Genomic DNA, 245379 nt, shown 5'->3' with positions numbered 1-245379 from the left:
TCCCTAACTTCCTCCTCTGAGTATGTGGAACTACAGGTATGCATCACCACTTCTGGCTTATTGGGCAGTATTTTTTCTTTAAATTTTATTGTCAAGGTGATGTATGGAGGGATTATAGCAACTTAACTAAGGTAGTGATTACATTTCTTGTCTAAATTGTTACCCCTTCCCTTGTTTTTCTCCCTCTTCCTCCCCAATATCCCCCAAGTTGTAGATTATTTCCAACATATTATCTTGTGAGCATCGCTGTTGCATAGATGAACCTATGTCCTTTGTCTCACCATTTTGTTGTTCCCCTTCTTTCCCTAGTTCACATAAACATATATACAATAACCAGGGTACCACAATTGAAGGCAATGAAAAAGGGATAAACCATAGGGGGAAAAACACAAAAGAAAAAAAGAAATCATGTAGTACATTGAGAACAACAAAATAAAACCTCTTGCATCCATGTCTTGGAGTTCATTTCGCTTAGCATCATCTTATATAGTCATATGTGCATAGCTGTTGAGCTATTCTGCTCATCTGCTAATATTATCCTAGATGTACACTAATTAATACAAATAAGAGAAACCACGGGACCTATGTTTCTTTGGGTCTGGCTTACTTCATTTAATACAATTTTTTCCAAGTCTTTCCATTTCCTTACCAATGGGCTTGTGTCATTCTTTCTTTTGGAAGCATAGAATTCCATTGTATCTATATCTACCACATTTTCTTGATCCATTCATCAACTGAGGGGCATCTGGGTTGGTTCTATATCTTAGATATGGTAAATAATGCTGCAGTAAACATATTTGTGCTGGAAGCTTTAGGATAGCCTTGTTTGTGATTGTTTGGGTAAATGTCCAGAAGTGGGATTGCTGAGCCATAGAGAAACTCTATGTGTAGTCCTTTGAAGAACCTCCATACTGGTTTCCAGAGTGGCTGAACAAGTTTACACTCCCACCAGCCATGCAGTAGCATTCCCTTTTGGCCACATCCCCTCCAGATTTCTTGATTATAGCCATTCTAACTGGGGTAACGTAGAATCTCAATGTTGTTTTGATTTGCATTTCTTTTATTGTTGGACAGTATTTTGATGTAAATCTTTCATATAAAGTAGAACTTTTAAAAAATCGCATGAGGTAAACTGCAGAATGTATCTATTAGCTAACACTGATTTCCTACAATGTTTGAATGTCCCATCCTTCTCCAATGCAGCTTGTGTTTTTTTTAAATTTTTTACTAGAAGCTTATCTTCTGGAGTGTTATCAAAGTACATTTTGTTTTGTTCTTAACTGGAATAGAGATTTGAATAGAAGGTCTAATGCTTGTTCCTTGTGTTTACATGGCTATCATTTTACTACTTGAGCCATTCCTACAGCATGGCTTTATTTTAGAAATGGGAGTATGATAAACTTTTCAATACTCAAGCTGGCCTTGAACCTCTATCCTCAGATCTCAGCCTCTTAAATACTTAGGATTGCAAGCTATGAATATACTTTTGATTTCATGACTGCTGGGCTTGGAGCAAAGCTGATTTGAGGAATCTGACTCAGTTAAGTGAGTCTACTTCCGTTTACCATGTATGACAAGGAGTTCAGCATTGATTCTTGTGTGTGAGCTTGATTGTGATTCTGTGTAAACCTTGGTGTGTCTTTTCTGGCCATCTGTAGGTATTGTCATCCCATTCAATTGACAAACCGCACAGACTAGAGAATATAATACTCTCATAAACTCTGGCTCTACACAGCATTCTGCTTCTTAAAGGCATTTCTTTAGAAGAGAAGGTTAAACCCCAATCAACAAATCAACAGTTATAGACCAGACTGGAAAAGCTTTGATTGTACAATATATGAAATGCCTGTCACAGAGGGAATGCTATTAAAGTGGCTGTGTGCTTCCAAGAGCCTGAGGAGTAAACACAAGAAATTGAAATATGAGACAGTTATTGAAAAAAAGTCACACACACATACACAGAATGGAGAAACTCTTAAGACTCAAATGGATAATTCAAACGATTATATTTCAAATTGCCTACTATTTTCCAATGGCTGCAAGAAAACAAACTTTCCAGAGCTGTGTTCCTTGCTTGAGAATCTAAATCAGATCACATATTCTGAATGACCATCATTGGATCAAAAATGCCAATCACATATACTCTAACACTGTTTTAAAGCTTACACTGTTTCAGGCATTGTCCCTCGATTATCCCAGTTAGAAGGGAACCAATTTTATAATACATGTTTTGGTCACTTCAATTATAGCACTTTCAAGAGAGTTTATCAATAGAACATACAAAGAATGTCAACATTTAAGTTAAGATTATAAGGCAAATCCAACATGATTGTTAATAATTTGGTTGAATCAACTTATATATGTAGTTAGCCAGCAGTTGTGATATATTTCTCTGTCTGAATACAGAAATCAAGAAAACATAAATATGGAGAAAAGAACTTTGCCTCTCAGTGGCCAACAGTCTAGATTAGGAATCAGAGATATAAACAGTCAAGTGAGTTACAAGGTAAGAGCATGTTGTTGACTCACAGGCTGAGCAGACAGTTCTCACTCATAATGATCAATACTCAAGGATCTCTTCATCTTCCCCTTCAAAGAGTCCTTTCTAAACTTTGTCCACTTCTATTCTTTCAGATTCAGAGGTATGATTGCCTGGAGTCTCTGAGATCCTTGCATCTACATATGACCCTTGAATTTAAAATCAATAATTACATAATTTAATTATTATATAAATTTGTGTCTATTCAGAATGTATAACCCATAATTAAATAATTTAATTATTACATAAATTAGTGCATAATAAGTAAGAAAAAATAATATTACTTTAAAAAGAAGCATCTAAAGCCAAGAGCTATGTACTCATTCCTGCAATCCTAGTTACCCAGAAGTCTGAGATCTGGATGCTAACAGTTCAAGGCCAGCTTTAGTGATGAAAAGTCTGAGGTACTGTGCATCTCATCTAAAATAAAACTAGGCTAGAAACATGGCTCAAATGGTAGAATGATACCTAAGCAAATACAATCAGCAAATATTAGATCCAGTACCAAATAACACAAACAAAAATAAGCTTGTAGTTAAAAAAATATGTATAGAGAAGCTGGCAATGTTCAGAGACTGAAGAATTTTAGTATTAGTGTAGATGCATTTTGCATCTAATATGAAGTAAAATGCCTTTTATAGTATGTTTATCTTTAAAAGTTCTACTTTAAGTAAAAGGGTTTTCTTTGTGGCAGTCCTGGGGGCTGAACTCTGGGCCTGGGCTCTGTCCCTCAGCTCTTCAGCTCAAGGGGAGTGCTCTACCACTTGAGCCACAGCGCCACTTCAGGCTTTTTCTGCTTATGTGGTGCTGAGGAATCAAACCCAAAATTACATTCCAGATATTCAAGTGACTGAATTAAAATATGCAAAAACAAGCTAAAATTAAGCTATTCCAAATATGACCATTTACTTCCATAAATGTAAAAAAATGAAGATATAAGCTGAGTGCCCGTGGCTCACGCCTGTAATCCTAGCTACTCAGGAGGCTAACATCTGAGGATTGTGGTTCAAAGCACAGGAAAGTCCATGAGACTCTTATCTCCAATAAACCCCTAGGAAACCGGAAGTGGTGCTGTAGCTCGAGTGGTAGAGCTCTCGACTTGAGCTGAAGAGCCGAGGGACAGCACTCAGGCCCAGAGTTCAAGCCCCATGACTGACCAAAAAATAAAATAAAATGCAGATATGACGCTGGGGCACCTGTAGTTCACGCCTATAATCCTAGCCAATGAGGAGGCTCAGTGCTGAGGATCAAGGTACAAATCCACTTTAGGCTGACAAATCCAAGAGAATCGTACCTTTAATTAAATCAATTGGACTAAATTTAATTAATTAAAATAAAACAGATTTGATGATTATTTGGCTTATTTATGCTTTCTTTGAGAATTGTCCACATTATGTAACAGCTACCAGCTGGGGTGTGTGTGTGTGTGTGTGTGTGTGTGTGTGTGTGTGTGTGTGTGTGTGTGTGTGTGTGTGTGTGTGTGTGTGTGTGTGTGTGTCCACATTCCATCCTCTGTTTCCTAATTTCATTTCCAAGTTAATTTTGGAAGCTAGAAAACAGACAAGTTCTTTTCTTCTAATTCAGTGTTCATGCCACATTTCTTTGAATATTTTTAGATCTACAAACATTTGGAAGAACTAATTTAGAAAACTTCTTTTTTTCAAAACATCGAACGAAAATGTTAAGAACTTTGGTACCAACTTCCTTTAGTAATGAAGTCTAGAAGGAGGGACTTACCTAGTGTTCACAGTTTGAATGAGGGCTGTGGCCAACAATGAAATATCTTGTATTTTCTTTGCCTTGATACCTTTGTCATTTCTCTTCATTTGTGTCTGGAGTCACAGATTTTCTGGGTTATTTTTCACCATTTACATAAACCAAAGTTTCTAAGTTCTCAGGCTTCTTTCCCACCTCCCCCAACCCCCGACTTGGGCTTCTTTTTTAGATAAGCAAACGTTTCTGTATGAACTACAAAGAATGACATGTTTCTTAAGTCCCAAAAATTTTAAGACATTAAAAAAATTCTTCAGATGAAAGCCAAGGACACTTGCCATATAATGATCCTTATTACTTCCTAATGAAAGTTCTGACTTTTCTCTAAGTCTCAAGAAAGAGATGATTGTCTTTGGTCTCCTTTCTTATTTTGTTCTTTAAATGAAGAGAGGATTCTACTGGAAGAGAACAAAGTGTTTATCAGACTTTTGATTTCTTTTTTTTAAATTTATTGTGAAAACACTGTACAGAGGGGTTACAATTACATGGGCAAGATAATGAGTACATTTCTTATCAAGCATTGTTGCCTCCTTCTTTGTTTCCCCTTCCTATCCCTTCCCATTTCCCCAGCCTCCCCGCCAAAGTTGTAAAGTTCGTTTTCGACATAATGTCTTGTACATCTCATTGTTGCAATGGGTCCACCTATATCCCTATTTAAACAATTTGTTTTTTCCCTTCCCCTCCACAAATTATACCAACATCAAATATAGTGAAAACAGGGATTATACCGTGGGGGAGGGACATATATATATATATATATATATATATATATATATATATATATATATATATATATAAATATGTTAGAAACAATCTCAAGAAAGAAAAAAACATTTGAATCCTTATCTTGGGGTTCATTTCTCCTAACATCAACTTATTTGACCTTTTCTGCTTGTCTCAGACATATACTAGTTTTTGCATAAGGGAAACATGGGACCTATGTTTCTTTGGGTCTGGCTTAATTCACTTAATAATATTTTTTCCAACTCTTTCCATTTCCTAACAAATGGGGCAATGTCATTCTTTCTGATGGAGGCATAGAATTCCATTGGGTATATATACCACATTTTCTTGATCCATTCATCAACTGAGGGGCATCTGGGTTGGTTCCATATCTTAGCTATGGTAAATAATGCTGCAATAAACATAGTTATGCTGATAGCTTTAGTATGGTCTTGTTTGTGATCACTTGGGTAAATGCCCAAAAGTGGGATTGCTGGGTCATAGGGGAGCTCTATGTGGAGTGTTTTCAGGAACCTCCATACTACTTTCCAAAGTGGTTGAATAAGATTACTACAAAGTTATCAATAGCTTTCATCTTGAAATTATTCTGGCCCTATTTTCTCTTATCAGAGAGAGCATTTTAAGCCTAAATAGTACAGTATTTATGTAATACTGAGAAGAGGGTAAAAGTGGGAAATAAATGGTATCTTTATGTACAAAATGACCTGGGGAAAGGGCTGCCTAATCAGCATATCTGAGATTTCAGAAATAAGGATAATGAGAAGTGGGTATCGAAAAGGAGAGTTTTGGCTAGCTGAAATATGTCTTTTTGAGTAGGCTAAAGGACTACAAACCATAAAAAGTAAAAAACAATAATTACGCTCTAGAACTTGAGGTCCAGTTTCCCAAATGATAGTCCCAGTGTAGAAAAGTTAACTTCTTATAGACAGCTGCTCAGAGACATTAGACTTGTGAAATGTTTGTCACTAACAAACCTAGAGACCTAACCAATTATTAAAATGTCATTGGCAATTTCATTTGTATATTGTGAAAAACTGGGTTTACAAAGTGTGGCTTTGTGGCTGAAGCTTAGGAGATACTGTAATACAAGATGAATTTGAAAATTTGTTCAAAGATATCAGGCTTAACGGGAACATTAAAAAAAAACAAACCTAACAAGTTGGCCTATCATGAAGAGTCTTCAATGGTATACACACATTTGGTTTAGGTAGTATACTTTTAAGGGAAAATTCATTGCAGAAGACTTTCTAAAAATGGAATACATGGGCTGGGAAGATAGCTCAGTGGTAGAGTGCTTGCCTTGCATTCAAGAGGCCCTAGGTTTGATTCCTTAGTACCACATAAGCAGAAAAAGATGGAAGTGTTGCTGCAGCTCAAGTGGTAAAGCGCTAGCCTTGAGCTGAAGAGCTGAGGGACAGCACCCAGGCCCACAGTTCAAGCCCCACCACTGACACCAAAAAAAAAAAAAAAAAGGAATGCATTACTGAATGTGGATGACTGAACAAGCTTCTGCTTCCAGTGCTGTCTGCCACCAGCTCCATTTCAGACCTGATGAACACATACATGGTAGTTTGTGTGTTTAGAGCAACAGAGTGTATGGGTATGAGTAGTAAAATGTTTCAAGCAATGCAACATCTTGCATGTTTTTGACAGAGAGGTATTACCTTTATATGTTTGAATCCTAATGGGAAAATGTAAATTCTAGATTTAAACACTAAAAGGAAAGTAGAAAATGTTAAGTATTCAGGTCAACTAACTCAGGTTCCTTATATTCTATCATTAGCCATGGTATTTAGGTTCTATCGTGCCAAAAGAAACAACATGTAGACTAATAAAACTAAAATATTAGACCAGAAAAGTAAATAAGTCTATTCTTTACTTGAAAGATAATTAAGTTGATATTATATTTGTTAAATGAAAGGGTGAGTAAATTCATACAGCAATGTTATTAGTATTTTGATTATAGTTTCAAGATACTTCTAAACCTTAACCTTTCTTTTCCTCTCCTTTCTCTTCTCCCTTCTCTTCCTTTTCCTCTTTCTTCCTTCCTTTTTTTGCTTCCTTCCCTCCTTCCCTCCTTCCCTCCTTCCTTCCTTCCTTCCTTCCTTCCTTCCTTCCTTCCTTCCTTCCTTCCTTCCTTCTCCTTCCTCTCTCTCTTCTTCCCTCCCTTTTTTATTTTTATTTTTTGTGGTGTCCATATTTTTATATTTATTTATTTTAAGGAATGTTAATGGTATTTCATATTATTTTAAAACATGATAATAGTGTAGAGTATCATCATGCCTATTATAATTATTTACTCATAATTAGAAGTTACCATAAAACCATAAAATATTTTATTGACTATTTTTAGACTTGATCGTTGTACTTGTCTCTAGTTTGTCTTGATAAATTCCTATCCATAAAGTTTAGATCAAAGTATAAATATTTAAAGCCCTGAAATGTACTGAAAAGAAACTGGCCTCACTGGTGATACATTTCAGAACCTTTATATAGAGATCAAAGTATTCTTTAAAGTGACTCTTACTGTCTGTTAGTGTATATTTTTTAAAAAGTCTACAGATCTGTGTTCCAATCAATTTTATCTTATTTAACTTGCTCAGCTGTAGTTTACTGATGTGGATTTTTTTTAAAGATATTCAATATAAAGTCAGTTTTGGGAAATGAATACATTAGCATAGAACAAGAAATTGAACTTTCCTTTCAGAAATAAAAATTGGAAATATGGCATCAAATTTAACCTGAGGACAAACCATAAGAGAATATGAATTTGTAATTAATTTACTAGTTAGTGCCAAGATGGCATTCATAAAAGATTCTATGTTTAAGTTTAGCACTGCTTGAGTGTTTCTGCATACTCACATATTCTTGAGATGTAAGAAGCACTGAAGTGTTTGAAATGTTGAGACTGGAACATAGAAAATGTGTGACAACCAGCTTGACAGGTGTCAGAGATTTCCTTATGAAAGTCTCACTACTTTTTCCCCAAAACTACTGCAAGGAAATAGCATATAGAACTCCTTCAGGAAGGTCAGAACAGATCCTAAGAAAAGGAAGAAAGGGGGATTATGAAAAGAATCTGAGCTAAAAGTGTGCAAAAATCAAGGTTAATCATTCCAAAGACATAATTTTAACATTACAGGTATTTGCTTTTAGTGCTGAACAAAGGTATATGTGTGTGCTTAAGGATGGATGGTGTGCAGGTTTTTAAGGGACTCAAGACATGATTAATGTCTCTGTCTAGTGAGCATGCCACCCTTCAAAATAGCTTGTGCTATTACTACACTATGATTAACCTGTAAGGCAACAGAAAAATAGACTCACACCACATTGCTTTCTATCATTCTCTGAAATCATTTTTTAGAAAGTGCCATAAGAAAAAATTACACTTCAGCTTTGGTTGGTGGGTAGATAGTTCAGTGTGGAGGGTGCAGGTATAGATTATTCAATCTAAATTCTATTCAATGCATCTGTTTTATTATTAGATTATATCTGCTTTTCATATATGATGCAATGTAAAACAATTTTTTCAGAATAATGAATGGAATTTAATTTATGTTAAACATAAAACAATGTTGAGTGTAACAATATTTGACAAGAAATGGCCTTATTACCTTATTTATGTAACTGTAACCCCTCTGACATCACCCTTATAATAACATAATATTAAATCTTTAAAAAGTCTCTAACTCTTATGTTAAAAAGAAACATCAGACCTGAGCACTTAGAGATTTCTTACAATCATTTATTAGGCAAGCATATATTTGTAAAAAAAAAAAATCCAGATTGGGGAAGGTGGAAATAAACAGGTATGGTAACAGGAAAGTAATTTCATCTTTTCTTCCTTAAGAATATTAATCATAATTCTTCATGATACTATAGCATTTGCAAAGAACAGATAAAGCAATGATATAATCCATAGTCCTCAAGGGATTTATAATCTCATTAGAGCATTCAAGCATGAGCATAAACAAATAAATGGCAATAAAATGAAGCCAAGGCTCAATGCCAAGAGATTTCTGTAGACAGTAAGGTTATCTGTGGCATATCAGAGTGATCCATTTAAATATAAATGAATATTTAAATGTACCTACAGTTATATCTATTTTAAAGTTCCTTGGATAGTAAAGATACATATACTGTAGATAAAATTATCTTGAGTAACAAGAAAAAAAATGAAGCTATGTCTATCCAGTGATAACTTAGAGATAGTGGTTTCAGATAAAAGCAGGTATTTAAGTCTTCAAACCACTCTCCAAAAATGATGTAGATTACTTTTGTATAGTAATCAGAGTCAGTTTCTAGTATCACCCAAGAAACAGGTAGAATCCATTTTTAAAGGCTTCTGTTGGAAGTGGCACTGTGGCTTAAGTGGTAGAGTGCTTGCCTTGAGCTGAAGAGCTCAGGGACACCCAGGTCCAGAGTTCAAGCTCAATGACTGACAAAAAAAGACTTCCATATAATAACATATTTATTTCAAAATGTAGACTTGTATTAATACCACTCACAGGGAATATTGTTATAAACACCTCAATCTAAGTGTTGATTTGGATTTATTTTCTGGTGCTGGTACTGGGCTTTATAAGCATGTGTGCTGAGCTTTTTCTGTTGAGGCTGGTACTGTACAAATTGAGCCATACTTCTACTTACCAACATCTTAATGCTTCATATTATTGTTTGCTATTTTCATTTCTCACTCCAGTCAGTTTTTAGAAGTACTACTTTTGACAGTACTATGTAGTTGAGTTCATTTTTCTCCTTAAAGAGTTTGTATCATGGCCACCAATTAATTACTAATAATTACTACTCATTCATGCCATTCAGCATTCTTTCACATCTAGACCTTGTTTCTTTTCACCAACCATATCATCCTCTACATTACCTGAAAATGGTTGTCTGAACAACTTTCCATGTTTGCTGTGAACGATTCTTTATGGTACCATAAATAACTACTACTATCTTTTACTTCTTTTTTTTTTTTTTAATGCTAGTACTGGGGCTGAACTCAAGGCCTAGGTACTATCCCTTAGCAGCCAAGTTTTTCCCCAAGGCTGGCCCTCTACCTACCATTTGAGTTACAGATCCACTTCTGGATTTTGGTGGTTAATTGGAAATAAAGAGTTTCATGGACCTGCTCAGGCTGGCTTTAAGCTTGAATCTTCAGATCTCAACCTCCTAAGTAGCTAGGATTACTGTGAAGATCCATTTGTGTCTGGCTATAGTCTTTCCTCTTTCCTGTTGTCTTTAGCATTCTCATGACATTTAAGAGAGCAGGAGTATGAAGTTATTTGATTTCCTTTTTTTTTCCTAATAGTTCACTGAGGGTTGATGATATTTTTCCTAGACCTTTTATCTACTGCATTTGTGCCCAGAGTCTAGAAAGACAAATAGTTCACATAGTTCATTGAGATAGATTTAGTGCATAATTTTTAGTCTGTTAAGGTTTTGGGTATCTATAACAGAGAACCAGAAATCAGATGTTTTAACAACAACAACAAAAAAAACATTAACGTCTCTGTCCAGAGACTACAAGTTCAAGGTTGAGAGGTCACCAAGTAGGGCTGGTTGCTTCTGAGGACTTGGAAGACAGTGGGCTTTTGGGTATTCCTTGCTTTTATAAAGCTTTTTTGGCCTGTTGCAGGACAATTTCCATCAACACATTTTTTTTAAACTTCATCTAGCTGTCTAAATTTTCTCTATTAATACGACCTTAAACATTTTATTGTAAAATTTCCTTTGATATCTCAGCTTGAAGACTTTACTACTCAACAGAGTCTATTTTTGGATGAGGTGAGCCCAATTCACAACGATCATGTCGATGCAATAATATAGATCAATGGCTATTGAAGAATTTAGTTTGCAGGTTATTTCCTGTGTTCCTATTTTTGCTCTTCCTGAAGTGCTCCTATGACCCTATAACATGCCTATAAAATGTCTTACTTTCCTATTCTTTCCATACCCCTCTTTTAGCATAGACTTAAGAAACACTTGATACCAAGTTTCAATCTTGTTTTACAAAGAAATTGAGTGATTTGAGTCAAGAGGATCTGACAAACTACTGAAACATTTCCACGTTTCACACTGTGTATTTGTTTATGTTCCAGTTAGCTAGGTTCATGGCTCTGAATGATTATCTAATCACATTGCTACACAATATTGCAAAGTAGACGACTGCATAAGCTTTCCATGATCGGTCATCATGGAAAATAGAATCTTGATTCGATGTGGTTCCAGATGGTGGTTTGCTTATAATAGTTCAGATTTAATCATGGTCATTATACAGGAAATGCAAATAAATTATACAACCTTTGTGAGAATTTTTATGTTATTTGCAACTACAGGCTTTCATTAAAGGCAGTCCTTTATGCATTGTAGAGACAAAAGTAGATTTTCTTTAGGATTTAAAAAAATATTTCTGTTATCTTCACCATATGAATAATTTAATTTTTAAAACCAGCACCTCGTAGTTTTGATTGTTATTTACTTGCTGTTCATTGCTTTGAGCATGTCAAGATGCAATATTTTTTTCAATGTTCTTAAACCTGCTCTCCAGAAACATGACAAGTGGGTTAAGATTATTACTAGCATTATCAATTTGTTCTGAGAAAATATTTTAGTATATATTAGTATAAAATCTCTCTAGTTTAAAAAATTATTTATTGAGAGATATAAATTCAGTATGCAATATTTTATGCTAGCTGTCCAGAACCCTGCTCTGTATGACTTACAGAACATTTATTTTTACCACCGAAGTCATAAAAGTTGTTTTCCGTATCCTCCGTCAAACTTAACTACAAGCAAGAAGTAGTAGAGAAATTACCTGTCACATTATTCACAGGCTGGTCCAAGCTACTGTAATACCATAGCCCACTAAGCTAATTTAGAAGAAAAAAAAATGGAAAGAGCTTTTTAAAAGATGGCATTTATATGTAATATATGTAGAAGAGTTTAGGGTTTTGACAGCTTGAGATTGTTTCCTCTTTAAAGAGAATGCATAAAGACTTTGAGTTCTGAAATATGCAGAACTTCTTGAAGGTAACTTTCAACTCCCATTAGCACTTTTCAAAGCAAGTTTCCTATCTATGTGAAAACAATGAGTACAAATAGATGAAATTTGAATGAATGTTTACTTATCAACAATTCAGTCATTGGTTTGAGATTTCAATTCTATGATCCAGTAGAGGAAAAGCACTACTTATGCACGGGATATTTCAGGTATAACTGTTTTATCTACTAATTCCCAAGAGATACTATTGAAAGATTGTGTCTAATTCCTTCTATAGCAAGATATAATATTATGATTGTTGTTTTTGTTTCGTGAGAATGAATTTGTGAATGGGAGTATGGGAAAGACTTGCAAAATTTGAACTTCAGCTTTATTTTCTTACTATCTGTATCCTTTCATGGGTTATCAAATTCCCTTACTGTAATATCCTCATTTTTATAGAATTACAACGATACTGGCACGTCTGCCAAGTGATTCGTGGTTGTGATTGTCCTTTGAAAGTTGTTTAAAACCTCTTGCCTCTGCTACAAACTGCCAGTGTGATGATCTTTCTTCCTTAGTTGTGAAAACTACAATGATCTCCATACACTATCTGGAAAACAAAAATGCTTCCTCATGAGAAACACTTGAATATCTGTTCTATATTTATCTAGCGTCAAAGCTTTGTTCAGTTGCTGGAACCTAGTAAACATTCAGTATATTTTATAAATAAATAGCATTTATATCCACTCTGAATAGCCACAAGAATAAAATGCTTGTCTCTCTCTGTACATGTGCATGTGTGCATATATTTTTTAATATGTGCATACACATGGAAAAAGATGCGTATTTCATATCACTTATCTATTATTCAAAGTAAAGAAAAACATAGCAAAAATAACAAGCTTTGTTAAATTAATTTTCTTTCCTATTATTTTACAAATGACTCAAATTCACAAAATGAACTTTTATTTACATTTGTTTCTATTTAACTCAATTGGCAAAATTGATAGCTAGAGAATAGAATAGAGGAGAAGGAAATATTGTATTTTAGATAACATTCTATGAGTTGTGGCCAGTGATATTTTTTCCTTTATTGAGTCTAAGAAAGATTCCCAAGCAAAAAACAAAACAAAAGAACAACAACAACAACAAACTAAAATGGGAGGTTTTATGTCAAAATGTGAACTCAGGTTTTCAAGTTTAGGTAATTGTTATTTCTTAGTACTAATAATGATAAAACACCCTGATTTTATTTTATTTTTTCTATTTCAAGGTCCCTTTACTTTGTCTAAGCTATGCAATTTAAATAGGTGTTGCTGTCACCATTTTATAGATGGAGAGACTTAAAATAGCCTTATGAAGTGACAGAGCTGGGGAAAATTTCATGGCTAAAAGAAGTTTTCCCATTCCCCCATTATCCCATAACTTCAACAGCAGTCAATTGCCAATCGTTCTGAGAAACATAAATACCATTCTCACTCTTGGCCTTTTCCATCCTTTTAACCTACATACTCACTGTTTCAAGTGACTTAATCCTTCCCAGGTGTTCAAGGTAATTCCCCCTAACAGGATTCGCTAATGCTCTCAGCACATTACTTAAACTAAATAGTGCTTTTAACTATTCCCCTGGACAGTCATTTGGTCCAGTTTTATAGTAAGAGCACACTAATACTGTTAAGGTTAGTTTACAAGTTGAAATACATTTGGGGTTAGATAGATTGTTTGGATGGTTTTATTCCACAATGGGAAGGCCTTACATTCAGGTGGCACTTCCTACCTAGGAAGAACATCTTTATTATTTCCTTAATGGGGTGTTGTTGATAGTGACACCATATTAACAAGCCTAGTACTCCCTCAACCACAGGGCCTGAAATGTGATCCAGGAAAAATCACTGACAAAGAATTTCCACTGGCATGTAGGCAATATGCTATAACATTGATGAAGGCTTTTACAAATAGATTGTCATTTTATTTGAAATCTCCCACATATAAATTATTATTAATTCAACAGTCTCATGACATGACTAATAATCATAATTATAATCAGTTAACCTAGGTTGAAAAATTATTAACTGGTATTAATTATTATGATAATGACCAGCATTTAGACAATGTATACTATTCACCGGGCATTAAATAAAATATGTATATAAAATACATAAATAAATAAAAATGTATATAAATACATTTATATCCTATGAAGAATAAATAACTTTTTAAAACTATGTAAATATTAAGGGTGAATCTAAAGGAAATATTTGATTTCTGGCTATATTTCCTAAGCCCTCATGTCTACTTGTTCATATAATACATTACTGACTGACCTGGACCATGAACCAAGACTACTAGGTTTTTGGTTCCCTACTTGGTCTTTATTTGTGCTAGCATTCAGCTATCTGGATTTGTTCTAAGACTAGATTGACTGACATCTTTCTACTAATTTTTCAGAATCTTGATAGATAATAAACTAATGCATAAATATATTCTAAGTTGCAAGGGCTCTCACTGGGAAAGCTATTTTTCTTCAGTTATATGACTCCAATACTAACTTTACTGCTTATGGCATTTGGTAAGTGCTACTGAATTAATGAATTATTAATTAATTATTCTGCCTTTGAAAATACCTACAATTTACAGCAAATAATAACTTAGCTATGGACATTATATTATACCATATTATGCCAGTACTGAAAAATATTTCAAGAGAGGGATACAAAAGCCCTCAGACCCAGAAACATTTAATATTTTAAACATAATTCTCTTATCTTAAATATTAGTAAGAGTTGCCCTATTTCAATAGACCTATTCTAATATATTATTTCTAAAGTGTTTCATTATCATCGTAAGAAACAAAAAAAAAAAGTTTCAAAAAAACAAAAATAAATAAAATTAAGAAAGAGGCAGATTATCCACAAAGAAATAAGAATAAGCCTAGCATGAGATTTTTTTCCTCAGCATTCAATATGGTAGCACAGAATAGGAACTGTTTTAAATGTTTTCACTGAAAAATTATTTCCAACTTAGAATTACAAAATTAGACAATATATCCATTAGTTGCTTGTGCAAATGAAATTGAGGTTTCTGTTGCATGGACTCTTGCATATGTATTCATAGGAAACTACTTTCAAATAAATCAAAAAGAAAAAAAAGATCAACTATGAATATGAGTGACAGGTGTCTTGATAGTGATCAGAAAGAGAGTTGCTCATGGATGGACTTAGCAGGTATTAAGATATCAGGTATTGATTAATGTAAGGATTCACTTTAACAAAACTTACTTTGATTTTTTCACCTCCATATGCTTTATCTTACTGCCACTACTAAAGCCAAATCAGGAGTTGAAAGCTTTCATAACCACCATCAAGGAAAGCCAACAGAAAATCAAGATTGTATATTTTTAACATGCTCATTACTAGCTTACCTAGTAGCAACATTTCTGTAAGTGAGGCTTTGATGGACCAAAGTGAATTTTTACTTTATTTATTTTTTTTGTGTTGGTCGTGGGGCTTGAACTCTGGGCCTGCGCACTGTCCCTTAGCTCTTCAGCTCAAGGCTATTGCTCTACCACTTGAGCCACAACACCACTTCCGGTTTTCTGGTGGTTTATTGGAGATAATAGTCTCACAGACTTTCCTGCCTGGGCTGGCTTTGAATCGCAGTCCTCAGATCTCAGCCTCCTGAGTAGCTAAGATTACAAGCATGAGCCATTGGCACCCAGCTTGAATTTTTATTTTGACAGTACTCTCCCCCATTATTACATATAGAGTCAATATTGTTAGAGAAAGATTGCTAGCATAGCTGAGTAGACTTAATATCATGGGAATACTTCAATATTTTTTATGAATGAAAATGTTTGGCCAATCTGGCTTGAGTGAGAGTAAGAAATGGGCAAATCCCATAGTCCTTAATATTTAAATTTGAAAAAATAAAAGCCCAGTAGATTATATGCTATTGAAAAGTTTGAAAAATTAAAGTAAGTTGTGAGTATTTTAAATAATTTACACAACAATTCCTAATTACTTTGAAGAATTATCAGTATGATGCTCTCCTGTTATAGCCTGGCTAGATGAAATATTTAAGAGATATCATATTATTATAAAGCATAATATATTCAAAATATGTTTTTATGTTTAAATGTGTGTTCTAAATATGCATTTTTAATTTATATTTCAATTAAAATTTCAATATTCTATTATTATATAATTCTATAATGTCAAATTAGCTTTGTTTTTGTCTTCTGAGGCTGGTTTTAAACTGATTTAAACTGAGATTCTCAAATCTCAGTCTCCATAGTAGCTAGAACTACAGGCATGTACCCCAAGATCCTGACATCTGTTTACTTTTGTTTATTGTTATTGTTTATTGTTCTTTTTCTTATTTTTCTTTTATTTGTTGTTGACTATATTACTATATAATATTTAGTGGTATAGCCAATAAAATAATTCATCATGTAATGTTTGTTACATAACTTAAATACCTTTATTTTATGTAAGAATCAGATTTAATTGTATAGCAGCTACTTCCTTGTTAAGATAAAAGCTATCGATGAAAAGCATTAGATTGGCCCTTGGAGAGATCTGAAAGACCTTCATGTGTCATCTGTTGGGAGTTTAAGACATATCCCTCTGCGCTGAGCACTCTTTTCACCGTATGCTTTTTATTTGCCTTTTGTCCCACAATCTCATTTCAGTCTTAACCAAACAAAAAAACAGAAGCCAACTCTCAGACTGCACACCATTGAATTAAATTTTGTGGCAAATGGACCTTATTTCATTTCAAAGACTTGAACTTGAAATCACTCCCAACAATTTTAAAGCAAATGTCTTTCCTCCTGCCAGCCATTGCCTAATTTAAGCTTCCCATCTGCACTTGCAATTATGATACAGAAAAAAAAAAATCTGTGTTGAACAAAGAGTTCTTTTTTTAAAAATTTCTCTCAGGATAGACCAATATAGGCATAAGGCTAAATGAAGGACAATCTTTTCAGTTTACACCTTAAAATACCTTCTCATCAATTACAAAATGATTTAAATACATGAAGTTTACCTTAAAACACATCCTAATACTATTATTACAAAGGTTTACACACCATTCATATTTAATCTTAAAGTAATTGAAAGTGAAATAATTGATAGCATCTTATAAAAAATGAAAAAATTATCTATATATACAACATACTTATTTATATGACATTTTTATATAACTAGCAACATAAATGTATTCATCCAGTGTTTTCTTACCCCAAGCAATAAAATATCTTTTAGTATTTTTAGATATGGACTTAAAATGAAAAAAATCCAGTTTTATTTTAATAAAATCATTAAATATAATGTGTGTGTGTGAGAGAGAGAGAAACACAGGATATCTGGTAACTTAGAGCAAGTTATAAGTCTGCAGCCTTTTACTGATATAAAGAGTGTCAGAATCTGCCATTTAGGCATTTTTAAAACTCTTGCAATGCTCTTAATAGATTGAAAATGAAAAGGGAATCATACTTTCTCCCACAAAGATATTTATTGTCCCAGGGAAAATTGAGGTCAGTTGATGAAGTGGGTACACACACACACACACACACACACACACACACACACACACACACACACACACACACACACACACACACACACACAATGTTGGGCTTTATTCCCTAACACATAAATTCTACACCTTCCAGAATCTCCACCCACTAAGACCAAAACCAGAGAGTTGATTATACAGTTTTCTATCTTCATCCATAAATTATACTTTCAGTAGAGCTATATGACTAGAATAACTCCATTGTATATGCATTTACCACAGTAATTACAGACACAGAACTTTTGATTTAGGAAAATTGCTATGCTCCTTAGAATCTCACAGTATTGGTCAAATTTACCATTATTTGAGAGAGAGAGAGAGAGAGAGAGAGAGAGAGAGAGAGAGAGAGAGAGAGAGAGAGAGAGAGAGAGAGAGAGAGAGAGAGAGAGAGAAAGAGAGAGAGAGATAATAGGAAGGAAGGAAGGAAGGAAGGAAGGAAGGAAGGAAGGAAGGAAGGAAGGAAGGAAGGAAGGAAGGAAGGAAGGAAGGAAGGACGGAAGGAAGGGAGGAAGGATTGATTTTTAAGCCAGTGTTCATAGATAGGTATGTATCTAAGTTTTTATATCTATATACTATTTGTGAATGTGTATTCAGGTATACTTTAATGTTACTAATATGAAATTAGGAGAACTGCAATTCTGATAGCCTGAAAGTTTCTCTCCAGAAGATACATATTTAAAAGCCTTCTAGTGTATGTATAATACCTACTAAGAACATAAGTCATTTGATTAGGCCAATAAGGATCATGGAGTTCAAAGATGAGCAGAATCTGGAAAGAGTACTTGGAGCTGGGCTTTATGGCATCGGTTGATATCTATTATGCAATGGAAATAATGTAGTTAAGGGCTTGAATGAACATCCATACAGTGATTCAGAAATGTTCTGTGTCCTCACTGTGCTATAGAAACTAAAAAGAGGTTGCAAGGACAGACTGGGGCCGAGCTGTGAAACCATACATTGCCCTATTGTTTGTGACTAGCTTTCTTCGCTTAGCTTACTGTCATCAAGGTTCATCCGTGTGGTAGTGTACGTGGAAATTTCCTTTCTTTCTGTATCCCCCTGCATTCAGAGTCCACCTTTTGCTTAATTAATCATCTGTAGATAGACATTTAGGTGGACTATTTTCAGTTGTGTGACTCGTGCTGCAGGGAGTGCAGATGTACAAGTATCTGTAAAAATCCCTGCTTTCAATACATAGGAATGTGTGTGGAGGCGGAACGGCCGCATCCTGAAGGAATTCCCTTGTGTGGGCAGTCTTAGAGCCACTGCGCTGTTTCCCTCTCCTATTCCAATTTCACCCTCATGCCATAGTTACACTGCGCACTAAGTGTTAGTTCTCCACCTCCTTGCCAACACTTGTTATTTTTCTATTTGTTTGATAGATAGATCTCACTCTACTGAGTGTAAAGTGGTGTGACATTGTGATTTTTTTTCTTTGACTTCAGAGCAATAAAATTTCAAAATGAAGTTTGATCTTACCTTCATTCTACTACCTAATAAAATAGTCTTCATTTTGAGCTTAGTTTTTCCTTATGATAAGAATAAGAGTATATATTCTCAGGTGAAACACTATACCTTTCTTGAGGAACAGATTCTTTATACAATGAAGTAAAAATGTAAATGTTTAAGCATACAAATATCCTTGTCAGGTCTGTATATTAGAAAAGGTAACCTAATATTAAAAAATAATACGGGCAAAGACTATGAAGACTCATTAATAAGAAAACTGTAATAGTCCAGGCGAGAGAGAATAAATGTAAATACAGGACAGCAATTGTAATCTGTAATCCTAGCTACTCCCTGGAGGCTGAGATCTGAGGATCAAGGTCAAAGCCAAAAGCAGCAGGAAAGCCCAACAGACTCTTATCTTAAATTGTTATCTTATCTCTGGGTAGTTAATTAAGCTACCAGAAAAAGCATCAATTGGAGCTATGGGTCAAGAATTAGCTTTGAGCAAAAAAGCTCAGGGGCAGCTCTCAGGCCCTCACAGGAGTTCAAGCCTACACACAGACACAAAACATTTTCTATCAACATATAGTCAGCTAAAATACATATACCATGTACAAAATAGCCTTGTTGTCCCCATACTGAAAATGCTGCTAAAAATCTTCCTGGTGGTGCAGGATTTCCTGACAATACAAGGCTGACCTCTTCACTCAAGTTTGTGAATCACTTTGTACAACCTGTTCTTAATCCCTGTTACACTTAGCCCCAATTTACAACAAGCAGAATATGGTAGAAAACACAGCCAACATGTTTTCTCCTGGACCTCTAAGCAAAGTGTCAGAGAAGAGCAAAGCAGTTTCAGTTCACCACTTACTCTCTCTATAAACAAGTTGGAGGCAGAAACACTTAAATTTCAGCCTCCTCTTTGCCTGTCAGGGTGATTTTGTTGGGTCAGTGCAAATTCTTAATTGGACAAGAATTTGAGTTGTTTATGATGGTCTTTTTTTTTGAAATGTTTTTATACCCATAGCAAACAGTGAGAAATGAGTAGTATAAAAGCTGTTGAATTTCAGCTCATTGAATGAATATATATATATGTATATATTTATACATATGTATATAATTACACAGAGGAAGCAAGTTTATTGTGAAGTCTTGAACATGAAGAACGTTCTGGTTTTAAGTTCAACATTTTTCAAAGGAGAGTTCCATTAAACTTAGATTACATATTTTTCTCAATTTACAATGTCTTCATTTGTAAAGATTAGACATAAATATTGTTAGAAAAATTGAAGTAATGACAATATAAAAGAAGCAAAAAATACAGTTCTATATACATTTCTTTTTGTTTCAAGGCTTCTCTTGGGATGGTTTTGTTCTTCCTAGTATCTTACATAGATGTAATATGCATTTATACTTATACTTATTTTCTACGCTCTACTAACTTAAAGCACTGTTCCAGTGATCATGTAAAATCACACTGTTATGATTAAAAAAATTTTCTTGGCATTTGGGTCATCTCTGACAGGTTCACATACACATAAAAATAGAAACAGTCTACATTTTGTTGGCAAAGGAAATAGACTCTATAGGGGAAAATGTTATAAAGCTCTCAGTATATTATATAACTGTTCTTTTCATGTATTTATTTCCAAGAATAAGAAAACATCATTATTGATGTTATAAAATCAGATAACAGCTACCATGTAGTTAAAGTTGATTATGAGCTAGAATCCATGAAATATTCCCCATAATGCTTCTTTTCAATCATAGTTCAAAAGAGGGAAGGAAGGACAGGGACTTTGAGGTCAATCTTATCATCCCAATCTTATGATTCTAAGCGTATAATGTAATTTTTTCCGCTCTCTAGGTGATTTTATGCTGTAGCCACAATTGAGAAACATGTAGGTAGAAGCAGAAGAGACATTGACAAGGGGAAAATATACAAAACACATATCAAATCTAAAATGTAAGAAATTCAGAATTAAGACACATTGATTCAAAAATAGTGCAATATTTGAAAGGTTTTGCTTAAGTCACCACAGCAGTGACAATGCCTGAATTAAAAATCTTATCTTTTGATTATTTCTCTCTACCCAGACATGTGACCCTGTGTCTGGCCATTCTATGGCCCTGTGCCCTGTAGACAGATATGCATTTTTCATTTAATGGATGGTACATTCACCTACTTTACATCATGCAGTACCCACCAAAAATAGATGTTTTGTTAAAACATTTTCTCCTTTCATTCTGTTTAACAAGGTAGACCAGTCCCAATTTTCCCACATCTATATTTTTGAATGTTTAAAAATTTCCAGAAGATGTAATTTATAGCCAGCAGTTCATCTGCAAAAGGAGTCTTATGCTGTCTATACATGTTATTTATTGGAAGGTAAATCCATTCAAAAGAGAGACAGAGCCTGCAGGGCAGAGTGAAGAAGTATTTTTATTCTGCATTTCTTTTTATCTTCTCTCCCAGAGTTTCTTTCTCGTTCATGCTTCCCTAGACTCTGGCATGCACCTTGAATGCTAAATGAGATGATCCTTTCAATGTTTTTTCGGCAGTTGGGCAGGGGTGCAGAATCTGGGAACAGTAATTCATTCAAATATGGGTTCAATTAACAATACTGAAGAGATTAGAATGAGTCAGAGTCAAGGAAATCCTAATGTTGGTTTATCTCTCCCGTCACAAGTTTTTGCATGTCTGTGCCATGCCAAGTCTAACTAGCCTCCAAAGTGACAGCATCATGAAAACGCCAGAGCCTCCATTTTGCCTCTATGTTTAGTTTAGATTTTGTATTTAGCGTTTTAGTATTTAGATTTTGTCAATATTATAGCCTATGGTTACTTCTACAATATTTGCAATACAAAATAAATGCTTATGTGAGCCACACTCTCTCGTCACCGCCATAATGCACATCTTAAAATATCATCCTGTGTATCCAAGGCCCATCTTCCTTTGTTCTATTAGTGCTGATTGGTACTTCAGCATCTTTCTCTGTGGAGCCAGTTTGTCTTCAGGATAGCAGTGGACAGTGACAAGATGGCTAGATAGAGTGAGAGCGCATGCCATGGAAGGCATGTTTGCTGTGGCAGGCCTATTAACCCCCACAGCTACTGAAACCTGACTTGCATCTCAGTAACATGACACAACTGAGCTGGCCAGAAACAAACAAGCATACAAAAGTTCCCACACATATTGGGAACCAGCAAGGTTTGGGAATCAGTACTGGGAATCTTTAAGGTTATTTATTAAAAGGAGTCCAATGGAAAAGGATATGGAAATAATTTTCAAGTTAATATATACACATATAATTTATTGATTCTGTGTATGGCATTAATCTATTAAAGATATGGGCTGCATTTACATGGATGCATCTATTTAATTTTTATCCTTTGCATACAACTTACACTGTGCTTGTGAAAGTATAGTTTTTCTATTTGGGGAACATTCATATTTCTATTATACATAGTTTTTTTTTTATCTTATTAAAGTATAAAACCAAGGGCTTAGAGCTTGCTTGGCAGGTGACCTATCATTGAAGATCTAGTCCCTATTTCTTTTGGCCTTGGTTACTTTTGAGATATGTCCCGACTTTTTCTCCATGCTGGCCTGAATGGTAATCCTTTACTTATGACTTATTTATTATTATCACTGTTATTATTTTTTTTTGCCAGTCCTGGGGCTTGAACTCTAGATCAAGTCTCTCGGAGCTTTTTTTGGCCAAAGCTAGCACTCTATCACTTGGTCTTTATTATATCTGAGATGATAAGTCTAAAACTGATCAGTTTTACCTATCAAAGTTGAAAGGTAAATTGCTGAATCTTTTAATTTTTTTTTTTTGCATTGTGAGTGGATTATTTAATTATTTATGCCAGTGCTCAGGCTTGAACTCTAGGCTTCTGATTTTTCTGTCAAGGTTGGTGGTTCATCACATAAACAAGACTCTACTACTAGCTTTATTTAGTTAGTTGGAGATAAGAGTCTCATGGACTTTTCTGCCTGAATTCAAGCATTGATCCTAAGATCTCAGCTTCTTGAGTAACTAATATTACAGGCATGAATTGTTGGCACCCAGGTAGATGATGCTCTGGTAAACAATTTGGAGATTTGTAAAAAAACATGATTTGTAAAAAAAAAAAACATGAACTAACAATATGTTAATAAAAATAAATGCTGTTCAGCCTGGGAAGGTGGCTCAGTGGTAGAGTGCTTGCCTTGTATGCATGAGGCCCTGGGTTTGATTCCTCAGCACCACATAAGCAAAAAGAAAAAAGCAGGAAGTGGCACTGTGGCTCAAGTGGTAGAGCGCTAGCCTTGAGCTGAAGAGCTGAGAGACAGCACCCAGGCCCAGAGTTTAGGCCCCACGACGGGATCCAAAATAAATAAATAAATAAAAATAAATGCTGTTCTCCTCATAAAGGCTTCGAAGTCAGTCTCTCCTTAGTAAAGTTTTCAGTCTCTCCTTAGCTGCCTCACAGACCTGTTCTCCACAGTGGGTAAATTTGTAGCTTTTTCCCACTCTCACAAGTTTCTTGAGATGTACAAAGTCATTCCTAAATGTTATTTTCAGTCCTGAAATACTAATTCTAAAGGACAGGGTAGAAAATGATTTTTTTTTTGCTAGGAGTCAGTGCCTCATGCCTTTGCCCATAATCAGGCAAGTTTAAGAGGCTAAGATCCTAAGAATCTCAGTTCAAAGCCAACCTGGAGAAAAAAGGCCCTGAAACCCTATTTTCAAAATAAAAAGCAACAGGCCCAGCTGGAGGAATGGCTCAAGTGTTAGAGTACAATTCAAGAAAGCTGAGCCAGTGCAAGGTTCTAAATTCAAACCCTGGTACTGGTAAAACAATACTACTATATTTGTTATTTCTAACATTACTTAAAAGTTTATATTTGTTGAGATTATACAGTATAATTTTACTATATTAAGAATGAGTACATTATCTTAATTTAAGAATAAACAAACACAGAAGGATATCTTATGTAAGTAGCTTTCTTAGTAAATTAAGAAGTGAGAATTGTTTTGTGAACAATACACAGGCCGGTAGCCTATTATTAGAGAAGAGGGATAATTATGTGAATAAGACCTAAATTATCATTTGCTCAACTGGATTGCATGTTTTGGATATTGCCGGATACAATGGCATAAGCAGTTTTGTTCCTGCAGTTGGCTAACATAAGAAAAGAACTTCGTTTTATAAAAATTGGTATGTGATGAATTTTGTTGTAGTAGCTTCTATCCTCATATTCTGTTGGAGATAGTTTATGTCATTGAGCTGTAATGAAAATTTGACAATTTTTAAATCAAGCACAACTTTACCAAGTATCTTTTCTAGCAGGTTCTCCTATGAATTACAAAATAATACTGTTTCCATGCTGTAAAATACAGGTACAGATTTATAAAACTGATAAATGTATGTGGTTATGGTTTTCTGTTATTAGAGTTCAAATGCAGAATTTTTATTTTACAAAATAATGGGCTTCATTATGACATTTTCATACATGGATACAATGTATGTCAATCATACTCACGCCTTACTCTATTTCTGTGACCCTCCGACTCATTCTTCACCTGGTAGAACATAGTCCTTTCTAAAAGACCATGTCTTTGCTTGTTGTTTTTTTTTTTTTTTTTAGAAATCTATTGTTTATATATGAGAAAATGTGACATTTATCTGAATTTGGCTAATTTTACTTAAAGTGGTGTTTTTTACCTTATTCCTCTCTCTACAAGTAACAAAATATTCTTCTTGTTTATGGCTGAATAGTATTCCATAATTTTATTTTTATTCAACCATCTATTGTTGGGAATCTAGAAAGATTCCATAACTTGGCTATTACTTAAACAATTTGACAATTATTTTTCAAGTGAACTATGATAATAGTATAGTTTCTAAAATGTTATTAAGAAAAGCAAATCAAACTTCCTCATTCTCTGTTTAAATTCCTAATGATAATTTGTTGATTAGTAATAATGTAGGCTCTAAACATGCCTTTGCTTTAATTTCCCCGTTGGCCTTCTAATACTTCATGTACTTGATACTTACCAGGTAAAATCCTTTAAGTAATTAGCATACACCTCAGTGTCCAGCTTCAGAACAAGATGTTATCAGCCTGCTCTTGTTCTTGCTTTTCATTTTGCTTGAAATGTGGACTCTTCTCACTACATCTTGGTTTTCAAGATTAATCTCAGAATGTATTTCTCTCAAAAGCTGCTTCCCAGGCCTGCAATCTATCCTTCAGGATTAACACCTTGTGTTTTCACATTTATGTGTATCACTCATTTCATGTGAAGCCAGGTTCCCCTCTTCCTGCCTGGAGAAAAGGCTTGCACCTTGGGATGTAATATGTGCTTTTAGTGTTAAAAGAGTGACACATTTTGCTATTAGTAAGAAATCCATTCTCTACATGCACACACACGTACACACAGACATAAAACACACACATATGTATGTATGTGATTGACTAAATTGTACTGTCTCTCACACAAATTTATGAATCTCTTTGTCTACTTATGTCATTGTGTCTCTCTTGTTTGTCCAGTTCATTTGCTCCATCATTGGGTTGTACTTTTCTTTGGAAAAGTGCAGATTCTCACATATATTAACTAAACCTTTGGAACTGTGACAAATGCGAGGAGAAAAGATGAGAATATTTAAGACATTTTCCAACACCTCACAGATGGCTATGTTACTTTTATCAGTCAGATGTTAAGCCATTGCCTTCAGTTGATTGGTTTGTTGATGAATTATTAGTTACTATTTTGAATTTTTGACCTCAAATAACACTGTAAAAATTCTCCAGGATATCCTAGGCAATTTTGAGCAATACAAAGCAACCGCTATCTCTTCTGTATTGTGTTTTTAATATCATAAAAAACACTAATCAAATAAAAATTTCAAAATATCAATGTAGCAATTATGAGTATTGGATTAATATGTGAGTATTTAGTCAACAACTACTATATGACAGCTATATTCTAGGTGATTTGCTTATTGTATTCTTATTTAATTATGTTGTATTTTATTATTGGAAATACTGTTACAAGAGGATATTCCATTAATGTATAAATAACGTATTGTGCAATAGTACTTTGGAAGCCCTGCTCAAACTTGCAACACAAAAACTGAGTGCCAGAAAACTAAGCTGTCTGCTCTGTCACAATGGGAGTAATGGAGCCATATTCTTGCTCAGACCCAAAGCTACAGTTTAACTTACACAAGAGGTTGGCAAGAATTATCCCTCTTGACTTCCTTATTCTTTCAGAGCTGGATGGGATAACTTAATGCTTGCATAGTGTGTTACGGAAATTGAAGAAGACTTCTCCAAGCATAAGTATTGAGTAAGCTCAAATGGCATTAACTTTGAACCTGCAACATTCCTAAAGTTACCTTATTATTATGAATTTGCAAAGTTATCAACTTATGATCTGAAAAATAATATGTCATCTCTGAAATGTTTGTGGTAGTGTGTGTGTGTGTGTGTGTGTGTGTGTGTGTGTGTGTGTGTGTGTGTGTATCTGGGGCTTGAACTCATGGCCTAGGTACTATTACTGATGTTTTGCTGAAGGTCATGCCTCTACTACTTTAGCCACACATCCTCTCTAGGTATTTTTCGTGTTTTTAATTGGAGATAATATTCTCATGGATCTTCACGCCTGGGTTGGCTTTGAACTGTTGAGTAGTTAGGATTTCAAGTTTCAGATAATAGTGCTAGGCAGTGATATTTTTTAAGAGCTTGTTTTTATTTTAAAAAAGAAACAAAAAGCTGAAATCTCTCTTTGATTGATTGGTTGATAAAGCAATCACAGCAAGTGACTCAAAGGTAAGGTATTTGGTCAGATTAGAAAACAAATCTTGGTAACGTTTTAAGCCTACAAGTTCAATGTTCTGTCAAAGTTTCATCAGACATGACCCACTGCTTGAAAAGTAGAACATTGACATCTTTTTAATTTTACTGTCATTAAATGTGGATTGGGCCCAAACCAGAATAACTGATCATTTTCCAGTAAAAATTAAGAAATGATACCATTACAAACCATCTAAAACTGCTGGATACTGGTGGCCCATACTATAATTCTAGCTAATCAGGAGGCTGAGATCTGAGGATCATGGCTTGAAACCAGCACAAGCAAGGCAATTCATGGAACTCTTCTCTTCAACTAACCATCAGAAAGCCAGAAATGGAGACATGGCTCAATTGGTTAAACACTAGCCTTCAGCACAATGCTAAGCTAATTCATCCAGGCCTTGAGTTCAAGCCCCAGTACTGGCTTACAACACAAATTGTCTCAAAGTTGATTTTCTTTTTCATATTTAATGTACAAAGGATACAGCCTGCCTGTGATGGAGGTTGAGTTATTCTTTGAGGTGGACCTAGATAAAGTCTTTAGGGACAAATGCATCCTGTATAGTTTTCTACCCACTGGGAATGAATTATAAGTTCCTTTATAAAATATCTATCCAATTAAATAGGATTTTGTTTTACTGAATTACAGAATTAATTTGCTGTCTTTCTTGATTTCTAAATTAATAAATGGAAGGAATGATTAACAAATGCATTTAGCTGAAGGAAAACATTGTCCCAAATTAAAGACATTGAAGGATTCTTTAAAATTTAATCTGTCTATAGTCCCTAGGTTACAAAGAGAAAAAAATATTTTTTTCATTCAGTCTGGTAAGGAGAAATACATAATTTCCCAGGGATATCTTAGAATATTAATATGAAGCCATTCATATATGGTTAAATGAGGACAAGAAAAGGGCTGAAGGGTTGAGAAGGTTTTAAAAACTAGACATTTCCACAAAGATATCTTTCTGATTTCTCCACAGTTAATATCTACTTTGGACTTAGTATTGGATAAAAAAAGGTTTAAGATAATAACATAAATAATATAACAAGTGGTAAAATTGTAATACTGATTGCTATTTCAGGTTTAATTTTCCTGGATGGTTTTAGCCAGATTATGAAATAGGAAGTAAATTCTATGAATTTAATATCTTCCTACTTCTAAAGAAAGGACTTTGAAGTGATAAATACGTCTTGCAGGATTTGAATAATGCATTTGTTTCTTCTTAACACAATGTTTAGATTCTTTGGACCTTAATTTTAAGACCTTCAAATCCTTCAGTTTTTTTCACAGCTGATTAAGTACAATCCTGAGAAAAACACCAACTGCCCAATAGGATGTTTCCCAGTAGGTGAACAAGCTTTGGCCTCAGAGATAATCTGTTAAATTGACTTCAGACCTTACCAGAAACCACATTGAAACATGAAGTCCTCTTTGCTCAGCCAACTTCTTCTTTATGACAAGATCTGAGAAACTAGTAGTCCTTTTTCTGCCTTCAATGTCTTTGTGAAATATAATGACATAGAAATATTGAGTGTGGCACCCAAACCACATATAGCCAAGATACATTCATGGAATTGAGACCTTTACAAAAGAACAAAATATGTCAGCAGAGTTGGTAAGATAACTGTAGCTCTGAGCTCTGACCTGTCCTTTCTCCATCCATACTGGCTCTTCTTGGACCCTTAATCTAAGTGATAACAACTAGTTTTAGAACATCCTTTTATGTCACCAAAGAAAGGAAGGAAGTTTGAGAGGACTCAGGTAACCTTAGGGCAACATCCTCTCATGTCACCAAAGAATGGAGGAACTTGAAGAGAAAATGGCACTCAGCTAATCTCTCATTCACTGGAGGTTACAGGCCTCCCTACTTTGTTTCCTAGACAGTAGGGATTTAGATTTGCATCTTCTATTTCAGGATTTGTGTGCAAAATCCACCATCTTTGGAGGAGTTAAAATTTCATATATTCTGGCTGAAAAACTGAAGTGTGGCATAGTATTTTCTGCTTAGATAGAAAATTATTGACAAAGACATAAGATCAAGGCAAGAAAAGAATTTCTTTACCCCAAAGTAATATATATATATATATTATAATCATGTATGAAATTTATATGACACAAACATAGGTTGTACATTTTGCGTCCCTGAAAGGATTATCAAGCATGAATAAGTGTTGGAAGCTGAGTGGCTCATAACTGTACTCCTACCTACTTAGGAGTTTGAGATCTGAGTGCCATGGTTCAAAACTAAACTAGGCAGGAAAGTCCATGAAACTACAAGTTAACCAGCAAAGAATTGGAAATGGAGGTGTAAGTGTGACTCAAATTGTAGAGTGCTAGCTTTGAGTAAAATTGCTGAATGAGTTCATGCCTCAGCACACAACACACACACACACACACACACACACACACACACACACACACACACACACACACACACACATATATATACATACACAATGTATGAGTAAATCTTATACTGTATGATAACTTACATGCTATATGTGCAAAGGATGTATTTTGAAATTTTGAAAAAGCACAGATACTTCCTGTTGCTATATAGCTTCAGCTTCACTGCTTTGTCAAGAGATTTAAAATCATTTTGCCTCAGTTTATTTACCTATATAATAGTGGTAATATTATTTTCATAGCAATTTAATAAAACTTAGTCAAGCTGGTATGGTGGTACTATTAGCCATTATTCATAATATGAAATTACATTTACCATCTATTTCTCAGAGTGAGGCTAGTATCGTATCCTGCAATTAAGATCTGTCTATGTATGGATATTCTGTCTACTGTGTGGAATATCTGTTAAGATGCATATCTTTTGTACATCAGTGGTTCTTTCAGAAATTTCTACACCCACATATACTCTCCCTGTAATCTTCTCACACAAAGCAGGTATGCAAGAATCTTTGAAACAATCAGAATATTTAATTTTTATTATTAACTGGTACTTTTGCTTAAAAGGTTTAGGAAGTCTGCATTAAATTACAAGGTCTCTTTTGCAACCAGATTATCCTTAAGTGTTGGGAGAGGATGACCTTCTGCTAAGTAGTATTTAGCATATATATTGAAAAATCTGTTAATCCACCAACCAATCATAGAGTCCGTATTATCTTGACATTTGTAGCTATTATTTCTCTAGTATTTGGTAAGTGTTCTGTTTATTTTTTATTGTTTTTAAGTCATGAAATTGCCCACTAACCTTGTAAGGTTGTATTTCTGAAGCCATCGAATGGTGGAGCTGGATCCTAGATTGTGAGTTTGAATGTTTAGACAAATTCACTTCTGACACAGAGTGTGTAGAATTTTTAATAAATTCACTAAAAATCAATTTTTTATCTCTGAAACTTGCATGATGAGAAGCCTGAAAGGATTTAATAAGTACTTTTCAGATTTTAATCTCCTAGGACAATTGAAATGAATTATAAAATAAAATTCAGAGACCAACATAAAGTACCAATTTTTAACCTTAAATATAAGGTTATTCAGACAAAGAGAATTTAAAAAAAAACACAATCCATTCTCAACACAATTTATAAGATAAAAACAATACTCTAATGTCAGGGTATTGGATAACCCTTTGCTTAGGTTATATTTAGTTTTATAAAGGAATCTGCATTGTCCTTGTATTCTTAGGCTGTTTTAGGCCCAAGTATGGTACTACTTCATCAACTGGTATTTGATAATCAATGGGCTCAAGATCAGTTAATGAGCTCTGTGCTCAGATTACCAATGGGTAAATGTGTTTCTTTAGGCAAATTTCTTCTCCCTCATCAGTTTGTTTCTTTCATCTATGAACTTAGAAAAATAATAACTCCTTGGGGGCTGGGAAGGTGGCTCAGTGGTAGAGTGCTTGCCTTGCATGCATGAGGCCCTTGGTTCGATTCCTCAGCACCACATAAGCAGAAAAAGCTGGAAGTGGGGCTGAGGCTCAATTGGTAGAGCACTAGTCTACAGCTGAAGAGCTGAGGGACAGCGCTCAGGCCCAGAGTTCAGGCCCCACGTCCAACAAAAAAAAAAAAAGAAAAGAGAAAAAAAAATAACTCTTTGACAGAGTTGTATGGATAGATATTTCTAAAAATTGAATTAAAGATTTGAAGGGCATGGGTTGGGTTGAGATAGACTGGGAGGAGAGAATGATGAAAAGAGTGATGTTGATCAATGTGCATAGTCCTGACAAACTGACATGTTGAACTGAAACCCATTTGTACAACTACTTAGAGATAATTAAAAAAGAATGTTGTATGCATTAGCTAATAAATCTTGTGATGACTTTATGTAAAGAAAACCTATACTCATTCTACAAATAAGTGAGAAAATTTAGGCACAGACAATTTAATTTGTCATATACCACATAGTCTATAAATACTGTTATATATTCAATCATTATTAGTAATATGCATCAATTATTTATGAATATTTGTAATATTATAGAATAGTATAATACATTGCACATTTATAGGTGCCAAAGAGTATATTTTAATAAGGTATATGAAATAAATATCTAAATATTCAAATCAATATAGAAATATTTGCATTTAACATTAGTGTATATATTCTATGCTTACTTATTGCATTTATATATGTTAATTGGTGATCTTATCATTATTGTTATTGCTTTTTTGTGCTGGCACATAGTGCATGCTGCCACTTGAGCCACCAAGTCAGACATTTTGCTTTCAGCTCATTTTTGTCTAGGCTGGTCTCAAACACAATCCTCTTACTTCACTTCCTGAGAATCTAGGCACACAGGTTTGTAGCAGTATCCTGGGCCTGTTTGTGAAACAGTCTCCATAACTTTACCTGCTTCCTGATTAGTTGGGATTACAGGTGTCATCTCTAAGAAATGTAGTCCCTGTACTCTCCTGAGCCTGTGCTGTTGTTTGCTCCTGGCCTGCTCCTGACCTGCTGGTGGCTCACACTTGTAATCCTAGATATTCAGGGGCAGGAGATATGAGGATAGTGGTTTCAAGAAAGCTGGGGTAGTAAAATCTATGAGACTTACCTTCAATTAATTACCCCTCACCCATCTACCCCAAAACAAGCAGCAAGTGGGGCTGTGGCTCATGTATTAAAGTGCTAGCCTTGGACACAAAAAGTTCAGGGACAGTGCCCTGGTCCTGAGTTCGAACTCCAGGACCTGCACAAAAAAAGTAAAATAAAATGGACTGGGAAGGTGGCTCAGTAGTAGAGAGCTTGCCTTGCATGCATGAGGCCCTGGGTTCGAGTCCCCAATACCACATTTGCAGAAAAAGCTGGAAGTGGCGCTGCGGCTCAAGTAATGGAGCACTAGACTTGAGCTAAAGAGCTGAAGGACAGCGCCCAGGCCCAGAGTTCAGGCACCATGACCAACACACACACAAACACATACACAAAATAAATAAAATTTAAAAGAAGTAAAATTAAATAGTACTGATAAAAATCTCTCAAAGTTTATATGATTAGGAATATAATCATGAGGTAGATGGATCAAAGGTAAGGTTATAACCATACTAAGATCTCAAACCATTCTTCTCATTCTCAAGTGAGGAATTAGAGCCAGGTAGACAAGGTTAAACTGCTCACAGTACAGGAACCTGAAAATGTGTGCAAATACACACAAGCTTAGCTTATTTCTTTCTGTGTCAGTACTGGGGCTTGAACATGGGATCTGAAATCTGGCTTTAGCCTTTTCAACTCAGGCCCAACTTAAGCCACAGCTCCACATCCAATATTTTGCAGGTTAGTCGTGGATATCAGTCTCAGATTTTTCTGCCTGGTCTGCATTGAACCTTGATTCTCAGCTCTCAACTTTCTGAGTAGCCAGAATGGCAGATGTGAGCGAACAGTGTCTAGATGCATAGCTGATTTCTACTATTGAATTTCTAGAAACTGTGCATATTTGTAAAAGCATTTAGTTACTTAAGTAATCCATGCTTTACTTTGTGTATTTGAGTTGAATTAAAAATCTAAATGCATTTCCCATGCCTAAGATTTGGCAACTAAATAAATAGGAGACTTTAAATAGGTACTTTGAATATTTTCAATAAAGTTAATCCTACGGAATTTCCTAAAATCTGAAAAAAATATAATTAAGATATAAAACGAGTACATTCAGAAAATAGTGTTCTAATTGTGTTCTACATTGGGCGCATGTGTGATTCTACTTTCTTTAAAGTCCTCCTTATCTAAGGGTTTTTCCCTACTGAATTGTGATATGAATATTATGTTTCAAAGATCATAGCCAGAATTACCTTTTCTTGAGTCCAGCAAAGTATGAATGTCAGTGTCATTCAAAGGTTGCAAGTGTTTGAATTTCATAGATTGAGTTTAATTACTGATCTGTGGATTTTCTGATTGCAGAGAGGAGAATTTTGCAATGATTGAAGCCCACATGAGACTTCCTAGTTTCAGTTTTAGTGAGTCTAAGCAGGGGGTCTTTGATTTTATCCTTTAAACTGTACTTAGTGCTTGTGCTGCTAAGGAAAGTAGACGAAGGCTTGGAGGAAACTGGGACAAAAGCTAAAGAAGTCATCCTTACTAACTTATACATGCTGATTCTTGCTGGGGCTCAAGAAACGTTAGCCATGTGTAGCAAGCATGGAATAAGAAGAAAACTGTGAGTTATGCGGTTACATAAACCTGGCTTTCACAGCCAATAATGGTGTGGTCTTGAAACAGCACTTAAAACTTACTGGTTTTAGACTGGTGCTGGTGAGTCGTGTCTTTAGTTCTAGCTACTCCGGAGGCTGAGAACAGAAAACCGAACAGAAAACAAAAATCTAGACTGGGCTGGAAATTTTGTGAACATTATCTCCAACCACCAGCAGAAGTTCAGAAGTAGAGCTGCAGCTCAAGTAATAATGTGCCAACTTTCAGAGAAAAAACTAAGGGATAGTGCCCAGGTCCTGAATTCAATCACAAGTACTGGCACAAACAAACGTACAAAACAACAGCTCACTGGTTCTCATTTTTAAAGAGAAGGTACCCTGTGGATGTCCATGTGATTAAATTAGGTGATACATGTGGAATGGAAGCACTGGGGTCCAGCCCTGGGTTGTGGATGCACCACCATTATCCCGTTAATTCTAGGTAGGTGCATTGACTACCATTTAGGGAGCTAAGAGCTGCAGAGTGGATCTTCCTCATTCATAATCCCTCCAATCAAAATATTTTGCTTTCTTATATGAACAATTTCAGTTAGTTAATTTGGAATACTTCGAGATGTTAAGTCTGGACCACATGGCAAGTCCGCAAAGTTGTCATTAACACTGGGCAGACTTTCTCACAAATGTGTTATCAATTGTGAGGAGAAATGGGAAGAAGAACAAGAACTATATTTTGATGAACATCTAGTAGCAGTAGGTACTATTGTCATTTGCTGACTCATGGTCCTATTATTTAAACTGAGACTGTGCTGCACTAGTCACAGACGTTACTTTGGATTTATCTCAGTATTAGTAGAGAGTAGGGAGTCTAAATTGTCCAGAATTGTTTAATATATGGTAATAAAGTTATGTTGGTTTCAATCCTCATCAATTACTTCCAAATCTAAAATTCCAGAATTTTTCTCTTCAACACTGACTGATATACTCCAAAATTATCTGCTCTGCTACTGAGTGTCTCTAATATCCAATAAAATACAGTTTAATTCTTCATTTGAAGTCCTTTTTGATGCAGAGTACTTCAACATTTCCTTTCTCACAATAGTCTTCAGAGATATTATCCACCCATGTATTTATAAATCTATCATCTTTCTACCCACATGTATCCCGTCCCTAGATAATGGTTTTCTGTACATACAACCTAGAGGTTTTCAAGTGAATCCTATATTTATAATATAAACAATATCCTTTATGCTGATAATGTTGAAAACTCCAAAATTATTGATTTATATTATAATCTTGTTAGTATTCATGCTTTTTACATCATGAAACTTGACTAAATCTGTCAGAAATGGATTAGATTATCTCTGATTTATTTCAACTGTCTAATGCTAAGATTCTGATACTATGTATTATGTCTCAATTGGCAACCCATGAGAACATGTAGGATTTCTACCCCCATATATATCTTACAGATTTGAAATTAGTATTATGATATTAAAAATGTCATGCACACTTTATTGAGGTTTTTCTAGATAATCATATTTATCCAAAAAATATTCTACCAGATTATGATATAGAATATATAAAATGGAGAAGAGATTGATATTGTAGTCAAGATATTCATATACAAGTCTCTACTGAAAGGAACAAGAGGGGAGATGGAAAAAATATGACTTTTAAGAAAACATAATTTTGTAAATATATCTTATGTCAAAAGCTATAGAATATTCCCCATTTTAATTCACAAATATTTTGTGATAGGTAATTAGATCAGTAGAATGAAATTCAACAATCAACAAAAACCTTAAAGCAATTTAGAGTTCTTTGAATCTTTAAAGAAAATCCAATAACACTTGAAGAGTAAAATCAATAAGGAGTCTGATTGTTTCCTTTTTGATTTGCCACAGGGTCCAAGTTTTCTCTCTGAGGCCATTTTTCCTAAGCCTGCAACAAAAATTGAAGAAACAGATCCTTTTTTCAACTTTCATACAACAATTGCCAAGGTATGTAGAAGGATGTAATTTTGAATAGTATTGGGAAAGTTGTGGTTTAGTTTTACTTTGTTTGGTTTTGGTAAATGAAGAAAGTTAAATAACCACCCAAGAAGAATCTTGAATTATGAATTTGTGAAATATATTAGAAAGGATTTTGTGGCATCATATTGTTTTCCTAAGAAGTAAAGATGATAAACAAATGTTTAGAAAAACCTCTATTCAAGCTCATAGATATCATCACCTTGGTGTATGATCTTAAGCATCTATCCACAGTAAAATAATAAAGATTTCCTTTTAGCCTGAAAGTATGTTTGCATTATATTTGTAGATACAATTTTCTGCTTTAATCATCATGCCAAATGGATCTTTGCATTACTCTTTCCAAATAATTGAGATATTTGTTCATTTATAATATTTTTTAGTTGTGATAAAGAAAGAAGAGGTTTGGGCTGGGAAGGTGGCTCAGTGGTAGAGCACTTGCCTTGCATGCATAAGGCCCTGGGTTTGATTCCTCAGCACCACATAAGCAGAAGAAAAAAAAAGCCAGAAGTGGTGCTGTGGTTCAAGTGGTAGAGTGCTAGCCTTGAGCTGAAGAGCTGAGGGACAGCGCCCAGGGCAAGAGTTCAGGCCCCATGATCAGACCCCCCCCCAAAAAAAAAATAAAGAAAAAAAAGAAGAGGTTTTCTTGAGGACCAGTGGCTCATTCCTATAATCTAGCTGCTCAGGGGGCTAAGATCTGAGGATATTTGTTCAAAGCCAGCCCTGGCAGAAAACTCTATGAGACTCTTATCTCCAATAAACTACTCAAAAAACTGGAAGTGGTGCTATGGCTCAAGTGGTAAAGTGTTTGCCTTGGGCAAAAGTAGGCCAGGGGCAGCTTTAGGCCCAGAGTTCAAGCCCCAGGACTGGCAAAAAAAAAAAAAATAGCTGTTTTGTAATAATGAACAAGGTTGGACCTATTATAGGACGTTTTTATTCTATGGTGGAATACTTACATTGTTATAGTATTTCCTTAGTCATAAGCTTATAATGTGAAAAAATATGTTTTACACCATGAAGTAAATAAATTTAACATTCTTGACATTATATGATATATATGAATGTTTATATTTACCAGTTATTGATACAAAACCTGTCAAAACCTGTCTTTTGAGAACAGAATTTAGACTATCAGCATTTTAGTTTCTTTAAAATAATCTATATTTACCTATGAATATTTGAAAGATTTAGTCATCCTCACATCTCAATCAAGTTTTACAGCTTCTTTTTCTCGTTTAATATAAAAGGAAGTATGGTAAGAAGCTCACGGAGAAGCAACAAAATGAGTTCATGATACATGTTTTATAAACTTTATTCATGGGGCTGGGAAGGTGGCTCAGTGGTAGAGCGCTTACCTTGCATGCTTGAGGCCCTGAGTTCGATTCCTCGGCACCACATAAGCAAAAAGAAAAAAGCCGGAAGTGGCGCTGTGGCTCAAGTGGTAGAGCACTAGCCTTGAGCTGAAGAGCTGAGGGACAGCGCCCAGGCCCAGAGTTCAGGCCCCACAACCGGACCCAAAAATAAAAAATATAAACTTTATTCATCTCTGACATTTAAGAACTTTGTGAATTTATATTGTTATTGTATCCTTAAAATAATTTGCATTAGAATTATGTTTAATTTAGAATTATTTTAATCTCAAAATACCTTGGTCTTAACTATGATTCTTTAATTTTTCTTTGCAGTCCATCCCAGATCATTGATTTAGTTTTTAGTATATCTATCCTTTGTCCATTATTCTTTATATTTAATAAGATAGAAGTGGGCACTAAATACTTCCTTAGTATTTAAAATATTATCCTTATTCCTAATGCTTAGAGATTATATATACACATATAAACACATATCTAACAAAATGTATAAATATATCTGAATGAATAGCTATATTACATATTTGGATGAACATATACATACACTTGAATCTATATAGATTCAATCAAGTATTCTGGGTATGTAAAATTGGTATTCATTTAATTGAGGTGGCCTGAATGGGACTTGAATTCAGGGCCTAGGACTTGTCCCTTATAGCTTTTCTTTGCAAGATTCATACTCTACCACTTGATGTATAGCTTCACTTCCAGCTATTTTGAAGGTTATTTCAAATAAAAGTTTCATGAACTTTCTTGCTTCAGTTGGCTACAAACTATGATCCTCAGATCTCAGCCTCCTGGGAACTAGGACTACAGATATGAGCTGCTGGTGCCCAGCTTTTGTATATTATTTTAAATCAATGAACTAGAAAATTATAAGATAATAGAATCATAATCTTTTCTTCATTTTTCCTGTTTTTCTTTCACTAAAAAAAATCTCATTACCTCACATATATAACTGTAACTCTTCTGTACATCACCTTGACAATAAAATTAAATTAAAAATATAGTACAGACAACTGTGCCTAATAATGATGATAATAAAACTATGTTACTGGTTTCTTTTTTTAAAAAAAGGGGGGGGACTTTTGTAGGGGAGGCAATTTAAGATCATGAGGACATTAGATATGTAATAAGATTATGGTGTATAGAACATGAAATCTCTAAATAGGAAAATGTTATTGTAGAGACACAAACCCACACTGATTCTCAGTACCCAAGTTCTTGACCACATGTATGAAATAATTTCCTGAGAGCATGCTGTAAAGCACTAATTAGTCAAGGAGCATAGAACGTAGCCTGGACTCATACAACAGGTCAAAACAGGTCAATACTTGGTGGAAAACAAACAGAAGACAGGGTATCATTAGAAAGAAGACACATCTGTTAACATCTGTTACACCTCTGTTTCAATATGTTAACAGATATTTTATTAACTCATTAAACAGATGTTGGGGAAAATTCTGTGTGTGAGAAATTGAAGACTTAAATGCAAAAGCAAGAGTTCTATGAGAAATGTGCACTCAGCAATATTAACTCATCAAATTTCCTTGAACTCATGTTGCAGAAATAGGCCGAGGTTCTTCTGCTTCGCAGTTTAATTGTATTCATACTAGTAGAACTCATAATATCTACAAAAAGCATTTTGACTTGATCTTAATGCTATTATTTTTATCGGCAACAAAACAAAACCACCTAGTAAACATAGATGAGTCCAGATTGTAGGATGTATCTCAAGTGGTAGAGCATAAACCATGAGAGAAAAGACAATGAGAATACAAGCCCTGGTTCAAGCTGTAGCACCAGCATAAATAAATAATTAAAAACAAATAATAGATAGTGTTGAATAGTGTAGATGATTATGAATTATGAAGTAGAGTGCATGAATTTAGGTTCTTGCTTGTTAACCAAATATCATAATTTCCAGTAAAAGATTTATTTTAGTTTTATGCCAAAATGAATTCTTGCATAATAACCATTCTCACTAGCAATCAATCTATCATTTCAAATACATAATGGGTAAATTTTCTCTACAAATAAAATATTTATGCAATTACATATTGTTAGTAACAATATTAGAACTACTTTCTAGAGCTTAGATATTCAAAGTACATTTTAATGTGAATTTTCTGAATTTGTATTTTATTTTATGCAACACATGTATTTATACACATATATAAAGTAGTTGTGCAAACAAAACTAATTAAATTTTGAAAATACACCACATGTATACAAATGAATTATAGACTTAAGAAGCTTTCAGAATATTTTGCTCCACTAAGGATAATAGCAATATTACAACCACATATTATGTATTATTATACTCCTATTTGCATAGTAGTAAGATTATTTTAGAAATGAAACGACTTTGAAGTTGAAAATCCAGCAGTCACTCAAAGCTTCCTCCCAGCTACTTGAGGGGCAAAATTGATCGAAGAATTATGTTTTCATATAAGCTTGGGCAAAATATGTTCATGAGACTCAATCTCAACCAGTGAGCATGATAGTATGTGCTTATGATCTGCAGTGATATGGAGAATTTGTAGCCCAAACTAGTAAAGGTATAAAGAGAAAATTCTACATCTAAATAACATGGAAAAAGATACAAGAAGTGTGACTCAATTAATAGAATGCCTTCCTAACAGGTATGAGGACATGAGTTCAGAATCTGATCCCCCTGTCTCTGTCTCTGACTCTCTGTCTCTGTCTCTCTCTCCTCTCTCTCTCTCATCTCTCTCCGTTCTCTCTCCGTTCTCTCTCTCTCTCTCTCTCTCTCTCTCTCTCTCTCTCTCTCTCTCTCTCTCTCTCACACACACACACACACACACACACACACATACACACACACACACATACACACACACACCTGAACAAGACCTCGACTAGGTATAGCTTCTTATCTACCAATTATGATGAAATGGTATGAAATGTAAGAATACTTTTTATAAAGTTATGAAACATAATTAGTACTGGATTAAAATTTGATATTTAGTATCACCAAAATTTTACTTTTCTTTCCAAGTGATTATTTGTCTTTGAGATCTTTGTTATAAATCACAAGTGTGATTATGTGTCTAATTTTGTTTTCATTTGTACATATTATAAAGCTAGTTAGAGTGTTTTGTTGATTTTCAATTGTATTTTTAATTAAACCACGCTCATTTATATTACATGAGCTGTGAGTCCTTGAAAATAGGTCATCAAAGTTGTCCTGTAGATTTTGTTGTTGCTTGTTTGAAAAGTTTGAATTTTTCTTGGCATTTGTCTTTTTGATATAAAGCATGGAACTTCAGAAAGTAATGAATGAGGCTCAATATTGATATCAAAAGGTGTAATCCATCATGGTTTCCATGACAGCCAGGTGGTGCTGTGTAAAACTTGCTAAAGGGCGACACGTGATGAATGGATGTGGAGATATTTTTCTTATCCTCTGTAATTGCTTAAAAACAGCATTTGGTTTTTTAAATTATTGTAGAAGCCAAACTAATTCCTTCAAAGACTAAACATGAATTAAATACCAGTATAAATCCTAGCTGCTTATCCTTTAATAAGTGAATAAAAATCACCATGGATTCATGTTTTGAAATAAGCTTATTTCTCCTCTTACACCCAGGAATTTTCTTAGTTATATTGCTAAATCTTCAGCACTTAGCTCATAAATTGTTTTTAGTCTGGTAAGCATTCCTAGTTGTCTACTCTAAGCCAAGAATGGAGCAACAACACTTGAAATATAATGACAATGAATACACAGGAGCTACTTCAAAGCAATAATCAAGCACAGAAAATCTTTTAATATAATAAACTGCAAAAGATGATAGGAATGTAGGCAAAGTATAGAAGGAACAAAACAAGAGAAGAAAAGACCCAGGATAGAATGTTTTTAGTAATCTTCAGTAAACATACGGGAGGAAAGAAGGCTTGAAATATGTCACCAGAGAGGTGACATTTGAGGAATTTAAGTCATTCAATTTTGTCTGAATGTCAATGAGGTGTCCCAGCAAGTGTCTTAAAGATCAGGTTGTTGGTGACAGTGTGTGGAAAGCAATGATGGAAAAATAATGACAGCTTTGAGAGACAACTTTGGCATGAAATAATAGATCTTGCAAGATTTGAGGCATGAAGCAGGTTACCTACACTCCACTTCAATTACCCATTGAGAATAACTGGTTCTATTTTTAAACAAAGTCTGTATTATTGTTGGTTATTAACTATATTGATGACCGGTTTGGAGAAAGTGAAGAGGTTGACATTTGACTTGAGGTTAGGAATACCATCAGACATCTTGGCAGGCACATCAAGGTGGTCTGATGCATGAATGAGGTGCTGAGAATTTTTTGTGCATAGGGTCTATAAATGCAACATTATACGTAGTGGTCATCCTTCACATATAGATTTAAGTCAAAATATTCAGATTGGAACATCAATTTCTCAGTGACACCACATATCATACACTTAGAGATCATGTAAGCTAGGGGCTGCTCCAAAGAGCAGCAGTCAGTAATGTAACATCATCATCAGTGATGAGTCACCTAACCTTTCTATAGAGATGGAAAAGAACTAAGACCCGTGAGAAGATGATTGGTATGGATGGATAGACACTCATCGAGAGAATGGTGCATGTAAGAAGAGAATACTATGAGGCTCTTCAAAATAAATTCATTAATTAATATAAACTAATTTAATGATGGCTATAGAATTCTGGGAAAATGAAACAAAATCAAAGATTATAGGTAGGCTTAGAATAATTTAAAATCAAATGTGAATGGAGAAGGTACATAGTACCAGAGGATAGCTAAGATATTAATACTGGATTGATGTGATGTTTCCTCAAATTTTGTAGTACTGGTTTGATAATATGCTTCATTTGATTTCTCAAACTTCTAGGTCATATATAAATATGTCAGTATATGAATGGTATCTTTAGCAGGGCAGAAAAGATCATGTATGTGATACCATGGAAACCAGCCAATGACTTAATTCTGTTTGTGAGCTTCCTCAACAAATATCAGTATCTTAGTTCTCCCATTGTTTTTGCATCTTATTTAAGCAAAAAAAATCTTTCTTTTTAATTGGTATCAGATTTAATATTAGAGCTTTCAAAAATATTGTTCTTTAAAATAACCCTATTTCCCCTTTTTTTTTTTTTTTTGTCGGTCATGGGGCTTGAACTCTGGGCTTGGGCGCTGTCCCTCAGCTCTTCAGCTCAAGGCGAGCGCTCTACCACTTGAGCTACAGCGCCACTTCCGGTTTTCTAGTGGTTTATTGGAGATAGGAGTCTCACGGTCTTTCCTGCCCGGGCTGGCTTTGAACCGCGATTCTCAGATCTCAGCCTCCTGAGTAGCTAGGATTACAGGCGTGAGCCACCGGCGCCCGGCCCTATTTCCCCTTTTTAATATTATTTCTAAGCAGTATCTTTTATTAAAGCTATTTGTGAGAACAATATCACAAAGAGGACTTAGTTGGAACATTAATATTTATACCTGTTAGGTATATTAAGAGAGTCAAACAACCTTCAATTTCATTGTAAGGCAGTATTTGGGTAAAGCCTAGAAATCAAAGTTAGCACATATTATACAATTTGAATTCTACAATACTTGCCTTTAATTTGTAGATATAAATGTAATTCATTTCTATAGTGATGTGCGTGAATTTCCAACTATTTCATTAATATTCATTTCATTAATATTTATTGCATTTGAACATGTATTAGATTACCGTGATGCCATTTGCTCACATAGTAGTCTAAATATGAGTTTTGAAATATAAATCTTCAATTACTTAAAATTTTCCTTTAAAAATATTCCTGTTGTTATAATGTTCTTAAGATGCTTAACCCATAATAATAAGAGCTTAAATAATCTAATGATTTCCCAATAAAGAATTCTAGGGAATAGAGAGGCAGATGGAAGTACAGAATCATTTGCTTTCTTTTGAGTTGTCATTCTAAACCACAGCTTTGAAAACCAGCTCAGCAGTCACATGTAGGATGAAGAAGAGAAAGGCACTCACCCCCATCCTCTTGCTATGTTCCTGTTACTTAGCAAAGGCTGGCCTGGAACTTGCAGTCCTCCTGTATTGACCTCTCCAGTGCGGTGATTTAGGGCATGAATCAGCAGACCTAGCCTAACCTTTCATCCCTCCCAAGTGCTGAAATTGGAGGCATGTATCACCATACCTAGCCAAACCTTTCATTTCTATTTAGTAAGTTTCAAAGCATGTTTTGTTCATGAGGCTATTAGAATTTCTGATATAGGTCTCTAAATATATACAAACCTGGTATGACTTTTAATCTGAGTGAACAAATTAGAGTACCTTCCTGTAATCTCTAATGCTGAGGACGAATTGTTGGGATACAATATAAAAATGTATTTTATTTAGGAAAGGAAGATTAGGGATTTTTTTAATTCTACATGTGTTACATTTGAGGTTATTCTGAAGCTATGGATTTAAAGGTTCTGTTTTTTAAAAATGCTGTTTTCCCCTACTATATTAAATTACTGTAGAAGCAAAATGTCTCTACAGGGACTACTGTGTAGGTTTTCATGACATAAGCTCAAACAGAAAATATCCCAAGTATAAATTTTCAATGCAAAGATTGCTTGTTGTAATAAAAAATGCTAGTTACTCAAGGGAGATGATAGTATATTAAAAACCAAGCCTCTGCTTTGAAGAGGAAATATTGCAGGTGTGTATTTTCTTCATAAATATATAATTAAACCAATGTATCCATTTACTGAAATTGGAGATTGTATTGTGACTATATTTTCTCTTATCCAGAGAGAATTGATTTATTGTGTTTTTTTAATCTGTTGCACAAATACAGTTTCAAAAGGCCTGTCTTTTGCTTCTCTTTTTCCTTTTTAATACTCAATGTTGCAGAATGTTAAATTCTCAAAATTTGACTCACTTTTTAAAAAGAAGTTGATCCTTTCCATATATATTTATTTAAGGTCTCAGTATATTTAAGAAGTCATTGCATCTGAACATAAGAAAAACAGAAAGACTATTAGTATACAAGCATCCATTTTCTCCATTCATATATTCAAAATAATGGATTTTCAATGTTCTTTGTAACAGAATTAATGTATTCATAATATAAATCACAACAGGAGTTTATGATAGCTGTAAATATATGTGACTATAAATAATATGACAATTTTTAAGACGCAATAAACATTTCAGAAGGTTTTCACATCTACTTCAGGAAACAGAAACCTCATTCCATAATGTTATATTTTTGGTGATAATTGAATTTTCTATATTCCAAAAAAAAGTCTTGTTACTTTTAAGGGTATATCAAGAACTTGAAAGTGAATTTCTGTGTTGAATTCTGCATTTTTCTCCCTCATTTGAATTAGATACAACCTTTACATATCATTCTTGAAAAAATACCATTTTCTTTTTTTTCAACTTTTACATTAAAAATAACTTTAATACACAGTTTCTTTATATATATATATATATATATATATATAATTGTAAAGGAGAAGTTACAGTTACATAAATTAGGTAACTAGTACATTTCTTTTTAAACAATATCACTCCTTTCCTTGCTCTCTTTGTTTTTCCCTTCCCACCCACACATTTATAAATCATTTTCAATATAATATTTATTATCATTGCTGCATTTGTTCACCCTTTGCCCCACCCTTTCTCTGTCCCACTCTTACCCTCCCCCAAAAAGAAAAACTGACACACAAAAGGTAAAGAAAATAAAAACAGCAACAAAGAAATAAAAAAGCTTCTTTTTCCATTTCTTGGAGCTCATTTTGGTAAATACTATTTTATATGATCTTATACAAATAGCTCTTGAGCCTTAGTGATCTTCTCCTAAAAATATCCTCCTTTGGTTTCATTGTGTGAACGACTAGAGACCTGTATAACTTATCATGTCCTAGTGCATTCTTTTGTTTTTTTACCACCCAGTGTGTTTACTTGTAGATTTATAAGCATGTTCTAGTGAAACCATGCAATCTGTATTTCTTTGGGTCTGGTTTACTTTGCTTGGTATAATTCAAACTCTATTACAAAGTCATATTAATAAAATCAACTTGGTATTGGCACAAAAATAGGCCTCAGTATTAATGAAACAGAATAGAAGACTCAGAAATTAACCCACAGATATATAACTAACTAATATTTGATAAGAGAGCCAGGCAGAAGGTTGGGGGAGGGCAGGGAGAGATGTGAAGAGATGGTAGGGAGAAACAAAGGAGGAGGCAACAATGCTTGTTAAGAAATGTACTCATGGGACTGGGAAGGTGGCTCAGTGGTAGAGCGCTTGCCTTGCATGCATGAGGCCCTGGGTTCGATTCCTCAGCACCACATAAGCAAAAAGAAAAAAGCGGGAAGTGGCGCTGTGGTTCAAGTGGTAGAGAGCTAGCCTTGAGCTGAAGAGCTGAGGGACAGCGTCCAGGCCTAGAGTTCAGGCCCCACAACCGGACCCCCCCCCAAAAAAAGAAATGTACTCATTACATATCTTATGTAATTGTAACCCATCTGTATGGTATATTCACAATATTTTTTTTAAAAAGAGAGAGAGCCAAAAAACACAACTTGGAAGGATGACTGCACTTCAGCAAATGGTAGAATGGTAAAATTGCCTGTACACATGCAGAAATCTGAAGCTGGTTCCTTATATAGCACCCTGCCCAGAATCAATTCAAAATGAGTCAAAGGCCAGTAAGGCTAGATGCCATGAAAATATTCACTAAGGGGTAGAGGAAACCCTCCAGCTCCTAGGCATGAGTTAAAACTCCCTAAGATCCAGAATCACAACAAATCAAAGAAACTGGATAAATAGGATTGCATCAAATTGAAAACCTTCTACATGGCAAAAGACATAGCTAGCAAGACAAAGCCCACAGAATGGGAGATTTTTACCAGCTATGCCCCAGACAAAAGCCTCATATCTAAATTATTCCTAGACTTCAAAAATGAACCCTCAAAGAACCAACAACCAAAGTAATAAATGGACTAATGACTTAAAGGGAGTTCTCAGAAGTAAAAATGACCCATTGACACATAAAGAAATGGAAACATGGTTTTGTCATTTTCCCTTTTTTCTCCTATGGAACTTCTTTTTTATATTGTTGTAGCTTTTACTTGTATGTAAGTTTATCTGTTTTGAGGAGGGTGAGGAGAAGCACAGAAATGGTGGGAGAAAGGGTGAACAAGTCAATGATACTCACTAGACACTATGCTGAAAATGAACCATACAACTTGTAGGAAGAGGATCCAGAGGGAAAAGCTGGGAGAAAATGATGGAAGAGGTGACACTGTTCAAAAAGAAATGTATTTATTACCTGACTTATGTAACTGTAACCTCTCCATCACTTTTACAATATAAATAAATAAATAATAAATAATTAGAAATGTTCAACATCTCTGGCCATAAAAGAAATGCAAAGCAAAACATTGAGATCCCACCTCACCACAGTCAGAATGGCTATTATCAAGAAAACTAACAATAACAAATGTTGATGGTGATGTGGCCAAAAGGAAAATCTATTCTGCTGGTGGGAATGTAAACCTCTTCAAACCCTCCGGAAAGCAGTATGTAGGCTCCTCAAAAGACTAAATACAAAGATTCCCTATGACCCAGCAATTCCACCCCTGGGCATTTATCCAACATAGCACCAACAAAGCCACACTAAAGCTACCAGCACAACCATGTTAATTTCATCATTGTTTACCATAGCTAAAATAGGAAATCATTCCACATGGCTCTCAGTGGATGAATGGATCAAGAAAATGTGGTTTAAACACACAACGGAGTTCTACTTCTCCATCAGAAAGTATGATGTTCTACCATTCATAAGGAAATGGGAAAAATACCATTTTCAAAGTGCTATAGAGTTACACAGACGAATAGCAGAAATGTCTATACATAGGAGATGAACAAAAGAGTAAGGCCCAATATCCCTTCAAACATTGCTGTTGAAAGTACTTTCTAGATAATAAAAATATTTAACAGTTGTAAGTACTGTCTACTTATTTAAAAATTTTAATATGTCACAACATGCCAGAAAATTTCTGGGAAATCTTTTTGTAAGCTGTTATGATAAATTTCCATCTGGATACTTAAGACTTGAAGATAGTCCTACTATTGCCCTCAATGATTAGAATCAAAGAGGTTCCTATATGTGAAAAGGCACAACTAAATACATACTATGCTATAAGCCAATGAATAATACAGGTTATCAGTGTACCTAATCTTCTTGTACAAATATACACATATTCATATTTGAGGAGGTATATATTTTATCTTTAACTGCATCTATTTATTATTTATAGATGCATAATAAATTTAAAGACATCAACAAAATTTGTGTTAAAAGATTATGATAAACAATATTTTTACTATTTTAAAATATGTATCATATATGGTTTATCTATACATCTAGATATACACAAATGTTTATATATCTATAGATGGATACACACACATGCACACTCACACACACACATACACACACACATATATATACACACACATCTATATCTCTACATTTCTACATCTGTTTTTTCTGAGGAGCTCCAAATTATAGTGATGATGCTATTGTTTATTTTACTAAAACTTAGTCCTACTGTTGGTGTAATGGAAAATACTCAAATCCCAGGCTTTTGGGGGTAATGGTGTTTTATCACTAGATAAATAAAAAGAAATCCTATTGACTAAAGTAATTGAAGTCTCTATATCGGAGTTCAGGAGCTCTATATCAGTTCAGGAGTGGAGCAAACACAGCTCAGAGCCACCATATGTTTGCATGTTATCTAGATTTCCTTCACAGTAGAACATATGACAGCTGTTGCCGGAATCATATCTGTACAGAATTTTTGAATTCAAAACAGGCCTTCTCCTGGTGACTTTCAACAAAATAATAATGGTGTTGATTTCTAGAAAGTTCCCAGCAAAACTAACCTCCACCACATGGTCTTAGATGCTTTCAGACTCTGGTTTGAACCATTCTTTTTGATCAGATATATAACTATGGTTATTGTGGACTGGATTTTTACCAAAATCAGTCACTGAAGGAAACAGATGAAATTTACCCTGTATAATCCAGGAGACAAACACACACACACACACACACACTATATATATATATATATATATATATATATATATATATATATATATATATATTTCCCTGATGAAGTTGTGATCCTCTCATCTTTAATTTGTATCTACTATAAAAAAGTGAGTTTCAGAGATGCAGAAGTGTTGAAAAAACAACCCTTAAATCTGCTCTAATTATAAGCAATATAATTGTCCACAAAGGAATAAGAACAAGACTGTTGGAAAATCCAAAGCTATTGCTAATAACACAGTCATTTCTGATTGCAGATTGCAAGTACTTTGATAAATCTAGTTATTAAATCCACTTGAAATGGATCAGGAGATGGAATTTTTTAAAGTAAACTACATTATGAAAAGTATTCATAAAATGAGTGTGATTCATTGCAATTCTCAAGGCTCTCTATATTTTATGAAGTATTAATTGGATTTAAGCAGGGTTAAAATCACCACTCTGTATTTATCAAGCAAATGTCTCTGTATGACTTTTAGTAGACAACTGTGCATATTCACCCTGAGATTCAGAGTCCTCCTTAATATATCACCTTATAATGCCACTACAAATTGATTGGATTTGACAGATGAGAAAAACCTATTTGCCAACCTGGATCTCAAAAGCTCATCAGTTACCACACTCCACCTTTAAAAAGGTGGGTGACCCTTAGATTCTTGAGGAATCACTGATTAAAGACCCCTCACTAAGGTGAGGAGCTACAGAAGCACAAGTACTAACTGAGCAATATAATAACTGTTTCTTCAGTAGTAGCTCTTACTCAAAATATGAAGGCTGTTAGAAAAACAAAGTATTTTAAGACCATCTTCTTTCAAAAGCTAATATGCTTATTGAGGATGGAAATGTTTCACATATACTGCTCATTCCATTGATTCATTCCATTGATTACCCAAGGATTTTACATTATTTGTTCTTTCTGACATTGGTTCGGGTTTTAGGCATGATCCCTAATTCACAATGAATGAAATAAACACAAGACATTCAAACACTGTGCATTCTAAGTACCTTCCAACTTGTCTGGCCCCATGGATTTATATTTCCATTTGACTTTTCGTCTTCCAGTCTGAGACACATTTGTGAATATTTGAATGTGGCATGATTCTTAGTGATTTGTCTCCAAATCCTGATCGAGATATAAGCTTATAAGAGCTTCGTGGTTTGGATCTATTCCATTCCTAGAGTAAAAATCCCTCACATCAGCTTAGAAGAAGGAAATGTTTTTGTTAGCTCCTAGGTTTGGGAGATTTCAGTCATGAACAGCTGACTCCATTGCTTTTGAGGCAACACATCATGCATGGAGTGTAGGGCAGAGCAGGAGCAGCTTAATTGAGGGTGGAGAGTGAATGGAAAGAGGAGGCCCCCAAATAACCTTTGAAGACACAGGCCTAATACAGATGTCACTGGGCCCTAGATCAAGGGTCTATCACCTCCTCATAAAGCATGGGAAAAAGACTACACCTTTAGTACATTTATTCTTGAAGAACATTCCAGAACCCAAACCATAGTACATTGTGAAGCTTAATTTATTTTTTATGTGTATGGTTTAAAACCAAAAAAAGGTTTTAGCATTGGTTTAGCCTTTGAGGACATGTTTTATTTTTTTATTGTGAAAATACTGTACAGAGGGGTTACAATTACATGGGAAAGATAATGAGTCCATTTCTTATCAAGCATTGTTGCCTCCTCCTTTGTTTCCCCTTCCCATCCCTTCCCATCTCCACGTCCCCCTCCCACTCCCCCACCGCTCCTTCCTCCACCCCTCCCCTGCACCAAAGTTGTAAAGTTCATTTTTCGACATAATGTCATATACATCTCATTCTTGCAATGGGTCCACCTGTATCCCTATTTAAACAATTTGTTTTTCCCTTACCCTCCCTAATTATTATACCAACATCAAATACAGTGAAAACAGGAGTTATATGTGAGGAAGGGACATACAAAGCAACAAAGAAATCATCTTATAAATAGGTTAGACACAATAGCAAGATAGAAAAACCATTTGAATCCTTATCTTGGGGTTCATTTTGCCTAACTCAACTTATCTGACCTTTTCTGCTTGTCTCAGACATATACTAGTTATTGCAAATAAGGGAAACCATGGAACCTATGTTTCTTTGGGCTGGGCTTATTTCAATTAATATAATTTTTTCCAAGTCTTTCCATTTCCTAACAAATGGAGCAATGTCATTCTTTTTGATGGAGGCATAGAATTCCATTGTGTATATATACCACATTTTCTTGATCCATTCATCTACTGAGGGGCATCTGGGTTGGTTCCATATCTTAGCTATGGTAAGTAATGCTGCAATAAACATAATTGTGCTGGTAGCTTTAGTATGGTCTTGTTTGTGATTATTTGGTAAATGCCCAAAAGAGGGATTGCTGGGTCATAAGGTAGCTCTATGTGGAGTCTTTTGAAGAACTCCATACTACTTTCAAAAGTGGTTGAACAAGTTTACACTCTCACCAACAATGCAGTAGGGTTCCCTTTATTCCACATCCCCTCCAGCATCTGTAGTTATTAGAATTCTTGATTATAGTCATTCTAACTGGGTGAGGCAGTATCTCAGTAAATGGTGCTGGCAAAATTGGTTAATCACTTGTAGAAAACTAAATCTAGATCCTTATATATCACCCTGCATCAGAATCAACTCCAAACAGATCAAAGACCCCAGAGTCAAAGCAGACACCCTGAAAACATTACAGGACAGAATAGGAGAAACCCTAGGTCTCCTTGTCACAGGCAGAAATTTTCTTAATAGAGACTCTGAAACACAACAAATCAAAAAAAATTGGATAAATGGGATTGCATGAAATTGCAGAGCTTCTGCATGCCAAAGGACATAGCTAGCAAGATCAATAGAAAGCCCATGGTTTGGGAGAATATCTTCATTAGCGATACAACGAAAAAGGGTCTCATATCTAAAATATACGTGGAACTCAAAAAATTAAATCCCCCAACAACAAATCCTCAAAGGGACAAATGCCCAAAAAATAAGTGGGCTAAAGACTTAAAGAGGAAAGAAGAGGAAAGAAGAGTGGCCAATAGACACATTCAGAAATGCTCAACCTTCCTAGTCATAAAAGAAATGCTAATCAAAACAACATTGAGATACCACCTCACCACAGTTAGAATGGCTGTAATCAAGAACTTTAATAACAACAGAGTATATGTTTTATGTTAGGTATTCACATTCAATATTCACATGAATGTTTCTTACAAATTCATAGGTCAAAAGAGAAAATATGTATATTTAGGAACCTAAAGAAATTTAGTCAAAATTAGTTTCAATTTTTACCAATAAGCTTGATATAGAAAGAATAAAGGATTAGAGACGTGTGGTATATAAATAATTTTGAAGATGCAAATGCATAGAAGACAAACATAAAATACATGAACCATAAGAAGCCTCCATAAATACATTCAGTGGCAACTCCCAAAAGTCAATGAATGTATAAGCTATATAAACATTTATCTGACCTAAGGAAATGGTATAATTTCATAGTAATGGAAAGGAAAGATGGAGCTTGTGATTCCTTTCTTTTTCTTTTATTACCTATTTCCCCAGCCAAGGTATAGGAATAAGGCACACATTTTCTTACCAAAATGGTTCAACATTCATTTCATTTTGATGTCTTAGACTCTATAAGGTAAAGCAATCTCTGATTTCTGGGACATTTCCTGATTTTAGGGATTCAGTTAGGAAATCAAACTGTGTGACTCTAATTTTAATTTGTCTTTTAAAAAATGTCATCATTATGCCAAGACTTTATGGTTTACATTTCATTCGTGTGCCATGAAATAGCTTATTCCCTTAACTGATAGCTTAAATTAACCAAATATTATTAGATACTAAAATCCAAGTTTATGTACAATATGTGTGTGTGTGTGTGTGTGTGTGTGTGTGTGTGTGTGTGTGTGTGTGTGTGTGTGTGTGCACTAATCTTGGGGTTTGAGGTCAGGGCCTGGAAACTGCCCTTGAGATTTTTTTCTCAAGAATAGTGCTCTAACATTTGAGCCACAGCCCCACGTCTGGTGCTTTGGTGGTAATGGGAGATAAGAGTGTTATGGGCTTGGTCTGGCCTCCCAAGTACTAGGATTATATGTTTGAGTTACCTGTGCCAAATTTGTGTACCTTTTATATAGTAATTTAGGAAAATTGAATTAAAAAGACCTTACTCTCAAAATAATTTGTGTCATTATATCCAAGAAACCTGCACAATTCAAATATACCATTGAGAGGATTTGAATAAACATAAGAATCTGGGCTTACTGGCACATCTAGTTTCACAAAGAATTATTTGGGGATGAATTGAAGTGCAGTGAGTGCAATAGTAGAGGGTTTGTCTAGTATGTACAAGGTTCTGGGTTCAATTCCCAGCACCAAGAATAAAAACAAATCCATCTAAACAAATCACCTAATTAAGAATAATGATAAATACCTCCAAAGTAGTCTATTTTTAAATGCAGAGAGCAATTATCATTTTAGTGTTTTTTCAACTGTGTTGTCTCCATACTTATGCTCATTCTTTGTTTTGTGTTTAAAATAAGTATTTTGGGCATTCCAAATGCCCAGGTGGATGGAAGGAATGGAGCTAAAGGAGATCAAGTAATTATTGTACCTGGATTGTACTTGGATTGATTGATATTCCTGGCTAATCCATTCTAGTGATTATATGGGGACAAGGTTTGCAGATGGATGGACATGCCAGAGTGGATATACTAAAGAACTGAGTATGTCAGACCAAATGGCAAATGCATGAAACAGAACTGATGAGAAGTTTAGTAAGCAAACATTTTTTAAGTGTAATTTTATGTCAGATGGCTTGAGGAACTAATAAAAAAGTACTCTAAGGTTAAAAAAAAACAAGAGAAGTTATTGCAATTCTATAACAGTATAGACTTTATTGAACATCTTCAGGTCACATTTAACCTTTCAGTCAAATAGGAGAACTCTCATCTATATTACCTACCCACGCACAATGGAGAACAATCATGGATTATTATAAATAAAAGGTGACAGAACACAAGGGATATAGAATTCATATGTTCATCAGAGAAAATGCAAATTATATTAGTTTAATAACATCATGGTAAAATATAATGCTTTAGTATAGATTCTCGCCCAGATTAAAAACATAAGTGAATAAAAATTAAATAATATTTATTGATTTTATATATATATGCTCCCAATTTATCATTATAGTAAACCTACAAAGAAAAATAATATTAATTTTAATTCAGAAAGGAAAACTGAGGTTCAGAGTAACCTCCTTCTAATTAATGATAACATTCAACATGATATGCATATTTTTGATATCACAAAATTGTGAAATATTAAAAGCTAGAAAAAATACAATATGATTTAATAATTATCATGATTAAGAGAGGCATAGGAATTTTTCTTTGCAAAAGAAGGGACAGAGAGATGCTTAGCTGTGTCATCAATATGATTATTTCAATTCACATTACCTTTTCTCAATAACATGCAACAGACAAGGAAGCTCAATGAAGTCAGGGGGAAAAAGAGAAATGGGTTGGTCTTTTGGCTTCTATGCTAGTTGTCAAAGTTCCCACCCAGCTCCCTCTGACCTCAACTTCTTTTTCTTCATTTTAATGTATTTCTTTGAAGCATTTTTGTGTTTTACACACAGGTTATTATATATATATATATATATATATATATATATATATAGTTATCAAAGTTTGTGTATTTTTTTCATTGCATTTATTTTTATTTTTTTATTGTGAAAATACCGTACAGAGGAGTTATGATCACATGGGCAAGATAACGAGTACATTTCTTATCAAGCATTGTTGCCTCCACTTTGTTTCCCCTTCCCATCCCTTCCCATACTCCCCTCTCCTCCCCCCATCCGATCCTACCCCCCCACACCAAAGTTGTAACGTTCATTTTTAGACATAACGACTTGTACATCTCATTGTTGCAATGGGTCCACCTGTATCCCTAGTTAAACGATTTGTTTTTGCCCTTCCCCTCCACAAATTATACCAACATCAAATACAGTGAAAGTAGGGGTTATACTGTGGGGGAGGGACATACAAAGCAACAGAATTCTATGTCACCATCAGAAAGAATGACATTGCTCCATTTGTTAGGAAATGGAAAGACTTGGAAAAAATTATATTAAGTGAAGTAAGCCAGGCCCAAAGAAACATAGGTCCCATGGTTTCCCTTATTTGCAATAACTAGTATATGTCTGAGTCAAGCAGAAAAGGTCAGATAAGTTGATGTTAAGGGGAAATGAACCCCAAGGTAAGTATTCAAATGTTTTTTTTTCTTTCATGCAATTGCTTCTAACATATTTATAAGATAATTTCTATGTTGCTTTGACCTCAACTTCTTAGTCTCACTTATTCTATTCTCCCATCTTAGAGGCAGCTTTCTCTAATACACTTAAGTCTCACTCCGAAGCTCCTTTCTTTGTTCTATGCAAATGTTTAATTTTCTCTGAGGACGTTCCTACAGAACCACTACATCTCTCTTATTTCTTTCATCTTCCCTTTTTTCCCCTCTCATACTTCAGCCCTCCTCTTTCTCCCCTCTTCTATCTCTCTCCTCAGCTTGCTTATTTGTCTGTCTGTCTCAATCACACACACACACACACACACACACACACACACACACACACACACACACACACACACACACACACACACACAAACACATATATCACTACCATTATTTTTCTTTCCTGCACTAGAATATAAATCCTTCCAGGGCAGAGTTTGGGTCTGAACAAAAGCAAGAAATAAAAATAATAGTAAAATAATAATAATAATAATAATGATGAAAGAAATAATGATTACTTTAGTTCTGGAAGATGGTGAATATTTAGTACTTAAAAATTATTTGTTGACTAAATAACTAAAAAGCAATGAACAGCATAGAATATGAATAAACACAAATCAAGGGACTCTTCTTTCTGTGCAAGTTTTGTTTTTTTCTACCATAATTATTTAAGTATATTTTTTGAATATTTTTATTTTCTTTTAGTAGTTGTACAAAGGTGTTGCCATTCTACAGAGCAGTTTATGAATACAGTGCACTTTGATCAATGTCACCCCTTTCAAAATTCTCATCCACTGCTCCCAATCCACTCTTTCCTTCACTTTTCTTAATTTCAGAGTATGCATTGATTTTTTTGACCATTTAACAAATCAGTTTACATGTACAATATATCTTGATTTGTGTCACCACTTCAACACCTTCACCTCCCTTCAACTCAACCCTTCCTATTCCTCAATTCTATGGTATATACACTGAATTCTTAACTGCATTTCCCCATCCCCCTTCATTCTGCTACTTCTTTCCATGGCTCCACCCTCCTATTTTCTGGTACTTATTTCACTGGGCTTTGACAATATTTTTTAAGGAATTATATTATCCACATTCTCCATAAAGAGTATTACACTTCAGTTAATTCATTTGTAATCCCTTGCTTATGAACCAAGGTGTTTTCTTGACAATTTATAGGCATGTTCCAGCTACAGAGAAATTGTGCAACTCATATGTCTCTTGGACTGGCTTATTTTGCTTAATATATATTTCCAGTCTTTCCATTTCCTTATTAATGCTGCAATATCATTTCTAATGGATGAGTAGAATTCCACTGTGTGTATATACCACATTTTCTTGATCCATTCGTCCACTGAGGGCCATCTAAGGCTGATTCCATATCTTGGCTATAGTAAATAATGATAGAATGAACATAGTTGTGCTGGTAGCTTTAGTGTGGCCTTATTTGTGCTTTGTTTTAATCCATATGGACAGCCAGTTTTGCCAGCATCATTTGTTGATGAGACTGGCTTTCTTCTGATAGAGGTTTTTGGCTCCCTTATCAAATATAAGACGGCTTTAGGTCTATGGGTTAATTTCTGGGTATTCTATTCTGTTCCCTTTTTTTCTCAGGGCTAACTTTGTGCCAGTATAAAGTTGGTTAGCTCCTATGGCTTTGTCATAGAGTTTGAGGTTTGGTAGAGATATTCCTCCAACATTGTTCTTCCTGCTAGGATTCCTTTGTTAGCCAAGGTTTTTTGTTATTCCATATGAATATTTGGATTGCTTTCTGTACTTCATTGGGGAATATTGTTAGGATTTTGGTGGTTATTATATTGAATTTGTAAAGTGCTTTGAGCAGTATTGCCATTTTTTACTATGGTAATTCTTTCAATCCAGGAAAATGGAAAGTCTTTCCATTTCCTTATCTCTCTCCACTCCTCTTCAATATAGTATTGGCATTCCTAGAAAGTGCAATTAGGCAAGAGAAAAACGTAAACGGAAAATAAGGAACAAAGAAAATTAGGGAACAAAGTAGAACTATCCCTTTTTGAAGGTGGCAAGCTACCAGACATGGTCCTAAATTTTGGCAAAGTAGCAGAGTATAAAATCAACCCACAGAAATCAGTAGGCCTTTTCTGTATGGCAACAATGAGAAGATGGAGACTGAAATCAGGAAAGCAACCCCATTTGTAATAGCCTCAAAAACGCAATAAAAACAAACCTAGGAATTATCTTAGCCAAAGGCGGGATAGACCTCTATTGTGAAAATTTTAAAAATTTGAAATAAAATTGAAGAAGATTTAAGGAAATGGGAAGACCTTCCATGTTTCTGTACATGTTCTGTATTCACCTGTTCACTTACTGAGCCATCTCATTTGAGGGGTGGACATAAGACAACACTCCATTTTGTTATAGCACACATGGCTTCACAGAGTTTAGACAAAATGCACTATGATTTGAAATAGCCTCCACAGATTCCTAGGGTTGAGCATCCCTTCATATCATTCAAATAAATCAAGAAAATGTGAGAATAGTCGAACACTTCTGGTTCATGCTTATGATCCTAGCTGTCAAATACTTAGATCAGAGGATCACAGTGCACAGACAGACTGGGCAGAGAAGTCCATGATACTCTTGTTACCAATTATCCAGCAAATAAAAGATGGACATGGAGGCGTGGAACAAATGGTGGAGCACTAGTCTTAAGGGAAAAAGACTATCAAGACAAGCCCTGAGATCAATCTCCAGCATTGACACACATGCAAAAAAAGTGAAAATATATGTTGTTCCCATTAAAAATCTGTGAAGCAGGGCTGGGAAGTTGGCTCAGTGGTAGAGCGCTTGCTTTGTATGCCTGAGGCCCTGGGTTCGATTCCTCAGCACCACACAAGCAAAAAGAAAAAAGCCAGAAGTCTTGCTGTGGCTCAAGTGGTAGAGCGCTGGCCTTGAGCTGAAGAGCTGAGGGACAGCGCCTAGGCCCAGAGTTCAGGCCCCATGACCGGACCCCCCCCCCCAAAAAAAATCTGTGAAGCATGAAAATGTAATTTTTTAAATAATTCAAATAAATGTTATTTGTAGTAATTATTGCTTATTTACCAATATCATTAAATTGGAATATAATTTTATAATTTAATTTTTCCAGCACAAAGTTTATCATACAAATGAGAATATGCTCAATGTCTACAACTTAGTGAACAATCTAAAATGAGCCCTTGTAACCACAATCCAGTTTAAGATGCAGGAGAATGAAACCTAAGGTGACACTTGTCAGTCTTAATCCCAACTCTTCTTAGGAGAGGTAAATAGCCTATTAAATTCTTTGGAAAAAAATTCTCTCCTATAGGTATCCTTTCATTCAGATTTTTAATTTTCTAAATAAATTCTAAAGCATTCATTTATTTCTCAAGCATTTCTTCCTCTGTGTATTTTTTTGGCCTATGAGATTTATTGTGTGCATAAAACTATAGACAGAAGAATTTGGAACACTGCTTTTACTGATTACTCAAGATCTGCACACTAGAAGAAATGAAAAAGCTGACAGGCAGAATTTTAGACTACAGCAAAGTTCTCAAAATGAAATATTTTCATTTAAGAAGGTTTTTAATTACACATATACTCTCAACATATTCACCCCTAAAATCCTCTATAGAAATTGTTTTGAGAGAATAAAGGTACACAAATATTTAATGGTTCCTAGAGTACATTTGAAAAGTGATTGAAATACATATTTTTTGAAAACTGAAAACAAGTGATTGATAATATGAAATATCAGATATCTATGTGATGAGAAAGTCAAGTATATCCTTTGAGACCAACAGAGGCACAATAAACACAGTAATGTACATTTCTGAAAGAGTATCAAGAATCTATTTGGAAAGTCACAATATTAATTCAGAAAACAAAAGTTATGTTAGACTTTAAGTACCATTATCAAACATATGTATTAGAGATTAAATTTGAAAATGGTACAAATACTCATTGATAATAGAGGACAGTTTTACTCTTTAATTATGCCATGGTGGTAGTTGTAATAATAATTTGTTTATTTTTTATTTCTATAAAACAACCTTTTGTATAAACAGGCTATTGTTCTAATGTTGATGGGTTTTTGGATTCTTTCCAAGAGCAATTTAGGATTTTCTTTTAAGTACTTCTTCTAGGATACCCACACCCACCCACCCCACACACATACATACACCCTGGAATGGATTTATTACTTCCTCAGGAATCAATGTCTCCAATGTTACTAGATTGCTAAGAGAGCTAAAAATCAAATTCCCCCAAACCATTATAATAGCCTTGATCAAACAATACTTACTACCACTATTTCACAGAGGAAAACAGTAGACCAAAATTGAATGCCATCTCAGTAGGACTTCTAAGGTATTTTATTCTCTTTAAGTTTTAAGATGGATGTTTTAACTTGGAGAAACTATAGTTCATGGGAAAGTTTCATGGCACCTAATTAGGAAGGGTAGATATGAGGAGAGGGATATTTGATAAAGAAGCTCTTTGTTGAGATGGGCAAGAAATTCATTGTTCTGAGAGATGTTTGAACAGAACAGCAGCCACTTGCCTGGACATATTCAATTACAGAATTTATTGTGTGTATGTATGTGGTGTGTGTGTGGGGGGTGTAGTGGTGTGAGAGAGAGATAGGGAGAGAGAGAAAGAGAGAGGAAAAGAGGGAAAGAAAGAGGGAGAGAGAGAGAGTTGTGTTGGGGGGGGCAGGAATATATGTGTTTGGGTATGACTGCTGGGGCCAGAACGTAGAACTCAGTTCTCATTTGGCTTTTTCCACTCCAGGTTGATGCTCTACCACATGAGTAATACCCTTATTTCCAGCTTTTTGTTGATTAATTTTAAATGAAGGGAAATAACAAAATGCTGAAATAATGATACAAGTTGACCCATTGTAACAATGAGATGTGCAAGACACTATGTTGTAAAAGAACTTTACAACTTGGGCAGGGATGGTCGGAGGGAGAGGTTGAGGAGGTAGGAAGGAAAGGGATAGTAGGGGAAAAACAGAGTAGGGGATAATAATGCTCAATGGGAAATGCACTTATTACCCTACTCATGTAACTGTAACTCCCCTAGACAGGATCTTTACAAAACAAAACAATATAGGATGAAATGGCTCATATATTTCTCTTCATATATTTATCCCGAGTAGCCACCATTACACACATGAAGTACCAGATCCTTACTGACTTACAGAATTGTTTTTCAAATGAACAGTAGTACTTGTTGATTTTAAATCCTACCTTCATAAGCATGCATCTCACGAAATACATAGCTGTGGACACAGGTAGACTTAGTACTTTCTTCTCCTGGTTAAGCAAGGGTACTGCAGGTGATGTTAATTCTAGAAACCACTATGGTAATTCTGTCTAATGTGATCCTGTAGCAAACTGTATTTTCTTTTATTTTACTCATTTACTTTTGCCAGACTAATATATGCCAGTGCTTCCTAGGTTGGGTTTCAATTAGAAGTTTTCTCTGGTTTCTAGTGAAGTTGAATGATCTTACATGTGTGCCTTCACAACCTGGGCAATGTGTTTTGTATATTTTCTAAGTGTCTGTTGAAATCATTACTAATGTTTACATTGGATTGTTTGCCTTTCTCCTTGAGTCATAGAAAATCATTATATATTTCTGCTTTGATATTATTGTCACTTATATGTGTTATAAAAATAAATTCCATGATATTGGCTTTTAAGTGCATTCTACATGTTGAAGTTTGGAATAAACAGTTCTTTATTTCAGTGTAATCAAGTTTACTAATCTGTTTATGTTTTATGCCTCCAGGGACTTAAATTCTTACTGAGTGTAGGAAAATTTGGACATGTTAGTTTATAAATTCTTATAATTTTCAGAAGTAGAAGGAGAAAGTGTGAAAAAATAAAGCAGTGGAACTCACTGGACACTGATGACAGTGAACTATACAACTCGTGGTAGAGATGGGGGGAGGGAGAGGGAGAGAGGGAGGGAACAGGAGAAACTGTATGATAGGAAACATATTCATTGCCTTATTCATATAACTGTAATTCCTCTAAGCATCATTTTTATAATAACAATAAGTAAATTAATTAAAAATATTAAATCTTTGGCAATGGTGATGATTATTTTGAGAGAATCATTCATGTTTTTTCACCATTGAGAACTGATAATTGTATCTTTTCTTAGGGATTATGTAATAGATTTCCATGATCTAACAATCTTAACTATATGTATAGATTTATTTCCATGCATTTGTCTTGATTTGTAGATTCTGTTTCTCATTCTACATGTCCAAGTGTTCCAAGCACAATATTGTTTGTAATTATACCTTTAAGATATGACTTTGCATTTTGTACTTCATGATTCCATATCTAATAGTTATTTAGCAATGTCTAGAATGTTCTCACTATTTGCAGTATAACAATTAGCTTGTCAATTTCCACAAAAGCCTTGTTGAGGTATTGACAAGAGTTAAAATCAATATATAATTGTCCAGTAAATTCTGGTTTATCTATTACTGATGTTTGTTCTCCTCGCTTGCATCTAATTCATTAGTGGCAACCACAAAATAAATAACTGCAAAATCTATATTCAAAACTGTTCAGTGTTTTAAAAAATACACTTACAATTATCATTTAAACAATCCACTTAAATTAAATAACTATTTGTGACCCCAAAAAATGAGAAATAAGTTTACAAATGTTTGTAGCTAAAATAGAACTAAATGAGTTGTTTTCTCCCCAATTCCATTTGTTAAAAACAAACATAAAATTACTCAGCATATATGTATACCTAGAGAGAGAACACAAACATGTTAAGAAACCATACTTACTCAGTTCACTTTGCTTCATGCTGCTGCCAATTATTTCTACACTTAAAGATTCCGTAGCCAAACCTTTGCTAAACACATTCAAAGTACTGGACAATGTTCCTAGCAATACACACAAATGATTGTCTTCATGGATCTGAGAGTCAATTGGAAATAGCTAACACAAAAATGTATGTATACATACAAATCTTTCTGCAGCTCTGATAGAAGGTATCAAATGCCAATAACACAAAGAAGAGTCTTCCCTAGTTTAAAGGAATCTCTCTAACTATTTGCTAGGAAAGTTATTTTTGAGTTTCTACCTATTGAGTAAGTAAAAGTTTTCTAGTTAAAGAAGAGGAGGAGAAGAAAAAAAAGAGTCAAGTTAAAGAAATATGTCTATGAAAGGCTCTGGGTTTAAAAGAAAAACAGCAGAGATTCTAGGAAATAAAAGAAAGCCTTGCCACTGGAAATCAGAACAGAACTAATGATAACATGATCAGACTAAAGAGGTAGAGCTGGGGTAGTCGATAAAATAGGACCACATGATGCCTCATCCCATTTATGATCCCATTTGTGAAAGAAAAGAAACTCCCAAGACAGAAAATAAAGGGTTCCCAAAAATAGTGAAATGGGGTTTTGGAATCAATACTCACATTCTTTAGAACAGTTAATGATGACATGACATTGATTTTCATTTGACAGTAAACAGCACCAGACAAGAGAAATGACATGTCTGGGATGCAATTGGTTCAATGATCTGACAATAATTAAATTTAAAGAAAAAAAAAGAATATAGGCAAAGAAAATCCAATACAAAATAATATTTGTTAATTTGTAAAATCATAAATTGGAGGCTTAGGTTAAAATTAGATTATAAGTAAATTTGTCTATATCTGTTGCTTTTGTCTTTTTCAGCATTATTATAGTTCATTTCTTAACTTTATGTTCTGAAATTTTGAGGTGATATTTCAATTAAAAAAATCAAACTTAGTTTAAAGATTTATTTTTAGAAGTAATATTTAAGCAATAAAATCTGTTTTTAAGAATTCTACTTTAGGGGCTGGGAAGGTGGCTCAGTGTTAGAGCACTTGTCTTGCATGCATGAGGACCTGGGTTCGATTCCTCAGCACCACATAAGCAAAAAGTAAAAGCCAGAAGTGGTGCTCTGGCTCAAGTGGTAGAGTGCTAGCCTTGAGCTGAAGAGCTGAGGGATAGCGCCCAGACCCAGAGTTCAGGCCCCATGACCGGACATTCCCCCCCCCCAAAAGAAAATAAATCTACTTTATTATTTTAAAATCCTAAGAAATATTCTGCCTTATTAGTTAATATTATTTATTCAATAAAATAAAATTATTTGTCCATGCAGAAATATAGTTTATAATGAACAGCAAATTGAATATTTATTTTGTCTTTAATAACAACTTTTCACCAACTTGGTTTAACAGCTGCTTCAAATGGTGCGAATACGAATGCTGCTGGTTTTTCTTTCTTTTAAGTATTTTTATATATAAAAATGCCCAATGATGAAAGTGATCAAGTTACATTTTCAAGGCAATTCTATGCTATAATAATTACTTCACATTTTCTGAGAAATAGAGAATCTAGGAATTGTTTTTGAAAAAGTTTGTATGCCATCCCATGTTACAAGAAGATGATAGGTCATATTACTAAATCAGATTTTAGAAGCATGTGAAGGAAATGTTCCAGTGAAGCCTTGTCAAAGTTCTCTACTTCTCAAATGAAGTAAGCTGTAAGGCTTAAGATCTGCTGGAGTAAAATAAGGTTAAGACTGAGGCTCTTGTTTATCATCTTCTCTATATATTTTGGTTAAAATCTTCTCTTTTTATACACAATCTCAGACATTTTACAAACACAAAAATAAAATCCTTTATACTAGTGGTAATAAGAATTTTAATTCTAGGGTTAAAAGCAACAATTATGTGGGATTAGAAACACATGCATGAAAGAAAAAAAACATTAAAATACGCATCTAAGGGTTCATTTTCCTGACATCACATTATCTGACCTTTTCCGCTGACTCATACATATACTAGATATTACAAATAAGGGAAACCATGGGACCTATGTTTCTTTGGGCCTGGCTTACTTCACTTAATATAATTTTTTCCAAGTTTTTCCATTTCCTAACAAATAGTGCAATGTCATTCTTTCTGATGGAGGCATAGAATTCCATTGTGTATATATACCACATTTTCTTTTTTTTTTTTTTTTTTGGGTCCAGTCGTGGGCCTGAACTCTGGGCCTGGGCGCTGTCCCTCAGCTCTTCAGCTCAAGGCTAGCGCTCTACCACTTGAGCCACAGCGCCACTTCCGGCTTTTTTCTTTTTGCTTATGTGGTGCTGAGGAATCGAACCCAGGGCCTCATGCATGCAAGGCAAGCGCTCTACCACTGAGCCACCTTCCCAGCCCCATATACCACATTTTCTTGATCCATTCATCTACTGAGGGGCTTCTGGGTTGGTTCCATATTTTAGCTATGGTAAATAATGCTGCAATAAACATAGTTGTGCTGGCGTTTCTAACGCATTTATAAGATTATCTCTTTGTTGCTTTGTATGTCCCTCCCCCACAGTATAACCCCTGCTTTCACTATATTTGATGTCAGTATAACTTGTGGAGGAGATGGGAAAAAACAGTTGTTTAAGGATACAGGTGGACCTGTTGCAACAATGAGAAGTACAAATTGTCATGTCCAAAACGAGCTTTACAACGTCGGTGGGGGGGGGTGAAAGGGGGGGAAGGAGAAGGATTGGGATTGGGGGGGAGGGGGGAGGCTGGGAAGGGATGTGAAGGGTAAACAAAGGAGGAGGCTGCAATGCTTGGTAAGAAATGTATGCATTATCCTGCCCATGTAATTGTAACTCCTCTGTACAGTATGTTCACAAATAAAATAAAATTAAATTAAAAAAAATTATGTGGGATTGAAGGGAATTATTTTAGAGTTCAAAAATAAACTACAGAAAGACATTATAGTCATTAATATTTTTCAGTATCTTTGAGCAGAATTTTAAACAGATGACTGAAAATAAACAAATTGTAATTCTGTCTATAGAAAAACTTGTAAGTTGGTTACCCCTGGCTCTCAGGAGGCTCAGAACTGAGGAACCAGATTTGAAGCTATCCTGGGCAGACTAATCTACAATTAACCAACCAAAAGCCAGAAATGGAGGTGTGGATCAAATGGCAGAGTGCCAGCCTTTAATACCCAAGTCATCCAATACCATGAGGCCCTGAATTTAAATCCTAGAACTGGTACACATATGTATGTGTGTGTACATCAGCCCTTATGGACGTACATACACACAAACACACAAATATTAACTCTTACAGTATAGTTTTTAATCATTTTAATCATTATAGACAAACATATCAAATAATTTGGTCTCTTATATTGTAATTATAGGATGTAAGTTGCGAGTTCTCATTAAAGAAGTATTTCTTTTTTAAAATTTTTTATTTTTTATTATTTTTTTAATCGTGAGAATATCGTACAATTACATGGGCAAGGTAACGATTACATTTCTTACCAAGCATTGTTGCCTCCTCTTTGTTTCCCCTTCCCATCCCTTCCCATACTCCCCCCTCCCCCTCCTCACCCCTCCCCACATCCCACACCAAAGTTGTAAAGTTTGTTTTTCAGCATAATGACTTGTAGATCTCATTGTTGCAATGGGGCCACCTGTATCCCTATTTAAATGATTTGGATTTTTTCCCCTTCCCCTCCACAAATTATACCAACATCAAATACAGTGAAAGCAGGGGTTATACTGTGGGGGAGGGACATACAAAGCAACATAGAAATCATCTTATAAATATGTTAGAAACAATTGCATGAAAGGAAAAAAAAAACCAAAGAAGTATTTCTGAAGGACATAGTTTTAAAAATAAATTTACTCACATATGTAGAACCCCCCTCAAATTACATATGATACATTAATCTTAGTTCTAATTATTATATTACATCTTATATGATGTGTGGCTTATAAAATGCTAAACACTTGGTTCTATCAAATAGCCATTTAAATCTTCAAAACTGCTATGTTAGTCTGCATCATTCTTCAAGACAAGTGGCATTTGAGAATGCAAAGATTACTTTAATTGCTTGTTTGTCTTTCTTTCTTTTTTTCTTTGGCCAATCCTAAGTCAGGGCTTTTTTTGCCCAAGGCAGGCATATACCACTTGAGCCACAGGAGCATTCTAAGTTTTTGGTAGTGTATTGGAAATAAGAGTTTCAGATTTTCCTGCCAGAGCTGGCTTTGAAGGACAATTCTCAGATCTGAGCAACTGGCACCTGGCTCAAAGATTTGGTTTTTATAAGAACTCTTGAAAATTTAAAAATGCAACAAGTCACCATTGAGTCTGAGCTGGCAGGTACACCTTGGAAATTCTTCCTGTATGTCTGGCCTGAGTGTTCAGAGAAAAGAGCGATGTTTACATGGAGTGCTATTGAAATCCTCAACAATATAAACTAGTGTATAAACAGGAATGCACCCTGACTTAGCTTGCTTGCCCAAGCATTTTCCACATTGGGACATGGCTGCCTGTACCACGCTTTCAGCCAATCACAGGTGGCTACAGAGTGCTCTCCTCTTATTTGTTCTTGATGGCAGTTAAATGCACATGAGTATCTGACTGTTCACTTTAATAGGTTTCAAGAGTCTCTTCAGAGGACTGGAAAAGTGCAGCCGTGGATGGCTTGTGTAGGTGACCAGACAAAGGGGCGTTTTGCTTGGTAGATTGTGAGTTTCAGGAGGGAGCACAATATGCCCAGAAGCATGATGAATTGTTTTGTGAGGCTCCAGTTATTCTGGTGCACATAGATGCCTGTGGAAATGTAAGAACCAAGGAGGATCCACCTTTGCACTCCTTGGGTTTTTGTCCATCAAGGACTTCTTGATAGTTACTTCTTTGACTGTCATTCTCTAGCCGGTGGCTCTAATTGTTCATGCTTGTTACAGCTCTGAATTTACTGTCTACAAATTTCCTTTACAATAATCTGAGGCAAAGCTACTCCTTGGCAATGCTGATTTGATCTACATCATGTGTACCCCAGCAGAGATTTGTAATAATAATCACAATTAAGATTTCCAAAACCATGTTCTGCCTGGCCCCAGCTTGTCAACATTCAGTTCATGGGGCTAGAAATTTACTATTCTTGCTCTAGGTACTTTTCTGAAACATAGCACAACTGAACACACATGCATGTCATGACAACAAAGCTATAGACACACACATCAAGTTCCTTTGTGTGTCTCTTTTTCTTTCACTACAATGTGACCAGGGGAGGCAAAACAGTTGTTTTTCACTATTTTCCTTTGGCTTACTTATCTGTAAGGAATGCTTACCAATTGTACAAAGTCTATAGAAAAATAATTGGGATCAAGTCTGGACAATCCTGGAAAGAAAGTTCTGTTGTCATGCTTAATTAATTACTGAAATCAGTATGGGTGTAACTCTATCTTTAAATGTTTCAGATTTATTATAGAAAGTGTTTAAATTTTTAAAATTATTTTCCTTATGAAGAAAAGTCTGAACTTCTAAAATTCATGTCCTTTTGAATAATAATGTGGAAACAAATAAAAACTGAAGGTCATCAGGTAAAAAAGAAAAAAAGTTAAACATCAAATACAGAGATAGTAGGAATCTTTGGTGAATGATTTACTAGCTAATTAAAATCTATAGTGTATAGCATGTGAATGCTTGCAACATGTGTGCACACAATATATGAAACTATTTTTAGACTCTAGATGTAATTCATATTAAGCATATACAAGATAAACAAGTTTCTGGAAGCATAATACTTCTTTGGCTTTAATTCAAAAGAAGTCTTCTGAGTTTCAAATAATTTTGTTTCTTTCATAGTTTAATTCTTATTGGATTATAAAGAATGCTTATTGATTAATAGAGATGCCACTATCACATACATTTTAGACTTGTACATGCTGCAAGCAAGTGCTTCCAAAGCGTTTACTTCAGCTGGCTCTTTGATTACACACTCAGAGTTCTAGGTCAATCTGTATGTACTCCAGAGAACTTCCCTTAGACACAAACACTTTCTATTTCAACAGCATTATTACATCTCATGAAAGCTGGGGAAAAAAATGAAAAAGAAAATATTCTTTTCCTCTTTACAAATGCCATCAGTAAAATGGATACAGTTAAGCTGTATTTTTCCAGTAAGGAAAATCAAATACTCACCTAGAGTTACTTGTCTTCTCTCTATATAACTTTAGTTGTCCCTTTTGAACACTAGCTACAAACATTTAATTCAGGAATTAAAACTTTAAATTATTTTTTTAATGCTGGTAAGTTCTTCCGTCAAGCCATAGGCAGTCTCTGCTGGTTGTGAGCTAATTCTTTCAGAAGAAGCTTGGTTCTTATTGTTTGCATATATTAGGGAGATGGATGCCTGTGAGAACAAGATAAACTATTTTTAAAAATCTACAGATGAACTGTAAGTACAGATATAACATCAGTAGTTTATTTTATGTTCTTTTAAGTTACTATATTCTAGCATCAGCTCTTTAATACCAAACAGTTTATTACTCTTTTTATAAAAGATAGTTTTCTGAAAGGAATATAACCACCCTAAAAAGACATATGTTGGGTGCTGATGCCTCACATTTGTAACCTAGATTCTCAGAGAGCTGAAATTGGTGAACTAAGCTTCAAAGCCAGCTCAGCCAGAAGAGTCTGTGAGGTTCTTATCTCCAATTAGCCAGCAAAAAGCCAGAAGTAGAGATATGTCTCAAGTGATACAGCATTAGACTTAAGTACCAAAAGCTATGGGAGAATGCCTCAGACCTAAGGTCAAGCAGAGTACTGGCACTAAAAAATTAATGAATATAAATAGGTGGATAAAGAGATAGATGATAGTAGACAGACAGAGACAGACAAACATACAGATAGACAGGTAGACAGATAGATAAAGTCTTCGAGGTTTCAGTTGAAGTTCCAGTTGAACTTCAGTATCGAATGCTTTTCCTGGTCTTATGATACCTTCCAAGTTCATAACTGAATTTATTTTTGAAATATTCACTAGTCTTGTTGAGACTAGTTGGAGACTAGTTGCTTCTGAGTTCTGAAGAAAGGAGTAAATCAAAGTGCACAGAGGGATTGGGTCTTGTGAGAATTTTCTCCTAGGCCTCCAGAGCCTTTTATCCCAGTTTATACAAAGAGAGGGGGCCAGGAGGAAGAGAAAAAGAGGAAAAGACAATGGAGAGGGAGAAGTCTAAAGAGGGAAATGGAGAGAAGGCAATTGGAGACAGGGCAACTAAAGGCAGAGAGGGAAAATGGAAGAGTGGGAGGAAACTCTGCATCTATAAAGATACTATTCCTATCAAATAAAAGCCCATGTTTATGACCTCAGTTAACCTTAATTTAACACGAAGTAGATATCCCATCACCAAATAAAGGCACACTGAAAGTAAGATTATTAACATAGAAAGTTGGAGTGAACACAAAAATTCAGTTCATTAAAGATTTTAGCACCTAATTTTTAGACAGGCTTGCAATTTATATCAGTGGATAGGTTTCTGTTTTAATTCGAAAATAAAAATCAAGCTTCTTTGAATTTAAAGTGGTATAGCTACTGTAGGAATCAGTTTGAAAAGTCTGCAAATTTAGACATAAACATACCTTGTGACCCTTGTAGATATTTTAAAAATGTAAACTAGCTTCACAGGAAAAAATATTCTGCAACCTGAAGCATAGTGTTTCTTTTCCTATTAAAGATGCTTGATCTCTAGATTATTTCTCAGATACATTAGAAGAAGAAACTTTATTAGTCTGAGTAATTGAAGGGTCATATCATTCAAATTGCCTGGGCCATGCAATGGAATTGGAAAGTCTTAAATTCTTATCTTGGCTATGCTGAACAGTAACTGAAGGATATTATCTAAGTTTCATAATGCCTTTGAGCTTCTCTCCTCATGTTTAATTGCTAAGTACCATGAAAATTATTTAGTTTTTGTTCTCTTTTTGGGTGTTAGTCTAGGGGCCTAAACTCAGAATTTGGATACTGTCCCAGACATTTGTGCTCAAGGCTCACTCTACTACTTGGGCTGCGATTCCACTTTGGATATATATTTATATATTTATAATTTATGAGATGGAGATAACAGTCCCATTGACTTTCTTGCCTGGCTGGCTTTGAACTGTGACCCTCAATTCACAGCCTTCAGAGTAGCTAGGATTTCAAGTGTGAACTATGAAAACCCAGGTGAAGAACTATTCTTACTATAATATTTTACTGTAATGTTTGTTGAATCAATTATATACAATCAAAGAAATTTTCTTGTTCCACTTCTGAAAAATAATCTCTTAATATGTTTTATTATAGTCTTTAATATGTTTTACAATTTAGACACATTATAATTTGCAATTTATGTAGCCTTTAGTTTAATGAAATGCATTTCTATAACTAAAGAAAATTATGGAATCCGTGACAAAGTATAGGGACATGACAATATAACTATCATTTTGAGTATAATGACAAAATGGACTTACTTTTCAAGGGCAATCTGAGAAGATTGCTCAGGTCAAATATGTTTGATATGATTTAAGTCTCTTTACCCAAGGTTATGGAGACTGAATGAACATATGGTATTTAATGATTAAATGATGAGATCTACTAAGGTGAGGCTTTGTGGCAACACTCTAATTCATTTTAGAGAGGGTTTTTTATCACAGCTAATCCAGAGAAAAACAGACTTCAGAAGATTCCTATTATTTAAAGATAGGACAGAATAAGTCACTAGGGATTTATAGGAACAACATAACAAAAATAGAGATCCAAGTATTGTTGAGAGTTTGTATAAGTTCTTCACCCAATAGAGATTTTTAAGAATAGATATAATCATCAATGTAATCTGAGCTTGACATTTTTAAGAACTATCCATTCTCCAGTAATAAAACAAACAATAATTTTTAAAACAATAAAAATAAAAAGTAATGATATGATATACTCTTGTACCTAAGATTTAAACACTTTCAAGAGTTCCCATGAGCACAGTTTTTCTTAATTAGCCCCTTTTTGGATATCAAACCAGGCTTTAATATTTTATTTAATTTTATATTTTATATGCACAGGTCAAATTTTAACTATTTGTATGGGAGAATACATGAAGAAAAGATACAGTTGTTAGACTGAACACACTATAGTTCACCTACAGGGTGAATTAAAGAGGATTTTTAAGACTTACTGGCAGCACCCTCTCATCCCAACAATGTCCCATATAGGATCTCTGAACTTACTCAGAGATTCGAGGTACTAAAATGTTTCATGGCCATATCACTGCTCGAAAGTTACTCTCAGCTTGAAAAAAAATCAATATTTCTATTACATGACTACCTAGCTGATTATGAAGATACATGAATATGCCATTCATATATCTATGTTACATGATCTTTCTTTTTTATTGTGAAAATGCTGTACAGAGGGGTTAACATGGGCAAGATAATGAGTACATTTCTTATCAAGCATTGTAGCCTGGTCCTATGTTTCCCCTTCCCATCCTTTCCCATCCTCCCCCCCACCCCGCCCCCCGCCTCCCCTGCAATTCTCCTCCAGGCTCCCCCGAATCCTCCTCCCCCCACCCCCACTCCCCCACCCAGCACCAAAGTTGTGAAGTTCCTTTTCAACATAATGACTTTTACATATACGAACATCAAATACAGTGAAAGCAGGGGTTACACCGTGGGGGCAGGGACATACAAAGCAACAAGAAATAATCTTATAAATGTGTTAAAAAAAACAATCACATGAAAGAAAAAAACATTTAAATACATATCTTTGGGTTCATTTCTCTAACATCAACTTATCTGACTTTTTCTGCTTGACTCAGACATATACTAGTTATTGCAAATAAGGTAAACCATGGGACCTATGTTTCTTTGGGCCTGGCTTACTTCATTTAATATAATTTTTTCCAAGTCTTTCCATTTCCTAACAAATGGGGCAGTGTCATTCTTTCTGATGGAGGCATAGAATTCCATCGTGTAGCCGGGCGCTGGTGGCTCACGCCTGTAATCCTAGCTACTCAGGAGGCTGAGATCTGAGGATCGCGGTTCAAAGCCAGCCCGGGCAGGAGAGACCGTGAGACTCCTATCTCCAATAAACCACCAGAAAACCGGAAGTGGCGCTGTAGCTCAAGTGGTAGAGCGCTCGCTTTGAGCTGAAGAGCTGAGGGACAGCGCCCAGGCCCAGAGTTCAAGCCCCACGACCGACAAAAAAAAAAAAAATGTTTTAAAAAAAAAAAAAAAAAAAAAAAAGAATTCCATCGTGTATATATACCACATTTTCTTCATCCATTCATCCACTGAGGGGCATCTGGGTTGGTTCCATATCTTTGCTATGGTAAATAATGTTGCAATAAACATAGTTGTGCTGGTAGCTTTAGTGTGGTCTTGTTTGTGAACATTTTGGTAAATGTCCAAAAGTGGGATTGCTGGGTCATAAGGGAGCTCTGTGTGGAGTCTTTTGAGGAACCTCCATACTGCTTTCCAAAGTGGTTGAACAAGTTTACACTCCCACCAACAATGAAGTAAGGTTCCCTTCTGTCCACATCCCCTCCAGCATCTGTTGTTATTAGAGTTCTTGATTTTAGCCATTCTAACTGGGGTGAGGTGGTATCTCAATGTTGTTTTGATTTGCATTTCTTTTATGGCTAGTAAGGTTGAGCATTTCTTCATGTGTCTATTGGCCATCCTTCTTTCCTCTTCAGAGAAGTTTCTCTTTAAGTCTTTCGCCCACTTATTTATTGGGCAGTTGTTTCTTTGATGATTTGTTGTTGGGGGATTTAATTTTTTGATGTCCAGGTATATTTTAGATATGAGACCCTTGTCCATTGTATGGCTAGTGAAGATCTTCTCCCAATCTGTGGGCTTTCTATTGATCTTGCTAATGATCTTGCTAGCCATGTCCTTTGCCATGCAGAAGCTCTGCAATTTTATGCAATCCCATTTGTCCAAACTGTCTTTGATTTGTTGTGTTTCTGGGTCTCTATTAAGAAAATTTCAGCCTGTGTCAAGGAGACATATGGTTTCTCCTATTCCATCCTGTAATGTTTTCAGAGTGTCCATTTTAACTCCGAGGTCTTTGATCAATTTGGAGTTGATTCTGGTGCAGGGTGATATATAAGGATCTAGCTTTATTTTTCTACAAGTAGTTAACCAATTTTGCCAGCACCATTTACTGAAGAGGCTGTCTTTCTTCCATTCTATTATTTTTAGCTCCTTTATTGAAGATTAGATGACTATAGGTCTGTATGTTCATTTCTGGGTTTTCAATTCTATTCCATTGGTCCTGAGGTCCGTTCTTGTGCCAGTACCAAGCTGTGCTGATTACTATGGCTTTATAGTAGAGTTTGAAATTTGGTATTGATATTCCTCCAGCACTGTTATTTCTGTTGAAGATCATTTTGCTATTTGAGGTCTTTTATTGTTCCATATGAATTTTTGGATTGATATGTTACATGATCTTTCTTAAAATGTGAGTTTATTTCATGTTCTAGGACATCTATATGCATTCTAATTTTGCAAAATATATTTAGAATTTTAGCCTTAGCTCAGGAAGACCAGTAACCAGAGGTTGTTTGCTCATGCCAGTAATCCTATCTATGCAGGAAGCTGAGATTTGAGGATTGCAAAGCTAGCCCAGGCAGAAAGTCCACAAGACTTTTATCTCAAATTAAGGAGCAAAATGCTAGAAGTTGAGGTGTGGCCCAAGTGGTTGAGTAGAGCTCCAGACTTGAGGATAGCAGCTTGAAATTATGAACTTTAGCCGTAGTACTGAGACACACACACACACACACACACACACACACACACACACACACACACACGTGCAAGTGCAAATAAAGCTGTGAAATGTAGTTTTAGCTATGCATAAACTATTATAATCACTTGTATAAAAATAGGTTAGGAACTCTTAATCAAAGTCACATCTTTCTGTCTTTTTTTTTCTGGTAATAAGGCCTGAACTCAAGGCTTCTTACTCTCATTTGGCTTTTGGGCTCAAGACTGGTACTCTACCACTAGAATTGTAACTCCATTTCTTGGTTTTTAATGGTTAATTTGAGATAAGCATGTCTCAGAATTTGTCTTCTCAGGTTTGACCTTTTTTTTTTGTCGGTCGTGGGCGCTGTCCCTCAGCTCTTCAGCTCAAGGCGAGCGCTCTACCACTTGAGCTACAGTGCCACTTCCGGTTTTCTGGTGGTTTATTGGAGATAGGAGTCTCACAGTCTCTCCTGCCCGGGCTGGCTTTGAACCGCGATCCTCAGATCTCAGCCTCCTGCTTAGCTAGGATAACAGGCGTGAGCCACCAGCGCCCGGCAGGTTTGACCTTTTTTTAAATATGTTTTTTTATTGTGAAAATAATTTACAGAGGGGTTACAGTTACATGAGCAAGGTATTGAGTACATTTCTTATCCAGCATTGTTATCTCCTCTTTTGTTTTTCCCCTACCATCCCATCCCTTCCACCTTCTCAACTGTACCTTCCCACCCCCCACCTCCCCACCCCCCAACTAAATTGTAAAGTTAGTTTTTCGACATAGCATCTTGTGTTTCTCATTGTTGTAATGGGTCCATCTGTATCCCTTTTAAACTATGAGAAAGTGCGGCTGAAATCAGGAAAGTAACTCCATTATTAATAGCCCCACAAAAATAAAATGCCTAGGAATTAACCAAAGAAGTGGAGGACCTCTATGATGAAAACTTTAAAAACCTAAAAAAGGAAATCAAAACAGAACTTAGAAAGTGACAAAATCTCCCATGTGCCTGGATTGAAAGGATCAACATCGTGAAAATGGCAATACTTCCCAAGGCTATGTACAAATTCAATGCAATACCTATCAATATTCCAACTCATTCTTCAAGGAAATAGAAGAGGCAATCCAAAAATTCATATGGAATAATAAAAGACCCCGAAAAGCAAAAATGATCCTTAACAGAAAGAACAGTGCTGGAGGAATATCAATACGTAACTTCAAACTCTACTACAAAGCCATAGTAATCAAAACAGCTTGGTACTGGCACAAGAACAGACCTCAGGACCAATGGAATAGAATTGAAAACCCAGAAATGAACCTACAGACCTATAGCCATCTAATCTTCAATAAGGGAGTTAAAAAAGTAGAATGGAAGAAAGAAGGCCTCTTCAGTAAATGGTGCTAGCAAAATTGGTTAATCACCTGTAGAAAACTAAAGCTAGATCCTTATATATCACCCTGAACCAGAATCAACTCCAAATGGATCAAAGACCTCGGAATCAAAGCAGACACCCTGAAAACATTACAGGATGGAATAGGAGAAACCATATGTCTCCTTGGCACAGGCTGAAATTTTCTTAATAGAGACCCAGAAACACAACAAATCAAAGAAAGGTTGCTTTGAACATTTATCATTAAATCTAAGTCTCGTGTGTAGCTAGAATTGCAGGCATGAGCCACTGGTGGCCAGCTATACCATTCTTGCTATCGGGAAGTGTGGGAAAATAAAAGAAGACCAAACACTTCTAATATTTTTATTGGATACATAAAATATTTATATATCTTTCTGTATCTATATCTATCATTTATACCCATAAATATTTCTATATCATTTATGTCTATAACAATAGATATCTATAAACATATCTATATCATTTATATTTATAACAATAGATCAATGATAGGTGACAGATGGATAGATGACAGATTCATTCCTAAATAGATAGATAGATAGATGTTTGTCACTTGAAATTTACCAAAAATGCAAAATGATTATTATTGTTATGATGTTTATGTTGTTTCTTCCTACATTATGAAGAACATGCATGCTAATATAGTCTTGTGCTTATTGAAAATGCTTTTGAAAATCACTAGAAAATCACTTTTGAAAGTTACAGGAGCATTCAGTAAAAGAAGTTTAATCCTACCTCCACAGTATGAAGTACTCCAGATTTAAGTATTAAGTGTGAAAAGATCACTGCTGTTTTAAAGCACCCTTTTTATAGTACCCTTAAAGTATTTCAGATCGGAAGATGAGTTTTCCATGTTGCTTTACAACACTAGAATTTTCCATTTTTTCTGTTTGCAAAGTTCGATTATGCTTGCTACACATGCTGGACTGTGAAGTCAGGTCCCTGTGAAAGGAAAATTCACATGAGAAGAAAAGCAAGTAGTATAAATAAAGTAACTAGCCCTTCCTGTTTTTAAGTCATTTACTATGGCATTTTTAGGTACATTGAAAGGGGCTTTTGGAATTGCCCATTCCAGGCCCTGATTTTGTAAGTAGTTGAAGTACAGAGTTTTCAAATGGTTTATATAAACTTATGTGGCAGAAGTTTCGAAGAAGTTGATATTATAGTTAGTTGCAATTCTCAAAATGCTGACTTTTACTCCAGTATACTATTAACTATTCAGTATACACTACAATCCTTTCCTGGCCTACATGTTAGATGAGAGTTAGTTTTAGCAGTTACACTCTCTGGTGGTTGAAAATTTACCTCAGAGTTACTTGATATTACAAAAATTCACAAAAAAATGATTTAAAATGGCCAAGTACCGGTGGCTCAGCTAGTAAACCTAGTTACTCTGAAGGCTGAGTTCATAGGATCTTGATCTGAAGCCAGCCAATTAAGGAAAGTCCATCAGACTTAATAAGCAAAAAGCCAGAAGTGGAGGTGTGGCTCCAATAGTAGAGAAACAGCTTTGAGAGAACATTTAAGCAAGAGCTGCAGGTTCTTAGGTCAAGCCCCAGTGCTGGCACAAAAACAATAACACAACAATAATGAACAACAATAACTTAAAGTGTTCTTTTATGTTTAAACTCTCTAAAACTTAACTTTCATTTGAAGTAAATAAGCATTTTTCTGGCAAACAAAACTTTCTGTTGGATTAGGGTGAAATTCACTTGAGGTTTGAACAAGTATGTTCAAATAAATAAATAAATAGGAGAAAGCAAATGTTTCTTTTTTGCATGTTTTTTATTGTAAAAATACTGTACAGAGTGGTTACAGTTACAAGTAAGGTAATGAGTACATTTCCTATGGAGAATTGTTACCTCCTCCTTTGTTTATCCCCTATCACCCCTTCCCACGCCAGCCACCTTCTGAACTCCTCCCCTCCTCCCCCCTGCAAAGTTGTACAGTTCATTTTCAACATATTGTCTTGTACATCTCATTGTTACAATGGGTCAACCTATATCCTTATTTCAGCATTTTGTTAAGTGAAATGAACCCCCAAATAGGGACACAACTGTTTTTTTCTTGTTTAATATTATTTTTAACGTTTTTAAAATGTACTACGTGATTTTTGGTTTCTTTTGTATGTTCTTCCCCCACGGTATAACCCCTGTTTTCACTGTACTTGATGCTGATGCCCTGTATCTTGTATATACAATTTTCTAATTTGGGGAGGGGAAGGGAAATAACAAAAGGATATATGTTTCTTGAGAGTTAATTTTCAAGGAATTTGTGAAATCTCAATTTTTTTACAAAACTTGGTTTATTCTGGTATCTAAAATTTATGAGCATATATTACTATAGTTTGAGCACAATTTAACAAGAATCTTTCTTTAGAGAATTATTACATAGAATAGGCCTGCAGAGATCTCAACTCTGTTCCACAAAATATTCAGAGCAAGTTGAAAACTTTAGTAGTTGGGGCAACAGTAACCAATATCACTCTTAAATTAATCAAAATGTTTCTCCTAATAGTAAATATTTGACTGTGACATAGCCATCAACTTTATTTGCACTAGGTAAATGAAATCAGTGTATTACTATTTATTTGTTTATGTTTTATTTACTGGCAATACTGGGATTTGAATTCATTGCATTTTGCTTGCTTGGCTTGCTTGTTAATTTACCTGGTCTACCACCACTTAAAACATACCTCCAGCTCTGCTTTTTGCTTATTAATTTGAAGATAGAATCTCATGCACTTTTATGCATGGACAGGCTTTGAACCAAGATCTTCTTAATCTCAGCCTTCTGAGCAGCTAAGACTATTCATGTGATCCACCAAAGCCCATCTGGATTATTATTTCAAATGAATGCCTTTAATTGCCCCATAATAATGGCCCCCAAAACAAAGCACCAGGCATAGTTCTATAAAGTTATTTTACTCTCTTACTAGCCTTGAAGGATTAATGACTATTTTATTTTTTTATATTCAGAAAGGGTTACTAAGTCAAGATCACTTGAGTTAGTGTTTCAAAGTGATTTCAAATTGTTTAAATAGGGATACAGGTGGACCCATTGCAACAATGAGACGTACAAGTTGTTATGTCAAAAAACGAACTTTACAACTTTGGTACGGGGGTGGGGGAGTGTTGGGGGAGAAAGGAATGGGAAAGGGGGAAGGGGAAACAAAGGAGGAGGCTACAATGCTTGATAAGAAATGTACTCACTATCTTGCCCATGTAATTGTAACCCTTCTGTACAGTATTTTCACAATAAAAAAAAGAAAAAAAGTGATTTCAAAATATTAGAATGACAGTGTACCTTCTTAGGAGAGTCAGGCCTGCTTATTTGTTTATTCTTAGTCACACTCTATTTAATTCCAGGATTCTATGTTCAGAACATTGTATAAACGCACTATTTATACAATGGTTTAGGTAGGTAAATGGTGATGGAATATCTAAGTCCAAAGATTTATTGACTATATCTTGTATACTTAATTAAAATACATTGTTAAATACATTGTATTCTTCAAATATAATGTAAAATACATATTAGCCAAATGAAAGGTAAAAGATAAAAACAGCCCTCTCTTTTGGCAAAGTCATATAGTCTTCAAGATGCCTTGTATTCATGAATTAAAACCTCTCTCTACAACTACTTAAAGATAACAAAAAGAAATATTTTAAAGTCATAGGAATCTTGTTTTGCTGTATTCTGATATTTACCTAGTTTTTAGAATGAAGATATAGAAAGGAAATCAAAGAATTTTATCTAGGCAGATAAAAAGTCTCTACATGCTTACTAACATAGTGATAGATTCACTCATGTGAATCAGAAAGGAATACTTATATTTTACTGATTTTAACTAAATCTTTAGAATTTTATTTTTCTTTACCAGTATTACCAGGCTACAATCTAATAGGTATGTGAGAAGGAAATTGTACTCATTCTTTTATTTGTTTTTTTTGTTTGTTTTTTTAGTCTTCAGTGAGTTTGGTACTCATTCGTTAAAAACAAACTATAAACATTTTCAGGGCTGGGAAGGTGGCTCAGTGGTAGAGCGCTTGCCTTGCATGCATGAGGCCCTGGGTTCAATTCCTCAGCACCACATAAGCAAAAAGAAAAAAGCCAGAAGTGGTGCTGTGGCTCAAGTGATAGAGCGCTAGCCTTGAGCTGAAGAGCTGAGGGACAGTGCCCAGGCCCAGAGTTCAGGCACCACGACCAGACCCAAAAACAAACCAAAACAACAACAACAAAAAAATTCAGCATTATAGATACTGAAATTTCTCTGATGTTGTACAGATAGACCTAAAGAAACTAACAGTATACCATATCACTACAACCTCAGAGATGTTTCTCTTGCAATTCTTTCACACTTGCTGTGATTGTTAAGAGTTACGTAATCCAAATGCCTTGGTTGCTATGGGATACAAAACTGAGGCACAGGGTTCAGAACATAAACTCTTCACAATCGCAGAAATCTTTCCTGAAAAGTAGCTAATTCCTTTATAGGAAATATTTTCTGCCCTGAAGGATAATAATCTTGCATATTTACTTACTGATGATTGAGTGTGATACTATATATTTTAATGGTACCACTGCTGCCCCCTTGATTGGCATTTGTTCTGCTGTGGTTAGCTAATGAGGCATGTGGAAATAGTTGGGTGCTTCCCTGAGAAAACACTGAAACTAGGTAAAAATAGCTAGGATAGCTTTTCTTCTTCCTTGTAAAGCAAAACAATGTACAATTGTAAAGGATGAGAATTCAAAACATTTTTATTATAGCATAATGAATAACGGATTGTTTTCAGAATGAAAAAAGTAGAAAATGTATAGCAACTATAAAATATTTGATACACTAATCTTAATTTTGAACATTTACTTAGTTTGAATATATTGTTGCTTCATTTAGCATCTAAACATACTTTTAAACCTGATGTTTGGGGCAAGGACTTAGCTGAGTGGTAGAGTGCATCTCTGGGTTCGATTCCTTGGTAACACACACATACACACACACACACACACACACACACACACACACACACACACATACACATACACACTGAAGTTTGCTAATTTGGTTTGGTAGTATTTCTATAATTGCAGAATACGTAATTTTCAAAAACTACATAAAAATACTTTTTTGGGGGGGCTTGGGGCTTGAACTTGGAACCCCCTGAGCTTTTTCACTCAAGGCTGGCACTCTACCACTTTTAGCCACAACTCCACTTCCAGTCCTTTGGTGATTAACTGGGGATAAGAGTCTCATGGACTTTCTTGCCCAGGCTGGCTTTGAACTTCAATCCTCAGATTTCAACTAGGATTACAGGAATGAGCCACAGGTGCCTGGCTCTTTTATTGTTACAATTTAAGGTTTTGGCCCAAGGAATGTACAGAGAAATATGAATGATACTTGTATGACATGTTTTTGTGGGACTGTAAGGTACCTTAGGATACAGATGTGAGTCTTATCTGGGAGAAATGCATTCAGTAATATGGAATTACACAATTGGGTGAGTGGTATCAAGAGGAAAAGAAAATTGAATTTGCTATAGCTTTTTTTTTTTTTGGTCATGGGCCTGACCTCTGGTCCTGGGCGCTGTCCCTCAGCTCTTCAGCTCAAGGCTAGCGCTCTACCACTTGAGCCACAGCTCCACTTCTGGCTGTATCTGCTTATGTGGTGCTGAGGAATCGAACCCAGAGCCTTGTGCATGCAAGGCAAGCACTCTTCCACTGAGCCACCTTCCCAGCCCTCTGAGGCACCTTTCCATCCCCCTGCTGTAGCATTTTAGAGTAGCTCTTAAACGTTTTCTCATAAACACTCCTCCTTAAACGTAATTATAATACTGTGTGTGTGCACGCACGCATATCAAGTAACTAGTGTTTTTAATTTTTTGAAGTATCTTTTTCTAATATGTTTTTTATTGTAAAAATACTGTACAGAGTGGTTACAGTTACATAAAGTAATGAGTACATTTCTTATGGAGCATTGTTACCTCCGTCTTTGTTTTTCCCCTACTATCCCTTCCCTCCCCACTTCCCCAACTCCTCCCCCCACCAAGTTGTAATGTTCATTTTCAACATAGTGTCTTTTACATCTCATTGTTACAATGGGTCAAATTGTATCCTTATTTCAGCATTTTGTTATTTCCCTTACCCTCCCCAAATTAGAAAAATAAATGTATATACAAGATGCAGAGCACCAACATCAAATACAGTAAAAACAGGGGTTATATTGTGGGGGAAGAAGATAACAAGGGAAACAAAAAATTCACATAGTACATTTTAAGTACGTTAAAAACAATACCAAGAAAGATAAAACCATTTGTGTCCCTATCTTGGGGTATCTTTAATTGGTTGTACAAAGAAGTTGCCATTTAACAAATCAGTTTAGGAAAACAATATATCTTGATTGGTGTCAACCTTTTAACATCCCCATGTATATCTTCCCTCATTCTTCATATTTTTTAGGATATACGTTGGATTCTTAGTCATAAATAACTCATCTAGTGATGTCTTACTAGTGTCATTTTATCTTCAGGGAATGTAATGTTGGTTAGAAATTAGTTTGATGAAGCACAAATTTAATAGGAGTCATTTGACATTTTCTTGAAATTTTTTAGATAATAGTGTGTGTGTGTATGTGTGTGTGTGTGTGTGTGTGTGTGTGTGTGTGTGTGTGTGTTATGACCAATAGCCTGACTCTTAAAGTCAAGATTAATTTATGTTTTCATTAAGAAGCTGAAAGATGAAGATTATTTTATGAAAACCATCTTTCCTTAGGGGAGTTACTTTTGACTCTTTAAAATATTCTGCAAGGCTTGTGCACATAGATTGGGCAGCTGGAGAAAAGATTTTTAAATAAAATATTCATGTATTCGAAAAGTTCCTTTCATGCAGCAATATTTTTCAATTAAAGCAAAAGTAATAACCAAGAAACTCTTAATTACAAGTGGTCAAAACTTATTGGAATTACATTAGAAATTTTTCACCTGATTTCACATAAACTCCTAAATTATTAGTGTGTTGATTTTTATTTGTATTAAGTAAAACTAACTTAGATGAAGAGGAGAAACATAATTACTTGTATTTGACTAAGTGGTTCAAATGTTTTTGCCTATCAAAATCTACTAAAGGTTTTAACTCATTGTATTTCCAGATTAAAGTGATGTGTCTTTCACTAATTTCCTATGACACAGGAATTTCTCCCTCTTCATTTTGATGGTCCCTTAACTTGTATTTTCATCATCTGGGTAATACAGCTGACAAGTGTGTATATGAGCACTGACACATCTCATCCATATATATTGTAGTCAAGGAGAGTAATTTGCCCAAAGATCAGAGCCTGCCGGCAATTTATCTCACACCTGCCCAGACAGACAGAACAGTCCAGTTCATCCATCAAAGTTCATGATGTAAGCCCACTGGAATTTGAAGCTTACAATAAGAAAATGAGATTGGTGTAATCAAGATTACATGCATGGTGACATAATGCAAACCATTACAAGACCATATTTTTAAACAATTGGATGTCAATGTCTAAATATTTAAATAAAGATGAAATCAGTTACTCATTGAAATGCATGTTTCACTCTTCTGCAGCTTCAAACCAACTCTTTATGGACTTCAAATGCAGTCATTAAGAAACAGGCTAAATTAGAGGTAAATAATGAAAAGTATTTGGCTTGTTATGATGATAAAATTGGTATCTTAAAAATACTTTATAAATAATCTACACTTTTCTATATAGCTATCAGATTTAAATGACAGAAGTCATTTTAATATGTGAAAATCTCTAGCATTTAAAAATATAGAGCTTACTGTTTGGCCTTTCTTCCTCTTCACAGTCACTTCATTATTGTGAGGGTTGAGGAAGACATGCTACCCTGTTTACTCATGAATTTTATGAATTTTCACTGGGATTTATGCATATGGGTCCAGGAGTTTTTGAGATTTCAATATCCTGTATACTTTTTCAGCTTCATTAAGATGGAGTGATGGCTGCAATGCAATGTGTGGACTGGCAGTGTGAGTGTTGGTTGAAAAACATTCAATTTCAGAAGTGGAGACATTGTATTAGGCAATCTTCTCCACTTGGGTGAGGAAGATTCTTTTTCATTCTATTACAGATAGCAAACCACATCCTTGTGTTTGTAGTAAGTTCAAATAAAGATCAGTCACTGTCATTGATATGGGATCCAAGGTTTATCTTTATATTCTAGAAAGGCCTTCTTTAACCAAGGTAGCAGTAGGAAGAAGAAAGAAGTGATAGACATATTGCATTAATGTGAGATAATAGAAAGGGTGGAGGCTAAGCATTGAGTGAGAGGTCCATTGGAAGGTGTAGTGATGCAAGTAGGAAAAATCAATTATTTCTGTGTTTGGGTAAGGAGAAAAGATGATAAAGTAAGGGGATTTGAACACACACACACACACACACACACACAAACATGCACACATCAAGTAAAACACCACCAACAAAAAATACAACAAAGGAGAAAGCAAAATACAAACAAAAAACACAAGAAATGTTCAAGTAATATAGGTATTTAATAGTTAACGAGGTCTTCCTCATTAGAGGTGGGGAAGCAAGGTTAGGTGACAGTGAGTCATTGTGCTGGTATATAGGACTGTATATATAAGGAGGATATAAATGAGGAGGGAGTAAGGGCAGGGATGAAACATTGATTCCAAAGAGAGGAGGACTCAGAACCAAAATATAAAATTAGATAGAAGGAGGTAAGAGAGTTATGCTAGAATGTAGAAGTTAAAAGGTAAATCACCTTCGTCTGATTTACAGAAAAGAAACAATTTAAATAAACGAATAAAACACTCAGAACATTTCAACCCATTAAGAGGAAAGAGCAATATGAATTTCTGGCTTGTTTGTTTTCTGGGGAATCACAGCTTTTTCTGGGCAGGGACCTAAAGCTGCTGTTCTGGTCTCTCTGTGCTCAGGTTTGGTGGGGGTCCCAATCCTTTGTCTCCCACAGGCCTTTTTTTTTCTGTTCCCTATTGTTCACTCCAAACGAGCTTAACACATCTCCTATGACTGATTTATGACGAAATTTTATAGCACAATGTCCTATGAGTTGTTCAACTATGATTGCTTCTTGATATGTGCTCCCAAGGAACCGTTTCCAAAATGGCGACTCTCCATATCTCTCAGCCATAGGGGAGACCAAGAAAGTCTTAGCTGCTCCAAGTCCACACTCTCACAACAGATTGGGACTATCTCCCACTGGGAAGCTCAGCTAATCCTTGAGCTGAGGGACTTGTGTGCTCTTGCAAGGGACCCTTTAGGAAAACCTTCTGGACTTACCTGGTGTTGCAGTCGGCTGGGTCCCCTTCCCCAGTTTACCAACTGGACAAGCTGTAGCTCCGGACTCCGGGATGAAGTTTTTCTGCTGTGTTTGCTTGTCTGTGAATTCCTGGATCTTCACTAAATCCTGGTGTTTCTCCTTTCTTCCATTCTTCATCTTTTGTGTCACTGAATTCTTACTATCAGTAAGAATCATGTTTGCTGTCAGTCATCTTGCTTCTCTCTTTCTAAAAACATTTTATACATAAAGCCCTAACAATGAATCCCAGCACTGCAAAGCAAATTAACATAATATCCTGGTATTTTTCTTCCTAGAATGAGCACTTGATATAGCTCTATTTTATAGATGAAATACATGTGATTTGAAATTTCAGGAGGCTAAAGAGTTGCTCAAAACAATAAAGCTGGTTAAGAATTGTCTTCTCTGGAATCCAGGACTGATTTTAACATTGTAGGACTGACTGGCAGAAATTTATGTTTCAGAAATTATTAGCATAAAGCATTGAGCAACACATCAGAATTTCAGAGCTGAAATGGACCTGGCGATCATGTGGTATAACTAACCTGATTTGTGTGTGTGTGTGGGGGGGGGGGTCTGCAGGTATGCATGTGTGTGCTCCCTAGTACTGGGCTTGAAGTTAGAGTCCTCCCCCCATTTTAGCTTGGCTTTTTCACTCAAGGATGGTGTTCTACCACTGTACCACATCTCCATATTTAATGTTTGACTACTTAATTGGAGATAGTCATATCTGGGCTTTGACTACACAGTCTGCTTGGAACCTGGGTCCTTAGATCTCAGGCTCCTGAGTAGCTAGAATCACAAGTATGAGGCACCAGCACCAGCTCCAACCTGATTTTATAGATGAGAAAATAAAGTTCAGAAAGGATTAAAACAAACATGTTGATTCAGTTTCCTCTACTCACTGATCAAAATTTTTTTCCAGATTTAATACTTCTCTTAAAAAGAACTCAGAAAAACACCTTTTTATTTGTTACAATAAATTTATTGTCTCTATCAGTATTTTAACATTTCTCCTAACAATCTTGTTCTAATTAATATAATTTATTTTATAAAAAGTCTTTGTTTTCAAAACTTGGATATATCCATATACCAACCTAAAACAAAACATTTCTTGTTGGAATTTAAGGGAAAAGATCAGTTTATCACCATGGGCATAATGATACAAATTAAGATTTTATTTAATTCCTTTTGGTAGCTTTGTATATTACTTTAGGTAACAAGATGTGGCTTAATATTTGCTTCATTTTATAGCTTTCCTTTTCAATACCTCTGTAGCATAGATTTCCTTTTAATATAAGTAGGTGGGTGGTTAAAAACAAACTCTGGGGGCTGGGAAGGTGGCTCAGTGGTAGCCTTGCATGCATGAGGCCCTGGGTTTGATTCCTTAGCACCACATAAGCAGGAAAATCCAGAAGTAGTGTTGTGACTCAGGTGGTAGAGTACTAGCCTTTTGCTGAAGAGTTGAGGGACAGTGTCCAGGCCTAGAATTCAGGCCCATGACCAAAAAAAACCTCCCAAAATGGTTTCTAAATAGGCTTATAAAATTATAAATAAAATAAATGATGAAAAATTAAGTATATTAATAATTCTATTTGAGTTAATTGATCTAGCTCTTTCTACTATTACCATCTTTAGGTTTTAGGCACATGGGGTTAGTAATGTGTATTTTTGTCTCTACATGTGGCCTTCTGTGGTAAATAACATAATATTCAGTTTCTCAAATGTTCCTTTTTATGTAAAAAACTGTGTAATCCCAGGCTGCTGGAGGGGATGATATGAGAGGATTACATTTCTCTAGTTCAGATATTTCAAACACCAACATTAATGCCAGCTCAAATATTTCAGAAATTGAAAGCATGAGCAAAAAACACAAAATTGCCACATATTTCAAAATCACAAAAGATATCTTCATTTATTGAAAACTACTTTATTGCCTACATAAACTTGGAGATTAGGGGATATGGAAGCTAGCTGATATGTGGCACTGGTTTCTCTTTTTCTTGGAACCCTCTTTTCGTTAGTGCTATTATACAATCTGATTTAACATATGATCACTGATGTAAAAGATAGGAAATAAGCACCTTGGTTTTCATTTTCCCTTGAGATGGTTTGGTAACATTGGATATTTTCTTTTAGTTCCAAAAAGGTGAAACTAGAACCCCAGAATGTTTTTCACTTTTCTGCTTACAAAATGAGTTTTTCATGAGAAAGACATTCATATATCTGTTTTAGTTTGGTGTCTGTTGATTTCGACATCCTTGGCATCTATGATTTCTATTCAAAGATGACCCAAGCTACTGCAGCAAATGTATCCTTTGTTAACCCAATTTGCTGCATGCTAGACTGCCATCCTGCCATGCAGAGTACAATCTTTATGACCAGTATGAACCAGATGAGGGCTTAACATTGATACAGCACTAGATGATCCTTAAATAGGCAAAAATGACTGTACCTCCCTGCTAAGAGGAATGATTTCATTGGAAAACATGAGTCCTCTTGTTGGAGTTTATTATTCTAATAATTACTCAGAGAGGTGGAGAAGACTGATAACATTATTTCTTTTAGCACTTTCCTTCTTTGCAATGAGCATTTATAGCTACTAGAGTGACACAAATGTAATAATATTTCTGAAGTTTGGCCTAGGTCGCTATTAGAAGAACTACTGAGACTTTTGATGAAGTTTAACAGCATGGCCATAAATCTATTTTATGAGATATTGTTCGTTGTATTATGATAACCTTAAGAATAGCATGATTTAATTCTATATTTAATCTGGCTTTTACTGCATTTTTTGTGAATTTTATTGTGCAAACAAAAAATGAGATAGCTTAAAAACTGTAACCATATCACATGTGAATGAGGGTGGTCCTATTTAAGTGACCACAGAATAAATAACAGAAATCACACAGTACCAAGCAACATTAGTGAGAGGAAATAAAACCATACTTCAAGTTATTCTTTTCAGTTTATATTGTGTTTCTGTATTCAAATCTTAATAAGATTTCTGCTATTGTCCCGTGATTGCTTTTCCCTTTGCAATAACTCTTTCCTCCTTGGCATGCTTTAGTAGAAATGACAGTAGTATTTCTACATAAAGCTATTTCCCCCCCTCCCTTTGACAAAACTGTTAGGCTGCCTTAACTTTCCATTTGTGATCATGATAGCTAGTGCCCCAGAACTTGAGTACCATCGAAAATCAGACTAAGATCTTTGTAATCTGATAATAATCAAAAGTTGATCCTACTCTACCATTACTAATAACAACTACTATATTTTATACATTTCGTATGTGCCACAAATTTAATTTTTTTTTCATTTTGTTCATATCACTTCCATTTAACCATTCAACCAATGGCCAAAAGAGGTTTAAAATTTATCCTTTAAAATGGCTAACCAGATTTTGGAAAATATTATATCTATAGTTCATTAATATTTTTATACATAGAGTTCATTAAAGTAATGAGTACCAACATATGTTTATTGCTCTATTTTCCTAAATGACTTTCTTATCTCAAAGCAATTAAACTAAAGGAAAAGGTCTAGCTGAACGAACTATGAGTTACTTGGGGTTTTGAATTATAATTAGTTACAGCTTTCACACAAATCATGGGTCTGTCTTTTCAATTCAGAAAGCATAGGACAATCTATTTGCATCAAAACATCTGAAGAAATATACTGTTTTAGCATCATAACACAGTTGTATCATAGTGCAAAACTTTTGGTGGTTTCTTGTCTGTAAATCATCTCTAAACTTTTCCTTATCTCCTTTAAGACAATGATGTCCAGGAACTAGTGGTCCATGTCCATAGACCTACTGAAAAGGCTGAGATTTTAGAACTGTGGTCCAAAGACAACCAGGCAGACAAACACCAGAGAATTATCTCCAATTAACTAACAGAAAGTAGGAAGAATGGCTCAAATGGTAGGGCAATGGCCTTGAGCAGAAAAATCTAAACAAGAATGTGAGGCCCTAAGTTCAAGCCTCAGTTCTGGCATGGGAAAAAAAGAAGGAAGGAAGGAAGGAAGGAAGGAAGGAAGGAAGGAAGGAAGGAAGGAAGGAAGGAAGGAAGGAAGGAAGGAAGGAAGGAAAAGAAGGAAAAGAGGAAATGAGGAAAGCAAGAAAGAGAAAGAAAGAAAGAAGGAAGGAAGGAAAAAGGAAAGCGAGAAAGAAGGAAGTATAAGGAAGAAAGGACAGAAGGAAGTCTCAATGATATGCTTCTTTATTCACTGAGATGAAGGCATAGTTTTTCAATGTGTTAATCCCATAGGGTTACTACAATCATTAAAAGTTTAGTTCTTATATGTAAATTAGAAAAAATACTCTGTAACTTTTAGTTTTGTTATTATTGTTACTAATATTAATATGGTACAGCTACATATTATCATATTTTAAGTCCAATTTGTAAAGACTAGGTGCAGCAGTAGGAGGTAGGAGATTAATTTCCTCATTTGCCTTTGGAATTACTCCAAAGGAGAAAACTGTAAAATGTTTTGATAGACAACAAATGGATTATTTCCAAAATGTTACATTGAGAAGACTATTATTTAAATGATCAAGCCCAGTTTGCAGTTGGAAACACCCATTTCAATGCTTAGGAATGATTTCACAGTCAAGGGTATAAAATGTGATCATAGCAAATACTTCCATAGTGCTTGTTATATGGTTCATTTCCTTGAATTCATTTGCTATGCACAACTTGATAAGGTAAATGCTCATATCTTCATCCCACTGCATGGAAGACAATAGAGCCAGAAGAGATAAGCTAGCACTTGAATCACAGAAATTCAACTGCAGCATGGATGCTCATAGCTGAAGCTTGGTGCAGTCAATAATAACCGTACTGAACGAATGCAGGAACTACATTGAGTGATCTCATAAAGACGACAAAAGAGGTTTGTCTTTGTTGATGTTGTGTTTAATGTATTATGTGATTTCTTGTTTCTTTTGTGTATTCTTCCCCCTATCGTTTATCTCCTGTTGTCACTGTATTTGATTTTGGTATCTTGGGTATTGTATATACATTTATCTGAACTAGGGAAGGGAGGGGGGACAACAAAATGGTGAGACAAAGGACAAGGGGGGAACCTATGGAACAGCTATACTCACAAGACAATATGTTGGAAATGATCTGTACAACTAGGGGTGCTGGAGGAAGGGAATGAGGGAGAAAAATAAGGGAAGGGGTAACATGTTCAACGAGAAATGTACTTATTTCCTTACTTATGTAACTGTAACCCCTTTGTATATCACCTTGACAATAAAAAAAATTCAAGAAAGTTGTAAAAAAAAAGAATGTTTCAAAAAGCCCAAATCCCCTTAAATTATAGACTGCTATTTTGATAATAAAACATTCAGTTAACTTCAAAATTTTGACAACTTTTCTACTAACAGGAATTTTTTTATTTTTTTATTTTTGTCAGTCGTGGGGCTTGAACTCTGGGCCTGGGCGTTGTCCCTGAGTTCTTCAGCTCAAGGCAAGCGCTCTACCACTTGAGCTACAGTGCCACTTCTGGTTTTCTGGTCATTTATTGGAGATAAGAGTTTCACGGAGTTTCCTGCCTGGGCTGGCTTTGAACTGCAATCCTCAGATCTCAGCCTCCTGAGTAGCTAGGATTACAGGCGTGAGCCACCAGCACCCAGCCTCTAACAGGAAATTTATTCCTATAAGACATATAAGTTTTCTTTTTCTTTTTTTTTTTGGTCGGTCATGGGGCTTGAACTCTGGGCCTGAGCGCTGTCCCTCAGCTCTTCAGCTCAAGGCGAGCGCTCTACCACTTGAGCTACAGTGCCACTTCCGGTTTTCTGGTGGTTTATTGGAGATAAGAGTCTCACGGTCTCTCCTGCCCGGGCTGGCTTTGAACCAAGATCCTCAGATCTCAGCCTCCTGAGTAGCTAGGATTACAGGCGTGAGCCACCAGCGCCCGGCTAGACATATAAGTTTTATGTAAGTAAAATAAAGGAGAATTTTCTAGTTGTTTTTTGCCCTGTGACACTTTGAAATTCCCGAACATGGCAATTCAAATGTCCAGCATTTTTGCAAATAATGTTTCTTAGTAAATCTTTTATTAAAGTAAAATATCAACCAGGAGCAAGTTTGAATATTTCTAGTATACATGTAAACTATTTTCTTTGTATTTTACAACCACTGGCTGCTAATTGTTAACAACAACAACAACAACAAATGAACAACAACAAAGGAAACAGAAAAATATTCTTTTTTGTCTTCTTTATTTGTTCTTATTATTCCTCTCCTCCTCTTCCTCCTTCTTCACCTCTTCCTCCTCCTCCTCAATGCAAGGGATCAAATCCTGAATCTCACACATTTTACAAATTAAGCTATGTTCCCAGCAACTTCCACATCAACAAATGTTAATCTTAATTAACAAAGGATGTTTTACAAGCATCTCACAAGAGAAAATCATTTGATCCTTAAAAATAATATATATATATATATATATATATATATATATATATATATAATTTTAAATTTTGTTTTGTTTGTGCTGATACAGGGCCTCCCCACTTGCTCCGTTTTTCTGTTTTTGTTTTTGTTTTCATTTCACTAAAGGCTGACTCTCTACCACTTGAACCACACCTCTACTTCCAGCATTTGGTGGTAATAACCTTCCTACTGACTTTTCTGCCCAGGCTGGCTAAAGCAGGTACTGGTGGTTTATGTCTGTAATTCTATCTACGCAGAAGGATGAGATCTGAGGAACTTTGTTTGGAATCAGCTCAGACAAAACAGTTTGTGAGACTCCTGACTCCAATTAGCTACCAAAAATTGAGAAATGGAGCTTGTGGCTTAAGTAGTAGAGCAAACCCATGAGAGAGAGACAGACAGACAGACAGATAGACAGATAGAGACAGAGACAGAGAGACACAGAGAGAGAAACAGAGAGACAGAGAGAGAGAAACAGAGAGAGAGAGAGAGAGAGAGAGAGAGAGAGAGAGAGAGAGAGAGAGAGAGAGAGAGAGAGAGAGAGCTGGGATTACAGACACAAACTACCACCTTCACGTTCTAACATTCATTTGCTACCTAGATTTGAACTTTTCCTTTTCCTTCAGGAAGTAGATAAAACTAAACTTTCTTTTCCTTTTCTGAATATTCTGTTAGTTTCAAAACTGTTCATTCCTTTCTTTAAATGCTCATGAAATTATGATTTTTGAAATCCTGTGAGAATGTCTAAAATAATAGTACTTTAATTCATAACTGGGCAACAGCGGCTCACGCCTGTAATCCTAGCTGCTCCATAGGCTGAGATCTGAGGATCATAGTTCCAAGCCAGACCAGGCAGTACAGTTGATGTGACTATTTTCTTCAATTAACCACCAGAAATCCAGAAATAGTGCTGTAGCTCAACATGGTAGAGCACTAGCCCTGAGTGAAAAAGCTCAGGGACAGTACTGAGGCCCTGATTTCAAGCCCCACGACCAATAACAAAAAATAATAATAATTCATGCTGTCTGTTATTATTGTTATCAAGAGAGATCCTACCCCTTCATACCATGTGATACTTTAATTACTGAATTTAGTTACTGAAGCCAGGTAGAACAGGACTTGCTAAAGGAAGGAAATGTTGCTGAATTAGAACTGGAGTCAAGAGTTAATCATTTTTAGGAAATGTGCTATCTTTTCATTGATGCTTGTTTCAAACTGCCAGAAGCATATTCCTATCTTAATCCCTTCAGGAAACACTGGTTTCTGACTGAACCTTAACTGCCAGATAATGAGTGGTATACATACATACCGAGTGCTTTGCCTAAGTACCAAGTTTGACATTATTCTGCTGGTCTTCACACATCCTTCTTGAACAAAGGGAAGTTGGGCCTCTCATCTCATCAGCTCTCTAGGGAAGATTCAACTCCTAGTGACCTTAATGAAAATACCACTGATCAAAACTCTTACATTTGGCAGCTAGACAAAGGGAAAGGGTGTGTGGATTTTGCTTGTTTTTTAGCTTTTGAAAAAAGATAGGAAAATAAATTACATAACCTCTGATGGAGCTCATTACAAAATCTAAACTTCAAAAGGCTCAACAAGCAAAAGACAAAAAGAGCCAATTAGAATTTATAAATCACATGTTTGACTAATCCAAAAATAGTTTACACAATATGGGTCCCAAAATACTGCTTTGTAAATTTGTTAGGGTTTTCTTTCTCTCTGTCTTTCTGTCTCTCTGTCTCTGCCTCTGTCTCTGTTTCTGCATCTCTCTTTCTCTCTGTCTTACTATGTTCAATAGGAATGATATGTAAATCAAAAATATTTTTAGTTTAGTATTCATTGAGAACTATTGACACTCATATAAGTGATTATACAGGAGCACTGCAGGAGATCTTATAAATACAAACTGCTTTCTTAAAATGGTCACATTTAAACAGGAGCGTCATATGTTTAGACCTGCTCTGTTTTGATCAGCTGCCCTGGTACTGATGCTCTAGCTGCCAAAATCATTTCCTGAGGAATGGTAATGAATTTTTCAGGCACGTGTATCATCGTTGGTAATAATCTGATAAGGTTATTTCCCTTGTAACACCTCTTTGTTTTCTGTTCTATGTGCAGCTGACTCACTTCTATCACTTCATTTTAACCACATTAAGAATCACATTAGCAGAAAGACCTGTTTGTGTTATTTTTGTAAAGATTGTTTCATTTGAACTTTATTTTAGAATTTTTCAACTTTTAAAAATCGCTGTTATTAAGTAGTTGCACAAAGAGGTTACAGTACCATAAATCAGATTCTGAGTACAATGCTCATCACTTCTTTTTTTTTCTCCCACGTTTTCCCCTCCCTTACCTAGCCTCAATTACATAGTTTATTTTTACATAGTTTATTTTTCTTGTTTTAAAGTTTTTTCCCCACAATTTATTATTTTTAGTTTTAGTTTTTATTGTAAAGATAATGAACGGGGGGGGGGTGGTTACTGTTATTAAAGTAAGGTAATAAGTATATCTCTTTTTAAACACTCTTACCTCCTCCTTCATTTTATCTCCCTTAGCCCTCTCTACTTCTCTCTCCTCAGTTGTATAGTTCATTTGCAACATAATGTCAAGTGAGTATCATTGCTCTATTAGTTCATCCTTTGTCATGCTGTTTCTGAGATTCCCTTTCCCTCTACCAATCCACCAATTTGCATCCTGTCTTCTAAGAGCAAGGCTTTTGTACAGGTCATTAAGTCCCAACAGATCTTCCTATTTCTGATGTAGTGTATTTTGAATTAGACCATGCTTAGTAAGAAAGCTAAGTAAAGGGGAGGTCAGATTAGATCATCATCTACAATCTAAATTAAAATGAATAAATGTATAATATTCTTCATGTTTCTTTCCTTTAATCAAACATTAGAATGCTTATTTCTTGGTTTGCAAGGGTTTTTGGCTGACGGAGACAAATATAAGGGAAAAACAGTCTTTAAGGGCTAAATTAAAATGTTAGTGACTTCTCTGGTTGTGAAACCTAGGTAAAATTAATAATATTATTTAACTGAATTTTCATTTTTCAATTACTAAGATATCAACCAGATTTGTAATTTTAAACTTACTCATGGAAAGCCAGTGGTTAGTTTAACTCTATCACATTACCTAAGCAAATTATTCCTCTTGTTATGAAAACCTATCTTTTTTAATAAATTTTCTTTTTCAATGCTAGAGATTTGACATAGGGCCTAACACATAGGCAAAAGTACTATCATCTGTGCTACATACAACTCCAGCCCATTTAAAAACATTTAAAGTTACTGCAAATCTCACCATCACAATAACCACTGTTAATGTTTCATAACCACTACTGTAATAATCTCTCAGAATGTATAAAATTGGAAAAACATATAGAAAGAGATACAAGAATAGACAGAAGTATTTTAATGAAATTGAAAAAGTTATTTTATTTCATTTAGCTTTATCATAAGTTAGTTTTCAAAGAACTTTATAATATAAAAAAATCTGAAGAATTTTGAGAGGATGGATTTACTATGATTTTGATGTCTCTTCTAATTTAAGATTGTGTTTATAAAAGTCATAAGATATTCAGCATATTTGTCACTTCCTACTAAACCTGATTTCTAAAATTCTGTAGTTTAGCTATTTATATTATCAACATATATATGTATATATATATACATATATATAAAGCTAAAGTACATATAACAGACTTGAAAAATAAATTTTAATTCTATTTAATTTAGTATTTGGCTTTTTCTTTTCTTTTCTTTCCTTTCCTTTTTTCAGTCATGGTGCCTTAACTCTGGGCCTGGACTTTGTTCCTCAGCTCTTCAGCTCAAGGCTAGTACGCTACCACTTGAGCCACAGTGCCACTTCTGGCTTTTTCTGCTTATTTGGTGCTTAGGAATCAAACCCAGGGCCTCATGCATGAAAAGCAAGCACTCTACTACTGAGCCACCTTCCCAGACCAGTCTTTGGCTATTTTTTATTGTAAGTTCAGGTGTTCCACTAAATTATTATAGTTCAAAATACTGTATATGTACTTTTGTGAAAATAACACATATGTACTAATACTAAAAAAACACGAAAATTGTTTCATATATGTAATTTTGAGGAATTAATCAGTCTTAATTTCTGATAAATTTACAGCCTTCCACATCTCGTCCTCTAGAATCCATATATGTAATAATTAAGATAGGAAATGTCCCATGTTTGAATTAATTTAGAACTCAGAGATGTTCCTGTTTGACTTTTGCTTGTCACCAGTAATTTCCATGGTAGGCCATCTGTGTCCTCTCAGTTTCTTAATAAACTCATCTCAGCTGCCTAAGCTTTCAACAAAGACAATCAGTTTATTATAGCAGTGAGGTGTTTTTTTTTTCTTTCCTGTATCATACTGTAGTTCACACTATGAAGAATGTTATAGTTTTTCTTCATTCTAGTATATCACCCAGTATAAGAATGTGGCTGTTAAGTAAGCCTTCAACAGGCATCTCTTGACCCAGGTATACTCTGCCTTAGGGTTAGTTTGCCTACTAAGTTTTCCATGGTACATAATCTCACAGTACTATGTGTGGTACCTATAACCTACAGGTCAAACATCTTATCTTTTATCAGGGAAAAGGTAAATTGTGTTTCTTTGATTTTTATATGAAGTGAAATTGATCAGTTGAAGTGTAGATTCATACATCTTTCTTTCAGTGATGTGGAAATGACTTCTCTACAGAATTCAGCATCTGCTTATTTTTTATATGATGACAAGTTTTGGGGTTGGCAACAGTCCAACATAAAAAGGCCCACCTACCCTTCTGTAAAAATGGGTGACTGATGGAATGTTCTGAGATACTCCATTCTTACCCAATCTATTCAGATCATCCAGATTCCCCTGAACTTATTGTAGTGGTTTTAGTAATGTTCTGTTTTGCAGTTACAACTACCACATTTATAGAGGAGTTTGCATCATGGAATTTTAGAACTAATTACCAGCAGTTCTTCCCTATGACTGATTTTATTCCTTCTGTGTATTTCAAACTAGTATACTCTAGACTAATCAATATATCAGCTAAAGATTTGACTTCATATATATATATATATATAATTGTAAAGATACTGTACAGAGGAGTTATAGTTATATGAGCAAGCTAATGAGTCCATTTCCTATGGAGCATTGTTACTCACTCCTTTGTTTTCCCTTACCATCCTTTTCCTCCTCACCTCCCAACTCCTCCCTTCCCCCTCCCAAACTTGTGAAGTTCCTTTTCAACATAGTATCTTGTACATCTCATTGTTACAATGGGTCATCCTGTATCCTTATTTCAGCATCTTGTTATTTCCCTTCAACTCAACATGTCAATTTGTGAGTCAAATGCATCTTGATTAGTGTTATCCTTCCTGTTATTCTCCCCCATCCTTCCCAGCATTTTTTAAGACAAGATGAAAATGTATATTTTGACCAAATTTACACTGGTGAATGGTGACAAAAAGATGAAAGGACTCAAGTATAGGCTGAGTGAAGAAGGGGTGGTGACAATTGGAGAATCTCATTGACAAGCTCTGGAGCTAGATAATTAAAGATGGAAATAAATTAGGAAATTGTAGGCTTTGTAAAGACCTCTATCTTCAATTACTTGAAGAGCTTCCCTATTGCCATATAATGTAAAGGATTTTCTTCCACCTTTTTATAATAGTTGTCACTAAATTAACTAAAATTGCTTCATAGACTTCTGCTGGTGATGAATGCTATACCATCTCTGTATGTTCTTGAACTTTCTCACGTCTGATCACTAAGTTAGAGTGGATCTTAGAAAATCAAAATAACTTACATAGTATATTTTAACTACCCAGAGATTTCTTTGTCTAAAGTATACGGAAGTAGTTAGATACTAACATATTTTATAAGTAATCATTTGACTGTTTTACAAACACACATATTTGGGAGGCCTTGTGTGAATATTTTTAATGCAGCTTCTTAGGCAAAGTAAAGTGAAGAAGCAAGTTCATGCATTTAATTATCATAGAGAACCAATCTGAATAATCAAGCAAGCATTCTATTCTTCAGTAGGAAAGTGCTCTTCCTAAATTGCTATGGTAATAACCTAACCTCAGTTTTACCTTGCTAATCAGTCTTCAGCTGTCTCTATATACTCATAGTTAAATTAGATTTAACTGAAAGACAACCTCTCAGAGATTTTTTTTTGGTGAATTTCAAAGATTCCAATGGCAAGACAGAGCCTTGCAGCTGGGGCACTAAAAAATAAGATGATAATATTATTTTCATTTCAATTGGGATGTATGCTTCTATCAACAGGCTATGGGTTTTTGTGAAGAGGGTTCTTACAAAAATGTTAGTAATAATTTAGAATGAGCAAGATTCAAGACATAGCCCAATTGCTGGTAAATGAATGATCCCAATATAACAAGGAAATTTCAGCAATAAAAAGTGATTTTAAATTTTTTCTGGTCCTGGGCCTTGAACTCAGGGTCTAGACACCGTCCATAAAATTCTTTTGCTCAAGGCTCTCTACCACTTGAGCCACAGCTCTAATTCTGGCTTTTCTCTTAGTAGTTTATTAGAGATAAGAATCTCACAGACTTTTCTGCCTGGGTAGGCTTTAAACTGTCATTTTCAGATCTCATCCTCCTAAATAATTAGGATTATAGGCATGAGCCACTAGCACCTGGCTTAAATGTGATTTTTTTAATAATCTGAAATCCATTTTTTATACTACATATTCTTGCTGAGAACAAACTTGAAACTTCATTTATTGTGCAGAAAATTTTCTGAGTTGAAGCAGAGTATTAACGGAACATATGCTATTGTTTCTGTGATTAATTCTGTAGTTCTTTTTAGCAATCTTAATAGGAATACTGTAGGCCTGGGGCAAAGCAATCAATATGAAATGTATTTCACTGGTGATAAACAAATGACTAGTTCTTATTAACATTAGCAACTGCTGTGGCCGAGAAGTGAGTGAAAGCCATCTTTGCCGGTGATTTTCTTACCATGAAATTGCTTATGTCATGCATTTCAGAGACTCAATTTGAGTTAAGATTTGTCAGTGAAGAGTATAACAAATAAACAAGGCAAGAATTTAGAGCTTGAGCTCAGACATCATGGTAAAGAATCAAGTTGATAGAGGAGAGAAATTGAGGAAAAAATGGCTGGCTTCACACACACATTTTCATCTGCATGAAAGAGGAAGGGAAAATGCTGAGGAATAAAGATTCCCTGTACCATTGGATGAAATTATCATTACTGGTTTTGAGAGCTTTGAATAACTCAGACGTGCCCTGAGGTTTATAGCAATTGCTTTCAGATGTTATAGGCTCAGGGGTATTTTAACCCTAACATACCATTTTAGTAAAGCCTTGCTCTTTTGATAGTTCAGTATCTTTAAAATGTCTTTCATTTTTGTACATAAAAAGTTTATGGTGATTTTGACTGTATGGGAAATGTCTAATATTTCAGTAAAAATGATTTTGTTTCCTATTTCAGAGCTCTCTAAAGGAGTGTTTATACTTCTCACTGATTTATTAATCTGTTCTAGACATAGCTGGGATTTAGTGTCTTAAAAAGTCTTTCCCCCAAGGAATTCATAGTCTAATGTCACTAGTAGATGGTTATAGGTACTTAAAATTTAGAAATGCAAACATATCGCTCTATAAAGTTATATAAAATTATTTCTCTATACAGTTATAGCTATATAGCTTTAATTATATAATTATTATATTATATGTAGTTAAATATACTTATATAATTTTAACTGTATATATAACTCTCAATATAAATATATAAATATATTTGTAATTATAACTATATCTATGCTTATATAGATATATAGAGAGCTATATAAATATAATCAAAAGAAAACATAGATTGGTAAAAGAAAAGAAATAATTTGTTTATTGTTTTTAGAATAATAATATTTATGTATTAACCCAGTCCTAGGCTAAGTTTAATGGTACTTAACATTCTTGATATGACAAAAATCTTTATAATATTTGAAGACATATAAGTAGAACCCATGCCCATATTACCTGATTTTAAATTTGACTGTCTTTGTGCCAAGACAAATTAAAACACTAATGAATGTTGGTGCCTGGATACATATCCAGACCTGTTGGTTTCAGATCTCAAGTTCTTAATTACTAGGTTAAATTTCTTCTTTATGTAAGCATTAAGTCATATTGCATGCATGAATGTATATGTGTGTTCAATCAAAAATTTTTGAAATTCCTAGTTAAATTTTATTCTCAATTTACATACTCTGTTTTACATACTTTCCTAATATGTTGCAACCACAGATTTGCAAACTATGAATAAGGCATTTTAAATTAATATCAAATAAGTAGGGTATAATTCACAATCAAAATGATTTACATATAACCACGCTAATGAAAATCTCCTTTCAAACCATATTTATACTTTGTAAGTATTAGAATTTGGATGTAAATATCAAAAGCTATCTACGTATGACCATATAAGATGATGTTAAGTGAAATGAACCCCAAGATAGGGACACAACTTGTTATCTTCTTTCTTGCTATTGTTTTTAACATATTTAAAATGTACTAAGTGAATTTTTTTGTTTCTTTATATGTTCTTCCCACATGGTAGAACCCCTGTTTCCACTGTATTTGATGTTGATGCTCTGCATCTTCTATATACATTTTTTTTCTAATTTGGGGAGGGGAAGGGAAATAACAAAATGCGATATAAGGATATAGTTTGACTCATTGCAACAATGAGATGTAAAAGACACTAAGTTGAAAAACTTTACAACTTGGGTAGGGGAGGAGTTGGGGAAGTAGAGAGGGAAGGGATGGTAGGGAAAAAATAAAGGAGAAGGTGACAATGCTCCATAGGAAATGTACTCATTACCTTACTCATATAACTGTAACCCCTCTCTAAATTATTTTTACAATAAAAAACACTTTTAAAAAAGAATTTAGCTGTGATGGGTTTAGCTTCCAAAAGACAAAAAGTGATCTACAATGATTTTTGACTCTGTAAAATATGCTTTCATTGTAGTGGAAAGCTTTAAAAATACACAAATGTGTGACCTCCTTTCAAATATCACATAATAGTGGAAAAAAAGTGGACATAGCAAACTAAAAATACCTTCCAATGTAGGCATAAAAAAGGGGGAAGGCAGGCAGGCACCGGTGGCTCACAACTGTAATCCTAGCTACTCAGGAGGCTGAGATCTGAGGATCGCGGTTCCAAGCCAGCCTGGGCAGGAAAGTCGGTGAGACTCTTATCTCCAATAAACCACTAGAAAACCGGAAGTGGCCCTGTGGCTCAAGTGGTAGAGCACTCACCTTGAGCTGAAGAGAGCAGGGACAGTGCCCAAGCCAAGAGTACAAGCCTCATGAGGGGAAGGAGCCCAGCGATGATGGCTCACACCTGCAATCCTAGCTATTCAGCAGGCTGAGATCTGAGGATCATGGTTCAAAGCCAGTCCCGGCAGAAAAGTCCTTGAGACTTAATTCCAATAAACCAGAAGTGGTGCTGTGACTCAAGTGGTAGAGCTCTTGCCTTGAGCTGAAGAGCTGAGAGACAGCTCCCAGGCCCAGAGTTCAAGCCCCAGGACCAAAAAAAAAAAAAACAAAAAAAAAACAAAAAAAACAAAAACAAAAAACAACAACAACAAAAAAAAAAACAGAGGGGGAAGGAGCCAAGTACCAGTGGCTCATGCTTGTGATCCAACCTACTAAGATATCTGAGAACTGAGGATCACAGTTCAGAGTCAGCCTTGGCAGGAAAGATTGTAAGATTAATCTCCAATTAACCACCACCAAAAAATAAGCCTGAAGTATAGCTGTGTGTTAAGTGGTAGAGCGCTAGCTTTGCGCTGAAAAGCTCAGGAACACAGGCCAAGTTCAAGCTCCAGGACTGGCACACAAAGAAAAGAAAAGAAAAAAAAAAGTGTGGAAGGGAGTTGGTGTAAATGAGCAGTGTAAATGTCTGAAATGGAGAACAAAACTGGATTTGGATGAAAGATTGTTGTGCAAAAGTGTCCTAAAAACTCAAGTTCTGTAACAGTTTCCATTTGTTGCTGTGACTTTGTATAAACTGTAGTCCTAAAGAGGTTAGTACCTGATCCAAGTCGTCTGCTCTTTGTGTTTATTTATTTTTACTAAGACTGTTCTTTCCAAACTTTATAGGAAAAGAATGACAAAACACCATTATAACTGTAAGCCAGGGCCATGTAGTACAAAGAGTTCTACAGGTTCTTTTAGGATCCTTGGGTCCCTAACAACAAAGAAAAAGATAGAAAAATGTTTTTACACTCATAAAGTCTAACCTGAAAACACAATTTCTAAAGGAAAAAAAGTCTCATTTTGAGGAAAATAGCTAAAATAATTTAGAATCAAATTGTTATAGAAAATACTGTGAAATATTATACTGCATATATTTTATCTTATTAAGTAGATTAAAGGTAGAAAAAGGAAATAAAGGTACTTATAAAAGTTGGAAGTAAAATTGTAGCTATTTAGTTTTTAAAATGAAATAATTTTGCATTTGAGTAGACACAAATGAGGAAAGAATTAATACACTCAAGGTCAGCTTTGAAAAAATAATTGACAAATAATACTGAGAAATCAAGACATACTATTACAAAAGAACAACTTTAACAGACTACAGAATAATGAAGAAACCTAATAGCTACCCAGAACAATGTCCAGAACAAGAGAAGGGAGCAAATGAGAGAATTACAGTATTTGAAAATCCAACACAAAAGTAATTAAAGGGAATGTTTTAAAAATCAATGCATAGCCTTTTAAAGAGTTTCAGTTAAAATCAGCATTTATTATTTATGGTTTATTACTATTTATATATCTATTAACTAAAGGGATATTTATCGATTAATAAACACATTTCCCCATATTTCTGTAAATTTTAGTTGCCCAACATAAATAACTCTTATCCTTAAAATTCCAGAACACATTCTTTACTTTTTGTGAAAAATATTAGCCGGGTGCCGCTGGCTCATGCCTTTAATCCTAGCTACTCAGGAGGCTGAGATCTGAGGATCATGATTCAAAGCCAGCTGTGGCAGGAAAGTCTGTGAGACTCTTATCTCCAAAAAACCACTAGAAAACCGGAAGTGGCACTTGGCTCAAGTTGTAGAGCGCTCACCTTGAACTGAAGAGCACAAGGACAGCACCCAAGCCCAGAGTTCAAGCCCCATGACTGACAAAAAAAAAAAAAAAAATATATATATATATATATATATATATAGTGTAGTTCATTTAGATTATGCGATAAAAGAATGAAAGACAAAAGAGATCATTGTTTATTGTAATACTAGGCAATAGTAATTAGAATATATCACCTTACAGTAGAAATACATTTTTATGAGCCTTTATGTAATCTTTAAAATACTTTTGTAAAGAAGTAAAATTTCCTTGAAAGTTAAAGAGTCAGATGATTCTTAGGAAATCATTACCATTAAAACCATTAACAAAAAAGGATATCATACTGCCAAACAAGAAAAAAAAAATCTAGGCTCTTCTTTGATCGTTCAAAATATAAAAAATGGAGAAATTTAATTGCCAAGGGACTAAGTAACAGAACCTAAAAGTAATCTACTTTTTAAAATTACATAGTACAAATATAACCATGATCTCATTTTGATTCTATGTCCATTCTTGTTATTTTTGTAGTGAGTATATAAATTCTGATCTCCAAAAGTAAATGATGTGATATTACTTTATAATATTACCTTTGCAAAAATGTGACTAAAGCTATCTTTGAAAACTCATATTTAAAAATCTTTAAGCTGCCAGTGTGGTGAGGTGCACCTGTAATCTCAGCACTGACAAGACAGAGCAGGAGAACAGAAGATTTGAGTCAAACCTCAGCTACATGCAAGCTCTAAACTAGCAAGATATTATCTCATAAACAAAAATATCAATAAAGTAAAATATTAGAGAATGTTTATTTTATTTCATCCTCCACTATAGTACTTTAAAAAGTGTTACCATTAAATTTTATTTTTTAATTAAAATACACACTGAAAAATTATGGTATTTTCTTTTCTTTTCTTTTCTTTTTTTTTTTTTTTTGGTCTGGTCGTGGGGCCTGAATCTGGGCCTGGGCGCTGTCCCTCAGCTCTTCAGCTCAAGGCTAGCGCTCTACCACTTGAGCCACAGCACCACTTCCGGCTTTTTTCTTTTTGCTTATCTTGAGTGCTGAGGAATCGAACCCAGGGCCTCATGCATGCAAGGCAAGCGCTCTACCACTGAGCCAGCTTCCCAGCCCCAGTATTTTCACAATAAAAAAATTAACATGGTCAGTAGAAGTTTGGGGAGAGTTTTATAGACTATTGTTAGTACAATTCAGTTTTATAAGCAAGATTATATTTTGCTGCCTGACTCCCATATATGACTTCAAGGAGACCTATTTGTTACACTCTTAATTATGTACTGGTTACCTGGGACTCTCCTGGATATTTACAGGGTCAGGATTCTAATAGGCAAGAGCTATGGTTCTTAGGGCCTTATGCACCACTGAGGCTTTTCCCAAACAGATTTCATCCTAGTTCACAGATTCCCTAGACTCTAGGATCACATTCAACAGTAATCTGCCTGAATTTCCATTTTTATGTTGATCTATGATTTTTCAGATGCATAGATAATAAGGCAAATGAAAGATTGTTTACATTTTATGTAAGACAGACAGAGAGCTAGCTAGCTAGCTAGCTAGCTAGATAAAATCATAAGGAATTGGCTCACATAGAGAAAGGAAAATCTCAAGATCTTACAGGTTTGAAACCCAACTGGAGACACAAGAATAATTGTTTAATTCTACTTTGAGTCTAAAGAACAAAGTGAACTAATGGTGTAGTTTCCATTTAAAGTTGACAGATTTAAACCACAGGAAGAAAGAAAATATTTCTGTTTGAGTTTAAAGAGAGAGTACAGATCCACCGTCATAGGACAAAGACCTAAGTTAGGAAAGAATTCTCTATTATCTGTGGAAGTGTATTTTGTTTTTATTTTATTTTATTGTAAAGGTGATGTACAAGAAATGTTCAACATATCTTGTTGAACAGTGTTACCCCCTTTCTTGATTTCTCCCACTTTCTTTGGTTCAGGCTTTTAATTATTTTGGTGAGAATCTCCCAGTTTAGAGAGGCCAATTCAGTCTCTCTATTGAGATGGTAATGTCATCCAAACAGCAGGCATTGTTTTTAGTCCAATATCCTGGCACTCACAGACATCACTAATTAATCTTCTAGATACATAAACAAGTAATTGTCTTAATGGCTATTTCTGTATTCTTTGGATTCAGTCATTGAAGACGCTTTCATTTTTCCTAAGTATTTAATTATTCCTCCATGAACTTTACAGAAAACTGATTGGAAAATATTTGGGTCAGTGTCATGCTACTCATAAATAAGTAGTGTTGTGGAGATTAGATGATGTGTAACTATTATGAAACTAATGATAAACAAATCAATAAGGTTGTGCATATCCTTTCAATGTGAAAGCCACTAACAGCTTCATTTGAAGAATAACTTTAATCCTAAATTCCATGTTTGTAGATATAATCAATGATATAAAATATACAAAAAGCCTTGGTATAATTTCCTTACTGACATCAAAAGCTTTCCATTTCCAAATGTCCACTAAGTATTCAAACATTTAAAAGCAAACAAATAAGAAATAAACTTACAATATGCATTTAAAGAGACTTTTAAATGTGTACTTTAATGAATTTTCCTACTTTGAATACTAGTAGATATGTACATATGTGCATATTAAATATTGTTCTAAGTATGAAAAGCTTGATTAAATAATGAAAATACATTCTTAGCGTTAGATTATTACTAGCAAGGAAAGTTATATCGAAGAAGTCAAGTAGAGCCGGCACCATATTGGCCACATGGTGGATTGTAGGGTCTAGCATCTCCTCTTCTAGCTAGAAGAAGGAAACACTCCTGCTCATCACCTGCCTCCTAGGTGATGGGCGTGTGCAGATTCTGGGAGGAAGGGGTGGGAGCTTAGCTGATAGGTTACTGAATCTGTCAGTCTAGTGCCTGGGACTTGGAATTTCCTGGGGATCAGCCCCCAGTGCCCACCTATTTAGGCCCAGACCAGCCTAACCGCCAGGATGCAAGGCCACATGTGTCTCTGTGATCCTGTCCAGTGTCCTACCTCCTGGCTTGTCTCCAGTCATCATGGCATCCCAATTCAGCTCTCCATTGAGTTGAATTGGCTTGTTGGTATTGTTTTTGTTTTCGTTTTTGCTTTTCCTCTTTAGCCTATTTCCTAGCTGTGTTATGTTTGAGTGCTTGCAGGCCTTTGTACCAAAGTGCTGCCTGCAGCCTGCTAACTGTGTAATAAAGACTCCAATATTCTATATTTCAAAATGTGGCTTCTGGGATGATTCACTGACAACAATATAACAAAAGACAGGCTGTCCAGTCCTATTTGCTCCTTAAGAATATTTTCTAGGGATGGGAGTATAGTTTCCTGAGGTGTGGAATGCTTGCTAGGATAAGAAATGACCTAAGCAAGGTTACAGGAAATTTAGGGCAGCTAAACTGACTGTAGTATATGCATGATGCCCACCTTTGGTCCTCAGCTCTCCCTAGACCTGAGCTTCTCCAAGCCCTGGAGTTCACACCCTACAGCTGGCCACTCCCTCCCTCCACTCAGACCTACCTCACTTCCTGTCCCCAGACCCCTCCTGCTACCTAGATAGTGAAGGGTGCCCTTGTGCTCTCTCTTGGGGGAAATACAGCTGTTCTAATAAACCTGGTAATAGTCTTTCTCCTGTGGTGCCTGCCTGCCTCCACATGTTTCCCTGGGATGGATGTGAAGGATACCTTTCACTCAGAATTTATGTCTGGCCAGAGAAAAAAGCAGGCAAGACTCAAACATAGTGAAAGTGATAGGAATTTTTATTAGAAAAGAAATATAGCAGAGATAAACAGCATGTGAAAGGAAGACCACAATGCAGTAGGGTCCCCTTCTGTCCACATCCCCTCCAGCATCTGTTGTTATTAGAGTTCTTGATTATAGCCATTCTAACTGAGGTGAGGTGGTAACTCAATGTTGTTTTGATTTGCATTTCTTTTATGGCTAGGGAGGTTGAGCATTTCTTCATGTGTCTACTGGCCAACCTTCTTTCCTCTTCAGAGAAGTTTCTCTTTAAGTCTTTCGCCCACTTATTTATTGGGCAGTTGTTTCTTTGAGGATTTGTTGTTGGGGGATTTAATTTTTTGAGTTACAGGTATATTTTAGATATGATACTCTTGTCCATTGTATGGCTAGTGAAGATCTTCTCCCAATCTGTGGGCTTTCTATTGATCTTGCTAGCTATGTCCTTTGCCACGCAGAAGCTCTGCAATGTCATGCATTCCAATTTTCCAACCTTTCTTTTATTTGTTGTGTTTCAGGGTCTCTATTAAGAATATTCAGCCTGTGCCAAGGAGACCTAGGGTTTCTCCTATTCCATCCTGTAATGTTTTCAGAGTGTCTACTTTGACTCTGAGGTCTTGTTCCCCTATGACCCAGCAATCCCACTTTGAACATTTACCCAAAGGATCACAAACAAGACCATACTAAAGCTACCAGCACAACTATGTTTATTGCAGCATTATTTACCATAGCTAAGATATGGAACCAACCCAGATGCCCCTCAGTAGATGAATGGATCAAGAAAATGTGATATATATACATAATGGAATTCTATGCCTCCGTCAGAAAGAATGACATTGCCCCATTTGTTAGGAAATGGAAAGACTTGGGTCCCATGGTTTCCCTTATTTGCAATAACTAGTACATGTCTGAGAAAAGCAGAAAAGGTCAGATAAGTTAGGTGAAATTAACCCCAAGATAAGTATTTAAATGTTTTTTTCTTTCTTGTGATTGTTTCTAACATATTTTTAAGATGATTTCTTTGTTGCTTTGTATGTCCTTCCACCAAGGTATAAACCCTACTTTCAATGTATTTGATGTTGGTATAATTTGTGGAGGGGAAGGGAAAAAACAAATCGTTTAAATAGGGGTACAGGTAGACCCATTGCAAGAATGAGATGTACAAGTCATAATGTTGAAAAATGAACTTTACAACTTTGGCAGGGGGTGGATGAGAAGGGATAGGAAGGGGAAACATAGGAGGAGGCAACAATGCTTGATAAGAAATGTACTCCTTATCTTGGCATGTAATTGTAACCCCTCTGTATGGTATTTTCACAATAAATTTTTTGTTTCAAAAAGAAAGGAAGACCACACTTTAGCCCATCTCAGCCACCTTGCTGTGTGTTTGGGGTTTCAGGTAGAGCCTTGTTTCCTCAGTCTTTTGTCCTTCTTACTTACTCATTCTTTTGTAGCTTCTTGCTCCCATTTCCTTGTCAAGCAGGTTTTGGTTTATCAGTGTATCCTGCCATCTGCAAGCTGTATAGGCCACAATTCTCTGAATGCCTGTGTTTGTGCTAACTCATAGCAGTAACACACACAGAGAGACACACCCACTCAAACATTGTACATATGTAAAATAGTATATTTTTTGCAAATCATATTCAAGTGTATCATAATTTGTAGGATGCATAATCTCAAAAAGAATTCAAAATAAAACAATAGTAGTAAAAATTACTAGAGCACAATTATAAGTGATTAAATTCAATTAAATTTACATTGAGTAAGTTCCTTTCTGCATTGTTTGTGTATTAAGTTAATCTCAACTATGTCATTTACCATATTATCATTCCTATTTTCATATAAGGCAGTCAAATTGTAGACTTTTTGAGTATGTTGCCTGATTAAAAAGTAAAGTATTCCAGGCAGCAGGGCTCACACTTGTAATCCTAGCTACTCAGGAGGCTGAAATCTGAGGATCTCAATTCAAAACCAGCCCAAACAGGAACATTCATACTCTTATCCCTGATTAACCATCCCAATGATGGAAAGGGATCCATGCCTCAAAGTGGAAGAGCACTAGCCTTAAGTAATGGAGCTCAAGGACAGCACTAATGCCCTGAGTGTAAACTTCAGGACTAGCATGTGCATATATGCGTGTATACATACACATATATATAAGAATATATATGCGTGTGTATGTATACAAACACACACACATATATACAAACATACACACACACACACACACACACACACACACACACACACACACACACACACACACACACACACACATATATATATATGTAAAGAAGGCAAAATGATTGATAATTTCTATAATTGAAGAATGACAACATAGATAACTTTTTAGCCAGGGTCTTGACTCTATATGTGTGACTTCATATATAAAATTGTTTGAATCATTTTAATCACAAGTCAGTCTTGTAAATACAAGTTTATTCCTCCCCAGCCACTGCAAATACTCCTTGTGAATCATGCTGGAACTCAATATAATTTGCAGGCTAAACTCACTTAAATACTTTCTTTTTGATGAGGAGAGTTGTGTAGCTCCCTAACAGGTATGCTTGGCATTCTAACATCCACATTCTTTATCTTCTTCAGAATCTCCATAAGCTTCTGGCTGAATGAATCTGAAACTTTAGAATTCCCTTTTACCCAGTGGGCATTATTAACTCTGTCCCAAGAATATGCACATCACTCTGCTTTCCTATTAACTTTAATTCCCTTTTCTCTTTCCAATTCTAATTTCCATCTATGGAATTATTTGTGACTGGATTTAATTACATTTCAATTAAATGTATAGAAATGCCCTTCAAAAAATTTGAACTTAATCCTTCTTGCACTGATACTTATTGTAAGGAAGAATTTCACAGGAAATACAGGAAGAATTTCACAGGAAATACATACAGAAAATAAATTGATTGTGTAAGTATTCAGGTTTAAATTTCCAGTCTTTCACAATACCTGGGAAAACTTTTTCTTTAAAATTCTTACTATGATATGGGTCACACCTATTCTACCCCGTTTCTAAATTTGATTGTGAGTATCAAAAGTAAAGCATAGAAGAATGAAAAAGAGTATGTGCCTTTAAAGAGCAGCATGAGACAAAAGCAAAATTTCCTTTGAACTACATTCACAAAGCTATTAAAGAATTGTGGAAGAAGCTGGGCACGGGCTGATCACTCCTGTATACCTAACTACTCTGGCGGATCTTGGTTAGAAGTCAGCTCAAGCAGGACAGTGTCTGAGGTTCTTATCTCCAATTAATTAGCAAAAAGCCACAAGTGGAGTTGTGGCTCACGTGGTAAAGCATGAGCCTCAAGCATAAAAGGTCAGGGACAGGGCCCAGGCCCTGACTTAATGCTGCAGGACAAGCCTGCTAGCATGTGGGCATAAGCACAAAAACACCCCCCCCACACACACACCCCACACACACAATAGAAGAAGAGCTTGGGGGCTCATGCCAGTAATACTACCTGCTTTGGGGACTGAGAGCTGAGAATCAAGATTTGAAGCTTGCAGGCAGGAAGATCCAGGACACTCTTCCAATTAACCACTGACAACCAAAAGTGGAGCTGTGCCTCAAGTATTAGAAACAAGCAAGAATTTGAGGTGATAAGTTCAAACCCCAGTAACACACAATGGAATCTTAAAATCAGAAAATGTAGGCCACCAATAGACACAAAGTCCGGTGTGGAGAGGATGGAGTGGGCTGGGTGGAGGCAGCCTTTTACATACATAGCCTGAAAAATTTTAGAAAATAGGTGTTTAAAATTTACTTTAGAATTGCAAAAAGGGGAGATTAAGAATGTTTTCTAGCTGCTGAGAGATGATAAATGGGAATTACTTACATTAATAATTTAGGGCATATAAAATTGTCATATAGAGCATTTTATTTAATAAGCTCTTTTTTGTCTTGTTTTAGTGTTAAAATAGTGCTATGACTTTGTATGGATTTTCTTATTACCCTAGTCCTCAAAATCCTTTTTTTTCCTATGAGATCTTAAATACTTCCATGTCAGGTCTTTTCTGTTAATAATTCTTCAAGATCCTAACTCTCATATTTGTGAAAGACCTATTATTGATCCACAAGCTGCCTTTGAAATATGACTTTATACCTGGGCTTGAGCCACTTTGCAATAATTACATTTATTGAATTACTGCTATGAATTAGCTGCTTTACATACATTATTACGTTTAATCTTTGGAACAGTTCTGTAATAAATATCATCATCCACATTTAACAAATGAGGAAAGTGAGGGTCAGAAGAGTTCAGGAAGTTGCTCACAATTTGCATACAGATTATGTCATAGGATTGGTATTCAGTCCAATTTTGACTCCATATTTTCCTTTTACCACAAAGGCACACTTTTCATCTGTCTACTATAATTCAGAAAAAATACGAGAAAAGTAAAAGAAGGTATTTTGAACCAAAATGATGTAGGTTTTTGTTTTGTTTTGTTTTAATATATATTTTGAGGCAATGACTAAATTCAAGCCTGGATATTTCACTGTATTAAAAACTAAAAATTCCACATTAAAAAAGTAAGTTCTGGTTTAGCTGCATAATTTGAAACCCTGTAATTCACAGCATGATTTAGTCGGCAATATGAAACTCAGAAATTAAGCATTAATTTCATCTGATTTATTTTGCTATGCTTCACAGATGTTCACTTGTGTACCTGAGTTTCCCTCCCACCTCTATGAGGAATGCTGTTTCTTTGGGGAACTTTTAATTAAGAATCCTGGATCACACCCCAGAGCTACTCTAGGAGGGTTTTATTTCCACTCTCCTTATTTTCAGGTTATTGAAAATGCTATCAAATTTGTAAACCCATTCTTGTCTAGAAAAAAGAACAATAGGAATTGAATAAGAAACTAAGACTTACCAAATCTTACTGTTATTCAAAGTATTTGATTTAAACTGGGTATAAATGGCACTTGATTGTTTTTATTAAGTTCCTACAACTGTGCAATTTTCAAAACTTCACTGGCTAGCTTTTTGGATACACTTGAAATTCAGCACAGATAATTACATTATAAGAAAACCCTACCCCATCTATTGTTAGGTTTATTGAAATTTGATGAAAATCTGTAATTACCTTTGAGAGAATGAGTGGTAGTTAGCTTGATCTTTCTTTTTTTATTGTGAAAATACCATATAGAGGGGTTATAATTACATGGGCAATATAGTGAGTACATTTATTATCAAGCATTGTTGCCTCCTCCTTTGTTTCCCCTTTCCATCCCCCCCCACCAAAATTCTAAAGTTTGTTTTTCGATATAACGACTTGTACATCTCATTGTTGCAATGGGTCCACCTGTATCCCTATTTAAATGGTTTGTTTTTTCCCTTCCCCACCACAAGATATACCAACATCAAATACAGTGAAAGCACCATTTTTGGAAAGTGGTATGGAGGTTCCTCAAAAGACTCCACATAGAGCTCCCCTATGACCCAGCAATCCCACTTTTGAGCATTTACCCAAATGATCACAAACAAGACCACACTAAAGCTACCAGCACAACTATGTTTATTGCAGCATTATTTACCATAGCTAAGATATAGATCCAATCCAGATGCCCCTCAGTAGATGAATAGATCACGAAAATGTGGTATATACACACAATGGAATTCTATGCCTCCATCAGAAAGAAGAATGACATTGCCCCATTTGTTAGGAAATGGAAAGACTTGGAAAAAATTCTATTAAATGAAGTAAGCCAGGCCCAAAGAAACAAAGGTCCCATGGCTTCCCTTATTTGCAAAAACTAGTATATGTCTGAGACAAGCAGAAAAGGTCAGATAAGTTGATGTTAGGTGAAATGAACCCCAAGATAAGTATTCAAATGTTTTTTCTTTCATGCAATTGTTTCTAACATATTTATAAGATGATATCTTTGTAGCTTAATCTTTCTTTCTAGGAATATAGGACATTTTTCACTGTGGCAAAGCTTCCTTTCATGCCTTCAAAATAATTTTTAAGTTTTTTTGTGCATGAATATTGCACATTTGTTGTTCTATTTCTAGATACATACTTTCTCCACATTTGTAAATAATAAACATGATTGTTTTTTAGCAGTTATGTGAAATTTTATCTCTTGCTTAATTGCTCTTGCTAAGTGTTCAACCACTTATTGAATAAGAATAGACATACTTACACCCTTCCTGATTTTAGGAATCACTTGCTATTGACTTTTAATTTTATTCTGTTATCATCTGATAACATAAAGTTATTTTATTTTCTTCTATTTCTATTTCTTTCTTAAGAGCACAAAATGCAATCTATTTTGCAGACAGTTAAATCAGCTTCCGAGAAAAACATATATTTTATGTTAGTTGGATGGATAGGTTAATGTAGTGTATGTTGCAGTTTAACTCTGAAATTCTTTTGCTGATTTTTTTTCTAGATGATATGTCTATTGATGAGAGTATGGACCTATCTTTTACTTTAAGTCCATTAATGTATGTTTTATTAAATCAGGCTCAGTAGTAGTCATTGCATATATAATTCTAGTTGTTAAACCTTTCTCATGGGTTATTTTTGTTAGTAGTATTGCGTCTCTTTAGTCTCCTCTCACGTGTTTCAAGTTCACTTTGTTAGTTGTGAGTATAGTTTCTTCTTGCTCTGAGTTTGTTGTTGTCCATTCTTTTTACTTTCTGCCTATGTATATCTTTGTCAGTGTGTATACTTCATGAAGACAAGAAATATTGGGATCTTGATTTTATCTAGATAGTCAACTATATCTTTTAATTGGAGAGCTACAGTTATTTACATTCATTTTAATTATGGGAATGATAAGTTGTTTGCTGTAATTTTGTTCACTTGTTTTGATAGTAGATTTGAATACCAATTGTGCTCATGAGGTATATCAAAGTCTTAACAGAGATATAAAAATGTAGAGCATTCTACTTTCTCAAGTTGACAATGTGATGAAATCTTCTGAGATGATTGCCCCAACATTCACACACACACACACACACACATACACACACACACACACACACACACACACACACACACACACACACACACACAAAACCATAAATCAAACTGAATATGTACTAAATATATCCTAAAGAACTATAGTAAAAATCCTTACTGACAAACATTGTTGCCTGAGAACTGGTAAAAGATACAGGCTGGTTTTTTAAATCATATTAGTTGTACTATTGCAAAGTATTTATTTTGGAAAAGATGGAAGGATGTGACATTGATCAAGATGGGTTATATTTTTAAATTGACATGTTGGGAGCTTCTGGAATTGTATAACTACTGAAAGAGAATAAAAATGATACCTTTAGTCAATAATTATAACAGAGTTGTTCAGCAACTCTAGTGCTAAATATTTCTTAAGTGTTTTCTATTGAAGAGCCTAGGATGGTTCCATAGAAATAAGAAATGAATTTGAAGGATGAGGGCAAAGAATGTCCAGAAGATGATGTTTGTATCATAAAAACAAAATGTGAGCTTCTGAGTTTAGGGCATCTCTTTCTATTATTATTTCTGAGTTCTTTGTAATTTAACAAATGCAGTAGTGCTCTTCAATGTCCCTTTACAGTAGTTACATTTTTAAAGATGTAAAATAGAAATCCAGATAAGTAATTTCTTCCCATGACCAACCTTTCCTCATCACTCTGGTAGTTAGGCTTTTGTAAGAGTCTAACAATGTAATTGGTAAACACAAAATTAGATTCAGCACTAAGCTGTTAATGAGCTTTATTGCTGTAAGATGCTTGGTTCCTCACTGTGTTGACAATCACCTAATTTGATGTGCTCATGGTGAGATTTATAAAGATGCCCCAGAAACCCCAGTTCCTGGATAATTGGGCATTTTTGTTCAATACACACTTGGAATGTTATGTAGAATGATTTTTTTCAATTATACATAAGCTATGGTTTCCAACAAGATCCTTTCACTCTTTGAATAGGGACTTTTCTGTTTTCCCATTTGTTCCGTCATGGCACTATCAAAATTGTAGGCTCCACATTGCAATTTTGTTGTTGGAGTTTGCTTTCCAACATCTGTTGTAGTGATTTTCACAGTGATGTTTAAAACTATGCTTGTTGAAGAAATAGCCTAAATTCTTAGTCTAGGGACATATGTTGGGATTTTGTAGACACAGTTAACACATTCTTTGTCTGTGTAGGTGTAATTAGCGCCATTTGTTCTTTGAGATTCAAAGCTACAAACCAACATTTTTTTAGAAAGACAGTACTTGAAAAAATGGTTAAAGTCATTTCACAAAATGTTCCCTTAAAATGGCACAATTCTTTTTATTTATTTATTTATTTTAATTGTGAAAATACCGTACAGAGGGGTTACAATTACATGAGCAAGGTAATGAGTATATCAAGCATTGTTGCCTCCTCCTTTGTTTCCCCTTACCATCCCTTTCCATCCCCTGCTCCCATCCCCTGCTCCCCTGCCTTTCCCTCCTTCCCCCGCCCTGCGCCAAAGTTGTAAAGTTCGTTTTTCGACATAAAGTCTTGTACATCTCATTGTTGCAATGGGTCAACCTGTGTCCCTATTTAAACAATTTGTTTTTTCCCTTCCCCTCCACAAATTATACCAACATCAAATACAGTGAAAACAGGGGTTATATCGTAGGGGAGGGACATACAAAGCAACAAAGAAATCATCTTATAAACAATTGCAAGAAATAAACAATAGCAAAAAAGAAAAATCATTTGAGTCTTTATTTTGGGTTCATTTCAAAAATGGCATAATTCTTCCAAAAATATTTTTAAATACGAAAGAGGTGTTTTGGGATGTATTCTTTGAGGAATAAATGAATTTAATCTCTAAAATTTAATTCATTACACTGTAAACGTCGTAGTTGGTGATATTTTCATTAGTCATAATTATTTCCACTGTTCCAATTAAAATTAAGAAGGTAATACAATGCATGACTTAAAAATTCAAAGAGGAAGTTAATAACTAGACATTACAAACCAAAAACAAATGCCATCCAGCTTTCTGTTTCTCGATCTCTTCTTTGTGTCTCTCTGAAGGAAAGGTACAGTGAAATATTTTCCAGCTTAGCTATACATTTTATAGCAGGACTAACGAATACTTAGGTTGAGCTTAACACCATCAGAAAGTCAGGTTGATTTGTCATGTTCTCAGGGAACATTTTTATCACAAACATGTATTTAATATGTATTATGGAGCACCTAAGGTGTGCAAAATATTCTGCTTGATGCTATGAAAATAACAACAAGACAGACATAGGCCCTCCCTTGAGGAAGTTAGCATCCGTGAAGAGAAATGAGCTGTACAGAACAAACTATATTATAGAAGAAAAGTGAATTAATGTTATGAAAGAAATGTGAATAAATGAAACTTCACAGGAGGAAGTCTTTTCCTCCTCAGCTTGGGGCATCATTTGGAAATCCATTTACCCACTGCTTGAAAGGAAAAAAATTTATACAATGATTGTGGCAATCGGCCTTCTAAGTGGAAGAAACAGAATGAATAAAAGCCAGAGATGTGAGCAGATGGGAAGTATTTGCAGCATATGAAAATAGGTTTATCCACTGGACCATAGAGAGACAAGATCAGGAAGGGTAATGAGAAGCTGTGATGCTCATGGCTAGATCATAGCTCAATATACTCATTTAAGATGGTGATCTACATTAAATTTATTAATGGATATTTTTGTGTTTATATATGGTTCCCATTACAGTTTATAAAATATTATCTTTAAGTAGTTGCGCAAAGGAGGTTCAGCATATCTGTTTGTGAGTACAATGCATCTTTAACAATGTTGCCCATTTCATCATTCTTCCAATTGTATTTTGCTCCTCCATTTTCTTAGCTTCATTTTCAGGAACATACACTGAATATTATGACTATGTTCACCGATGCTTCCAGCTTGCTGGTATTCATTTGTTAAACTGTTAGTCATTCAAAAGAGTTACACTATTGGAATCTACCCTTGCACATACTTTAGTTAATGCATTTACAGGATTACATTCATTGTATAAATGAATTTAGTTAATACATTTATAGGAAACCATTCGGAGATTTTAAACTGCCCAGAAGCATTTCAGATATGTCAATCCAATGGATATGAGAAAGCTTTGGAATTTAGAACATGGTATGTGCATGAGTTACATTTATTAAGACACAGACTATTTTATTCTGGTTTTCCTCTCTTACTACAAAATATCATATACTCATTAAATTATAAGCAATAAAATATTCACTGCCAGTGTCCAGGAGTTGGTCTCTGCGTAAGAGATTTCTTCCTGCAAACTATTAAGGCACACACTGCGTGGTAAGTGGACATGTAAGACAAAATTCATTTTTAATAATGAAGTGCTTTCCAAGACACTTTTGTTTTTGTTTTGTTTTGTTTTTAGGGTCTGGTTGTGGGGCCTGAACTCTGGGCCTGGGCGCTGTCCCTCAGCTCTTCAGCTCAAGCCACAGAGCTTCTTCCGGCTTTTTGCTTATGTGGTGCTGAGGAATTGAACCCAGGGCCTCATGCATGCACGGGAAGCGCTCTACCACTGAGCCACCTTCCCAGCCCCATGACACTGTTATTAACCATTCATAAGGATGGAAGATTCTTGGTTTAATTACTCCTTAAAGGTATCACTTCTTCATACCATGACAGTAGCAATTAAAGTTCCACAGGAGTTTGATAGGGGCTTTCAAAGATAGCATAGACATTATAATCTTTCATACACATGAATACTGGAGTCCCAGATTCCTGTTCTTCATAAGGAAGAGAATTTAACTGAGGAACATTTATTTTGGGAAGCTAAAGCATCAGAATTAATTTGACTTGAATATTACTTGAGATACATGCATTAATACATTCATAGAAACACAAACACAAAAAAGTACTAAACATCAAAAATATTTTCAGCTTCCCACTCAGAATTATAGACTAATATATGAAGCCCATATAGCAATTAGAATGCTTCTCATTCTGTGGCCTAATGTTTTATTTTAAAAAGTACTCTGAATAGTTTTATCAAATTCCATTTTCTTTCAAATTTTTTAATAACATTTCTTTATATATATGATTAAATTTTTGTAGTAGAGTGTCAAGGTTCTGGCTGTGCAAATCTTTGATGAAATGCCATATTTGAGTCTGTTAGCTTTCAAGTTCAGGAAACAGAAATACATTAAAACAATCTCAGTAATGCTCACAAAAATGCTAGCAGAAATCAATATGTGTGCATTTTTATGACTTCAGTATTCTTAACTTTTTTCCTATTATGAATATGAACAATAAAAATAAAGAAGTTGGTAGAAAGCCAGACATTGGTGACTCACACCATAATTCTACCTACTCAAGAGATAGAGATCAGACAGTCAAAGTTTGAGGCCAGCCAAGGTAGACAAATCCCATGAGATTATTTTTTCCCTCTAAAGAGCAAATTCCTCCAGATGGAGGTGTGGTGTAAGTGGTTGAGTTTCCACCTTGAGTAAAAATCCTAAATAAAAGTCTGAAGCTCTGATTTCAAGCCCCAGTACTCCTATAAAAATATCAGTTGAGTCAGTTGTTTTCTTGAGTAGACTTTTGTCATGAGTGTGCTAGCATGTAACACACCCTTCAGGAGTTCCTGGTTGAGTTTTCTCCAGGATCAATGAATGATAACTCTCCATTCAAGAACATCGAAAGCCTAATGCTGAGAGGCCATGAGATGCCCAGGCTTCTCTCTCTCCCTTTGCCTTTATTTTGAATTTAAAGGCCAGAAATTTACTGCTATAAATAATTACTTGTCTTAAGACTTATTCTCCTAACCTTTGATGAATCACAGACAAATTCTATTCCAGCATTTACTAAGTAGGCAATATTACCTTTATAGAACTGCACACATTAAGGCTTATGGTAGAATACACACACAGAAACACAAATAAATGTAGCCTTAGTATATGCTGAATGACTGAATGACAATTAGAAAGAATTTTTATCCTGCTATCTATATCATAGGAGTTCTTTTCAGCACAGGCATTATTAAAATAAGTCCTTTAAATAATTAATAAATGCCACCTTCTGTAATACTTTTTTCAAGACATTTTCAATATTATACTTGTAATGTCAGAGAACAGGAAATTCAGAGACTTGACAATCTCTAAAGGCATTTTCTATAGTCTAGTTAGAATGTCAGAGATAGTAAACTTTGTTTTATGATTTCCAAGTTATATTTCGAGCTTTAACTTTTAAAGAAAAAAAGTTGTCAAACTAATTTTCTCTATCCAAGGGAATTTACCACCTATATATTAGCAATCAACTATCTTCTATATTGCTCTTTGGAAAGCAAACGTGAAAGTCTCTGAGAAAGCCTTCGTTTGATGGTAAAATGTTACATATTGAATTGTGTTTATTAAATTTTATGTAGTGCAAATGAAAGGGAAAATCTGACTGCTAAAAATAGAGGAAGTGCTAAGTTTATCTCCAGCTTCAGTTGAGTCAGTTGATTAGAACAAATAGAGAAAAAGTGAATATTTTAAGAGGAAGATAGGATATGAGTACAGAAAAAGTTGAAGAACCTTCTATGAATAAGATTTTTGATCACAGAACCCTGTTCCTTCATAGGAAAAGGCTACTGAAGCAAATTTGATGAAAAGACAATGATGTTCCTTAGGAAGAATGTTATCAAAAGCTGAGCCTACAAAGAGAACTATCTTGAAATTCTTGTAGGTATTAAAGATGTTACTCTTTGCATGGAATATGAGATTTTCAATGCATATGAGATTTCCAGAGCCAGAACTTGTACTATTTAAAATCACTAACAGGAGGCAATGTGAAATTTGTGAAGAAACAGTGCATTGGCTTTTAGAACAGCCTGAGATGTCTCTCTACTCTCCTGACTTTCTATATGAAGAAATTATTATAAATGTTATGAAATGAAATCCAGTCTACTTTTCATCATTCTTTTCAAACTTAACCTTGTTTACATGTCTATATTTAATTAAATTATGGTTGATTGATATTCATAAATTGTTTTGACTTGAAATGAATCTTTATCATGGAAAAAGCATACGAGAGCAGTGGAGTGTTTTTTTGAGTCTTAAATTATGGTTAGTTGCATCCATTTGACAGACAGCAGTATTTCACTTTTGGTAATGGGAAGGGAACATCACAGAGAAACCATCGTGAGAATTTTAGAATGATGGAGTCTGAGAGAGATGGCTCAAGAAATTTGGTTACTGTCATGGAAGTCAGAAAAAAACCTCTCAGAGAGGTTATTTGTTCTGTGCTTAGCTGGAGAGTCAAACACGGTCACTCTCCTTGGGCAAAGACACAAAAGCAAGCAAAATTATGTGATCATATTTTGTAGCATATAAAGAGAAGTTCTCAGGAATGATCTAATTGGAGGATGTGTGTTTATGGAAAATAAAGACAGGCCAACTGGATGTGAGACATTCAATAGTGATCAGGAGGGCCTATTTGCATATTTGACTTTTTGTTGGTCCTAGATTCAAAAGGAGCGAAGCTGTTCAGTACTGATGAAGTGTGGCTTTCAGCTGATAGCTTTTGCTTCCTGTGCTGGTTGTTTCAGACTGTAGGTCAGGTGTTCTATTTTTATATGGGTCAGATAATTTTCCATTTGTATTTCCTGTCACTGTAGACCTATGGCCTTCACCTGCCCATGTGTGCCTACAAACTTCAGCTGATTTCACACATGTGTTTCCCCAGAAATGTCATGGTTTCCATTGAAAAATTGCACTGTAGGCATAGGAGGAAAGCCACACCAACTGGCTCATTGGCTATGATTCTACAGTGAGAGCCATAACAAATGAAATGAAATGAAATAGTGGCAGAAGCCAGCTCCAGTGCAACTTTATAGCAACAATGATGTTATTTTATAGCAACAATGATGTTAACATAGCAACTGTGCTTGCTTGTGCAATGAAAAGACATTTCTTAAGCCTGGATTCTCTTGCACGCAATATTTATCTTTCATATTTTCAAAAATGCACTTAACATGAATGCATTACTGTAATTATATCACTTGCTCTATTTAGATAATACTGACGACACGTGTTTTTGTCTTTTTGTTTTTTATTGCACTTTTCAACATCACTATAAGTGTCCAGTTTTAGAAACTAGATGAATGCCACACTAATTCATCCATTTCAATTTTCTGAATAATGTTCTCTGGCTCTCACTATTGCTAATGTATTAATGTAAATATTTCAGACCATCTAACCTCAAGTGTTTATTTACAGTTTCTTCTAAGGTTCTCTTCATTGAGGCAATAAATTATGAATATGTCAGACATCCGAGCTCTAACATTTAAAAAGATAACAAATAATGTTATAAAATGGTACTAAAGAAAAGAGATACAAGGCTAATGTTATAGTTCTGGGCTGGCAATAGTTGATAGAAGTCTGGAGCCAAAGTTGTGGTGTTTCCTTTGTGTGAGTTATAAAGCACTAAAGGCATTGTTATTTAGAAATTACAATCTCTCCATATATTCTTTTTTTTTACCAATAATTTAAAATTTTATTTTGATAATCTGACATGCACAGAAAATATCCTTGTAGCTTCTCATGTGCTACATGCACAGTGTGACATGATTATTTTCACATTTAGATCCAAGCATAAAACGTAAGAATTTTGGTTTTGAATTGAAAATGCGATGCCCCTTTGAAAATGTTTTCACTAATTGCCTTCTAGCCCTTTAATGTTGTGTGTATCTATCAGTACTGGTGAAAGGAGCCACCTGTAAGAAGGAAATAATCCTCCTCCAATTTGAAAGTATAAAAACATTCAGAGGCATTGGTAATGCTTTTAATTAGTTCTTTTCTTATTGGATGTTTGTTCGCAAGATCCATTAACTTTCAAGTTTAATTTTCAAACACTACTTGATATGCTGTATTCATTTCTTTTTTTTATTTTATTTTATTTCTGAACATACTGTACAGAGGGGTGACAATTACATGGGCAGGATAATGCGTACATTTCTTACCAAGCATTGCAGCCTCCTCCTTTTGTTTACCCTTCACGTCCCTTCCCAGCCTCCCCCCTCCCCCCCAATCCCAATCCTTCTCCTTTCCCCCCCATTCTTCCCCCCCCCCCCCCGCACCGACATTGTAAAGCTAGTTTTGGACATGACAACTTGTACTTCTCATTGTTGCAACAGGTCCACCTGTATCCTTAAACAACTGGTTTTTCCCCATCTCCTCCACAAGTTATACTGACATCAAATATAGTGAAAGCAGGGGTTATACTGTGGGGGAGGGACATACAAAGCAACAAAGAGATAATCTTATAAATGCGTTAGAAACACATGCATGAAAGAAAAAAAACATTAAAATACATATCTAAGGGTTCATTTTCCTGAGATCACATTATCTGACCTTTTCCGCTTGACTCATGCATATACTAAATATTGCAAATAAGGGAAACCATGGGACCTATGTTTCTTTGGGCCTGGCTTACTTCACTTAATATAATTTTTTCCAAGTTTTTCCATTTCCTAACAAATGGGGCAATGTCATTCTTTCTGATGGAGGCATAGAATTCCATTGTGTATATATATACCACATTTTCTTAATCCATTCATCTACTGAGGGGCATCTGGATTGGTTCCATATCTTAGCTATGGTAAATAATGCTGCAATAAACATTGTTGTGCTGGTAGCTTTAGTGTGGTCTTGTTTGTAAACATTTGGGTAAATGCCCAAAAGTGGGATTGCTGGGTCATAGGGGAGTTCTATGTGAAGTCTTTTGAGGAACCTCCATACTGCTTTCCAAAGTGGTTGAACAAGTTTACATTCCCACCAACAATGAAGTAAGGTTCCTTTCTGTCCACATCCCCTCCAGCATCTGTTGTTGTTAGAGTTCTTGATTTTTGCCGTTCTAACTGGAGTGAGGTGATATCTCAATGTTGTTTTGATTTGCATTTCTTTAATGGCTAGGGATGTTGAACATTTCTTCATGTGTCTATTGGCCATCCTTCTTTCTTCTTCAGAGAAGTTTCTCTTTAAGTCTTTCGCCCACTTATTTATTGGGCAGTTGTTTCTTTGAGGATTTGTTGTTGGGGGGTTTAATTTTTTGAGTTCCAAGTATATTTTAGATATGAGACCCTTGTCCGTTGTATGGCTAGTAAAGATCTTCTCCCAATCCGTGGGCTTTCTATTGATCTTGCTAGCTATGTCATTTGCCCTGCAGAAGCTCTGCAACTTTATGCAATCCCATTTGTCCAACCTTTCTTTGATTTGTTGTGTTTCCGGGTCCCTATTCAAAAAATTTCGGCCTGAGCCAAGGAGACCTAGGGTTTCTCCTATTCCATCCTGTAATGTTTTCAGAGTGTCTGCTTTGACTTCAAGGTCTTTGATCCATTTGGAGTTGATTCTGGTGCAGGGTGATATATATCTCCATATATTCTTAAAAAGAATTCTCACAAATGATCCTAGAAGATAAAGTTTCCCTAATCATCTCCCTCAACATACATTCTCTTAAAAGGGCTAGTGTTCGCAGTCTCCTTATAGGCTGAGATCTGAGGATCATGGGTTGAAGCCAGCTGGGGTAGAAAATTGTAAGAATTGTACTACCAATTGTCCAGCCAAAAGTTGAAAGTGGAGGTGTGGTTCAAGAGAGCAGAGTTCCAGCTTTAAGTGAAAAAGCCAAGCAAGAGTGCAAGGCCTTGAGTTCAAGCCCAGTAGTGGTAGACACACACACACACACACACACACACACACACACACACACACACACACACACACACACACACACACAAACACACTTGATTTTACTACTAAAATCAATCAAAATTTCTTTAAAGAGGAAGATATGCTTGCTTTGTGGAAAACAGGAAAGGACTGAAAATAGACTTGCTGCCTACAAAGTTAAAGAACAACAATACATACTTGAACAATGAACAAACTTATTTTAAACAAGGTCAATGACCATGACCTTTCCATCTCAGCTGTAGTCATTCTAGGTACAGAATAATAGAGTTGTTTCCCAGCTCATGTGAAATTCTTATGGAAGTTCTCATATTGGTCCTAATTTTAGAACCTGAAGCAGCTAAGAATGAAAACTCTTCTCAGTGGTCAAAGAATGAAAAACAGCAACTTCTTTGCTATCTATTTCTGGTACATACGGAATCTTCTCCACCTGCTAAACATTTGTTACTGAATTAAATTATGAGGGAAAAAATCTCTGGGAGAAAACAGTGTGGGCCAGAAAAAAATAGATCTTCAGATCATGTCTAAATGTGAGAAGCAATACACTTAAGGGGAAAAAAATAAAATGAAATAGAAGTGAAAGTGAGATTTTTCTCATAAACAGCCATGTGCTACAGATATCTTCTCTAATGGTATTAATATGCTTTACTTGCTGCTCTATAAATTGTTTTAATTAAACTTAATCTTATCATTGGCTTGTCTTCAGAAAGCCTAAAAATCATTCCATTAGCAAACTAACCTAGGCTTGCAGAACTATCCCGTCTAATGCACTTCTAGCCCAAGAATTTCTCTTGTAAAAATCCTACATGTAAACCATTATTATTATCATTATTTTTATTATTATTTTGGTATCAATACTGGGGCTTGAACTGAGGGCCTAGGTGCTGTCTCTGAGCTGTTTGCTCAAGGTTACAGCGCTCCAATTCCAGACTTTTGCTGGTGAATTGGAGATAGAGTCTCAAAGTCTGCCTCTGCTAGCTTCGAGCTGATCATCAGATCATTAGATCTCAACCTCTGGAGTAGTTAGTATTACTGTTGTAAGCCATGTGAACTTTTCAAAAGCATTTTTGGGCTTTTAAATTCCAGCTCAAGAAGGTATTATATTTTTCAGAGTGAAATTCTTTGATGGCAAATCATTAAATCTCAGAAACAACAACAGTAATTACAAAATACTTCAGGAAGTCTAGAACATTCCACAAACTACTGTAAGGCAGACAGGCTTGGTGTTTTCTAAATAGTCTGAGGAGAAACTGTACAGTCTCTAAGACAGGGAAACAGTATTTTTTAAATTTTGTCTTATTGTAAAGATTCTGTACAGAGGGGTTACAGTTATTCCTAGGAAGTGGATCTGTTTACTGTGGGCCAAGTTTTTCCTCTGTCCTGTGTCACTTTGAAAGGATCTAGAAGAGATCATTTCTAAAGTCCACTCATATTCTGTGAGTCTATTACTAGCAAAGCTATATCAAAGATTGGTTTACAATCATCCCTGATGATCCAGCCATTTAATTCATATTGGGGATATATAAACAGATTTAAAATAATAATAATAAACAGACTTATTTTTTTACAAATACTGTTGTGTCAAAACAATGAAAATATGAACTAGAAAGCTAGGTAATATTTATTCTCTAGGTCTTCTTTCTTCACCCTACTACATCCCTTGAGTATATTTGCATAAACTCTTGCCCCTTGTTGCCTTTCCCAAAAAGCCATGTTTCTGCTTCCTGGTATTCATTTTCACACAGTTCATTAGTTGTTCAAAGGAGTTATATCTGTGGACTCATCCCCCATGTATAAAATCCTTTAGTTAGTTTTGTGTATGTGTGTGCATCATCTAAAATGATTATATACGTATATAATATCATTTATACTTGCAGTTTAGAACTGGCTTCTATATTTGAAAGAGAGCATGTACTATTTGTCTCTCTGAATGTGACTTAATTCACTTAACATGATTTTTCTAGGTCCATCTAATTTTCTAAAAAATACATATTATTCAGTCTAATAATTAAAATTCCACTGAGTAGCCCAGTGCTGGTGGTTCATGCCTGTAATCCTAGCTACTCAGGAGGCTGAGATCTGAGGTTTACCTTTCAGTACCAGCCCAGGAAGGAAAGTCTGTGAAACCCTTATATCCAATAAACCACCAGAAAACCAGACGTGGAGCTGTGGCTCAACTGGTAGAGCACTCACCTTGAGCTGAAGAGCTGAGGAACAGAATCTAAGCCTAGCCTTCAAGCCCTACAATGGATAGAACAACAACAACAAATTCCACTGAGTATGTACCACACTTTCTTGACCGACTCATCCATAGTAAGATATGTGGGCTATCATAACTTGGATATTGTGAACAATGCAGTGAAAAATCAACAACAATAACAACAAAAACCTCAATATTTTGATAACTTGCAAAGTTTCCAAAACTGCATAATTTATGTAGTACTTGGATAAAGATTGTACATTTTTTCTCTTCTTGGTACTGAGATGTCAAAGAGCTCTAGCATCTATTCTTCAAATCTGAGGCTTGACATACACAGAGAATATCTTAGCCTCACATGATGATGGGAATAAAGAAAGGATGAAATTCTAGTTCATCTTTCAGGTGAGGCATATTTGCCTCCACATCTGAAAGATGAATCAAAACCTCATGTGGAAAGTAATTAGAGGTCAGAAGAGTGAATAATATAAGGCAGGGGTTTTATTTTTTGCTAGGTTTTATTATTGTATGTATTTGTTTATTTATTTGTAGTCCCACACTGGGACTTGACTAAAGGTCTTGTACTCTGGCTTGGCTTTTTCATTTAAGGCTGGTGCTCTACCATTTAAGTCATATCTCCACTTTCTACATTTTGGTTCTTAATGGAGATAAGTGTCTCTCGGACTTTCCTGGCCAGGCTGGCTTTGATAGTTGGTCTTTAGATCTCAGCCAGCTGAGTATCTAGAACAACAGGTGTTAGGTACCGGTTCATGGCTTTCATGCTATATTTTAATAAATATTTTTCAAATTACATTATTTGGGTGTTCACAATATCTTTTATTATTTTTATTTATTTTTTATTGTGAAAATACTGTACAGAGGGGTTACAATTACATGGGCAAGATAATGAGTACATTTCTTATCAAGCATTGTAGCCTCCTCCTTTGTTTCCCCTTTCCATTCCTTCCCATCCTCCCCCCGCCCACATTTTTATAAGTTGAATGTTTTAATTCATCATTTAAAGATCAGGAATCACAGATTGAGAATTTAAAACTTTGTTTAATTTACTTGTCTAAAGTCAAGCAGCCAATTAGATGACAAGCTCAGGCTACAATATCTGTATGCTTGATCCAGGCCAAAATCATTCAACATCTTATCAAACTTTTTACTCATGAATAGGTTCAACATTAAGCTCAAACAACATAAATCAATAGGATGAAATATGGATGAAAGAATGATTTGTAGGATAATGCCTTTAAGGAGACATATCCTAGATAGGTGCTGGTAGCTCATGCCTGTAATCCTAGCTACTCAGAAGAATGGCATCTGAGGATCCCAGTTTGATGCCGACCCAGACAGGAACATCTACAAGATGCTTATCTCCAATTAACCATCAAAAAGCGGGAAGTGAATGTTTGGCTCAAGTGGTTTGGCACTAGCCTTGAACCTAAAAGCTAAGGGACAGTCCCCAGGACCTGAATTCAAGCTCCAGGAATAGTACAAAAAAAAAGAAAAGATAAAAGAAAAGACATGCCAGGCTCTGGCTCATGCCTGTAATCCTAGCTACTGAGATTTGAGGATCACAGTTCAAAGCCATCCCTGGTAGAAAAGTCTGTGAATCTCTTATCTCCAATATACCATTAGAAAACTGGAAGTAGACTGTGGCTCAAGTGGTAGAGTGCTCGCCTTGAGCAGAAGAGCTCAAGGACAGCTCCTAAGCCCAGAGTTCAAGTCTCACAAGCAACCAAAAAAAAAAAAATAGACATATCACAGTAAAGGCAGTAACTGGATTTTTCCACTAAATTTTAAAATATATAAATATTTAAATATATAAATGTTTAAAATATATAATATGTGCATCTATAGATAATATATTTTGTGTATATTGCATATAGACATATTGTATACTTCATATAGATAACCTGGCATTTGCATGGCTTTGAATGGCATTCACATTTATGGAAAAAAATGATGAGCCGGGCGCTGGTGGCTCACGCCTGTAATCCTAGCTACTCAGGAGGCTGAGATCTGAGGATCGCGGTTCAAAGCCAGCCCGGGCAAGAAAGACCGTGAGACTCCTATCTCCAATAAACCACCAGAAAACCGGAAGTGGCGCTGTAGCTCAAGTGGTAGAGCGCTTGCCTTGAGCTGAAGAGCTGAGGGACAACGCCCAGGCCCAGAGTTCAAGCCCCACGACCGACCAAAAAAAAAAAAAAAAAAAAAAAAATGATGAGTGCATAGGAACATACAAATGGCAAAAGGTTTAAAAGGCAGCATGAAGAACAGCAGGAGTGTGGAAAGGAATATGCACAAGAAAGGATATATACCATTTCTGGTTATTAAGGGTTTCAATTGCTTATTTAATTACATTTGGTTTGCAATTATATATCAGAGCCATATTTACCAAAGGATCAGGGTCCCATCTGGTCCTATATTGTGTCAAAATGTCAAGTAACTAAACTTCTTAAAACTGCAATTATTGACAAAACTCAATGCTGGACCATATGGATATTTCAGCACAAGAGGCCAACAGGTTTAAGCCCTAGTCTGGGAAAAGGTGTTTATAAAACTTTCCATCATCCAGGAAACAGGGGTACAATACCTATCTGAGCCTGTTCTGGACACATCCACAGATCTTGGACACTTATATTGACTCCTCAGTGTTTAGATACCTTTCTTTGGGATCCTGATCTTGAAGGAGTACTATGAATGATAAATATTTCTTGATTATTTTAAGTAGTGATTTGCAAAAAGATGAAAAGTGAGAAGGTTTAGAATTTACTTCCTCCAACATTCTTACTTTCTCCCCATCTCTCCTCCCAAAAGAGTATCACAATCCCCTTGTTTCATTTTCATACACGTGTATAAAATTCTTTGACTATATTTACCCCTCCTTTTTGTTCTTCTGTTTAGTACTTCACCTAGAACCTACACCAAGACATGACATGTTACAAGTTCCTAATATTGTCCTTTGTTAAACTGTATGCTAATCTCCAAAGGGTCTTCACCATGGTATTTCACAATACATATTCCATATTTTAGTGAGTCTCATTACATAAATCACAACTATATACATACATAGTACACATATATATACATGTTCATGTGCTTTTGTATATAATATACCTTACACCTAAACTCCTTATATGAAAGTATACTTAAGAACTTTGTCATCTTAAGCCTGGTTTGTATCACTTAATATGATGGTTCCCGGATCCATCTAGGTCCTGGAAAAATACATCATTCCATATCATTCCATTCTTCTTTATGGCTCAGTAATATTCGATTATATATGTATGTGCAGATAGATGTTCTTGGACAACAAATATATATATATATAATATATGATATTATGCACATATCCTATTTTTAGTCTATTCTTCATTTATATGATATCTGGACTGTTCCATAAGTGAAAATTGTGACACTTTACAGGTGCTTCTGTTATATTCTAACTAAAATTAATTTAAATAAATGGCCAAGAGTAGGATTGGCAGTTTATTATAAGTGTATATGTGTAATTACATGATTATAAGCATAATATTCATATACAGACAAATATACACATATAGAATCTAGAGTAGGCCAAAGACATATATAAATATATTTTGTCACACACACATCTATGTGTGTGTGTATATATATATATGCACCTATATGTAAAAATATATCTGTGTATATATACATATATTTTTAATTGCATATATATATATATATGTATATCTTCTTTGTTGCCCCTAGCATTCTTTTGAAGTAGGTTGTTTATTGTCTATATGCTGGTTACTGGGAAAAACAATCCCATTATTTTTTTGTTGTTTAATAACAAATGAATCCCAGGATTCTTCTTGGTGTTGCTATTTACTATATATTCTTTCACAAAATTTGTCCATATATTGAATTTTATGTTTATGTTTATGTCTAGCATACACAGACACTATTCAGTAGATTATTGGTATGAGTATTAATTATTTTAAATTTTATTTTTGTTCAGAACTAAGTACAAAATATTAATTATGGATAAGAAATGATATAAATTATTTTAAAATAGGCACCAAGAAAGAATAATAGTTAAGATTATTTGCATTATTTTAATTAAGTGTGCTTGAAAGTACATATGTCTTTTTGAATCATTAAGTATCTACAGATATGATATAATTAAAGTGCAAGTTTTGCATATTCAATTAAGTGAAATTCATTTCAATAATATGAATGATTAGAAAAAACTTTATTAGAATCAGACTTTGAGTCATCAAAATATCTACTTTAAATTTAAAAATGTCTACAGTATAGTTTACTAGTTAATGACTACAGAACTCAAAATTAATATAAGCAGCTTAAGAGTGATTAGCTTATATGTTTTAATCAATCTATGATTTAATGGTACTGACAAATTAAAAAAAATTCATTTATTCATAAAAGACAACTACCCATGCCAGCCTACCTTATAATTAGTGTGTAGTGAGCCTCAGAAATAAGTGTTTCTCATATTCAGACTATTTGGCAATATCACCCCAACCCATTGGCCTTGATTATCCCTTCTTTATAAAGTTTATTTTCCATTTAAGGCATTCAACTGGGTAACATTTGAATGGGAACATTTTTTGCCACTGGTTTATTTTATTAGCTATAAGGAGAGAAAAATATAATAGAAAAAATAGTATATTCTTTATTGCCATCCAAATAATAGAGATTTAAAATTTTAAACCCTTGGTTATCATTTATTTTTAAATTCCTTAAAAATGAAATTTAAATCTATATTTATCTCTAATAGCTAAGATACAGTATGGAGTTAACCCAAATGAATTTCATGGTAGTGAACTACACATTTATTTCTTGAAAATTGGCACTATTTATGTTTCTGAGAGAGTATATGATGAAATCTATTCATCATAATGATAAAATACATAAAAAGTATGATACAATTTGAAATTATGAACCTTTTTTCTAAAACAAATATAATAATACATTATTCCTGGATCAGAAGATGTCGTTGAGAAATAAAAACAACAATTACAGAATATAATTAAATCATAAATATTTAAAATCTGGTATGAATATATGGCTCTGTTAGAACACCTGCCTAGCATGCTTGAGGTTCTGGGTTTCGTCTTTACCACTGAAAAAAAAATTTAAAGGAAAAATATGTAAATGCTAGCTACCAGGTTGGACCTAAATTATTCCCTTCCTTCTGTGCTGGTTGACAGCCCAATGATATCAATAAATCAAATATGTGTCATCCTCCTGCAAGGCAATACTAACATTCAGTTTTTGTCCTTCTTGTAAGGTATACAAAACAAAACAAAATTTCTGTCTGTAGTCTTTGTCTGCTCTTGATAAGTAAAATTCAGATTTTAAAGAAGGAAATCTTAGTAGGAAGCAAAGTTGTAAAGTTTCTGAAGAAGGGTTAAGAAAGACCCTCCTGGACTCCTACACAGATGGCCAGTCATATGGACCTTGAACCTCATGGAGGCCTAGCATCTACAGCAAAGGAAAATGTACCATTGTTCTTTGAGCCCACTAGGAAAGATACCAATGACAGTTATTCCACTAGCACAGCTTTACAGACACATGTATGAAAAGCAGCTGTACACATGTAGTGACATATGTCTGTCATGACATAATGTGCAAAACTTTGAGGTTCTACAAAACTTTAAGCAGTAGAATTTCAATGGGATCAAGGCTCTTGAGGCTAGAAGTCTGAAAGCATGTGTTCAGCATATGGTGAGGGTCACATGCTACCCTGTAACATGACAGAATAGAAATGAGGACATCCAGCACAAAGGGAGGAGACTCAGGCTGTCTACCTTTCATGAAGACTATACTGCTGATAAGTAAGTCATTCCTTATCAAAGCATTAGCCTGTTAAGGAAGGTGCACCCCTCAACACTGAGTCGCCTCTTCAAGATCCCACTTCTTTATACTGTGACAATAGCAGTTGAATTTCAACATTAATAATTCGTTGTTTCTCTCATGAGGAAGTGTCTGTCTTTCCACTATGTATCATCTATTTAAAATTCTATTCATCCATCTATTCTTTCTTTTTTCTTTTCTTTTTAATTTTTAATTTTATTGTAAAGGTGGTGTACAGAGGTGTCATAGTTACATAAATAAGGCAATGAGTTCATTTCTTGTCGAACATTGTTACCCACTCCCTCATTTTTCTCCCACTTTCCTCTCCATCCCCAGTCCCCTTTCTCCAAGTGGTAAAGTTCATTTCCAACATAGTGTCTTGTGAATATCGCTGTTGGTTCACTCTTTGTCCTTTGTCTCATCATTTTGTTATTTCCCCTCCTCTTCTCAAAATCGGATAGACATATATACATAAGAGACAGGATACCAAATCAAAAGCAGGGACTACTCCTAACCTTAGTTTAACTTTATTGTCTAAACTTCACAGGTTGCACAAAATAGTTTCAAGTTAACATGCCCATCTAAGTGTCCAGTGCTCCTTGATCAAAATGAGCCCTTCTGTCATTCTTTTTTATCCTATTGGTTCCCTTCTCTCAAATTCATTTCATGATCTTATGATCTTATCTTCATTTTGTTTTTCAAAAATTTAGGAAAATATAATTGCATTTCTCCAAAACGTTATTATATATATATATACATATATATATATAATGTGTGTGTATATATATATACATATATATATATAGTATTGATACGTACTTAAAAATTTTAAAAACATGCATCTAGTCCAATTGTATATGACAGTGGTGGAGCCGAGTAAGGTTATGTAATTTTTTGAAGATTAATTAACTTTAGCCCTTTGTATTTTTAGCAGAGCTGACATTCACAGATCTGTGTGGTAGAACTCTCTACTGCTGGCCAAATATACATGAGAGTATTCACCTTTCACAGGCCTTTATCAGTCAGCTGGAGAAATGAGACTGGTTCTAACACTTAGATCAATTCCGAGTGTCAGCCCTTGACCATACATCAATGATCTTCCAGCTCTCTCTGCTCACACATTATGGAAATCACAATCTCAATTGGGAGACAGATATGAGGTAGGCTTTGTATCTCCCCCAAATTAGTAGGTTAAAATGTGTTCCCAGTGCTATAGTATTGAGAGTTGGGGGTTTTAGGGAATTCTCTAGTTTACTAAGTAAATTCTGTGGGAGCGGTAGTTGTGACCTTCCCTAAAATTGCTTATTAGCAATTAGACTTCATGACTTACATAAGAGGCAGAAAGTTGGGGGGTTAGGGGTGCTGCGGGTGAGCTCATGTGCTCTTGCTCTTCCGTTGAATGAAGAGGCATCAAGAAGGCAGCATCTCAAGGAAGCAGCCCTGGCCAGTAACTGTGAATCTTAGGACCTTCCTAAGACTCCCCAGCCTATGGAGCTGTAAGAAGTCCATATTTATGTTTCTAAACCATCTAGTTTATGGTATTAAAAAACAGAAAACAGAAGTGGACCCTAAACAATTGTAAATCCCCAGTCAACCAACATCGTATTTAACTGACAAACTTGAAGGCTAATTTCCTAAATGAAACACAACTGAGTCTATCAGTAAACTATAAAACCTCATAAATCTATGTTTTTATATAAATGCTTTAGTAGAGGCTCTGTTTTAACAGGAAAATAATCCAAACCCAACTTTATAAATGGCTTCATTTTTTTCTCCATCTTGATATCTGAAGTCAAAAAGCAGTTTCATTTTCATATACAAACTGCAGAGTAGTAGATTTATCTGTAAGGTGGTGACAATAAATTATTGATACTCATAGATTATATTGTAAATAATCTTAGGCTATATATGTAATAGTATATTATATATGTAATGTTATATATGTAATATAAACAGCTAACTTTGTTACTTCTTCAGAGTTCAGTCTACTGTCTGAAATATATTTACTATTGGAGTGTGTATGTGGAATTAACTGCTACAATATATTTAAAAGTATTTCTGTGACTTCTAATAAATTTTAAATTTTATAGTACATATAATGTTTAATCGTTTACTAGACTGTTCTTAAACAACTACAACATTCTATTAAAACAGTTTTAAAATTAGGTCTTTACTTTTTAAAATTATCTGTGTATATTAAAAATGAATACAAATGTCTATGCTCTGATGGCTCACGCCTGTAATCCAAGTTACTCAGGAATCTGAGATCTGAGGATTGTTAAAAGCCAGCTCTGGCAGGAAAGTCTACTTGATTCTTTTTTATATACATTTTTTATTGTCAAAATACTTTACAGAATGGTTACAGTTACATGAGCAAGGTAATGAATACATTTCCTATCAAGCATTGCTACCTCTTCCTTTGTTTTTCCCCTACCCTCCCATCCCTCCCACCTCCACAACTACACTCCACCCCTCCCCTCCCCTCCTCCGCACCTAAATTGTAAAGTTTGTTTTTTCAACATAGTGTCTTCTACATCTCATTGTTACAATGGGTCAACCTGTATCCTTATTTAAGCATTTTATCTCCAATTAATCACCAGAAATTTGGAAGTGGATCTGTGGATCAAGTGTTAGCATATTAGCTTTGTACACAAAGTCTCACGAATCACATCCAGGTTGTGAGATCAAGTTCCAAGACTGGTACACACACACACACACACACACACACACACACATACACACACACACCACATCATAAAGGAATAATTAATAAGAAGTTATAGTGTCTCTGTATATTTAGCAAATCAAAACAATAACCACATTGTAACAAGAAAATATAGAATCTTTACATAATTCCTTAAAATGGATGAGTACCCATTGATAAGGGTACAGAGGCATTCAGGATAAGTGAATACAGGATAAGAACTGGTAAGGACAATCCATAGAGATGATACATGCTAATGTCATAAGAGGGGCTGAGCTTTACTCCTGAGGTGATTGAATATAAGGAGACTGTATTTCATGTGCCATGAAAAATACAGGGGGTGGAATTCTCATAGCTTATTATAATTTGTACAATTTTTGTTTTTATTACACTTGTCAAGTTTATTATTTAATAGTTTTATCATGTACACACAATACATGCAAATACACACACACATAATCAATCAGCCAATTTGGATTCTACTTCTAACAATTTGTTGTGCATAGAAACAATGTACAAAGAGATCTAAGACCTTATTTCCACTTCTGATTGTGTCTCCAAACAGCCACGTGATATTCAGAAAGTCATTTCAATTTGCAACCCCTATTTACTTATCTGCAAATTGAGGTGATGAGATCACACAGCCAAGATTTCTTTCATCAGTTCCTTCTCTGTAAATTTTATAAAATTTTTGACCTTTGGGAAATTAGTTTGGTTGCATATACATGCATATTTAAATTACACATTTCAAAAGGTATATTGTCCAGCAATTAATTTTGTCATTAATAAATGAGGACAAATGAAAAGTTATCCTAGTTATTCTATGAATATCATAATGGAGATTTAGGATACAATTCAGGCATTTCCTAATCTGCTTCAATGAATGAGGTAGCTCATTACAATTATGTATTGCATTACAATTACCCTAAATCTATAGGTAAATTGTCACCATTAAAAGAGACTTTGCCAGCAACTTATATGAATGAAAAAATATAACAAGGACATTACTCTTCCTATTTTTTGCTATGTAAATGATAATTTTAAATGGTGGAACTTGTATTACCTGATACATATTTTCATTTTCAAAAATTACCTGGATGATTTGAGAAGCCTTTCAGAATCAGTTTATTACTTTTTTCTCAGGTTTACTAATACCTAGTACCTCCTCTATTATTTATAACTGTACTTTTTTATAAGCCCATCTCATCCCTCTTTACATTTTAAAGGCATTTAACATAAAAGCTACATAATATAAAAATATACACTTACAGAGTTCAAGAAACTCTGATTATATCCATTTTATGTAAATATTATTAAAATGTATTTTAAGTAATTTTAAATTATTGAGTAGTTATAAAAAGAATTTTCCATTCAATGCATCAACTCATAAGCACACAGCATCTTGATCAACATCTATACTTATGTATCTAGCCCTGGTTCCAATATCTGAGTCTTCATTCATCAGACTGCTTCTTTTAAAGTGCTGATTTTCAAGGTCTTAAATCAGCTGTGTATGTATGTGTGTGTGCATGCATGTGTGTGTTTGTGTCTGTATGTTTTATATATGTGTATGTGTATAATATTTAGGTAATTATTTTTTTAAATCCTCATGATGTTCTGATTAAAATAGTCCAGAAATCCCATCGACATATTCTAATCTGCAGTACAAAATTCCAGCTCTTTACTGTAATCTATTAGACACTTCATTGCCTGGCACAAATTATATTATAACATTACTGCTTAATATAATTTGGCAGGTTTGTTGACAGAATTAAATGAAATCAGGTATTTACTATTCTAGAGAATGTCTGGCACACAGTAGATTTTTTAATTAATATTTGCCGCTTTCCTCTTCCCTCCCTTGGAACATACTGAAATTATAGATGTCCAATATTACCTTTTTACTGAACTAGTGGAGCAGTTTTCTTGCAATGTGAATAGACATAATAAAGTGATGCAATATACTGCAAAGTGACTAATTTCTCTGAGGATCAAAGATCACACACACTTCTGAAAACAAATAATGCAGATTCTTAAAGCTGTGGACAAGTTTTCTCTCTCTGAATTTTCATAACAGAGGGCACTTCTGCCTGAGCTCAGAATGTAGAAGTCTGTTGAGTTCACAGAACTTGGAGACAGAAGCTGCCTAAGAAAAAAGTTTTTCAGGGCTCGTAAAGTAGCTTCGCCTACTTTAGGTTCCAGAAAACAGTCATAACAAAAAGCTTGTTAAATCATCTATATTTTTATCAGAATCCCTCAAAAGCCAACCATGTACTAAAACTTTAATAGAGCATTATGATTGGATTTTAAAACTTGAAGTAATCAAATGAGGTTACAGAGATTTCTAGGACTAATTCTGTGTACTCTAAGTTCATTGTGCTTTCAATACTCATAATTTTTGGTGATATTGGTTACATGGTAATGTGAGTTACCAATCATCTGATGAAGGAAGACATGTAAACCGTTCTTCTAAATCTTTCCAAATAAGTTCTTCCTTTGTCTCTTGAAAGGAAGAGCTTATGTTTTTTACCTGATTATTTCATCAATAATACTACAGTTTTGCCTTAAGAAAGTACTTTTCATGAGTCAAATTATTTCAATCTAAGTGGAATATATTTTACTCTAACAGGGAATTGGTAGACAAGGAAAGATAAACACTGTAATAGACATCTAAAAATTCATTTTTTCTTTTTTTATTTAAAAGACTCCTTCCAACAAAACTGAATCACTCAATGGTTAGCATTAGAATGTGCACTTCACCTCTTACTGCAACATTGCCCAACTGTTCCTACCTCTGTTTTTTAATATAGAATAATTATTACAAGGCGTGTCCAATCAGTCACCAGTGACTTATGTCTTCCTAGCTAATTAGGTGGGTGAAATCTGAGGACTGCTGCTAAAAGACAGTCTAGGAAGAAATCTATGAGACTCTTTTCACCAATTCACCAGCAAAAAATTAGAAATGGAGGTATGGTTCAAGTGATAGAGCTCCAACCTTGAGTGAGAGCTGGGGCCCTAAGTTCAAGCCCCAGTACTTTTCTCTCTCTGTCTCTCTGTCTCTGTCTCTCTGTCTCTATCTCTCTCTCTCTCTCACACACACACACACATGCACATGCACACCCTCACATGTGTGCACCTGCACACACACACACACACACACACACACACACACACACACACACACACACACACACACACACACACATTTTCCTTTAAGGTTCAGCAAAACTTAATCTCCAAGAATAGTTCTTTGTACATCCAAAGCCCAGTTTGCATAGCAATTGGAACATTTGTATAGACTGCTATACATCTCTTTTTTCTGTTTCTTTGCTAACATCTTGACTTATATATCTGCTATAGGACTTGCTCCAAATTGTAGAATTCTAGGTTCCTTGCAAGTGAACTATTCTAACAAAATGATAAAAACCCCTTTGCACAGCTTAATTGGCTAACTTGAGTGAAGTATCAAAACTCTTCACATTTTCTGTGGATCATCATGGGATCTATGATCGCTAGCGCTAGAGGCAGGGGAAGTTCTGCCAGTCACGAAGCAACATGAGAGAAAGGCAAGAGTAATCTTGAGAATGTAAAGCTTGACAATGTGCGCTGTTTGCATCACACCTTGTTTCCATGCATATGGTTTAGACTCAACTGAACCTCACTGTCTACTCCAGAGTAAATTGCTATGAGAAACTTGTAGTGAATATATCAAAGAATCCAAAGTCCTTGTGTTTCACTGTGTTAAATGGCATTTACTGCACTTATATCCAGGAAACAAACTGCATTAGTAATATAATTTTATACTTTTTACAATATTTAAATTCAACTTATCCCTACATGGAAGGATCAGGTTCAAAAGAACCATTTTCTTTTTTTGTTGTTTTATATCTCTTTTGCTTTTTAATGTTCTTATAGTTTCTATAGTATAAAATATGATGTTATTCTTTTTCTTTTTAATATGTTTTTATTGTAAAAATACTGTACAGAGGGGTTATAGTTACATGAGCAAGATAATGAGTACATTTCCTATTAAGCATTGTTACCTCTTCCTTTGTTTCACCTTCCCATCCCTTCTCTCCCACTACTATCTCCACAACTACATCCCCCCACAAAACAAATTTTAAAATTCTTTTTTTAACATAGTGTCTTGTGCATATCATTGTTACAATGGGTCAGCCTATATCCCCATTTAATCATTTTGTTTTTTCCCTTCTCCTCCCCAAATTAGAGAAGTGTATATACAAGATGCAGGGCACTGACATCAAACACAGTGAAAACAGGGTTATATGGTGGAGGAGGAACATACAAAGAAACAAAATTCACATGGTGCATTATAAATACATTAGAAACAATAGTCATAAAAGAAATGCAAATCAGAACAACATTGAGATTCCGCCTCACCCCAGTGAGAATGGCTATACTCAAGAACCCTTATAACAACAGATGCTAGAGGGGATATGGACAGAAGGGAAACCTACTGCATTGTTGGTGGGAGTGTAAACTTGTTCAACCACTTTGGAAAGCAGCATGGAGGTTCCTCAAAAGACTCCACATAGAGCTTCCCTATGACACAACAATCCCACTTTTGGCCATTTACCCAAATGATCACAAACAAGACCACACTAAAGCTACCAGCACTACTATGGTTATTGCAGCATTATTTACCATAGCTAAGATATGGAACCAACCCAGATTCCCCTTAGTAGATGAATGGATCAAAAAATGTTATATATATAATTATATATAGTTTTACATATATAATTATATAGAATGGAATTCTATGTCTCCATCAGAAAGGATGACAACACCCCATTTGCTAGGAAATGGAAAACTTGGAAAAATTTATATTAAGTGAAGTAAGCCAAGCCCAAAGAAAATCAGGTCCCGTGGTTTCCTTTATTTTCAGTAACTAGTATATGTCTGGGACAAGCAAAAAAAAGTCAAAAACTGTGTACATATGACCAGATAAGATGATGTTAAGCAAAATGAACCCCAACATAGGGACACAAGTGGATTTTCCTTTCTTGCTATTGTCATTCTTTTTCTATGTTGATATTTTTACTCAAATTTGAAACAACAGTCAGCACGTGTTATGTCTAGATATTATGTCACCAGATATCCAAATCTATAAAGAACAGAGGTTTAGTTTGGAGGTGTTCAACTAGCACATAAAAAAAGAACTAATTAAGAATTCAAGTAAAAATATCAATTAATTATGTAGTTGTAGATGAGGATAACTCTATCTTGGATGCTGCCTTCATCCTTAAGCATTGTTTCTTTTGTAAAATTAAATTTTATTATCAAGGTGATGTACAGATAGGTTATAGTCACATATATCAGGTAATCAGTACATTTATTTTTATTTTTTATTATGAAAATACTGTACAGAGGGTTACAATTACATGGGCAAGGTAATGAGTGTATTTCTTATCAATCATTGTTGCCGCCTTTGTTTCCCCTTACCATCCCTTCCAATCTGCCCCCCCTTCTACCCCTCCACACCCCACCCCGCCTGCCCCACACTCAAGTTTAAGGTTCGTTTTTCGATATGTCTTCTACATCTCACTGTTGCAATGGGTCCACCTGTGTCCCTAGTTAATTAGTTTTTTTCCCTTCCCCTCCCATCCCTCCCTGCCCCCCTCTCCCGCACCAGTTGTAAAGTTCTTTTTTCGACATAACGTCTTGTACATCATATTGTTGCAACAGTGTTACCTCTTCCTCGTTTTCTCCCACTTTTTCCCCTTTCAGCCTTCCTTTGCCTCCCGTGAGTTGTAAAGTTCGTCTCCGACATAGTATTTGGTATCACCGTTGAATGTTTCACCCTTTGTCGCACCGTTTCTGTGATTTCCTGTCTCTTCCCCAAATCAAATAAACTTATATACAAGACAAAGGGTAAAGAAATAAAAAACTGTGACATCACAATAATATAATAATAATTAGAAATAAAAAGCAAAATAATTAATTAAATGATGAGAACAATAATGATAATGATAATAATAAACCAAAGGGTGGGAAGAAACAGAAGAAAGAAATACCTGCAAACAGTACAATAAACAAAATTAAAAACTCTTGTTTCAATTACTTTGAGTTCATTTCAATAAGCCTCATTTTATTTTGGTCATATGCACATAGCTATGAGCCATTGAAGTATTTGTTTTTAATTTATAAAACAATTTTATTTTGTACATACAGTTGGAATTATGTTGTACAAACACAATCTCTAAAAAAATATAAACAAAGCATTGAGATTTCTTTCTGAAATATCTGTACTATGAATTATCTAAGTGTGTATATATACCTTAGTATTATTACAAACTGCTAAGTAGACTCTAATCTATCTCTTTATGATTGATTTGGATAAATTATCAAGTGAATGATATAGTGAATACACAATGATTTAACCCCTTCCTGTTTGTCATACAGATGCTACAGTAATATCTATTTTTTTCCAGTTGTGGGGGCATATATGGTGTTATATATATATATATATATATATATATATATACATAGATACACATATATGCTAAATAAGCAATAAAATAATTTTAAGTTTGAAATATTTTTGTGCCAATACATATAAAATCCAAGTAAGTAATCTTGTATACATGAATGAAAGCAGGCATGCTTTGTGTCAAATTTCTTGTGATTCTTTACTGGGTGAAGTAAAGCCTGATATGGAGCCTAGCTCACAGAAGGAATTTCCTAATAGGAGCCTTTTCTGGTCCCTCAGGTGAGTTAGTTCCCCTGTGTACTTTTCCATAGCACCCTGTGGAATTTAATTATTTTATAAGTGAAGTCACTATCTGTCTTCTCTTATGAGAAACACTTTAAAAACCCCAGGGACCTGACAGAGGCCCTGACATATAGTTGTGTTCCAATAAATATTTAACTAACCCTGGAACTACCTTTACGCAGCATGAGTGGGCATGAATGGCCAACTGCTGAAATTGCATCCATTTTTAGAAATATTCCCTGAACCATTTTCAGAATCATTTCGCCAAAGGTTGGACTTATAACTTAGAATTGACAAAGACTGATAAATACCAGCCAATAAATTACTGTCTCCTTTTCACATCCTTGATTTTTCAGTTTTTGTGCATCTATTTAATCAGTTTTTGATATCTATTTAATCAATACTTTAATCAATCTTGCATGTTTATTTAATATATTTTATTGTAATAAAATGAGGAAAACTAGCCTAGGGCATCTTAAAGATTGTTTTACTTCACAAATCTCTACATCCATTTGCCAAGGTGGGCAGCCAGAATCTGCATAGTTAGAAATTAATAATGACAAGTATAAAAGTTATAATCCTATAGGGCTATAACTATATTTTTAGTACATATTTTTACTTTAAATATTTGTGAGATGTATAGAATGCCTTTGTTTATTTCTCAGAATCCTATCTTCAATTTTGGTAAATGTGTCAGTAGCCAATGGTTTTCCAATGATTTTCCAGTAGCCAATGATTTGTTCAAATGACAAAGGAGTTTGAAAAATAAAGAAAAATGTGCTATACGGTGCTATGATGAAGATTCCAGATGCCATAGCCAGTGTTCAGGTTGCAGTCCTAAAACTGCCAGGTACTAAATGAATGGCCCTAGGATATTTAGTTAATTGAGTAATGCTTTTGTTTTCTCATCTGTAAATTTGAATAAGGCCCCTATAAGAATTAAATATATTACTTCATGAAAAGAATTTATAGTATTGTCTGGCACATAGGAAGAGCTGAATTATTATTAACATCACATGGTAATTATTCACAAAATGTATGTACAAATTAGTTTGTGAATCAGCCCAGGGAAAATGTTGGAAAACATGTTAAGAATGAGAATCTTAAAAAAGTTGGAATTTTAAAAAAGTTTTCCTTCTAGTGCACTAAGAATTCATAGCATATGACTAACTGAAAATGCACTGTATTCAAAAGTCAAAAACAGTAAGCCTTTTTTTTTAGGTGTGGGGGGTTAGTCTTACAATCCCTGTAAAGAAGAGATCAAAAGAATCATGGTTCAAGGACAGCCCTGGAAAAAGTTAGCAAGAAACCATTTCAATCAATTAGCTAAATGGCTGTGTCCATAGTGCAGCTACATGGAAGGCAGCAAGTAGAAGGAGGATAGCCTGACTGTGTCCCTAGCAAAATCATGAGAAACCACCCCCAAAATTACTAGAGACATGATTCAACTTGAAGAACATCTGCCTAGCAAGCACAAAAAACTGAATTGTGAAAAACAAAACAAAACAACAGTAACTTTAAACTTTAAAGGATGGAGATAAGAATCTCACAGACTTTCCTGCCCAGGGTGGCTCCAAACAGTGATCCTCAGATCTTAGCCTCCTGACTAGCTAAGATTACAAGAGGAAGCCACTAGCACCCAGCTAACAAATTTCATTTTAAGTAATTAGCTCATACTTGTAAACCTAGCTACCCAAGAGGCTGAGATCTTAGGCACATGGTTCAAAGACAGCCTGGATTGAAAAATTCTTATCTCCAATTAACCAGCAAAAAGACAGAAATAGAGATATTGCTCAAGTGATAGAGCACCAGCCTTGAGTGAACCTGCCAAACAAGATTTCAAGGCTGAGTTCAAGCCACAATACCATCACTAATAATAATAATAATAATATCCTCTGGTTATAATGTGGAGAAGAATAGGATGGATGCAGATATTTAGACAAGTTAGTACATTTGCAGAATATTTTAGATGACAGATCCTGAGAATTCTTTTTTTTTTTTTTTTTTTGGTCTGGTTGTGGGGTCTGAACTCTGGGCCTGGGCGCTGTCCCTCAGCTCTTCAGCTCAAGGCTAGCGCTCTACCACTTGAGCCACAGCGCCACTTCTGGCTTTTTTCTTTTTGCCTATGTGGTGCTGAGGAATCAAACCCAGGGCCTCATGCATGCAAGGCAAGCACTCTACCACTGAGCCACCTTCCCAGCCTCCTAGATCCTGAGAATTCTACAGAGTGCCTTTTGCTGTCAGTAGGGCATAGACTTTTTGCACTAGTTTTAGATAAGACCATATAATTTTTTCTTTTTGCTGGAAAACAAATACTTCTGCTCTTTTTGATGCACTGATTTCACCACAGCTCTAGAAATGGATCATCAGGTCTGAGAGACTGCTTCTTATTCTACTTATCTTTGAGGAAATCCCTCTATCTCCTTGCCTTAAGGTTTGTTATCCACAGGGAATTGAGTGCTAAATCGAGGGTCATCTACTGTAGAGAGACATCAATCAGAATTTGGTAATATTGGGATGAACTTAAAAGTCTGAACATCACTATTCATGAGGACTCTCACTAGGTAGTAATTTATCAGATAATGCTGCTGCTCTGAAGTTTAAGAGAAGGGAAGAGGACTCCTCCATGAGTGTTGAATGATGGTCATATGCACTGGTTGAACGTTAGGTTTTCTTATTCCTCCCTGACACTACACAAAATTTACCTCCTACTAACCAGGATCTCTGTTCCCATTATACTGGATCCTTCATGTTTATATAAAAAGTATTTTTGCATCATGCTACCTCATTTTGCTGCTTTTGCTCCCCAACTCTGAAATACATTTCCTCTGTTATACACTAGTTCACATGTCCTAAAACCCATAAATGTGGAGTAATTACATGGTGTATTTACAAGTAGGAAAAGATATGCTGTTTTGTAAAAAACCATCCATTCATGTTTTCTCACTGTGTAAAGTTAAATTCCAGGGATGCTAAAAATGGAATAACTTAAAATGATTTTATACATTTTAGCTCTCTTGTTTCTCACAGAGCAGTAGTGATTACATTACTAATACACAGAACTCAGTCAGTTACAAGACAAATGCTTTGTGATAGACCTTTGTTTTGTCATATTATGTCACATCATGGCCTAATGACCAAGTTTTATGCAATGCCCTACTCTTGTGTACCTATAAGCAGAAGCTGTAATTGTCTCACAAAATCAACCTCTTTTCCAGGGTTCCATTGCATTTTAAATTTGACTGAAGACATAAAATCAAGTTCGCAATGTTTTAGATTATACATGAGCTATGAACTATGGTTACTTTAATTTGTGTTTAATTTATGTATATATGAATGTATGTACATATGTATAAATGTAAGTATGTCTGTATGTGTGTGCATACATGCATAAATGCATACTTACACCTAGTACCAATACTGGGCTTCAACTCAGTGTGTTTTACTCTTACTTGGATATTTTTACTCAAGGTTTTTTACTTGAGTGACAGCTCCAATTCTGGATTTTTGTTTGGTTAATTGGAGATAAGAATTTCACAGAATTTTCTACCCAGGTTGATCTTCAGCTCTCAGCTTCTTAAGTAATTTTAATTACAGGTGTGAGCCACCAGCACCCAGTTAGTTTTCTTCTTAAAATTTTCTGTTGAATATTTATCTGCATTAACTATGTTATGGTCATCTTCTTATGAGATAACTACATTTGGCTTTATTTCCTTCAAATTTGAAAGAAGACTCCACAGTTTAAGTTTTTTGTGCCAATACTCTGGATTGAACTCAGGATCTCTCACTCTCCTTTGTTTCGTTTTTTTTTTTTTTTTTTTTTTTTTTTTTTGTCAGTTGTGGGGCTTGAACTCTGGGCCTGGGCACTCTCCCTCAGCTCTTCAGCTCAAAGTCAGCGCTCTACCACTTGAGCCACAGCTCCATTTCAGGTTTTCTGAGTGGCTTATTAGAGATAAGAGTCTCACAGATTTTCCTGCCCTATCTGGCTTTGAACTGTGATCCTCAGATCTCAGCCTCCTGAGTAGCTAGGATTACAGGTGTGAGCCACCAGCCACCGGTGCCCGGCTTTTGGTTGTTTTGATCAAGGTTGCCACTCTAGTTGAGACACATAAAACTTCTAGTTTTATTCTTTTGATAGTCAATTCTTGCCTAGTATCAAAATTATTTGTGGGAGTCAACACTACTTAGTGAGATAGCAATTCTTTACTATGTAGTATTAATTCATGAAATGCTTTAAAAATATTCTTAGTTCCAGAGTTGGGAATGTGGCTTAGTGGTAGAGTGCTTGCCTAGACTGAATGAACCCTGGGTTCAATTCCTCAGCACCACATAAAAAGAAAAAGCCAGAAGTGGCACTGTGGCTCAAGTGGTAGAGTGCTAACTTTGAACCAAAGAAGCTCAGGGACAGTGCCCAGGCCCTGACGTCAAGCCCCAGGATGGGTATATATACATATATATATATATACACATATACATATACATATATATATATGTATATATATTATATATATATATTATATATATATATATATTATATATTATATATATATACACACACATATATATATGTGTGTATATGTACATATATTCTTAGCACTGAATAATTTATTTTCTTAATTCACTCTTCCTTTATTTTTTATTAGAAGCTGAGACAGCCTGAATAGAGATAAGAAATGACAGAAATCTTGACACTGATGTATTTGTATAAAGTTAGAATCATGGACTTTTACAAATGTTGAATAATTCTTTACTGATGCTTTGTGCTATAGTTGTTTTAATTCACTTAACATGACTACAACAAAATATCACAAGTTGGGTAATTTATAAACAATTGAAGTATATTCATTTCACATTTCTGAAAGCTTGGAAGCCCAATATCAATGGGGTAGGCTCTGAAGTTCTTTCTAGGTCATAGCATGATGGAAATGATCACATATTGAGAGAGCTCAAGAATGTACACACTCCTTTTTTATTTATAGTTTCTAAACCCATATAGTGCCAAAATCTTATGATCTGATCTAATCCCAATTATCTCCCAAAGCTGCTTTTACTCAAATATAATCAACTATGAATTTGAGATTTAGTTACCTGCATATATACTGGTAGGACAATTTCAAACAATACCATACTGAGAATGAAATACTGTAGTATAACCATACACAGTTGAAAGAAATAGTTCAGAGTGTGGTAAAATATTATCAGAAATACATACAAGAAAACATGATGGTGTAAAAGAGTTTGAGTTTAGCCAGGCAATACCAGTGGATCACATCTGTAATCCTAGCTTTTTAGAAAATTGTAGTATGAGAATCATAGTTTGTAGCTAGCCCAGAAAGAAAAGTCTATGAGACAAAACTGAAAGTAGAGGTGTGGCTTGTGTGGTTGAGCAACATCTTTTAGTGGAAGAAAAGCCAAATGAGAGATAGAGGCCAAGGTCAAACTCCAATGCATCTATACATATATACATATATGTATATATGTATATATACACACACATAGATACATACATATGTACACATATATGTGTATATATTTGTATACATATATATATATATATACAAGCTAATTATTTCAAATCTGGTTTCAGTTCTTTATAACCAACCAAGAGAATTTGGTCCTAACATGTCATATATTACAATAAAAATAACATACACATTCAAATCAGTTAGGATCATATATCTCTGACCATCCTCTATGGTTAACAGTATAATAAAAGAAAATGCATACTTAGGAAACACTTTGAAAAGAATGTCTTTCCTATATGAACTATGGAAGAGCTGCTCTTCCATGCCTGAAGAGGACTAAATTCCAGTTTGGTAAAGAAGTGCATGCGATATAGCCCAGGCTGGGATATGAGCTTATGAAGCTGCTTTAAAAAATTTGGTCTACACATTCTGTCATGGTCTAGGTTCCTTAGAATTCCCACTCTTAGATGCCAAGTTCTTTTAGGAAAAACAAAAACCTAGCAAAGACATTGACAGATCATATAATTGTTGAAACCGCTAAATAGTTTTTTTTTAAAAAAGAATAAAATACCTTTTTTTAAAAGCAGAACACAAAGTCTCTTTTCTTGCCCCTCTTCTTTCATTTTAATCTGTGTAATGAGTTTTTTCCAGATTCCAAAAGTGTAAACAAAACATGTTTATTCTATACTTTCTATTACCCAGTACAAATTGGGGAAAAGGAAACAATTATGATGTTAAGTATTCTTTAAAAATTCCTTTTTATAAATAGACTTTCCCAAATATCACTGCTCTTGCATGATGTAGATGGGCTGGGTGAAGTAGCAGAAGGATTCCTATCAACCTACTGCAGACAATTCTCTATTTGCAAGGCACAGCATGCTCAGAGCTGGCAAGTTTCCAGGGGGTTTGTGATCACTATATGCTGGGGATGGAGCTCTGCGAGGACATCTTAGGCATTGGGAACAAACTGGTTGCTACATTTGGGAGAAAAAAATACTTCAGAGGAATAAAAGCTATCAGAGGGATTCTTTTTTGTCTTTATTTCTAAGAGCTATTTCTCCAAGAATATAGAAGAAGATCAGATTCGATTATATTTTTATCATGAGATGAATTGTACAAACAACTGGGAAATACAATTTTAAACATTAAATGGAATTTGGTCCTTATTGAATATATAGATTTGGATATTAAAATTCTATTTTTCCTTGTAATTTCTATCTTTTACAGCTTCTGCACTGTCTATAGTTAGTGTACTGATTTCCCTGTGTAGTTACACAAGACAATATTTTCATTCACTAACCACATTTCATGGTACATTAATAATATCAACACTGACACGTTTCCCTGTGTGTTGGGTTCAGGGAATCCTATGTTAAGAGACATAGGGACATTTGTTAAGCCCAGATAAATATTAAATATCACTTATGAGACAGAGGGAGAGATAACAATGGCATTTACTGTCAGCCCTGAGGTCCTTTGAGATACATATGAGTGCACATGACTTGTTGAGTGTATTAAAGCAGATGCTAGTCAGCTGTAGTGCATATGCTGGTTTTCAAATACAGTTTTAGAATGGGGTGGTGTTAGAATAGGTGTTGATGAAAAGTTAGATTATGAGCTTTGGAGGGTATAATTTAAATGTTTATTTATTTGAAATATTTTAAACAGTGATTTGAAAAATGAAGAAATAGCATTGGAAAAAGATTAGGAGTGTGGCAAATCAAAAGGAAAACAGTAGTTAAAACAATAAAAGAACATTCGGTTTGAATTACATTTTAAGAGAAGAAAACTGATTATTAATTTAGTCTGGAGTTGAGTTTGTGGGGTTTTTTAATGGTTTTATTTCTTTTGTGTCTTGCTGTAGCTTGAACTCAAGGCCAGGGTGCTATTTCTGAGATTTTGTGCTCAAGACTAGAGATCTACCACTTGAGCCAAAGCTCCACATTAGCATTTTGGTGGTTCATTGGAAATAGAGTTTCATGGACTTTCCAGGGCTGGCTTCAAGCTCAGTTCTCAGCCTCCTGAATAGCCAGGATTACAAGCATGAACCACCAGTGCCTAGCTGCTAGGCTGAAGTTTTATCAAATCACAAAATCAGAATTGGTTTTTAATAGGTCCTTTCTGGGTCAAATTCAGAACTATTATATAAGGAATTGTTTTGAATTTGATTACAATTTCTTCAACTATGAGCATTGGAGCTCAAAGAAGGAACAAGCTATGACAAAACCTTTTAATTACTTTTGATTATTTTGGGGGGGGGGTTGTTGATTGTTACACATTGTTCTACACATTTCCGCTTCCCCAAAACAATATCAACAAGGTTTATTGTTCTATTTTCCTAGTTGGAAATAATCCATTTCTACCATTTCAACTTCCTTTAGCCTCCTTATTAGCTGAATTTCCTCCAACTTGTACTCACTACAAGTTGTTTTGTTTCTTTATGCTTTTATTTGAAATGAACAAGTTATTGAGCTTTTTTCTTTATAAAAATTTACAAGATTTAAGAAAGAGAGGTTTTATAAAAATATATTTTCCCTCTGTGTTTTTGAAGTTTTGGCTTGTATAAAATATATGCAAGGAGACAAATAAAAGAGCAAAAATCTCTTAATTATGGAATAATGGTAAGATATTTTCTTTTTTCTTTCAGCTCTCCGGAGAAGTGCTTTTGCAAATTGCCAGCGATCCAGTTCTTCCTTTTAATGCTCTTGATATAGCTTTAGAAGTGCAAAACAGACTTAAAGGTAATTTCTTTTTAAATCATGGTAATTTTATTAAATAACAAAGTGTCCAACTAGGCTTCACTAGGGAATGGGTGAAGTACCTATGGCTTTTTTAGCTATAGCAAGTTGTTTTTTGCTTCTTCTAGATGGTTATCATGAGAAGGATCCAAAACTTTAGCAACATATCAACAAAAACAAGATGTATTTATGTGAGAGTATCAGGCCAGTCATCAGAATTAAAGAGTGGCCCACCTACATTTGTTTATCAGAGATACTTTTGATGAACAATTTCTCTTATTTACAGGTACATGGGAAATAATTTCAGTCAGGGTTCCAATTATTTTTCAACAATGTAACTAAGACCCAGTCTGCTTATACAAGACGGAGTTAGAAGTTTCTTCTATGGATGGTTTTTGTGAGGTTTGGGCATCATTCTTTACAATTGATATGTGGGCTAGGGTTAAAGATAAGGAAGACACAACCAGAGAATTATTGCCATCATCTCTGTCTCACTCTCTTCGTGGTGGAGTACATCTATCTACAAAATTTGACCTGTCCTCATCACTGCTTCCATTTACCCTTTACTCATATAGAAACCTTTCAGTGAAGTTCTTGTTTATCTCCACTAACCAAATGCAAAGGGAAATACTGTGCTTAAAAATCTCACCCTCCTCTTGAATTACACATTTGTTCCTCAGATCTTTCATAAATGATTTGTAGGCAGTTACTTTTCAATACAAAGTTAATACTTTAACTATGGTATTTAGGTAGCAATCGTTGAAAACTGACCATCCTATCCACCCAAATGTTTACCCATAACTAAAATTTGAAGTATTTTCTTTTAAATTAAACATTCTAGATTCCTTTTTACTCAAAAAATTCTCCAATGCAACTACACATTTCCCTCAATGAATCTTTTATAACTTTTATTGTAGTGGCTGGGAAATGATGTGGGGAATTATTGAGCTATTTAGGATTATTTGTTCTCAAATAAAATGGCTTCATATTGCAGTGCTTTTTGTATGTTTAAGTCAGTCTGAAGAGTTTCCTTCTTTCTTACTATCACCAGACTTGCATTTCACTGTTTTCTGGATGTCTATGAAAGCAGTCACTAGTTCCCCTCAAATTGTCTATTTCTAAACTATTTAGGGCTTTGAAACTGGGAAACCAAGCATATGAAATTTTACCAAATAAGAACAGATATAAGTGAAATATTAAATAGTTCTGTGAATAATAATCACTTTTCTGAAAGCTTAATCTTTAAGTATCTATTTTATTTGTGCTGTAGACCATTTGGCTTTTTCTTTAGATTTTATTTTCACCCACCAGAAAATGTCATTGGTGTTGCATACAATGCTTTAAAGCTTCAGAGAATAAAGAGGTTCTTTACAATACAATACATAGCTACTTGTCTATCTCTAAAGGAGTAACTATCACACAGAGCAAAAGAACATAAATGCATTTATTTCAAAGCAATACCATTGAACAATAGATATATAAATTATAAAAAAGTTTCTTCCTTGAATCCTATTTTCTATGATAAATGGGCTCATTTAAAATTGTATTGTCTCTGAAAATATCTTTGTAAGAAATACAAAAGCTATATTCAAAAAAGTTAAATGATTAAAACCAGTAGAAACAAATGTGTTTACAAAACTATTCTAAATAGTAAGTTCTATTAATTTAACACACTTTTAAGTGTCCATTAATAGCTATAGTGTTTCAATATCATAACTGCAATATGAAGATTTGAATAAGGTAGACTATGAAACCAAAATAGGACTTCTTATTCATCGTTAGAATTATATAATTACTCAGGTTTCTGCGTGTAGCTAAGGATCTATTTCAATATATGATCTTTCTCTTCACAAAGTTAAACATGTATATATATTTAGCATGTAAACTGGGCACTGGTGGCTCTGTAATACTATAAAACTAGATCCTCAATAGGCTGAGGTTGAGGATAGGTTCAAATCCAGCCCCAGCAGAAAGGCTGTGAGAGTCTTACATCAAAATAACCAGCTAAGCACTATAAGTGGAAGTACAACTTGAGTGGCAGCATGAACAAAAAAGGTAAGGAATAACACAGGGCCATGGGTGGGGGTATGATGGGGAGGTGCATTTAAGGTAAGGAATAGCATAGGGCCATGGGTGGGGAGTATGATGGGGAGGTGCATTTAAGCTCCACTACCAGTTTAAAAAAAACAAACATGTGATTCCTAAGCAGATCACAGGATCCCCTGAATTCTTCTTTTACACACTTAACAAAATTGTTAATCATTCATGGTATGTCTGTCTGGTATAATTCAATTACAACATACCTGAAGAACACTTCAGCCAAAAAAGAACTAAATAAAATATGATTTAAACTCACTACCTAAGAAATATACATATATACATTCCTATGGCAGAAGAGAACTTACACAAAAATAATAAAGCAAATTAGAATATAGCATTAGACTCAAGTTGAACTCTAATATTACTCTCTGTAGATAGAATTTATAATCTCAAAGTAAGAGTTACGGTCGAACTTAGTAGCTGTACCCACATGCACAGGAGAGCTTTGATTTGGAAATAGAAACATGAGCACTGTCCTAGGTAAGACTATTAAGGAATTGTGTGCAGAGAGAACATAAATGGTCTAAGATTTGGGAGGTAATTCAAGATTTATAAACCGGGAGAAATGATGTAGTCAGAGAAGGGTCTCATGAAGGTGTGGTCAAAGGAGAAAAGGAACAAACAGATGAATGTAACATCCTGATAGCACATGGATAACATCCAAATGGAGGGAGTCATTATCTAACAAGACAAGGAAAATGAGGACTGAGAATTCAACACTGGGTTTGGCAATTTGAAGTTGGTTGGGATCTCAACAAAAGCAAGTTTACGGAGTGGTGTAAGAAAAAGCCTTTGTGGAGGGATTCAGAAGGGAATAGATATTGATAAACTGAGGTCATGTGTGGCAGATTGCAAACTGTGGAGGCAAAGAAGGTTTAGGATGCTTATCCCAATGGCATGAGTCTAGCATGGAGAAAACTGCATTCACAAGAGAAAAGGAACATTGCCGGTCTCATTTTCATCAGAAAGAGAAGGGCCAGGTTAGAAGATTTTGCCTTAGTTAAGAACTCTCTCTTTCTCTCTCTCCCAGTTTCCCTCCTATCCTTACTCCCAAGCTGCATAGTTCATTTTCTTTATATTTATTTATTTATTCATTTACTTTTTTTGTCAGTCGTGGGGCTTGAACTCTTGGCCTGCACACTGTCTCTGAGCTTTTCAGCTCAGGGGAGTGCTCAACCACTTGAGCCACAGCACCACTTCCTATTTTCTAGTGGTTAATTGGAGATAAGAGTCTCACAGAATTTCCTGACTGGGCTGGGCTTTGAACCTTGATACTAAGATCTCAGCCTCCAGAGTAGCTAGGATTAAAGGTGTGAGACACCTGTGCCTGGTTGTATATTTGATTTTCAACTCAGTATCTAGTGAATATCACTGCTGCACTTGTTCGCCCTTTGTCCCACCCTTTCTTTGCCCCTCCCTTACCATCCCCCCCAAACAGATAAAGGAATAAACAAGACAAAAAGAAAAGAAAACAAAAACAGCAACAAAGAAAAATAGGAGGCAACAATGCTGGATAAGAAATGTACTCATTACCTTGCTCATGTAAATGTAACCCCTCTGTACAGTATTTTCACAATAAAAAACGTAATTAAAAACAAGAAAAATAAAACTCTTGTTTCCATTTCCTGGAGTTTGTTTCAAAAAATATTAACCAGGGAGGAACTTACCAAGCCTCTTTGCTTAGACTACTCTGCACCCCTGTCTGTGTCTTAGAAAGAAAGAGTGCTTCTTCCTCCATGTATTATAAGGGTACCTGTACCATGAAAATCTTGTGACTGACTGTAGAAGTAGGTTGGAGAATTCTCTTGTGGCTTGATTCAGGATGAGGAAGATCATCTTTTCTTGATTATACTATTTCTTTAAATATCGATTCTGTGTCTTAAAATACACATTCTGGGAGTAATGTTCCAAATGCCTTAGGAAGAATAGATCAGGCAGATACAAGTGTAAACAATGACACAGATTTTTCTTAGAGAAAGATGATAAACTAAGGACGTTTAGGTGAAAGAGCAATACCTGTGAAAGACCAAAGAAACAAAGCAAGATTATGGGGGAAAAAGTTGGCGAAAATGAAAGGAAAGACGGACCAATAGACTTCATGTCTTTACTGAAAGCATATAGCACAAAATGAGATGCCTAAAAAAATGATATCATAGCATGTAGATACTGGTATCAGTCATGTTTAGATTGTGGTTAGGGAGGTAATTAAGATGCTAAAAATGAAAAAAAGAGAGAAAAACCATAATGTCTATGCAGATTTTGAAACTGCCAAAAATGAAGAGCTTAGTCCTGAAAGAGGAAATGACTGAGTCAGGATTTAAAAATGTCAGAGGATGAGCAAGAACTTAGAAATACTGAAAATTCTTCTTTAGAGCCACGGGAAGGAAAAGGCAGAGAAGGACAAAGAGTCATGTCTTGAGAGGGAGGTGAAAGAAAGGCAGTTGGTTAATGCAAGAAGGTAAAGAAAATCTGAATGATGGGATTCGGGAATGTGTCATTTCAAGAGAAAAAAAAAAGTAAAGCAAAAGAAAAACAAAATCCAACTTTTTGTCATATGTCCACTTCAGAACAGACAGTGCTGTGTGTAAATGCAACTCTCCTCGCGTTGTGGCTTTCTGTTGGAATGGCCAGGAGCACTTTTGGCTTCTTGCTGATTTTTCAGACTGCTCTTGCTGAAGGTGAAGAACTTCCCTTTGATTGTTGGTTATTTTTATGTTTTGTTTCTTTTGATGTGAAACTCTGTGAATCTTCCCACTGTCACTTTCACTCACAAAGATGTGGCCAAACTTGAGAGGTACTTACATTTAAAAAAATCAAAGCCAGGCAAAAGAAAATGGAACAAAAAATGGAGACTGAAAAAAAATCTTCCTTTTAACGTGCTTTAAGTGTGTGTTTGATCAAAGTCTTAGGGTTTGTTACCTTTAAACCATTTAATCATCCTTACTTAAAATTTTTATGATAAAACATTAATAAGTGTTTGTTAAATTGCAGACATTGATTATGGTTGTTATAACCTTATTTTTGAAATAGAATAAATTCAAACGCTAATAGGAGAAAGTGACTTAGAATGTAAATATGTATTTCAATTTTAGCTACAAAGCTAGATAATTTCATTAGTTAGAGTTGCCGTGCTTTGTTAATGGAAACATAATTTTGCTATTTAATACACCTTAAATTTTTCATCTATTTTTATTTGGCTATGATAGTGAGCAGCGATTATTTTAAAGTTCTAAATTACAGTTAAAAAAATTGACCTTCAAGGCTGAACTATAAAATACTGTTTCTTCTTACTGCAAACAGTATAAGTATGAAGGTCCCTGAAACCAATTGCATTTTCAACAGTGTAATTTTTACCCCTTGACAACCGGCCATCTTATTTATTTATTACACTAGTTTATAGTAGCAGCAGACCATTCTCTGCCTTTCTCACAACCACCAGAAAGAGGGATAATTTACCAGTGAATAATTTGTTGGAGGTGATTTATTGTGTCATTCTTGAAAGCTCATTTTGACTGAGTGACCTTGGCCGTTAATATTTGGTCAATGCCAAACACATAATAGAAGATAAATATGTATATATTTATTCATGGTATATGGAGATACAGCATAAATTGTGGTTGATAAGATAACTGATAAGACTCACTGGTACTTGTGACAAAGAAGAGTACCTCCATGAAGAAGGCCATGGTACTAGTTAGCCACCCCCCGAATAAGACAGCCAGAAAAAAGCTAAAATAGCACCACACACTTAGCGTGGAAGCAGAATAAAAAGTGGAGCTTTTAATATTCTCTGTTTTCTGTCATCTACTTCACCCATTTGTGAATGTGTAAAACAATAATATAAAATAATTAATGACTTTATAGTACTGATGATTTTTGGCTATTTTACTTTGTCAAAATTCTGAATGCTAATTATCTTGGATTATTATCAAAGTAGCATTTGACCAAATAAAATGAAAGCCCATTTTCATTTGATCAGGCTATGTAGACATTATTTAGTGCAAGCAAACTCAGCAGGAAATATAATTCTGAACAGTGTGGCTTGTTGCCACCTCCTGGTTGTCTTGATAAACATCAAATAGTTGTTGGCATCATTTCTGTTCATATCTCGAATAACTGACACTGAAGATTTGATTGGGGTTTTCTTTTGCTTTTTTTTATTAGCTCTAATAGTTCATTAAAACCAGTCACTTCATTTTAGAAGAAGAAATAGTATTTCAAGGTGAAGATGCCCCTAAGACAAGTATCCTGTGTCTTCTTCAATTTACAGTTTGAATTTTTAAGTGTCACTTGGTCCTTTTCTGCAATCACAAGTGATCGAGACCTATCTAATCTGCTTAATTTTCTTTTTGAGCAATATAAAGTGAATTTCCCAATTGGCAAAATTAAGTTATGGGCAGTACAAATTGCATGACTCTAGTTCTCAGCCCATCTGTCTCCAATCTTGGTTTTAATTACTACCAGTTCCAGCTCTGTGTGGGTCTATTTGTGTACACAGCATAATCAGTGGGCTTGTTCCTGATGTTTTGAGCTCCTTAACAAGTCCAGGATAGTCTGCCCTAGGGTGTATCAATTCTAAAGAAAGATATTCTTCCCATGGGAATTCCAATTATGATTTGACCTGAATAGGTCTTTCTGAAAATGAGTATTATTTTATGTAACTAGAAATTCAAGGCATTCCATGAGAAATATCTTAGCTTAATTGCTTAAATAGCAGAGGGACAACTTTATGAACAATTGTCAATCCACTGTGTGTTAACTTCTAAAAAGAGATGGTCTCAATTCTCATTGGACTTTTCTGTGAATTCGGACAGTATCACTATATTAAAGATTGTGTTTTATATTGATAATCCACACGCAGTCCAACAAAAGATTGAGGAAAGCTGGATCACTAGTAAAACTTGATTTCAATCCACATTGTTAGTAATATTTGTTTACTTAAGCTAGGATTTCTCCCTGCCTCCTATTTTTCTTTGAACTAACATTATTATCAGATAGCCTCCATCAGTTTTTATTCCAGAAGTGTGGTTCCTTTTGTGTTCCTCAGAATTGTGCTTCTTCTTTTGTTTATCTCCTGCCTGACAATTTGCAGCTATTCATACAGATTGCCTTTGTGATCATCCTTTCTGTCCTTGCTCTCAGCTTCTCCACATTTGCTTTTTGCATTACATTGATTGCAATTTGTTTCTGACTTCTCAGTTTTCCTACTTTGTTATAATAATGGTCTATTGTACTGCATTTTTCTCTCTACCTGTGTTTTCAAGATAAAGCCTGTGCCTATGTCGGGAAAGAGCTTTCCACCCTTATTTTATACATACTGTCTCACTTGTAACACTTCAAAGTTTATATACCTCTCTCTCTCTCTCTCTCTCTCTCTCTCTCTCTCTCTCTCTCTCTCTCTCTCTCTCTCTCTTTCTCTCTCTCTCTCTGGCTTTCTCTTTCTTTCTTTGGCACTGAGGCTTGTAATCAGGGCCTTGTACCCTTGCTTAGCTTTCTCTCTCAAGCCTGGTGATTTACTATTTGAGCCACAGCTCCACTGCAGCTTTTTGGTGCTTAATTGAAGATAAGAACCTAATGGACTTTCTTGCTTAAGCTGTCTCAGCTATCCTCAGATCATATCTTCCTAAATAGGTATACAGATGTGAACCACTGTTGCCTGACTTACAGAAAAATACTTTTGCAAAAGGCCTTGAGTTTTAATTTTAAAATAAAAAATGAAAAACAGAACAACACAAACAAACTACCTGAATCCTGATGTAACATAGTGCTTATGTATTCTGACTGTCATGTTGACCAATTTTGTTTGATTTTTGTTTGTGGGTTTTTCCTCCATTTTGTAGTTTAGCCAATCTATATGGTGTAAAGTCACATATATTATTAAATATACAATCGAGCCAGGCATCCACGATTCACGCCTGACATTCTAGCTACTCAGGAAGCTGAGATCTGAGGATTGTGGTTCAAAGCCAGCCCTGGCAGGAAAGTCCATGAGATTCTTGAGGCCTTGGGCCGTGAGCCCCAAAGCTCAGGGACAGCACCTCTCTATGCACACAAACACCCCAATTACTATCTGCCTCGGGCAGACAATTCTAAGAAGAATCATACATGAAAACAGTTCATTTGAGAACGAATTGCACAGTTTCTCAGCAGCTGATCATGTGCTCCCTCGCACACAGTGCTCGTGAACTCTGTGTTGCATCTGTGAAACATGCAAGGAGCTCTTGGGTCAATTTCTCCACCAGGCCAATAGACACTGGTGGGGGAATTTATTTCATGTAGTGTTGAAAATTTTCTTAGATTTGCAGCTGTCTTGGCTCCTGGGAATATTGGATAATTTCTAGCATGTAGGCATAGTTGTTTGTAAGTAATATCCTTTTATTTGTACATTGTTAAATCAGTGTTAGATTACTTAAATATCTGTAGCTCCCTAGTCTCCAAATTTCTTTCTCTATCTGAGTTTAGTTTGTTTAATGTCTTTAAGTACCTGAGATGATTCATTGAGATTAATCATAATGTGGGCAACATGAATCAGAGAAACGGAGGATAATGAAGAACTATTGTTTCCACTTGCTAAAATTGTATTGGCAATTTCTTTCTTTTTCCTTAGTAATGCCATAAATGTTGTGAAGATACTATTAAATAATACACACATACCCAATAACTTCTATTCTGCTCTTAACTACTGTATTATTCAGAACATAAATCAAAGTATTTCTTGACACTAGAAATCAGTGAAGTCAAACCTGTGATTGTGCAATTGTTAGCACCTTTAGAACTATGATAGACTCATCCATAGAAGAATAGGTTCTGTGAAATGCTATGAAAGAATGTCTTTGTAATAGAAATATGTAGTTTTAAAGTATGTGCAGTATACTTCTCTCTTAATTTAAAAGAAAATTGACAGGGCTTTAAGAACTACCCTCATAAAATGGAAACGGAAGATGCAAAAGTGAATATTAAATAAAAATCTGAAAAATTTTAGACTATGAAACTCTTAAGGGACCAGAGTAGAGTAGTAGACTGTAAAATCACTCTTTATAATAGGACAGTTATAGCTGGGGGTTGAAGAGATGGGAATTGACAACGTGGATGTAAACCCTACCTATGCCAGGGGCATAGATCAGGGAATCTCAGTTCAAGGCCAGTCTAGTCATAAATGTGAAAACCTTGCACTAATCAATACAAGGACAGGTGGTATATGTCTGTCATCTCAAATAGATAAGAAATGTATTTAATTTGATCATAGTCCAGGATAGTCCAGACATACCTGTGCAAGATTTTTTTAAAGTAATGAGTGATAGATCACTTGCTTAGCAAGCACCAGGAAAGATCCCTTGCCTCTATCTCTACTATCTATCTATCTATCTATCTATCTATCTATCTATCTATCTATATCTATAACACAATGACATATACATGACAAATATGTGACATATAGGAATATATATGTATACACACATACATATATACAAAATGTATCAGAGTTTTAAAACAGAATGAATACATAGGGGTTTATACCAATAAGATACCAAGTTATGAAGTGCCTTGTTATAATAGTAGGTCTGTGCATAATTCAAGTGCATTTTAACTCAAAGAGCTGACCTAAGTGTTAATTCCAATTTAAAGATTAAGGAATTCAGTCTCATAGAGATATTGAATCTTGTCCAGAAATGTGCACTGAAGAAGTCACAAGTTATAACATGAACCAGGCAAGAATTCCTTGTATATACCACAGAATACAAGTCTGTCAGATTCCAAGTCCTGAACAGCCTCATGAACCACACTCTCAGGGCAGAATGCTGAGTGAAGACCTTCTAGAAGTCAAGAAATTCCCTTAGTGGGGAGAATTTGTCACCTCTCATACACTTTAGACCCTTTTAAGATGGAATGCAGAGATCTCAAAATCTACCCCATATCCCTTGTCTCTACTGTTGGTCCCTCCCTTCCTCTCATCATTCATCTATCTGCTTCTTTTCTTCTATTTACTAATATTGTTTTATAATATCCAGCTCTCTTCTTTTTATTAAAAGAAACTAATAGAATGTAATAGTTTGAAGTTAAGGAGTACTTATAGAAGTACTGAGGGAAGAGGAAAAGAAGATGTGAGCATTATTTTCTGGTTCTGTCCAGTGGAAGTTATGTTGGTAAAGAAGGGATTATTGATAATATATATTCATAAAATGAAGAGATGTGAGGAGTTTGATTGACAGACTCCAAGAAACTCCATAATTTCTTCCATCCTGTGATTTGAATAGGTCTGAGAGTACATTTTAGCTTGAGGAAGTTTTGATGTACAGGTCAAAGGGCAATTTCTACAGGTAGATAACAGGCTATCTGGATGTAGTAAAGAGTGAGGACTGGGGAAATGGGTACTTTCAACAGGAACAGGTGCAGCAAGGTGAGAGGGGTAGAGGAATGAAAGGGGAAGAGGGGAGAACAGGCAATAACTCCTTGAATATACCACAGAATTGAAAAATATAAGGGACAGGGTGGGTTGAAGGTGGTTGAAGATGTTGAGGTGGTAACACAGATCAAGCTGCATTGTACATATAAACTGCTTTGTGAAATTGCAAAAAAAATATCAATACATAGCCTAAAATTAAGATGAATAAAGGAAGTGGGGGGTGGGAGTTGGGAGAGATGAAAGGGGTGAGATTGATCAGGATGCACTGTATTCATAAACAACTCTGGTGAATGGTGTACAACTATGTACAACTACTTACATCTGTAAATAAAAATATTCAAAAATAATAAATAAATAAATAAAGTGGGCAAATGAAAAAAGAAAAGATTAGGGGAACGAAAGAATAAGCATTTATTCTGTGTTTGGGCAGGATCATTGTGTAATGTCAAGGACTTAGAATCATAAGCCTTTACTCAAACACAAACGCAAACATACAAACCAGCAGTTTCACTCTGCTGGCATCAGGCTTTCCATACCCACATCATCCAATCACTCTTCCTCTACTGCTTTAAGCTCCCATGGGGCTCTCATGTCCCCACAGTTTAGGGGACATGCTTTTTCAAATGCTTTAATCTAGATAAAAGACCAGACTTTGCAAGAGCTTGAGATATCTTTGAATGTTTGATAATACCACAATCTGTTCTTTAAGTTGCAGGCTTTCCCCTGAAACATTCTACTACACAATTTACTCATCCTCCCAAGCATTTATGTAACATGAGATTTACAATTTTTGTAGGTTTAACTCTATTTGGTCTATTTCTAAGTAGATCTGGAAAAATCTGAAGATTAGAGATCTAATCCTAGGTGTCATTGCTTATTTCCTAGTACTTATAGAAAATAGGGATATATAAGAGCATAAATGCATTTTACTTTGAGATGCAAATATCCTGGTTGAACTTTAGAAGTGAATTTCAGTTGTCTCTCATAAGATAAATTTAGCAAGCAGTTTTAATTATTTGTATTATGTTGCTTGAATGTTAATATTTCTATAACACCAGAGGCTTTTCCTCAAGAACAAAGATATATGAAACTCATTTTAAGTTATCTATGTAATTCTTGTCACTTTATCCTATCATTTCCCTTCTTCAGTGTCAACTTATGGAAAGGAAAATATAGCTCTAGATTCATAGACCTTACAGAAGAGAATCAAGAATTCTCCTTAAAGTAGATTTAGGGAAGACTTTAATGCAGTTGGTAGGTCACAGACATTAAAAATGATAATGTAAACTTTTGAGGATAAACTAAAACATGCCACAAGGGTATTTATTTCCATGGTTTTCAAAAATATGTTGGAAGGAACTTGTATTTCTTCATGCATAGTGAGTTGTGCATTTAGAAAGTAAAAGGCCAATTTTCCATTTTCTCCAAAGATACAGAAGAGTAGGATTAAAATAATTTACTGGAGACCACTTGGGTAGTAATTAAGCAGACCAAACTCCTATCTGGTCTTTGATACCAAATTCTTGAAATTTAGACTCCACGTATATAACATAAAAATAACTGTAATAATTTTCCCCAAAGAAATATCTATTTTCCATTTAGGGTTTTTTGGCCCTAGAACTTGATACTTTTAACATTTCAGCTATTCCCAGCCTTCATTTCACACTATGTTCTGACATTCAGTAGGCCTATTAAATTGTTATATGTATATCTATATAAGTAGATATACATATATGTAGTTTTCATGGATTATTTGTACGAAATATTTTAATCAATTTAGTTTCATTTAACATACATTACCATAAAATAGTCTCCTCTTTTGGTTCAGCTCCCTGAATGGTTTTATAGACATTGCTTAATATAATAATATATCTCAAATTAGATAGTATCTTCTATTTCACCATTGAATCAACAAATTTTTTGATAAATGGCAACTGCAGAAAAGCTATTGTGTAAGCATCTGGTGATATAAACGCAAATAAAATGTAATTGCTGATCCTGTGGGATTCTTTTCCATCATAAAGACAAGACAAATGAAGTAGAGAAGGATAACAGTATTGCAAATGCTAGGATAAAACTATCTAACCCATTAATTCATTGATTGAATGATATGCCTGGTGAAATTCTATGTGCAGGTAAATGACAATGAATAAACAGACCTTCATTTCCTCCCCAACAGGAATCAGTCATTTAGGTCACAAATCTTCTCTAGAGAGAGTGACATTTTTTCTGGGTCTTATTTAAAGTAGCAACAAGCTCTAATTGACAGAGACATGACTAGTAGGAATTTTTGAAATGATATATATCAAAATGATTGAGTGAACATTGAAAGTAGAACTCCTGTTCAATTTGTAACCTCATACCTTAGAAGTATGGTGTGGTCGGCAGATTTCTATTATCAGGTTCTTTTCTGGAACCAACTGGTTCCTAAAACTGTCAATTTCCTACATCTACACTACCATGAGGGATAAATTCATTTAGAGATAAATAAGGTAGAATGGTACAATTTGTCTCACTTGATTCGGTAATAATGGCTTCAATTCTGCAGTGTATGTTAGATCAGAAGAGATTTTTCTTTTTTAAATGGAAGACTCTCAAGGATGTCAAACTTGTTTTTTCTGTTGTTCAGTCTTTCTATTCTACTGAAGTCTAAATGTGCCTTATTCAGCTTACTCTGTCCTTATGCAAAGATATTTCCTTGAAACTTTAACTTTTGTGAACAGCCATAATTTAAGAAATGAGTTGTCTCCATAAAGAGGTCCTGTTATTTGGAGGCTATGGTTTCAAAAATGAATAAAATATATCCTCTTGTAATGTCAGGTTTTGTTGTAAAACAGAACAAAATAATTAATTAATGTCTATGTAATGCACATTAAAACAGAAAATGTTAAACACTTGCAAACTACTAAAATACACTTTACTCATTAACTACAGTGAACAGAAAGATACTTCAAATCCTATTTCTTCTACCATAATCGTTGACTAGACAGACTTATAAAAATATAAAACCAAAAAAGTTATTATATTCTGGTAGAATGTTCCTTGTAAGCCTGGATGTATATGTCTTTGTTACCTTTATATAATAGATTATTTCTTTCTTTCTTTCTTTCTTTTTTTTTGGTCAGATGTGGGGCTTGAACTCTGGGCTTGGGAGCTGTTCCTGAGCTCTTCAGTGAGCGCTCTACCACTCGAGCCACAGCACCACTTCCGGTTTTCTAGTGGTTTGTTGGAGATAAGAGTCTCACAGACTTTGCTGCCCAAGCTGGTGGCTTTCAACCGCAATCCTCAGATCTCAGCCTCCTGAGTAGCTAGGATCACAGGCTTGAGCCACCCATGCCCGGCTTAATGGATTATTTCTTTACATCATTTTCTTTCATTGTTCCTTAGACATTTTATAAACATACCATACTGGATCTGCTTTCATTTAGTGAAAAACTTCTGGCCTGTAGCAATCATTCCATTAGAAGTTACTGATCAGAATGCGGCAGTCTCATTTTAGGTATCAGCTCTGCCTTTAACTGTTTTTTTTTTCTTTAATTAGCATATATCCTTCGGACAGTGTTTTTTAAACTACAGAGCACACAGACTGATTCAACAGGCATGTTAAGCTAGACATTCCTGAAATCTCCTAGACAGATTGAACACTTCTGGGAATTTGCATTGTTATCAACACCAAGTGTTGGGAGAAATGGTGACATTTGTACATTTCACATGGAAAAAGTTATCTTGAATGAAGACCCCCTAATGCCCCCTTTTATCCTTCCATTTGCCTACTTCAAATCCTCACTCTTAGGAGTGCCGACTTAGATTTCCCAGAAGATATTCCTTCTTCACCTAGGGAGGAAGAGACCCTCTGCCCCTTTGTGGTATAAGTAGTCCTCAGTCTTTGAGATGCTGGTACTTCCAGGCTGGGCTTAGCAGTGGGAGAAGAGGGCTGCCTACTCATAACGCCTGGGAATGTCAAAGGGAAATGATGTAATTTGTAAGTGTTCATCATTTAATTGTTATAACAAACCTTTCAAGTAGCTTTGTTTGATTACTTTATTATTATTACTTTCACTTTACAGTTAAGGACACTAAGAATAGTAACTTGGAGTACAATGTGCTAGAGCAGGCAGTTAAAGTCACTTGACCAAAACCAGGGATGGATTAAAGGACTAGAGTTTCTTTTCTCTGAAGAATGACTGTGGATCTTTACGGAGTATGATTAATACAAGAATGGATTCCAATAAGTAACTCTCCAAAATTAGAAAGAAACAAAGCAAAAGACTAATCATCTGAAGAGCAAAACATAACAATGTAAAGTTTTTAGGGCAATCTTTGGTAGATTTCATAGTTTCAAGTTTACATTACAGAAAATTTCTAGTAAAGGTAATAAATCTACAGCATGTAGTGACATATCTCCTAGTCTCAGAAGAAAAGATGGCTTCATATATGGTTTCCCCCAAATACAGAATTTGACATGGTGAGCATGAATGTTTTAATTTAGGAAGACTAGGGGCTAGGAAGGTGACTCAGTGGTAGAGTGCTTTCCTCGCATGCATGAGGCCCTAGGTTCGATTCCTCATCACCACATAAACAGAAAAAGCCGAAGTGGCTCTGTGGCTCAAGTGGCAGAGTGCTTGTCTTGAGCTGAAAAGCTTAGGGACAGCACCCAGGCCAGGAGTTTAAGCCCCATGACTGACCAAAGAAAGACTAGGTTTCTTAACTTGTACTGTATGTTACTTATTGACTTGTTACATGTTGCTTAACTTTACTCTCAAGTTCTATAATACAGATGAAAGGTGTGATAGATATCAAAGGAAAAGGAAATTACGTAGAATTGGCAAATTTTAAATAAGAATTAAAATATGTGATGAATATTAAATAAGATAATTATGTACAATGCTTGATATAACATTTAGAGCACTGCATACTTTTTAAAAATATTATTTTACTGTTTTTGTATTGAGGGGTTACTGTTTCATAAGTCAGGTAATGGTTGCATTTCTTTCGGTACAATGTTTACCTTCTAGAGCAAAACACACTTTATCAGTTTCTCTTTACTGCAATTATTATTAACAGTAGCAGTGAATTTATTTTAATAGATTATAAACAAGTTTAGATGGTACTTTGGACAGAATGAATATATCATCAATGTTGAATTGACGTTGAAGCTTTGACCTTGTGCCAGGTGAGATTTAAATACATAAAGCTTTGCTTTCGGTAGGCCACAGAAAGAAGAGAACTGCCTACAATAACCCACTCAGTCTTCAGTGGTCTGGTGGTTTGTACCTTAGAGGCATGACTATTTTGTCACATTGAGAATGTCTGCTCTGAAATGGGCTCATTTGTTTCCACCAGGTGATCAGCCTTGTACTCATCCACTGCTAGACATAGCCTCACGCCTGCGGGAGAGTGCTGAACTCTTCCAGTCAAATGAGATGCGACCAGCTAACGACCCCAAGGAGAGAGCCCCCACCCGTGTCCGCATGCTGAATGACATCCTCCAAGACATGGAGAAGAGCTTTCTGGTGCAACAGGTGCCACCAGGGTTTTACAGGTAGGTTATATACACCATCAAGTGTATATATATTCCCTCAATCGGAGTTTTTATTTAACTTCCAAATTGTGTATCTTCTGAGACCAAAGCACTATCTAATGAAGACTATAAAACAGCTAGCATATTTATGAATTGAGAATCAGATCCCTCCTCCCAAAAGAAGCTCAAATGTATGTGCATGTCTCTATGCATTTTAAGTATATAGTACACACACACACACACACACACACACACACACACACACACACACACACACACACACATACATGCAATAGAACTTTGTTGAGCAGTATGACATCAAGTATCACAAAGAACATGGCCAGATGATTTTGGATGAATTTCAACGAGTCAGATATGACATGGTTATTGAAAAGCCAATGGAGTTAAAGTTGTACTGGAGAAAATGTACTTAGCTAAGTGGCAGGAGTGAGGATCTCAGGCTATTTTGTACTGTGAGACCATATCTACAACCTTATATTTAACTGTAAAGGCTACCTTTTATGAGGATGGCAACCAAGCTTAGTATTCAGATGAGACTAAATATAGATGGTTTTCAAAATAACTAAAGATGTAGGAATATTTGTCTAGAGTTACAAGAGAGTACATTTTATTTTTGAAGTACTAGGGGAGGGTTATCCCTCAAAATCTCATGCTTGCTTACCAATTACTTTTCCACTCCAGCCATGCCAATCCTTCTTATCTTTTTATGATATCTCTCATTTTGCTTGAGCTGGCCTTGAACTTGTAATCCTCCTACTTCTACCTTCCCAGTAGCCAGAATTACAGGCATATATCACATACGAGGCTACAAGAGATATGTTAAAAATTATCCAATACCAGGGGTATTAGATAAGAATATATAGATTACAAAATAAGTACAACATCCTTCTGCTTTTAGGGTGTTTTGATAGATAGGAATTTTATAACTTCCATACATTTATTCAACTGAGTATTGATTCTTTTACAGGCTGTAATACGTATATATGTGAACATACATGTATATGTATATGTTAGGATATATAGTATATAAAAAATATATTGCAATTGAAAGTACAAAATAATTTTTATACACTTAATATGTCAAATTAATGTCAAAATTCACGTATACATATATTTGTATCTACATGTATATGTATGCACATATGTATGTGTATATATACATAGATACAGAAACATATATGTATGTACACATTTATATACATATATATCTATGAATGAAAGTTCAGGTTAAATACTCCTCTGCTCTTTGCTCTCCCTGGCATTTCTTTGTTCTTTATTCTTAAAGTTTCTCACGATAAGCCTTAGGCAAGACAAAATGCATATGAGCAAAGGTCATATTGGAACAAAAGAACTGACATAAGGGTATAAAAATCTTAATTATACATGAGAAAGAATCTAAGAAACAATGTTCCTGAATGACTAATGATACTGAGTTTCTTATAAGGTATTGATGCTCTGTCTATGTAAATTTCAGAGTACAGGCTGGGTCTTGAAGCACCTGCTTATTTGGGCAATATGAGGTTTAGGTTGGTGAGCTTTGCTCCCAGCTTCTGTGATATAACAAGCACTTAATCCCTCTGGATCTCTTTTTAGTTTTTATGGCAATAATGGTGTTTGAACTTAGGCCTTGAAGTGACTCATCTTGCTTGCTCACAGCTGGCACTCTACCACTTGAGTCAAGTGTCTACCCAGGCTCTTTGCTGGTTATTGTGGAGATGGAGTCACTCAGATTTTTCTGTTTGGCAGGCTTCAGACTGCAGTCTTACAGGGAGCAGCCTCCTGGGACTCCACATCTTAATTTCTATACTTATCAGAGTAGGAAAATTATGTTTTAGGGTACATTTCCAAATTATTCTGTTTCCTTCACTTATCAAACTAAAACAACAAAATTATACATGAAGATATTAGTTCTGTATAGGATGAGGTACTCAATTTTCCTCATTTGCTCTTCTTGGCACTTAGCCTCAAAGCACAAGATCCTTCTATAAAATTGAATTATTTCTCTGCATTTTATTCCTCTTTTAGCAATATATATGAACTTCTTTTGAATTGAGAGAGAAGCAGTTGTCTACCCCTCATTGAATACTCATTAAACAAGTTTTTTCTGGTTATTATGATTACAACAAATCATATATCTTAAGTTTGAAAGCTTTAATATGTTGATGGTTAAACAATATTATAACTAACATCAGAAATTTTTTAAAATATTGAAATCCTGTAGGTCTATATTTTGGCACTATATTACATTTTCATTTATTACAAGGTTGCTCAATTTCAGGGTCAAATGGTAAGTCTGTGTTTAGCTTTGTAAGAAATTGTTTTCAAAAGTGATTGTTACAACCAGGTGCTGATGGCTCATGCCTGTAATCCTAACTACTCTGAGGGTCATGATTCAAAGCCATCTAAGGCAGGAAACTTCCTGTTCTCTTATCTCCCATTACCAACAAGAAAACTAGAACTTCAGCTAAGACTCAAAGTGGTAGCACACTAACTTTGAGCAGAAAAGCTCAGGGAAAGTGTCCAGGTCCTGGCTTCAAGAGAGAGAAGGAAGGAAGGAAGGAAGGAAGGAAGGAAGGAAGGAAGGAAGGAAGGAAGGAAGGAAGGAAGGAAGGAAGGAAGGAAGGAAGGGAGGAAGGAAGGAAAGGAGGAAGGAAGGAAGGAAGGAAGGAAAAAAGAAAGAAAGAGAAAGAAAGAAAGATAGATAGATAGAAAGAAAGATAGAGAAAGAAAGAAAGAAAACCATAGCAGTTACATTTTTCCTTTAGGCTAGCACTAAATTGGATTTTTGTATTACTCCAATTCAAACTAATATTTGCTGGTGATATTGATTGCCATTAGATATTTTTGGGGGGAGTCTGGTTATGGGGCCTGAACTCTGGGCCTGGGAGCTGTCCCTCAGCTCTTGAGCTCATGGCTAGCACTCTAACACTTGAGCCACAGAGCCACTTCCGGGTTTTTCTTTTTGCTTATGTGGTACTGAGGAATCGACCCCAGGGCCTCAGGCATGCAAGGCAAGCACTCTACTACTGAGCGACCTTCCCAGCCGCTGCCATTAGATTTTGTAAGAAGTACATTTAAAAAATATTGTAAAGGTGAGGTACAGAGGGGTTACAGTTACGTAAGTCACTAATGAGTACATTTCTTTTTTTTTAATTTAATTTTATTTTATTTGTGAACATACTGTACAGAGGAGTTACAATTACGTGGGCAGGATAATGCGTACATTTCTTACCAAACATTGCAGCCTCCTCCTTTGTTTACCCTTCACATCCCTTCCCAGCCTCCCCCCTCCCCCCAATCCCAATCCTTCTCCTTTCCCCCCTTCTCCCCCCACACACCGACGTTGTAAAGCTCGTTTTGGACATGACAACTTGTACTTCTCATTGTTGCAACAGGTCCACCTGTATCCTTAAACAACTGGTTTTTCCCCATCTCCTCCACAAGTTATACTGACATCAAATATAGTGAAAGCAGGGGTTATACTGTGGGGGAGGGACATACAAAGCAACAAAGAGATAATCTTATAAATGCGTTAGAAACACATGCATGAAAGAAAAAAACATTAAAATACACATCTAAGGGTTCATTTTCCTGACATCACATTATCTGACCTTTTCCGCTTGACTCATACATATACTAGATATTACAAATAAGGGAAACCATGGGACCTATGTTTCTTTGGGCCTGGCTTATTTCACTTAATATAATTTTTTCCAAGTTTTTCCATTTCCTAACAAATGGGGCAATGTCATTCTTTCTGATGGAGGCATAGAATTCCATTGTGTGTATATACCACATTTTCTTGATCCATTCATCTACTGAGGGGCATCTGGGTTGGTTCCATATCTTAGCTATGGTAAATAATGCTGCAATAAACATAGTTGTGCTGGTAGCTTTAGTGTGGTCTTGTTTGTAAACATTTGGGTAAATGCCCAAAAGTGGGATTGCTGGGTCATAGGGGAGTTCTATGTGAAGTCTTTTGAGGAACCTCCATACTGCTTTCCAAAGTGGTTGAACAAGTTTACATTCCCACCAACAATGAAGTAAGGTTCCTTTCTGTCCACATCCCCTCCAGCATCTGTTGTTGTTAGAGTTCTTGATTTTTGCCGTTCTATCTGGAGTGAGGTGATATCTCAATGTTGTTTTGATTTGCATTTCTTTAATGGCTAGGGATGTTGAACATTTCTTCATGTGTCTATTGGCCATCCTTCTTTCTTCTTCAGAGAAGTTTCTCTTTAAGTCTTTCGCCCGCTTATTTATTGGGCAGTTGTTTCTTTGAGGATTTGTTATTGGGGGGTTTAATTTATCTTTACTAGCCATACAACAGACAAGGGTCTCATATCTAAAATAGTACATTTCTTTTTGAACAGTGTCACCCCTCTGTCATTTTCTGCCAATTTTGCCCCTCCCATCTCAACTCCCTCCACAAAAATGTTCATTTCCAACATAGTGTTGAGTAAGTATCACTGCTGACTTGGTTCACACTTTTTTAGTGTATATTTTTTATTGTAAAAATACTGTACAGAGGGGTTATAGTTACATGAGTCAGGTAATGAGTACATTTCCTATTGAGCATTGTTACCTTCTCCTTTGTATTTCCCCTACCATCCCTTCCCTCTCCACCTCCCCAACTCCTCGCTTTGCCTCCAAATTGTAAAGTTCATTTTCAGCATAGCGTCTTGTGCATCTCATTGTTACAATGGGTCAAACTCTATCCTTATTTCAGCATTTTGTTATTTCTCTTCCTCTCTCCAAACTAGAAAAATGTATATAACAAGATGCAGTGAATCAAATACAGTGAAAACAGGGGTTATACCATGGAGGAAGAACTACAAAATAAACAAAAACAATCACACTGTACATCATAAATACATTAAAAACAACAGCAAGAATAATAAAACCTCCTGTGTCTCTATCATGGGTTCATTTTGCTTAGCATCATCTTATATGGTCCTTTTGTTGGTTCACCCTTTATCCCACAGTTTCTGTGCTCCCCCTTCCCCTCTCAAAATCAGATAAAACAAAACAAAGAATACAGAAAACAAAAACAGCTACCAAAGGAAATAAATCCAAAGACAAAAGGAAAGAAAAATTAAAAAAGAACTACCAATCGTACAATTAAGAAACCTCTCGTTTCCATTTCCTGGAGTTCTCGAGGGAAAAAAGCTCAGCAACAGTGCTCCAGCCTTGAGTAAAAGCTGCGTGATGGACAAAAAAAGTACATTTGTATCTAGAAATTTCAATTCACAATTGCTTAATTACATATGATATTGAACTACTTTTGATATGCTAATTTTCCACCCCTATGTTTTTTGCAGAGATATGGTTCTTTTTTTTTTTTTTTTTTTTGCTGGTCCTGAGGCTTGAGCTCAGGGTTTGGGTAGTGTCCTTGAGCATCTCTGTGCTCAAGGCTAGTGCTTTACCACTTGAGCCATAGCACAGCAACACTTTCAGTTCCCTTCCTTCCTTCCTTCCTTCCTTCCTTCCTTCCTTCCTTCCTTCCTTCCTTCCTTCCTTCTTTCCTTCTTTCTTTCCTTCTTTCCTTCTTTCTTTCCTTCCTTCCTTCCTTCCTTCCTTCCTTCCTCCCTCCCTTCTCCCTCCCTCCCTTTCTGTCTCTCTGTCTCTGTCTCTGTCTCTGTTTCTGTCTCTGTCTCTGTCTCTGTCTTTCTCTCTCTCTCTCTCTTTCTTTCCTTCTTTCTGTCAGTCATGGGATTTGAACTCAGGGCCTGCATGATATCCTTAAGTTCTTTTGCTCAAGAGCTAGCACTCTACCACTTGAACCACTTGAGCCACAGCATTACTTCCACTTCTAGCTTTTTCTGAATAGTTTACTGAGGATCATAGTCTCACTGACTTTTTTGCCCAGGCTGGCTTCAAACTGAAATATTTAAATTTCAGCCTCCTGAGTATCTAGGATCATGGTAGGTGCAACTTGTGCCTGGCTTCATTCTGATTATTTTGCTTACTTGCTTCTTTTCTTTCTAATTGTTGAGTTTTAATAATTCTTGTTATAGTTTAGATATCTGTTATTTATCAGTTAAGTGTTATGCAAAGGTGTCCTCCTAGCATATAGTGGACCTTTCATTCTATTCAGTATCAGTTATGAGCCAGGTGATTTTAACGCTGATGATCTCTAGCTTACCAACTGTGCTTTCATTGTTACATTCCGGAAGCGATGATCAAACCCAAGGTCTCCAAGATTTGCTTCTGCATTGTCTTTTAGATGTTTTATTTTCATGATATAAATAGGTGGCTGTAGATTCAGTAGTTTTGTCCAGAATTGTGCAGTTTTTCCACATTTTAATTTGAAGGCTATCTTTTCTGTATGGAATTATTCCATCTCTTTTTCATGTAATCTACTTTTAATATTGCCATTTATTGTCAGCATAGCACCTTTCAACAGAAGATCTTTCAGAAGATCTTTAACAGAATGAAACTGTTAATGCAGGGGGAGATTTGAATAGATAAATATGCCTTTTCTACTTGGATAACATGTTTCAAGTTAATTATCATATCTGTGTATTCATTGTTTATTTTTAAAATGAGAAATCTCAAAGGGCTATCCATATTAAGATAAAAATTTAATAAGATATGAGAAAATTACTTATAAACTGTAAAATCCTATACAAAATTTACTAAATAAAAATAATTGTATAGTACACTACCAAGGAAGAAAATGTTTTAAAATCAAATGACACCCAAATTTATCCCTCCTTGCATCACTGCAGTGAGATATATCGTTCATTTTTCTTATATTTTGAATATATCATTCTTAATAAACATATACTGATTGCTTGCTCTCTGGAGAATTTCAACAGTTTTGGATGAAAACAAATATTCAGTTAAAAAAGTAAATAAACTGAGTATCAGTGGCACACATCTGTAATACATATCCCTTCCAGCATCTGTTGTTATAAGGGTTCTTGATTATAGCCATTCTAACTGTGGTGAGGTGGAATCTCAACGTTGTTTTGATTTGCATTTTCTTTTATGCCTTTGGAGGTTGAGCATTTCTTCATGTGTCTATTGGCCATCCTTCTTTCCTCTTCAGAGAAGTTTCTCTGTAAGTCTTTAGCCCACTTCTTTATTGGGCAGTTGTTTCTTTGAGGATTTGTTGATGGGGAATTTAATTTTTGGAGTTCCAATTATATTTTAGATATGAGACCTTTATCCATTGTATGGCTAGTGAAGATCTTCTGCCAATCCATGGGCTTTCTATTGACCTTGCTAGCTATGTCCTTTGCCATGCAGAAGCTCTGCAGCTTCATACAATCCCATTTGTCCAATCTTTCTTTGATATGACCAAATAAGGGAAATGAACCCCAAGATAGGGACTCAGTGTCTTTTTTTTCTTTCTTGATATTGTTTCTAACGTATTTATAAGGTACCATGTGATTTTTTTGTTGCTTTGTATGTCTGTCCCCCATGGCATAACCCCTGTTTTCCCTGTATTTGATGGTATAATTTGGGGAGGGGAAGGAAAAAGCAACATGTTTAAATAGGGATACAGGTTGACCCATTGTAACAATAAGATGTACAAAACACTATGTTGAAAAACCGAACTTTACAATTTAGGCAGGGTGCAGGGGAGGGTGGGAGGGGGAGAGTAGTTGTGGAATTGGGAGGGAAGGGATGGGAGGAGAAAAACAAAGGAGGAGGCAACAATGCTTGATAAGAAATGTACTCATTACCTTGCTCATGTAACTGTAACCCCTCTGTATAGTATTTTCACAATAAAAAAAAACTTATTTAAGAAAAGGAAACAGAAATGTGGCTCAGTGTTAGAGCACTAGCTTGATTGAGAACCTGAGTTCTTGAGTTCAATCTCTAGTATTGGAAAAAATACTAAATGATATCTAAATAGTAATTCCAAAATAATTTAGGGTAGTACAACTGACAAACGTTTTCCAGTGTACAAAACAACTTCTCTTTCCACGTCTTTAAAGTTCACAGTCTTGTTATGTGAGATAAAGTTTAAGATATGAACTCTTGTGAGATGTTTTCACATTTTGTGATTGAAGTGTATTGTTTTTGTAAGACTTTGGGCAAGCTTATATTAACAAATTGCTCCTAATTCCTGGCCAGTAATTTTTGCAATGTGTGAAGGGATGATTTCTTTGGCTGATGTGTTCTTCCTGTTATTTTCTTTTCCTCTCACTCAAACATGAGCCTATATTTTCTTAAAGTTGTGAGAGCAGAAAGCATTGTCACATCCTTCCTTTTCAGGCAGAGATAGTCTTTGATATTGAATTTTTGTTTACAAGTAGGAAAATCAAGGGATTAGCAAAAGTTTTCTGTCAAAAAGAAGCTCTAATATTTGAGTACAAGTTATAGCAACATGACCTGGAATTCATACATTGGGATGGAATAAATCAGTTAATCTTTCTACACAGGTAAAGGAATATCAATTACACAGAAAAAAGCTAATAAATACTTTTTCCCTCGACATCCTCTCATTTTCTCCTCTCTTCTCTCTTCTTTCTCCATCATTTTTCTCTCCCTGTCTCTCCGCTCACTTTTCCTCTCATTCACAAATGCACACACACACATACACACACACACACACACACACACACACACACACACACTACTATAGAACTAACAGTGTAAGTGGATCTTTGCATTTCAATCCTTTCAGTGTGAAGCGTGAAAAATTGAGAACAAATCAAACATGAATCAGTGTCTAAAGCCAGCTATCAAGGAGATATGAGGACTTGGGGAAAGTGACTAGCCTTAGCTTCCATTATAAAGAATGAATTAAAGATGTTTATTATCTTTAAAAGAAATGGGTTGAGCATGTAACAATATTATTACATGTTTTCCTAAGCTTATAGAATTTCAGCTTCATCTTGAGTAAGTTTACCCTAGAGGCTCTCTAGGTAGTCATATTTCTACTCTATTTCTATAGAGGATGTGTCTGAGTATCAAATGGTGGCCATAATCAGGAGGTTAGGGAGAAGGGTTTACTTGTAATTTAAAGAAAAGTATCTGGACATGAACCTATGTATTTACTTGTGTGTGTTCACATGTTCACGTGTGTGCATTGTGTATGCATGTATATGCATATATATGAGAGTGAATGTGTTTGCATGCTTGTGTGAAAGAGAGAGTGTGAGAGAGATTGAGAGAGAAAAAGAGATAGGCTTGTGTTCTTAACAAAAATATGAGCCAAGCACCAGTGGCTCACACCTGTAATCCTAGCATTCATGAGGCTGAGATCTGAGAATTGTGGTTCAAAGCCATCTTGGCCAGAAAGTCCATGAGACTCATCTTCAGAAAAAGTTGGAAGAGGCACTGTGGCGCAAGTGCTAGAGTGCTAGCTGTGAACACAAAGAGGCTCAGAGACAGTGCCCTGGGCCTGAGTTCAAGCCCCAGAACTAGCAAAAATTAAAATAAATAAAAAAATAACAATGTGGCAGGCAGCAGGTCCATAACAAAGGACTTCCGGAGACAGCTAGAATGGCCTTGTGAAAGTTTAGAGGACTATTTCAAGTGAATCCAAGCAAACACAATTTTTTGTTCACTTTCTTGAAAACAGGAAAATAGCAGTGTAAATGTCAGGATGTTTCTGCCTTGAACTGAGAATAAACAAAGCAAGCAATCCATTAAAAGCAGTTTTCAAATATGGAAGCTCCCCACCTCTGTATCTGAAAAATGTTAGATCTAATTTGTACTTTGGAAAGCACAAAATGAAGAATTATGCAAAACCAGTAGAACACACATTTCTCAGATACTCTGTGATCAGATTTCAAGCAGTATATTCAGTACATATAATTGATCCTAAAACCTTGCAGATATTGAACCCAAGACCCATCCCCCCCAAAAAAAAAACATTTCAATATAACAGAAGTCTTATTATACAGTTTTCATGCTGTTTTAATTAAAGTTAGTTATATAAGAACTAATAAAACCTCATGCTTGCTGTTGGATCAGGATAATGACTGCTTTGTTCTGGTTGTTCCTTTATTTTAGTGATGAGTGGGTGGTCTGAATGGAACTAAAATCCCTCCATTGTATTTCATGTCATTAATTCTATCAGTAATGACTATGTGGGGGGAGGCAACTAATGATTAAGAATTACCACAAAGCTTTGAAAATATTTTATAAAAGCGACTGATTGCACAAAAGAATCTTTATCTGAATAAAGAGATTTAGAATCTACACAATGTAAAATTTCCAAAAGAATGTTGACAACTTGGATCAGGCACCAGATCTTTACATTGTGATCATTATATACATACTTTTCTATTTTTATGAATAAATGCATAAATTAGCTTTATATATATGTCTTTCCTATGTTAAGTTTCCATTTCTAAAAGAAGAAAGGAAAGCTCCTAATTTTTGTTTTTGTTTTGGTTTGTTGTGGGGTTTGAACTCTGGGACGGGGCATTGTCCCTGAGCTTATAAGCCCAAAGAGAGTGCTCTATCACTTGATACCAGTTTTCTGGTGATTAATTGGAGAAAAGAGTATCATGGAATTTCCTGCCTGGGCTAGCTTTGAACTGTGATCCTCAGATCTCAGCCCCCTGAGTATCTAGGATTACAGGTGTGAGCCACCTGTACCTGACAAAGCTCCTAAATTTTAAGACAAACAAAATTATTTACATTCCCGCCTCACTTTTTGTCATTTATTTTGTTAATATTTAAACAAAATAATGTGTCCCATCAGCATGAAAGACAGCATTCACATGACATTTCCCTAGCCACTTGTTTAAATTGTCAGTTGAATCAGGAGCTGATGATTCATGACTATAATCCTAGTTGTTCAGGAGGGTGAGCTCTGAGGATTGCAGTTAAAAAGTCATGAGATTTTTTTATCTCTTATTAACCATCATAAAGCTGGAGTGGAGCTGTGACTTAAGTACTAGAGTACTAAGGAAAGATGCCCAGGCACTAAGATCAAGTCCAATACCAGCACACATACACAAAATTAAGTTGACTATGACTCACTTATAAAGGTAATTAGTGTGAGAGCCTAGCTATTGGATGATGAAAACAGAAATCCATGCATGTGTTCTGTTTGGATTTTGTAGAAGTTTGTCAGTGTTACGGTGGTTTCTCATATCAACTGAGAAAATGAAAGGACTGTGGTCACATTGGCAAGATAAGAAGGGTAGCCAATCTGAAAATCAAGACAAGCTTTATTGTTCCCTTTTCACACACATACATAAAGTACTTTTTCATCACTATAATCAATTACATAAAAAGATAAGCTACTGGTTCTCTAAAGTTAGAGAAATATTTTAAAGTCATAGTTTGACTTCTGATTACTTTAAAACTGCATTCTAGACTTTAATAAAGAAAGTTGATGAGATCTGGGTTCTTCATGAATCCATGCTAGAAATGTTTACCTTTGCTTCTTTCTCCTTTATTTTCTCTCTATTTTATTATCATTCTGGCATCCTTCAATAGTTTCATATATACAAGTATCCAACAGACAGTGTGATATAAAGATAATTAAGTGAAAAGAATATCCGTGCTATTTTCTTTGTGTCCGCTGAAGCATGGAACAACTTATTTTGTTAAAAAATGGATTTAAGTGTTATGTACATCATGCTTAGTAGTTCATAATCTCAGGAATAATTTTGCTCTTGATGATAAATAGATTACTAGTACCAGCATTTTCTTCTTAAGATATGTTATTCCTTTCCATTGTAGGCACTTGAAAATCTTAACGAGTTGTCACCTAACAATCTTTGTTGTTGCTTCTGATCCAATTTTTTTCAAGTGCACAGGACTACATGTTTTAACTAATAAAAAAGGCAGATGAATTGATAGTTCTATTGAGAAGGCATCAACTTGAAACTTTATGAAAACAATAAAAGGCGCACTACAAAGTACTCACCCCATCATCTATAAAATGATCACATATGGTAATATGTGATTCATATAATAAAATGAAAAATAAAACACTCATATTATATATGATAGGATACTACTATTTCCTCACAATCTTTCTCCTCTCTATTTACTTATTTATTTATTGGCATGTGTGTGTGTGTGTGTGTGTGTGTGTGTGTGTGTGTGTGTGTGTGTGTGTTCTAGTCCCGGGGCTTGAACTGCAGTCCTAGGTACTGTCCCACAGAATTTTTGCTCAAGGCTAGCTAGCACTTGAGCTACAGCTCCACTACCATCTTTTTTTTTTAATTGTGAAAGTACTGTACAATTACATGGGCAAGATAATGAGTACATTTCTTAACAAGCATTGTAGCTTCCTCCTTTGTTTCCCCTTCCCATCACATCTTCCCCCCACTCCTCTACCCAACCCTTCCCCCCCACCAAAGCTGAAAAGTTCATTTTTGACATAACGACTTGTACGTCTCATTGTTGCAATGGGTCCACCTGTATCCCTATTTAAACGATTTGTTTTTTCCCTTCCCCTCCACAAATTATAACAACATCAAATACAGTGAAAGCAGGGGTTATACCATGGGGGAGGGACACACAAAGCAACAAAGAAATAATCTTATAAAAGTGTTAGAAACAATTGCATGAAAGAAAGAAAAAACATTTGAATACATATCTTAGGGTTCATTTCCCTAACATCAACTTAACTGACCTTTTCTGCTTGACTCAGACATATACTAGTTATTGCAAATAAGGGAAACCATGGCATCTTTTGGCGATAAGAGTCTCACTGATCTTCCTTCCCTAGCTGGCTTGGAACAACAGTCCTCAAATCTCAGTCTCCTGAGTGTGTAGGATTACAATCATGAGCTACTGGCACCCAGCTTTCAATCCTTCTTTGTCAGACAAATTAAGCTGAGAGGAGAAAAAAAACAGAGAATCTAGGATAAGGTTAACCTTAACCTTATGAGACTATGAGAGAATCGAAAGTTTATGTGTGGGAAGTGACAGAGATACAGTTTTTATTATTGTTATTCATTGATACTAGAATTTGAAATAGAATTTGCCAGGTATTCTACCATTTGATACATGCCTCTCACCCTTTTCTGTTTTGTTTTTTTTTTAATAAAGTTCCACGTTTTGCCCTCTTCTTCCTGGATAGCCATCATCTTATTAATAGTTTAGCTGAGATAACAAGACTGTGCCACTGTGCTAATCATTTTATGAGTTAGGATGTGTTCTAAAGAACTTTTTACCTGGATTTACCTTGAAACATGATCCTCCTCATCTTTACTTGTTGAGCACCTAGGATTACAAACAGGAGCCGCTGCATCCAGCTCTACTGAACCTGTTTTTATGGAATCAATGAATAGTAGGAAAAAGAAATATCCCAGTGTAACTGTATCAGCTGTTGCAGTTCTCAAGTGAGCTCTTGTCAGGCACTCTCAGGAACCCGTGGCTCTCATGCCACCTGTTTATGTACAACCATTGCAGAAACAAACAGCATCATTTCCTCTTCTACCTCCTAACTATTGCAAAGCACTTGTTGCCTACTTTCTCCTATGAAACTTGAACTTCCTTCACCTTCTCACTTGTTTTCTCTCATGCTGAAGTTGGTGGAAGTGAGGTTGAGATATGTCTCATGCTTCACAAAAATTCTAAACTTGCAAAATGACCAAATTTTAAGATTAATATTTGCAATCACATAATTTTAATTTCATCTTGTAAATTTGGTTAAACTTTTTAAAAAGATATGATTTCTTTTTTTTTCTTTTAAAGGGTGTGAATCAATTTGGTGGAATAACTTAAGCCATGATTAGAGGCTAGGTGAGGGACTAAAGACCACAGAGTAAGAGTGATTATAAGTAGATACCAACATAATTTATCAACCTATCTCTTGCTTGATCTATCATTTAGTATATAATGATATTTCTGACTACAATATGGAGAAAGAGGGGAGAGATAATGAAAGGAGTAAACATTAGAAATGACATGCTGCTGTCTAATCAAAATGTAGCTGTTTCCCAAAGCTGAAAAGTATTGAAACATAGGGGGTGAGGGAGGAAAAGAAGAGGAGAAGGAGGGAGAAATACTTTTAAAATTTGGCTCAGATGCTAGCTGTCCCTGGCCTCATGCCTGTAGTCCAAACTACTCTGGAGTCTTAGTTCTGGAGGATTAGGTTTTGATGTCAGTCCAAACAGAAAAGTCCACAAAACTATACATCCCAATTAACTGGCAGAAAGCCTGACAGGAAGTGTGGATGAGTGGAGGCTCTGAGTTCAAACCCCAACTTAATGAAAAAGAAAGAAAGAAAGAAAGAAAGAAAGAAAGAAAGAAAGAAAGAAAGAAAGAAAGAAAGAAAGAAAGAAAGAAAGAAAGAAAGAAAGGAAAGAAAGAAAGAAAAGGAGAGAGAAAAAGGAAGGAAGGAAGGAAGGAAGGAAGGAAGGAAGGAAGGAAGGAAGGAAGGAAGGAAGGAAGGAAGAAGGAAGGAAGGAGAGGAATTTGCATGATTGTACATGGCTAAACCCACACAGTTGGCCAGCTTGTGGATCATGGAAGGAGTTGAAGTTAAGGTGATGAGTTTACAATCTGTAAAGCAGAGTATTGGAAGGGCTGAAATCTGTAGTATAGCTGTTTTTACATTGGAATCAAATTCATTTTTGGCTAGGGAACTTCAGGGTTTTTTTCCTTGGGGCCTTTAAATGACTGGGAGAGGCTCAACAATGTTACTAAAGATAGTTTCCAAGCCAAAGAATCATAAGTTTTAGTTGTGTATGCAACAAAAGATAGACTAATGTTTAACTAAGCAACTGAGATTTATTACCAAGCTAAAGTGAAACAAAATTGTAAGAGAACCTATTTAGTGAAGTAACAGAAAAATAAAGTTGAGTTTGTAATATGTGCAGATAGATTTTACAAAAGATTCTAACGGCTCATAATTGATCAGAGGAAAAAAAATCAAGACTAACAGAGCTGCTTCTTATTTTTATTTTATAAGTTGAAGTTTCAATTCATGTAATTTTTCTTTCTTTTTTCTTTTTTCTTTTTTCTTTTTTTTGTCTTGGGGCTTGAACTCTGGGCCTGGGCGCTGTCCCTCAGCTCTTCAGCTCAAGGCTAGTGCTCTACCACTTGAGCACAGTGCCACTTCCGGTTTTCTAATGGTTTTTATTGGAGATAAGAGTCTCACAGACTTTCTTGCCTGTGCTGGCTTTGAGCCGCAATCCTCAGATTCCAGTCTCCTGAGTAGCTAGGATGAGCCACCTGCACTTGGCTGGACTGGAGTTTTTTATTTACCTCATACTGTACTCAAATTTATCAACTTCTTTATTCAGCCTTCTGAATGCTGGGATTGTAGGCACGTACTACTATACTGGACTGAGAGTAGATTTTTACAGCCATGCTGTAGATAAAGTGAGTCTGTTTCTAAAAAGGTATTGTGCCATCAAGCCTCAGATGGTCATGGAAATGCAACTTTGCATGAGCCCACCCCTGACTTCTGTAGACTGGCTTTCCTTGGGCAAGGATGCTTCCTTATCCATGTCCCAAAATCAACAGGAAATATGTACAGTGGCTGTCACTCTGAGTCCTAAACAGCAGTTAGAGTTACTTCTTCAGAGGTGGGATAATGAGGTGAGCTAATGAAAGGCAGACAATCAAATAACCTAAACCTTGCACATGGTAAGATAAGCTGACAAGCCAAAACCTGCCTGAGAATGAAAATAGGGCAGTGAGCTAGAGAGACGGGGAGGAGGGAAGGAGAGAGAGAGAGAGAGAGAGAGAGAGAGAGAGAGAGAGAGAGAGAGAGAGAGAGAGAGAGTAAAGGACTTAATTCTCCCTAGTAAAAGCCAAATTTTATAACAGCATAGATTGCACAAGGTGGCTGAGATGGGCTGAAGTGCCATCTTCCCATAGCAGCAAATAAATGCCATGTGATCTCTTGTGCTCTCTCTCTCTAATTATTTATTTAGTCAATTAATTAGTTAGTTTGTAATATGGGAACTTGACCTCAGGGCCCTGGTGTTTTCTCTTAGCTTTTGCTTTTGCTTAAAGGTGGCATTCGACCACATGAGCCATACCTTCACTGTTTCATTTGTTAATTGGAGATAAAAAAAAAAATCTCTCAGATTTATGTATCCAGGCTGGCTTCAAACCACTATTCACATACCTCAGCTTCCTGAGTAGCTAGGAGTACAGGTGTGACTTACCTGAGCTTGGCTTCATTTTTTTTGTCTGTGAAATTTCCTATCATGTTTAAAAGAAAATCAAATTAAGTAATTCTTTTGGTTTCAGCTCAAATAAGTTTACTTTGCTTATGTACTTTAAAGTGTCTAAATAATCTTGGAAATAAATTCTCTTTGTATCTGCATGGTTATGTTTGACAAGTCCTAATGTAGACAAAAAAAATTCACCTTTCCTACTCTTTCTCATCTAGAAATAATCACATGTAAATAGCAATTGACTTTTGTGCAATAACATGAAATGGGAGGAATATAGCCAAATATCTTTGGAAGGAGTAGCTTTCAAATTTGCCAGTTGGACTTTCCAATAATTTTTATGGGTAGTCATACTAAACCTCATTTTCCAAGCAGAGCTTATGTATTCTATTCCATGACCCTAGAAAATATGTGGGTTTAGTGTAATCTAATATCATAGCATTCAAAAGCCAGATACACAAATTTTGGAGGAAGAGGTAACACTCAATGTACCACTGATTGCTCAGGAGGTAACACTTTCTTACTCTCTTCCATCTCTTCTTTGCTGACCTATGAAATCGACAGTTTTGGGAAAAAAAAGAATATTTGGGATGGGTAATTTACATTGCCATTTCATTTTCAAAACAGAAACACCACTGTGGATTTTGAGTGTTACCAATGCAGAACAGGATATAACATGCTTTAAGATAATTTCTAGAGGTGATGAATGCCCTTGTTTCATTTTATTTCATAAAACATTTTTTACTTTGTACAAGTATTACTATAAATCATTATGGTTTGGTAATTTGTGAAATTAGTTCATCAAATTTATATTCAACATTGTACTCAATTTAGATGAAATTTAGACAGATTTCACTAACCTCAGCGTACTACCACAGTGCCTAACTCTTATTGGTTCTGCTTTCCCTGATTTTAAAAGCCTAGTGTCACTCGGGTTTGAAAATATCAAAGGGAAAATTCATAAGTAAACAACTCCAAAGTTTTCAACCACACTTGCTTTTAAGGAGAATGATGTCATCCCCTGTGTTCTACTCAGAAGAGAATATTTTTTTGAACCAGGGTTGATGGCTCATGCCTATAACCATAGCTACTCATGAAGCTGAGATCTGATGATTGTGGCTGGAAGCCAGCCTTGGCAGTAAGTCCATGAAACTCGTATCTCCAATTAACCACCAAAAAGCAATAATTGAGCAGTGATTCAAGTGGCAGAGTGCTAGCCTTGAGCATAAAAGCTCTATGAATAGTATCCAAGCCCCAAGTTCAAACCCAGGACCGGCACTATTTTTTTTCCTTTTTTCAAGAGTATCCACAGTATTATGATACCCACTTTTTACACATGTAGTGACCTCCTGGTGAGGGTTGATTATCATTATATTATTCAAATAACCCCCCCTTTTAATTCCTTCAAAGAATAATGAAAGGAAAGAAGAATGGGATAATGATGTTGTTAACTTTTATTAAGGAGTGTTCTGATAACTACTCTTTCCATTTTAATTATTGTGTTCATTTCTGTACACATTTTGTGTATATAGGAAACAAACAGTTTTCAAGACTTTGGTATTGTCTGTGGTTTCAGAAACAGGGAAGATTCTGGAATGTGTCCCCTTGAAATGGGTGGTTTGCTTAGTATTTAGCATTTTTGTTAATTCCCTATGTAAATACAACTTTGCTTAAATAAGAAAATGAAAACTTTCGTGATTACCATTATAATGTTTCATAAATTTTAATAGGTCTTTGTTATAAGGCATATTCTTATGGTTTTCATAACAAATGCTATGAACTTAGTGTCTTAAAACAAGGGATATTCATTTTTCTCACATATCTGAAAGACAAGTTTGAAATCAATGTTTCAGCAGAAATTCTCCCTCTACCTCTAAGAAAAAGTCCATTCCTGTGGCCTCCAGCACTCCCTTGTTCTAGTAATATTTTATAAATCTCTCTTTCTCTCTTTAATTTTGTCAATGCTGAACTTTGAACTCAGGGTCTTTCACTTGCTAGCAACTCTACTATGTTAGCCATGTTCGCAGCTGTTTTTTCTTTCTGATGGAAGCATAAAATTCCATTGCGTATGTATACCACATTTGCCTTCATCCATTTGTTCACTGAGGGACATTTCAGTTGATTCCATATTTTAGCTATGGTAAACAATGCTGCAGTGAACATGCTTGTGTTGGTGGTTTTAGTGTGGCCTGGTTTGTGGTCATTTGGGTAAATAACCAGGAGTGGAATGGCTGGTTCCCCAGTTAGAATGCCATTATCAATAAAACTCACAATAACAGATGCTAGCAGGGAGTGGCTAAAAGGGAATGCTACTGAACTGCTGGTGGGAATGTAAACTCATTCAACCACTTGGAAAGCTATATGGAAGTTCATGAAAAGCCTAAACATGCAGCTTTCTTATGACCCAGCAATCTGCTTCATTTTAAAATGTAGATTCATAGTTAAGAGCACATCAAGACAATAGACAATAATTTCCTACCAAGATCCTTAAATAAGTCATATCTGCAAAGACACTATTTTATTTTCTTACCTATTGTAAAGGTGATGAACAGGGGGTTACATTTACATAAGTAATGTGGTGAATACATTTTTTTGAACCCTTCCCCCCTCTCATTTTCTTCCACTTTCCCCTTCTCATTCCCCTTCTCTCCAAATTGTAAAGTTAATTTCCAACTTAGTGTTTAGTGAGTGTCATTGTTGCATTAGTTATACCTTTGTCCTGCTGTTTCTGGGATTCCCTTTTACTTAGGAGAATCAGATAAACTTATATACAAGACAAAGGAAGGGTACAACAAAAAAACACCAAAAAAAAGAGTAAGAAAGAAAAATGAAATAACTGCAAAAGTACATTATAGAAACCTCTTATTTCCAATTATTGGAGATCATTTTGATATGCCTCATTATAGATGGTCATATGCACTTGTGATTGGGCTATTGTGAGTCTCTGCTAAGAATGAAATACACCATTTTAGATAACACAACATTTATAAGTCTCAGGCGCAGGGATTTGGGGATGTTCATTGGGCTGTGTTCATCTCATGACAGCAGGTAACACAATAGATATAAGTGGGGACCAAACATAGGCATACAAGCTACTTACTGACCTTCAGTCCTGCACGTGATTCCTCCTTGTATACACAGTAGGATATACAGGGAGTTGGGACTCCACAAACTACACTTGTATTTCCATGGTCACCAGAGACCCTAGAGTTTGGCATCTTCCTAGGTGTAGATTCCAGTTTCTCTCCTCCTAGATGCAATATCACAGGGCCTTGTTGCTGAACTCAGATATATTAGTTATAGCCAAGCAGTGGACTCTAGTCAGGGGGCTGAATTTTTTAAAAGACATTTCCTTTCAGCTTCTGAGTTTTTACAGCTCTCAAGTTTTCTATTCTCAATCCTAGGGATCATGGGGCTTTTCTGCTCTTGTGACCTCTGTGGTGCTTTAGTGTGATTCTCTGGCCCTTTGTATCCAAAAGGGATAGAAAACATCTCTAAGTACAAATTCCAAATCAGTTGAAGAATGCAGAGTTACAGGGGAAAAGGAGAGAGGGTTTTTGGTTTTGTATTCCTCAACAGCAAAGGACCTAGCAGGTGTTCTGCAGGAAAAAGGCTTAAGCTGGCTTTCATAAACCAGGAGATGTAGGTCTTCCAGAGATAGAAATGGAAGAATGAGAGATTTTTCTTGGCAGGCTTCCAAAAACACATACGTTTTTTATGTGTCTCAAAACCTATTTAGTAATGTTGAACATTCTCTTCTGTTGATTGGCAGTCATTTGAGTCCCACATTCTCTCACATGCAGTAAGGCATTCAAAGATGATTGACTCATTTGCCCCATGAGCAAATATTAGCAGCTAGTCTGCTGCTCAAAATTGAAAAACCAGTGAAGAGTTCAGTATTTGATCTTTTTGCTTTATTCATTCCTGTGTTTTTATTGATTACTATTAATTGATGTCATTGTTTCTAGTTGTTGGCACTGCTCATGTTCACCTTGGTTGAGTTTGGTGGCAGTTACATCCCCTTCCAAGGGTTACTATAGCTTATCTTGTTTCATTTCTTTGTTCCAGGTGCATGACCTTAGCATAAGCAGGAATGTTACCATGCACAAATACAATCATCCCAGTTTTAGTTCTCCCTTTTAGAGGGTACAAGAAAGAGTGTAATTTTAGTATTTTTGTAGTTTTTGTAGTTCAGAGTTACTCATCTTTGAGTGATAACCAGCCAAAAGTTTGCTTGGAGACCTTTGAGACCTGAAAGCTTCAGACTTGCAAGGCCCAAATCTAAGATTCTCAAAAATGAACCCACATTATGAGATCATAAATAAGGAACTGACGATAAACATTTGCTATTTGCCCCTGATTGAAAAGCCATGTGTTACATGAATTTTGTCAGTAGTTTGAATGAATTGCAGATGATGAGGCTGTTTATCCCTTTTTCTCCCTAAGAACTTATGTGGCTTATAACTTTGTGTCCACAGTCTTTTTTCAAAGACTATAAATTATATAATTTATGTACTCTTGATGATCAAAACACAGTTGGAGCTTGAAGGTCAAGGCGACTGCCTACATCCTATATTCCTGTTTGTCAATGATGTATGGTCCATTCAGCAGGGCACTTTGTGGAGTTACAATTAAAGATCTGTCACCATTTTCAACATACACTATTATTTCAGGGTTAGAAAACAAGCTCGTTTATCCTTACACTTCCTTGAATTATGTGCCTCCAGGCTTCAGCTTTGGGAGGGCATTTTCAAATCCTTTTAACAAGATTATCAGCTATCTTTGTATTTTCTTTGCTACTTGTAGGCTAAATAAAATTCAAGCTTCATCTATTTTCTGATGCTTTAGAAAAACTTCAAAACAAAAAGAGAACAAATAAAGCAAAAAAAAAATCTATACACAGGCAACATTATACAGCCAAAAATTAACTTACAAGAATGAAACATATCAGATTTTAGGCATTTTTGCTTATAGTCATCTTAAATAATAAAGCATAAGAAGACATTTTTAGGTAATCATTATTTCTTAAATGTTGAAATTCTTTCTATTCTACTATCAAATATCTACAGAGAGCTAACAATACAATAAAACAGACAAAAGATTGATTCCTTGACTTCCTCACAGGCAAACAAAACATCCTCGGTAACGATTTTAAAGAAACTCAATTAAGTCTATTTAATTTTAAAATTATTCGTAGTTATGAGATCTGAGTTTTGAGATCTATATTCAATATGGTGGCCACCACCAAATGCATCGTTAAAGGTTTGAGATGTATATAGTCTGAATTAAGATTTTAAGAATTTTAAATTCCTAATAGACTTTAAGACAATTACGTTTATTCTTTTTCTTCATCCATAGTGAAGTGAACTTGGGCCCAACTGTCTTGGTCACAGGTTCTTTCATCCTACTATCGATGATTTACCCTTATCATGAGAGATATTCCTTTCTTCAACCACTTTAAAACATTCCTTCTAACTGAGCAAATACTTTTCTTAGAGTCAAGATGCAAAAGATTTTATGTAATCCAAATGATTGATTAAAATTTAACATGTAGCATGATACTATTGGGAGATGGTACATTGAAGAGATGACGAGGTGATGAGAAACTTCTCTGGTGGGCAAATACCTTTATCTAGGTGTTGTTTCTATAGGAGTGTCATTCTCAAAACAATGAGCTTTATTTCTGGTGTGTGTTCAACTATACTCTTAATTTCACATGCTCTCAGAATTTAAAATCCCATCCACCTTGTTATGCTAAGAGAAGGCTCAAACTAGATAAGATTCTTTTTAAATTTTGAGACATTATTTCCCTTATTAAGTACCTTGTCTATGGGATTTTACTACAGCAGTAGAAAATGGACTAAGAATGAATGATAACATCCAAGTAACATCTATGTTACTTTTCTTTTTCTTCCATCAAAAGAGGAAGTCATTTAACAGAGATACAATGGGTGATACAGTGAGAGATTAGGACAGTGCTTTTATTATGCTTGAAAAGTTCCTGCTGTTTCAGCTCTGCATTGTTACATTAAGACTCACCAATTTTAGTGTTGAGGGTGGGTGGGCAAGTGTTTAATATCTATGACAAACTGCCTCTTTTGTGAGGAAACATCCTCAGGCAAGAATCACTAACTTGAGTGTTAAAAGGAAAACATTGTCATAGGTCTAAGGAGGAAAATTTATTTGCGTTTTCTTATTGATGAAGCCATGAATTATGGTAAGTTCGGGATATGCTGTGCACTGGAAGATTGAAAAAGGTTTATTTTGTTATTTCTACTTTAAATGTTCTCTATCCATATCTATCAGTCACCCATGAGATTTAAGTTTAGTATATGTTGGCATATTGTTTGGATATAAGTATAAAAACAGATCTATTGAAAATAAAGTCATTTCAACTTTGTTCTTTTCTAAACCTTGGCTCTCAGATTGAAGTTGGGCAAATTTCATGCTTCTCCATGTTTTTTACTCTACTAAAAATAATAAAAGAGAAAAAAAGAAAATGAATTTTACAACATGTATGGTTGGTGTCAGGAGGGAATATGCTGGGAGAAAAAAAGGGAAGAAGTGAAACTGTCCAAAAAGAAATGCACTCATTACTGGACTTATATAACTGTAACCCCTCTGTACATCACCTTTACAATAAAAATTATATTCTTCATAACTAACATACTTTGAACTAAAATACCAATACTGTCATATTAAAAGGAAATATAACATACCCATGCTGTCATATAAAAGGAAATCTAAAGCTATTTACTAGACTTACTATAAATATAGAGGAGAGGAGTTACTATATGAATCACAAACCAAAAGGCCAGATAGATTTTTTTTCCAACCACTCAGAATGGTTGTCATAAAAAGAACAAAGTGACTAACCCTGGCAAGGAAATAAGAGGTGGAGTTTAGGAATCTAAGTTAGCCAAACCACTATGGAAATTCACAAGGAAACTCTTCAAAAGAGAAAAAAAATAGAACCACAACATTGCTAGCCACACCACTTCTAAATATCAATGAAGAGAATTCAAGTCAGCTGACTATGAAGACATCTGCAGAGCATCTGCAGAGCCTGTTTATCAGAACAGTACACAATAGCCAATAGCCAGTTCATGGACTTAGACTAGATGCCCATTAAGAGGTGAATGGATAAAGAGAATGTGGTGCTTTGGAGTTTTATTCAGCCATTAAGAAGAATGAAAGTCAGGCGTGCCTACAATCCTAACTACTGTTAACTCAGGATGATGGTTCTAAGCCAGCAATCAGGAAAGTCGGTGAGACACTTATCTTCAAGTAACCCAAAAAGCTATAAATGGATGTGTGCCTCAAGGGATGAGTGACAGCCTTGAGTGAAACAGCCCCAGTAATAGCACAAAGTGAGAGAGAGAGAGAGAAAGAGAGAGAGAGAGAGAGAATGAAAAAAATGAAATCAGAACATTTTGTAGAATAGATAGAACAAGAGATTATCATATTAAGTAAAATAAGCCGACTTTCACAGACAAATATTACATGTATTTTCACACATGCACACACTTGGAGAGGGGTGAAAAAGGGCATGAAAGTAAACAAACAAACAAAAACCCCACAAAAAGAAGAGGACTGCCAGGGAGGCAGTGAGGTAGAAGGGAAGTGGAAGAGAAAGAAAAAATAAAGAAAGAAAAAAAAATAAGAAGATGTATATGAACCCAGAAAAATATATGTGTGTGTACAGAAATACCATAATGCTCTTACATGATGCAATTAGTGTATGATTAAAAAAAGAAGGTCTTTTTATTTTCAGAAAATCATAAAAGAAGCAGCATTAAGAAGTCACAGGAAGAGCACATGGTGACATGTTCTATTCTAATGACATGTAGAGAAGGACATTGTAGCATATATTGTCACTCACCCTCCTCACCACCATCCTCTATCAGTTGTTCTGGTAGCTCAGGCCTTTAATCCTAGCTACTCACGAGGCTGTAAGCTGAGGATCACAGTTTCAAACCAGACCGAGTAGGAAAGTCCATGAGTCTCTTATCTCTAATTAACCAACAATAAGAAGAAATAAAAGCTGAAGTGGAGCTGTGGCTCAAGTGAGAGAGTACCAGCCTTAAGTAAAAAAAAAACAATGAAGAAGCTATGGTACTGCAACCAGATTCTGAGTTAAAACCTTAGTAATAGCACAAAAGTAAATGAATATGTAAATAAAGAAATATTAAAATAATGAGTGTGATTATATTTAAAAAACACTTTTTTGTTTATGACAAGCATCATTTTAAGCAATTTCCATGTTATCATCCATTGAATTAATATAAATACTCTTGTAAAGACTAATATTTCTCATTGCCGAAGTGAAAAGTGGATAAAATATTTTGGATGGATTAAACATTTGGAAATGGATCTAGAAGCTGGTGTAATGGGTTTGGGGGCAGGGGAATTTATCAGGTATTCTCTTAGGGACTCTCATTGGGTCCAAGATTAAATTTACATAAGAGACATTAAGAGATACACACCGATTTTCTCTGAGATAATTTTAAATACAAATGAGAGCTTTCAAGAGGAAAAATGAAGAATGAAAGAAAGTTAAAGCCAGGCTCCAAAACTCATGCTTATACTCTTAGTTACTGAGGCTGAGAGCTGGAGGACTGTAGTTCAAAACTAGGCTAGGAATAAAAGTTTCCTAGACTCTACTCAAAATAATCAGTGAAAAGCCAGGCTGGAGGCATGGCTCAGTGGCAGAGAACAATCCCAGCAATTGTGGTATTGAGTTCAACTTTCATCAAAAAAAGTAAGAAAACTATAGTTGATGCTGGATACTGTGTTAAATAATAAGTAGTAAGCTTTGAAAAACTAATGAGGAAAGAGTACTAGGTAGTTAGTTGAGAATGTGGTTAGGAATATAAAAGCTAAGTTAACAAGTTTCTGTTTGTCACTTTCCCTCAGCTATTCCCTATTGCTGGTGATAAGACTCATTGCTCCTTCCAGTATTGAGAACACCTTTCATACCGAAGTTTACTCTGATAATTTTTTTGGGGGGTGGGTGGGTGAGGATCACTGTCTTTAAGTGTTTTCAACTCAAAATAAACATACAACAAAGTAACATGTTTAGGAGCAATATACTTACATAGAAAAGAGCATGATGGCTTACATCTGTGATTCTAGCACTCTGGAGGCTCAGGCAGAAGGATTGAAAGTTCAAAGTCAGCCTGGACTCCTAAAAACTAAAAATAAAAAAAGAGGAAAGAGCACAAATTGAGATAGATACAATGGTGATACTGAACATTTAGGATTCTCTTCTATTTTTTCCTCTCCCATTATTACTTGAGTATAATTCATAATTTGCTTTCAAAACTGTCCAATTTTTTATCTTTCCATTCTCAATATAGAAAAGGTGATTATATTTTCTTGGATTATTTTGTACCCAACAGCAAATCCACTCAGGTATGCAGCTCACACTCATACTAGGTAATTAAGTATGAAGATTACTAATATAATTAGCACTTCTGTAAAGAAAGTCTTAATTTAAACAAGTATAATAAAAATTAAAACTTGAAGATTACTCTTAGAAGAGTAAATTTGGTGATTTGAGAATAAACATTAAACCAGGCTGCTTTGGAAATGATTTATTCTTCTAAGTAATACAAAGATTTCTGTCTTCGCTTATTTACTATGCTGACCACAAACAACATAATCAGACATTTATCTGTTAGATCATAATATATTTATTTAGTTTGGAATAGCTGTTATTCCTATTGATTTTTATTACTACTAAACACAAGAGTTTACAGTGTAACAAACAGCTTTCTGTCCAGTTATTAGATTTGTAGAGGTCCGCATAATATACTTAGAGTTTTGCCTCTTGATCCATTAAGAACAAAACGATTTCTCTGAATATATACATGCCCACATGTATGTGTGTGTGTGTGTATATATATATACATATATATGTATATATGATTAGGTGCATATCTATTCTCATATACATGTGCAAGAGATGTGAAAAAAGTTTTAGATATGTTAATTTACATATAGAAAAACACATAAGGAGATACATTTACAGAATGTAAAGGGTATAAACAAATGATAAAAACCAAAATGGCAGACATTGGTAAGAAATAGTTGCAAAATGCTCTGAGATGTTATTTTTCTTCTCTGAGTGGATGCTTTATGTGCTAACGAAACCTCAGGAGGGCAAAGCTGGCATTTTTATCCTCAATTTTTTTATCTAGTCACAGCTGTTGAATACCAGAGAAAAATTGCCTGCTGCCACTTTTCCTCATCTCCATTTGGAAAACAATTTTCAAATTACATTATAACAGGTAAGCCAAGTTTACCTGTGTACAGGGACAGGTGGAGAGATTTGATTTGTTTTAAACCTTTTTCTGGATGTTTCTCAGATGAAAGTAACATTATTGTAGCTATTTTCTTTTATTTCCATCAAAATTTAGATTTTCTTTGGTTTGTGAGATCCAAGAATTGGACATTTATAATTTAAGTACATTTACTTAATTATCATGAATTTTTTAGATTAAAAAATCATTTCACAGACTGGCTAACATTTGTATAATTTAGACAGAGAACATATTCTGCTACTAGAGGTCTTGAGTTCACAGGATGATACTGTCTTTAGACTATTGGATTAACATGTCTCCCCAAACATTCATTAGCATGGAATACAAGGTCAGGTTGACTTGTGCCAAGAAGTTGACTTCAAAAAATCTATTAGTATTCTTCTTCTCAATGTAGGCCACCTGTTCCAAAGGTCTCAGATAAGAGCTGTCTGTATTATTTTTGCATATATTAAGTGTTAGGCTTCAAGAAAGAAGGTAGACAAAGATTACTAGAGGTCAGCTCATTGACCAACATCAACAAATTCCCAACCTAGTTTAAATTTCAGATAGAGAAACATAGATTTTGCAAAGGAAACCATTGAATATGCATAAAATGTAAGTGTTAACCAAAGTACACATAACTTTTAATCACTTAAGTACAATTTTATTAAGAACAGATTGAACCATTTCTTAATCAAAAAATGATCACAGAGAACAGTGCACCTAATAAAGGGAATATTACTCAATTTTAATTACTAATGATTAATAATAATTAATTCCTCATGCAGTCCAGAGAAAATGCTGTAATCTCTGCTTCTCTTCTACGGTCATTAATGCCATCCTTAAGCCTTAGTTTTTGAACTCAACTAATCCTAATTACTTCTTAATATCTTAATACTCCCATCTATGAGAGCTAGACTTCAATACATGAATTCAGGTCAGGGGACACAAACATTTAGTCCATAATAATGTTTAGCTTTGTTTCTTGAGCTATATCTCAGCTATAGGATACATTTCATTGTAAAGTCTCATAGAAAGAAGATTGTCTAATAGAAAACCCCATGGAACTGATATCTTGATAAATGATATTTGTCACACTTGCAAGCTAGGAGGTTCAGGATCAGGCTTGCTGTGTAGCTGGGTTCTGGTGAGGATCTTGGTCCTTGATCCTGGCTTGCACGTTGTTACATCCTTCTTGCTTCCTCTGGCTGGGAGGAGAACAAACAGTGGTTTCTTCTTCTTATAATGTCTCTAATCCCACCATAGAGCCCCACCCTCTTGAGCTCATCTAATTCTAATTGCGTTCTAATATTCTAATAACATTACATTGCTTGGCTTTGATATATGAAATGGGATCACAATGCTGGTTAACTCTGTTTTTTCTTTGAAGCCAAAATATCTGTAAATACATGTAAAAGCTCTTATTGAAGCAACAGAGATAACCTAGTTTAGACATGCATGTCTGTAAAGACTGCCTGTCATGATTTTCTGACAGTTCTTTGAATTTAGAAGATCACTTAAAGAACATCCTAACCCACATCATACTTTGTATTCTGTTGTCATAGGAAGAAATGGTAGAGGACTGATTTCCCTATCTGCATATTCTAGATAAAGTGTTGATTTGGTAGTGCTTGTCTTCCTTTCCTGTGTGAAAGGAAGACAAATGCTATTAACTGATATCACTTATCTATTCAAATTCACTTCAAAGTCAAATGGCTTTTAACAATGCCTTTAAAGTTAAAACTTAAAATAATTTTGGTCATAGTTCTTCAATGTAGCCACATAGGCTAGGCCCTTGTAGAGGAGGACTGGGTGGGCTCTATATCTCCTGGCTGTATTTATGGCTGGCTGCTGGTTTTGCATTCTAGGCAGTCTCCTCTTCTAGCAGGCCAACTCAGAACTGATCACATGATGGCTTGGGTGAGAGAAAGGTAGTGTCTAGGATCTTTAAGGCATTTATTTATACATAGACCACACACTGTTTGTCCAAGGAAATACCAAAACCAAACGAGATTTAGGGGCTCAACATGAGCAAATAGAATATACCCTTTATAGACTGAGTTGCATGGTCATGGTTTAAAGGTTCTGGTATACAAGGAGAAGAATAATTATAGCTTTTCTTTTTTATTCACCTCTTTTTGCCTGGTGCTGAGGCTTAAACTCAGGGTCTCCTACACAGTAAGCAAGTACACCATTTAACTACACCCCAAGCAGGGTGCCATTTTTGCAAATAATCTATCACACATATCCTTCTGCTTCTGTTGTTTGCATTGTGAGCTTGCACTTTGACAATATCAACAATGCTCCTAATTCCTATTTTGCCTTTATTAAGAGAGAATTCAAACTTAAATTTAACCAAAAAGATAATTTATTTGTACTAGCAACAGTACAACTATGTGTTTCGTGAATTCTCAGGGATGTGGTATCCAAGTCAAATAATCTTTTCTAATGTCAATATAAATACAGTAATCCACCGTGAACTACAAGTACAGTTTGCACAATCCTACAATAATAAGAAATAATTGTCAGAAATTGAGCTGGCCTTTTCTTTTTGCATCCTGCCTGTAGACCCAAGCAGGTTTGAAAGACATGGCCTATTATTTCTTGTGATTTCATTTAAGATTTTCTCAACGTGTGGTATAATGAATGTTAATTCAAGATTTGCAATGGGTGGCATCTTATGCCCGTTGCAGAATATAAGAAGGAGCATTTGAAAGGAAGCCAGCATTTCCATCATTGGTTTGCTAATTCACACAGATGGAAATGACTCATGAAGATTTTAGATGCCTTTGTTTCAAAATCCATTTCCCTCCCAGTTTTCTTTTGCCTTAGTTGAATGGGAAAGATTTGTCACTTGAGTAAAGATACTTCATCTCTTTCACAGATGTTTCTTGGAGTGATTAATTAGTTTCTGAGTTTGGTGCTGCTCTTTCCTGGTCACTGTGATGTGTCATTGAAACAGATCCATTAACATGAGTGATGTGTGTTGTAATTTCATTAGTGTCATCAATAATGTATTACACTTTCCTTTTAGTAGTCTCTTTGTGTTGTGTGTGGGTCAGGATGACTGTATGAATTACATTTATAAATTCCAAATTGTTACAGATGAGTGAAGATAGACATGAGGGTGGAATTAATGTTATTTTAAACATGATAACCACCAAAATGATTCCAATTAAGCCATATCTTAATTATGTCTGATGTCTCAACCATGCCGTACTGAAATGCATGCTGTATGTATGCAAATGGGATAATGATTTATTGAATCAGAACTGTGCAAACAGTCATTGTTTCTGCAAGAAAATTTTTCTGAGTTCTAAAATAAAGCAAATATATCTAAGGTCAGGAATATATGGAATATATGACCTTGAAACTGTAAAAAACACATTCTTGTCATGGGAATTCTGCAAGTGTATCTCTTACTTTCCTTCCACTCTGTTTTCCCGTCCTACACGAGACTTTTCATAGGCAGTTGGTCAGTTCCTAGTCTGCTCTAGTCAGAATTTGGAAAGAGAGATTCAAATACTCTTAGAGTATATACTATTGAAATGTTTAAGCTACATTTGAGTAAAGTTCAAGTTTATGACTTTATAGGGGCATACAGAGAACTTTTCACTGAAAAACTTCCCCCAGAAGTGTGGATCTAATGTAAACCTTTCAAAGGTAGGAAAATTGATTTACTAAAAATGTGCCAGGCATCAATGGCTCATGCGTATAATCTAGCTACTCAGGAGGCAGAGATTTAAGGATCACAGTTAGAAGCCAACTAAGGCAGGAAAGTCTGTGAGATTCTTAACCACAGAGAGCCAGAAGTACTACTGTGGTTCAAGTAGTAGAGCAATAGCCTTGAGCATAAAAGCTCAGGGATAGCACAGAGACCCAGAGTTTAAGCCCCAGGAGCAGCCCCTCTCAAAACAAACAAACAAACAAACAAATAGTAGTTGTGCTTTTCATAGATGATTGGAACAGGTAGGGTTAACATTTGAGTACATAAATTCTCAGAATCATAACTTAGGCTTTGTTTCACTCTCAATTCAAACACTTAGACTAAAATTATATGATACTACCTCATCAAGAAGAGATCTATACACAGAAATATATTGTATTTAAGCAGGAAGTGAAATGGAGTTTAGCACAGAAGAGAAAAATTAGAGAAGATGAGCCACCTCTAAAAATCAGAAGGAGAAATGATCATTCTAATGAAAATTTAAAGGAGATGTTTTTGTTATTCCCAATGTGTTTTTCGGGTAATGTGATTTATGGAGGTAAAAAATATATTTCTACTATTATAATAAAGATAAACTATCCTAACATATATGAGCACCTAGTCAAATTGAACATTTTCTCTCAAATGAAGATAAAAGCTTTCCAGTCACTTATATTCAACTAGGATCTCAGTATCTGTGGCTTATTTTGATTTGCAACAAATTTGGATGGAAATGAATGTGAGTGCTTATCTTACATAATAGCTTGCCACAAGTCTATTACTTGAATCATGTAGCATATGGAAAATGTGTTTATCTCCTTGTGGGATTTTGCAAACCAAAGAAAGATCCATGTCTATGCACTTGGAGTGTTTATAGTCACCATGAACCAATGTCACTGTCCTGCTTACTAGTTAGGAAAACAAATGTCAGCATAGAGCAGGCTCCTCTGCGCCAGTCTTTAAGAAATATGCATATCATTTCTGGTTCAATAAAGTAATAATAATCATTGAATTTCTTATGCTTTATGTCTGAACCTTCTTGTCAGGGAATAATTTTCCTCTTTTATGTTCTCTCTCTTCTTCATATTTCACGATACAATAGTCATGGTTGATATTTTGTATCAATATACAAGAGACTGCCCATACTTAAAGAAATTCTGACTGAGGAATTAATCCTGTACCATTTATGTTTTACTAATATCATCTTACCATTAAATGGAATATTAATAATATCTGTCATTTAATAAACAGAGAAGTGTAGAAATTTACTTCATTTCAGTTTTGAAATTGATATGGGAAAGTCACTGAAACAGCTTGAGAGTCATTAAACATATTTTTCTAATATATAAATTGCAGTGGTACATCTCATTTAAAAGAAGTTTCATGATAATGATTATAATGACTTTTGTTTGTTAGCATTCTGAACAAAATGTCCTCAGGGAATGGAAATATTTGATATTGTTTTTGAAACCATTATACTCAGAAATTCTGGAACTCTATTTGTTATATAATGATTAATAATGACACCTGAAACTGGTAAAGTAATTGCAAAGGACATTAAAAAGTATCCTTGAAAGTGGAGATGTGGCTTCTGTGGCAGAGCACCACCTTTGACCAAAACGCTAACAACAAACAACATGAGGACCTGAGTTCCAGCTCTAGTCCTGGCTTCTTAAAATAACATGTACATTATAAAAAGAAAAAGAAAACATTGATCAGAGTCAGGCTATAACAACAGAGAAAAAGACATGCACATAGGAGAGGTAAGTTGGATATGTAAGGCAAAGAGTTAATTTCCTTTAATATTATTAAATAATTATACCAATAATGTCACAAACTGTTACAAAAAATTTCCAAATATTATTAAATGATTGCACACAGAGGTTGCAATTCCATAAGTCAGGTTTTGAGTGTCATGCATCTTGGCCAATGCCACCCATCCCATTGTTCATTTTCCTGAGTTCTGGCCATGGCGATTTCAATGCCTCCTAACTACCTAAAAGTCCATGTGGAAAAGTTCAAAATGAGTGAGGCGGAAGAGGATGGCAAAGCCAGAAAGAGCAATTTTGAGTTTTACAATGTCAAATTGTGAATCAATTAAATTTTGTGCTCTAGCTCTCTCCGTCCACTTTATCAAACTCAACTATCACTAGACAGTTCGTGTCTTTGTCATTTTCCTCTGAACTAAATAGTCTCCACATTTTCCAAAAAACCAAATTTATCATTGCCATTATTACCTATCTCTTTTATTTAAAACTTTCACTGATTTTCCTTTACACCTAAAAATGAGTTTCATGTCCTTCCCTCAACACAACAGGCCATCTGTCACAGAGATGCCTTGCTTTCAGGTCTTCTCTGAAAATTGCTCACTCTGGTCATACAAGAGCACTAACGTGGATTCCATAGCCCAGTGTGATATTTTGTGATTTTCATATTTTGGCAAATGTTTGTTTTTCCCACTTGTTCTAACATCCTTCCATTCGTTGACCTTGTCAAAGATATGATCTTTTAGGCTAGAGGTCCAATAGTGTCTGTTTTGTACCTTTTTCCACCTTCACATATTGTAATCTTCACCTGTTACCACTAGATCTGACTACTCTCCAATTACAATTAGAGAAATGTATTTCAGTTATTTGCACGTTTGACTCTTATTTGAGAACACAGAATTCCAGCTCTGCCAGACACTTTGGTTTGCAAATGAACCAAGGTTGCCAAAGTCATTAGTTTTCTGTAAAAAAAAAATTATCTTTTATCTATCAATAAATAAAGTGACTTAGGCACATCATATTCCTTCCTCAGGTTTTTTCCAAGTTATAGGGCACTAACTTATTGTACAATTGAAACATGCAGAAAAATCTAAATCTCAAACATGGAAGAAGAGAATAGCATAATGAATCCCTTCCCTCCAAATATTTTAAGGCAATTCCTTAGACCAACTAACATTACCTTTACAAATATTACTGTAACATATTTCTAGAAGACATGGATGCTTTTCAAAGACATATTGATGGTACCATAACCATACTTAAAATTTTAACTGGTCCCAATAATCAATAATCACATTTTAAACAGTTTCCTTGTAAATATTTAGGAAAATTGTGACTTTGTGACCAGATGACACTTTTAGTCTGAAACAGCACTTCTCAATTAGAGATAATTTTGTCTTTCTAGAGGATTTGGGAGATATCTAGAGACTCTGTGTGTGTGTGTGTGTGTGTGTGTGTGTGTGTGTGTGTAAATATAAATGTTTGTGTGTGCTTACATCTAAAGGAGGAATGGTGTTGGGAGAAATGGGATAGAATAACAGAAGGGATGACATCAATCAAGATGCATTGCACTCATAAATGGACATGTGGTATTGAAACCTCTTTGTACAACTAAAAATAATGAAAGAAGAAGAGAAGCTATTGGTATCTACCATCACAAAACCAAGGTTACTCTTAGTTGTCCTATAAAATACAGGTTAGCTGCCACATAATGAATAATACAGACCAAAATGTTAAGTGAACAGAGTCAGCAAACCTTGGTCTGAAGGGTCATCCTTCCCAACTGTTTGATTCTAAGTAATTTTTAAAATAAATTGAATTACTTTTCATGTAGGCATTCCCACGTTCTGTACTTTGGTAGGACATGTCATGGTATAATTTAACATAAACACAATCTCTTATATTTGTTAGCAATTATACTTAGAAGCTTTATCAGAGTTTATTCAACATTATGTTAGAAAATGTCTTTTGCATTCTTATAGTGTCATGTGTTTCTACCAGGAAGCATATAATGTCTAATATCTCTCATCTTGTCTCATCAACATGTCAAACTACTGATGATCAATGACCATTCACATTAATTCACTAGAGGTTGCAAAGTGGTGATATTGCACTTTTATAATAGCATCCTCTACTGCAGACCTCTCTGCTTCCTGGCAATACTCATTACGTTTCGTTATGAAAGCAGCCTTGTGCATTAAACATTTATGCATTCACATTTCCTTTTAGAAACATCCTGTACCGCATGGATGAGAAGACACCACAGTTCTCAGTGCTCCTGGAGATCCTGGAGCACTGCGAGTCACAGCCATCAAATGAAACCTTCCAAGCCGCCATATCAGATGTGTGGAGTAGCATTAATTCAGCTCAGGTGTACTTCAAAGCAGGACTCCATGTGTTCGAGAGTGTCTTGGATGGAAAGAACTGAGAAAACTCTTCTATTAAAAAAAAAAAACAACTGTTTACAATTCTGCAAGCAAAAGCTCTAATCTGACCAGATTTTCTGACATTGAAGACTTTTTTCTAATTGCTTTTCTTATTATTCCAATGTATTTTTAATGAACATATGAAACACATTTTGCACATTTGATATTCATATATCTATTTCTGAATAGGTAAATGCAAGTTATTGAGTTAATACTTAAGATTTATCCATTAAAAAGACATCTGCTGTATTTTTATATATAAAGTGTTTTTATGGGGGGTCAAATTTCAAGAAGTTTGGGGCACCTTCATTCCTGTGGACAGGACATGTTCCTAATGAAAGCTTTTAGAATAGAAATGGAGAATTGATATAGTTTCAGATTAACTTCTCTATGAAATGTTCAGTGTAATGATTTCCAAGTATTCTGAATGGGTTGCCCAAAATCACTTTGAATGTTACTATTTTCTGAAATGAAGTTTCTCTTCTTAACACAACTCAATGTAGTAATACACTGTTTATGAAATTGTATTTTTTAAGTATTAATGAAAAAATAGGAGCTATAAACATTCCAAGGAAAAATCTCCAGATAGCTGCACAGTGCAATTTAAATGCAAATTTTTTTCCTAACAACATATAAGGTGACTAGCTCTGAGCTCCCCCTCCCGCCATAACTTTGCCCAAGTTGATTTATAAGAGTTTCAGGAGTGATGCGTGTCTTATGAGAAAGAAATTATTTCTTTCTTCTTTTTTCTCTGGCTTGTGTTAAAATAAGAGAAAGGAAGCATCCATAAAATGAAAGCATCCAGGAGATTTTTTTCCTTCTTTTCTGAAGCTCCTCCTTAATGCAAGGTACTTGTCACAGAATTCTATATAATTTATTCAGGACCAATACAAAAAACAAAAAAAAACAAGGCAAAGTTTCAATTTGAAAACCCAAAATATCAAAAAGCACCAAAGTATTTTTTACACTACTGACAGAAAAATAAACTTATTCTAAAAAATATATATACATTTGATTTTATCAATTAATGAAGACTTTAAATGCTTGATGAAAACTTATTTTTTTTCTTTCTTTACCCTTAGTAATGGCTATGGTGTAACTGGGATATATGCATGCATCTAGTTTTAAGAAGACAGTGTTTTTTTGTTTTGTTTTGTTTTTTGGGTCCGGTCTTGGGGCCCTCAGCTCTTTAGCTCAAGGCTAGCGCCCTACCACTTGAGCCACAGCACCACTTGTGGCTTTTTTTCTTTTTGCTTATGTGGTGCTGGGGAATTGAACCCAGGGCCTCATGCATGCAAGGCAAGCGCTCTACCACTGAGCCACCTCCCCAGCCCCATGAATATAGTGTTTTTGTGTTTTATGAAGACAGTATTTTTGGTTTTGCCTTTCCTATGTTTTCAGCCTTCTCCCCTCTGGCAAATTCAGCTTTTTAGTGTGACTATGCCATTCAGTAATTCCACCATCCAACTATCTCACCAAACAAAATTCTTCCAATTAAGAGTCAGGTTAAACTTTTTGCTTCTTCTCTTTAAAGCTAGTTTGTAAAATGTTCTTTTGGTATCAGGTAATTCAAATTCAGAATATCCCACATGAAATTTCTCTTTCAAAATCAATATCTGAATGCATTTCTCCATTCTGTTTATAAATTCACCAGAAAATTTCAAATAGTCCTTGTGTGTCTAACTGTCCATTTGGTATGGATGAGCCTAAATCCAATGTTATTTTTTAAAAAAAAAACTAAAGTTGAGGGAAAATAATTTATCAGTATTGATTCATTGATTTATAAGGGTCAGACGTTGCTATTTTAAGTAATGTTTGTATGCTCAAAGCAAGGTAGAAAATTGGGGCAATTAGCTAAGCAATTCAAGCAGAACTTCATTTTCATTTGAATTGCCTGTGTGCACACAATTTTATATGAGAAATGAAACTACCTTACAATTTAACCAGGGTACTTGTTTGAAAATATTTGTCTTCTTCAGGAGTATATATAAGAAGAAGTCGAAAAAGCCTCTCGTTCCTCTTGAGTCGGTAGCAATATCCTCTCTTTTTCTGCAAAGATCTGATATGCGTGAATACGCCTGTAAAAAGCCTTAGCTCAAAGGATCTTAAATATTTAAGCAAAGGTCAACCTTTGATTCAGTCTTCATTCAGTACTTCATATGGAGTTTAATTTAAAACAAAGAATACCCATCTAGCTTCAGTTTGGTAGTTTATCATCTTAGAAAAGAATCCAAAATAAATTCCTATAACCCACTATCCTTTTGAAAGCAGAACAGATTCTTCTTTATTTTTGTTTAAAAATAATCTATCCCACTAAATCACATTCTATATTTCAAATTCTCATTATGCTTAATTTATATATGATAGGCTACTTGCTATTTGAAAACAGCAGTTAACTGTGAGTTCTCATGTCCATAATTTATTTAACTATATCTACTAGTCTATTTAAAGGCCTGGGTGAAAAACTAAATTATAATTTTTTTATAAAAATCCAATAATTCTATATATGTATTCTACATCTATGACTTCTTTACTCACAGGATTATGGTTGTGGTATGATTACATCCAGCCTGCTCCAGAGTTATCCCATTTAAATTGTCCCTGAGAAATCCAAGAAAATAAAGTCCAGAGTAAGCTAATAGCAAGTGTTATATGGATTATAGATGGCTGGTACTTCTCAAAACAGTTCATACATAGAATTGTGCCAGGAGATAGAGGAGCATACAAAATTCTTTTCCCAAGCATATGAAACAGATGTATATCTGTGAAATTTATGTTTATACAGAAATTCCATGGAACATTGTGGAAAAGCCTAGATCTAAGAGATGAAAAAAACTGTTAAACATTCCTGTGTAAGCCTTAGGACCCTGACTTCAACCAAAACAAAACATGATCATGATTAGGAAACTTGAATGGAGTCATATATTTACTTACTAGCAAAAGCCCTACTGGCTTTTGTAAGCTTCTGTGATTTCTTCTGAAGCACACTTTGCTCTTTCTTCGGTGACACGGGAATAGATAATCTTTTCCTATGTAATCCATATAGCCAAGCCAGTATGTTGGGTGTCATCTTTGCAGGTATGCTGTTTTCAATTCCAGGTTGCTCTATTATATCTGGTTAATACAATTTCCCAGAGAATCCAGTCAAAGGACACAGAGAAAAGTTACTTGGGATAACATGGAAGTGTTTAAAGAAGACACCTGAAGTCAGGACAAAGCACAGCATCTTCACAAAGGACCTGCTATCTTGTTATAAAATCAGCACTCTATATCAGAATATTTCAAATTGAAAATTGAGAAGGGCATCGGAGTATGTTTTCTTATTCCAGACATATTACTTTTGTAATAATCCCAAATCTACAAAATTCTGATTTCTAATTCTTCCTGAGATGGCTTTAAACCATAGTCTTCAGATCTCAGCCTCTTAAGTAGCTAAAGCTACTACCCCCAGCTAATTAATATTTTAAATTAAATACACAGATAACATAGAGTAGTTTCCTCCACTGGTAAAACAAATGTCACAAAAATAAATTAGTTGTTATGAAATGGTTTGTTATCTTCTCTCTAGTGATGAATCAGCATCTTTGCCTCAAATAAAAACCAACAATTATTTATACAACAAACTGATAGGCTTGGGAAAAAAATCTTCTCAGACATTCTGTGATATATGTAATTAATTATACCAAAATTAAGTTTCCTCTTAGGACAACAAGTTGTTATCTCCTTGGTTTAAAAGACCATTTAAGTGTAACTCAGCCACACATGCTTAATAGTATGGAATTATTTTATTATTTAAATTATATTGTAAAGGTGATGTACAGAAAGGTTAGAGTTACATGATTCTGGTAATAAGTACATTTCCTTTTTAATAATGTCTTCCCTTCCTTCATTCACTCCCAATTTTTCCCCTCTGACTGCTCTCCACTCAAAGCTGTGGAGTGTCTAGTGGGTTTCTCTCATGGGTTCACTGCTGGATTGTTTCACCCTTTGTTGCACTGTTTCTGTGCTTCCCCTTCCCATCTCCAAATCAGATAAACTTATATACAAGACAAAGGGTACAGAAGTAACAAAACACCAACAGAAGAGAATTAACCAAAGAAAAAGGGAAGGAAGAAAAGAAAAAAGAAAAAAGAACTGAAAAGAGGATAAAAACAAAACAAAACAAAAAGATTACTTCTTTTTCTACTAAGCCATGTGTTTGATAGAAATAAATAGACCCACTAATTCCAGTAAATATATGTACAATATAGTAGTTTTACTAAAACATCTTAAGTGGAGACCAGTTGTGGAGGGACAAACAGTGGGGTATTTGAGAAAAGAAATATCTACCCCTGGCATCTTACTATGTTTGAATTACTTACACAAATCCAATCTGCTAAATTAAAAAGCTTCATCTAAACCTACCATTCTAAAAGATCTGAAAAAGCTTCACAGAGTTCTAAACACCCCATTAACTGTCAATGGTTTTCAGTCAAGTGGATTTGTTTTATGCAGAAAAAAAAGGGTTTCTGTAAAATATACCCTTTCTTTCTGAAACCAGCCATCCCCATCTCCAGTCAATTTTTCTGTTTTCATTTTCTAGGTTCATTTTGACAATAGGCTTAGACTTCTTTTCCCAAGAGAACTAATTTTGAGTTCTATCTATCTCAAGATAAATGTGTCTATTCATCAGCCAGAGGTTTAGTTTAGTAAATTTGCATTGTTCTTCCGAGTACCTTCAGGGTAGCTGAGATGACAAGAATCATGAGTCCTGGCTTCTTGCAAGATGACATAGTTCTTGAAAACATTATAATCCCGTGTTCAAAATAGATCAGTCTCTATAGACAAATGGACTAAGCTGAGTTTGTTTCAGGTAATATGCAAGAAGTGCAAGCTGCTTCAAATTTTAATTTTTCTGATGTTGTTTTGTGTTGGAATTATACAGGTTCAGAGCTTACTGTGTAATCAAAATGGTAGTTTTAATATTTTCAACCAAAATCAAATCATCAAAGCCAAAGAAATGTATAGCTACTCTATTTTTCTATTCAGGATATACTGAAAAATCAACTCAGACACAGCTGATCCATTGCTATATCCACATAATGTTTTAATAAGTGCAGTAGAGCCTAACAGTATTCCATCTCATTCCTTTGATGTCTTAAGCCAATAAGCATGGAAGTAAATTTTCTCAGAGAAAATAGATTTTGTTTTCCAGGGGCTAATTTATATGCACCACTTCAGACACCAAAAGACCACACAAGTGCTGGTACTATAGCATATGTCATGGCCTATATTCTTATAAGCTCAATAGATTAATATGCAATTATATTATGAATTATTATGCTGTATTGAAGTTAATGTTGGTCTTTTGTTCTAATTAAAATGCACACTTAGAGTCTTAGTAGAATTTAGCCAGAGGAGTACAGTTGGAGTATCTATTTTAATGAACTACGTATATTTTTTTCATTCAAAATGTGTAATTATTTAATTAGTCTGTTCAATCATCATAAATCTCTGACTCTGTCAAAGGAACTTTATTCAATGTGTTGCCAGGCAGATGATTAATATTTAATGTATCTTGTCTTTCAAATTTGTTAACCATTTTCAAACCATTTTATCAGCATATTGGTAGTTTTACATGACTGTTATTAACATTAATGATGTTTTTGTTTCATATCAACCTCTTGAGAATGAAATATGTATTCTCAGTTATAAGCAAATGTTATTACTCTTTAATGACAATTTTGGCATATCTGCTTAATTAGAAACAATGTCCAAACAAAATATTGGTTCTACCATCTCAAATAGTCTGAAAGAGCAAAATACCCAGAAGGTTAAGTATAACTCACATAAGTGAATTCTACTTCAAATATGTTATGAAAATTCTATTTAACTTCTGAGATGGCACTCTATTAGTTGATTTAGTATATACATTGCAAACAGAGTCTGTTTGCAATGTGCATATATATGTATATATATATATATATATCACACATTCAGACTTATTATTTGGAGAACAAGAATAGAGTTATACTCAGAAAAAAATAAATTTTCTAAGGCCAATTTGAAAGGTCCAATGTTGGTGTCTTCTATATACAGCCAGAAAATCATAAAGACCTTTTGATAATTATATGTGCATTTCAATGTCACATATACATATATCATAAATTTAACATTTTTATTATGTGTGAAATTAGAGAAATATTGACATATATATAATTGTTGTGTTTATTTATGTACATTTTAATGTGATATATAATATGATATGTAGTATATTCATGTATGCTTAAATAAAGTAAAATATCTCAGTACTATAACAATTTAGCTCTAAAATTAAAAATGAGTGTGAGCAGAAGTCTTTAATGAGGAGTAAAATTGGAAGGATTATCACTATAAATTAATTTAATTAGATTAAAAACACCTTAAGTGGTGTCCCATTAGTAAACTGCACTGAACTGCAGTTTTAAGTTTTAAGTTTTGTTCAGGATTATTTGATTATCACCTGTGATTCAGAAATCTGTTCATTGTATACAGATTTTCGTTGTCATTGTTGGTGTTGTAACTTTAGTGGCATTAATTTAGAGGCATGTGTCTGTGATTTTCTAATTATTATATATGGTTGAATGTGTAATTTTTTGTATGGATGCCCAACTGAAATTTAGTGCTTTGTGTATGCAGCACCAATGTGATCTGGATTTATTGTGTGACCTGCTATGTGTTACTTAATATGACTCAGTATGCAGATTTGTTTTGATTTAGAATGTCAAAAAGGGATTGGGATGCCTCTTCCATTAAAATACAAATGAACATTGTATTTGCACATAATTAGAACATCATGCTATGAAATGGAGGCATCTTTTATAAAACATGCTCTGATTCATAAAGGCAATGAATTGTATAGTGAGATGGTAATGTTTAAAGCAGCAATTTAAAATATTAAATACAACTGAAGATCATTGCTGTAGTACATTCTTTATAACAAGATTATATAGCATTTTAAATATGCAAAATAAATTCATCATTGTTATGTTTTATTAATAAAGTATATTTGCAAAATGTGTTAAACCAAAAGAGGGTGTCTACTAGTTTAGGGAATCCTCTACATGGCCTTTCATTTCTTTCTTTTCTCATTCTTTTCTTTACCTTCTGACTTTTTTTTTTAATAATAACACATTTGTAGCAAAAACAACCATTGACCACCTTGGTGGCTGAATTGGTTTACCTAAGCCTGAACTGGACTGTGGGTCCTGATTGGAAAAGTCCTGGGAGATGAAAGGTGGACAAATATTGCAAAACAAAACATTTATGATCTTTCAAGTTTTCTGCTCTTACCTGTTTTAGTGGTGTTTTCTTCTATTATATTTAAGTAGTTGTACAGTGTTTTCAGTTCAAACTTTCAGTTGATGAATATCAAGCATTTTGGTCAATGTCACCATTTCATCATTCTTTTTCATCTCTCTTGACCCCACTTTTTTCCTCCACTTTTCTAGTTCCATTTTCACGTGTGTGTGTGTGTGTGTGTGTGTGTGTATAATATTATGACTGCATTCACCTACCTCGCCTCTCAATATGTCTCCGCCCTTCTCTTACTTCACCCATTCCTGATGCCACAAGTTGTCTCCTCTCTGACAGGTTTCATGAGAATCTGTCTGAGTTTCCTCATGTTTAAGATCTAGAATGTGATTTGGTGCTCAATAAATTTACATATATATATAAACATATATATATATAAATATATAATGATTAGATTAAATAAGTTTAACTTTTATTGAGATTTAACTTTCCTAGGATCATTTAGCTAATGGAATAAGTAGATTGTATATAAGCCTACAAAAAATACAGTGGTATTTTGAAAAATTGTTTTGGGGCATAGTGATTATAATTTGCATAAAACAAAATGATATGCAATAAATTGAATCAAAAACCATGTTTGAAAAGAGTGGAAATAAACGATAAAATGGCTCAAAAATTCAACCAGATAATATATAAATTTCCCATTTTAGTGTAGTATATCTACAATCTACATTTATTTGTATATTTACAAATAAATGATCTAGTAGTGTTGGTTGACTTAATGTCTGCAAAAATCTAGGAAATGCCTGAGAAAAGCGTTAACTTAATCTTATACTCTATTCATACAAGTGAAATGAAGGGCAATGGAGGTGATGGAACAAATAAAATGTTTTATTCAGCACTAGGCACAACTTTCAAAGCAGAGCCCTGAGAAACCAAACTTCATCTAATGGAGCATGATCAGAATGTTCAAAACTGAAGGAAAAATACTAGTCTCCAAGTAAAGGTAGATATCTAGAGCTTTATCATGTCTTTCCTGATTTATCTTGAATTCCCAGCCAGAATAACAGAAAGAAATGAATAACAAACCAAAAGAAAAATAGCCAGAAGAGGAAAAGCATCCCCAACTGATCTAGAAACAATGAAAAATTTCAGAAAGTACAAAAAAAAAAGACGAATACAAAGTATATTTGAGATCCGGGCTTGGTAGTGCATGCCTGTTCATCCAGCTACATAGGAGGTAAACCCAGGTGCATTTAAGAAGTGTAAACTGGAAACCAATAGCAATAGCACCCACATAACATCCATATTTCAAATAAGCCTCAACTGAGGTTCTGCCTCCATGTTTATACAGAGAGTGAAGAAACCTCTGAGAAAGAGAATTCTCTGGAAGATATTACAGTCATAAAACTCAGATATATGTTAGTGAGTGTTAACATGTGTCAGATGAGATAAATATTTCAGTCAGAAGCTGGAGTAAAGCCTCCCAATCAATTGGAAGCCATGATGGAATGGAAAGAAAAGCTAAATAAAGAATCCTTGCTCTATGCTGGACTGTCTCCAAACTGGGACATTGATTTCCTGTCTCTAGAATTGAACTTGGAGTGGAAGTTACATCATCAGCTATGCTGAGTCTCCAGCTTGCAGACTGCAGATTTGGGGACTGAACCAATTCCCAATAGGAAATCCTTGTCCTTCTTACTATATATTCATAAATTCTATAAATTTCCCAACATGTGATGTGTATATGTGAGATATTTTTGTGAGTATACACTCAGATAGATGGATAGAGAGAGAGATTCATGAGATTAATTAGGAAAACTTGTTAATAAATAGATTTGTTTGCTATCTGTATGATTTGAATATGACAAAAAGATGGGAGAGGGAGAAAGATAGAGGAAGGGAGGGAAGGCAGAGTGGGAAAAGAGAGGAAGGAAAAGGGATGGGAGAAGGGCGAGGTAGGGAGGAAGAAGAGGGAGATTGAGAGGGGGAAGAGGAAAGTAAAAGATAGCAACAGAAAGAGACAGAGAAGAAAGATGTAGAGGAAATGCACCGGAAAATGAAGAATTTAGGGAAGAAAAATCATGCTTAATTGATTATATATCCCTATTATTTTCTCAAGGACTAGTTTGCTAGGAATAATATTTACAGTGTCACAATGGACTATATCCTTGGAGAAAAACATCAATTCTGTTTCCAACCCATGGCTACTTGTATATTATATAAATCTTTATATGCAGTAATAGTCAGAAATTCAAGCAATCTATCATATTTGATCAAGACAAGCATAAATCATTTATTCATGATTTACCAGTCCTAGGTTGATTCATTGATTCATCTCTAGACAAGACAAGGTCATTGCCAAAAAAAAAAAGAAAGAGAAAAAAAAAGATTTAGTTTCACCACTTAGGAGAGAAAAGCTTAACCAATATTCTATCTTTACATGTGACCTCATGAATCTTGACACCTGAGAACGCTCTACAATTTGAATAGCACATTCAGATGGACTCTCAAAATGGAAATGTGTGCAAGAGTGTAAATAGAAAATAGAGGGATTATGGGGAGAGTGTGATAGGTGTGTCACAGTGATGGTGGTCTTGACAATGGGACAACTTAACCCCTCCCACATGCCATTCATTTCTCACACCACACAAGTATTTATTTTCATTACTTTTGACTTTAATCCTGTGGACCTCTATGTTTTGCCATCTATCTTCATCGCATGTATACAGTGATGTTTAGCTCAGAGTCAGGTAATGGTAGAAATGAAAAAGTAATCTTTCATTACTATAGTAAGGAAGGCAGCAATAGTAGGCTTCTAACTCTGCCATTGTTAGCACATCCATTCACTTCCTTCATTCCTACTGTTTCTCCTTACTTATTTCAAACACAAAAATGCAGAGCAAACTTACATACTGCCATAATTTCATAGATTAAGTGATTTAAACAGCACATATTTATTTTTCAAGCTCCACATAATGGGAAGATCAAGCTCTAAGTGATGACCAGTTTGGTTTTATTGGAGCCCTTTTCGTTGGTTTGCTGTAAAGCATTCTGGCTGTGTCTTTGCATGGCAGATAGAGAACCTTTGTCTGCCTCCCTATAAAGATACCAGTTCTATGACAGGGCTCTCAAGTGCAAGACTTCCTCTCAACCTAATTATTTCATAAATTTTCTATCTCCAAAAAAGTCTTGCTCCTATGCTTCAACATACACATTTCGTAGAAATTTATTCTGTATTTATATACAAAGTCCTATGTGTAAACATGAAGAAAACTGCCCTAAAATAGATCTGATATTTTGGCTTCAGTTAAAACAAAATGGATTAGACACTTACTTGCTTTTGTTCATTGAATTACAGATAATTTCTAACTTTCTTAGTATAAGATTAGGCCAGGTGGCAGTGATTAACATCTAGAATCCTACCTACAGAGGAAGTTGAGATTCTGAGCACCAAAGTTCAAAGTCAGTCAAGCAGAAAGGAGGTTCTGAGAGGGTCTGGCAACAACAGCAACAACTACAAAAACCCAGCAAAATAATTCACTGTAGCCATTGCTCAAGTGGTAGAGTGCCAGCTAAGCAAGCAAGCTGATTAAGCATGAAACCCTTTGTACAAACCCAGATATTAAACACATACACACACACACACACGCACACACACACACACACACAAGATGGTTTCACTACTTGACTCTAATTTTCTTGGTTTCTAACTTCTGCTTCCTTCCCTCTATTATCCTGTGCTGTTCACAATGATTGTTTTTCATCCAAAATAATCTGATTCTTTCTCTGTCTTTGCCCATTGTTGTCTCTGCCTGAATGCTTTTCTATCCCTTTGCATTAAAACAAACATTATTCATTCTTCAAAACCAAGTCCAGTTGACGGGACCTCTGACTTCTTTTCTTTCATTGAAGCTAATTCCTCCCTCCTCTAATTCATCCCATTAGGATGGAATCTATGAGTTTTGCTGTTATTTGGTTATGTGCCTAACTCCCTACTAGACCTAAATTGCCTTAAGAGTGGGAGTAATTTCTAATAAGCTCTTCAGATCTGGCACACCATAATGCCTAGTATATGAACAATGAATAAAAAGTGAAGCATTAACTTAGGCCATGGTCACACAGAGAAGCAAGAGACCAGGTATTTCTCAGCATCTTTTTGCTTTAGAAATACCACCCTCTTTCCCGGCCCTCAGATTTGTCTGCCATTGTGCTACTTTGGCACAATCTGCCACAGAGATTACATCTCCTGCTACAGAGTTGCACTGTCTCTCTTGCTGCATATTATAAGAGACCTTGAGACTCTTCTGCTACTTAAACACCTACGCAGTATGTCTCAAACACACATAAACACTGTGCTCACTGAAAATAAAAGTTCTTAAGTTTAACTCCAGAACCACAGCATATGAAACTACAGGGAATGAGTTAAGGAATCTGTGCTGTTTATCGTGTTCCCTAGATGATCCTGAAGAACACAAGCAAGATAACATGAGAGCAAGATAAAACAGGGCTGTTCTACCTCTTTAGGGAAAAGTGCTTCCTCCAGGGACAGTCTTCACGGACTGGGAATGTATGATGAAATTCTTTAGCTTCCTTGAACCTAGAACATGTTCCTAACGGTAACTTTACTATTGCTGCTCCAATGGGCATTTAAAAACATGGTAACCTTTCCAATGAATCTCTGCCAGTCCATCCTGCTAGTGCCAGGAACGTGTGGCTGCAGCAGCTGCATACAGCTGACTCTGTAGCTGGATGTTCCCTGGATTCTCAGGTGCTGCTGCAATTGCTGCTGTGTGATCCTAAAACAGCTCTGAATATTGACAGTCTGCAAACTGACTTTGACAAAGTGTAGTAAATGCACGCTCTGTGAGCTTATCCTTAATTAGACAACACCATGAGGATATATGGATTTCCTGTAGAAAGTACAAAGTGGGTGTCACCCTAGGCTAAAAATGAGAATGAAGACTGAGTACTTAGCACAGAGCCTGGCAGAGTAGGCACTCAATAAATATTACCAATTAGTGATATTTCTGTTTCACATACTGGATCTGTTCTTCCTCTTTGTTCCCAAAGACAGGAAGTTTACACTATCAGGATTTTAAACGTAATTAGAAATCTGAAAATACTTCACATAAACCATTTAGGCTACTTAAATTAATTTTGTTTAACTATAAAACTATTCATATAGAGATATTTTATATGCAGAATGCCAAAACTCAAGATGCCTAATTTATTATGTTAAAATTACAGGGACCATAAATTTGTTTTGATGATCCAATGAGCGTATTAATGCCTTGGAAACATGTTTCTGAATACAAAATATTACTCTATATAATACAGCTATTTCTGTGTATGAAACAACTCCAACACTGAATAACTTAAAGCAACCTCCATTTCTTATTTTTCATGAATCTGAGTTGACTGAGAGTCTGATATGGTCTTAACTTGGCTGATTTGGCAGGGCTCATTTGTAATCATCTGGAATTTCTAGGGGACAATATAGCTTGTTTTGTTGTTATTGCTGTTGTTGTTATTTGTTAGTTTGTATGAGTACTGAGGGTAGAATTCAGGCTTTTGTGTTCTCACTTCGCTTTTACACTCAAGGCTGCTACTCTATATCGGAACCACTCTTCCATTTCTGGCTTGTTGTTGTTGTTGTTGTTGTTGTTGTTGTCAGCTGGAGATAATAGTTTCCTAGATTTTCTGGCTAAATTGGCATTGAGCTGAAATGCTCAGACCTAATTATCTTGAATAGCTAGGACAACAGGAGTGAATCATCAGTGCCATACTAGGTTCTAATATACTTTTTGACTGAGATGACTTGCCATATACTATAGATGGTGATCTCAAGTGATAGTCAAAGGAGGTTAAGATGGAAGGGATGCACACAAGGTCCCAACTCACGGATGGATGTGAAGCAATGTCATCCTCACCATATATAATGGACCAAAACTAGTTACAAGTTTAGTCCTGACATAGGGCTGAAAAAATACATATTTATTTGTTGCTGGAACTTAACAGAAATGTTGTATGTGAAGGACACTGTGAACCTGTAATTTGGGACTGCCAATACAATCATCTGCCACATTAATCATTGTGGCTAACATCTTATGTTTGATGTGCTTTGAAATTGTATAGAGAAAGCAGTATTAGATTTTGAGCTAAGTTCAAACAATGTCTTGGAGCAGCACCTGTATCACTGAGATGGTTGGGAGAAAGATACAAACACTTTCAATCATTTGTTTATCTCTAAAATAAGGGTGGCATAAAGCTCATATGGCTAATAACATTATCATATTGTATTAATAAATTTCTAATAGTATGCCTAGGAAGAGAAGAAAGATGAGGTAGTTTGATATAGGTTAAAATATAGTTTGATATAGGTTAAAATTCCACCTGGCTCTTTTTATACATTTAAGAAACGTTTCAATTCATCTTTAGTTCTTCAGTGTACATCATCATCATTACAGTTTTAATATTTAACTTATTTGATAATCTTCTAAAATGATACTTGCCATTCTTGAACTTATAGTGTTTCATCAGTTTTTTTTCCTTATATCTAAACAGTGAAAATGTTTCTTTTGTTCCTCTTCCGCTTTTGTGTGTGCCACAAGTAGGGCTTGAACTTAAGACCTTAAGTAATTACTAAGCTTTTGTGTTCAAGTCTGACATTCTACCATTGAGTCAAACCTCCACTTTGGGTTTTTGCTGATTAATTGGAGAGAAAAGAGTCTCAGGGATTTGTCTGCCCAGGTTGGCTTCAAACCTGTATCCTCAGATCTCAACTTCCTGAGTAGCCTTGTTGAGCCAATAGCACCAGTATTTTTGTTCTTTCTATCAGCAGGGTTGTGTGTGTTGGGGGGAGTAAGAAACTGACACTGCCAAGTTAAACAAAGAAGGAATTAATACAAAATTGAAGAAATCAGGGAATTGACAAAGGAATTCAGAAAATAGGAGAATGAAGCAAAACAGTATATTACCACATCAGAGACAGTTTGAAAGAACATTGAGTAAACTCATATTTTAACCAGGGATTAAATACATCATGAATGTGCAAGGAAAATTTTAACATTCATCTGATTTTCGTGGCAAACCTTCAAGCTTTAAGTCCTGTGCTGCGGCATTTGTTAGATGGAACTTTAGGCTACATAGCACTACTGAAGCTATAGAACATTTAACAGAAGGAGAGAATTTCTACCCATTCTGCCTTTTATTGTAGAGATTAGGACCCTATCTATCCATCAAATAAATAAGACACTAGACTGCTTCAAAAGCTGAAATAAATTCTACCATGATCAACTCCTTTAAGTTTCTCAGTATCCACAATAAACTCTATTATATTTAAAAATGATTATACATTTTAGTAGAAAGCATTTTTATCTTACATATAGTTACACTCTCCTTGAAGATGGGTAGCTGATGGTTCATCTGCTTATTTCCTTATTTCTCTTCCTAATATTCTCTGTGTTTATCATGTAAATATTATGAAACCTCAGTGGTGGTGGGAAAAGTTAAGTATACCACAAAACAAATAACCTTCTTCAGCAGTGGTAGAGAAGTGGAGAAAAGAAAAGAAATACTATGTCTAAAACAAATACACCCACTTAATAAGAAAAATGTACTTTGATGCAATCATTTCATTTTGTTTTACTATGTATAAATCTCATGTAGACAATCTATAATAAATCAGTATTATTGTTTTAGTTTTTCATCACCAGTTCTAGATTCAATGAACTTAAACTTTATTATTTGTTTGACCAAAGGCAAAACTTAAAATGTTATAACCAATGGTAAACATTTTGTTGAATATGTATTTTTTAAGCCATATAGTTATCTATTTTATCTATTACTGTGTTAAAAAAGCTTAAAATTTAACAACTTGATAAGATACCATTTCTTATTTTGAAACTCACAAGAATTCATTAGTGACTTTGGACCTTCTGACTTAGAGTGTCCTCAAAGTTTGCAATCAATGTTGCTACCAGGTCCCTTGGAAGTGCCAGGGTAGAAAAAAAAATCCTTTCAGGTTTACTTATTTAATTGTTGGCAGAATTCAGTTTTTTATGTGCTGTGGGGCTAAGAACCTCAATTCCTTTCCATGTGGGCAACCTCTACCTTCCATCTGAAGCAACTCAGGGTACAAGAGGGGCTGGCAAGATTAAATCCCATGTCTATTCATAACTTCAGTTTATAAATGGCATCCAGTCACTTTGCTATATTCTATTCACTAACAGCAATTCACTAGCCAATTCCAGCACAACTGAGGGAAAGAGACTGCTCATGGATGTTGAAAGTGAAGATTTGTGCATCACTGGAAGCCATACTCAAGATGAGTCCACAAATTCTTGGACCCACAAACAGTAGTACTCTGTCATAAGTACAAAAAACAGGATTTTTCTCAATTATGATGTGAGTCATAATCACACTGAGACTCCTATTTACATCCTTTGATTCCATACATAGGTAAATTCTTGAAAGAAAATGGAACAATCCCAATTAAAAACAAGTCTTACTTACCTTGACAGTAATGTAACAATGGTCTCAAAACTGGTGAAAGAACTAGAATAGGGTACTCTATTACTCTGTAAGTCTAGAAAATATAATTCAGAAGAAAACTAGTAAATATAAGAGGAGACCAATAACTTTCATGAGCATGAAAAAGTACCCTTTTTATTTCATGGTTAAAATTTATTTCTTATAAGAAGTATTTTTCTATACTTGGCTGACATATAAAGACATTCTGTCAGTCCACGTATTGTGAAGCTGGCAGAAGAATGATGGGCAGAGAAAGTAAATCTAAATCAAGTGTCTATTTCAGAAGAGAAAAAAAATGTTTTATTGCCTCTTGAGTCCAGCAGCATGGAATTATCACATCACCTCAGCAGGCTGGTCCCTAGTGGGTGTGGCTCAACCTTGTTTCCTGCTGCTGTAAATTGAGAACTTTCTTTTGCAGAAAACAATACTGGCTCTGAAGTTTCTGTCCTTGATATGGTAGGTGGCTCATTCATGTGCTCATTCATGAAGCTCAGGTTGGAACCAAGAAACAGAGCCTGTTGACATTTACAAACCATTGTTCATTTGGCTCTGATTCTGATTAAGCTGAGGCATTTTTACACTAATATTCTTACATACATCCTTGGCCTATTCAGAAAGTGACCACCATTGGAATTTCTAGAGTAAGTTTTGTAAAATGTCTATCCATCATAAACCTTCCATGTATTTCGGTATTTGGCTCAATCAGCAGCTGTTGCTGAAAAATTGTTAAAGATTCTCAGCTCAAGCCACTTTCCCACGGGAAAAAAAGTGAGAGGGAACCCCCAAAATTTCCAAAACTAAATCACTGATTGATTTTATCCCTTCCCTTTCACAACTAAACCAAAATGTGTTTACAATATTACTTAGATATTCTATCCTCTGATTAAGAAAGCAACAAAATAGGGAGTTTAATTTCCAAATGTCTTTGAAAGAGGAATCAATACTATTTAGTTGTAAGTTCCTAATGCTCACTGAAGAGTGGGAGCTTTGTTGCTCAGACAGTGCAATGCCTTTCCCTCTAAAGTGAAAATGAAGAGATAAGGCAAGGGGTGAAAAGGAAACAAATTGATATTCTTTCGAAGTGTGTGAGTTGATTCTTCTGAAAGTCTCTGTGTCTGTCTTACCACTTAACCATTACAGACTTCTGGTTTATAGAATTTTATCTGTTCTATGTAGGTCATACTAAATCATGCAAATAGTACTGGCATGACTTGCCTTCCTCTTTCCCTTAGAATGGTGGTCATTAATGCTAGTGATGGTATCTGGTGTTAATTTTTCCCCATACCTAAGGGTTTGAAATAACATTGCAAAAAGATGGGAAAGGTATAACCAAGCTCTGTCAAGACAAAAATAACAAAATATGGTAATATCATGGTATACTTTTAACTTAGTAAGATGGAAAAAATAAATTGTAAGTTAATAGGTGAAAGATTTTGGTTGGAATTGTATTAATTTGGAAACATGAATGCCAGCTGTAATCAGATTTACTTTCTGATTAAGAAACTGTAATCTAGTGTTGCCTTACATGACTGACCTAACTTTTTTATTTAGTGTAAGGATTGCACTATCTGTAATCACTACTTTGTATCTTTAAGTCATTACTGATCATATTAATTATTAATATGATCTGTGTATGATAATATAATGCATAGGAATATAAAATTGCATTTGAGTTATTATTTTGGGTAAAGAAGGAGACTCTGCCTGCTATATTCTACTAAATATACTCATGTTACAACTGCTAACAATCCCTTACCATGTATTCTGGACACCAAAATGGGGTTCTTTGAAATCCAACTAAACATATCTCCTAAAAGTTATTGATCTTGACTAGAAGCCCTTAGAAAATATTAAAAAGACATCTGCAGTGTTTCATTGAACCAACTTCCATTTCTCATGTAACTTTGTGAGCTCTTTCCTACTTTTCTGGGAGATCACAATGAAATTCTATATCTCCAGGACAATTCTGATGAACTTTATTGATCTGCTCATGATCAATAATTCCCAAAAGGCTTAGGTATCTTTTGTTTCCTTATAAAATCTTCTTTATAAATAGCTACAGACTTATAGGGAAAGTTCAGAAGGAAGGGGAACCAAGCATGTATTTCATGTAACATTGGAATGATTTCAAAACATTCTGTTTTCCTTAGGGGTAAGGCACTTTGATTTAAGACTTTCTCCAGATAAAGGATTAGGATAAAGGTCAACAACATTTTAACTCAAAGTTAAGCTTCTCATGTTAAATATTATTTTATCTTTCTTTGAATTGTTTAGCTCTTCATTGAGTTAGATCACTTCCAATGTTCCACCTCCAGCTTTTACTATAGTTGCATTTGTCCATATAAGTCAATTCTGGCTACTTGAAAGGTATCTTAAGTAACATTTACTACATTCAAGACTGACCCATAAAATTCTCTTTCACTAAGTATCTGGGGTTACAGGCAAACTCCATAAGCACCTAGCCACTCTTAGATTTTTGAGTACTCTTTTCTTTCCAAAATAACCCTGAGTTCACCACTGCAATGACATGATGTACATCAGTCTTGAACACTCACTGGATGCTGACACCCTTCTTCTTCTTTCACTCTTTATCCTGGACTAGCCCGAATTTGGGTAAGTCATGATAGGCTTATAGACAGATAGATAGATAGATAGATAGATAGATAGATAGATAGATAGATAGATAGATAGATAGATAGATAGAGATTTGGAGTGTATGTGTATATTTTAAAATATATTGTCATATATTTACCTTTACTAAATAATACAAGCTTTAGTGTATAGCACATGTACTGTGATTTTTTTCTTATTTTTTAATTTTTTAATTTTTATTTTTTGGTCTGTCATAGGGCTTGAACTCTGGGCTTGGGTGCTGTCTCTGCACTCTTCAGCTCAAGGCGAATGCTCTACCACTTGAGCCACAGTGACACTTCTGGTTTTCTAGTGATTTATTGGAATAAGAGTCTCACGAACTTTCCTGTCTGGGCTGGCTTTGAACTGTGATCCTCAGATCTCAGCCTCCTGAGTAGCTAAGATTACAGGCATGACCCACCGGCGCCAGGCGGTGTGAATTTTTTAATTACCAAATAAAAGTCACCTCATTTCCCAGCTCACCCATGGATACTTTGCTCTTGAATTCTACCACAACATCTGTTTTCAATGTGTTATCTCCAAATAGTGCATATCTTGTATGTATATTGAAGAAACAAAAACACAAAGAAACAACTATTAAACCATTTTAAAACATCATTTTGCATCTCATTGTATTTTCTGGCCCATCTTATGCAACATATAACAAACACTAGATGTATTGTACTAAAATGCCTGTAGCATTTCTAACTAGTAAATCCTTAAATTCTATCAAGATATATATTCTAAATCAACTTCATACATACTAAATTGAGCAAGCTATATAATTAAAGAATAATCAGATGTTTGAAAAGCACAATTATTCCAAAGTACTATATGTCTCCAATTATAGCCACAGATTAAGCTGATAAAAACTTAAAATCTATATAATGGAATGTCATGGGTAGGAAATAAAGACAATTATCTCTTAACTATACATTAAAAAAACTTGTTTAAGCTAGAAAGAAAGAGTTGTATCATGCAAGGGAAAGAAGAGCTGCTTTAAATATCAAGGTAAATTCCATAGAGTTTGGGTTTGGATACATCACATTCTCTGAGTCTTTCCCTAAAGTCTCAGTACAAACTATTGAATTCCTTCCCTAATCTAATAAAAACTTCTGCTATTTCCAGGAGGCAGTAATTGGGTTCTCTTGGTGTTAGACTTGGAATTATATGTACTCAAACACATGACTTCTACACATGAAGCTATGGCATGATCATAGGAAATTTTGGAATTTCATGTTCTACTTTCAGCATTTAGTCTAAAGTTTGCTGTTTTCATCTGGGAAGATGCCTTATATAGATAGGCAATGAGTTCCTTGCTCTAGAATTTCTTCTCTCTCTCTAACTGTTCAAAAGGAGACACAAGCTGGTTTATACAATTTCATTTTCAGAAGACTCCATTCCAGAAAAATCGTGCATGTTAATTCCATTAGAAAGTCATGAGCTATATCTCATCATCTGCCAGAATTTCATATCTCAGTACCAGCAGGACTTCATTTAACATCAAGTCCAAATCGGTGAGATAACCACTGACTGATACTTTGAGTGTCATTGCTTGTCCTGTACTAGCAAGTAAGTGCTCTTAGTTATACATAACAGAAAACACCTCTGACTAACATCAATACATCTTAACATTGTGAGATAGTAAAACCAACTGGTAGGTATATCTATATATAGCTATATATCACATATTTTTACTATTGCTAGTTGATAGAAGAGTAGAAAATCCACATCTTTTTATAACTCTATATCCTTAAATACACTATAATGTATATGTATATATATATATATATATATATTATATATCACATTAAATGCATTTAGAACTGTTTTAGATTGCCTTTGAGTAGCTCCAAACAGGTAGGAAAATGTATTATTGCATTTACTCATATTTTTATATTTCACACTAATTTCCATCTTTTTGTATTGTTTTTCTTGTCTTTTGGACTTCTTTTAGCCCATCATTGAGGGCCAGTTTTCAAAGGACAATGTGTATTTGTTTTCTTTCATCTGAAGGATGAACCATGATTTTCCCTTCTGCCCTGAAGCATAATTTGATTGGATATAAAATTCTGTAGTTAAACGTCCTTTATTTTGGTACTTGAAAAATGTTTGATTTTTCTTTCTGACTTTCATAGTTTCTGAGAAGAAAGTGGTTTTTCAAACTGTTTCACTTCTGTAGAGTAGGTATCATTTCTCTTGATGCTGTCAAGATTTTTTTCCCCTTCTTTCTTGTCCTGCATATATTTCGTTGTATTTCTTAATCTGAAGATTTATATACTGTTGTAAACTTTGGAAATGTTTTAATCATTAGTTCTTCAAGAACTTTTGTACTCCACTCTCCTCCTAGTCCTTCAGGACTATGATATTACATGTGTTAGGAATTATTCACATAGTTCCATGGTTCTCAGAGGGTCTGTCTTTTGTTCTTCACACATTCTACATTCTGTCAGTGGTTTAGATTGGAAAACTTATTCTATTGCTTCATATCTTTTATTTATTGGCTGAGACCTTCTATATTCCCATTTGTTTGAATTGTGTTCATAATTTCTCATGAATTATTTTATCATAGGTTTCTAAAGATTTTATACTTCTAATATTTCTATCAATTCCCTCTTAATGACTATTAATTATGCTTTAATTATGTCTTCCTGAGTTTTGCTTTGCTGAGATTTTTAAATTGAGAGTAGAGTTCTTTTATCACATTATAAGATCTTATGTTTCTGCCATTATAGTTGTCCACATTCCCCAGTAGGTCTCCACTGACTTTGCAACTGAGAAGGTTGAGAAGGGCATTTCGCTTCTTTCTTCTAGGTGTACACTGATACCTTTCTAAATGGATGAATAGAGCTGTCTGTTACTTATCCTTGTGTAACCTCAGACACATCTATTGCATGGAGGTAGGGTGACTTAGTTATTATTGTACTGTAGTGAGAGTTGATTCTCCTCAGACCTCTTCTCATATTACTCAGGTAGTGAAGAAATGATATCCTGGTGACTGTGAAGCAGGGATGAGAGCCCAGCATTGCCCGTGTGGTCTTCTCTATATCTCAAGGAAGGAGCAGTGCATCACCACTGGGTTGGAGCAAGATCCTCAAATCTATGCTTCAATACCTCCAACATTATTCTAAGGAGGTTTGTGGGTGTCTCTTTTCAAACAAGAAAAGGTCTAGTAAACCCAATTAGATCCCTACTGGAATAAATGGTGACTGGGGGATGCAGGATTCTCAGTGTATTTTGGCTAGAGTAGAATAAGCTAACCTTTTACTGATATATACGCTTTTGTTGGAGATTTTCTTCCTGCCTTCATTGGGATGTTTAGATTGCTACCCACTTTAGCAACAAGTGTGGGTATACAAATTAATAGAGACCTGAGAATCTCACTATGGTGTCCCTTCTGGTTTCCCAAGTTCCCTAGTCTGTCTTTCCTTTCTTTGTTTTCCATAATTGCTCAGTAGTTTTAGTTATACTCCTGGGGAGGAATTATTTTAAAACACTCTATTTTCATAAAAAGAGGCATTCAATATGACACAAATCGTTTAAATAGGGATACAAGTGGACCCATTGCAACAATTATATGTACAAGTCATAATGTCGATAAACAAACTTCACAACTTTGGTGTGGGGGGGACGATCGGGTGGGGGACGGGGAGGGGTATGAGTAGGGATGGGAAGGGGAAACAAAGGAGGAGGCAACAATGCTGATAAGAAATGTACTCGTGGGCTGGGAAGGTGGCTCAGTGGTGGAGCACTTGCCTTGCATGCTTGAGGCCCTGGGTTCGATTCCTCGGCACCACATAAGAAAAAAGCCGGAAGTGGCGCTGTGGCTCAAGTGGTAGAGCACTAGCCTTGAGCTGAAGAGCTGAGGGACAGCGCCCAGGCCCAGAGTTCAGGCCCCACGACCGGACTCAAAAAAAAAAAAAAAAAGAAATGTACTTGTTATCTTGCCCATGTAATTTTAATTCCTCTGTACTGTATTTTCACAATAAAAAAATTACTGGTATGTTTCAAGTATATATTTTAAAAAGATTTAGTCTTCACTATCACTTTTCCCTAAAATGGGAGGTATAATATCAATGTACCTTTTATGTCTCACTTTGTAACTTTCTGTCTTGTTGCAGCACTTACAGGGAGAATCAGTAATCAGTAGCTCCACTGCTTCCACTCAGAAGTATTACTCAAAGTGCATATACCCACAGCATTCCACTTGAGACAGAACTTCAGTTTCCTTTTCTTTTTAAAAAGCTACTCTAAATTCATTACCACTCAGAGCCTACAGATTCCTTTTTTTTACTAGAAATATTTAAAATTACAATTTAAATAGGGATTCAGGTGGACCCATTGCAACAATGAGATGTCAAGTCGTTATGTCAAAAAATGAACTTTACAACTCTGGCCAGGAGGGGGTGAGTGGTGGGGGGGTGTGGGGTGAGGGGGGTGGGAGATGGGAAGGGATGGGAAGGGGAAACTAAGGAGGAGGCAATTGATAAGAGATGTACCCATTATCTTGCCCATGTAATTGTAACCCCTCTATACTGTATTTTCACAATAAAAAATTATAATATATTAAACCAAGCACCTTTTGTTGAACTATAGTCAAACTGACATTACAGATTTCAATATCAATAATGACATAAGCTTTAAAATTCTCATTAAGTCATAGTCAAGTGAATAAGTGATACTAATTGTCCCAAAGTTATTGTCTCCAAAATAAGTGTCTCTGTATTTTAGTGGAGATATACTCAATCAATTATTTATTAGAATTAACACAGTAGCCTATAATCTGAGCTGGCTATATTTAAAAAGTCTCTTAATGAAGAATCATTGTGTGTTAAGTAGTAATATTGTCTCTTGATGGCTCTATCTAATTCAAGAGTCTTGGGTCTGTCTAAATCAAGAATTCCTTTTCAGGAAGTAAGGGTCAATATTCATTTACACTCTATTAAAATGTTTCTTCACCCTTGGTGAAGTAGGTGAGTTAGAAAGCAGCATGTAGGCTTTGAAAATTGAAAGATCTACATATAAAATAATTTATTGATATACAATTGTGACTTTGATGCTTCTATCTTCAAATGGAAAGATAATACTATCTATGTCAGTAAATGGAAAAAAGACCAAATTAGTAGACATATAATAAAAATCAGTCAATAATTTTTGTTAGACAGGCATTGATGACATAATTTTATTCAATTTTTATGTATTGCCACATGGAATATGGGTTCATAAAAAATTTGGATTTATACAACCTCTTTAAGAGGGCTTGGGGTGAGGAGACTTAAAATAAATCATAATATTAAAAAGAACTTTGTAAAAATAAAACAGAAGCACATCTCTCAATATATCTCAAATCTATCTGTGTGTGTGTGTGTGTGTGTGTGTGTGTGTGTGTGTGTGTGTGTGTGTGTGTGTGTGAGTTGTGGGGCTTGAACTCTGGGCCTGGACGCTGTTCTTAAACTCTTCAGCTGAGGTGAATGCTCAATCACTTGAGCCACAGTGCCACTTCTGGTTTTCTGGTGGTTTATTGGAGGTAAGAGTCTCATGGACTTTGCTGCTTGAGCTGGCTTTGAGCTGCCATCCTCAGATCTCAGCCTCCTGAGTAGGTAAGATTACAGGCATGAGCCACTGGCACCTAGCTCAAATCTATATATTTATCACTAATCTCTTTTTGGAATATTAGTCCTACATTTATAAATGGTGTTGAAATCATGACCTAAAATATTTCTGTTTTGAAATTGTCTTTAGTATTCTGTACTCCAAAATATGCATTAATTAGTTAATTCATTCTTTTACTCAATAACCCTTTTAGTACTTCACATATTTCATGTATCATTTTGGTAAGAGGACAAAGATGAGTTTTAGACTGATCCCAATAATAATATAGTCTAGAAATATTGTGTATTTATGAGTATATAAAAATACATATGTATAGTGAAAATACAAATTAAAAAGTATGAGTTACACAAGATATAAATTGAAAATAGTGTGAGAGGGTTAATTGAGTCTAACAGATTGGCAGATAGCCATATATAGCTGTGCATTCACTGTAATGAAACAATCCCTTAATAATGTATAAAAAACAGTTCTTGTTCTCTAAGAGCTTTAAAAATATATCAATTTGTTTTTCATGTATAAATTCTTTACTATAAATAAAACTAATTTAAACAAAAAACCCAAACTTGTCTTTTATTATTTCAAGTGGTATTTTTCATTAAAATTGTTCAATCATGTAGTTATGAAGAACTGGAGAGGATTTGATGACAGAGATCCATAACACAACCAAGTTTTTCTGAATCAAAACATATACAGTCCTCACTATTTCATCAATGAGTTAGCCTCACCTCACTCATTTTGAATAAATTATGACATATTTCTAAATCTGAAGTGTGTCTGATAACATGCAAAGTGATGTTTTCCATCTCTGTTGGAGTACTGAAAATTCCAAGGTAATCCCTAGGATTTTTGTACTCTAATGTTGATGTCATATAAAATTCCTCTCTCACTTTAAATTGTAAAACCTTTTTATTACACTGTGAAATTTATTTATTTTTTCTTTCTTAAATTGTTTATATTTTATGTTATCTTTAGGTTCTTGGACAAATGGTTTGGTTCTTTAATATTTTAGTAATTAGTATGGGTCTTTATCTACATGTCTGATTTGTGTGTGTGTGTGTGTGTGTGTGTGTGTGTGTGTGTGTGTGTGTGTGTGTGTGTATGTATGCTTGTCTAAATTCAGTGACTTGAACTCTGGCTTGACTACTCTTGCTCAAGTGGTACTCTACCACTTGAGCCACACTGCCACTGTCTTTTGGATTTCTGCTGTTTTAATGGAGTCTTTTGGATACAACTGTTAGGTTGCCTTCAAACTATGATTCTCAGATCTCAAATTCTCTTAGCTAAGATTACAGGTGTGAGCCTACAGGACTGGCATTCTTATGAGAACACTAGATTAGACCTAAGGACACACAGAAGAAAGACCACATAAAAATATGGGGAAAAGATGGTTATCTAGATGCCAAGAAGAAATTAACTATTTTGATACCTATATTTCAGAATTCCAAACAATAGAACTGTGAGAAAATAAATTCTGCAGTTTAAGCCCACCAGTCCTTTTATACATGTTAGGGTAGCTACAGAACACTAAGACAAGGAGTGAAGCTTGTTCATGATAAATGTGTTGGACTACAACATTTCATCCCTATCAGGTCCTGGGTAAATATATGCATTCTGTTTGTCCATACTTGCTCTTGGGAAGAATGAGATGCAGGGCTAATTACATGAATGGTTTGGTGGCCCCTACTTTCTTCCTGTCTGGAAGTTTTGCTAATTGTAGATGCTATGGTTTATATTAACCTCCATGGGTCACTTATGTAGGATGTAACAGAGTATATATTTTTCCCTAGAAAGTATATGATTCAACATCAAAAGTTTTAAACAGAATTCAGTATATAGCTATGGGAAACAAAATAATTATTGCAAAGCTCTATGTTTAAAAAAAATACCATAGCTAAGCAGGGATCTGGTAGCTTATACCTATATTCCTAACTACTCAAGAGGCTGAGATCTAAGGATCACAATTCAAATCCAACTTGAGGAAGAAAGTCTATGAAACTCTGATCTCCAAGTGGAGCTGTGGCTCATATGCTAGGGTGCTATCTTTGAGTATAAAAGCTCAGGGACAGTGCCTAGGCCCTGAGTTTAAGCCCCAGGAACAGGACCAAAATCAGAAACAAACAGCAACAAAGTTTTACCATAGCTATGATTCAAGCTAGGGGAAGGAATGACTAACATTCCCTCCTTATTCAAAAAAACAAAGAAAGCCCTTCATTGTAAAGGTTCTTTACAGGCTCCAGGAGAAATTCTAAATAGATTTTCTACCTATTTTTAAGTCCATATTATTTTGTCCAAAATGGGAAATGTTTTCCCTTTGGCTTTAAGCCAAAATAATACCTCGATAGAGAAAGAACTAAAAGAAGTACAGTTACATTGAGAGAAAGAATTGATAAATGAAAAATCACAAAGAAGAGTTTAAAATCTGGTAAGAAAGAAGTTAGATAAGATTACAAGATTCAAAGAAACTTTTGATGTGTCTCTCTGTGTGTATACCTATACATATTTATAATTTTGTACGTAGTGGATGTAATGTAAAATATACTTTTAATGTTTCATACCATAAGATATTCAAGGTTGAAGACTTCCATGCTGCAAGATAAATCAAATTTCTTCAAAGACAGCTCATTTTAGTGATGTGCAACAGTGCTTTTACCAAGTTAAGAATATGACATTAATCTATAAATTTTTCCCAACGTTTCATAGTTTTCAAAAGTAGATCATTGGAAACTGTTACTCAAACAATGTTACTATTAGCAGTAGCATAAAAGGATAAGCGAAATTCTTTGGAAAGAATGAACACTATTACCATTTCCCTTGTACTTTCCTACACAGCCATAACATACCTCAAGCTTTCTGTCATGTCCAAATAGAGATCTGCATCAAAATATACTATTGCATTGTGGAACCTATGATAGAATTTTGGGTCTAGAATTGCTCTCTGTGCTGTGTGTGTGTGTGTGTGTGTGTGTGTGTGTGTGTGTGTGTGTGTGTGTGTGTGTGTGTGTGTGTGTGTGTGTGTGTGTGTGTTTGTTTCCATATGCATATGCATAGGTGTGAGCACACATGCATTAGTTCTGGGGCTTGAACTCAGGGCCCAGTGCTGTACCACATCAGCCACAGTTCCACTTCTGGTTTTTTGATGGTTAATTGGAGATAAAAGTCTCAGGGACTTTCCTGCCCAGGGCAGGATTCCAACTGTGATTTTTCAGATCTTAGTCTCTTGAGTAGCTAGGATTACAGGTGTGAGTCACCAGGGCCCAGTTTGGAATCAGGCTTTAAAACATGAAGGAATTATGCCTCTGTGAGCTAGGGTATAAATGTCTGGAGATTGACGTTGTTAAGGTGTTGGAAACAGACAATTACAGATGTCCTTTCATATAATGAGAGTTTACCTAAAGAGCCACAAAATTCCCAGCAAATCTGCAAATTCTTTCCATGATAGCTCAATTTTAAACATTTGCAAGATTCAGAGAAAAAAACAACAACCTTGACACACTAGTTCATGTCCTGCAAGGAGTAATCATAAAGAAGGATTTACAAGCTCTGTGCAGAGGGACAAGTACAGGTAGGCCATGAGTAAAAGATATCTGTTGTCCCATTGCAAGTAACTATGTCCAAGCAGATTTCCCACTGGAGAATTGAGAAAGAAAATGACTTAATTTTGGGATGCAGCAGAGGTTCTGGTTTATACAATATAACTACAATTTTTCTTCTTCAACTACTTCACTGAGACAATGTTTGCAGCTTAAAGTGGTTCTCCATATTTTCTTCACTTAGGAATGACAAGAGAACTCATGGGAATGAAAAAGTTGGTATGTAAAGCCAGAGAAATACTATAGCATGCCCAACAATGATTTTTAAAAAGTAAGAAAAATAAAGCCCAGGGATCTGCCCCGGTGGTCACACTATCAGAAGAGAAAGCCCCTGTCCCCTCAGCAGCATGAATGTCTGTTCTGCTGCTGTTTCTGAGCCTCCCCTTTCAATCTAAAATATTTTCTATCCATTTATATACATGTAATTGTAATATACACCTACACAAAAGTTACATAAACTATAAATGACATCTTAGTCTATGCTTGATTAGCAGTTTTGAAAGGCTGAAATTTAACATCTGACTACAGTTATGGAAGTGGCATTTGACACTATCTTTATGATGAGGCATTACTTTGGTTTCTTGTCCTGTCACTTCAAGTCTAGTTCTCATTTTTTCATCAGAATTTTATTAAAAGAGTGATGGAACTAATAACCATCATGCCCCAGGTCCATCTGTCCCCACACTTAATTATCCTCATCGATCAAGTAAATGACACTTTTACCTCTAGGACTGTCTACTTTCAGGTTTACTTCACAGTCTCAAGTCCCCTTCTCCAGATTCCTACTTTAGTGATACTATATGATAACTGATTAGCTCAACAAAATTCCTTTGGTGAAGGATTATATAATTTATAAAAACCTGATTAAGATGCAAGTATCTATGAGGAAACAAATCATCACAGTAAGGCATTTCTGATTCTTAGCTCTCCCAAAACTTCTTCTGTGTCTGTCCCTTCCTGTGCTGGCCATAACATTGGTCTTCTAGTAACTGTGGCAAATGTGGCATGGCTTCAATTTGTCTGATGTGTAGTAATTCTAGTCTCTAGTTGAACACAATTTAACACCAAAATATATGTCACCTGCCTATCCCTGAGTCTTATTTTCAAGCAGTGAAAGTAAGTACTGCAAAATACTTTTTTTCTATTCTGTTTGTTCTTGACAGATTTGCATCCTAGCACTATGAAGCTAGTCAAGTATTTTTTTTTCTTTTCTGTCTTTAGCATGTGACCGAGGCAACAGATCTGCCATTCCATGTTGAAAGTTTAAGGGACCCAGGGCTGCTCCTGTCTGGCCTCAGGGATTTTGCAGGTAACTGTGGTATTAAATGCCTTTCCCACATTCCTTTCGAAACTGACAGCCAATCAGGAAAGGCTGGAGGGGAAATGTTGACATTTTTGAAATAACCAATTGAAGAGCTGTGAAAGAGAAGAGAAATAATTCCCAGTGCAACTTTCTGTGACAGACAACTTTGAGTAACTTTTCTTGCCAAACACCATAGAGAAGATTACGAGATGAGACTTGGTGTCTTCCATGGGCCATGTAAAACCTGACACAAAAAAGGGGGAAAAATGGAGAGATGTATGTAAATCAGTGCTTGGAAAATGAATCCAGAAAATGCTAGGTAAAATTCTTGTCGAGAGAGAGAGAGAGAGAGAGAGAGAGAGAGAGAGAGAGAGAGAGAGAGAGAGAGAGCGAGAGAGACAGGGACAAGTAGCAAATAACTCTAAATACTGCACCGCACCAGTGAATAGTTTAATTAGGTCAAGGGCATTTTGCAACATAAAATGCAAATATGATTGGACTTTATAATTGACTTTTAGCTAAATGCAAATGCAAAAAATGTACTTCATGCTACCTTCATCATTCTATTTTCTTGATACTCAAAAAATTAGAGCACTGGTATTAATTCAAATCCAAACTACATTTTCCTCTTGGACTATGCAGATTTATCTTTCATACCCTTAACCTGTGTTATGTACAAACCTTCTGTTGACATTAGGGAGTGATCTGAATTTAGTACAGGGAATTCAGGTCAGCACAGTGTGTAAGACTCCCAAGGTGCACATCAGACCATTTTACTCCTTGGGAGCACTTCTGAAACGAATTTTGAAAGATCTAGAAGGTTTGTTTGGCAAAGAATTGAGGGAGAAATCACTGGGGCTCCCACTGAGGCATTTCCTTGAAGGAAATCTTCTCATATGTGTATGTAATATTTAGAAATGAAAGCTAAACAAGTTTTTGCTAAGATCCACATTCTTTGTCTGAATTAATTCAGTTTCTAAACATCTAAAGAACAATATGGGCATAGATATATCTTTAAAAAAAAGACTAAAAAGCCATGGCCGGGCTGATGGCTCATGCCTGTAATCCTAGTTATTCAGGAGGCTAAGATCAAAAGGATCTCAGTTAGAAGCCAGTCTGGGCAAAAAAGTCTACATGAGACTCTTGTCTCCAATTACCTACTCAAAAAAAAAAAAAAAAGTGGGGCTGTGGCTCAAAGTGGTGGAGCATGAGCCTTGAGCAAAATGACTCAGATAGCATCTAAGCCCCAAGTTCAAACCCATGACAGACAAAAAATGTCTAAGGATATTTCTTTCACATAATAACATTGTTTCGCTATTAATAAACTACCACTTATTGTATTTTTATGCTCAAACAACTTGTTTTTAAATTTTATTTTATTGTAAAGATGATATACAGAGGTGTTACAGTTTCATGAGTAAGGTAATGAGCACATTTCTTGTGGAGCATTGTTACCCCATTCTTTGTTTTTTTCTCCTACTATCCCTTCCCTCCCCCACCTCCCCCACACCTCCTCACACCCTTGAAGTTGTAAAGTTCATTTCCAGCATAGTGTCTTGTGAGTATCATTGTTGCAATGGGTCATCCTGTGTCCTTGTTTCAGCATTTTGTTGTTCCCCTTCCCCTCCTCAAATTAGATAAATGTATATACAAGATGCAAGGTATCAAAATCAAGTATAGTGACAACAGGGGATATGCCATAGGGGAAAGAACATACAAAGGAAACAAAAATCACATAGTACATTAAAAACAACAACAGAAACCATGTACAAATGACCATATAAGTTGATGCTAAGTGAAGTGAACACCAAGATATGGACACAAGAGGTCTGTTTTTATTGTTATTGTTCTAAATGTACCATGTGCCTTTATTATTTTTGGTAGTTGTTGTTTCCTTTATATGTCCTTTCTCCTATGGCATATCCCCTGTTCTCACTGCACTTGATTTTGATACCCTGCATCTTGTATATACATATGTCTAATCTGGGGAGGGGAAGGGGAATAACAAAAATGCTGAAACAAGGACACAGGATGATCCATTGTAACAAAGATACCTACTGGACAGTATATTGGAAACAAACTACAACTTTTGGCAGCAAGGACCAGGGGAGGGTGATAGGAGTGTGGGAGGTGGGGAGGGAAGGGATAGTGGGACAACAACAAGGAAGGGAAGGGGAAAAGAAACAATGATTGACAAATAATGTACTCATTCCCTTACTCAAGTAACTGTATACCCTCTGTACAACATCTTAACAATAAAATAAAAATTAAAGAAAAATTACAACAACAAAGAAAAACCTCTTGTGTCCATATCTTAGGGTTCATTTCACTTAACATCATCTTATATGGTCGTATGTACATAGCTTTTGAGTTTTTCTGCTCATCTGATAAGATTATCCTCAAGTTCTCTAGCCATAAAAGAAATGCAAATCAAAACAACATTCAGATTCTACCTCACCCCAGTTAGGATGGCTATAATCAAGGAATCTAATAACAACAGATGCTGGAAGGGATGTGGCCAAAAGGGAACCCTACTGTATTGTTGGTGGGAATGTAAACTGTTCAACCATTCTGGAAAGCAGTATGGAGGTTCCTCAAAAGACTCCACATAGAGCTCCCCTATGACCCAGCAATCCCACTTTTGGGCATTTACCCAAATAACTACAGACAAGGCTATATTAAAGCTACCAGCATAAATATGTTTATTGCAGCATTATTCACCATAGCTAAGATATAGAAGTAACCCAGATACCCCTCAGTAGATGAATGCAGGAAGAAAATGTGATATATATATATATACATACATTCATACATACATACATACATACATACATACATTGGAATTCTATGCATCTGTCAGAAAGAATGACACTGCCCCATTTGGTTAGGAAATGGAAAGACTTGGAAAAAATCATTAAGTGAAGTAAGCCAGTCCCAAGGAAATATAAGTCTCATAGTTTCCCTTATTTGCAATAATTAGTATAAGTCTATGATAATCAGACAACTTTTTAATCCTAGTAACAAAATAGAAGTCCCATTTTTATAATTCTGAACCTGAGATATTAAGGTTCTCATTGTTTCGTTATCATTTTATTTTGTTACTATTATCTTTAAGTATTTGTACAAAGGGATTTAACAAAGCAGCTTATGAATACATCTTGATTGCTGTCACCCCTTTCAGCCTTCTTACCCATCCCTCCCCTATCCAATCCTTCCCTCACACCTCTTAATGTTTCAGTATATAACTTGGATTCTTGTCTGCATTTTCCCCTTCTCCTGTTGAATTCTCTATCCCTTGCCCATTGACACCACCCAACACTTTTCCAGTCCCATATTATTTTTGTATATTTCTTTCTTAGTTTAATTTTTAAATAATTTTACAAATTTAATACAAGTATTTTATATAAATTTCGTATCTAAACATATTGTGTTGTACCAAACAGAAATGTAAATGGAAACTTGATACATTATTTTTTACTAATCAGATTTACTAGTGAAAATAAGTCAATTTACTAATTAGTATTAGGTTTGTTGATAGCATTGCTACAGATTTTTTTGAGCTCCACATAGAAAGATATACCACATTTGCATTCAAGAAATACTCGTGCATTGTCCCAAACATAAAACATGTTACTATGAATACTTGGCTTCATATTTGTCCCATGATATGAATATATTCACCAGTTCATGAAACATTCATTAAAATTTCATGCCACTATATTTGAAGAAATGAAACTTAGGTGAACTATAGAGAAATTTTGTTGCAGATACTTACTTTCCTGTTCATTATCCCATAACAGAATTTTGAATATTTAAAATTGTATGAATATAGAAAAAATGCCTTTAATTCAATGACCTTTGTACCATTAAAATTCTTCAACGATTTTTTTCATTTATTTTGATCTTACAGCTAAATTCCAAGGGGGTGTCCGGAATTGAAATACTACCTTAGACACAAGTAAAACAAACAAACAAACAAAACATACTGAAGTGTGGCATTTACCTGGGAAAGTATCACCAGGAGTATGAAATGTGACTTTGGAATCAAATAGATATGAAATTGATCTGGTTACTTCTACATAATATTCTCATTTTGTGAAGCTTTGTATTCTTAGTGAGATGGAAATAATAAGAATGTACAGAATTAGTAGTTCTTCTTGTTTTGTGTGTTTTGTATTTTGCTTTTTGCCAGTCTAGGTTGTTAACTCTCAATTTGGGGTCTCTTCCTGAGCTTATTTGTTCAAGGCAAATGTTTTACCACTTGAGTCACAGATCTATGTCCAGCTTTTTGATAGGATAATTGGAGATAAGGGTCTCATAAACATTCTTGCCCAGACTGGCTTTTAACTGTGATCCTCAGGTCATAGCCTCATGTGTATCTAAGATTACAGGTACAAGTCACTGGTGCCAGGCTAGTTAATGGGATTTTTATTTTGGTCAGTCCTATGTCCCTGAGTTTTTACTTACACCAGGCTAGCATTCTACCACTTGAGTCAGTTCCACTTATGTTTTTTTGGTGGTTAATTGGAAATAAGAGTCTTATGGATTTTCCTGATCCATCTGGCTTAAACCTTGATCCTTAGATCTCAGCCTCTTGAGTAGGGAGCATTATAGTCATGATTCACTGATGCCAGTAGTTAGTAGTTTTGAAAGAGAAATTTGAGAGTTTTGTTTCTACAGATCAAAGTGTTTTTTCTTCTTTCTTGCTATTGTTTCTAACGTATTTATAATGTACCATGTGATTTTGTTTTGTATGTTCCTCCCCCATGGTATAGCCCCTGTTTTGATTGTATTTGATGTTGGTCTAATTTGGGGGGGGAGGAAGGGAAAAAACAAAATGCTTAAATAGGGATACAGGTTGAACCATTGTAACAATGGGTACAAGACACTATGTTAAAAACAAACTTTACAATTTAGGCAGGGCCAGAGGTTGGGGGGGGGGGGGGAGAGGAGTGTGTAGTTGTGGAGGTAGGAGGGAAGGGATGGTAGGGGAAAAACAAAGCAGGAGGTAACAATACTTGATAGGAAATGTATTCATTAACTTGTTCATGTAACTGTAACCCCTCTGTACAGTATTTTTACAATAAACACTTATTAAAAATATCCTCTGTAATGGCCAGAAGATATTCTGATGGGAAGTTCTGTACTTTATAACAAGACAAATAAGCAGGCCTGGAGATCCATTTCCTTTTGCTTTCCTTTAACTCTAATTCTTGCTTTATATCTACTCCTCTCTTGCTAATATACAATAATTTCAACACATATAATGAATATGTTTTTTGGATGATTGAATAAAACTGAATAAATATTTCTTTAAAAATCTATTTGATCTTTCCCTTTTATGTTTACATGGATACATCTTTTATTGTAGATCAGATGGCCTGCATGTAAACAAATTACTTTGATCTAATGTACTATGTATTCTCTAGATCTATGTTTCTTATACAATGCTGTCTTAGATCTGAACCCTTTCACTGGTAAACCTAATGCAGCAGCTTGGAACAAGATTTCTTGGTGTCTAGAGGTTAGAAAGAAAATTAGGGGTAAATTTCACTATTGCTCCTGTGGCATGTGCCCTTATTCCTAGTTGTAACATTTTCCATGTACTCACTTGATTGTTAATAGGAAGGAGATAAGAGAAGGTAAGCTAATGCAGTCATTATATTTGATGCACATATGTGAAAATGGAACCAGGTAAACTGAAGAGATGGTGATTGAGAGAAAGGATGAAGAATGATGACAATGGTGACATCAAAAGTGATGTGTTGTACTCAAAGACTGATATGTTAAATTGAAACCCCTTGGTACAACTACTTAAAGATAATAAACAAACACACTTTTTGGTCAGTTGTGGGCTTGAACTCTGGGCTTTGGCGCTGTCCCTGAGCTCTTCAGCTCAAGGCCAGTGCTCTACCACTTTGAACCACAGCCCTACTTCCAGTTTTCTGGTGGTTAACTGGAGATAAGAGTCTCATAGAGTTTCCTCCCCAGGATGGTTCTGAACCATGATCCTCAGATCTCAGCCTCCTGAGTAGCTAGGATTACAGGTGTGAGCCTCCAGCACCTAGCTAACACACAAATATTTTTAATTGAAAACTAATGAAGGTAAAAAAGAATGTCATGGTATATGTATATGTGTGTGTGTGTGTGTGTGTGTGTGTGTGTGTGTGTGTGTGTGTGTGTGTGTGTGTGTGTGTGTAAAGTACATAACCATTTAACCAGTGCTTTGCACATAACAAATATCTTTAGAAACTGTCAATAAAAGGCCAGGGGCATGACTTAATTAGTAGAACAGCCTAGCAAATATGAGGCCCTAAGTTCAAAAGCAAAGGAAAAAAATTGTCAATAATTAAAAGATATTGATTTAGCATTTTGCATGTAGTAGACAATGTGTTGTTGACTTTACACTGCTTGTTGTTAACTGCTTAAATACTTTATATCTTAAAACAGTTGCAGGGAGTACAAGATTTTAAAATTCAATACAGAAATTACAAAACCTCAGTTAACAAAGGTTTAGATAATTGAACTAGCAATCATTTTAGATAGGCTAGAACAGACATATGTGAAAATCTATGTTTAAAGAGGCACAAGCTTTCTGCTCAGATCAGCTGTTTCTAGGCAGTTTGAAAAGCTTGATGTCAATCTTCTGGCTTCAATTTTTCCAAACTGACATTCATTCTGAAGTTGTAAAGAGCTGAATAGAACTATGTTGAGTCCAGGATATTTATGAAAGGTTTGGAATGTTTTTCATAGCCTCTTCTATTTATAATTAGGACATTGGGAACACATACAAATACCTAGATTTCACATAGACCATGTATGGCCCAGTGAGACCCTTCCTAAGCCCACAGAACAATAAATCTTTACATCTCTTTCCTGTATCTGGGGAGGTTGTAAAGCAGTTTGGTATACAACTTTCATAGTAAAGCACTCCAGGAAGAACTCCAAATTTAACCAAAATCTAGGAAAGATTGAAGACAGTAAACTCCTCCATAAACTTTCAAAGTATAGGCCCCACTGGAGAATATCATCCATAAAACAGTCAAAACTTTCCCAGAAGAGTAAACAGAACATCTATAAAAGACATATTTTGTTTTCCAGCATCTTTTCCAGTATCAAAATTGTGAAAATGAAAAAATAATTCTGCAAACTCCTATAAATGGTACAATTGTTTTTAAAAAGATTAAAAGAATGTCAATTAAAAGAATTTCAATACCTTTTAATAGATGAAAATTATATGATGTATGCATCTATCTATCTATCTATTTATCTATCCTCCAACTTCCCACCTATCTATAATATATTTATCACCTTTTATCTATTTGTGTATTTTATTTATAGGTCCAAAACCATCCTAAAATAGAAACATTCTACCATTTTGGAAAAATTTGTGAAGTTCAAAGGACATCAGAATAGTTCACAAAGCCAAAATAAAAATCAGGGTCAATATCTGTTCAATTGAGTAGTGGGTACAACTACAAAATTATTAGCAAACAAAAGTCAAACTTTCTAGAATAATCTCAGAGAAAATTTCCAGTCTGAAAAAGAAGCAAAGTGAACAAGACCAACAGTCAGTAAAAACAAAGAGCTATCAGATACCAGGACATCGATGCTGATTCAGCCTACCTTTTTCTTCTCCACCCGCTCCACCCCTGATCCCTCTTCACATGAACTCTAAAGATACAAGAACACAAGGAAGATGAGTAGGAATTTTAAAAAAAGTCCATACTCTGCTGAATAATATGATCAGCATTAAGGGTAAAGGATATTGTCCTTCATAACTTGAATCAAGGATCAGGGACAAAGATTCTAATCCTGAAAAAGAAAGATCCACTCCTGAGTTCATGGTTTTCTTTCTAATAAATACTGGGAGACTGACCTTGAGATGCCAATTTATACTGTGAACAGCACTGACATAATGCAAGTATAATCAGGCCAAAAGCAAATGCTGATTCAGAAAACTGAAACCATTATGGGACCAATGCTTAGAGTTGGGGTTTGAAGGGTGGCATTCATTAGCATGCTCATCTAAACCATTGAACATTATCTGTCAGGTTCTAGGAAATGTGTCTATATCTTTTTGTCCTAAGTACCAAAAAGAAAAGACTATTTGAATGCCCACACTAAAGATTTGTGGGCTATGTTGCAATAAAATCAACATTTTTTTCAAAGTGTGTTAAGGATTTAAACTATAGAACCATGTAAGAAAGAGAAAACCAACACAATTAGTATGTCAACTCTTTGTTTATATTAAGCAGCTCATAATACTATTGTATTTAGGTTTTCCAAGTCTACTTTTAAAATATTTAGGACCCAATACTTCCATTGGAAACTTCCTAAACACTGAACACCAACTTTGGGGATAATATTTTGTTTATAAAAATAATAGGGCAAATTAAACTTTTAATGAAGTATTAGAACTTCTGCTGCAATTGAGTAAATGTTATAAAAAGTGTATAGTTATTAATACTTTTTACTTTAAGAAAAAATAAATGCATCTTGAAAAGGAAGGGTTTGGGAAGAATACAATAAAACAATTTTACTTTCAAATTTAATTTGTATAGGCTGGTCCCAACTGTGATTCCCCCCTCTATCAGCTTCTCGAGTAGCTAGGGGCCATCTGTGCGGGGCCATTTTGATGTGACAAAAATTAGTGGTTTTATTGAGGCAAGGCCAACCTAAATATTGCTAGTTGATAAATGAACCCCAGCCATAGAAACATATAGTAAATACATAGAATTCCGTCATATGAAAGCTATGTATTGCACCCCTGTGTTTCTGGAGTTAAACTGGTAAGATAGGAGCATAGCCATATTATATTTAGCAATTTGCAAAATTGATACAGTTTCTAAATTTTTAGATATATAAAACATGAGCCTGTATTTGTGTTTTTTAATGTTATTTTTATTATCTTTTAGTAGTTGTACAAAGGAGTTACCATTTAACAAATCAACTTATGAATTCAATGCATCTCGATCAATGTCATCGCTTTCAACATTCTCATCCATTTCTCTACAACCCAAGAAAGGATAGAAGCCAACAAATTCAATAAATAGAATTAGGGGAGTAGAATAGAGAACCAGTTGGGCAAATAATCAGGCATGAATGACAAATGCAGTACATAATATTCTCAGAGACGTGTAAAAAGGCAGAATGTTATATCCGTGACATAGGATTATGCTGGTATAGAAAACAATATGCAAGGAAGATAACAACTAATGAAAAGATTCAGAAAATACTAAATGATTTACAAGGCAGTGTGTCTTCCAAGACTATTTCCATTAAAGAAGTAGAGCTTCTTGACTCTTTGATACTATAATACAAATTGTTTAATGAAAGCTCATTATAACTCATTATACTGCATCACCTGTATCACTGCCCATAAGACCATTTCCAGTCACTCTCAAATGCTTTGTATATGACAATAAAAAGGGTAAGTCTTAAGCAGAGTGTACAGGAAATGTGAACAATTTAATATGTGATCTTGTTTAAATAATTTGTTTAGAATTTTATAGTTCAAACTGTATACTATAAACAGGTGGTGCTGTCTCAAGCCTGTAATCCTACTCACGAGGCTGAGATCTAAGGATAGTAGGTGAAGCCAACACAAGCACTTAAGTCTGTTAGATGTTTAGACTCTTAACTGCAATTAACCACCAAAAAGCCAAAAGTGGAGCAGTGGCTCAAGTGGTAGAGTGGTAGACTTGAACTAAAAAGGTAAAGGAGGAGCCCAGGGTCTGCGTTGAAGCCTAGGACCAACACGTGCTCACGAGTGCGCGCACACACACACACACACACACACACACACACACACAATGCAGGTCAATTACATTTATACTTTTGTCAGCTCATAATCTCTTAGTGACAGAATAATTATATGTTTTAGAAATTAATTTATTGCCTAGTTAAGTGCTCCATAGGTAGAGTAAGAAAGAAGTTTTCACCTGTATCCTTAAATGACTTGTTTTTTCCTCATCTCCTCCACAAATTATACCGACATGGAATATAGTGAAAGCAGGGGTTATACTGTGGGGGAGGGACATACAAAGCAACAAAGAAGTAATCTTATAAATGCTTTAGAAACAAATGCATGAAAGAAAAAAAACATTTAAATACATATCTAAGGGTTCACAACCCATTGCAACAATGAGAAGTACAAGTTGTCATGTCAAAAACGAACTTTACAACTTTGGTGGAGGGGGGGAGGAATGGGTGGGGGGGCAGGGGGAGGCTGGGAAGGGATGTGAAGGGTAAACAAAGGAGGAGGCTGCAATGCTTGATAAGAAATGTACTCATTATCTTGCCAATGTAATTGTAACCCCTCTGTACATTATGTTAACAAAAAAGAAAAATAAAAAGAAAAAAGAAAGAAGTTTCCATTTATAACAAAGATTCTTGAACCTCTTCTATTAGGGCTTAAGACTGACATGGCATGTATATGATACAACCACTTCGAATCCAGGCAAGACAGGGTATCAACTAGAAGGGATCATTTAATTTTAGAACACTGGTTTCAGCAATATGTAGAGGTGACAAGTATTACCATGCCTGTGACATTTTACAGATATGTGGAAAACTGTGTGAGGAACTGTGTGAGGTATGGAATTATGATGTTGAATGCCAGTGGTGATAGAAACCAAGGTCAAGGACACTTGCTACTACCACTGCCATTCTCCATTATTACAGACCAGAGCTAGCATTGTGGCAGCCTCCCACTGGTGTGAGTTATTTAAGGAATCTAGAATCATGGCTCAATTCCAAAATCCTGTCAGTATTTCAGTGCCCAAATTTAGGACACACTAAGAAAATTAGCATGTCATCATCATCCTGGTGGTGTTATTTCAACACAAAGCTGGAAACTCTGATAACAAGGGCTTTCCTCTGGAAAGCTGACATGATCATTTTTCCAGTTTCCATTTCTGGCTCTGAATCCCAGATATAGCACTCCAACATGACCTTGTATGTGACCCTACACGAATCTGACAGTCATCCCCAAAAATGGAGACCAAAGAATGACATTGCCCCTTTTGACCCCCAAATAGCAAAAACAATTCTTAGCAGACAAAACAGTGCTGGAGGAATATCATCAAATTTGAAACTCTACTACAAAGCCATAGAAATCAAAACAGCTTGGTACTGGCACAAGAACAGACCTGAAGACCAATGGAATAGAACCAAAGACCCAGAGAGGAACCCACAGGCCTATAGCCATCTAATCTTCGATAAGAGAGCTAACAAAATAGAATGGAAGAAAGACAGCCCTTCAGTAAATGGTGCTGGCAAAAAAAAAAAAAATGTTTTTTCTTTCTAGTGTTTGTTTCTAACATATTTATAAGATGATTTCTTTGTTACTTTGTATGTCCCTCACCCACGGTATAACTCCTGCTTTCATTGTATTTGATGTTGGTATAATTTGGGGAGGGGAAAGGAAAAAACAAATCGTTTAAATAGGGATACATGTGGACCCATTGCAACAATGAGATATACAAATCCTCATGTCAAAAAACGAACTTCACAACTTTGGCGGATAGGGGGCGGTGGAGGAGACGGGAAGGGAAGGGAAGGGGAAACAAAGGAGGAAGCAACAATGGTTGATAAGAAATGTACTCATTACCTTGCCCTTGCAATTGTAACTCCTCTGTACGGTATTTTCACACACACACACACACACACACACACACACACACACACACACACACACACACACACACACACACACACACACACACACCATCTGTATAAAACTAATGCAAGATCTGTATATATCACCCTGCACCAAAATCAACTCCAAATGGATCAAAGACCTTGAAGTAAGAACAGACACCCTGAAAACAATACAGGAAGGAATAGGAGAAACTCTAGTGCTCCTTGGCCCAGGCCAAAATTTTCTTAATAGAGACCCAGAAACACAACAAATCAAAGAAAGGTTGGGATTGCATGAAACTTCAGAGCTTCTACATGGGAAAGGACATAGCTAGCAAGATCAATAGAAAGCCTACGGGTTGGGAGAAGATGTTCACTAGCCATACAACAGACAAGGGTCTCACATCTAAGATATACTTAGAATTCAAAAATTTAAATTCCCTAACAACAAATCCTCAAAGAAACAACTGCCTGATTAATAACTGGGCTAAAGACTTAAAGACAGATTTCTCTGAATAGGAAATTACAATTGCCAATAGACACATGAAGAAATGCTGAACTTCTCTAGCCATAAAAGGAACACAAATCAAGACAACATTGAGATTCTACTTCACATTAGTTAGAATGGCTATAATCAAGAAATACTATTTCCCAATGTGTAAATTGAGCATTAAATACTCATTTGCAATGAGTTAATTGCTTTTCTTCTTTCTGCATTCATGTGAAATATTTCTACAGAAGAACATACTCAAATAAATGGCTTTTTATATTTTCTTTTTAAAGCTTTAAAAAAATATAACTATTGGCTAGTTTTATTGCATATACCTTAGAGAAAACAATATACAAAACAAAAAATATGTATTATTAAATTTTACTGAAGCTGCAATCTATCAGTCGAGACCTTGCTTCCAACAACTAAAAAGTTACTGTGACCTAGTGAAGACAAAATGATAGAGAAAATGGAAAACTTACACAGAAAGGAGTCAGTACTCTCAATTTAGATATAAGGAACTATGTTAAATATTCAGAGAGGGCAGGAAAGTATCCAGTTGAATATAATTTATTCTACCTGTTCTAATCCCACTTTATACAATCAACATTTGCCAAAATGTCACAAATCATCTGTGTTGGTAGTGGGAACAAACAGCTTTAACTACATTTGTAAGTGCCAGCTTAACCATTTCATTCCTGACTTTGGATGTTTGTTCCTCATTTTATGAAGATTGACCATAATTTTCCACATCATAATTTTGCTCTTTTAGGTAACAGGAGAAAGAGGCTCATCTGCATTGATATAAAACTATTCAAATTAATCCCAGTTGAAATCTTAAAAGTATTTTACTCTTGGAACTTGAAGAAACATCTACTACCAAATAACATACTAACAAATTACTAGTGAATTGCTAAGGAGTAAGGCAAAATTTCACTATCGTATTTATTTTATTGAAAACATTTTAATGATCTATTTTTTGATATGTACCATTTTTTATAGCTGATCAGTACCACATATAATAAAGCAGATTTTGTTTCTTTTTTAACCTTAATATGACCTCATACAAATGGGATAATTTTTCAAGTCTGTACATAGACTTTTTTAAAAATTGTATTTTATTTTTTTTGTTTTTGTGAACATACTGTATGTACATAGACTTTTGTGTCCTAGTTTTGTACTTTTGATTGCTAAGATTATGGTAAGAGAAAGTTATTTCTTTGGTTGTACCACAAATTGTTTATCATAAAATTGAGATAGTGAATGCTATTTTATCTGTTTATTATATTACATATAGCTATTTTTAATTAGTAACCATCAATACTATTGTATTTTTATTTATTTATTTACTCATCTCTGTGTTTGTTTGTGTGTGTGTGTGTGTGTTCATGCCAGGAAGTGGAGCTCAGGGTCTCACAAATTCATTTAGCTTTTTAGCTCAAGGCTAGGATGCTAGAACTCTACCCTTTGAGCCACAACCACACTTCTTTCATTGCTTAATTTGAAATAAGAATCTAACAGAATTTTCTGCCTGAGCTAGTTTCAAGCCTAGATTCTCAGATCTAACCCTTCTGATTAGTTAGGATTATAGGCACAAGCCATAAGTACACAGCTAATCCTACTCTCTAAACAAGAAATTTTGAAGTTTTTCAGTAACCTGTTAAGAAACTGATGAACTAAAAGAAGGAAATATTTGATTGAAATTTGATGGGAGAGATAAAATGGAAATAATAATCTCCCAAGGGTTAGTAAGCTCTAGAAACACCTACTGACATACTTTCATTTGTCTCAGACTATTTCGCACTCTGATAATTTCCTGAAACTATATTCACTCATTCTTGGAGTTTTTCTTTTTTTGTGTGAACATACTGTACAGAGGGGTTACAATTATATGAGCAAGATAATGAGTACATTTCTTATCAAGCATTGTTGCCTCCTCCTTTGTTTCCCCTTCCCATCCCTTCCCATCTCCCCCTGCACCACACCAAAGTTGTAAAGTTTGTTTTTCAACATAACTTCTTGTACATCTCATTGTTGCAATGGGTCCACCTGTATCCCAATTAAACAATTTGTTTTTTCCCTTCCCCTCCCCAAATTATACCAACATCATATACAATGAAAACAGGGGAGTTATTGATCTGTAGCAAATGAACCTCAAAATTAGCTCCAAGCCATTATTATTTCCCACATATCTGGAGGTTGAAGTTGAATAGGTGTTTAATGGGGTTATCTTTCTGACTCTGTCATCCATGAACTTATTCATGTGTGGACATCAGGTAGCATAGCTAGGGCAAAAGGAGCTAAGATAGTCTCCTTCATATATCCAGGATCTTGCTTCTGACTTTTATCTGTGTCCTCCCTATTCAAAGGATCTCATTATTTGGGAATCTTATCTAGCCACAGGGAATAGGCAAAGGAGGAATTTGAAACATCTTTTCCTTATTTTATTTTGTTATTTTATTTCATTATCTTTAAGTACTAGTACAAACAGGTTTCAAGTCACGATGTCTGTTTATGAGTACAATGAATCTTGATCAGTGGGGTTGTGATTGATGAAGGGAACAGACAGAGGTAACACTGATCAAGTGGAAACTTTTGAGTCAGAATTTCTTCCTTTTGCTACTCAAAACAAGTAACAAGTACAGTCCAAATTCAAGCAGAGGAAAGTAAAGTCTATCTCTTCCTAGATTAATAAAGTATTTGGTCAATGGGCTTCTATCAATATTCAATCTCTTTTCCTTTATCTCTTTCTGCTTCTTACTTTTTATTGACATACTAACACACACACACACACACACACACACACACACACACACACACAAAGTTGAATTTTGTGTAAATATAGGGTCAGAAGATATTTTGAAAAAGGTTAGATAGAAAATAATTTGAGCTTGGGGCTGGGAAGGTGGCTCAGTGGTAGAGCTCTTGCCTTGCATGCATGAGACCCTGGGTTCAATTCCTCAGCACCACATAAGCAAAAAGAAAAAAAGCCGGAAGTGGTGCTGTGGCTCAAGTGGTAGAGCGCTAGCCTTGAGCTGAAGAGCTGAGGGACAGCGCCCAGGCCCAGAGTTCAAGGCCCACACCGGGCCAATAAATAAAAAGAAAAGAAAAGAAAAGAATTTGAGCTCTCCTCATGAATGTTTCAGTGTCATTTTTCTGATGGATGAGTAGAATTTCATTGTGTATATATACACCACATTTTCTTGATTCATTGAGGGACATCTGGGCTAATTCCATGTCTTGATTATGGTAAATAATGCTGCAAGGAACATGGTTGTGGTGGTAGCTTTGCTGTAGCCTTGTTTGTGCTTTACTGGATAAATGCACAGAAGTGAAATTTCTGGGTCACAGTGTAGTTTTATCTTTATTTTTTTAGGAACTTCCATGCTGCTTTCCAAAGTGGGTGAACAAGTTTATATTCCCATCAGCTGTATAGTTTCCTTTGGTCCCATCCATGTCAGCATTTGTTATTATTAGTTTTCTTGATAATAGCCATTCTAGCTGAGGTAGGAGAGGATTATGTTAAGTGAAAAGCCAGACTCAGAGAAGCACAGGTTGCATAGTTTCCCTCATTAGTGGGAACTAGAATGTGCCTATAAATCTAGAAGTAGGCATACTGGGTACCACTCAAGCAGTTATAAATGAATTAACTGAAGAGTAATAGCATCTATGGCAAGCACACATAGTATAATGCTTTAGAAAAACTAACAAAGTGAGTACTAGAAAATGGGTACTTATCAAAGCTGGGGGTCAAAAGGAGAGTGGTAGAATAATGAATGGGAGAATGAGTAAAATGCAGAACCAGAATGTAGTGCATATGCCACGCAACTGAGAAAAATAAGAAAAAAGGTAAGTGAAGGGGGTGGTAAAGTTGTTGAGGGAATGACACGGATCAAGATATATCGTAGGGTTGGGAAGGTGTCTCAGTGGGAGAGTTCTTGCCTTGCATGCATGAGACTCTGGGTTTGATTCCTCAGCACCACATAAGCAGCAAAAGCTGGAAGTTGGACCTTGGCTCAAGTGATAGAGTGCTAGCCTTGAGCTGAAAAGCTAAGGGACAACACCTAGGCCCAGTTCAGGCACCATGACTGACAAAAAAATTTAATTTAATTTAAATTTAAAAAATTAAAAAAAGGTGCATTGTATACATAGATTACTTGAATAAATGGCAAACAATTCAATACATAACCTAAAAATTAAGAAAGTGAGGGACAATGAGGAGTAGGAGGGGCGGGTAAGAATGTTAAAAGGAATGACACTGATGAAGAGGCACTGCATACATAAACTGCTCTGTTGAATGGCAACTACTTTGTACAGCTACCTAAAAAAAGTACATTAAAAAAATTAAATGTTAAAAAGAAAAATATATTTAATACTAAGGAGCCCTAAGAGCTCTGTTTTAACTACTCCACTTTTGCACTGTGGAACCTGTTATAAAAAAGCTTTCTTTATTTAAAATTATTGCTGGATTTAGCCATGAGTAGTTGGCTAAACTCTGGCATCATACATTTAATCATATTCATTTCTCCCCCCAAAGAAGTTCTAAACTTCTCACTGTTTTCCTTGCTTAGAAATAGAGCAGTTTCAAGTTCAGTTAGGTATAATAAGATCATATTGGAATTCAGTGGATTCTTAATCCATTTGAATAATCCCATTAGAGAAAACTGGCCAAGTAAAGAAAGAGAGGAAAGAGTTGTGATGGGGCACAATTTGGAGCACTGCAGCTACTGCGAAGAATACCAGCAAATCTCTGAGTTTGAAAGAATTATAGAAGAATTTCCATGAAGATGTTGGAGAATATTCCTGCTGAAACTTCAGTGGAGGACTTTTAGATTCTAAAACAAGAAGTTGTTGATGAATTGCACTTTCTTAATTTACTTTTACCCACCCTCTTTATTTTTTCTAGTTGCTTTGGAATCCTAAGTAATATCCTCCTTCCTGAAAATGGAATGAATTAAAAGCTTTGAACTTTTCTTTCCCCAATGCTAACATTTTGTTTGGTTCATGTTTCCTAGTTGAAAGTGTCCACTCTAAGCAAACTATTTCTACTCTTGAGCTCACTAGTGATGACATTGTACTCTCCATCTTTTAAATTTATGATGTCAATAAAAATCATAAGGTCCTGTGTTTAAAATAATATTTCTCAAATTAATTGACTTATAGTAATAATATTCTTTGTAAAGATCTATAGCACCAAGTTCAACAAGAAATGTACTCATTATCATATTATGGAACTGTAACCCCTCTGTACATTACCTTGAGAATAAAGTTAATTTTTTTTTCTAGACATTAATTTTTGGGGACTTTAACACACCACTATCCCCACTAGATAGGTCAACTCAACAAAATCTCAACAGAGAAACCGCAGATCTAAACAACTGCATAAATCAACCAGATTTAACAGACAACTACTGAATATTTCACCCAGCAGCATCAGAATACACATTCTTCTCAGCAGCACACAGAACATTTTTCCAAAATAGACCATGCTTTAGGTCACAAAGCAAATGTCCAAATTCAGAAACAATGAAGTTATGCCCTGCATTTTCTCAGACCACAAGGGAATAAAATTAGAACTCAACACCAAAAGCCACCAAAGAAAGTCCTGTAACACATGAAGGCTGAACAACACACTGTTGAATCACCAGTGGACAATGGAAGAGATTAGAAAGGAAATTCAAATGTTCATGATATCCAACAAAAAGACACAAGTTACCAGTTCCTCTGGGACACAGCAAAAGCAGTACTCAGAGGCAAGTTTATAGCTCTTAGTTCCTACATCAACAAATTGGAGAGATCTGAAACCAAAAATTTAATGAGACATCTAAACCTTCTTGAAAAAAGAGCAGCAAGCTAACCCCCATTCCAGTAGATGGAAAGAAATAATTAAAATTAAATCAGAATTAAATGAATTAGAATCTTTAAAAAAATAGAAAGAATCAACAAAACAAAGAGTTGGTTCTTCAAAAAAATTAACAAAATTGACAGCTTAGCAAACCTTATCAGAAAAAGAAGAGAACACACCCAAATAAATAAACTCAGAGATGAGAATGGAAACAGCACCACAGAAACAAACAAGATTCAGAACACTATAAGGGAATACTTCTTAAACCTTTATGCTAATAAGTATGAAAACCTGGAAGAAATTGACCTTTTCCTAGCAAATATCAACATGCTGAAACAAAACCAAGATGAGTTAGACCAACTTAACAGGCCCATATCAAATACAAACAGCAATGAGACCTCCTATATAAGAAAAGCCCAGGACTGGATGGATTTACACCGGAATTCTATAAGGCCTTCAAAGCAGAGCTCATACCTATACATCTCCAATTCTTCAATGAAATTGAAAGAGAAAGTTCACTACCAAACTCATTCTATGAAGCCATCATAACCCTCATCCCAATACCAGACAAGGACCAATCAAAGAAAGAGAACTATAGACCCATTTCTTTGATGAACATCGATACAAAACTTCTCAACAAAATTTTGTCCTATCGACTTCAACAATTCATCTAAAAACTCATACACCACGATCAAACAGGATTCATTTCAGGGATGCAAAACTGGTTCAATATATGCAAATCAAAACAACACTGAGATACCTCCTCACTCAGTTAGAATGGCTATAATCAAGAACTCT

General features: G+C 35.1%; 1 protein-coding gene across 1 annotated transcript; it reads left to right on the top strand.

Annotated features, from left to right (window-relative positions):
• The first annotated feature begins 2425 nt into the window (after window positions 1-2425).
• On the top strand, window positions 2426-204594 carry LOC138807861 (inactive N-acetylated-alpha-linked acidic dipeptidase-like protein 2). Its single transcript, XM_069993652.1, has 5 exons — window positions 2426-2506; window positions 35424-35519; window positions 147260-147353; window positions 163198-163396; window positions 197463-204594. The coding sequence occupies exons 1-5, from the start codon at window positions 2426-2428 to the stop codon at window positions 197659-197661; spliced, it is 669 nt and encodes a 222-aa protein (XP_069849753.1). The 3' UTR covers window positions 197662-204594.
• The last annotated feature ends 40785 nt before the right edge of the window (window positions 204595-245379 follow it).

The sequence above is a fragment of the Dipodomys merriami genome, unplaced genomic scaffold (assembly GCF_024711535.1).
Source record: "Dipodomys merriami isolate MVZ:Mamm:240054 unplaced genomic scaffold, mDipMer1.0.p SCAF_438, whole genome shotgun sequence".
Taxonomy (NCBI): Eukaryota; Metazoa; Chordata; class Mammalia; order Rodentia; family Heteromyidae; genus Dipodomys; species Dipodomys merriami.
The sequence above is the reverse complement of the archived record's forward strand: the minus strand, read 5'-3'. Positions and strand labels throughout refer to the sequence as shown.

Excerpts from the sequence above, each read along its gene's own strand:
- LOC138807861 (XM_069993652.1), top strand. The coding sequence starts at position 2,426 with ATGGAGAAAAGAACTTTGCCTCTCAGTGGCCAACAGTCTAGATTAGGA. Across the intron at positions 147,354-163,197 it reads AGTGCAAAACAGACTTAAAG|GTGATCAGCCTTGTACTCAT; the intron begins GTAATTTCTTTT and ends TGTTTCCACCAG. Across the intron at positions 163,397-197,462 it reads GTGCCACCAGGGTTTTACAG|AAACATCCTGTACCGCATGG; the intron begins GTAGGTTATATA and ends ATTTCCTTTTAG.